Raw genomic sequence first — 288,358 nt, forward strand, 5'->3', positions numbered from 1 at the left:
TCGCTGCAGCAGACGTGGCCTCTGCCTCTGCACTTTACCTTCTCTCTGCAGGATTCCTGTTCAACAACATGTATAATGAAACAAGTGAATACTTTCAATTTCAACATTCTTGAACCTGTATACATAGCGACAATCCGTGAAATAGTGAGGCTTACTGAAGTGAGCTCATTTACGCCTGAAGTCCATTGAAACAGGAGCAGAGCTGCTGTCACTCTCTCCAGCTGTCAGCTTTATTTAAAGCTGCACAGCTCTGTCGCTATTTTATTAAACTCCTGTTTATTAATCAATCCTGAACTACCCACAACACGAAGCATCTTTATTCCATCTTCTTGCATCGGTGCCTATAATGTAGGCAACTTCAAAAAGGTGCGATCAATGCAAGGTTCTGGAGGATCAAACATCTGCGCCTGTCCATCTCTGAAGAGAGACTGTATATTTTAGTGAGTCTCTGAGTGCAAATTTTGAGGAAATGCACTGGTCTCTCTTCCCATGTAGACAAGGAAAAATGCAACTTTTCTTTAATGCTCAGTGCTGTGAATGTCACGTGTGGTCTCAGGCACTGGTTTTCCTGCACGCGTATAAATGGCAAACTCGACTTTATTAAAGTTGCTTACACAGCAACGAGGTGTGAATTCATTACAAAATCATTCTGGATCAGTGGAGGAAGGAGGAAGGAGCTCGAGCATTTACATCTTACTGTTTTCTGCACCAACTGGTTTGACATTCAAACTCCAGCACGATCGTGACTTTGCCTTCTGAATATGTCACTTTTTGACAAAATGATAAGGATATTATGAGAAAAGAAAGAGACTTTCTTCTCATAAAAGCTCAAGAATTTGTTCGTGTTACTTCATATATTCAAACAGGCTGTGCTTAAAATCGAGAGTTGATGATCCGCAGTTGTAAACGTAGCCTTGTTCAACCTTTTGGAGACGTATCGGTGTTTTCTCACAAAATCCTTTAATGTCTCAGTCACAGCATCTTATATGATTTTTGCTTTCCAATCTGTTTCTCTCAATCCTTTTTGGAAATGAAGTGATGCATGCCATCAAAGTGTGATAAAACACAAAAAAGACCAAACAGGACATCCGCAAGCACTGAAACGGCGAGAAATCCGAGCTGAATTTCTGTGATTGTACAAGACTTACTGAAGTGGAGTTCCCTTCAATCAATCCGTCCCTCGCCGTCTGATTTCCTGCTCTGATGTGACAGCTCGGGGCAGATTGCAGCCTGTTTGTCGGTGAGCTTTTGGCAACTTAATGAGACAAACTGACCCCAACCACACTACACAAGGGCAGACTACAACCACACAGCCATTCTGCAGCCCTGAACCCCGACGACCGACTCACATTGATATTAACCACATTAACATACTGTGCATAATGTGCCGAAAACTGAATCAAATAGCAAATTAAATTTAGTTTGCCGGCCCAGAGCAGCACTAGTCCTCAGCTCATGTGCGTGTCTCTGGATACTGTATTTGCAGCCATGCGTGAATGTGCACATGTTTATTGGTGTATGAATGTGTGTCAGTGTGTGATGTGGATACTAAGCAGTTTATCCTTGTGTTTTCTTTCCCCTTTCCCCGGATGCAGCGAGGTGAACCAGGTTCACACACGGCTCGGGTCTGCAGTGACGATAAGACCCCTTGTGTGAGAGAGGGATCTAAATAAAATACGGCGGTATGTCCATCCCGTGGCCCCATTAATCTGCCTTCCCTTCTGCCAGGACTCCATCGTAAAGCCCGTCGGCGCGGCTCACCTTCACCACAGCCAACATGCGTACGTGCCCTGTTTGGCACACCCCGAGGGCATGTCAGCGGCGGAACGCTCCTCCAGCAGTTTAATTAGGCAACCACGCCTGGCATCACGGGGGAAGGTGGGGGGATGGGAGGCCAGGGCCGGGGCCCACGAGGCGCCTGCCTGGGTAGGGGGTCGACTCTGGTTGGGAGTTGGGATGGAGATGCAGGAGTTGAGGAGCGCACATCTGGAGGACGGTTAAACACAGTGGTATCCGTGGCATCCAATCAAAAGGCTCCGGCAAAAGCTTGTTTCTGGGGCTTCGAGGGTGGTAAATATTCATAGCAAAAAGGTTGTATCTCACCAATTTGTTTAGATATTGACTGTACTACCAATATTTAATTATCACAAGTTGAAAAAAAAAATCTTACTATTAAATTATTCAAAATGTTCAAACCTCTGGACAAAAACATTGTTTTCCACAGCGTGTGTGTGTACAACATTAAGATAATATACTGTGTTTTCTAGACAAAGTCGCCGGAAAAAATTAACCATGATATACGTCGTAGCATTGGTGTCGACGTCGCATTTGTTTTCCAAAGCCCGGATGGAGCGACGCTGTTGATCAGCCTCTGTCAGCAGCTGCGACTCAGAAATCCATCTGTGAATTTCTTCCCCCAGCTCGGGCTGTCGAGCTTTTAGCCTTTTTCTTTTTTGTCTTCATCATGGTGACGGGTTCGTTTGATTTTCAGCAGTCCCTCTCGAGTTTCTCAGACGCTGTGTTTAAACTCTATGTGGCTTTCTTTTTCACGACAATGTTCTTGCGCAATCAAATACAGCAGTAATATAAGTTTTTTCATAGTTTAGCAGTTTTCTGTTGTCATACAGTGCCACATAGTGGTCCCAGCATGTATTGATCTACTTCTTAATGTAAGTTGCATGGTGGGCTGAACAACTATAATCCATAAATTTAAGAAACAGTCTGTCTTGCAGGCATCTGCGTACATATATGATAATTGTTCTAGTAGTGGAATGAATTATTTGATAATCTGCCAGCTGATATTAATGAATGAAAAGTTTATTATTATCATAACTTCTTCAAGGTTTACAACAAAAATCACAAGATGTTTCTTGGCTGCCCTCCCACATTTTCATTTATGTTCTTTTACTTTTTTAAATATTTGAAGTTACGCTGCTGAAGTTGTTTTGTTTTTTTACCTGTTTGTAATTAGCCTGATCATATTTTTCAGTGCAAGGAATCCTGGATAGTGTTCTCCCTTTACCCACATGCATTTCCTTTGCATGCTGAGGTTAATGTGCGACTCTACATTGTCATTGTGAGTGTGATGGACTGGTGACCTGTGCTGTGTACTCTCGCTTTGCCTGTAGTCAACTGGGAGCTGCTCCGACACACTGTGACCCTGAGTTGGATCGGGCAGAACAGAAGAGGAGCCTGTGGATATATTGGAGGGCCAATTGTCTGTTTCTTCAGGAAAGGAAAAACAAAAAAACGAATCTAAAAATAACCCATAAGCTAAAACTCTCTTCTTGCTGGGATTTCCAATTTTGTCTGGGTGGGAAGTTACTTTGATAAACTGTAAGTGTGATGAGTTACTCTGACGAGACCTCAAACAAACAGAAAATATTTGTTTTTTGAAGCATGATTCATCCTTTTCCATTCCATCTCCCTTAAAATGTTTTACTCACAGGAGCCGACCCTGTGTGATTGAATTTATTCAACCTGCTGTTATTGATTTGTTGTTCACACAAAGATAAGACTTTTGCTTAAACCTTTACTGTTACCATGTAGTCAGCCGGTGATTAGAAACGGGGTAGCAACGTTACACAACGCCGGTCGAAAGCAGCTCAACTTCTGGACTGGAGGCGTCATTATAACTTCCCCCGACGCACAAAAAGCACACAAAGCATGTGGAAATGTGGGGACTTTGATGAAAAGATGTTGGATCAATGACGTTTTGGTATTTTGGAGCGTTCTTCTTTACAGAAAGAAATGTGTTTCTGCATTTCTTTGTGTGCTATTCAAATTTAATTCAAACAACAAAACAAAAACCTCTCCTCTCTGCTATTCAGCTCATGTCAAGTCTCCTCATCTTCCTCCCGCGTGTCACTCTTCCTCTGCTGGTTCTTCTGGCTGTCAACAAAGCACCCACTACTGAGGAGAATCACAGTGGGTCCGTTTTCTATTTGTTTCCTTATTTTTTAGGACAGACTGTCGAAAACAATCTCCTGTGCACTACTCGCCACAGGCTTCGATGGACTGTATGTCATGAGACATGCGCTTGTAGCATTGCCATGGCAACGGAAAGCATCCACAATGAACGAGGGTTGACGGATGTCAATACATGATGGAGTCCTAACACGGCACTAATAGAAACCAGTTCATTCAGTCAAACTACACACATCTTTGTTTTTTAGATACAGCGTCGTTGATCCATTCATGTTCTATACCGCTCGATCCGACGGGGTTGCAGAGCTGTGGAGGCGAGGCCCAGCTGACCATGGGCGACGGCAGGATACACCCGGGACAAGACATCAGTCCATCACAGGGAAAACACAGAAACTGACACGCTCCTATCCAAACCCATGGGGAAATAACAATCACCGTTTAACATCATTTTTTGCAAGTTTTGCTTCATGTAAATTTACACTCTCTTTTGCGCATAATCTTTCAGAACCTTTATTACATACTTTGCACCTAAAAAGAGATGATAAATGCCATATTTCTATTTTTGAATGACCTATAAAACTTGTAGCAGGTGAGAAAAAGAGTCAAGGCAAGCTCTTTTTTTTAATAGCCCCATTCAGACACAAGGCGGTTCACAGTGACAAGGAAGAGCCGAGCGTGAACCAGCCATGAGGTTATTTCTCTCCCTCGCTGTCATATATGTGCATCACATTACTGAAAATATCAAACCTCGAGTCTATTGCAGCATTTGCAATTCCTTTCTGTGATGTATATCACATCAAACAGAGAAGACAAAGAAGAAAACCTTCTTGTTGTTTTGATGCAATCTTGTCTCGTAGAGAAGAAAAAAATCTGAGTAAATAAATGAAAAGTACTTCAAAGAACAGCCTTGATTCATCATAAGACACCTGCTAAGTGTTTTTAGGTCAGTGTATGTTGTGCTGAGCTAAATGTCAAGGTAGAGATATGAGTTTTGAACAAAAATGTGGAACAGTGATCCTTTTAATCATTCCTGCCGCTAGTTTAGAGAATTACTATATGAGAACGTTATAACCATAAATTGATACCATCTGACGTACTTATCATAAAGAAAATATCAATAGAAACATTGCGTTGCCTCATGAATGATATAATCAGAGGGTATATTGCAGGACATCAGACTAATTATGACCATAACACACACAAACATCATAAAACATTCATTATACTGTACATGGTGTTTAATTTAATTTTTTTAATGTAGAGAAGACACTTTGGCTAGTTTAGAAAAAAAAAACAGCCTTTGAGCCCCCTGAAGTGTTATTGAAATAAATTAAATTTACTCTACAAGAATAGTTTGATTGTTTTTTTTTTTCATTATTCAACAAGTAAAATGTGATTTGGTTGTCAAAAATGTCAACATAAAGAGAAATAGCCTGAGTTTTGATTAATACATTTCTATAATGAACAGTAATTCATTTCCAATCACCTACCAATAACCTTATTAAGCACTTTGAATTGTATGTACCTGCATGAAAAGTGCCCCATAAAGAACGTTTGGCTTAACTGATTAGGAATAATCTTTGTTTTTGTTTAAAATGTGACTTTCACAATCAACTTTGCATCCAAATTATTCTTACGGCTGCATTTAAAAAGCAAAACTCATCGGAAAAGGCATGTGAACAAACGTGTCCTGTGTTTGAAATGCAAAATCTGACTTTCACTGCGTTGCTGGTCTATTGTCTTCTTCCAGCTGTATCTTCCCTTTGTGTGCCTTTATTCTGTACCATCAACTTTGATCTGCTCCTGCTGAAACAGTTCACCTTCAGAAAGGCTCCATAAATCTCGTTTGATCTCCCTGTGGAAGAAAAGGCTCGTCCAGAATATGAATCAACATTGGGCCAATCCTGACTGTAGTCGAGCATACAGCATCTAAAAGGTCTTTTATCTATCTGCAGGAGTGCACACACGCACGCACGCATGCACACACACACAGGCGAGAGGATGATATAGATTACAGGGAAAACATAGTTTTTGGTCTTGGTACACCTTGAATGTTAATCTGCTGCAGAGGGAAAGTGTTTTAAGTGGAATTGAACAGATCGGCCTGTTTCATCAGGTAAAGTAGGCAGAAAGGGGAAAGTCTCAGTAGATTAAATGTTTAATATTTCAACAAATCTGGCAGTATGAAAAATGCAATCGAGATTTCTTTCAGTTCTAACTTGTTGAAACAAGATTTTCCCACCTTTTGGTTACATGAGTGGTTTTAAATTAGATTAGATAGATAGATAGATAGATAGATAGATATTTGCAATGCTATTAATAATGTGGATTTGAATAAATGAACGTTGTTGCCTTGTAACTTGATCGCCACCTTGTGCTGAAATTGGCAAACACGCGGTAGGCCTAAAATATATTCAGTCAGGCATTTAGGAGTCCTTTTACAAAACAATCGGGGCCCTGGGATGGCTTATCCCCGTGGATGGGAACTGTAGTTTTATAGAGCGCTTCCCTTCTCGGCTGAAGGGGCCACTCCGGACTACATCTCCCACAATGCACTGCACGCTCCGTGCTTCGTGTGGAGCGACATGGCGTCTTCTTGAAGCGTAGAGAAGTCGCAGTGGTTTTGTTGACAAGTGATCAAGGTGAGCGAATAATGTCTAAAAACGGAGATCCTCCGGCTGCTTTCTAATCCAACACAACACCGACCTTTACTGCTGATATGCTGTTGCATGTTTCTGTAGTTTTTCGATGATGAATTAGGGTTTTGCTAAGTTTTAAGCGGGCTAACGTGTAGCGCTAGTTTGGTCCAGTTCATTTATTCCGCAGAGATCCAAATGACTAAAATCTGACTAGGATTAATTTATTGAGTAATGATTAATCTGCGCAGTTGTATAACAAAAATCGAGTCAAACATTCCTCATAGTTTCACATACGTCGAATACACGTTAAAGGAAAATATCAGTATATTTCCTCATTGTAGTTTTTTCTTAGCATCTCTCAATTACCTTCTTGTTTATTAAGATCATTTCAAAACTGTTTTCAAATATGTGCATGTCTTTAAGTAACAACATAAATGTTTTTTTTTCTTGAATTACATGAGCGTCTCACTCTTTAGTACGGTCATTGCAGGTTTTTTTCTCGGTAAAATCTGTAAATTACCACATTTTATATGTAGTGTTTTCAAAACAATTTGATGTATTCTGTACTTGAGTGAATGGAAAATGGATTTCTATCAGTCTCAATGTGATCTACATAAAATGTCATCTTTAACCAGTCTTACACGCCAACATAGTCAGCCACCTTGCTCGCACACCTCTGGAACGATCTGGGACTTAGTTTCTTTCCCAGAGACGCTCTGAGACAAAATTTGAAGACATCAGGATGTGAGAAACCCCACATTCAATTTAAGTAAAAACTCCAGTACCTGTGCATTAAATGGTCTTTGTGTTTGCAGATGGCAGCTGACTCCTCAGACAAGAAGGATGGAGACTCCGCGGGGACCAAAGACCGAGAACGGAAGCGCAGCCGTTCACGAGAACGCGATCGCAAAGTGTCACCAACACGCAAACGCCATCGGTCTCGTGAACGGAACCGCTCCAAATCCCCAGATAGGTAAAGAAAACAAAACTTGTCTCTGGCATCAGATTCTATATATATATATATATTTTTTTTTATTCTTAATTTTGACACGTTTCAAGAATGTTTAAAAACTTTTTTCTGTACGATTGGATTTTTGATCACAGAGACCGACGTCTGAAAGACAAAGAGAGGGAAAAGGAGCGTGAAAGAGAAAAGGATAGAGACAGAAGTCGTAAAGACAGAGACAGCCATCGACGGGATAAAGATCGACCAAAGAGGTCCAGGTAGGACTGAAATCCACTGCTCTGGAACACTGACAAGGGGTCATGTGATATTAAACAAGTTGTTTTTTTTCCCTAACATGTCATGAAAAAGTTTGATTGTGATGTTCAGAACTGTCAAATATGAAATCAGTCCCATATATTTAAGGTTGCGTTAGATTCATTGTCATTGTAACAATCCAGCATATTTAATAAAACTGTGAATTAGAGCATGGGGCTCATGGTGTTACAGTCGAGGAGCGTGGGGGGAGAAACTGGAAGATGGATGTTTTGAAGTACCAAAAGACAATCTGAACAAAATGTTCTTTCCTCTAAAATAAGTGAAATTGTAATTTTATACAACAGCAATTCACATTTAGTGATTTATCGCTTTATGAAAAGGTTACTATCAATAGTTGCCATCGATCCATTTCTTTTTCGCACTCGGTTCTCAGAGCTCGCAGCGTTTTTGTTGTTTCATATTTCAGTCAAGACTTCCACTCTCCTTTACAGAAGCTCCTCGCCGAAGTCGAAGGATGGCAAGTTGAAAAGGGAGAAGGATGTAAAAGCAGAGGAAGAGGAAGATGAAAAAAAGAAGAAAGAGAAGGTCAGAATCATGTCGGGTTTTTTTTAGAACTTGAAACTCCTCTGGCTTTCTTGTGTTTGTTGTGACCTGCGTTTGTTTTGTTGCTCAGGTCCAGCCGCTGTCTCTGGAGGAGCTTCTGGCCAAGAAGAAGGCAGAGGAGGAGGCAGAAGCAAAGGTGAGACGTTACCAATGAAACAGATCGTCTCCTTTTTTTTTTTAGTCTCTCTCTTCATATTGAGAATATTTTTGCAATTTTTTTTATTTCCCCAGCCGAAATTCCTGTCCAAAGAAGAGCGAGAAGCAGAGGCTCTGAAGCGCAGAGAGCAGCAGACGGAAGAGAGGAGGCGGCTGGTGGACGAGGAGAGAAAGAAGAGGAGGATGTTTCAGGACATCGGGAGGAAAATGATGGGTGTGTTTTTATCCTCTGGATAGCGAGTGGCTTGCTTCTCCCTTGACCCGCGGAGGGAAGTCCGTAACGACCGGCCGATTTTTTTTTTTTTATATTCCAGAGGACCCACAGGAGAGGGAGAGACGGGAGCGCCGGGAGCGAATGGAGCGAGAGAACAACGGGAACGAAGAAGACGACGGACGACAGAAGCTCAGAGAGGAGAAGGATAAAAGCAAAGAGCTGGTTGCCATCAAAGTGAGACTCCAGAGGAAGAGTTGTGTTCAGTCGTTGTGTGGTTGCTTGGTGAAAACCGGTTTTAATTTCTCTGTGGCATAAAACCAGGTTTAAAAAAAAAAAAAGAAAGGCTTAAAATACTGATATTTAAGACTTTATTTCAATATTGGGTGAACCGATATCAAAGAGGGACTGTTTTTTAAAAGTATAATGGAAAAGACTTGCGTCTTTTATCCCCCCAGGAGCGATATCTCGGCGGACTCAAAAAGCGCCGGCGGACCCGCCACCTGAACGACAGGAAGTTCGTGTTCGAGTGGGACGCCTCCGAGGACACGTCGGTCGACTACAACCCCATGTGAGTCGACCGTCGGCCGTCGGCCGCTCCGCCACTCCACCGCTTTTCCTTCCCGTCTTGACGGAACAATCTGTAACGATCTGTGTCGCAGTTACAAAGAGAAACACCAGGTGCAGCTGTACGGACGGGGCTTCATCGCGGGCATCGACCTGAAGCAGCAGAAACGAGAGCAGTCGCGGTTTTACGGCGACCTGATGGAGAAGAGGCGCACGCTGGAGGAGAAGGAGCAGGAGGAGTGCGTATATTTACCACCGAAACCGATCCGGGCGTGGTCGCGTCGACTCGGGTTGACGTGAGCGTGTTTCCTCAGGACGAGGCTGAAGAAGATGCGCAAGAAGGAGGCGAAGCAGCGCTGGGACGACAGGCACTGGTCGCAGAAGAAGCTGGACGAGATGACGGACAGGGACTGGCGAATCTTCAGGGAGGATTACAGCATCACCACGAAGGGAGGAAAGATCCCCAACCCCATCAGGAACTGGAAGGAGTACGCGCTGCCCGCACACATCCTGGAGGTCATCGACAAGTGCGGCTACAAGGTCGGTCTCCGAAATGGCTTTTTGGAGCTGCGGCGACTCGGGCCAAATGTGTTTGCTCACGACTCCCCCTCTCTTTTCAAACGCCTCCCGACAGGATCCGACTCCGATCCAGAGGCAGGCCATTCCCATTGGCCTGCAGAACCGTGACATCATCGGCGTGGCCGAGACTGGTAGCGGTAAAACGGCGGCCTTCCTGATCCCGCTGCTGGTCTGGATCACCACGCTGCCCAAGATTGACCGGTACCGCATTTTAAACTCGGGACAAACTTGAGTGGCGCAACACCACCAATGTGTCGCTGTGTGTTTGAGCTCCCTGCTTCTCGCTCCCTCCCTCCCTCTCTCTCTCTCTCTCTCTCTCTCCTCCGCCCGGCAGGATCGAAGACTCGGACCAGGGCCCGTACGCCGTAATCTTGGCGCCGACCCGTGAGTTGGCGCAGCAAATCGAAGAGGAAACCATCAAGTTTGGCAAACCGCTAGGCATTCGAACGGTGGCCGTGATCGGAGGAATCTCCAGGGAGGACCAAGGTTTCCGCCTGAGGATGGGCTGCGAGGTGAAACAGATGAAACTCTATCTGTCTGACTTGACAAACACTTTCGACTGATCATTTTGCATGGATTTGTGTACGTTTACGATCGACAGGAGTTTGTAAATGCCAGTTAAATCCGTCTTTAACGCCGCACGTTCGTTGAGCTCAAATTAAATGTGGCTCATAGATGAGACCTGTTTAGAAGAGCTGTAACTCGTTTCCTACAAACTTCACGTTGCTCCCCAAAGCATGATGGTGAAATGAAGGAACAGCTTCTTTCTGAAGCAGCTTTAACATAAAAGTAGAACATTTCAGACGATATCTTTAATGAACAGACGTGAGTATTGGGGGTTTAATCAGCTTCATAGTGATGTCAGATAAGCTTTTGCCCTTTTAACTTGATTTGTCTTCTAGTTTTAATTCTGCAGTTTTCATCCTCGACACTTTAAACTCTGCCGTTCTAATATAAAAGTCCTTTCCTCTCGTCTGACAGATCGTCATCGCCACCCCCGGACGTCTGATCGACGTGCTGGAGAACCGCTACCTGGTCCTGGGCCGCTGCACCTACGTGGTCCTGGACGAGGCCGACCGCATGATCGACATGGGCTTCGAGCCCGACGTCCAGAAGATCCTGGAGTACATCCCCGTCACCAATCAGAAACCGGACACGGAGGAGGCCGAGGACCCCGAGAAGATGATCATGAACTTCGAATCCGGGAAACATAAATACAGACAGGTGCGTGTCGCCGGCCGAGCTGCCGCGTCCGGAAAAAAAAAGCGACCCTCTGACGTTGACGATTGTGTGTCTGCGCTCCACAGACTGTCATGTTCACCGCCACCATGCCTCCCGCCGTGGAGCGGCTGGCCCGGAGCTACCTGCGGCGCCCGGCCGTGGTGTACATCGGCTCGGCGGGAAAACCCCACGAGAGGGTGGAGCAGAAGGTCCTGCTGATGTCGGAGGGAGAGAAGAGGTGAGGCCGGCGCCAACCTCAAACACAAAGCAGCACTTTCACATCAGAGCGCTGAGGGTTTTTCTTTTTCTCTCTCTCTCTCTCTCTCTCTCTTTCTCTGGTTTGCCGTTGCAGGAAGAAGCTCCTGGAGGTTTTGTCGCACGGCTTCGAGCCTCCCATCATCATCTTCGTCAACCAGAAGAAAGGCTGCGACGTGCTGGCCAAGTCTCTGGAGAAGATGGGGGTGAGTGTGTCTGGACTTTCCGAGTTTAATTCGCGCCTTGCCGTCCGGCGGTTCGCTTGAACGTCGGGATTTAAAACCCCCGTCTCCCCGCAGTACAACGCTTGCACGCTGCACGGCGGGAAAGGCCAGGAGCAGAGAGAGTTTGCTCTCTCCAACCTCAAAGCCGGAGCCAAGGACATCCTGGTGGCCACCGACGTGGCTGGTCGAGGTATCGACATCCAGGACGTCTCCATGGTCCTTAACTACGACATGGCCAAGAACATCGAGGGTAAGAGGATCCGCTCCGTACAAGTCAGAAGATGGCGTTGGAACAAAGAGTCGCAAATGACGAAAAACGTCTTTTTCCCCTCTCCTCCCGCAGACTACATCCATCGTATCGGTCGTACGGGTCGTGCTGGTAAGAGCGGCGTGGCCATGACCTTCCTCACCAAGGAGGACTCCGCCGTGTTCTACGACCTGAAGCAGGCCATCCTGGAGAGCCCCGTCTCCACCTGCCCGCCGGAGCTGACCAACCACCCGGACGCTCAGCACAAGCCCGGGACCATCCTGACCAAGAAGAGGCGCGAGGAGACCATCTTCGCCTAGACTGTTTTATACCGTCTCCACTCAGCCATTTTTTTCCCCCCCCAGATTAATTTGGTTTTTTCTTTGTATAAAACGGACTGCAAGCAAACCATTTCTCATCCACACACACGATCTGTTCTGTACAACTATCAGCTCTGGAAAGGCTTGTGAGTTTAAATGTTTAGAAAGTGCTGTGTTGTGCATTTTTATTTTTATTTTTTTTGGTCACAATTAGTTTTTTTTCTTCCCATTGTAAAAGACCAATCACCGAATGACACATTTTACATCCTTTGGCAAAACTCCAACGTGTTGTTTTAAATATAAACATTTGTATGAAGTCAATTCAACAGATTTTACTGTTTTTTTTAAAGAAATACAAAAGTAAACATCTAGACTGAGATATGTTGGGGAAGTTGACTTTGCTGCATCATACACTTTCTTCATGGCCAATGTGGGTTCTTTTTATCATTTTACATACCAAAAAAAGAAAACATTTTGCTGTCAGCTTCTATGCAGTTAGTACTAAAAATGTACCATATTCTCCAAATGAATTTCAGAAGTTTAAATCACATTTACTTGGAGCTGCAAAACACAAACTTTTAAAACAAGCCTAAGGCAGCATCTAAAGTTTCATACGGTAGTTTTGAAACCGACACAAAAACTATCTTGTGTTGTGTTATGAAGTTTAAAAGAAAAAACCCAGAAAGGACACCAAACAATTAAAAGTACATAAAATGTCATGTTTATTTAGTTGAAGTCATATTTTACTGAGCCATTGTAAATCTATTTTCAAATAGAAAGCATTCTATACAGCATCAGGCAGGAAATGTCTCACTTTTTACACATTTTCTGTCTCTTTTTGATAAATAGAAGGGAAGAGGCGTGTCGGGTCACGCTAGCACGCTGTGGTAGTCTGGTGGATACATGTTTATATTTAGTGCAGTTATTGCATTACAAAGCAACCATCCCCCAACCCCCCCAACAAATGAAAGAAAAGAACCCAAAAAATTAAAACAAAACAAACAAAAAAAAAAAACATAGTGCAATTCTTTTTTTCTACTCACACAAAAGAAGTCCAAATGGTCTATAAGGCGTTTAAAAGTTTTTCAATGTTAGGCTTCGTATTGCATACAGAATAAGACGGAGGAAAGGAAATTATAACCCTTTGTAAAAATTGTGCTTCGTCGGTTGCTAAATTGGTCCGCTTCGAAAAAACATACTCTGCCCAAAAATAATAAAAAAATAAATAAATCATGAAAGTAGCTAATTGTTGAACTAAGACATGCAGGGCTCTAATAATTCACATTCATTTTTATGTCAAATTAATAATAATAAAAAAAAATCATAGGGACAACTGTTGTTTTGCTTATTTTTCCTTTTTTTTTCTCAGTGAGTGATATTTAAAAGTGCGTCAAAGCAGGATGTCCCTGGTATTCAGGCGCGCGTGTGGAGAAATAAAGTGATGCACTCTTTAATTTTCAGGAGTTGTTGTTGTTGTTAGTGGTGCGAGGAGTGAGTAGCCCCAAAGACAAGACTATCACTACGAGACGACGAGGAGAGTCAGAGTCAATGCAATACTAAAATACTTAAAAAGAAACAATCAGATTTCATGCAACACTTGCATAGATTTTTTTTCTTCTTTTTTTTTTCTTCAATCATGCTGATTTTTTTTTTAATGTTTTTTTTAAACTCTTCAAAATATACAGAACATTAGATAGAGATATCTGTGAGAGATGGAAGCAATAAACCGGCGTTTTCCTCTAAAAACAGCCCTGATGTCCATTCCTGATCATCCCAGAACCCAACCTGAACAACAGATGAGTGAAAGTGCAGCAACTTTATGTCACAGGAGTGGATCAATCAGGGAAATCGGAATTTTTTTAAAGGTCCCATATTATACCGTTTTTCAACAAGTTCACATAGTTGTCAGAGGTCCAATAACATTGGATTCTGAGTGTACTGCCGCAAATCCGGCCTTAATCCTGAATTTTTCAATCTGAAAGTCCCTCGAGTGAGCTCTACTGAGAACAGGCTGTTTCTGTGTCTGTGCCTTTAAATGTTACTGAGCCGTGTTTGTCCACATCGACTCCATGTCTGTTATCCTGGAGCGTTAGCAAGGAGGCAAAAAAAAAAACTGGCGCTGCTTGTAATTTTAAAGCTCAGAGCCCATCTATATGTTGGAGGGGCCACTGCCAGAGGGAGTGGTTATTTCCCTGCATGACATCATGAAGGGAAAACCAGTGATTCGCCTGTGTGAGCAAACATTTGCTAAAAAGTATTGGGGACAAATGTTACTGTTAGAAAACCATTATAAAGTGAATTGTGCATAATATGTGACCTTTAATAAAGATTTAAGTGAAACCGAGGGAACAATCATATCTTCTTTTACCAGCCAAAATAGACTGCAACTGTCTCTTTAAGGTTGCCACGGTGATGAAGTTAAGAAATAAACCAGATATGCCTCCTAAATACCTGTAATTTGTTGAGAAAAGCACAACTTCTCCAGTCAAAACAGGACAATACATAACAATTTTTAATGTTCCTGGAATGAAAATGGGGGAATAAAAAAAAAAAGAAAGAAAGTCAATGTTGTTTAGGTCCTGTGTAAACTGTGATGTCTTGGGGTAAACAATTGCAATTTAAGAAATGGTTATACCATTGAAGGAGTGCATTGGACTTTTTTTTTGCAATGGATCAACCAAAATTTGGGAAAGAATATGAAATAAAAGACACGTTTTGTCTCTGTACATATATTTAGTGTAACAAAGAGCTACAGTAAAATCTATCTTCAGGACAGTGTCTATAAAGTTCATCACTGGAGTGTAATCGAGGGGAAATATTGCAATTTAGATCTACATAATACAGCTGTAAAGTAAAAACCGACTAAAAATCACATCTTGTGGTTCACAGCCTAAAGATTCACTAATTTGAAAAAAAAAAAAAAGTTCTATTAAAAGTGGAATTGACTATCATTCAATCGTGTATTATGAGGTATTCTTACCCAGAACATGACTGCTGCCAGGCACCGAGGGCAAACGTTTTGAAGATATAAAAGCTCGTCTTTGATGGACCATGGTGGCGAGGGTTTGTTTTGTTAATCATCAACGTCGAGTTACAGGCATCAATCAGCCAAAGGCTGGCAGATGTTTTTCTTTGCGTCTCGACCACTGCCAGCGGTGTGAAGCAGAGGTTGCCGTGAGAGTTGCTGCATTTCACTCAGGTGCGGAGTAAAGTTGGGTTTCCGGTGCGGGATCAGGCGCCGGAACGCCCATCGGTCCAACTCGTCGGCGGCTCGTGGACTTAAGAAAAACGGTGCAGGGACGGGATGACATCGTGTCACGCGTGCTACGGGTCCTTCAGGAGCACGACACATTCGTGGAGGATGAGCGCGGTGGTTGAGTGCGTTTGGACTTTTTTTTTTTTCTTCTTTTTTTGTTTTTTTTTATAACACCTGAGGATCCGTCGTGGTTAAAAACCAGCTGTAAAACTGCAGTACTGCAAATGCAACGCAGATGACACACACACACACACATACAGTGGAGGGGAAGGGGGGGGGGTGTGAGATCAGTGTAGAAAGTGTGGATGCTACAATCAGTAACGTGCTACAATCGGATTCGGGTGGAGGGACGTGGGGGAAGGGGGCGATCGGCGACACCGGGTGGTGCTGGAGGTGCAAAAAGGCATGCAAGCTTACATTCTCTGAAGCCTGGATCTGGAGAGGAGCTGCGGCTGTTGCAGCGTGTGCTTGAAGTATGTGGATGGCTCGATGTAAACAAAGCGATTTGGCAAAGAATTCGCCCGTGAAAAGGTTGAAAACTTTAGCTTTCGTGGTTGTGTTTACATTCTCTGTTCCCGTTTAGAGATTTCCTTTTCTTTTTTTTTTAAAAGAGAGTGATTGTGCAACAGCAAAGACGAGTGAAGCCCAGTGTGGACCGCACTGTAGGTGGCGCTGTACTGCAGCTTCATACCCATTACTAACACTGTGACTGCCTCCCAGATGCCATTCACTGAACACATGGATGGCGGAACAGACGAGTCCATATTAACAGAATCAAACAAATAAAGTAGCAAGGAAACAAAACCGAGTGCCCATTCAGGATATATACATTGTCATCAAATGCATTACTATTTCCCATAAGTGGATTCAACAGAAGACATTCCTACATTAGTTTTATCTGTAAAGATCATTCGCTTCCTGTTCTGACGTTAATGTGCAAATAGTCTTAAAATAATTATACATGCATTAGTAGAGATCGGTAAAAGTCTTAGGAAGTTTAAGGCCAGTATATGAGACATCCTACATTTGGGGAACCTTTAGGCGAAGCAGTCTGCATACAGCTGGCGGCCTGAAGACTTTTCAGAGGAGGGAAGGGGGGGGGCCCTGTCCACGTCAATCTGAGGGACTGCGAGCGGTCGCCTGGGTTCAGATCGAAAGGGAAGACCGTTTGGATTTCTGATCGATAAAACTGGGCATCTGCTTCCGTTTGGGTGGGGATTTAACGTTTGTAGCCGTTTCTAATATATTTTGTTATCTAATATGTTTTGTTGTGGGCCATGTGACAGCCGGGGGGGGGGGGGTCAGTAGGTGTCTCGGGGCCAGGGGCGGCTGCGCTGCCGGTTGTTCCGCTGGTTGTGACCTTGCTGAGCTTCGCGTTGGAGCAGCCTGTCCTGTGACTCGTGTCCGTTGGCACTGTTGGCGCTGCCCGTGTGCCCGCGGTGAGGGTGGTACACGTCCCTGTAGGTGCGGCCGTGGCACGGGGAGGCGTACTCGTCCTCCTCCTCCTCCTCTTCTTCCTCTTCCTCCTCCTCCTCCTCCTCCTCTTCGTCCTCCTCGCCCCCCCTGTGGCACGGGCTGCCCCTCCGGCCGCGGGACAGGGAGTCGCTGGCCTCGTCGGATGGCATAAGGCTGTCCTGCTCCAGGGGGGAGTGGGCCTCCTCGCCAGCCTCCTCCTCCTCCTCCTCACCCTCCAAGCCCACCACCTCACGAGGCTGCGGCTGGTTCTTGTTCTGGGCGATTGGAGCGGTCATGAAGGAAGAAATAAGAGCCGGAGTCAGAAAACTGCTCTGGAATCAGGACGTCTCCATAAGCTGCTCAGACTCGGCGATAAGCTCACTCCAACAGAAACACACCGGAAAGATCAAATAAAGAAAGCGATGAAATTGACATCAAGAAGGACTCTGAAGGAATCATTCAAGCCTGCATTTAACTTGCTCTTCTTCCAATTTCTTCTGTTGCCGCACAAAAAAAAAAGAAAAAAAAATCTCATTCATTAATTTCAATGTATCCTGTGTTCATTGTTGTAAAATCTACATTGATCAGTTTGTGTAATTATTGATACACGTGAAAAGTCACCTACAACAAATCTCATCAATCAAGACGGTGAATTGTCAGAAGCGTTAAAATAGCAGGTTTATGCTTTTAAATCTTGTTTTTAAATGGAAACAAACCAGTGAAAATACTTTTTACAGCTCATGCTACTTAAATTTGTGGGTCTTTCATGTAGCTAAATCACTACACTGCTCCTCCTGTACTACGGTAGCACAGCTCCTCCGAAATGAAGATGAACCAACAGGCTTCGACTGCGAGGAGTTCGCACCCCCGGATTATTTGAGTCCAGTACCACTGTTCAGGAGAGTCAGTAAAGTCTCTTCAAAGTCCTTTTCATCATTTAAATCGGTGCGTCGGATAGATTAACACTTAAGAGACACTGAACAACAGAAAGTCGAGGTGAAAGGGCCGAGTGGGTGATCGGGACGTTAACTCTGGGACGAAACGTGACTGGGAGGACGTTCTCAGCTTCATTCTAAGGTCTCGGCTTAGAAAAGTTCACTCAGTTCAGGTGAATACGTTGTTTGAAGCGCTGATCAGTTGCCGGTAATCAGCATCATTCAACTTTAGCATCATGTGCCACTGTGAGAAGGGAAGAGCATTCACAAAGCATGCTGGGGGAAACAAAAAAAAAGAAAAAAAAAAAGGATCAGCACCAACAGAAAATAGAAAAGGGAAAAATGCTACTTTGGCGAAATATTTCATGGGTTAGTTTAATGTTTAAAATGGAGCTTGGCTGCTTTGTGAATTTTCTCCCAGAAAGCTTGTGAAGCAGCGATTCACCTGAGACCGTCCAGTCAAGGAAAGGAGGCGGGATGCAATGAGGGAATGAAAAGAAACGCGTCATCTCGCCGTTTCTGTGGCGAGAGCTGAATGAATAAAATGCTGTTCATTCACCGTCTCAGCCGCCGGGGGTCATGTTCAGGTGTCAGGAGGCGGGGGAGAGTGCAGATATAGAGAGTGTTTTAGACGTATTGTATAAACCCTAACTACTCACCCCGTTCTGTAAGCGGTCATTCAATTAATTCCTGTGTTTCAGAAAACTGCAAAAATGTTAAGCGTGAATGAGTGAGAGGGCACACAAGACAACCGGAGACAAATCAAAACACAGGAGTGAGAGTCTGGAATGGAAAGAGCTGATAAAGACAGTGACAATAGACAGAAACAACCATCCTCACAGACTCTTGAAAACAAAAAACAAAAAAACAACGACCGTATTCAGAAGGTACTTTTCATGCTCCTCCCAACGGGCGAGGACAGACTTACCTGTAGGCTCGAGATGGCAGAAGGCGGGGTCATCAGACTCTGCTCCAGTAAGGGGTTAAGAGGGGTGTTGCCTGGCAGATGGGTGGCTCGCCAGTAAACCTCCAGGTATTCGGCTAAGTGCTCGCAGGCGTCTTCAAGCTGGTTTTCATCCAAAATGACATCAAACATATCCTGCAGGCGGACGACAGAGGATTTACTGGACGGCGAGCAAACCAACGGGTCCTCTCTCTCCCTCCCACCGCACGGAGCCACAGGTGAATATTACAGATTTTAAAAAATTGTAATTGATTAGAAGACAATCGCCTCCATGAAGCTCAGATGTGTGACAATGATGATAAATGTACTTATTTTAATGGTGTTTTTCTGTCTTTGCAGTCATTTCATATTTCTTTTTCATTCTTCATGCTGTTGGTTGCCTTTTGAAGTAATTCTGTATAGTTTTTTTCTCTACCACTTTGCTAAGTTTCTACTTTGACTGTTGGACTTGTTTAAAAAAGGTTATGCAAAACGAGACTTGCTCGGTTTTTTTCCCCCCTCTCAAGATATTTCTAACTGGAACAATAACAGTGCACGTAAAATATGTAACAAAATCAGTTTTAATTCAAGAAACTGCTTATTTTAATGTCTTTTTTTATAGTAAATTATGAGTGTAGAAACATTGAATATGGTTAGCGTTGGCAGTAGGTCACTGTTTCCGGGCATTACGGACATTTCTTCATTTATTTTTAGCTCGCCTCCATGATCCAAGTATATATTCCTCATAATGCGTCTTTCTATGTGTTGTTTCGCTCGTACGGCAGCAGTTGCTCAGGCTGAACACACTCACAGGGGGGCACTGAGAGAGTTTGTCCGCGGCCATCATCTGCACGTTCAGGTGCTTGCTCTGAGACTTGCCCCTGGATTTGATCAGCCTCTGGAGCACCTGAGGCAAGAGAGTCAAACGATGAAGGGCCGGCGGGGCGGTCCGAGCGAGACCTGCGCGGGCCGCGCCTACCTTTGGTGAGGAAACTTTGACGTAGACGACGATGGGAGCGAGGGACGTTTTGGCGAGCTGTGCGGGATGGTTGATGGTGTCTGCGTCCAGAACCACCAGCTGCAGGGTTTTGGCGAGCTCAAATATCCTCTCGATCTCACTCTGCACCTCCGCTGCACAGACAGGGACACCTATGTTAGTTTAAAAGTCGCTGCGTCTCCACAACAAGCGGTTTACCGTTTAAGCATTTTACGATTACCGAGGCTGGAGCGAGTGTTGGATCGCTCCATGATGGGTCTTTTGTTGAGGACAGATCTCTTGGCTAAGGACAGGTCGGCAGTTACACGGGTGATTGAGATTCTGTGAACAGAGACACGAAACAAAGACAAGAAAAAAAACAGACTTATGACTCTGATCAGATTTATTAAAGTCTCTAAATATCTTACTCACCTTCCATCAAATCTGTGTTTCAGGAAATCAAAGAGAGCTTTCTGCATCATATCTGTCACCTGGGTGGACAGATAATAAAGGATGTAATATACAATTAAATAAACTAAATGCACATTTTCGAATACTTAACATTTCTTGATCAGACTGTTTAATTCCAGCTCACCGTTCTCTCTCATTTCATCAATTTTTAGGATGTTGAACACATTAATCTGTGCTTCAGTTATTTATAGCGTGAACATTTTACTGGAATATCCTTCATTGTCTTAGTGCCACGTGTTTTTCTGGTTATCATTCATGGCAGATAAGACAATGAACCAATACTAACAACAGAACTTCGCCACCTTGATTTTCAATTGTTTTTCAATGATTTTGTTTTTACACGTGGGAGTCTTTTATTTCTGAAATTCACTGTTTCTTTGATTTCTTGCGTCTAATCAGGAGGCGGGCTAACAACGATGGCAGCGTTCACGGGGTAAACAGAGCAGGACGAGGCAGCTGTTCGTTCCGCTGGAGGTGGAACGGGGAGAGGCTGACCTCATAGCCCTTCAGCGATGGTCCCACGAGGACCACCGGCCTCATAGAGGGCACCACGTCATACGGAGGGACATGTTCCTGCCAGAAATAGGGGAGGACAATGGGGAAGAAAAAAGGGGTAAAAAAAAAATACAAAAAATGGTGAGGTTGGATTTGATCATTTGCTGGGAAATAAAAATCAGAAATAAATCATTTAATTACATTTCACGTGCGCCAAAGAATGATGGAAAAACTAAGACAATGGTTAATGATGGTTATAAGGCCTTTAATCACATTTATATGTGTGTCACGACAAAACTGGAAACAGGTTATTTAATGACCTTAACTTAATCCAGACAGGAGGCACGAAATATAATGTGAAAATATTAGACTTCACTCAAACTGAGCTTCAACGATGCCATTTCCAGCTGGAGTGAAAATGATAAGTAAAACAAAACCAAACAACAACGACATATAACATGCATTATGTCTTTTCACTTGGAGTTTATCAATATAAAGTTATTTCTTGGGTCTTTTTTGGGGGGAGAATTCTTCATCTTTGGAGCCTTTTTACATTTGAACCCCCCTGATAAGATCCTTTTAAGTTAATTGACAAAAACAGTGCATTATAAATGAATAATTGATCATCATCATGAACAAAACCTACCTGTTTTTGCTTCTGTTTAGCTTGTGAAGACAAGAAACAATAACAGTCAAAGAAAGAAAGCGGTTGAAGACAGGCGAGGCCGGTTTTCCGATCGAGGACCGCAATACTTACTTTCAGCTGCAGATGGCGGCGTGGTCCTCCAGCCTCCTGTCACCATATCCCCTAAACTGGAGGAGTTACCTCCTGTTTTCCTGCAACGACAAAAAGGTGAAACGTTCCAAAAGCCACACTGATAGTGTGGGAGTACATGTTGTGGTGGATTCTGGTGAACACGTGGACGGACCTCTGCTTCTGCTCCTGCTTGAGCCTCATGGCCTCCAGTCGCAGCGGGCTGGGGATGAAGGTGATGTCCGCACCTTCCTTCACTAGCCGGCCGATCCACCAGTCATTGTTGTACTTCTGTTCAATTCAGACCAGAACAACAACAACACCACCGTGTCGGTTCAACGCACCGTTAAAAAAAAAAAAAAGGAGATCGCTCGTGCTCATGGCGCTCACTTCTTTGATGTGCAGGAAGTCTTTGGCATCGAAATTGACGGCAGCTCCTTGGACGGGACAGTCCTCATCGAGAGCTCCACAGTAACCCACGTTCGTCTTTACTGCAAACGCTACGGGTTTGGACTGTGGAGGCATTAAGCAGGAACAATGACAAGAAGAGCAATTGATGAAAACTGCAGCACAGACATTTGAGGCGGTGCAGCAGACGTTTGGACACGAGCTATAAAAGTAATGACTCGTGACTTCACTGGGACTATTGCCTGCCGCCTTAGTTTCCCAGCGCAAACACAGAAATCTACATTATACATAAAAAAAAAAAAGTGCAACAGATAAGTCTGTGAGGATCAACACGTGTTCAGTCTTTTCAACACAACATTTTCACTTATTCCTTTATTTCTCACACTTTGAGTGAACGACACTGTTGCTAAAACCACTTCTTCACACTTCTTTACAGAAGATTTCAAAGCAAAAATGTTGTCTTTAACAATCACAATCAAGTCAGTGTTGTTGTTTTTGAGTCCATGCTCTGCAGCGAGACGGAGTGAGCACCGAGCATCTGGTAGGTTTAGAATAATTTTGTTTAGCTTTTGGAAAATGTTAATGACGTGTGTTGGACACAGATTTCTCGCTTCTCGGGACAGAACTGAACCTGTTGCCACCAACAGGGAGAATTAATCAACACTTGAACCACATGGACGTTACTAGCAAGTTTCTTGCACTTTGGCAACAATTCAAATGCATAAAAAAGTTCATCTGGTTCATTAGACACAATAATAAGTTGGCTTAAGTTATGAGGCTTCGCAATAATTCAACAGTAACAATGAAACATGAGGATCTATGCCAATGAAATACATCATGATGCTGGCGGAGAGGCATTGAATTTAAAAAAGTTTCCTACTGGAGCAGCTGATGACAGTTCAGACTGGAGAGGATCAAGAAAAAAACCCCACATGTGGTGAAACTTACACTTTCCAGTTTGTTTGTTTGTTTTTTTTAATTGCACCTTCAGATTCTTCTCAAGTGGTTCTGGATACGTACCTTAGCTCTGTCCAGCTGCTGTTGTGCCTGGCGCTCGGCTTCACGCCGATACGCCTCGCGGTCCTCCTCTGCTGACAGGTCTGAATCAGACGGTCTACTGGTGTACGAATCAGCTGACCCCTGACAGGAGAGAGGCGGAATAATATTGATCATGCAAGCAATTAAGAATTACATCACTCACGCCAGGATCCTCTCGTCATGCTGAGATATCTCACGTTGCTGTGAGGCTGGAAACAAACTTGATCTGCTCTCCCTGTTATTTTTTTAATTTTTTTTTTTTAATTCCGTGAGGCTTTTATCTGCCGCTCTGCTCGGCGGTCCGTTTGTGAGCAGGTGTGCATGCAAAGAGGAGCCCGTATTCATGAACGCGTTCATGTGCGAGTCTGTGTGCTTCCACAACACAATGCGTTGCTCTCCCACACCAGCCATCTTCTGATAGACCAAATATAGCACAGGGGAGGCAACTGCTTCTCTTCTGCTTGGCCCCAATCCATTCCATCATCCCCCACAGTGCAGCGCATATACATCCGTTATTCCCTGTTTAGTCTCCAAGGACATCTCCTCATTAGCAAAATATATATACGCTGGTTATCATTTTTCATTGTGAGCGCTTTAAGGACAGTTCCCAGAGATGGCTCGCCGAGAGCGACGGATAAAATAAACACACAGGGTAAAGCGGTGGAAATTATAGAACCTGTAACCTGCAATTGTTTTCTTAAATGTTTGTTCCTTACGCGGGGCCGGAACGATTAACGGCTGTAAGACTTAGCTGCACAAAATGGAAATAAATGAATAAATTCTCCAGCAAGTTACCGTTGTTTGTTGAGGAGAAAAGCTCAGCAGATGCACAGATTAGCAAAGGGTTAATGATTTGATGTTGGTTATAAAATCATTTAACATTTATTCTTATTATTAACAACTTTAGTTTTTCGAGTTTTCATATAAAATCCTTTTGAACTTCACTTTGTGCATTTAAATAAAGATTGTTATGATTAGTATCATACCCTCTTAAAAAACAATTTTATAAAAAAAACAAAAAACAAAACACTATTGTAGCAATGATTTAAAAACAAAAATAGTATAACGTGTTATGGCATGATGGCGCTCTATGTGCAGTAGAGGCACTCGGGATGTGAATGTCTAGTTTTGCGTCAATGCATGTGTGTGAGAGTCTTCCTGTATTTGGTGCCCACTCGACTCCACAGAAGAAGAAAGAAAAAAAGAAAAGAAAAAAAAAACTCAGTCCTGAATCTGTCAGTGAGGGGAACTGCTGCAGCAACACCAATTCAGACGAGATCGCAAAGAAGAACTAAATACAAGAAACCAGATCTGATTAAAACACTGCATCATAATGTGCGCCTTCAGAAGTCCTTTTAAAACAATAATCTTATTATTATTATTTTTTTAAATCACACTAAAAGACATTTTTATTTCTTTTTGGTTGGTGTTTCTCTCCTCCGGAGTGCAGCAACATAATCTTAATCATCCATCTTGCCAACATATACAAACAGAGCCTCTGGAGGACCAATTAGCAACTGCACAACAAAAGGAAGTTGGGGCACGAACAAAATAAAATAAACAAAGTGCCCTGACGCGGAGGACAATCGGCACCTTTGCTTTTCCCTGCGCCCCACAGCCCGAGTGCATGCGATCCAAAATGAATTAGCGTCTACAAGCGCCGCTGCAAGCCAGCACCTCTCTCTCGTGTCTTTTTTTTTTTTGGTGTGGTGTCTATGTTAGATAACTGGATCTGATTTCCAGCACTCACACAAGCTCTGCAAGGCAACACTGCACCAGTGCCAGAGCGGCACCGGCGGAGAAGAGGAGGGTGAGGGGGAATGGGCAGAGAGCGAGAGAGAGAGAGAGAGAGAGAGAGAGGGAGAGGATGAATACTGCTGACGAGATACAATGAAAGCGTGTTTTTTGGAGTCGGTGACGGACGGCTGTGCGATGAGAGGGGGTTAGCGCGGCGGTGGAACGAGGTTATCTCGAGAGGAAGACGAGATTCGGGCAACATTGAAAACGCCGTGTGTAGGAGTTGGGAGGGAGAGACCTAGATCTCTGTGCTTACCGCAGATGAAGGCAAAGATGGGGAGCACAGCGGGAGAGAGACGGGAGGGAAGGGGGGAGGAGAAAGACCATGACCACATGAGACACGGACACACCGAGAGCGGAGAGAGCTGCGCACCTGACTGATTAAGAGGACGGGCGCTAAAGATGCCTGATAAAAGACACGAGATATTTTTCTCTCTCTCTCTCACTGTAACGGCTTCCCTGTCTGCGCTGGGAGCGCTCGCACAAACACACACAGAGACATAAAAGCGGGAATAAATATGGTGGTGGGCGCGGAGGAAAGGCGTTATGTCAGAGGGCTGCTTAATGATGTTGGAACACAGAGAGCGACTGCTGTTCATGGTTAATGTTTGGACACGACACCGTGGACCTTTTCCCGCACGCTCTCTGACCCGGCCACCTGTTAAATGCTGCAAGGAAGAAGGAGGGGGAAAAAAACAACAACAAAAAACCAAAACAACAACAGCATAGTGGCAGCAATGGTACCGAACTGAAAGAAGGGAATTTTCTAGTTGAAGCTACGCTGCATTGCAGAGAGTAACAATGCGAACACATCTTTGTCATCTTTTCAGAGGATGCGCTTTGTTTTTGTTTGGGTTTTTTTTTTTTTTAACTGCTAATGTCCCCAGTCTGCAGGCTAAATTTAACTGTGTTCCTTCCTACTCTGCTTCTGTGATTATTCTTCACACACTGCAACACTGATGGCCTCAACTACCCAGGGAGGGGCCAACAGGGAAATGTGTCATCCAGCAACACGAGTCTCCGGAGGGGCCAAGTCAGCCCACAGTCGGGGGACCGAACAAAGGATTCCCACACTAATTTGATTGGGATTTTGCCGATGGATTTTTTTATTCTATTCTTAGATTTAGTCAAACGGGGGGGAGGCGGGGGAGGGTGCAACTTGGACAGGTAAGCAGGCCATCAGAGAACAAACGTAAAGTCAGAGAATCACATCGAAAAGTCGTCAAACGGTCCTTGAGATTGTGGGAGGAAAGAAGAAGGCATAAGCCCCAAACATGCAAAGGGAAACTGCGTTAACTCCACACACATAGGCCTTAAACTCAACCCAGAGACTTTCTCACTATGAGGCAGGACTTCTAATGGCTACAGCAGTGCGTGTTCTCCATAAGCAATATGCAAGGGAGAAACCTCCATTAACAACACAACACACAAACTCACGCTAAATGTACTGCTCTGCCCTCCATCAGCTCGTAAATCCAACATGCGGTTCATGTCTACCAGATGAGTCCAGGTCAAGAAGTGTAATATTACCTGTCCTGTTGTTTTTTCCAGCAGCCACAGAGAGAGATGTCTCGCCCCTGAGCCGCTAAATGCCCCAGCTAGTCACTATCTCAGTGCGTTTGCTATTTCGATACCCCTCGGAGTAGCATATGGTCAATTAATTAAATAATAATTAGGCACCAAGACTGCAAAATGATGTGTCGCTTGAAATACTAAAACAATAACGTGGAAGAAGACTGGAAAAATATATAAAGCTGCTGGGGGGTGGGGGTCATTACGAGAAGTGATTCTCTCTGTGTGTGTGTGTGTGTGTGTGTGTGTGTGTGTGTGTGTGTGTGTGTGTGTGTGTGCGTGTAGTCATTTGACCCATAAATTCAATCATAGCCATTAAAGATTACAATCTGGAAGTAGCTTTAAGATTATACACATTGCTGACCGCCTATTCATCAAAAAGTCTTAAACATTTCACACTTTTCTCTCTTTTTTTTTTTAATCAACGCGTCAGAATCTAACTTCTTCTCCAAGAAGTTCAATCTTAGAGATGAAACAGCAACACGGCATTGCAAAATATTTTCATTTCACCATCTTCATCACAGTGGAGTAGTGCTCAGTGCTCAGTGTGTGTGTGTGTGTGCATGTTTTCAGTCCAGAAACATGCATGTGAGGCTAGCTGGTGACAGACTAGTGTGAATGTGTTTGTCCTGCGACGGCCTGGCTGCTCCGTCACATGGAGGTTAATGTGTTTCCCACAATGATAAACCACCAAAATCCTGCAGTTTTCTCTACTATAACCTTTGTAATAAATATTGAATACAAAAAAACCCCTATTGCATTTCAACAGAAACACAAACAAAACAAGCATCACACTGACATATACTTTAAAGTTACTGTGTGTCTCTGAAATATGATGATGATGATAAAAACAAGTTGTACATCCTACTTATTAAATAACATTCTGTTAATCTTTAGACATGTAAGACCACAATGTGAAGCGTGGTGAAGTTGTTGCTTGGTGCCAACAGCACAGCAGGTGCTCACTTCTGAACAAGTTTCAACTATCTGCAAGTTTCTTTGTATTATATAATAACTTATTGAACACGAAGCGAGCTTACAGCACGGTGACTCCTTCTGTGAGAATCTACTTTATTTATACTTCTTACAGATCCCTGAGACAAAGAGTTCACGTCGACAGAGAGAGCTGTGTGGAAAGACAAAGGTCACAGAGGATACACTAATAAACTAAGCATATTATTGCTTATTCATTTACTCAGAATTTTTACGTCCGCCAAGGAAGAAAATGTTCATTTTGCAATGTATCGTCTAGTCTTGTGTCCTTTCAAATTCTGAAATAAAATCATGTGATCACCAAACATATTATTTTTGCTATTTGACTGTTGTTTTCCCTGACTTTTCTTTCAACTTATTTCCATCTTTTTCCTTCATGTGCCATTTGTTGTCTTCACATATGAGTTCATGGTCATCTGTGCCACTTCAGTATGAACAAGTGAAGTCTGACTGACTGACTGAGTTTTAGTTTGGCAGGCCAATATTTATGAAGTAGCATTAATGCAAAGTGCTCCGGGGGTTGATGGGAAATCTTTACTTTTGCAGTCATTTAGTCATAAACCAAAGTATTGAGTGAGGTGAGAGTTTGACCCCATGTTGGCTCTCATTTAATGACCACAGAGGAAGTCGAGTCAAACCACATCATGACAGGCTGAATAAAATCACACTTCCAATACATCCTAAGTATTTATCTTCTGTAGAGCTTCTGTAGAAGGCTGGATCAGATATTCTTCAATAGAACTGACTGTCACATACAACAGGCAACCAAGTAACACACAAATTCACACCTACCGGCAATTCAGAGTCACCAATGGCCCTCGATTGCATGTTTTTGGAAAACCAGAGGACTTGCAGCGAAGTGAAAGTGTCAGCCACTCCCCCACCGGGCAGCCCACATCCAAAATAACAGAAAAACTACGAGATACCAGCATTGATCAGGAAATATTTGTAATATATTTATCATTAGTGGAAAGAATTATGATTGTTTGGAATATATATATATATATATATCTTCTCACAATTACACAAAACAGCAAGCTCCAGCAGTTTTGAAATCAAAGCAGCCAAATAGCCAATTTCAAAAAGTGTTCGATTAACATTGCGATCGTAATTCAATGTCAGCAAGTTACACATGCACGCTGCTCTGCGAAACGCGGTGCAATAAATCACTCCGCGGCTACATCAATATCAAAATCAAGATCAGGCAAACTGGATGTCAAATTGATCAATCACAAAGACTTTGCGAACGGCCGGCGAGATCAAAAAGTGAAACAAGTGAGAGATCGAGGGAAACGGAGAAGCAATGCTGGAGAGGAGATGAGAGGGGAGGTGAAGGAGTGAGACAAAGGAGAAAAGAAAGAGAGAGAGAGAGAGAGAGAGAGAGAGAGAGAGAGAGAGAGAGGTGAGGCAGCTGCAAAGCGATAGAGATGCTACAGTGAGAGAGAGACGGGAGGAGAGCTGTGACAAGACAGGAAGAAGAAGAATGTTTTCTTTGTACTTACTCACTGGATGTGGCGACGGTGCGGCTGGCGGTCCCTCCCTCTCTAAACACTACATGCTGTATGCAGACAGACCGCACTGTGTCCCGTCCCCGAACCGGGGACAAACCTGCACTGGAGCAGACGCCGGCAACACCTTCTTTTCTATTCTTACCCCCACCTTATCGGATCACAACAGCACAACGCGGCTTTTTGCGTCACTTGATCAAAACCACGTCTTTAAAAAAAAAAAAATCTGCATCACTTATTTATCTTTAAAGTCAAACGTGCACCAGTGGAGGAAGGGGGGGGGGAGGGAGGGGGGGGTTGAAACTGCTGCGATGAGCCGACGCTCCCTCAAGATCCCTCTCCTCCTGCTCCGAAGCCTCATGTCCTACATATAACACATACATCCATACTGCTTATTGTATCCTGCTGCAGAAATGAGTCATACTCCACTGCTCCTCCATAGACACCCCCCCACCCCTATCACAGACGAGAAACTCTCCGCCGTTTGTGAGATCTTCGCCTTCTGCGTGAAACACTTTGTCATATCAACCAACGTGAGCGGGAGGAGGCGGGGAGCCCGTCGTGCGTGTGCGGCGGCGGAGGCAATGATTCAAAAGGAAACTAGAAAAGGTGCTTGGTGTGAACGCCGAGACCCACACATCATATCGCCAGAGGCCTTCAAAATGAGCATCATGAATATTTTAAGACGCGCAATATTCTCGGGGAATCTGGAGATTGTCATTAAGGGCCCCCCCCCCACACCCCCCAGACCAGGATAACTAATGTCCCCTCCTGAAGAAGATGTCTGCTCAGCCCTTTTTTCTCCCCCTCTCGCCTCTCGGTTACACCGCTACACATTCCTAAATACTAATAGCGCTGTGCATGAAATCAAGAGGGGTTCCTCCCCCCCCCCCTCATTCTTTTAACCTCATGGTTGCAGATCACTCATTTTAGTAAGACAGGAACATCTTGCCTCCAGTCCTTTAAACCTTGTAAGTGAATTTTAATGTGGAACTTTATTTTTTAATGAACTGGTTAATGAAGTGTTTCGTCAGAATGCTGGTTCCAGCTTCTCGCCTGTGAGAGTATGCTGATTGTTTGGATCTCGCGCGATGCGTAAATACCACATTTTCTGTGGTTTTTACACAGTAAGTAGAACAAAATCAGACATTTATGAAGCCGTTTCAGGTTTGGGAAAGTTCTGACTGTTGACTTTGAAAACTTAAACTCAGTTTCCGGTTTTGGTGTAATAATCACTCTGATATGACAAACCATTGATGACTTAGATAATACTTCGTTACAACGGTAGCTCTGCATCTCTCCCTTCTGTTTTGGAGCTCCCAAAGATTAGTTCAAGTCGGGGAACCATTGTGTTTAGTAATCTCAGTGACAGGTTCCCAACTTTGACATGATCTGAAGCTCAAAATCAATACAAACAAAAAAAAAAAAAATGAAAACAGTCAAATCTATTGTTACTTTTTATTATTTAATGGTTTAAAAAAACTAATCATCCAGATAAATTTGTATCACAGAGAACTTGCTTGTCTGTCTGCTCTGTTTTTATGCTTAAAAGAACTGTAATAGAAACCAAAGGTAAATTCCTATCATATTATCTACATTAGTATCTATTCAGTTCTAATCTTTGCAGCTGGACTGTGACCCGGCACCATCACACTTTACCACTGCATGCTTGGAAGGAGGACAACAACAAATACACTCACAATGCAGTCTGTGTGATTAAAAAAGACATCATATAACACTGAACGCAGAAAAATACAAGTATTTTGTATTTAATCCTAATGTGTTCTGAGATGATATTTGCCCAGCCCTTGTTCATTAGTGTTTTTAGTAATTAGGAACAGGTTTCTTTTTATTTAGGTGTTTAATTTGTTGATTTTTCTATCCATCTATAATAAATAAAAAAAAGAATGCTGGAGAATTACTTTATAGAAACATGCAGATATACAGAAAGTCACTATTTTCTCCCACGAGCATCCTATTAAATCCCATTTAAATGATCCCCAGCACCAGATTTGTCTTTTTTTTTTTAATCATTAAGGCTTATGAACCTGAGCATTTTGAGGCAAACTCTGCATACAGACGCCATTTGACTGTGGATAAAAGCTGGGAACTCCTCACAGCATGACCTCAACAGAGACCCTCTTGCTGGACCGACACAGAAGCCGGCCTTGTTCCACACAAACACCCAGATCAGATCAAATCAAGCGACACGTGCAGGTAATTTACAGCTGCTTTATATAAACGTCTTTAAATCATCCGATCTGGTATGAGATGAGATGAGTCACGAGCACATGACGAGAATCCCTTTTGCGTTTGCTTTCCTCCCCTGGATTATCTTAAATAATACCAAATCTCCATCTGCGTCTTCCACACAGATTGACCTGAAAACATTAATTAAAGAAAAACCGTGCTGGGATTTTGGCGGAACATATTTCCCCTGTCTAGCATTTTACTGCCCTCCTCTGGGCAAAATAACACCTGCACCTGGTGAGACGGCGATGAGGATGAAGATCCTGAGCAGAAATGGTCATGAATTACATATGGTTATAATAAATACACAAACGCATATTTGTTGATCCTGTCCCGGCGGCTTATACTATGTATACCAAGTATACCATGTGCCAAACTCACGCAGATAGGTCTGTTCTGGTGTTAAACTTCAAGCTCTGGTGGCTTTTATTCAGACTTCAATGCAGTGTGACCTACATTTTCCATAGAAGCGTCAATTCTTCCCCTCCCACCAACACACTGCAATGAGCTACCACATAATTCATGCATAAACATGTATGTGTGTTTTTTTTTTTCTTTTTTCCTTTTTACCTGTCGTTTGATGAAGCTGGAGGTTGTGTCAGAAGATGTGCTGCCATCGGAGCGTTTGAAGCGGCTCTTGCGCTTAGGCAACTTCCTGGGCAGCTGGGAGGAGGAAAGAGATGCTGTTAACGACCCTGGCTCGATGGCAGAGGGGAGGAAATGTAAAAAAATCAAATGGAAATGGATGGATGGACGGATGGATGGAGATATCTACTATGTTGGTTTCTTCAATCCTACATTGTGATTTGTGGATTAAACTGTTGCTTTAGACACACACACACACAAAAATACAGGATTTTAGGCTTCAATTCTAGCTGTGGCAAAGATGGCCCAACACGTTTCATAATCAACATGAATATATAATTACACTATTGGAGAGCAACCTAAACAGAATCATCAAGCAGCAGCTCAAAAATGATGCACAATAGTCCTGATAAATCTGATAATGAGATTGTTTTGGTTTTTTTTTCTTAAACCCACACTGACAAAGAGCTGCTGTTGCACCAAATACACTGAGCTGTAACTTTGCCAAAATCACACACACACACACACACACACACACACACACACACACACACACACACACACACACACACACACACACACACACACACACACACACACACACACACACACACACACACACACACACACACACACACATTTCAGGACTGCATTCTGGTTCATGGCCATGCAGAAGCCTCCATCATATAAGCTTTCATAGAAACAGGCTACAGGTGAGTCACAGTCATCATGTTTGTGTGCACATTCTCCTCCACATAATAAAACCCCGCATTCACACGGTTTCTGGTGTGGTTTTTTTTTCTTCTTCTTTCTTTCCGTCTTTCTTCTCCTGCATTACTGAACATGAAGCAGTGAAATAAATAATAAAATGTCAATACAAAAGGCCTGATCAGCCAGAAGAGACCGGATCAACATCGGATGTTTCGATATGGATGCGAGATGCCCGAAAGTGTAGTTTTGAGATCGATGGGTTTTGAGCCCGAGTTTGAGTGAAAATCGAAATTATGAGAGGGAAATTTAAAAAAAATAAAAATGTCAAAGTATCTCGGTGCCAAGACGCGACGGAACAACAAGTAGCCGCGTTCCAGACGTTAGCTAACGGGTCTGCGGACCGGGAGGAGACCGGGAGGGAGGAGGAGGAGGGAGAGGGGGGTAGTTTACCTGGAAGTAGTGCGACTGGGAGCCGGTTTCCACGGCAGACAGAGGGTCTACGGGCGACTTGGACATTTTGACTTGCACCATCTATTGAGAGCGCAGGGAGGCGGGAGGCACACGGACATGGGTCACCGGAGGATGAAGCAGGAGGCGCCGAACACATCGAATCAGTGAGGGGAGCGACGACGAGGCATGCAGGGGAGGGAAACAAGGGATATTTAATATATCCACCCTTAACTGAAGAGAAGGGGGGGAGGAAAAACAAAAACCGGATAGTTAAAACAAAATGTGGGAGAAGACGTAGGGGACGAGTCTGTCGCGGGAGACAAGCGGAGCTGAAATGAAGCGTTCGAACTGAGAGGCGTCGTCTCACGAGAAGCCGTGCGGGTCCGTACTAAGTGTGAGACCCTGCCGGGGGTGTCGGCTCCTCTCCGGTGACGGTAAAATCACCGCACGGCCTCCGAAAGACACACAATAACGTCCTGTAATCCTCCGCCAGTGTTGGGTGTTTCTGTTTAGCATCCTCCGTGCGTAATGAGGGAGGATTCAAGTTAATTCACCGCAGTTACATGAATGTGGAACCTCCAAAATTGAAGTTTACAGGTTTCAACAGGGCCGTGTTTGAGCTGTACAGAGGCAGGGGGCTGTGGCCCCTTCACTGCAAAAATAAACAGAACTCGTCTGCCTTAATGGAGTCAGTAATCAATACTATGCCACAATAATCAATGAATTCAATTCAATAATCTACAGTTGGGTTTACGAGGCTGCTCCTTCCAGGGTCATCCCTGATCACTCAACAAGAAGAGAATGGAGCATTAAACCTGAGCTACCTGTGTGTCAAAGGATTGACGTCCAAATATCGCTTCTTGTCTGTAAAGTTTTTAATGATATTTATCCTAAGTACATGTCAGATTTGCAAGAAGAATATGAAACATCCAGACCCCTGAAGTCGTCGCAAAGAGGTAAGAAACAAATAAGGTGATGAAGCAGCGTTGAGTTCTTACACTCCTCACCTGCAATAGAAACTTCACTGACACCCTCACTTCTTTTAATCCAGGCTTTTAAACACTATTATTTCCTCAGATTTTCCAATCAAAAACGGATTTTACTTTTTTTTTTAAATTATCTTTGTCTTCATAAAGTTTTTTCTTCATTCTTCGTCATATCTTTCTTGATCTCTTTGTTTTACTGTATTTTATTATATAACTTGAGATTAAGTTAGCTAATAATCACATTGCTTCAATGTAAAACTTATTTCTTTAGGGAGTACTGTGAATTAGCTTGTGTCTGAATGATGCTATATAAATCTGTTTTACAAATCAGTGAGGAAATGAGTGTATTTTGTTTTCAATGTGTTTTCTCTTTGAGTCCATCACTCTGGATGTGATGATTCTGTCTCTAAATATAAAGCCAGACGAATGTTAAAATGTTAATGATAAAAAATATTTTTTCTACATTTTGAGAACCTCTGCTCTAAGTGATCGCAGTCCTAAATGAATCTCTGACTTACTTGTATATTATGAAGCCTCTGGAGCCCCTGGATAATCTGACAGAGGTTTATTTAGTGTTACTGGTGTCAAAACCAAGCAAGGGGAAGCAGCTTGAAGTTTGGATGCTCACCATCTGTGGATCAACGTCAAATCTAAAGAAACTTTATATGGTCTGCTTATTCAAATCCAGTTTTGAAACATAACTGTCAATGCTACTTAACAGTGTCTGTAGATATTTTTTTTCCATATTTTTCCGCTGTTGCTTTTTAAAGTGTTCTTAAAAGAACACAACTATTTCTGGTCTTTGCTTTTAATTATCGCCACCAGATATTTAAAAATATGTGAAATACTGGTCAGAATACTGCCATATAAAGAAACTGAACTTGCATTGTGGTTTACAGGGTTGCCAGTCAAATTATCAATGCCACCATTGAAACTGTATCCCTGCTTAAATGGCACTTTTGATGTAGAAAAAAAAACAAAGTTAGCCTTCTGAATAGCAACCGTCTATTATGAATGCAAATCACCTCTACTTTTAGCTGCTGTCAGTAACTGTAGCTGTCAGTTTATATAGCTGTCCATTACTATAGCTTTCAGTTACTGTAACTTTCAGTTTGTATAGCTTTTCCATATGTTTTTTTTTTCATGTTACTAATTGCTCACCTTCTGTCACATTGACTGTCACCTAGTTAACATTCAGTTATGTAGATCATCTTAAGTAATCTTGGATTTTTAATTATGTCCCATGTATGTATGTATGTTTAAAACTGGAGCTGAATCAATAATGTGCTATAGTGACGTCAGAACACAGTGGTCATAACACACCATTAAATGTCTTTCCTCACAGGCGTGTTAGTTTCATAGTGTGTTTGAAATTCATGCAGAACAAATGTATTGGAAACTTTTATTAGTAATTTATCTTTTATATATCATCCAGCCCCCAAGCTATATTATATTATATTGTTATCGAGCTCCAAAATACATTTGGCTACAAAAGCAGGGATATAACAGGAATTGAGAACTTAACTCTTTGTTTTTGACAAGAACTCACACTCGGGACTCCAAATGACGAGCTTAACTAAAATAAAAATTTTGTTAGTTTTGAAATTGGCATTTGTTTTGTTTTTTTTTTATTTTTTTGTCAAAGCGGTTTCAATTAAATGTGCGCTGGGTAGGATTCGAACCCGCGTCACGTCGAGATGGACTTTATCACGACGACTACCTCAACCTCACCTCGAACTACGTTTCGTGTCTCTCTTTACTAATGAAGAGTGAAAAACTCGAGGCGTGATTGGGTTGCGTGGTTTTTGTTTTCGTTTTTTTTTCCAGTGGGACTTGCTGGGGCTACTTGAGCGTCCCGGCTCGCTTGCACACGCGGCTTCGCCTCTAGAGGGCGCGCCGAGTTACAGAAAGTCGGAGCGAGTGGAGTGAGCCGCGGCACGGCGGAGTGGAGCGCAGCTGCGTCAAGGCAACGGACACCACACACCTCCACACCGGAAACCACATGGATATCAATTCAAAACAAGAGAAGAGAAATCCAGTCTTGAGTAAACTTGTTACACGGATTACGTTTTTGTCATTATATTAGGGCTTTATTGAAGGTAAAATTATTTCTTTTGAAAATGTGATAATCATTGCCTGAGAAATAACAGCTGAACAAGCTCCTACCTATCATGGATGAACAGAGGAATAGCTTACTCTCTCCAGAGACTCAACATCTATGGTTCAAAGCTTCTGTTTGAAGCCTCTTTTCTCTTGAGATATTCTAACCACAAAGACGACGCCATGACTGCCGATCCTGCCTGTGCTGCCCTGGATCCATGTGTAGTTTGTCAACAAAATAAACAATAAACAGGAAATAATTCATGTACAATTCAAGTCAAAATGTATTTCGGAGTAAGACCGAATACTTCGTTATTTGTTGTTATTTGTTCAATCCAGAAATGCTGTAAATATCCCGTTAGCCAAAAGTAACGCATCCTTTACATTTAATTGTCTAATTTAGGATGTATTTATAATGTCCATTAGTTGATATGTGGGTATTGCATGAGTTACTAATGACTAACATATCAATAATGTTTACCCTGGGTCAGAACTTAACACGTGGAAGCTGCTTTTAGTTGTGAGCACCAAATATTTTTTCCACCAAGCTCCAAAAAAGCTGCAGAACCTCTCCAATTCTTGTCAGATAACACTAGTGTCCTATTAGTTTATGTTTCCTTTCTGTAATCATGGTATATTTAGCCCTTGCATTACGTTGGTTTTCAATATCATTTTGATAATACTTTTTTTAAATTCCCAGTGTCTTTATTACCGCCCATGTTTATTAATGTGAGAAACTTTCAACTACATTTGCTGAAATGCTGAAATGCATCAATTGTCTAATTGAAATAAAAAAAATGGAACACAAGCTCGCTGATGCAGCATGCTGCTCTCAAACCTCTGTTTGTAAATGAGCAGAAACTTAAACTATATTTTTAATTTTGCTTTACAAGCAATCTTTTACTTCTATCTTGCAGTTTGAAGTGATACATGAATAAAATAATGCTGAAATGTTTGGTCAACCAAATTCAAATTCTGGTGTATCAGAATCCTTTTGTGTTCATCATGCTTATGCTTCCACTAACACAACGAAATTGGACATTGGTCCTGGCTTCATCATACATTATTTATTTGATAGGCGCATATACATTAGTAACACAAAAAAGTATGAAACAGCTGAAAACAGCTGCAAACAGCAACAGAATGAGAACTTCGCTAATCCTATATTTTATAAATTCAAATCAAACAACAGCACAATTATATTTCATTGTTTTTCTGGTTATGAGACTCCAGGAAAACTTAGGAGGGGGGGGGGGGGGGGGGGGGGCATGTTTAGCTCCTTTAATCACAAAGGTTGCGGACCCCTATGCAATACAAGTTTTGTCTTCAAAGCACTATTGCGCGCCGGAGGCTTTGATTGTGAAGGCGGCCAGAGGAAGCGGAGTGTGCGCGCGCGTGCCGCGCTGACTGTGGCGCTGCTTGGAGCCGAGAGGGTCAGGGGGAGGAGAGGCAAGGGAGTGGAGCGAGAAGACGACAGGAGGAGATCCAGCACAGGGTGACCAGTTTAACCACACCATCCTTGGACAGCTTCAGCCACAAATGCTCCTCCACCCTGGCTGCTCCGACGCACGGCGGCCGCCACGCCACATCGGATTGCGCGCTGCGGTCCTGTCGGGGAAGAGAAACAGAAGATGATCTCGGTGAGTGCCGTCTTTTTTAACTGCTGGCTGCTGCTGCTGCTGCTGCACACTGCAGGCCGACATATATAATATATGTTCTCCTGTCACACAAACGTCTCAAACGCTGTTGCGCGGAGCGGCGGACGCCCGTGCCAGCTCTCCAGTCAATACTCCATTGCTGCCGCGAGTGAATGACATCGCTGCTGCGAGGCCTCAGCTTCACATTTGGCGGCGGTTGGCAGAAGGATAGGCGGTCAGTACATGTTCCCCCCGCCGGTGTCCGATCACAACATATCTGCCAGTGGAGGAGGGAAAAAAAAAAAAGGGGGATGAGCTGCATCACAGTGCGTTTTGTGCGCCTTAGCACAGCTGAAGGGTGTTAACAGGCTACATTCACAGGCATGGAGCTGCTCCCAGCTCCCATCATTCCCTCAAAATGATTCATACGAGCCGCAGATATTTTTTAATGACATCAATTTTTAACCCCGTTTAACTCACCGTGGGCTTTTTTTTCCCCCTGGGGTGTTTTGGAGCAGTGCTCGTGTCTCATGATCTTGTCCATCCTCTGACTGATGCTGAGGAATGTGCAGCAGCAGGAACATGCTTATATCTGTTTATTTACCCAAGACTTATGTTTGTCAATACACTCATCCCCTGAGCTATTGCCTTTTTTCTCCCCCTCTTCCCCCTCCTCCTGCAGATTAAAGGACATTGATTTAAAAAAAAAAAAATCATGAGGTTAAATACATGACAGAGGTGCGTTTGAGTGCTATCTTGTGCAAAGGGGACGGCGGCGGAGTGGTTTTTATGGTCCCCGCTATGGTTGTCACATAGGCCACGGTGTTATGTAACAAGAAGCCTACGCTGTTTGAATGCGGGCCCTCACACACGGCCTGCCTGCCTGCCTGCCTGCCTGCCTGCCTGTGCATGGCACTCACACACACCGGACCGCAAACACATCAGCCGCACATTGAGCGCCGCAGAAAACATTGCGTATGTATGTTAAATATAGGGTATATAACAATGATCTACAAATGCGTGCTTGATCTATTTTTGCATCGGTGCCATCCCAGAGAGGGAGAGAGAGAGAGAGAGAGGGAGAGAGAGAGAGAGAGAGAGAGAGAGAGAGAGAGAGAGAGAGAGAGAGAGAGAGAGAGAGAGAGAGAGAGAGAGAGAGAGAGATGTCTCCCCCCTGAATGAATGACTTAATGCTGGCTGTTTGAGGCTGTAACACCAGTGTAGGAAATGCTCCTTAGGCATTGCATTGCCACCCCCCCCCCCCCCCCACACACACTGACAGCACAGCGACGTTTGCAAATGGGTATGAGCTGGTCGACCTTGTGCCGGGGAGCGAGGGACGCAGCCGGGGAGGAGGCGGGGCGGCGGGGGAGGGGGGGGGGGGGAGGTATGGGGGGTAGTGGTGGTGGTTCTCCTTGAATCGCGTCGATCCGCTGCCAGGGAGGAGGAGGAGGAGGAGGAGGAGGGCTTCGGACGGATACGTGCCGAGAGAGAAGGTGCATGCTGGAAAAAGATCTAGCGAGGAAATGCTATTTTTTGCTCCGGCAGCACAGCACGCCTCTTCCCCGGCCGAGGAGACAGCAGCCGCGGCGTGCGCGCGTGTTTCCGCCGCGCGTCCGGAGGCCCCGGTAAGATCAGCTGGTTTTGGCCCGGGCATATGTGGATGTTTTATAATCCAATCAGGGGACGAGGAGGAACAGCATTGGCAATGACTGACGGATCTGTCACAGCATTATTATATTTACTTTAATAATAATAAAAGAAAAAGTGCTGTAGGGTTGTTATGCTGATATCACAGCAGATGGAAACGTGATAAGATATTGACCAGGTCAACATAAAGTCTCAAATTAATATCAGGGCAATGTCCACATTGAATTCATAGAAACCTTTAGCTGTGACATGTGCAGGGAGATTCTACATATTTTGAGTTAACTGATTTATCTTGGGCATCTCAAGCTTCTCAAATTTATTGTATGTAAGCAGTGTGGCAGCAGCATACAGGGAAATCTTTGTAATACAAAACAGGTTTCCACATTATTAACCATTACTGGGGTATTAGGGAAACCCCCTTTATACAATGTCCAGCAAAGATATACTGTATGACTGCTTTTGAAACACTTATAGCTTTGAAAAAGAATTCTACGAAACTGGAAATCACTGAAGGATCAAATGAGACTGAATGTGGCAGCGTTGCATAACCTGTTTTGTGTCATTTGTCTTCTCTAACTCGATGAATTAGGTTTTCAATAGCTTCTGTAGATTATTTGCTTTTCTCAAAAAAAGTTGTCTGTGTATTTTTATTATTAGTTGCTGTCTGGTACAATGTGGCCACTCATTTAGGATTCTGTCCTGAGTTTCGACTCCCAATCTCATACCAGTGCCTTCATGCCTGCTTGTGTGGAACTCGGTGGAGTAATCCACTTAGACTTTTACACGAACACAGGCCTTTCTGCACCATTGAATAGAGTCAGTAATGGACTCCCACCTGGACTGAATACATCAAACAAAAATAGAAATTGTTCAAAACATGGTTTGCGATTTAATGATGTAACCAATGCATTGTAGTCGAGGTAAGGAATCTGATTAGAAAAACACCCCCTGGTTGCTTCCCATCGGCTTGGCCACCAGGGAACCGAGCTCAAGGTTCACACAGGACCTGTTGGTGATTATATATGTCTTGGTTGACTTGCGAGCATCCAGGGATCTCCTAAATGACCTTAAGAAAGGGGCTTCTTTGCTCTCAATGTTGCCACTTTGGACCCCGTGTGGACAAAGTGGAATGAGGAGAGATGAATGGATGGTAATCTTGATAAAAGAATAGCTAAACTAGTGAAATTACATACTTACGCACAAGACAACAAAGAACTGTCAATGTCGTGCGCAAAAGCATGATGCATAGTAACTGAGCTATGTGATCACATAATGCTCTTATATGTATCACCAGTATGCATTTGTAAAAATCTCCTTGTATGCAAACTATATACATTACCGGTACTGATAATCTGATTCCGTTTCTTACTCCCGTACAAAGTACATTCTAGTGAAAGTAATAAGTAGCCCACTGAAGGGGATAACTAACTCGACCCATTGTTTCTGTTCGCTCTTTTTATAAAAGGCCATCATTAATAAAAAAAAATAAAAAAAATCCTGCTCTAAATCTGCTCTGTTGCCAATAATCATTTCATGCAATTTCATTACTTATTCACTCTGTCACAGATGTCACATTCAATAGCAGCCTTTTCCCAGTGGTCATGCCCCTCTCTTGTCTCTTAAGCCGTTTTCCCCCCCTTTTTGCGTCGGTGGTTGATATCAGACCTCATGTTCAGAAGCTGTGACAGGATGCGGGCAAATTTTAAACTGGAGAATCGATTCTGTGTTGAAAATATCAGGAGTATAAAGAAAAGATGTTTGTTTTAAAATGTCAGGGGAAAAAAAAACAACAACAAAATAACAAAAAGGAATACAAGATTGCAGAAATGAGGCCTGACAATAAAACGTTAGTGTTTTAATTTTTTTTTTTACTGCAAACTATCAGTTTATTATGTTGAGATTTTTTTTTTCCAGGAAAAAGGCACAACTTTAACATGGATGAATATAAATTACTTTCCACTCGTTCTGATATTCACGAAATATCTCTTCGTTTCAATTTCATCCAGCGGGAATTCTTCGTTGACATGCATGTGCGTGAGATGTTGTATGCATGTTGTCTGAAGCTAAAAGCAAAGTCGTTGTAGCTCTATGTCGAAAGCAGCTTTTTGATATATAGCTGCAGGGCCCCAGATCCTGTCATGCTGTATATACCACTGCTGTCTTGACAGTGTCCTGCTGTCCGGCAGGATTTATCTGTATTTTTCACTGTTTATCATTGATTTTGATTAGAAGCAGAGCTCGAAGGAGTCTTTGTGAGGCCAGCGAACTTGAAAGTGCAGTTGTGCGTTTTATACCAGAGATTTTTTTGCACGGGGGTCAACTTGAGTAAGTTTCGGTTCACCTTAAAAAACCCAGATCTACATGCTATTTTCGGTCCATTCCTCCCTCCCTCCTTCCCTCCCTTCTCTCACAGTGAGAACGAGCTCTCATCCGATGAGTCTGTCTGCTTTTTAACACAATCTCTCGCTATTCCGGTTTCAGAGACGTTGAATTTATTTCCTGTCAGTTTTTTCCTCAATTTTTTTATTTCCCCAGCAGCTAAAAAGGCACAATCTGAGTCAGCTTAGTCCCTTGGTATGATTATCAGCATCAACTACAGTCTGTAAAATTCACATTCACATGAGTGTATTTGGGGTCATCTTCTACATGTTTCTGTCATCTTTCTCACTGTACAACTGTCTGTGTGTGATTTTTTTTCTCCTCTAGACCCAGCAGAAGCCGTGGAGATAGGCCTGGCATTAGAGATTGGTCTTCATATTAATCTCTCTCTCTCATCAATAACTCTGGGACAAACATCTGGAGCGTTGCGCACTGTTTGACCCCCATCCAGCCACTCCCACCCTGCGGTCCTGCGGTGTGGAATAGACAGACCCCCCCTCCTCCTCCCTTCTTCAAATTCTATCCACAGGGATAAATGAGTGAACCGGCAGTGAGGGAAAGGGCTGGGACATGTACCAGAACCCCAACAGGTAAACAAACCACTCCTTCCGTGAGATAGAGGAGTGAACTGTCCTGAAAACATGGTTTTGCTGTCGTGGTTGTTACTTTTTTTGTGTTTCTGTCTGCTCCCGCAGAATGTCCTGGTTCAGTGGTTTCCTAGTTGCCAGAGTGGACGACCACAAGACTGCTTGGGGGGAGCGCAATGGCAAGAAGTCCAAACGGAAGGGAGGCTCATCACTCTGCAACCCGCGTTACATGAGCTGTCTGCGGGACCCGGATGCTATGGAGCCCCCATCCGGAGCCCCCCTCCATCAGCATCACCGTGGTGGGATGGCTGGCGCCGTGGGAGGCGGGGGCAACTTCGGCGTCCGTTGCGGATGGCAGGAGGACCACTACGGCAAAAGGGGAGGGGCTCCTGGGGAAGGGGTTGGGCTGAAATCGGTCAACTTGGGCTTCGAGGACGGCGAGTTCAAGGGCAGGAAAGGGGGATGTAACGGAGGAAGTGGCGACATGGGCGACGAGGGTCCCAACGGTGCAGCGGGGGTGGTGACCGCTGCGGACTGCTGGCTCAGGGTGGTGCGAGTGTTTCAGTCGAAAAAATTCCAGTCCCGCAAACTGGAGCGCCTGTACCAGCGTTACTTCTTTAGGCTGAACCAGAGCTCTCTAACCATGCTCATGGGGGTACTTGTGATCGTGTGCGGCATCATGCTGACCTTCCACTGTGTCCACGCCGCCCCTCACGTGGCCTATTCATCTGCTCTGTCAGTGGCGATGGCGCTCTTCATGGCTCTCATGGTAGTGTGCAACCGCAACGGCTTCCACCAGGACTACATGTGGATGGTCAGTTACCTGGTGATCGGAGTCTTGGTGTCAGTGCAGGTGTTCGGGGTGCTCATGGTGGCACCCAGGAGCGCCTCAGAAGGCATCTGGTGGTCCGTGTTCTTCATCTACATCATCTACACACTGCTGCCTGTGAGGATGAGGGCGGCGGTGCTGAGCGGAGCTGTGCTGTCCATCATACACGTGGTCACCAGCTGGCAGATCAACCAGGAAGATGAGTTCCTCTGGAAACAGGTAAGAAATCGGACTGTTCCGTCTTCTTGACTCAAAACTGACAGTGATGGTGAACGGTGCAGAAACTATTAGATATCAACTATCAACCCGTCCTCGGGATTCTCGGAAAGCAGTGAACCTGTATGAACATTTTACCCGGCAGTTATAATACAATCAGGTGTCAAAGCATTGACACAGCTGTTTATTTTTAATGCTGTGGTTTCTTCAGAAAAGCATTTTTGAAACAGTTTATTATTTTGAAATGGACCCGACTGCTGTGTGTTCTGCGTTGCATTATTTGGCATTGCCTCATATTTCAAAGGTTGCGCTCATTTTATTTGTTTTTAAATAATTTGCAGTGCGACTTGAGTAGTGTTCTATGGTTGACAGTAGCCTTTCATCCACCACTATCCCGCCCCTGAGCCTGATGGGGTAGAAATTTGCATACACTGAAGTTCAAGTCATTGATGAGTAAGTAAATATTAGAGGAAGTAGATGACTGTTTTCTTTTGTGCTGGCGTGTGGTTTTAATTTGATGATTGATCTTGGTATACAGTTAGAGCCTAACATATCTGACTACATTTAAAACACTGCATTTATAAGACTGGCTTGATATTCATGATGGGGTGACAGTGTGTGAACTGGCAGCACGGCTGATGCAGTGCAAACTGTTCCACTGTGCTTTGTCACCACAGCGTAGAATACAATGCGATACAATAGAGTTCTTGTAGCATAGCTCAACACAGAAAAGAACACAGGATGAATAGCATAGAAGTTAAAATGTCAATGAGATGGAATTAAGGGCTATAAGCAGTGACTGGTATAAGCGCAGAAGAATGAAATTAACAGAAAAAAACAAAACAACAAACACTGTTTACAAGGAAGAGTTATAAGAGGAATGAAGGATCTCTTGTGGTGCTCTGTAGAGCACTTTGGTGGTCTCGGTCTGTTGCTGGAGGGGCTTCTGCTGCTGACCAGGACATCATGGAGGGGGTGTATCTGTATATTTACATGCACTCGGGTGCTTATGGATCTTGCTATACAGTGCGTTGTTTGTGCGTTGTGGCAGGGACCCAGAGGCTCGCTGAAGGTCAGCGGGCTGAATGAACCGCTCCCGGTCGGGCCGCTGTGTGTGTATGTGCATGTGTGCTTTTTGTACGACAGCGGGAGAATACCATGATATAAAGCAGTATCTCTCAGGTCTCTGTGCTCTCACACAAGGGACGCTTTGTACTTTTTGTCCAAGGGCGGGGTGATGGGGCTGAGGCCAGTGTGGTGGCTGTTTGCCTTCTGTACTGTCTTAGCTGTTTCACCAGCGTCCTTTCCCCGGGGAAAAGTTATGCAAAATATGATAGGAAGGCCATTACATGAAAACAATAGAAGGATATCTCAAGTAATGACCACTGATTAATACGGTAATGTCTTTGCCATGACTTTGAGTTATCCATTCATTAAGATATCCTCTCACATGTGAGTGTTACATAATCTTATTGCTGTGTACAACTAAGTCTCCAAAACCAAAACAAGTACTGCACAGTACTCTCTGCTCATATTGTGATTCTGTTCTTTATAGATTAATGACTGAAGTACAGGACGAGATGAGGGATTCGTGGGAACTTGATAATAACCATGTGCTCCGTCACGTTTTGCATGATATACCGTAGGATAATCTATCACAGGCCCCAGCATTGTTTGCCATCATTAAGTGAATGGATGTCATGAGATCGCCACGGCCCAGCAAAGCAGCGTATCCCTGAGGTCGCCTGTGTACTCTGTGACACGGTAATACAGTGTCATCAATCACTGCTTCACGCCTGTGTGCAAGTATTTCCTCTTTCCCCAATAACTCATTAACCTCGCCGAGTTTCTGCCGGTGTTGATGGGTGCAGATGATTATAAAATTGTGTCATCATGGGGTCTGCACGACTCAGAGTTTGATTCTGGATGTCTGATTCGACTTCACGCCTCTCGTCAGTCACCATGAGTGACACTGTGTTGATTTCAGCATGAGATGCTGATTCATTTCCATTCATTTGGAGGAGAAATTTTTTTTTCATTTTTGTATCTGACGACAGCACTTTTGTGAACCGCCATGAGATTGATCAAAAATACATGCTTGCGTTACAATTTAGAAACATAATTGCTTATTTATTATTATAATCAGTTTCCTGTGTGATCTTCTTGTGCACGTTTCAAGAAATTTTTAAGTTCATTCCAGCCTCAGGGTTTACACAAAGCACGAGAGTTAATGCCTGAGATGTATGAGAACAACACACCAATACCGAGAAATTCTGAAAATGGGACAAGGCTGGTAGTGCTGTAACAACCTTAAAACCACAGAGGAGCTATAATAAAGATTAATATCCTCAAAATAAGCCCCAAAACAATCCTACATTCACTATTGAAGTTCATTTTGAGATATATTGTTTTCAGATGTTTTGGTGCTAACTGTGTTTTGTGTTGTTTGTGTTTGTCAGTCAACTGATAAAACAGATAATGAGACGATTTTAACCTTTTATGTTACAGAAATGTTTTTAAAGGCATTATAACCAAAATGTTTGCATGAAGGTGAAAGATCTTGTTACAAATCAACAGTGACAAAGAAAACTTCTTTCTAATGAAATATGTAAAATGTTGATCAAAAGCATGTCAGGTAGCTTGAGAAGTGAAGCCACACCGACTCATATTTGCACGAGCAGTTGTATTATTTATGTCATCTGATGTTTTGACAGGCAGGCTGAAATAAAAAAACCAAAAAAACCAAATTGTGCTGTCTATCATACCGTATATAGGCCATCTTTAGTCTCGACACAAAAAGGTTAAGCTGAAAGCAGGACGGTGGTTTATTCGGAGCTGCGTGCTGGCTGTGGCTCCGGTTTTAGAGCAGGTTGTCCTCCCGTTTGCAAGGTTGGCAGTTCAATCCCATCCCCACCGGTCTATGTGTGGAAATGTCCTTGGACAAGATGCTGAACCCCAAGTTGCTTCTTGCACACGTAGTGCTGTGTCCACTCCTCTGTGGGCGTGTACATGAGAATGACCTACTAAAGCCTTTCGAGTCAGCCAAAGTGGAGGAAATGAAAAACATAAATGAAGAAGATATTATGATGTTCCATAGTATCTTATTTACGTGTGTGTTTTAACGTATGAAAATCCGCATTATAATCTTTATTCTCCTAAGAATTGCCTACGTATCTTCCCAGTTGCTCGCAATATGTGTAAAGGAAGACATGTCAAAGGTATCCGGTGGTTATATGTGGAGTATTTTATTGTGGACTCTTTAAATTTATGGCTCCTAATCCAATCAAGCTTTTCAAAACACATGCAGGCCATCTGGTTGTTTCCTGAGCTGTATTGCTTCTGGCGCTGGTTCCTGTGTGTGTTTTCACAGCTGCCTACAGTAGAAAGGAGTATTTGCTGTCAGATTCACTTTGAGTGTCTCATTGTGCATCGTTACATACAGTAAACCACCTCGCATGAAGGTTTCAATACTAAAGCCATAGCAGACAACATGGCCTCTTACTCAGTCATCTTGCTTACAAATCTCGGCCTCTTAAGCAGAAATCAATCAGCCACCGCTGCACAATACGTCCACATGTGCAAACCCTCGTGTCACGCACACGCACGCACACACACAGATTCTTGCTTTGTTAGGGTTGACGCCTTCCCTTCTCGTCTCTATTGAGTGTTTGTCAGAATCGCTGCTGTTTGTTTTTCTTTGGGAAATAACATCACAAGACAATGGTCCTGCCTGCATGTGTGGGTGTCCGTTCCAGTGTGTGTACTGACATGTTCTGTGTGTGTGTGTGTGTGTGTGTGTGTGTGTGTGTGTGTGTGTGTGTGTGTGTGTGTGTGTGTGTGTGTGTGTGTGTGTGTGTGTGTGTGTGTGTGTTTCCCTGTCCAGGATTAAATCAGAAAGAGGACGCTTCATACACTTTTTTTATTTTGTGCACTTGATGGCTGCCAATTTGCTTGTCAGCGAAAGTTTTTCGATTTTTTTTTTTTCCTCTTTCTTTTATTTATTTTTTTTGACAGAAACGTCGCACAATTGCACATTCTTCCCCGCAGAGTTATTTTGCCCGTGGCTTCTGACAATAGCAAGCATTGTTATGGGGATGTTGTTGACACAAGTGCTGTGAGAGGTCAAAGACTAATTCCTAAAAATACGTGGCCCTTGGTGTTTCTGCTAACCGTTGCGTCACATGGAACAGTCTTATCAGAGCTTGCGTCAGAGCAACAGGCAGGTCACTCTATCCCCCCTCTTCCCTGGATACACATCGGCCTGCATTTTCAAATAGCCTGAAACACACACACACACACACACACACTCATGTACACACACAATGGCACACAGGGGACACAAGGTGCTGCTAATACTGTTTAGCCACAGATTTCTTTGTTTTGCAGTTGTGGTGCGTTAATGGAGTGTGAGTAAATTGGAGCTTTGAGAGTGGAAAAAATGGTGGGTCAGGACCTGAAAAGCACAATAAACAGCGCAGAGGGCAAATCAGGCCTCTGTGTGGATTGAGTGGACTTTGAAGTCCAGGGACAGTCAGCATGTGCCTCCTTTTCAAGAGTGTTTTTTTTGTTGTTATTGTTGTTATATCCGTTAGATAAGATAAACAGATAAATAAGAACATGTTACTCATGGAGGAATGTGCATGAACGCAATGTGACCTCAGGTGTAGCCTCGTGTCTAACTTTCCAAGAGGCTGTTTACTCAAATTTCACATTTCCAGGATGTCAGGCGGAATAGATGCATTTCAATCCGAGCGAATCTCACACCGAATCGACCGCATCAGCTGTTCACAGTTTCACTGTAGCTCACAGTGCTAAAATAACCTTGTGTGCGCATCACGCGTCGAGGTGGGAGACTCGGATCTCAGCTGAGGGAGTGTCAGCCCACCACGGTCACCTGTGCAAAGCCCTTTCTATAGAACGAGGCACCTCGTATATGGAGAGGGAAGAGGCAGCGAGGCGCTGCCATGGGAGGAGAATCTGATATTCTCCCCACGCAGTCCTTCCACAGCCTCCTTGATAAATAATTTGTGTGTTTAACTCGGCAGCAGCATTTTAACGAGGATACCTGTCACATGTACACATCGCGCATGACGAGGATGGGCGCTGAGTGAAAGGTTCCTACACTCCCACGCAGACAAAAAACAACCCTCCCCCAAAAAAAAAAAAAACCCAAAACAAAACAAAAGCAAACCAACAACAACACTGCAGCTTCACGCAAAAGATCCACACAGAATGGCAGATTTATTTTTCTGTGTTAACACTTTGCAGTATTTTGTGCCTGCCTTCATATATTTATATGGAGTTACCGAAACACACACACTTTTCACACACACTTGTACACACATTATAGGCAATTGGCGTGGCGACAAGAGCAAAGGAAAAAGGAGTTATCAGTTCAGCATCACTTCTGAGACTGATGGGGAATAAACAGCATCGTTAAGTGTCTCCCTCAGTGCTTGTGTTGAGTTGGTCCAGTGGTTGCCATGGAAACAACTACGACTCAAGCAGCCGAGACCCAGTTTGGTAACCGTTGCATCAAGTAAAGATGAAAAAAAAGAAAAAAAGAAAAAAAGGGAGAAACATTTGAAAAATCGGGTCATAATCGATTCCTGACAGTCACTTCTTCTTCTGAGAGTCAGATGAAGCTCCGGGGCAGGAGAGGGGAGGTGGGTTGAGGTTGGGGGGGTGTGGGGGTGGGGGGGTTGGGGGGGTGCTTTCTAAGTCACTGCTGTTTGGCCACTCGGACAGATTCACGCTTTGTTTTTCCTCCCCCCCGCTGTGGAAATGAGACGGTCCATAATTAAACATGGTGATGACAAGGAAGAGGTCATATGAGTGGACGTGGCAGGGAGTCGAGAGCGAGGGATGCACAGGATGTTGTTTGCTAGTTGTCTGGTTCGGAGAAGCTTATCTCTGGTCCGCAAGCTATGACTGTGCATCTTTGTAGCCGTTGCTGCTGTGGAAACAGTGCAGGACGGCGTTTTCAGGCCTCAAAAATACACAGTCTAAATGACTGACCTTCTGTCATCCACGCGGGCTTCTCTTACTGCCACTGATAATTGGTTTACAGTACTAATTACAACTCCTTTACATTCCTCTAATACTGACTTAATTCCTGCATGAGGTGTATTTATCCCTCAGCTTGTTGCCCGTCCGCAGCATGAGCAATCTGGCGTCATTGTGGGGGTCCAGAAGCTCTCGATAGCATTGTGAAAAAAAGGTTTTGACTTCTTCGCTGTCCATTTTTATGCAGATTTTGTTTCCGTTTAAATATAAAAGAAGCACTTTGGCAACAGCATTGCCGGACCGCTTTGATAGTCACACTCTCTCCACAGAAGTCACACCCGCCTCGCTGCCAGCAGAAATGTGTGTGCATTTTTTTCTTCTTCTTCTTTTTAATTATTAATATTTCAGTGTGAGGACCCCCGGCTTGTCCCTGGCAGAAACATAATGGAGAAATAAAGGAGTTCCAACACGGTTGTCAAAGATCAAGACAACTGGCTTTAGAATGCGAGGAACTGTTTGTGACTCAGCTGTACATAATTTATGTGACATGTGTATGGTGTTGTTTCTGTGCCAGAACCTCTGAAACATTCAAAGATGTGTAAAACCACATAACAAAGAGAAATGACTTCAAGTCTGTGTGCTTTCGTGTTATTAGACTTGTGGTGTTAGAGCAGAGAAAAAGCTGGTGTGTTTTAGCTTAAAAAAACAAAACAGGTTTGTTGTCACAAAATGAAACGTGACTGACGCTCTGAAAAAAAAAACCCAAAACATTACTTTGGGGAAATTTTAAAAAACAACAACACACATTTATGTCATTTTGAGTCAGCCTCCTATTTTCCATCTTTTGTGATTCATCTTAGGCAAATCATTTTGTATAAACTCATATTTCTTTCTTCAATACACACACACACACGCACGCGCGCGCACGCACACAAAAATCCATCACTTCTTCAACAAATTTTAAGACTCCATTTGCTTATGCATCTTATAGTAAACTGCCTCAGTCCGAGAGCAACAGAAAGAACCGATTACTTAACTGAACAATGTAAATCTGTCATTTTAAATTTTTCGTTCAGTTTTCATTTCGATTCTTTCATTCAATCTACTGCTGGGACAGTATTTTGACCTAAATTATTTCTGTATCTGTAGATGAGGGACTTTGTATGAATCACGTAGTGGATCATCTGTGTGCAGAGTTAGATATTTAAAAATTCCAGTGATGGAAGAACGACTGAAAAAATATACTGCTGGCTTAAAAGTATTGTCTTAACATGAGATTGGGGTAGATTTGGATGCTGGAAAATTGTAATGAATCAACTTTGTTCAACTTTGTTTATTTACACTCATTAAAGAAAAAGTTAGAGAATTAGCTTTTGTTGATCTAATGATGCTTTTTGGCAATAATGTTTTATACAGCTGGAAAGCTTGTCCCTTCAAAATGGTGTCATATTTGTTTGAAACATGCATTTGTGGGATGAGCAGAGCCGAGTATAGATATTAACACATGCACGTTTTGGTCACATTATAGTGGTTTTGAATTAGGAAAAAACATCCTGGTATAGTATTATCATGCTTTATTCTTTTACCAAAGGAAATCCCTACTCTAAATATATATTTGTATACATTTTTTCCTTTTGAAGATATTCTAAATATACCTTGAACACTGGTGTTTTTTACAGGCAGATTGAATTTAATACATCGGTAAGTTTAAGTGCAACAGCAGTTGGTAAATTCATTATTCCAAAGCTTGGTTACTTCATCATGATCATTTCTTCTTCCAATCTTTGATTTACTCTGTTCAGTTGCAAGCAAGCGCAGGCCAACAACCATCTCAATAGTTTCTCATGAGTTTCAATCAGGCGCAGGCCACTAGCGATGTGACACTTCTAATCATATACAGGAAGATGCCAGTGAAAGACAAAAATGTCTGGAGATCTGCACCCAGGGAAAGTATGGCTTTATGTGGCTTTATGTGCAAAGTTTGTATGTTCTCCGTGTGCACCTGTTTCCCTCCACAGTCCAGGAGCAAGGTTGACTCTGAAATGGCGTGTGTGTGTGTGTGTGTGTGTGTGTGTGTGTGTGTGTGTGTGTGTGTGTGTGTGTGTGTGTGTGTGTGTGTGTGTGTGTGTGTGTGTGTGTGTGTGTGTGTGTGTGTGTGTGTGTGTGTGTGTGTGTGTGTCTTGTTACGGACTGCTAACTTGTTCAGAGTGTACATGAGGGCTGTAATGAGGGCGCCTGCAATACCTGAGTATATTTTTATGATATTGAACATTTAGCGTTCAACCAGTCGCCGACTATAGATGTTTGCTTGTATCAGTGGTCTGAGCCATTTCAGAAATAGTTCTAAAGCCACTAGACCGACTTTATAATCAGAAAAAGCAATAAAGGCCAACGTTTTCCACAAAATGACCTACTAGTGACCCCCCTTCCTGTCAACCACAGCGCAGGTGACAGAAACTGGAAACTAGTGCGTCTTAAAATAATTTGATTGATGCTGTCCTGTTAAGAGAGTTTGGAGATTATTTCCTTCAAAACTCAGCTCTGCTGTTCATCACAGATGTGCAGAATTTGACAAAGTTCAAGAAATGGAAGGTCAGTTTTGGTTTGGTTTGGAGTAATAGCTGTTCTTACTGGTTGAGGTTTCACTGACTCGGCAGATTTTCCGTAAAAATATGGCGTACATGACGCATACACACGTATGACTTCCTGTGCTCCACACATGCGGCGTGCAGCTCACCAGGCCGAGCAGACGGAGCAGAGCGAACAGGCGGGGCCGACTATCTCTCTGTTGATGTGGTTCTGGTCATTTCAGATAAGGGCAGTGCGAGCTGTGTGTAGACATGAGGCTCAGGCTGAGTACACAAACCCAGCTGCAGCCGCCTGGCACCAAACACACACACACACACACACACACACACACACGCTTTCACAAAGGCTGTAAGTGACAGTGAACGCGAGTCTGACCGAGAGGAAGAAGGGAAAAGGAAATGAAATGAATATGGAAATAAATAAGCAACACTCTCCAGGAACGATAAGGGCCAACCTACGTGAGAGACTCTGATGTTTTGTCACGAGTGAAGCGCTGTCATTGTGTTTAGAATGCCGGAGTGCGTTTTTTTTTTTTTTACCGAGCCTGATCTAACACAGATGTTCTAAGGAGACCCAGATGCTCATCAAAGGCCAATGAGCTCCGACTTGCTCTCTCGCTGGACCCGTTTCAATAACAATACCCCATCAGTCATTGCTTCCCCTGGGATGAAAAAAAAAACCCAAAAGAAAAAGCCTCATAAATACAGCATCTTATTCTCTACAGTTTTCTGGACAGTGCTGTTTGGTTGCATTATTTGTCTGTCTCCAACTTGAAACGCTTTCAGTGTATTTCAGTGAGCTCTGAAGTCTCTGACAGCTCCGAGCTGTTTGAAGTTAATCTGAGCTGAAGAGATTAGTCGATTAATTGACAGTTTGTTGAATCACTCACTTTGCAGCGCTTCACAGTTTCCCTCACATGTTTGAGGAGCCTCTGTTCTGGGTTGTAATACGACTGATGTGTTGGTTGAAGACTGGTTTTCAGGTCCGGGGAGGGGGGGGGGGGGTCACTTTTTTTTGTTTTGTTTTGCCATAAACACAAGAGCAGAAGTGCGGATAATGAATATACATTTGTGTGTCTGTCTGCTGGACAGTGGTGTAGTGGGTAGCCCTCTCATGTCACAGCAAGAATGTCCCTGCTTTGAATCTGTGCATGTTTGCATGTTCCTTCTGTTCGTGCAATAGGGATTTTCAGGTACTCTGGTTTCCATATACAGTCTCAAAACAAACACTGACGGTCAAATTTGTTAAATAATGTTCCAATTATGCAAGTGTTCTACTTGTTCTACGGAAGCTATGCATGTTCTTCCTCATATTAACAGCTCTGTCCCTCTCTTTGTGCCGCTGTATTTCTGTTGCAAGTTGTCCCCATGTCATCTGTTTGTATTGGCAGCTCGTGAGGATGCGGGCTGTTATTCCAGGACATTTATCTTTGGCCTGAATGTTTTATAATATAAATGTTGTCGCGGAAGGGCGAAAAAGAAGCTGAAAAGATTTTCTTTCTTTCTTTTTTCTTTCTTTTTTTTTTTTTAACCCTACAAATATAACATTTTTACAATCATTATTAATTGTGTGTGATTTCAGATTCAAGCCATTTTTGAACTGAGGAAAGCCCAAGATGGTCAGTTATGTGGTCTCTGTTGATTTTACATTGGATGACCGTGGTGTTGTTTTATTCCCACAAACTCAATAGTTGAGCCAAGCTTACCTAATGTGGCTGTTTACACAACTTTAGATGGCATGAAACACATAATAAACCTCTTTCCCAAGACGTTCATCCAGGTTCTGAAAGTAAGAAAATACTGGGAATGGCAAAATACATGAAAATATATCTAAATTACAAAACAATTAGGTGTATTTGCGTGATATTGTTCACCATCAGCCTTTCCAGACCCTTTTCATTGGAGCCCCCCTACTGAAAACACATTTGGCTGATGTGTTTGGACACATCTGTGTTATAATGGGCTCAAAAGGTTTGAGAAGTATAGCAATAGAGGAGAACAAATACTATGTTAACTTTAAAGATGTTCCCTTCAGAACTGATATTTTCTCAATCAATTTTCAACTAATTAATTTAAGGATTTCCTCTCTGGTGCCTGAATCTTCTTGGCTCACCAAACCAGCCGTAACCAGAATGGGCTCATGACATTGTATAACGTCTGTTTTTCGGAAATGTCAAAAGATTGCATCTCAAATTCATCAGTTCGCATAAACGTTCCCTTTTATAAGGAACAGACTGTCTTCCATCAAGGCGCACAGTCATTTTCTTTTGCACGCTGCACAAACAACAGTGAACTACAACATGAAATCCATCATGTGATGCCCTGATCATAACAAACAGTGAATTTACGGAGAGTTTTGGGTGACAGCTGAATTAATCTAACACCTTTTCTTGTTTGACAGAAGGCTATTTGTGAAATTTACCTTATAGAGAGTAACTGTCGCAGCAACCTCTTTCACATAACCAATTGATGAATTATTACACGCAGTCGTCAGTCCTAAACGTCCGTAACGGGGACAGAAATCATCAGCATTGCTTGCTCTCTGCACCCTGCCTGAACCTGGGTGAGGGTAGGGTGGGGTGGGGTGGGGGGGACAGGTCTTTGGAGGGAGTCTGAGGAATGTGGGTGATAGTTGCTAAGTGAAAGCTGCGCTGCAATCTCTGATAATTCACAGTCACCGTGGGTGTGAATTTCGGGCCAACACGAAGCAGAACCTTTCACAAGACTGAGAAAGAAGCTCGTGCAGGGAGAGAGAGAGAGAGAGAGAGAGAGAGAGAGAGAGAGAGAGAGAGAGAGAGAGAGAGAGAGAGAGAGAGAGAGAGAGAGAGAGAGAGAGAGAGAGAGATCCAGATATAAATATATGTTTATAATCACCACCACATCTTCTGGCTTCATTCGAGGTCTTTAACAGGAATATTAAGTCAGAGTACTGAACATAACACCTGCACACACACACACACACACACACACACACACACACACACACACACACACACACACACACACACACACACACACACACACACACACACACACACACACACACACACACACACACACACACACACACACACACAGCACATCTTTGCAGGAAATGTAACTGATTGGTCGTGTCCTGCTAACAACTGAACTAAAAGGATTGAAAGTACAAGCTACACATCCAGCCTCCTTTTCAATATTTCGTTTGTCTTGATTCCTTGTCCGCTGACGTCACTTTCAGTGGCTCCAAGTCAAAGAAGAGGTACAGAGCAGTGATGCCACGTGTCGGGAAGCTTGCACGCTCAGACACATTCACCTTCATGTGGTTGTTGTTAGGAGCTGTATGAGCATCATGGAGCGATATCTACCTGTCGCTGTGCAGCGTGAACCCCGAGAGACACTGTGACACTGTTTGGACGCAGTCAGTTTGAAATGGGTTTCAAATGCTATGGGCCTCTTCCTGCTGTGGGTCTGAATATGGGTTTACCCTTGGGAAGCCACAAGACATAAAAACAAACAAGCTCATGACAGAGAGGTTCCCAAACTCTTGACTCCTGAGGAAATGTGTTTCCTGACCATCTCGTGCTCAACGTTACACTCACATGTTGGCACATGTGTCTACAGCTGTTTCTAGGTGTGGCTCGCAAACCTAATTAATAGAATTTAAAAAAAGCCGTGACCTGATTTTGTGACCTTTTTGTAACCCAATGGAAGTTTTTCACAGGTCTGCATATTCTATATTTGATCTTGGTTTTTTTCTTCTTTTTTTTTTTTTGCCACAAAGAGTCACTTTTCACGTGAAAAACTTGCAATTCACCAGCCAGAAATTCAGACTGACGTCACAGTTCAAATGTAGATTTGCTCTATTTTTGAACAATTTCATAAAAGTGTGAACATTTAAGTAACAACCTGAAGCAGATCAGATCCATTCTGTCAAAGCGCCTCCCTGTTTAGACACAGACAAAACATGTGTAAAATACACTACATTGCCAAAGGTATTTGCTCAGCCATCCAAATCCCAATTGAATTCAGGTGCTCCACTCACAATCATTGCCACAGGTGTATAAAATCAAGCCCCTTAGCATCTATGGCCAAATATTCAAACAAAACACTCCTAAACCGTGTGCAAAGGGTTACTCAATGAGTTGAAGCTGCCATAGCTGCAAAGGGTGGCCCAATACAGTTGAGACTGTTCTGTTAATTCAGCTTTAATCAGTGACAAAAGCGTATAATAAAATAAAAATGCAGATTGTCATGTCAATTTAGCAGTGAATTCTGCTCTCCTGACCAGATTCTATGATTCTGGCCAGATTCTACATATATGATGCTTTATAGATGTGCAATTTTCAATTTAGTTGAGTCACTTTATTGTCAGTTATCCACTTTGTGTTTACATTTCTGCCATTTTCTTATTAATTTAACCGTTTTTGATGAATTAGGTAACATACTGTACATTAATATCTGTAAGAGAAACCACTTTAATGTCCTGGTGGCCACGTAATCCGTCACTGATATTAAAATGCAGATTACAGCTGGTTTAAATATAGCCATACCCATGTGTGTTTACATCTCGTCGGACGCAGACAGACATCTCGTTTGTCCACATTTTCTCACGTCTCTCTCTCTCTAACTCTTTCACGCACTCAGTCTGGAATAATGTCCCAGTGACCTTAAAAGTCAATGTTTACAGACTTAACTGTCAAGCCATCAGACTTCCTGGCTAAAATGAATGTCTGTAGTGCTGAACTCAACTCACCATAAAGAAAGAGAAAAATTACACACACACACACACACACACACTGAAATTTCTGGAGATTCCAACAGCTTGTTCTGGCTTCCCCTTCATTGTGGATGTTGGCTATGGAGAGATTTTATGAGATGTGAGGGCGGCGGTCAGTGTTGTCATCACAGCCTCAAATATAATGCCCAATAATTTTATATGCAGCACGTGGAGATTAGGAACTACTGAATGGATTCCTTTCATATTTTGGAGGCATTAATGAATCTACTTGTCTTTGTTGTGCTCAACGTTGTGGTCTTGGGAAGCCTTGACTTGTTGGTTATTGAAGGTAAATGCGTTTGGAAGGTAATGGAATAAGGTAAGTCTGAATACACAATGCTAGATTTAGACGTGTCAACTAATTGGAATTAAAATGTTCTTTCTCTCAACAGCAAAAATTGATCACCAGGAACTTTTGGTGCAATATCAGTAAATATTCTGACTCAGTTTAAATAAAATTATCACAATTTTTCCACTGTAATGTTTTCAAAGGTCATTGATCTCATTTTATTAAACATTAGGGTTAGGTTTAAGTATCAGCGTGTCCTTCAAGCTTTATGTAATTTAAATGCTCCCCAAAAATCTATAATTTTTTCATCCACATTGTTCATTTAGTAATAACATTTCTTATGAATTCATGCACAGGATTCATGGGGGGGGACGCTAAAATGTTAGAGCTCTAACATTTTCCTATGTCTTAAAAATCAGTGGGTCAACATTTCAGTCATTTATGTCCCAAAACTGCTCATGTAGTGTATTATTTATTCAGAAATATCAAATGCTATTGCTCAAATATTGCAAAGATAGTAAACATGAACATCCGATCTGCAGTATGGATGAAAGGAAGCTTGCAATGTAGGCATTAAAGCGAATAAACCCAGAGTTTATCTAACTCGTCGTTACAGGATACGACAAAAAAACTGTATTTCATATATGGTTTAAGAGGTTCCCTCAACTTTTTTTTCTTCTGTATATTGAGTTTTAATAGTATCACCTTATGATTAACTGAGCTCAATATGTGTAAAACATACACCTACCGAGAAACATTTCCTCCCTTTTTTTTTCCTTTCACGACCTGATTTCCTGTTTGTACCAGCGCCGCTTGTTGGCTCCGGTGCATCCAGAGCTGTGTTGATCATCTATTGATTAAGCCGGCATATCCCGCTCCCTCCTAAGCTGTCGGAGCTTTTAGTGACAAAATGCATTATAATCTGTGCTTGCAGAATAGCCAGTATTACTGCTGTTGTGCCCGTTCCGTCTAGATCTGTGCGGCCCTTATGTAATGCCATTTTCATATCGGGGATTAGGCCGAGGTCCGCTTGGCCGGCCGGCCGCTTCCATTGTGCCGCCCCCTGGGAAATGACCGCTTTTAGAGCAGGAAAAAAAGATTTATCTAAGATTTTTCACTTTATCTGATGTTGTCAATACCTGGTTTCTTGTCATATTGAGAAGAAGAAGTTCAATTGCTTATAAGCACTTCCAAAGGTGTATTTAGTTGGAAAACACATGTTTTGTTCATGTTTTATCATTTACTGGAATGATGTTATTATTATTATTACAACAATCAATCAATTTGGGCTCGTAGGAAAATGCAATCAGCCACACAGCAGGGTAATGGTTATCACTCTCACCTCACTGCTAGACGGTCATCTGCTTAAGGGGATATTCTGTGGGGACATTCTGTGTGCAGTTTGCATGTTTTTCTTCGTGCTGCCTGGTATTGCAGCTTCCTCCACCAGTTGAAAAAAGTGTATGTTGTATGGAGACTGCTTGTAACTTTAAATGTGAGTATGCGGCTCTGTGATGGACGGGTGCTTGTCCAGGTGTGACGACCTTTGCCAGTCGTCAGCTGAGGTCGACGACAGCGTCTTAAATCCTGGGTCTGATAACAGTAGGTTTTAGTCAGATTGGTGTAAAGATGCTTTTTGAAACTAATAGATATATGATTTCAAACCTTGTTTATTGATACACTTCATACCGCTAAACCATTAGCAGTGCATTGCATTGAAGTAAAGTCTGTATATCGGGAGGCGTTCAGATAAAACGAGTGTGGTTGAATAGGAACAGGTGTGGCGGCCTTGCACCGAGAGCGGGCATTGTGTACAGGTAGCAGGTAAACTGCCAAGCAGAGCTGCAAAAGAGGAGTGCTGTTACGTAAACACAGGACCTTACTGTGTACTCTGTAAACCTACGAGCCCCTGCCCTCTTGAGAAGAGCAAGCAATTAGTTTGAGGCCGCGAGCTCAGACACAGCGAGTGTGACCTGCAGCGAACCATGGGCGCAGAAATGTTTCCAACGGCCGCAGCTCATCGCATGTGCAAAGGAGACGCGCTCTCGTAAAATTATGCAGGCGACAGGAGACGCACACCTGCAAACACTCGTCCTGCTGCAGGTTTCACTTTTGTCTTGTGGCTGTTTTTGCTTGAACAGTGAGAGTAATGTAAACAGAGCCGAGAGCTGCTAGCCATCTGCCTAATGTCACTGTGGCCCAGCTCTCTCGCTCTCGCTCTCTCTCTCTCTCTCTCTCTCTTCCTTGTGCAGCTCCTAGTCTCACCACTAATTTCCTTCCGACCACTAACATCTGTCATTCCTCAGTTTTATCTCTGCTGTCCATTACGCTGCTGAATGGTCTTTTTTATTTTTTTTTTTATTTCAACCCAACCCTTTGTTTACGTTCTGTTAAAACTCATCTTCCCATTACACTTCTGTTCTCGTGTAAACTGTGTCACCGGACTCTCTGTTGTTATACATTAATTGGAGTATTCTTGAACATTGTTTGATGAACTTTAGTTGTGACTTCAGAATGGCTTTGTTTTTTTGAAATACACGTGCACAATTTGCAGTTGGTGAAAAATCAACCATCAGTAAATAAAAGCAGATATAAAATGTGATAACTGAGGCGGATAATCTGCAATAAACATTTACAGACGAAATAGTCACACACTTTCTGTTCAAATATGAAAGTAGTATAAAAAGGATTTATGAAATGCATGTTTAAAATAAAAAAAAATATTTTTTGTGAATTAGATAATAATTGCAGCTGAGAAGGGTAACTTCCACCTGGACTTTTCTCTATAAAAGTGGGTGACATTCTATAAAATTACATGTAATTATTCATACGTCTTTAGTCAAAGGCAAAAAAGCAATAAGTCATTATTATACAACCACAGCCCGCGTGTAGAACATGAAACAAGAGCTGACCTTTCTACGCCAATGTTATTTTGTCATGTTTGTTAATGGTGTGTCCAAAATGTTAACTGGTATTACAGGAACATGAACTTTTTGTGTACTTCCATTTTCACCCAGGAGATGTCAGTATGTCTCATCTGCCTCCATACACTACATACAGAACACTGTACAAGCTCATCAATGAAGGGAGAAACAAGCAAACCTGAAACGGCCAATTTAATAATCTGAAAACTGGAAAATTTTAAGTTGTGAGGCCGCAGGTGAGTTATTGGGCATATGGTTATATATGTTTACATTCCTGAGGCCTTTAGCTTTTCTGGTTGTTTGATACAGGATGTGTCATCTCGGGGCTTCCTTCTGGTGCTCAGGCGACCTTTGTTTGTGTCTGAGTGTCACGTCTAGACTGTAAACAACAAGGACACATTTTGTGGAAATGGTTTGTTCCCACGCCGCCGTAGAGGGGACATTTCTTTTTTTGAAGAAGAAGAGGGGGCACTGGAGGTTATCAAATTTGCAGCGACACATTAAGCCACGGACGCGTCTCAACAGACTTCAGCACACAGACATGCTGTAAAAAATCACTGAGTGGTTGCTGCACTGCGAGGTGTAAAGGCAATGAGTGATCCCACTTACAGGCCTGCTTCCTGTCAGAGGAAATGTGTGTGTGTGTGTGTGTGTGTGTGTGTGTGTGTGTGTGTGTGTGTGTGTGTGTGTGTGTGTGTGTGTGTGTGTGTGTGTGTGTGTGTGTGTGTGTGTGTGTGTGTGTGTGTGTGAGAGAGAGAGGCTTTTCAGACTGTGGAAAACACATAGACACTCAGTAATTAAATAAATGTGATTACCGGTAAATAGAAAAATTGTAGAAATTAAATTCAATTAAAATCCTAATATTTATGAGCTGGGACAATTGTTTGTATATGTTTTTATTTCATTGACAAAATGTAACTTGTTGCATCTCATCACACTGTTTTGGTGCAGTTTGAGTAAAGTATGATCTTCCACCTGCAGTAGTTAATGGGTTCAGTACAACACAATCATCCCTAGAACAACATCCGTGCAAATGAACAACATGTTTTTGCTTTTCTGGACATCCCGTAGTATTCCATGTCCTAAAGTTTACAGGTGGTAGCTGGAATACTTTGTTATGTAAAGTGAACGATAAATGCTCCATGATGACCACATCATCTGCGCAGTACTTGAATGACTTAATCTCTTGTACTTGTTATCGGACACCGAGTACAAGCAGACAGATTAGCCCGAGAGCGTTTTATTGGGTCTCAATGAGCTCCAGCAGGATCTGAGTGTTTCTGTGACTTCCTGTGCAGAATGAAGGCTGCTGGAAACCATCTGTCTTTGCTCGTTTTTTTTGTCAGCGGAGCTTCGACGTGGTCTGCCAGTGATCTACGTCCACCATCGCAAACTGACAATGGAATATTTTACCAGGTTCCTGTCACAGTTGTCAGCTTTTATCTGACACAGCTCACAGCATAAGGTGCTTAGATGCACAAACAGTATGTCGCGAGTCGCATCGCGGTGTGTCACGAACATGTCAGTTGAAAAAGAGATCAACTAAAAACGAATTAATTTTTGACCCCGAGAGCGCGTGCCAGACAAACTCTGTCCCCAGTTAAGCTTTTATGACCTTTTATATGATGGCTAGAGGGAAAGATGAGCCGCGGAGCTGCAGTGAGGATATTTTTCTTCTGGTTCTGTCTCCATCACTGTTTTTAAAGATTTCTCAAAGATTCCCATTTACAATAAGGCCAGCGAATGCAACAAAGCTCAGTACAGCAAATGTCCTCATTTATCCTCTGCAGGTGAGTGCTAACGTCCTGATCTTCCTTTGCACCAACATCATCGGCATCTGTACCCACTACCCCGCTGAAGTTTCCCAGAGACAAGCCTTCCAGGAGACCAGAGGATACATCCAGGCCAGACTGCATCTACAGAGAGAGAATCAGCAACAGGTAAGGCGAGGGAACACACTTCCACTGCTCCTGTAGAACAGTTGAATAAAATACAGATGAAATACAGATCCAATATCTTTAACGCTGACGGTAGTTTTTACTTTAAAGTTCAGTTCTTTTGTGCTCAAAATTCATTATGATGAATTAGAGATGTGTTGTTGCATTAAATCTTTTCATTATTTATTTCTGCCATTTTTAACCGTCGCTCTATCACAGTATTCATCATCAATCAGCAGCATTTTCTTTTCCATTATCTTTTATGTTTTAAATTTTTTTTGACCAAAGATTGTTGTTTTTTTTTAATTGTTTTTATATTTACATAATAGCACAACTGACAGGAAATAGCACATAGATAAACATATTCATCAGCGGTAATAAAAACGAGGATAAATCGAACAAAATAAACAATACTATGAAGTAGAAAACATACATTAATAAAAAGAGAGGGGAGAAATTAAATATATCACATTTATGGTAAATGACGTACAATACTGATGCACAGTTGCACTGTATTGGAAAGCATCTCTGTCTGTTTTAGGTTAAGTGAATACATAAATTGTGTTTCAAATGGTGGTTGTGAAAGTTTACTCCTGTTTTACAAAACTGCAATGAAGACATATCTGTACTTTGACATTCAGGACAAATCTTTAAGATCCCTCTGAATAGATATTGTCTATATTGACAAAATTACATTCAAATAAGATTGTTGAATCATAAATTAAAATGCATGTGGAGTTATTGTGAGTATTTTAGCTGCAGGAAAGAGAATCGGTGAGCAAATTTAAATTTCATTTTTAAAGTGGGAGAGGCTTGATTCCAATCGCTGCAGTTTCTATTCCCTTTGGCAATACACTAAACCCCAAGTTGTTTTTGAAATGGGATAGAGCATAAACATACGAGTGGACCTTCCAGACCTGAGGCCTCAGCGCCGTTACTGAATCATTCCCCTGAGCGCTTCTTTAAATGGTTTCATGAATTAAATTAAATGTGGGAACATATTGCATGTAGACAGTCATATTGTTAATGGCACAATCTGATTTTTGTGTCTCTTTCCCGTGTTTTCCAGGAACGGCTGTTACTTTCAGTGTTGCCAAGGCACGTTGCCATGGAGATGAAGGCTGACATCAATGCCAAGAAGGAAGACATGATGTTTCATAAGATCTATATCCAGAAACACGACAATGTCAGGTCAGCCGGGACACTTTAGCTCGTCGTTTACCCGCTACTTCAGCCTCGAGTTTGTTTGTTTTTAGTGCCGTACGTGTACGTTATTGTGTGATTAGATCCTTTTAGTGCGCGATGTAATGCATTGGTTAAATAACAGACAAAACAAAAGGAGCTTCTGCATCGTCCCTGACAATGATTAATCATTCGCGCACACACACACACACACACACACACACACACACACACACACACACACACACACACACACACACACACACACACACACACACACACACACAAGCGTGCTCACAGAGTCAGAGGAGGGTAGAGTGGTTTGGCAGAGTGGAGGCTAATTAACACTAGTGAGGGAATACTTAATCACCAGCAGCAAAGATAAGATAATCCCCAAAGATGGAGAGCTTCAGCACACATTCAATTACAGCACTGAGCAAACACTGTGTACACACACACACACACACACACACATACGCACGCCCGCACACACACATCTCCTTCAGACCTCTCTAAGGTCAAACTTTCTGCCTCTGTCAAGGTCGTCTGCCTCGATAGTACCCAACTGTGTTGAAGCTGTGCTCCAGCAATGAAATTATTATCACTGTCGACTGCACTAACTTTAGCACTGTCACTCACAGCAGAGGATTAACGGTGGCGGTTTTTTTTTCTGCTCCTCTCCTCCGCCTCCAGCATTCTGTTTGCGGACATCGAGGGTTTCACCAGCCTGGCATCGCAGTGCACAGCTCAGGAGCTGGTCATGACGCTCAATGAACTCTTCGCCCGATTCGACAAGCTGGCATCGGTAAGGAGACACTAGATAAGTTAAAACATTTTTTGTCATCAGGTCATTTGTTTCTCACTGCTTATTGTAGTTGTTTGCAGTCTTTTTCCAAAAAAAATAAATATATATGTATATATATATATTTTTTTTTTTTGCCCTTGTCCTGTTTGGCAGCATGGGCAGACAACATGATGTGATTGAGAGCCTTCTGATGTCAGAACACTTTTTGTTCTTTTTTCAAATATTTAACTTACAATAATATGATGTAATTTGATCCCTCTGCTTTTAGCATATCTAAAATATGTATAGAAGATAAATTGGACTAAATCTTTTTAATTTGATCTTCAATACATCTTTTGTCAGGATTGCAATGGGTTTGTTGTGCTTTTTTTTCCAAGTTCGTAATTTTTCCATTTATCTTATAAGTAATATTTAACACAAAATCGGTTTTACTGCATTGTAAGGTCATTATTACCTTGGAATGCATGTTTTAATAAAATAATGATATTAATTAAAAATTCTTATTATTATTATTATTAGTAGTAGTAGTAGTAATACAGACAGTGCCAGCCTTGCTGTTTCTATTTTTTTCATATCCTTTATGCTGTTTGCAATGTATTTAAAATATTGAATTTCTCTCACTTTTCCTATCACGTCTTACACACAATTGAAAACGAACATTCACCAAAAAAACTAAATAAAAAAATGTTCCTTTGCAGGAGAACCACTGTCTCCGCATTAAAATTTTGGGAGATTGTTACTACTGTGTGTCCGGGCTGCCGGAGCCGCGGGCCGACCACGCTCACTGCTGCGTGGAGATGGGCGTGGACATGATCGAAGCCATCTCGTGAGTGAAAACAGTGTTGTTGTTTTTTTAATACGCTTTACATAAGTATGTGGAGCTTTATTTGCTTGATTGCTGCAGGATTTGCACTGATGTCTGTGTGTGTGTGTGTGTGTCCACAGGTTGGTGCGTGAGGTCACGGGGGTCAACGTGAACATGCGTGTTGGCATTCACAGCGGGCGCGTGCACTGTGGCGTGCTGGGACTCAGGAAGTGGCAGTTTGACGTGTGGTCAAACGACGTCACGCTAGCCAATCACATGGAGGCGGGAGGCAAAGCAGGGTGAGAGGAACAAGTGTTGTATGTCAAAAACCATCAAGGTGTCAGTTTCAGTTTATGTGCTGAATGTAGTGAGGATTTCCTTCATTTCATGGTGCCAATAGACGTCGATAAGAATCATTTCATTGATTAAACTTGACCAGTGCAACGTAACCGCGACTTCTGCTAAGTAACATTAGCAAAATTGTGATTTTCAAGATTATTTTGTTGTGTATTTATACACAAACTCAGATATTTGTATGAAGACACACATTTGATTTGTGAACTCCTGCTTACCTTTTTGATCGTTTACATTTATTTGCCCAAAATTGGTGTCAGGTGATTTCATTATGGATCTCTTTTTTTTTTTTTTTAATCTGCCAGGCGGATTCACATCACCAAGGCGACGCTGCAGTATCTTAACGGGGACTACGAGGTGGAGCCGGGTTTTGGAGGGGAGAGGAACGCGTACCTGAAGGAGAACAGCATTGAGACCTTCCTGGTCCTCGGCTGCAGCCAGAAACGGGTCCGTACGCACAAAAACATAAACGTTTAAGTTGGAAAACAACCCAAATCTTTCATGCAACTTTTAAAATATCCCAAATCGGCAAAAGTTTTTTTTTCGACAGGCCTGCCCTTTTATGGTGTTCTTTATCTTGTTCATGGTTGGTTCGAAAGCCAGAATTTTGAAACGCCCCGTAGTCTCTCAGATTGCCGTGCACCGCGAGAACAGTTGGTCAAGCCTTCGTGTTGTTCCCTCCGAGCAGAAGGAGGAGAAGGCGATGATGGCGAAGATGCAGCGGACGAGAGCCAATTCAAACGAGGGGCTGATGCCACGCTGGGTCCCCGACAGAACGTTCTCCAGAACCAAAGACTCCAAAGTCTTCAGACAAATGGTGAGATCCGGCATCAACACGCCGCTCCGCGTGGAAAAAAATCTCGACGGCAACTTTTCTGAGAGTCAATTTTTCTCTCTCTCTCTCTGTCTCTCTCTTCTCTCTTCTCTCTTCTCTCTTCTCTCTTCAGGGGATTGATGAGACCTCCAGCAAAGACAAGTGAGTGCTCTCGCCTGAATTCTTAATGTATTTGAGTTGTTTAATCACTCGACTTCTTGCTGAGTGTGTGTCTTCCCCCTCTCACAGCCGTGGAGTGCAGGAGGCCATGAACCCAGAGGACGAGGTGGACGAATTTCTGGGACGAGCCATCGACGCTCGCAGCATCGACCAGCTGAGGAAAGACCATGTTAAAAAGTTCCTGCTCACCTTTCAGACGTCCAGCTTGGAGAAAAAGGTGCACATTTCAACATCCGGGTGTAATTGGAGTGTATTTGTATATAAACGTCACACAGCACTGATTTTCTTCTTCTCTTCTTCTTCTGCCGCAGTATTCCAAGAAGGTGGACGACCGTTTTGGAGGCTACGTTGCCTGCACTCTGCTAGTATTCTGCTTCATATCGTTCATACAGATTGTTATCTTTCCACAGTAAGTACTCCTTCCTCCAGTGGCATCTTTGTGTTTTTACCCTTAAGTTCTAGTTCTCGTCGAAATAGTCCAACAACACAGAGTTTGAGTCCTCAAAAGGCCCGTAGTTCAGGATTAGCCGACCTTCTTTTCTGTTCGGTAGTTTGTTAAAGTGAATCAAAGAGGTTAAAAAGACTAAATGTTTGGCTGTTTTCTCTCCCACAGCACCCCAGTCATGCTGGGAATCTACATCAGTATCTTCATTATACTTGCCAACATCCTCTTCATCTGTGCCATATACTCCTGCATCAAGGTAGTGGAGATCGTCCTATACTTATTAAAAAAAAAAAAAACTTTATTTTTGCATCCACTTCGTATTTACTTTGTAAATTTCCCCCCCTGCAGCTCTTTCCTGGTGCGATGCAGACCGTTTCGAAGAAGATTGTCCAGTCTCGCACCAACAGCACCCTGGTCGGAGTGTTCTCCATCATCCTCGTCTTCATCTCTGCCTTTGTCAATATGGTGAGGTCAAACTCAAAGGTCATCCAAACGAGACGCGGTCATTCGGTGAGGGCGTGAGGAATCACTGGTGTGAGTGTTTGGCTCTGCTACAGTTTGCCTGCGACACCACGAGCTTGCTGGACTGCGTTGCTGAGAAGCTGAACACCTCCGCAGGCCTGGTGACGCCCTGTTTGATCCGCAGCTTGAATGTGTCTGTGGAGGGTGGTCTGGAGATCTGCCCGAGCCAAGGCCCCTCCTGCCCCTTCCCAGAGGTGAGTTCACTGACCTTCCCCGCACAGCGAATTACCTTTGCATCTGTTTTTTTTGTTGTTGTTGTTTTTTTTTTTTCTCTTGAGATCAGTGACGATCCCGCCTTGTGACACTGCTGTCTCCTGCCTGTGTCAGTATTTCAGCTACAGTGTGCTGCTGACGCTGCTGGCCTGCTCCGTGTTCCTGCAGATCAGCAGCATAGGGAAGCTGGCCCTCATGCTGCTCATTCAGCTCACCTTCCTGCTGCTGGTGGAGTGGCCGCAAGTAGCACTGTTCGACAACGCCGACCTCTTTGTCACCTCCAATGCCATGTGAGTCGCGACCCCCCCCCATAGTTCACCCACGATTCACGGTTGCTTTGATACTCTAGTGTGAAACTGTACGATTCGTACGATTCATATTTCAGTTGTTTTGTCTCCAAGTCCAAAAGCGCTGAGATTCCAAAGTGTTTTAAGCTCGTAAACTTTTGTTTTGATCTTACATACACTATTTAAAGCAACGCATATTTATTTATCTATTTGTTATTTTTGTCTTCATTTCACGATGATGGCTGTTAGTTCTCTGACATACTTCATCGATTATAAATATTTTAATTAAGTATCCAACAACTAATGTAGGGTGATTGCATGATCTTATAATCAGTCTGAAATGACTTTTCCATCATTTGAGATTTGGGTTTATTATTACTTCAATGTTTTAATTTATTTGTATTTTATTTTGCTTTTTAGTGATTTAAATGAAACCAGTGCTCAGTGGTAAGTACTTATTTTAGTAATATTTGTATATATTGTGAAGTGAAATTAATCATATTGCTCCTTTTTTTCAAATATAACACTGAAATGTAATTAACTGGTAATGAGGGGGCCCAAGTTTAAATTTATCACTACAATAGTGCCATTCACATCTAAATATTTGCATTTAAGTTCAATAATCTACACCTACATTTTACCTCTCATACAAAAGTCTTCCGGATGATTGAAAATCTTGATTCTGTATGTTATTTTCCGAGCATTTTGATTGCAATTTTCAAAAGTATTGAAGTAAATGACGTTCATACTGTATATGATAGTTATTGGCTTCATGTGTACTAACCAGTATCCTACCATTATGTGGATTTTACCATTTTAGGTCCAGTTTAAATGAAACTACAAGCCAGTGGTAAGAACTTACTACCTATGACTCCCGCATCTTATATTTGTGCACCTTTTTGTTTTGATTTTCTTCGATTATAACTGTTTGATGGCACACATTATGAAAAACGAAACAGTCTGTAATCTTTGCTCTTTTCATTCTTCCCGCAGTCCTTTTGTTGTGACCAAAGTGTCTCTGAGGGTCATGACTCCAGTGATCCTCACAGTCTTTGTCCTGGCACTGTACCTGCACGCCCAGCAGGTTGAATCTACCGCACGCCTTGACTTCCTCTGGAAATTACAGGTACTGTGGTCCACTAGAGGGCGCCATCCGACTGTGTTAACAGATGCAGTCTTCCCAGTCAGTATGGGTTTTGATTGAATCGTTGCGCCTTCTCTCCCAGGCCACAGAGGAGAAGGAGGAGATGGAGGAACTACAAGCCTACAATCGTCGCCTTCTACATAACATCCTACCGAAAGATGTTGCTGCTCACTTCCTGGCTCGAGAGCGACGCAACGACGAGCTGTACTATCAGTCCTGTGAGTGTGTGGCCGTCATGTTCGCCTCCATCAGCAACTTTTCTGAGTTCTACGTGGAGCTGGAGGCCAACAACGAGGGAGTGGAGTGTCTGCGGCTGCTTAACGAGATCATCGCGGACTTCGACGAGGTTTGTTGCCTTCGTTTTTTTCCGATTGTGCCAATTTGGTGTTTGTAAGAAAAAGTGATCAACGTCTGTTTTATCATGTCACGCCTCAGATCATCAGTGAAGAGAAGTTCAGGCAGCTGGAGAAGATCAAGACTATTGGCTCCACCTACATGGCGGCGTCAGGCCTCAATGACTCCACCTATGACAAGGAGGGCCGTAGCCACATCACCGCACTAGCCGACTACGCCATGAGACTGAGAGAGCAGATGAAATACATCAACGAGCATTCCTTCAACAACTTCCAGATGAAGATAGGTTAGGGGGAAATTCACACGGCCGTCAGAAAATCATGGCTACCTGTTTGTTTTTTGTTGCGGCTGAACAAACATTTTGTGATTCGCAGGTCTGAACATCGGGCCCGTGGTAGCGGGAGTTATCGGGGCGCGAAAGCCACAGTACGATATCTGGGGGAACACGGTCAACGTGGCCAGTCGCATGGACAGCACAGGTGTACCCGACCGCATACAGGTGAGTTTCATGGATGTTCTCTCAAAGATGCAGCCAAGACAAGTATTCAAGAGAGGATGTTTATCAACTCCCACGTCTCCGTGTCTCCAGGTGACCACGGACTTGCATCAGGTGCTCGCAAGCAAAGGGTACGTGCTGGAGTGCCGCGGGGTCGTCAAGGTCAAAGGCAAAGGAGAAATGACAACCTACTTCCTGAACGACGGACCGCCCAACAGTTAGCAGCCGCGGCGGCCAGCAGACACTGAGAAGACCCCCTCACCGCGGGGACACAGCAGCACTGAGCGAGGACTCGCAGCGTGCGAGCAGACAGCTACGAACTAGAGACGCCATCACTTGAATCCCAAGCAAAGAGGAAAACAGAAACTTTTTAAAGACTCCCAGCGAGGAAAAAAAAGTGTTCGCGATGAGAGGAAGATCTCGTTCGACAGCCACTTTGGCGCACGTACATGTTGAAGGACACGTGTTTTTCTCATGTCTAGCCTCTCTCTCAGGCTTCTTGAAAGATGCAAAGTCTGTTTATTTAAAAACAACGCCTTTTAGCCTGTGTCAAAACAAGATTATCGCTGTACATAAGGCTACTTTTTGTTTTCCTTTTCTTTTCTTTGATTTATATTCATATATATATATATATATATATATATATATATATATATATATATATATATATATATATATATATATATATATATATATATTTTAATTCACATGAATTATGAACAGGTACTCATGTTTTGTTTATGCATTGATTATTTATTTCGATCTCGATGTTTTGTGCAAAAGGTCCTTTATGAAAAAGTGTGAATACATACTTGCACAAATATCCAGTTTATTACACGTTTATAAGTGTGTATGTACATGCATATTTGTGTGTGTATGAGTATATGTATAAAATGAGGAGGAATATATTGACCAAAGACTAAAGTATTTACTAAAAGCAAGGCAAGACATGTTGATATGTTCTCGCTAAAGTCAGCAATGATCGCCACCTGTTTAGTTTTTGTTATTTTTTTTTGTTATTTTTTTTTTTAAGAGACAGAAGCTTTCTGTCTTTTGCCTGACAGCCGGCAGCAAAGGCTGCTCCGTCATTTTCATACAATATGTACAATTAATTTATTTAGTCTGTCAATCAGGCAGCAAAAAAGCAGATCATTAAATCATAATATTGCTCTCAATCATAAACCTGAATTAGAAATGGGTGACGACGGAGAGCGGGGGGTGTGATTAAGTGTTGCATGGAAGCTGAAGTTTTTTCAGCGAGCAGTGGAAGCCGATGCAGCAACGACCAGGATTCTAGTTCAACATCAGATTGGTTGCTTAGAGCTTGAGCAGCCCGTGAAGCGCTGTTTTTTTTTTGTTTTTGTTTGGGTTTTTTTTTAGCCGTAACAGTATATTGTCCCTTTCAGAGAGGTTTATTTTTTTTAATTATTATTATTATTTTGGTACAGATAGGAATGAAGGAACTTGGATAATGGAGTCGTTCCGGAGCCTTCAGCAAGGGGAGGGACCTCGGATCTTAATGCAGCCTGATTCTTCTATGAAGAAGAAATAGATGAAGGAAAAGAAATATATATTGATTTTGACTGAATACTGTGCTTTGTAATCCTGAAGGGGCATAACTATTTTCACTGTGAGGTTTTTATGATACAGCAAAACTGCTTTCTTGCCAAACATTAACCGCTTTGAAGCATGTCTGATTGTGGTATCTTGTTTTTATTTTTTATTTTTATTTTGTTTTGATGTAGGGTATTTTGTATCACTTCTGTATCCATCATTTGTATATTCTTAATGTTGTTATTATTATTACGAATTATGATGATTCTGGTTAATTATTACATTTATTATGATGACTCCATTCCAACGTAACGGATCAATGACCAGCACGCTCTCTTCGTGAAATGCCAGTCGTAAAGCTCAAGCTCACTGGTACCAACTGATCAACTGCAGCCGGCGAATCCTGCTGTTCAGTCGTGACGCACACATCAGTATTTCAGCTAGCCATAGGTGTGATCATGTACAGTCAGTAATAACCATCGGCTGCCTTTGCGGCCGAGCCCAAGTGGCGTATGCTCACATAGCAGTAAACAAACACACACACACACATATATATTCAGATGATTCACTGTGCTTTTTGTTCTTTGTTTATTTATGCCACTACTGCAGTATTGTTTATCTGGGTCAGGCGTCATGGTGACCTGTACACATTAAACTTCTCAGCGGTAACAAACTACATCCCTGGCTGGTGTGAAGAGGATGAGGCAGGAATAGTAGGCCTAACCAGTTTTCTTGTTTTGTTTTGTTTTGTTTTGGGTTTTTTTTTTCTTGTATGACTCCCCACTCCCCCCCCCCCCCCCCCCCTCCCCCCCCTCCCTCCCTCACTCAATGTTTCAGCAAAAAGTGGAAGTACTGATAGCTGATTGCCTTAAGTTAATAGAAAGTAAATCATAGCGAACACTAAACTGGAGGTGTGCCTGCTCGCCCCGCCTGGACTGCTGACGCTCAGAGGGAGAGAAAGGGATAAGGGCTTGTCCACAATAATTTATTTATTTACTCTTTTTTTTTTTTTTTTTCCCTTCAGATTTCATTGTTGCAGCCATCTCTAAAGTCTTGAGATCTTGAGCCCTGACTTTAGCTCTTCACCCACACTCATCAATCTCAACAGCGACAGTTGATCACGTTTGTACCAAAGCCAGCTCGCGCAGCCTCGTGCTACTGGTCCCTCCTGTGCAATGATGTTTGGGCTCGGGATGCGGTGGGAGCGCCAGACAAGAAATTATTTAAAACCGAGATCACCAACTATCACCTGGACTGTGACCAATGAAGAGTGATTCATATAAGCAAAGAGTTTATCGGACGGACATGAGTTTATAAAGACGTTCATTGTATGTATTCTATTTCTATTGGCTGTCCATAGACTTGTGTTGATTGTTAACTCTTGGGATGCTTTTTTTTGGGGGGGGGGGAAGCAGGAGTGGGGAGGAAGGGTGTCACCCCCCTCCATACTACTGAAACAGTGTTTTGCTCAGGCCTGAAGAATCCTTCCGTATTTGTTTTTGTTTTTATTTGTATTTTCCTTGAGTTGGAGGAGTTGAAGGGGGAGTGTTTTGTGAAGCTGAAGGATGAGAAGAGTTGAGGACTATGACAAAGAGAAAAATAACATTTCCCCTTGAAGAAAAAATAAAAAAAATATCAATGGCTTTTTTCTTTTGTATGTGTTTGTATGTTTACGTTATATTGGTAAGGTGATCATTGTGAGTTACCTGTGGCTTGAAGGAGAGGTCTATTACAAAAAGTGACATTATTTGTCATAAGTGCTTGTCATGATATATGTAACATTTGTTGTTGACAAACACAACACACAAAAAAGAAAACTGAAATGGATGTACAGCTTGAGGAAGCGTCCATTTTTTATCTATTCTATTGAACTTTGCTAACAATGGCAATTACTTCCAATTACAAAATTTGTATGTAACACTTTTTGACATGCACATATATGAACATACACACGCAACAATTCAATGATGGTCAACTAACAAATAAGATAAGAAAAGCTTCCAGTCTATCAAGCATTAATCATAAACTCAGTCCTCCGACCAATCAGAGAATTTCTGTATAGCAATCCCTGTTTGCTGATGTGTGGATTCTAATATATATGATCACTAACAGTATTCTTTAAAAAATATTGCTCATAGAGCTATATTATCAGAAAATGTTAACAGATACTGAAAACACTGTTGTGAAGAGTAGCATCAGCTTGTGATGCAAACCTGTTGCACAATCCAAATACAGTAGCTTACATGTGCATGAGGCTGATGCCAAATTACCCGTGCTGCACTTTAACTGAGCTCGTTGGAAACATCTTTACGAGAGTAAAGTGGGCTTTTCAAATGATAAATAACTTGTCTAGTTGTGACATTATTTTGTTACTCTGGTGAGGTTTCGTGTAACCAAACAGAACTTAAATGACTCCCTTTAACTTATTTTATAGTCTAAGATCTCATCGGAATCCTTATTGCATGCTTATGAGAAAGGTTTCCAAGAAGACAGGATTTTTTAACAAAATTTTTACAGGCCAGCCGCCTCACCTGAACTCAACGTAAAAACACTAAAAAGACAAAACCTTACACCAAAACCAGCCATGGTTCATCTGCAGTCTGCACAGCTGATGCCAGTTTGCATCCTCTACAGGTGAGTCAGCATATTGGCATTTAAGTCAACATACCACTTGCCCAACTGGTTTTCCTCCCAGCAACAGTTTGAGCTCACACACAGAACAAAACTGCTCGCAGGATCAGATTTCAGGATCAGTTGTTGCACCTGGTGCACATGTGACCATGCATACTGCATGAGCTGGGCGTGCAGGTGATTTCAACACATCCACATCTTTCCTTTTGAAAAAAAAAAACAGAAGGTGGTTATGGGAGGCTTCTGCTGGTTCAAAATCAGCATAAACATGTTCCCAAGTTTCATTCTTTCTTCGCCATGACAGTTTCAGGGCATTTGAATCTAACAATTGAAACTGTGATGCAAATACTCCCCTTGTGTGTCCTACTTTTTTTGCAAGTAAAAGCTTAAAATCTGTAGGATAGCAAAATATAAAATAGCTTTTAGCAACTCAGTCTTCTGTCTCTTCCTTGCAGCCAGGTTGTTTTCAGTGAGACGAGATTGGCCCAGCAAAGACCAACCATACCTGTTCCCGGTTCACAAGACTCTCCAGTAGTTAGTTGTTCTTTCCTATTTTCTTTCTTTTTAGATCCTGGTCCACATATTTTGTCCGCCTGCTCTTGTCATTGCCCAAATGTAAAGCTCTGCCTCCACTTATCCCCCTTGGATTGTGTTTGCCAGCATGATATTTCCCATTGCAGCCACCAACAGTCAAATAGCCATTTCTGCTGCCTCTTGCTGTATTCTGTTAACCATGACAAAGAAGTAATATTCCTGAAAGTTTACAGTGCACACAGCCTGAAAATGTTGAACCAACAAAAGGAATTCATCATTATTCTCGAACTTAATAAAACGACACAAATCAGTTTCATAAGTATGTCTTGCTAGTTCAGTTCCAGACATTCAAGTCGGTGATGAAGTGAAGCGGCTGCCACTTTGTCAGCGAGAGACGGAAAAAGCTCAACGGGCTTTCAAAACAGGCTGAACTCCCGGTTGGTCGTTGACATTTCTATGACAAACCTGTGAAAGGAACAAGTGGATTAATGCTCGTCGAGGTGTGACGGGAAAACCATGAAATGTCAAATCTGGAAATGTTTCTCACCTGGTCATCTCACTGTTCTTTCGAGGAAAGCGTTGGACTTGGGTCCATGGTTCAGGATTCCCGGACACCGACCAACCGTACTGCTGGCCGTCCGTCAGAGGAGTCACATACAGCTGGTTGGGAGCTGTGGAAGAGATTTTTTTTTTTTTTTTTTTGTTAAATGTCATCACTCTTTTTGATATCTACTGTTTTTTTTATCTACTCACATTTGGGTGTTTGGATCCGTTGAACCATCTCTTTGTATTTCTTGTGACTCCCGTGGTGGATGTCGGTGCTGGAAGGGAGCGGCTGGGTATGAACTTTGCTCAGTTCTGAAAAGTGGGCCGGTCCCAGCTGCTCCTGACCCAATGCAGGCTGGTCATATTGGCTGTTATTGGCTCCATCTGTCAAACGTCATCAATATTTCAATTTTGATTACTGAACAGACAAGTAAGTCCCAGATCAGACTTCAGGGGGTGAGGGTGAAGGTCCAGTGGTTAGCATTCTTGATTTGCCATGTAAAAGTCCCAGGTTCAATTCCAAATTTGGGAGCATTCCTCTGGGGAGTTTTCATGTACATCTGCTTGTTTTATTAGTACTCTGGTTTCCCCCCACAGTCCAAACATTGAAACCTCAATCAGAATATTCTACATGGTCATTGACACTACGTGTGTCTTAATGTTTATAAGCCTATAAACAAATGCAAATCTAAAATGAAGGCTTGTGTCTCTGAAGACTATAATAGAGCAGCTGCCGTGAGCCAAAGTTCCACTTACCCTGACCCTGAGACTCTCTCCGGGGATTCACAATCATCTTGTCCCCTATTGGGTTTTGCGCTCCCAGATGTGTTAAACCGAAGAAGGCCATACTGCAGCACAATCTCTCTCTTGGAAAAAGAAATAGAAATCTTTGCGCCCTGATAGTAATAATTCTTGCTGCAGTTACAAGAATGAAGGTTTGGTTTACACGTAACCGTGGCAACAGGCTCCGCCCACCAATGACGGACGTATTATCTTTTTTTTTTATTTTTTTTTTTATATTTGAAAACAAACGGTATCAATTTAACGGCTTTTTTTCCCACTTATGTATTTCCCGTGAGGTTCTGAAAGTGACCTAGAAACTAGATAAATTAATTTTAATGACACAAAGTGAAAATACAATACAATCAGTTGATTCTCTGTTTTTGAGTAAATGTCATTTTGTGTACTAATTTGTTCATTTGTAGGTTTATTAGTTTTGATTATCTATTGAACATTGTCTTACATATTAAACATTGTGTTAGTATGTTTTTATTTGACTTCAGGTTTGTCTCTGTTATAATGCTTTCTAGAAACAAGTGACTCATGCTGATTTAATCTGTTCACATGCAACTCCTGAATGAATTATGGCTTTTCGTTGATTGCATCGAACAAAGGGAAAAAGCAGCAAAAATGTGGAAAGTACACATCTTTCAAGCACATGTCAACTCATCTTGTGACATTTTTCTCATCGTAGCAACAGGAAGTTGTGAAATCTTCACTTCCTCATTGTTTTCACTCTATCTCTCAATCTGATGTTGACCGTTTTGTCAACATCAGATTTGGAGGCATTTAGAAAACTGTGCCATACAGAGCATAAAACCATGCATTAATCAGGTTAAAAAAAAGTGTACTCTTTCATGTAAACATATTGAGAACCAAAACAGTAAGTCCCCGCAGTAGGTCAAAGTGAGACTTTCATGCATTTTGAATGTAATCAAGATTCTATTTATACAACATGCACATGCTTACGTGCACATCAAATTGGTTATAAATGTCTTGTAATTGATCTTCTGGTCCATATTAATTGAAACCATTCAATGATAAATTATAAAGCCAATCCTTGTTCTGTGCAAAAAATCCATTTGCAATCCCAGAGGGTATTTACTGAGGTTTCAGCCATTTTATTACAAAGTTTTCTGTGCCTCTGTTCATCCTTTGCGTCTTTCAAACAAAGCCAGTTTTGTGATAATTTCAAACATAATCTCTTGATTTGATTGATTCGCTTCAGCTGAACTTTTAGACATTTTGTTCGGAGGCAGTGTTGTAAAACTGCGTGTCCCTTCAATTCACAATTATGTTGCAAAGGAAAGCCACTTGAATAAATGAGAGCGTCTTTACTTTCTTTAAAATCTACATATGTGTAAAAACATGTCTTATAGAGGTTTGTACACAAATCCTTCAGTGATTCACTTTCATTTTTTGTAGTTCCCAATTTCAGTTTCAGGTTTGAGTCATATGATTGCATAAGCTGTTTTTAAATACATTTAGTACACTTGTAGGCCGCTACTAAACAACCGTTGTTCATTAGTCAGATTCCTATAAGATGTCCTGCCAGCACTATTTGTCAATACAATGTTTTGTAGCATGTTGGCATAAATATGTGATGCCAAGACTGGCAGCACAGTATGAGCAACATACATTTTATGTCAATGCTTAATATTAAACTCTGCCTGGGTTTTATGGTGTAATTCCAATTTACCACAAAAAAAACCCCCCAACAAAAAACAAGAAATATCTAATCCTAATAAATGCAGGAGCCTGGTTTGTCTGTGAAGACAGTCTTTGTATCTGCTTGTGATGTTTCTAGACCAGATGTGAAGATTAAAACTAATCAATTTGTTGCTTTCTGGCTAAAAATTACCACCAAAATCCATTGGCTGTAACATCATAACCACTTGAAACATAGCAACATGTAACATTTCAAGACTTATGCCATCAGCTTGGACAAAAGGAGCCAAATCGAGGTCTTTCTACATTTCTAGCATCATTTAAAACTGAACAAATATAGCATTTGAATTTAAATAGCCTGCTCTAATAATCAATTCATATTTCCAAGTCAATGCAATTATTGGGCTATAGTTGAAAAGAGATTAGAGAAGCAAACATGTTTGGATACTTGCAGGTTGGAGTCTTACTGATGTTATGTAAACACTGTGAGTGCCATGGTCCTCTGCCCCCACTGCAGCAACCCACTGGTGATGATTTCATTAAAAGTCACAAGTCGTCGTCACACATATTTTGGAATATTTATTGACAATTTTAACTGACCTTGTCAACAAATGACTGTGATTTCCTTGATGATTTCCTTAGAAATGAAGGCCATGATTATCACAATCAAAATTCTTGAAACCTTATGAAAAAAATGCTATTAGTGTAGGAAATAACACACAAAACCATGTACTTTTTCATAGTGTTGTTGTTTTTGAGATACAGCAGTTATTGCACAGTAGTATAATATCCTCTGAAGTTATAAAAACACAAGGATCGTGTTTGTGTGTGCGCGCGCGCCTGACTTAAGCCCCGCCCCCTCACACCGCTGACGTCACTGGAGCCGACAGTGATGGGATCCGGCGCGAGCGCTGGTGAGTTTCTACAAACCAATAAAATCTCTGAATTCTGCCTTGTCACTACAACAGGGAAGTAGGCAGGACGCTCAAATGTTGCCGTGAGTTTACATCGAAGGCTGCTCTCTGTCCTTCCACTCCGCTCGCCGTTCCGCCGCCACCTTAACCCACCCGTGAGTAACGGCCCCTTTCGCTCCATTCGTGCAACTTTTTTTTTTTTTTGCCCCGGGTCTCTCTCTCTCTCTCTCTTCGCGAGCCCCGCGAGCCGCCGCTCGGAAGCTCCGCGGTGCTTTGCTAGCTCTCAGCTGGAAGTTCGGGCTCGTTTTCCTCGCGGTGGATGCCCGGGAGCCCCGAGGGGCTGGGCGGCCGACGACTGGGCGAGGATTTAAACGGTTTACTGGTCGGTTTAATAGCAGTGTAATCTGGGCGCTTTCCACGCTGGATGCCCGGGGAAACAATCTGTCGGGCTTCCCTTTAAATGTTGGCCCCCGGCGCATCCAGCCTCATCGCGGTGTCGAGCGCGAAGGTTTAGCCCTCTAAATACGGGATTTGTTGGGAGGATTTGACTAATATCATTATAGTTTGTTATGTGTGCGACGGGCTATTTCTGTAGTGGCCATCTGACAGATACACACGTGTTTCCGTTGTTTTCCTCAGAGCTGTGGCGTTTTTTCAGTCCACCCAATACTGCGTCCAACTCCGTAAAGTGTATAAGTTACACTTAATAATTCAATTAATATGTGAAGGTTGACACCACTAGGCCAGTGACTGCTAGATTTCCGAAGATGCATAAATAGATGTATCATCACATCTTCATTTAATGAAATTGCAGGTTTTGCTCCCTTTGTGCATCAATCCAAAGTAGACATGTTACACATAATATAAATATCTAATATGTATATACTCAATCCATAACTGCATCCTAGTCAATTTATCTTGAGATATTTTTATCCTATGATATTGCTGCAGATATTTCAGCTGCACACCAATAGTGCTTTTCCCCCCATTTAATTCCAGCTGTTCTCTGGTTGCATTGGGCTCTTTTGAGTCTTATCAAAAAATATTTTTTCGAGATTATTTGAAGTAATTTTTATTTTTTTTTACCAAACTTGTCTGATGTCCAGAAATGTCCATTGCAGAAACTGCTGCTTGCTGATATTTTAGTTTTTCCCCACATTTAAAGCATGCATGTGGTTTTCTACTCAAATTGAATAACTTAATTTTTTTGTATGTTTTCAAATTGAGCTCATAAAAGATTACCAAATTATACCCAATCATATTTGTCACGGACTCTGATTCTGAGCATTTCTAATTTTTATATCCTCTTTTATTCCAAAATTCAATAAAACAAAAGAATACATTTGAATATGAAGGTAAAATTTAGAGATCCAATTATTTTTTCTTTACAAATGCGAACACGTATATTTGCCTCCACCTAAGTTCCTAATCATTTCTCTTCAGTAGTTATCTAACAGTCATTTTTTATTATTACTATTATGGCTCATTACCATGCACATATAACGATTTCCTGTACATGCTCATGTTGCAACTCTGCAGCTTTTGACCTTTTTCATGTGGTGAAGTATTTCGACATAATCAAAGTTTAATTCTGTTGGTACATGCAGAAATATTTGTCAGCTGATAATAATGGCCTGCTGATAAAACTGCCTTACTGGAATTTACACATTTAAAGCATGGTGGTTGTCCTGAAGTTTCACAGAGAAGTGCAGTGGATTTGTCAAGGTTTATGCAACTTGTCGAAAAGGAAGAAGTTTGTGACGAAATTAGTAAACGGACAAGATATTCCTGATGGTCTGAGCAAGTGCTTGCTCTCAAATATGTTGTTCATTATAGAAGAGGAGATCAATGAGAGCTGTCAGGTGTTTCTGTGTCTTCCAACTTTAAAATAAATATTTAAAATGTAAATTTATTCTCAGAATTGTGGCACATTTATTTTCCAGCTGTTGCAGCAGGACTTCAACAACAGCAGTTGCTTGGTTGTGTGTGGGACTGGAAGTGAATATAAAGCTTTTCCATCAATCATTCAGTGCAAAAACCTTATAGTTGTATTCTGGAGTGATAGGTCAGCTATTTTCACGGTTTGTTGGTGAATGTTCAAATGTTGTGCTCACGGTGAAGGGAAAAAAAATGGCAGATTTTAAAAAGCACAGTATGTCAGAGGTTTAAACTCTTAATTCATGACACTTGTGTTGTCAAACAAATGGCTCGTGAGGGCGTCAGAGGATCTACTCTGGCCTGCAGGATGACCTTCGCAAAGAGTTGAATTACAATTAGAACATTGACTTTAACAGTAACTCACAGGAGAGCCCGAGAGATCAGTGATGCAGCAAGTTAATGCTGGCTCTCTTATTCATATCAAGGTAGCATCAGTAACAATGTACTGCCCATATTGGGTTGGATCAATCATCAAATGAAACACAAAATTCAGTATTTCTTGGAGATTCAAAAACAATATAGGAGCCGGAAGACATGTGTTTTTTGGACATTTTACTGTATTTTCCCACCAAAGGGTAATGGTATAATATTGAAATTGCACTGAATTTTCAATAAGTTCTTCAGAATTGGGATTTTATTTCAATTTCAATAACGTGCTTCTTTGCACTGAAACAACGGGAAACATTTGAAGTTGTCATTTATTAAAAAATAAAATGTTTTTATCATTTCACGGGTCCGGCCGACTCCAGATCAGATTATTCTCTGCGGCGGCTCCTTAACTAAAATGAGTTTGACACTCCTGCATTGCTCTGACCCTGAAAGAGGCTTCTGATCACCAGGTATATATTTATCCTGCAGAGCGACAAGGAGCGCAAACAGACTCCCAGAGTCATAACAACCCCTCGTCAGGAAACGCGAGGAATCCCGCAACAGACGGTAACAACATGACCGCAACAGACTTGGAAGACACGGCAGCATTGGAGAGAGCCCGGGGTTCACAAAACAAGTGTGACATGTTTTCCAAGCTACTTTAATTATCTTGGAAAACCGGGGCTGTTTTCAAAGCTTCCAATCCTCGTTAAAAGGATTGTTTTCCTGAAGCATCCCGGGTCTGTTGTGTGGCGTTTTCCTTTAGGTATTAGTTACTTGTTGTTGCATGCAGGTCCATGCCGCCGCTGGGCATGAATTCATTGGTTTGAGAGACTTGGATGTCGTGAAGTGTTAGCAGCAGTATCGGTACATTTCCTCTGTGTAGTACACAGTCTGTGCTTGTTTTTGTGATGGTTGAAAGACGATACTGTTGAATTTTTTTTCGTTCTTTTTTTTTTGGGACTAACTGCAAATTCTGTTTTCAGACAAAATGAGCGGCATCCCTCTGTCTCGCTCCGAAGTGTTCGGGGAGCTTCGGAAGGAGCTGCACGAAAAGGAAGAGTTCGGAAAGTCCGATGTTCACATCTTCATCATCATGGGAGCATCGGTAAGAGAATAGGGGGGGTAAAAAAAAATCAGGAAGTCATGACGAATAAAGAAACTAAATAGAAAAAGTGTTCATTAATTACGTTGCAACACGCTTAAAACAAAACAAAACAAAAACCAACAGCACCTTTGGCATTAATTTCAATGAATACATTTAAAAGTCTTTAAACTATTTAAGAACTATGTGAAATGTTGAAACTGATTTCATGAACATGAGCACCGCTTGGGTCAGATGTCAAAATCCTTCTGTTGAGAAAGTGAAAAGTTGAAGCTTCCTCTTTGGGACAGTGATATACAGTAGTTAGAACATTTCCTCATTCTTCTCATGTGTGGCGTTCAGGAAGGAAAGCTTTCCTTCTTCCTTTTAATACACAATGTTTTTATTCAGCTCAAGTGTCTTTCCTGTCTCGGTTTCCTCTTTCATTTCTGTGTTGTTTTTTTTTTCCTCTATCATGAGATCCTTTTGTAAGGCGAAACTTTAACCCGACACTCAAACGTAGTGAGATGTCTCTTTAAAGACAATATTTAGGAACATCACTGGATTTTGGGTCGTACTTTTGAATGCCAGTCCAGTCCCGTAGTTACCGATTGACTGCGTCCCTCTGTCTGCTGCTCCGTTTGCTCTTTGTGAAAAAAAAAAAGAGCGGCGCTGTGGCGGATTTTTGCCGAGTCACTGTCTGTCAGCGTTTTTCTTTCAGCGTGATATGCAGGCAGATCAAGTGAAGGGATCGGCTGCGCTTTTATGCCTCAGTCCCTGTTCGTGTGTGTGTGTGTGTGTGTGTGTGTGTGTGTGTGTGTGTGTGTGTGTGTGTGTGTGTGTGTGTGTGTGTGTGTGTGTGTGTGTGTGTGTGTGTGTGTGTGTGTGTGTGTGTGTGTGTGTGTGTGTGTGTGTGTGTGTGTGTGTGTGTGTGTGTGTGTGTGTGTGTGTGTGTGTGTCGCAGCGGCAGATGAATGCAACGCAAACTACTTCTCTTTTCATTATAGAGCTTTTTTATCTTTACCACAGTCGCCTACAACACACCTTCAAATATTTACTTACCACCGCTAATTCAATACTCACTATGGTTCAGCTTCACAGTGATATGAGAAGTATGCGAGTGATTAGTTTCTTCTCAACTGAAGCTATTTCAGACCCACGGCCTTAAACAAAGCAGTGGGGCGACAAGCCGAGGGAGTCCCAGCTGAGTGCTTGAAAAGGAAATGAGGAGCAATTGTGATCATTGAGTTCTACCAACAGCATTCTACGACTGGGAAATGTAATCAAGTTGCTGGTAATGTAATAAACTGAACATACTATTTGCTGTATGCACAGGGCTTGCAGTCTGAATGTAATCATGTTGAAAGGGCATGCCTCACATCTTTGAGCAATGTCGGGTTTCACGGTGAACACTTAAATACATGTGCTTTGTCAGTAACGACCGTTTGTCTGTGAAATAAAAGAGTGTGTAATGAAGGAGCTCGGCTTGTGAACAGCAGCCTCCTCAGTCTTTTGTCTCCTGAGAGTTGACACCTACCTCCAGTGGGATTACTGAGGTTTTGCAGCCTGCGTACCTCTTCCACCATGACGTGACCCGACGACCACTTTGTCAATGGTTAAATAAACGGCGGCCCACAGCCCCCGACAATTACCGTGTATAACCCGTCTTTTGTCTGATTGTGTGTTTGCGCCTGTAGGGGGATCTGGCAAAGAAAAAAATCTACCCTACGCTGTGGTGAGTTCAAGTCGGGTAGCAGAGGCTGCAGAAAGGTGCTCGTTGAGTCGGGACCGGAGCGTCGGGGAGTCGTGTTTTCGTGAACCACGTGTTCCCTCTGCTGTCCCCCAGGTGGCTGTTCCGGGACGGCCTTCTCCCCGAGCAGACGTATTTCGTGGGCTTCGCTCGCTCTGACCTGACGGTTGACGCCATCCGGGCCGCTTGCCTTCCATACCTGAAGGTACGACCGGCTGTCTGCTCTATGAAATCCCATGCAGGTTTATTGTTGCTGTACTCGACTGTGTAATGGTAAAAGTTGGAATAAGCGAACCGAATTTTATTTCTGCTTTGGATCAAAACCGTCCAACCGATTTTCATGGTGTTTTGCTATAATCACAGCAGTGTATAGTGCATTTAAAATTACTCCTGCACATTGCGCAGCAGCTCTTTACGGTTCATCTCAAGGTAATAATCCGTGTTATTGGACACAAGTCTTTAAAGAAGTAATATCATTTTAATCACCCTCAAACATGTGCACATGTCTTTCCAGGTCATTTAGGGTTAAGACTATTAGTGTTTACATTTGTCATTCTCTGGCTGAAACAACTGTTGTTGTTATTTGCCTTGTTTACTTTAACTGCATGCTGTTACTTATGATGTCATGTCTCACAGTCGTATTACATTTGGCCTTAAGAGGAGAAATATGCAAAGGTTTAATTGGGCAAATTGGTTTTGCAGTTATATTTTATTAGGCAGAAAAACTATGAGCCACTACTGTATTAGACCACTGCATGATGCATTACTGTGTTGTAACACGAACTGGAGCACATTGTGTTTTGCAGTACCCGTTCATATAACTGCTGAGTATTTATACATGTATAATAATTTTCCCCCCCATCTGGTCCAGGTGACGGAAAAAGAAGCGGAGCGGCTGTCGGCCTTCTTCGGCAGGAACACCTACATCAGTGGAAAATATGCAGACGAGGCCTCCTTCTCCAAGCTCGACGCACACATCCGATCCCTCCCCAGAGGCCCCGAGGCAAACCGTCTCTTCTACCTGGCCCTGCCGCCCACCGTCTACCACGACGTTACCAAGAACATCAGGCACCACTGCATGAGCACCAAGTCAGTCTGCACGCCTCCCTCCACCTGTTGCTGTGTCATGCTGATTGTTTTGTTTGTCCCAGAGCTTCCTGTTGTTCCTGAAAGACTCTGGATTGCAATCTGGGCAGGCAGCGGCATGTCTCCGCCAATGTCTCGGGTGTATCATTGCCTCTTGTATTGTCAATTTTGCCAAAGGTCTTCCAAGTTTTATCTAGCATCATAAATAGATTATTTCAATGGTATTATAGTTTGTACAAAGTGTAAAACGGCTTCCTGCCACTGCTGTGCATCCAAAACTGCTTCATTTTCTTATTGGCTTTTACATTTTTCTCAGTCAAACTAAATAAGGCATTTCATAAAAATATAGACACTTGGGATTTAATGTTTGTTGTCGAAATAATCAGAGGCTGAAATTGGAGGCTATCAAACTTTTCACAGTAAACACTACTTGAGAAAATAATGAGCTCTCACAGAGCAACACAATGTGATTGTGAACTGTCCAAATGGTTAAACCTCAAAGGAGACGCGTGTTCTCCCAACATGAGGATTGTTTATAGATAATTTTCCACCAGTTATAGCCACACTGTAGAAACCAGCAACTTACAGCTCATTTATATACTGTATACTCTATATTTGCTATCTAAGTTTTTTATTGACATTATTGGACATGCTTAAATAATTTTAATAAAAAAACAAAAACAACTTCCCTCCACCTACCACTAGAGGGAGTGCTACACCTTGAGTATCAATGCCTTGAATGAAGAGGCCACAAGCTTTTAGTTTTGATCCACGAAGAAAAAATCCTGCAAATGTGTCGCAGTTCAAGCTGCACTGAAACCACTGAGGAGTAAAGAAACCATGGGTCAACTGGAGATGTTTATTTCTTGTATGTGTTTGTATTTGTGTTATTTAGAGGATGGAACAGGGTGATCGTGGAGAAGCCGTTTGGACGTGACCTGCAGAGCTCCGAGGAGCTCTCCGCTCACCTCTCCTCCCTCTTCACCGAAGAGCAGATCTATCGCATAGATCACTATCTGGGCAAAGAAATGGTGCAGAACCTCATGGTGCTCAGGTAGGAAGACTTTTTACCTGATTTATACACGTTTTTAAAACGTAACCAATCATTCATGTTTTTACAGAATACTTTGAAAATTATTTAAGTTTTGCATTTAAGTTTGCAGCGTGAGAGAAAGTGGACAGTTAACTGAATGTCTATGGCTTGACAATATGAGTGAAGGCGCATAACACGCCGCACATATCGTTTTGTCACAATCACAACACTTAAATGTTCAGAGAAATTATTTTAATGCTGTTGGGTTTCATTTATTTTTATATACTTGCCCTTAAACAAATGTTCTACTGTTGAGTCCAACTATTTGTTTATTTGTTCTTCTTCTAACAGTGTTGTGTGTTTTTAATAGCATCTTTGAAGATGCTCCTGTATAAATAGGCATTGGCTGCTCACCAGGAACACGGATGCAGATCAATGTTTGTTGTCATGAGCAGCTGTCCTGCCGTGCTGCTGCTCAGAGCAACCATGTGATTATTTTTTTTTCCCTCGACGCAGGTTTGGGAACCGGATCTTTGGGCCGATCTGGAACAGGGACAACGTGGCCTGCGTTGTTCTAACTTTTAAAGAACCGTTTGGGACTCAGGGACGAGGAGGGTACTTTGATGATTTTGGCATCATCCGGTGAGGACAAAAAAAAAAAAAAAACAAGATTTTCTTTGTGACTTTAACTACTTTTGATCTTCACTTTAAAGTGAGTACAGAACAATAACGCACGCTTCATGGTTCTTAGAGGGACACTCCGACATCGATAAATGTGTAATAATATCTGATGTCTGCTCATATCGCTGCATTAAAACCAATTATAAACTACGAACGGTTTACATTCTGCTCATCAGGATACATTTCATGCTTTTCAACTCGCACTTCAGTGCCAGCACTCGATCAGCTCATAATTCCGACGAGCACAGTTTCCATTCTGTCTTTTATGCGACCGTCTGCTCCCTTTGTCTCGACCAGAGATGTCATGCAGAACCACTTGCTCCAGATGCTCTGCCTGGTTGCCATGGAGAAGCCAGCCTCCACCAGCTCTGACGATGTCAGAGATGAGAAGGTACAAAAAAACCCAAAACGCACACCCGAACACTTGTGACATAACAGTTGGAGAGGTTATATGCAGATAACGCGAACGGCGTTTTTTCTCTTTGTGCTCACCTCCTGTAGGTGAAGGTGCTGAAGTGCATCGCTCCCGTGTCCATGTCCGACGTGGTGCTGGGTCAGTACGCGGGCGATCCAGAGGGAGAGGGCGATGCTAAGCTGGGTTATCTCGACGATCCCACGGTCCCTAAAGGGTCGACTCAGGCCACCTACGCCACGGCTGTGCTCTACGTGCGCAACGAACGCTGGGACGGTAGAGACGCACGTTTCCCCCTTTTTTGAAAAGCCAATCATTCACTTCTTCTCGCACTCTTTCATCAAGCCCTTCAAAATGTTCGCCCGCAGGTGTCCCTTTCATCCTGCGCTGCGGGAAAGCTCTGAACGAGAGGAAAGCCGAGGTGCGGCTGCAGTTCACCGACGTCCCCGGAGACATCTTTGGGAATCAGTGTCGCAGGAACGAACTGGTGGTGCGAGTGCAGCCCAACGAGGCCGTCTACGCCAAGATGATGAGCAAGAAACCCGGCGTTTACTTCAGCCCGGAAGAGACCGAGCTGGACCTCACCTACAAGAGCAGATACAAGGCAAGTGCGGGGCGATTCATCTGTGGGAGGAAAACTGGAGAAATGCTACGATTCAACATGAAACTGCTGGTTTGACTCTTTGTGTTGACATTTGACTGATGTTTGTCCCTGAACGTCGTCCTTGGCTGCATCAGGAAGGACACACCAACATAAAGACCTGCCAAATCAAACGCGTGCATCTCACGATCTCCCATGCTAAAGCGAGAAGGGAACTCTTCTTGTTTAGTCTTGAAATGTTTTAGTGTGTTTAGATAATCTTGTCCCAACAATCGCATTGACTTTATTACATTTGTTTTGATCTGATGAGCAGTCCAACACTAAATTTCTTAAACGCGTCCGCATATGAGATAAACATAAACCTGAAATCCCCATCAGAGGACCTTGTGACTGCCAAATGCTTATTATAATTACTCTAAACAAGACTCTGGAGCAATGTAATCTGTTGCTTAAGTAGCAGATCCTAAATAAACTCTCTAATCATTAATCTGCGTAATCTAATTTAGGGTCACGGGATTATTTCTTTAATGCAAATGTGTCAATCAATTAACACGTGTGCAGCACCACCATCTTTTCATTTCTGTGTCAGAAGACATTTCCTGCCCTTCTTTCCTAATTAAAAACTCATCCTGTCTTCAGGACGTGAAGCTGCCCGACGCTTACGAGCGTCTAATCCTGGACGTCTTCTGTGGAAGTCAGATGCACTTTGTACGCAGGTCAGTCCTTGCTTTCCAGCACTTTAAGTGTTGATATTTTTGAACTCTTACCTTATGATCGTCGACGTGCAGCCTGAGCACCTCTAGATGGCGTCATTGTGCATCTTAAAGAGTCTACCTCCATTTATTTCCATCTGTTGGCTTGTCACCGTTTGCAGCGATGAATTAAGGGAAGCGTGGAGGATCTTCACCCCTCTCCTTCACCACATAGACAACGAGAAGCCGCGGCCCATTCTTTACAAATATGGAAGGTGAGAGATCACCCCTCAGCCCGTTTTCAATAGGAGATTTACCGCCGAGCCCTGATGGTGCATCTTTCTCTTCTCAGCCGCGGCCCTGCAGAAGCAGACGAGCTCTCCAAGAGGGTTGGATTCCGTTACGAAGGCACGTACAAATGGGTGAACCCACATAGACTTTAAGGAGTGACGGGTTGAGGCGGGGCGGGGGTGGGTGGTGGTAGCGGTAGGATGGTAGAAAGGGTGCTGCAGAGCAAGCGAGCCGTCATGTTCCAATACTTTAGAGGGAGGAGAGGTGTTTCCACTGTGTGGATTCATCGAGCAGCACAGAGGAGAGATCTAGAAAAGAAAAGAGTAATCTCAGGTAAAGCAGTTATTCCCCGGAGCCTGTTCATCATTCCAATGAGATATGGGAATTAACTGTCAAAATGTGATAGTTATACATTTTTCATGCATTCACAGCAACTTTTTTTTTTAAATTATTATTTGGAGATGGGGACCAAGACTATTAGTTAATGAACAAAACGTGAAGACAAATATAGTTGCTTGATAAACAGGCTCCATTTCTCCTCCACTGATATTTTCTAAATGGAATAACTGAGAAACGTACACAAAGCCCTTCAGCCGAGTCACGATCACAAAGATGGTGAACTTGATTACAGCAGAGAAGAGGACTCTGAAACACTGTCCACCAGCTGTCACTCCGACAACCATTGTGATTGTAATACCATAATCTTCTGACTTGCATTCATTACTCACACTTTCGAAAAATGTTTATTTCATTTTTTAAATTTGCCTCATCTGCCTGCGATCATGATCATCAGATGTTAAGTCTGTGGAGTTTGCAGGCAGTTTCTCTTCAAAGCATTCATACTGCGATAGTCTTAATGTCCGTCCGGACAAGCAAAACAAAACTCTTCTTCTGTAGCCTCCCTCCGAGCTTCGCTTCCTTTTTGTTTACATTTTCTTCTTTCTTCCAGATGTATTTAAGTGGCTGACTGCATGTTTCAGACAGCAGAAGTGTCAACACTGAATGTCTGTATTGTAAACTGCTGTTTAATGCACTCATGTAAAGCTCGCTACATTTTCACGACTTGTAATAAACTAGTTTTTGCTTCAAGTGTTTGGCTGTGGTTTGAAGGCACCGACGAAGACTCTTCACATTGGTGATGTTGAAAACTACAAACGGGGATTTCTTTTGATGGAAGAAAAAGTACTGACAACACAAAAACCATTCAGGTTGAACTGCTTCCAATATGATTTGACACCAGAATCAATTTTATTCACAGATGAATCTTGAGATTGTCTTCAACACATTAGTTCAAACAAAGTGAAAACTGGGTCAGGCAGGATCACAGTAATGCATGTTCTAATGGATGTTGAAGTTAAAAAGATCATTTGTTTACTTTTTTTTTTTTTTAACCGAATCGTCCGCTATGGTAAACCAATAATGGTAACCAAGAATTAAAATTGAATCATCCTTTTACATATTGGGTTTGACGAATAAAAATGGCAAACGTTGTCAACCATGCAATTTAAGGCACGAGAATATTTAGTTAAAAACAAGTTCTGTACATTTCGCAGAATGTTCATATACAGTACAAGACAGGGTAATATAGTGAATTATGCAAGACACTTAAAGCATACAAAGACGTAACGAAGTGAGGTATTACATCTATAATTAAACGACTGCTGGAGATGGACAGGCGTTGACTGGACGACATTAATGTTAAACAAGGAGAAATTCCTCGACACAAGGCTGTCAATAGCTTTTAACTCTTGAGTGGTCATCCCAGTGGATGTCTGTATGCATAATGTAGAACATTTTAGCGACTAAATGGCAGTCCGTGTCAGATTTTCTCAATTAAAACAATGTTCTATGAAGGCTGGAGTTCTGTATAAGTGCTGTGAGTTTAACCGCCACATAAAGGGAAACAAGAACTCCCCAACAGCCACCTTCAAGTTTCAGCACGTCTGGAAATCAAAGAAAGCACTTCACAAGCTGTCGGGACGGATTTTTATGGTAAAAGGAGGTTGAAGTGGAGAAGGAACACGCGCCACTGGATTCGCCAGCTGGAGCCATCGGGGGAGTTGCTGGACAGCGGCGGAGTGATGCGTCGTCGTCCTCCACTTTTTCCCTCACAGGTAACGGAGGAGTGGTTTTTTTCCCCGGTCAAAAGGCACTCGGCTCAGTTTGTTTGTTCTTCTTACATATGCTCTGGGTGATTCTGCAAACAGCTTATGAACTCAGTGACAGGATGACCCTGGAAGCAGATCTGGTACACGGCGTTGAAGAGCGGGAACCTGCAGGGAGGAGGACGGAGACGTTAACGCTGGGACGTCGGTACAGGTGTCTGCGCTGCCGCCACCGCCGGACTTACTTGTCAACCAGGTTTTTATGCTTGAGGATGAGATAGACCTCGGCTGCTGTGGCCGGTCCCTGCAGCTTCTGACCGTTCAGCATCTCCTTCTCCAGATCCTCAATGGACTGAACAAGTAATAGAACAAGATTATTAAATAAACAACGCACTGAATTTGGCACCAAGAATGCAAAGACATAACATAAGGCTGCTACTCTTGAGCTATAATGTTCAAAACACCACGGAGGAGATGTGATTTTACAGATAATTGAAGACCCAAAATAACTTGTGTGATTAGGAGAGTGTTTATTTTTGCGTGTTGACGGACTGGTGATCTTTACAGAATGTATCCTTCCCTCCCCCATAGATTGATAAAGCAGCATAAAAGATGGATGGACTTTGCCTTTGTTTTTAATGATTATAGAATCTCGGATAAAAGGACAAAAAGAAAATGCAGTTTCATACAGTAAAGGATATTTAACCAATGACAAAAGTTGCTCAATAACCGAAAAAGTTCTAACACGAAATGTGAGCTGGACATAATTAGTGACTGAGTTTTCAGCATGAACCTTCCAAGACGTGTCTGATTCTCTTCCACACACAGCGACGCTCTGCCCACATCTTTTTGGGTTTGCAGAGGCCAAAAAGATATCCGAGGATTTCAGCTCACTTCAAAGGTTTTGCTTGAGGTCCTAACTTAATCATCACCATCATTGACAGTCTATCAGTAATTGTGTGCAGCATACATAATTCTAAATAGTTCTAATATAATTCTAACCATCTTCAATGCAAAAAAAAAAAAAATCAAATGTTGGCTTCTGACCTTCCCCGTCTTCACAAAAGCCTCGGCGACTTTGCGGTTGCGGCCGCCGTAGCACGTGGTGATGAGGTCGGCCACGCCGCAGCTCTCCAGGAAGGTGGCGGAGGACACGGGCCCGGCCGTGCAGAAGATGCGTGCGAACGCGATCATCTCCATGAGGCCCAGTCTGATCACAGCTGCCTTCGTGTTGTCACCAAAACCCAAACCGTCACAGAAACCTGCGCCGACCGCCACGATGTTCTGCGGCAAAAAGGAAAATGCACACAGAGAACTGAGGTGCAGTCCACACAGTGAGAGTTCAATGTGTGATAGCTGAAAGGAAGAGATTACTTCTGTCATCACCTAGGTACAATTTGCGGAAACTGCCACAATCTTAGTTTGGAAAGCACTCGTTGAGTCTCAAATGCTATATGATTAAGATAAAAAAAAAAGATTTTTGGCCAGCGGAAGCATGTTGAGCCATAAAACTGGAGGACTTTGGTCACCATCTGTAATTTATTAGTGATCAAGCAGCTTCACCAAAACAAAGCTGCCATTGTTCAGCAGGTCTGGTTTGATAGGAATGTGTGAGTTCAGTCTGACTTCAGCTCAAAAAATTCATTCAGCATTGGTTTCATGCCACAGTGAAATACATTTTCTCATGTTGCATCACCGTGTTGCTAAACTACTCTGAAGGATCATCTGTGTGTTTTCCCTCCCGTGTACACTCCGTGCCTCCGGCTCACGGTATAAATGAGATCTGTGGTTTTACAACAACCTCCACAAAGACATGCTGCTCATATGACTGATCCAAAGTAACACGGTGTTGCCTCCAGAGAGCTCACCTTCAGGGCACCGCAGATTTCCACCACATCGTACTCCTCCACTACTGTAACTCTGAAGTTGTTGGTCTGCATGAGTTCCTTCAGCACGGCGCCGTGGTTTTTATTTTTGCAGCCTGGAAGCAGGAAAAAACAAAACAAAAGAAAAAGGAGGGTCATGGTTAAAACACTACACGACCTTGACTGAGCTGAATTTGCTTGGATCAGCAAATTTAATTCAGTCAGAGGACGTCTGTGTGTTTATGCTTTTACCGTCTGCTCAGAGTAAATCTCATGAAGCACGCACACGCAGATTAAACTTTCCCCTACAATCATGATGCTAAAAGCTTCATTAGAAACAAGCAGATTTCCACTTTGAATAGATCTGGAAAATGCTTTTTATTTTAATGCTACTGCCATTTTTGTGGTTGTTGGTGGGAGACGCTGTGTCGGCCAGTGTTGTGGCAATCAAAAACCACTTCTTAAACGGAAACAATGATCAGACTAACCAATGGTGGTCTCACAAAACTTCTCATCTGCAACCTCGTTGGCAATGTTGGCCCCCATCAGCACACTCATGGTGATGCCGAGCTTCTCCTGGATCACGTCGGAGATGAGTTTGAGTCCATCGGGTCCCTCGTCCACACCCTGTAGGGACAAGATGGCACAGTCAAACTCACACACCCGGGTGGTGTTTGAGTGAAAGACCACACTGCAGATGTCTGTCAGCCTGTGAGAATGTGGCGTCAGGCCAAAGCTCAGAGACAAAAGCATATCTACGCAACGACAATGACGCTACACAAAAGGAGCAAAGTCAAACCTTAATGAGCGAAATGCCCAGAGCGTCACCCTTTATCTTTCCCTTCATGGTGTCGCACGCTTTTCCAACAAACTGGTGTGGGATCACAAACACCAGAATATCTGCATCCTTGGATGCCTCCACCAGGTCCGGCACTGCCAACTGAAAGAGAAAGCAACAACACACATGTACATTAAATTCTGCTGCATTCAAGTAAAAGCACAATCCCTCTGACCACGCTTCAAGAAATCCCTCCAGAAATAGGTGTTATAACATGCACTACATACCACATTCACTGGGAGCTTGTGTCCAGGAAGGTATTTGATGTTCTCGTGGTCAGCGTTGATTATTTCAGTCAGTTTGCGTCCGTTAACCATCTCCTCAAACACCCACATCTTTACAGTGTTGTCAAATTTTGCATTTTGAGCAGTGTTGGAACCCACAATCTTGGCGATGGCTGAGCCCCTGCGTTGTCAACAGGAAACGGGTTTGTGTTTAAAATATACACCAGAAACAATGTGAAAATTCACAATGCTTTTCATTGTTGATCAAGCAATAAATCCTATCCATCAGGTTCTACTTGAACAAACTCTCAGTAGGCTGCAAGGAATACATCCATTCACATATGAGCTATTCAAGAGAAGACATGTCAGCTATTGAAACATTGTTTAATAAGTATTAAGTCAGCTTCTTAATTTTGAACTTGTTGTTAGTAGCTGTACATAATAATGTTTATGTTCTACAGTGTATCACAGGGGATATACTCATTACATTGTTTGTTACATTTGAAAGATTTTGCATTAAGCACACAAACGATCTTGTATGTACCTCTACAGGGTTACACAACAACAGCAATAATACATGTAACTCAAGTTTTTAAATTGTATTCCAAACTCCATCGACAGATTTACTGATTTTATGCTCTCATCATCAAAAGAAATATCATTGCACGCGCGGTTTGGAGACAGCCTTTAATAATTGCATCATGTTTCCTACACTTGAACTGGACATGAAGCACTAAACTTCACATTTGATTTATGTCAAAAAGTTCGAGCGCGTATTTGTGCACCAGATTCCATTGAGAATGACTTCAATTCAACTTTGATTTTATGAACACAAAGTTTACAACAAATTGGCATACCATTTGAGACATGTTTCGAATTTTCTACGAGGCAAACATGAATTCGGCACAAAACATTACAATTTATATTAAGGTATTTGAGCCCCAAACTCCCTTGGGAATTCTGGGAACTTAACATTAGTATCATCACTAGCAAATGTATACCCGGTGTACACAAGAGTTAACGATATTATTTGTTGATCTTTTTTCTCACATGTGGATTCGGCATGAAATATTAGCTTCATATTTAATTTTAATTCAAATCCACAGGGAATCACTATCAACAGTCAGAATCAGACCGAGGAAAGATCAATGACCATAATACAATAAAGTCACTGAAGTAAAGATAACTCATCCTTAAGCCGAATTAACCAGAATGCTTTAATAATTTATTTTAGCCACTGGTTTAAGTGTAATCGCTTGGCGATTAAAAAAACCCAACCCAGAACCTTTAAAGTACCGTGCTGTTGCATGGGGGTTTGGTTCCAGGCTGCCGCAAAGGAGAGCCAGCTAACCTGTAACAACCTGCTTTGTTACACCACCACAAAGTCACCGTATTCGTTAATTACATCTAATAACTTTTATATTTGCTATTAACCCATTAGTTATCCCCTGTTCATGGGGTAAAACTAGCTGGGAGCGCTATGTATCTGCTCATCAAACTTCCTCATGTTACTATGGAGAGCGTTGCTAGCTAGTCGGTTGCCCCGGTGATGCTAAACCGGCTAACCGCGGTTTACACGTCGCACCGCAGCGCGTGGAGTTGATACCGTTTCGCCCACAGGTGGTCTAATTAAAACACTTGCCAGTTTCCGGAGCCCACGATGCAGACTTTCTTCGGAGCTGCCATTGTTTTTTTTGGTGTGTTTTTTTAGAAGAGGCAAACCGGGGAGTGGAGACGTGTCCGCACCGACTGCAGCACGGTGGTTATGCAACGAGCACACGAGAGGCGGCTCGGATTTTATTGGCCTGTCGGAGGGGAGACAGCGGCCCGCCCAGAACAGCCTGGTCACTCATTGACAGGGCGGCGGAGGTCAGTGGGCTCAAAGTAACCGGGGCGAAAGTCAACCTGTGAACTGTGAACCCTCGGGACCATTAAACCCCCATGTGAGGGAGCAAAGTACATTTAATGTACTAATGTAGAAATGTACTTCTTCTTCTTCTTCTTCGACTTCTTCTTCTTCTTCTTCTTCTTCTTCTTCTATTATTAATATTAATATGATTATCTTTGTGACCAGAGCATGCCACAATATTTATAAAAAAACAAACGTGGCAACTTGTTATAAAATACTCCCATAAAGACACTTAAACATCGAATATGATCTTGTGAAATATCTGCATGCAGATTACTTTTTTACTCCATTTTGCAAGTTTGATGCATTATTTGCCTTCCTGTAATAACTTTGAGAACAGCTAGTGAAAGACAAGAGTGCAGTGTCCTTGTTTCCAAAAGCAGGGGCTAATAGGAAGGAGACACAAAAGGGTTTCACAGAGAGGAATGTTCTGAGAATCACAAGGCGAAAGATGACCAATTGAGCTTAAAGTTCACAATGTATCACAGGCATTTCATGCCATGACTTTACTTATGACTGCAGTTTTACACAAGGTAAGTATTTGTTGTACAATTTTAGATCATTGTATTTCTTCTTTTTCCATTATTGTCGCTTTTTCCTACTTTTTAAAATTTTTTTTTTTTTTTATCCTACTAGCTGTCCAAGCATTGAGAAACAGGCCTTCTTTCATCATGACATTGTATGGCAGAGGGGCTTTAATTATAGAACATTTTTATATCTGTCATAATAGCTTTTGAATTTCTCAGCCAGCTTGTTTCGAGATTTGCGCTCCCTGGATGGATGGGTGACTAACATGTTATTCACACCTTCATGCTCCAAAAGGTGAATATAGTCCTATAAAAAGTCTTCACACCCACTTAACCAGCACAAATATATGCACACCTGTTGTAACTGTGCTTGAACCTGCTGAAAAAAGCGTGCTTTCAAACTCAGCTGCTCCGATTGCACACCCGTGACCCGAAGATCCTTTAGAAACTACTTTCACATTGAAAGATGTGGGAGGTCTGTCAACAGATACAGAAAACCTAAATGTACCCCTTCTATACAGTACAATGGGTGCCAATCAAACATCTATGTATCAGTTCTGGCTTTTCATTGAAGGACCGCCATGCTATTTGTGAACATTTGCACAGTTTGTAACAAGTCGTAAATATGACATCAGGTTACATTTACATGATTTTAGTTTGGTTTATGCTGAAACACCATCAGTCATTGTTGTGACTATTGTGTCATATACTTGATGAAGTTTTCATTATTATCACACATATCTTGATATCTTCAGATCCTTTTCTATTTATACTACATAACTTGGTCAGCCCACTACTCTTATTTATTTTTCACTGTTTTAACGGAAAACTTTGTAGTTTTACTGATATGAGGTGTGTTCTGTCTGTCAGTGTCATAAGTGATGGAAGTTGGTTTTTCTTCATTATATCTGAAGAAAACTGCACTTTTCGCATGCCACAATATTTACTGGGACAGCTTATTGTGTCATTTACTGTAAATTAAATCTAATATAGTAGAATAAGCTTTTTAATGTTAATTTCTTTCATTCAAAGAGAAATATGGATCAACACTGTTACATATTACAGACTTGTGGGAATTTGAAATTGCAGATTAAATATTGTTAACACCTCTCACGGTAACACACATTTGAAAACATACATGGAAATTTAATAGCTAGAAACAATAATATATATATTTTTTTTTAATGGATAAAAAAGCTTTCAGATCATTTCACAGGGTATTCAATTTGAATACAATAGAGGAAAATTGAGTTGAGAGATTGTATTGCCTGGTTTTGTTATTTTAACTTGAATGATCAACATTTTTCTCACAGGATGTTTACTGTGTCAGAGTTTCATTGTACAGAGCACAGCTGGGACATTGGAAGTCCTCTCAGTGACCACAGTCAGATCTCAGTGGGAGAACTTATTTGGTCTGAAAGATTCAAACAAAAGAGGACCTTGTTGCATAAGCGTTTGGATGGCAAACAGAAGCAGCAGCTCAGGAAGTTACTAAACTCAACAGTCTGCTGCTTTTTAAAAGCAGGAACAAAGTGGGAAAATACAGCTTAGTATGCTGAAAAGTGTCCACGATTATCTCCACCACAACCCTCAGAGTTTAATGAGCCGGCTATTCTGTAAAGTCTTCATTCACTCAGTAATCATGAGGCATTGTATCCCAGGATTCATTCATTATTAATCAACATATCAGACTTTGTATGCTTCATGTCCTCATTAGATCCGGCCTTCAACTCTTTTATGATGCTTGGATTTATTACAGATTTATGGTTGTAGAATTGTGCAAATAAATGTGCAGTATTGAATTTGTTAGTTATCATTAACTTATAATGGGACCAACGAAAAAGCGGACTATATAGATACAATGTGCCGAGGTTTGCTTTATTCCTGATTGTCTTGTTGCTGCAGCATCATTAGAGGAGAAGATAACTTCTCTGTTGTGTCTTTATAAAGTGAAACTGTGAATTGGAAATTAGATTTGTAGCTCTTGTTTGTCTCCAGGCTCCTGTCTAAGGTTCCCCTTAAAGACAAATGAGGCTGCATTTATTTGTTTGTCTGTTGTAGATCTTTGCAGCCCGAAAACCCACATTCATACAGTGTATGTCATTCATACAAATGATGCGACACCTGTATTTTACCAGAAATCCAATTAGAAACATAACTGTAAACCATGACACATCTTTTTGTGTGTGCTGTAATTGCTTCTTGATTTATTTTGGAAGCTAAAGTCCTGCCTTATTATCCTTAACCACTGTATATCATGTTGAGCCCTTATATCTTGATTCTAAATAGGAGGCACAGACGTAAATACTGATTTTGGCAGGAAGGGCATTTAGGGTGAAAAAACTGTCTCGTGTATAATTGTTATTACTCCTTTTAATTATTATCCCTTATTGTGCAGCTTAATGCCTGGAGTCATGTTATTAGATGGACGGGGCTAAAATAATCTCTGAAATAGAAAAAAAATGGATAAAGACAGCTTGACATTAAAAACATTAAATTGACTCATTTAAATGCTGACAGAGTTTGGTGCAGCGTCATTTGATGTGTTTTACATTTTTCAATTCGTCAAAGTCTTTTCTTTCATTTTATGATGTGGTATATTGAATTATCGACTGCATTGTTGAACAAAGCAATGCAGAAATATGTAGGTTTAGCTCAATTCTAGGGGAAATAATATTTGATTGAAATCTACATTTGATTTAATTTGTGTCTGTGTCTAAAATCTGAGTCTGACATTTTTCTGTCTCTTCCATGAGATCTTCTGGTAAACACGTGCGTTGAAAGATGTCCCTAATATTTCGAAAACGAAGTGCTGCACGGAACCCAAATGGAGGCATTTAAAACCAGTATATATCAAATAATCTTTCCCAGATTGTTTATAATATCATCACTCACTTCTGAATATTCACAGCGCAAATTGAAGTCAGTATGGTAATAGTTTAATCAATCTTTTCATGCCTCCATTCGTCTTCCTCTCCTCTCTTTTACAATTCAATAAAGCAATCAATGGCACAGGAGCAGTGCACTTCCTTTCAGACATCTGCTTCATAATCCATGTCAACATATTTATGGCACGCTGTAAAATTGTATTGTTTGTTAAGTTATATGATAGTCATAAATTTGTTTATGGTTTTGACATTTCAAACAGCCATTAAAGGACTGCACAGTACTTGTAAATACGTACATGCTACACGAGTGAAGCTTGTAAAAAACGAGTCATGAAACTTCATCCTCGATGTGAGTATAAACTACATTTAATGGCAATTTGCCATCAGGACTTCTTGGGCAGAGGCCCTGAAAGTGACCTGCAGCACAGGAGAAACAATTGGCAACATCGGGAGACCGTGAATGCCTCTACAAGATTGAATAGAAAGTCCATGGGGAAGTATAAGATTCAGGACAGATCCATTAAAAAGATCACTAAATCGAATCACCTCATCCAGTGACAATTTCAGCCCTGTGAAATGGAGCAAAAGAATAGACATTTACAAAGAAGTATGACCTCAGACACTCGGAGAATATATATATATATATATATATTTTATTTTTTTTTTTTTCAAATTTGAAGGGATTGTTCTTATCGGATGAACTGCACAAATCTGGTCATTGAAACCTTTGCTATAACAATAACTTATACTTATGTGATATAATAAGGCCTGAGGAGAAGATTCCGGATCAAATACAAAATGAGATGGTTGTTGAGATGAACAGGTTTTATTATACCATTTATTTTTGAAATTCCCAATGTGAATAAATTTAATAAGAGTTGTAAAAGTATCTTGTCCATGTGTGATATAGAATTGGAGTTTAAATGAATTTGTTTCCGGGCAGATTTGGCACCACTAGTCTTCATCCTAATTTCCCCCCTGGGTTATTGAGCGAGGCGTTCAGGTGCACAATGGTGGCAAACGGGGCTGCCGCTAACCCTAATTTCAATAATTGACTAAATGGTTATTTATTTTGTTCAGTACATGGAATATAGAAAATCTTCAGTAGAAGTAGAAGGCCGCAGCAGTCAATTGGTTGTCTATTTTTGTATCTCTATGGGAGTCATTATCATTAGGTTTCCTCACAAATTTTGGAGCGACTCCTTGGATACTAGTTGCTCCAGCGCCATGTGAGAAGTCCTTCCACTCTACTGACATTTCCATGGAAAACACTGCCTCCGCCCCAAGCACTTTGTTTTCTTCAAACTTTACTTCTGTTAAACTGAGCACTGTAGCAATTTTGTCAATTTCTTTTTGATGCTCCGCTGAGCAGGCTTGAATTTACAACATAAACAATGTACAAGTGACACATTTCTTCCTCTGCTGTTGCTCCAGTTAATTTCAGGTTTTAGTGCGCCGGCTGCCCTGCAAACCTGCCAACGCTCGACTCCACACCTCGAGCGTAAATGATGACACAGAAGACTCTGGAAAGAATAAAAGTTACATAAAGTCAGCATTTAATCTTTAATATAACAACTGCTTGGAGTTCATTATTCATCTATACATCAGCACAATCCCCCCCGAACCAAATGTGTGAAATGAAAACCCAAAATTAAAAATGGAGGCCAAAACAAAAACGGAAAGCTCAGCGGCTGGAGGAGTTATTCTGAGATGTATGACCTCATGCAGCAGACAAACAACAATCTGGCTGTTAAAGTACCAATGAACACAGCTGCTGCACCCTCATGTTGTCTTTGATAAATATACAATTGATAGATAAGCTATTTATCGTTGTACATAAAGAAACCAGAGTGAAGAGAGGCACAAAGCCTATATTGAATAAAGCCAACTTGAACAACATTAGACAAACCCGACTATGCTAATACGTTAAGATTATTATCCAGTCATTGCAATATTTACATTAAATTACAGTTGACGCTATGATTGTGCTTCATATTAACACTACAAGCTGTACACGTCCCACGTCCTGCTGAGAGTAACAACGAACTCAGAGTGACTTCACCTCAAGATTATACAGGGTTTGTTTATGTAAACACAGCACTTCCAAACATTTACAACCTCACATATCGGTCTGAGTAAGGGCAGCATGTTAATGTGTTCCTGCTGAATTTGGTAACAAACATCAGGCGATACCATCAAAAAAAACAAAAACAAAAAAAAACCACACATTAAATGAACATTATGCAAACAGACACATGGAGTAATGATGACTCAGGCTGAGATCACGCATGCAGATGAAATGTCGGAGCGCATTTAAGACGCTTGCTGCTGTACATTGAGCTACAGGCAAGTCAGAGCCCTAAAATATGAAAAAACACATTCAATTCATGTTTGTTATCATTAATTCCATCTCACCGTGTTAACATGAAACTTCTCTTGCCGCAAACCCTCAGGTGAATGTATTAAATTCTATGTGCGAGGCTTCATGTACATTTAATTTGCTGTTGGGAATGCCATTGCCACACTCCATCTTATGTGATAATGTGCAGTAAATGCTATGTTGATTTTCTTCAGTCGGTCCTAAAAATGTTAAGTTGACCACATGTCTAATATTCAGGTTGTAATCTGGAGATTCTAGGGACACCCTTCAGAAATAATTCTTCTGAATGTACTGCAAACTACATCATGACAAATGAACATGATTTGAAATCAACACCTTTCTGACCAAAAAATAAATTAAGCTTTGAAAAAGCTGAATATATGGCGGAGCTGTTAAACTGGATTTTTCAAATATGGGTAATAAAGTGTCTTCACTCAATTGAGGACACATTCTTAAATCCTAATCTTCGTATTCAATATCGCTTTTTGGTTGATTTTCAATTTGGAAATAATATTTGTTGTAATTCTGTTGGTACAACTTTCATGTGAAAACAATCTGTGTCAGAGAAGCAGACAAAATTCAGAACCCCGTTCCCGCCCACTGCCAAATGACTGAAAGAGAAACCTAAACTTTCACTAGATTTTGTGTTGCTCTACAAGTCAAAGTGTTATTGTTCAAATGGTTTTCATTCCAAGAGCAAAGGCCAAGCTTCAAAACCCTAAAATTTAATTTAATAAAAAGGATTTTATTCCAGTGTGGAAAAAAATACAAGTAATCTGGCTACTTATGTGACTTTGAGTCAAATTGGAGGTTATAAAAGTAAAATCTTTTGTACTAACAAGTCTCTGTTTCAGAGAATTATGACACTTCCTAAAAGTCAGCTGAAATGACGTGGATTTTGCTGCTGCAGCCTTTGTTTTCCCCACCTCACATGACCAGCAGATTATTGTGGCTAATCTCAGTAAACTCCTGAGTCAGATGTCTGACTTCCTGCCTGTAGAAGTGTTTCACTAGATATTTAACGTATGTTGTTCACAGCAGACATTTTGACTGGTATTAGCAAGAAGAATAAAGGTCAAAGCACCCCAGTGAGTCATGAAGGCCACAGTGTGCCAGCTGCCTGGAAATAAAACAGTTAGACCCTTCTTCACAGCATGGTCCCAGTGCCTCTTATTATCAAGTAATGCTGTAAATGGTTCTTGGTCCCCTGGTACTTTTTTCCCTCATTGCCTCCTATTGACGTCCAAGCAAACTGAAAACAGAGCAGACTGATTGGTCAGAGACGGTGTCAATAAGATATCTTCACTGGTAAATAGATGATACTTGAACATACATTGAAATGAGTACAACTGAAGTACCGTAATGATTTGCTCCTCTCCTACTTGCCTGCTTGAACATCTGCCCTGCTCTTTAAACCAAGCTTTGTGGCTGCAATTTTCAATTTATTAGCACTTCAATTGATGCCGCATGAGGGATCTCGTGTGTTTAGTCATATTCAAGTGTGTCCAGATTGGCAGACTAATGTCATATTGGACTGCTGATCGCTCCAGTTGGCAGCAGGTTGCTCCAGCCTCCTCCTCCCATCTATTACCAGTTATGTGTATTGAGTAAAAGATAACAAGAAATACATTTTATCTCCAGGGGAAAAGATTATCCAGGCAAGCGTCTCGCCCCTAAAGCAAATAGAGTGAAGCAGAGTACAGCTGATACCAGTATATCAGTGATCTATGTGTTAATCTCTGTGAATGATGCTCATTCTTCATATGTGTGAATATAGTTGCAGTCAAAAGGGACATTTACGTTACTCAAATGTAAATTGTTTAGTACTTAGAATCTGAAAAAACCCACAGAGCTGCTTGTCCCCTTGAGCACAAGAGTCTGTAATAAAAGCACTGGTATGAAAAAGCACGGGATAATTTTCTCTGCGCCATGACTCAAAATGTCTTCTGTGGAAACACCCCAGATTATTGCAGATTGTTCACCTTATTTTCTTCAGTTTAATGTCTCATTTTTCTATCCAGCTTTTATGCATCTAAATTTGTGAGTTACTTGGCTCCTGATCTGTCACCCTGCGTGATGAGGTAGTACGGTTTACTGGCAGAATGCACCCAGTTTAAACAAGGGATGACTGGTTGGAAATATGGAAATAAAAATGGAAAAGTGGTGGAAAAGGGATCAATATAAAAACAAAACAAAAGACAAAACAAATAATGTCAGAAGCATGTGCAGAGCAGAGGCAAAAGTTAAACCATGTAAAAATTTGGTCAAACTGAGAGACGACGGTCACAGCTGGTATTTCCAATGATTTACTGAACACATACAATTCTTTTAGTTCATGCCCCTATCCACTGTATCTGTCACTTTGTCTTGAAGAGGTGTTTACAGATGACCATGCAGTTATTCTAATGTTTTCTTCACGATGAGTCCCATCACTGGTTTCCGCCGTCTTATTGTATCACAAGCTCGTCCACTCACTCCAGCTGTGGTTCACCTCAGCTTCGCTCAGCTTCGCTCAGCTCACAAGTCTGCACCCGGCAACGTTCCCACAGTTCCCACAAAACTGCAGCGAAGTCCAAAGGCCGCTCCAGAAACAGAAAGAGCTGCGGCTCCTCGCTCATCTGCCGGCGCCTAGTGGAAGTTACTGACGTGACACTTGACGTCGTCCAAGCTCAGCACCGTCCCCTGGTCGTTGTTGTTGTTGTGCTTGTGCTTCTTATCAGAGCAGCGACACAGTTTGTATTTTATCACCTGACAGGATAAAAAAACGGATTATAGAACAACGCCGATGGAGTGACCCTTTAGAAATTTCCTCCATATTCAAAATGATGTGAAATTATTATTAGTATTTCTAAAAAAAAAACAAAAAAACAATCTGCCTCAATTGCGGACTTATATTCAACATCGATCATGAACAAAAGCCATTTTTAAAGCTGACTATATCAGAAAAAAACTATAGTTGGAAGTTAGATTTACATCATTCATATAAAATACATATGAAAAAAACCCCAGAGACAGTCAGTAATCCATCATGCATTTCACACCGAAAGACTTTGTAAGAAACGTAACACAACATATCCCAATTTGAAATCCATAACTAAAAACTAAAAATCCAACTAAAAGTGGCCAAATCTTTCAATTTTAGCCAAAAGCCAAAACAACCTGTGCTGTTGAAAGAACAGTGAAGGTGCAGTGTTTGTCTCTCACCTCGTAAAGGTAGTCAAATATCTCCAGAATCGTCAGGATGCTTGCCCCAATAAAAAGTCCCATCTGACCTCCAATATCACCTGGAATAAAACAAGAGAAAACATAGAAATGAGCGTTATATGCAGTGTTGACCAAAACCCATCTGCAGTGTTTAAACTAAATGAAGCTGCACCTAAAAGTCCGGCCACTTCATACGCTTTCTTCTGCTCAATGGTTTCATAGTTGAGCGCTTCAAAGAAGATGTCCAACACCAGGATATTCTCTCTGTGGATGCAAAAACAAATATTCTTGCATAAAATGTAGTCATCCAGACGAACCCTTAGCTCTGCGCAATAAACCCCAAAACAAGCAGACAACCATTTCCTTGTTTGTTCATTTACTTTTTTGTGCTTCTGCTTTGACCTCCAGTGTTTCTTTCAAACAAACTCCATCCATGAGACACAACACTGTCAGATATTGTACCGAGTCCCTTTACGAATGTTAAACGTCGGCTCTTGAAGATACAGTTTGCAACATACAACCTCGACTTTCCATCACAGCAATGCAAAACAGCAGTTGTGATGACTGTCCCCACACTGCATGTCAGCGAGCAAATGTCTCCAAAAAGAGGACATTGTCTAAAATGCATTAATTAACTCTGAAGAGAACTGCATGTGTGCCGATCCACATCTTGATGGGTCAATGTGGATAAAGTGACTCAAGTGAGTATTATTAGCACAGCTAGACTCAGTTTAGTGAATTCAGAAACAATAATCACTGTTCTGTCATGCAGTAGGGAAAAACAACAACAATCCGAACCAGAATATTAAATGCAAATGAAAACGAGAGGAGTGAACTAATCATTGATGTCAGAGCTGTCGACACAGAAACATGTATCGCCGATGCTCACTTGATGTACTGCTCAGACTTGTTGTATTTCTTTGCAAGATATTTGGCGGAGGCCTTGCTGGGGATCTTCACGAAGGACAGCTCTTTGCTGTATCTGGTCATGTTGCACGGCGTCTCGCACACACAGAAATCGTTGTCTCTTTCCACCAGGAAGTCTGCAGAGAAGGAAACCGGGGCACAGCTTGACAGTAGAACACAGCTGCGGGTGTCGAAATCTTTTTGAACACTGCCTCTGTTCGGGGATGCATTGAGCTCTTAAATTTTTAGTGTTGAGGATGTATGTAATGAATGTGAGTCAACGTACCGACACAACTGTATGTGTGGGTGTGTGATCTTTAAAGATTCAAAGGAGAATAATGCTTCTTTCTTACCGAGAGCTGGGTCAGCACATTCTTTGTACAGCTCTGGGGTGCAGTAGGGGGCATCGCCTACAGCCGAAACAACACGCACTCACGTCAATGCGGGGTTTTTTTTTCTTTTCCTTTTTTTCTCCCCCCCCACCCCACCTCTAAAGAGTATTTGGCAATTTTTCTACTGCAGAGAGTGATTGATGTAACTCTGACACAACACAGAGAAAGCGCACTAAATTACCGGGCATGTGCACCATGCGGCAGTTGCAGTTGTCCACCAGGTAACGGGTTTCACAGTCGATGCGACAGGCTGTGATGCTGTAACTGTCAAAGAAGTCCGAGTCCATGGGCGTCACCTTACAGTCTCCCCAGGGTGGGGGGAGGTAAATCAGCTGGAACGATCACACAAACATGACTGGTCATTCCTAAATTGTCAACCTCGAGGAGGATATTTTAACGTAGCTCCAGGTTGTCACGTTTGTCAAATCATTATTCAAACTGCGTGCTGTCACAATACACAGACCAACCATCTGGTTCACCTCTCACCGACTGAGGTGCAGCTCTTATTATCTGACTCACCGTTTTTATTGTTGTTTGTGTTGACGCCTGTTTGACAACAAACTTCTTTGTGATTCCTTAAATGTGGGATTTTGGCCCAGCTGACTGTCAAAAGGCAAATATGTTCACTTTGCTTTTGCTTGAAGCAGAAAAAAAGTGTAAAATATTAACGAACTCGGCTGAAGAATTGACATTTGTTTGTGTTTTTGCTTAAAGAACCACCCCTTCCCCCCCCCAAAAAAAAAACCCAAACAAAAACAAAACAAGCTCAAACATTTCAAGTGTATTCACATTTTCTTATGTTTCTCATGAAGATGATGGTGAGGAACCTATTCAACAGATGAGAAACACTTATTTGGTGCTTACTCAGTTCTTAAGTAAAATTCGCTCATTTCAGTCACACAAATTTGTTAATAGCTTACTTTAAAATCCCATATGATTTATATTTCGTGGCATTAGGCTGTATAATGTGTTGTAACTAAAAACATAGTGTATATTTTGTTTCTAGCTGTTCATTGGCCCCAGTGATAATTATATATCAATGTGGCTGCATTAACAACGATAAGTTTTACATTAAGTAAGCAGATTATGATTTTGTATTCGTACCATAGACATTTTGTGGCGACCTCTTTTGGTCAGAGCAGCACTTTGACGTGTTTAAAGTAGTAATGAGCGATGATGCTGATCAGTAAGAACAATGCAAACAAGTAAGTTTAGTCAGACATGCATCAGTTTGTACCCTCTGTTCCTGGCAGGAAACGAACGTTTGAAACCCGGGTGCCACGCCGAACCCGAGCTGGTCGATGAACGACGGCTCGTCCTGACTGTGGATTTGAACTTTGATTCCGGCCTCAAACGAAGTCTCATCTGTGGGAAGTGAGACACGAAAAGGCAAAAAGGTATTCATCTAGTGATTGCAGTTGTCTCTGTATTAAAGCCACATACACCTGCACACCAACCAAATCACACACTTCAAGAGTGACACAGAAGTAGCACTTCCTCTCACCTGTTTCTCCCCACACGGGCAGGTATTCGTCCTGCTGGATGTCCAGCATGAGCTCGAGGCCATTACCCATCCCGCCCTTTGTGGTGATGAGGGGAGTCTGTCCATCACCGCCAGCGTTAAATGTGTAACACTTTCCGTAGCGAGTGAACACCTGAGAGACACAGGGAATTGATGTTCATTTCAGATACGTTTAGAAACAAGGTTTCGCCAGTGTCCAGTGTGCCATTTGCCACTGCCCGTCCATCCCCACTGCGTTGACTCATTCCTAAGGACCGAATCCATCCCTCTCTTACAGTGATTAAAGCATCTTCACCAGGAGACGGGACAAAAATCATCAGTGTATTTCAAGATGTAATTAGCGTCTATAGTTGGAACAGTAAAGTCATAAATAGATTTTCACTTCATGCAAGTTTAATTAACACCACCTGTGTCGACCTTGAACAGCCAGGATACTGCATTGTACTAAGAACAATGAAAGTTATTGTATATTCACAAAAAAAAAAGAAAATATTTGGAACATCATATAAGATTATAGCATAAGTGTCGCTAAACCAACATAAAAATGTAGACTGCCATTTACTAATGCCTGTAGGTGTTAGCGGGAGTGTGTTTTATTGTCTTTCTCTGTGTTTGCCCTGTGATGGACTGGCTTCCTGTCAAGTTTTAACTTCAATTTGCCCACAGTCATCTGGGACCGGCTCCAGAGCTCAAGACTGTGATTTTAAATAAGCGGTAGAGAAGATGGATGGATGGATCCATCCAGTTTGTCCAGTGTTTCACAGCAACATTTGTACACACATGTAACATATAACGCACAATAACTAATAGTAAAAAATAAACGACAGTGTAGACAAAGTTTTCTTTGCAAGATACCTCATAATACTTCAAAATCTCAACTATAGTTTTTATTCAAATGCACTTAATAGGACTTCAAAGTCCTTCATATAGCACTGGAGTAAAACAAAGAGAACTAGCAACACAATAAAAATAAGATAAAATGAGTGAAAGTTGTAGACACTAGACAAAGTGCTCTGATAAAACCTTAAAATGTTTTAAGGGAAAACTTTAAAGATGTCACTGGCTCAGCTAACCTGATTTCCCCAGGCATTATCACAAAGCTTCAGGGCTCGACAGCAAACGCTCTGTCACCTGAGACAGATAAAAGATTTCTGCCCAAGGAAATCGAATTTTGTGAGTTTATTTGTGTAATAGAAGGACGGACAAGGACACTTTAAGAAGCACCAGTGATTGGCTTGAATCCATCTTATATGGTAAAACATAGGAAACCAGTGAAAAAATACGCAAAAACAGGTGGGATGAGCTTATATTGTTTTGCTGGTTGTGTGTGTATGCTAAGTTTGGTCCATTATTAAGTTTTTAGTTCCAAAAATTATCAGATTTTCATGAATGATCAAATAGAATTGTTAACAATATCAATGATCGGGACATTTGTGATACTGGTCTTTTGTGTTTAGTTCAGTAAATCTCCAGTCTGTGGACACATTCCTGAAGAGTTTGAGATCATGTTGGAGGACATAACAATGCTTTTCCACTGGGGGTCAGTGTGTGACTCAGTTTCTAATGTGAATGTGCATGATTCTGCTTTTGTGACATATATTATCAGAGGAGAGAGAGAGAGAGAGCGAGAGAGAGAAAGAGAGAGAGAGAGAGAGAGAGAGAGAGTCCAGGGGAACAAGGGACAATAGGAGGTATTCTTGTGGGTATCTGAATTACACAATCCTCCCAGCGAGGTGATGGAGACGGGCGATTTAACGTTCCCTCACATGCTCTTTATGGTACTTATAATGAGTCTCATGTTACCATGGAGACCAAGCATCCCAGCCAAGTTGAATGCCGCCTTAATTTACAGGAAAGTGGATAAACAGATGTGAGCTTGAACCTCTATGAGAAATCAGCAAAGGCTCATATGACACGTCTAAACAACCTTGAGCAGGCGGCGATAAAAAGACAAGAAAGGCAACAATGCCGGGTTTTCTTTGGCAACGAGTTAATCTTGCATTAGGGTGTTTAGTGTTGTATGAGTCACATCATCCATGCAGGAAGGACGAGGAGGGAAAGAAGAAGAACGGGGAGCGATGGAGCGCAGGGATGCAAAGTGAAAGAGAGCGAGGAGGAGAGGGAGTGTAGCCACTACAGCGTGGAGAAGGCTATTGTTTAACATTATGGCAGAGAACGACATATCTATGATTTGAAAGGACAAACCAACCAAGTAATTGTCGAGGAGTTGGGCTCTTGCCAAAGGCAGCTTAAACATTTAGGCCATCTATCATGTAAAGTCAGCGAGGGACTGCTGCTGGTTGCTGAAGCAGATTTCAATGTAGGAACGGAACCCCCCCCCCAAAAAAAAAAACCAAAACCCATTGTGCACTTAAAGAAAAGAGGTAGTAAGGTGTGTAGACATTTAGACTCATTGATTGACATTTGAAAAGAAAAGAAAGAAAGAAAGAAAGAAAGAAAGAAAATACCATTGAACCCACTTTTTTGGGGGGTGAGATCTTTCACTGTTATTTAATCAGAAACTACGATAGTCTGTCAAGAACGCACCCGACCTTCTCCCATTGTCAGGATGCACTTTACCAGGAAGTCCCACTGAGATGAAGATCCATTAACAAAGTAATAAATAATTATCCAAAAGACGAAAGTACAATAAAACAGGAAACAGAGCAGAAACTCTGCTTCATCAACATGTTAAGAAAGACATCAGCCTTTCTCATGTCGCCTTTCTTTACTCTCCAGCACTCAGAGCCACATAAAAGACCAGAACAAGCATTAACTTTGCTGTTGTAAAGCCTGATCTCAGTTTTGAGGCTGTATTGTTTGGACTTCTGGATGCTGAATGAGGGCACTGGAGGTGGGTTTCACAATCTTTCTTTGAGGTAACCTGGTGGAGCTCCAAGGAAAAATGGTTGGGCACCACTGTACCAGATTGTAGAGAGAATACGATAGTAGGTGGACGACTATGCATTTGTTATACAAAGTGGAAAGATGCAGGTTACGCTGAAGCCTCGATAACATAGAATGCATAAATATTATATTTGTAACATTTTTATTTTTTTTTTTAATTAAAGATACAATTTTAAACCCAGAACAAGGCACTGAAGTGCAGAAAATGTAAATAAGAGCAGAAAAAAAGGACATTAATCTGTATATGGCTTGTCTGTGAGTTTTTCTCTAGGTGTAATAACCATGTAGATTTAATGAAGAGTCGGTACAAGCTAAAGCTGTTACACAGTGAGGAGTAAGAGGATTTTAATTACCCTAAAGCCACTAGTGGGAAAACAAAGGAGTAGAACTGTATGTTAAGGTGGAAAAAAGTCCCCTGCTCTCTGCTAGTATGTAATATTTGTCATGTTCACCACCTGAAAGCACAGCATAGACGACAAATAAAAATGTTGTTTGGTCTTGTGTAAGCACAGGTTAAAAACTGAAGAGACAACTGAAGTCAAGTAGCATCTTTCACTACAGACGGCGTTTATTTTTTCCCTTCAGGTCCTAAACAGAATAAAAAAAGTATCAGGAGCATTTCAAACGCTGTGATCACAAGGCATGCTATACAATTTTCATCACCCAACACTACTTTGATAACTTCCATAGCAACGCTGTTTGTGCAGCTCTCTGCATTTAAGATGTTATTGAGGTGGTATTTTTTTACCAGCTGAGAGCTCAATGATTGCTTCTAAAATGTCAAAAGGAGAAAAATCAGGAGCGAAATAGCAAGGAGACCTGTCAGGATCACCTGTCACACCCCCTGTGTTTGGTCTGTTCAGAGATCTTTGGTCTGTGTCGCACTCACAGGTTGTTTGCTGCACATTGGGACTCGTTTGACAGAGTTCAGACCTCCACAAATAAACTGCATTCACAGAAAAATTACCACCAGAGTTTGTTTTGATCGAGCTGCACTTTACATGTAAATACCCAGATAATTAAGTGTTTGTGGGCAGAGAGATGTGTAAATGAACAACTAGGGAGTACTGCTGTGTTTTCATTGGATTTCATAACATGAGTAATACTAGCGCAGCAATTCTAGATTGTTATAAAAAAATATCAACAGTTGTAGCTTGAATGTCTAACATTACTATACAATCATAGAAAGTAAAAACATTTTCATTTAACTGTGATTCAAATGAACTCGGATTGTAGGGTTTCCTTGTATTTGAGATAGAAGAAGCAGATTCCCTCTTTTATACCACATAAAAAGGGAATCTGCTTTTATAAATCCTTTATAAAAGCTTTACATTTGTAAAGCTTTTATAAAGGATGTCTTTCAGTCTGAGAGATTTGCACAAATGCCAGATATTTACTTTTTCTCTCTCAAGTTTGTACCGAACATCCTTCTTGTGTTTCAGCCTAATTTGCTTACCAAATGTTCAGGGCAACCCATCTATTTGCCATACTTCTTTCTCAAACTTAGAGTTGCAGATCACCGAAGCTGATCCAAGTAAACTTTGGGTGAAGGCAGGATTCATCCTGGACCGATCACCAGTCTGCCAGAGGGCAAACAGTCACAAACACTCCCGTGCACACACATTGGGGAAGATTTAGGGCACCGATGCATGTTTTATTGAACTGTAGGAGAAAACTGGCGTATCCAGAAGATACCATGCACATAAATAACATCACACAAAAATGCCCTCGAGCATGGACTCAAACTTGGGATATTCCCATGGTGAGGCAATGCTCCTCTATGCAGGCCCGAATTCGATCAAATATTCAACCAAAAATGTTAAAATCATCAGGATTAAAAAAACATAGGTCTCCAAAAGCATCTTGGGATCGTGAATGTTTGTTCCGCCGCATCTTTTCCTCAACAACTGTCAATGTTTCTGCTTGGAGTAGTAGACAGATTGACAAAAATCATCCAGTAAACTCAGCTCTTTAGTCTGTGCTGGATGCCCGCTGCTGCTGCTGCTGGCCTCACTGCACATTCATTCACACTTATTGATCCCTCTGTCTGTGAACCATGATGCCTCGTTAGACATCTGTAAGAGCAGAAAAGCACTGCCCTTTCTCGCCCAATAAAAGCTTAAACGTGTCGGCTCACACAGCCGCTGCTTTCATAAATAACTAAATTAATACATAAATGTTAAATCCATGTGTGTGACAGCTGCATGATGTTCACCAGCAACTTGATCAATACACATACGTTTGGTTGATGTCAGGTAACACTTGTTCCTTTCCTCTTACTTCGAGGTTTATTAATTTTTTTGCGGTGACGGAAGAGATAAGAATAAAGAAACATGACACATCTATAATGCACAGTGTGTGTGAAGTATGTACGCCGCCGTGGCTTGTTATGATGAATAAATAAATGATTGCGCACGTATGAAAAAGACTTCCTCTCGCAGAATTCACACACAGAGCATAAGGGAAGATGAGCTGGGAATTCTGACGTGAATTCTAACTCGCGGGCTCTTTTCACACTATTTTACTGCCATAATTTAGCGATAGGTCCAACAACAAATCAATCCACAGAATTCAATGCATTGCTCAACGTCCACGGTTTATACCCATTGTAATCTTCAGAGCTCTGTGATCAATAAAACTGTCGCTCTCACACAATTTGCCGTCTATTGAAAAGCACTCACCAGAGCTCTGTTGTAATTAATCATTATGCAAACAATTATGTATATCTGTTCCTATAACCACTACAGAAAGAATCTCTAAATCACAAATCCACGCTGCACTTTGCCATCCATTTAGCAAGGTCTTAATGCTGTCTTGCAATATGTGAGCAGCAAAAAGATGTCTCTGCAGGCAAAGTTCAATCCATTAGTGCTCTGTTGTTTTATGGGGATGTTTTTAGAGACTTTAAAGCTGTCATGGTAAAGTGCAAACACTTTCCCTGTTATTATCTGTATGCTTAAACAGCCGCCACTGGGAAGAACGCTATTTAAATGCAACAGTGAGCAGGCAGCAGCCTGCAGTGACCAGCAATGGCAGAAATAGATAAATAAATAAATGATATAAAATAACAGCATTCAGCAGTTATTGCATCCTATTGTGCATGTTGCATAACTCAGGACTGAAATCTGATGAGGAATTCAGCTGACCTGGAAAAACTGGGAAATTTCACACTATGCTGCTTCCCTTCACGCATGGATTAACTTATATAGAAATATAAAACTATTCACATTAATAGGAGAATGAGCCATGCTCATGGCTCTATGAGACCGCGCTGGGGCTTCAAGCTGAATATTTCTTCTATTTTGATGCCGAAATCTTGAAGTTTAATATAACATTTGCAAGTTTGACTATTTTTAGCATCCTAATTCAGCATGTTAATCTTTGCTAATTTACTCAGGACAGAAAGGGCAGCAAGCGGTTTGCTGCTGGCAGAAACATAAACTTACAAGAAGCAGTGCCATTAAAAATTTACTGGGACATCAGTATGCCTACATTCACTGGCCAAAGCATTTGGTACAACTTGTCAGAAGCTGCTTGGACTCCATTCTTTATGGGATGGATTAAAAAATGTACTTGAAACATGTCTCCTAGATTTTGGTCCATGATATGATACAGCATCATAATGTTTGTCACAGATTTATCTCCGGTTGAGTTATGATGTTCTTTTTCAATGCATCTCAACCTGCATCTTTCCTAGATTGTAGAAAGTGTATCCTTCTAATTTTTCGGGATAATTTGGGAACAGACAAATCATTGTGCCCCTCCCTATCTCCGGTGCCCAAACAGGTCCAATAGCTCACATTGGAGAACTTCTGGATCTGTTGGACTTGGCAACAGGCTATTTGAGGAAAGTGAGCTCATCATTTGATATTATGCAGTCACTTAATCCACTTTGTGAACCGGTGTGTTTTCCTGCTGCAAGTAGCCATCAGAAAATGGGTAAACTGTAGCCACAAAGGCACTGGCATGGTCAGCCACAATACCTGGGTGGGTTGTGCATATTTAATTTCTAAACATTACCCCGTCCGCAGTCTGAACAGTTGAGACTGGCAAGAATGAATTTAATTTAACATCTTTATATTTGAAACCAGACGAAAGTTTGTTTAATCTTTGCCCTTGTGGCTGAATGCATTAACATCTTTGAAGGCAGGAGGCCGACTGACATTTAAACTCATTATAACTCACAAAATCTTCCACAGTTCTGGAAGCACTGTGTTTTGTTACCACTGTTACATGTATATGCTATACTATGATGTGACAACAAAACACTGTGTTGTCAGTGCAGGACAACAGTATAAGTCATATCTAATAAATATTTAAGATTTGTCTCGTCACATGCTGTTATGTACATTATTTGCCTCATACATGTATGTAGCAACAATGATTTTCTCTTTATCTATCTATCTATCTATCTATCTATCTATCTATCTATCTATCTATCTATCTATCTATCTATCTATCTATCTATCTATCTATCTATCTATCTATCTATCTATCTATCTATCTATCTATCTATCTATCTATCTATCTATCTAAAGTCTGTTGCTCCCTCAATCCCATTTGATTTGAATTTTTATTATAAAAATAAAATATGTCACTAAATAGCCTACTTGTTACTTTCAAAGCTTTAATAGCTTGTATATAAAAAGATAGGTGCTAACAAGCGTCTAAGCAGGACTATAATGACTGTTGGGGATGTCGTGTGCCTTCATGCTCTCATGCCTTCAGCACAAACCAATCCAATTTTACAGCCTAGTTTTGTTCATACTCACACTCTCACAACACATTTCATTTGAACGTCATCCTCTTTGGTCTCAACAAGCCGTAACAATTTTGCCACTTCTCAAAAAGTCAGAAATATATTTCATGGTAATCCATTTTCTATTGGACTTTGTTGAGATACGCATTCCACTTGAAACGCAGAAGCCCACACACATGATTATTCAGACAGATCTCTGCGTGTGCCAACGAACACAACAAAGAACGCAGCCTCCTGTGAGGATGATTGATTGCGGTTTACACGCTCAGCGATGGGCGATCTTAGAGTCTGATCACTCATGTTAGCCACACAAAGGTTAAAATAATTCAAAGATAAAAGCTATCAGCGCTAAACCCCACTCTCTCTCTCTCTCTCTCTCTCTCTCTCCCTATCCCGCCTCTCTGGAAGGATCTCAATGAATAGCTGACTCACCACGGTAATAACCAGCCTGGGGTGCAACAGAGAGCCACTCAAAAGGGAAAATAAAGTATAGGCAGGGGATTGAAAGCCAGAGGCATGTTGGAGTGTGCGTTTGTGTGTGTGTGTGTGCGTGTGCCATAATGATGCCCAGAATATGGAATCAAACCCAGAGTCAGTGGTTATCAAAATAAAAGAGTAAGGATGGGAGGCAAACACGTACAGGTAGAGAAAAACCGCAGGCCTCCTCATCCTCCAGGGAGAATGAGTAGAAAGAGTTTTCTTTTTGGCAATTAGAGAGAAACAGACCAAAGACTCTCTTGGACTAATAAAAACACCAACTGCATGAATAGATGCAATGTTCTATTATTTATTTATTTTATTTATTTTTTAAAGAAAAGGTCAGAAAGTGCAAATCTACAACAAGCAAATTGCAGTTTTCTTTGTATGTTCAGACACATCACCAAGAGTCTCAGTGCAGTCTGGCCGCCACATTTAACTCGACTGAAATATCTAGAGTACACAGCTACTGAAACTACTCTGATCCAGTCGCATCACATTTCAAACTCACCGCAGATTTTAAATATTCTTACTCGGCAAACTAATTTAATTTCCTTTCGCCTTAGTGAACTTCTAATTAACATGAGAGGAAAAAATTTCTAGTCTTTACAACATTTCTGAGACATCTGTTGGTGTCGTAATGGGATCTGGTTATGCAAACAAGTGCCTCCGTGAGGAAATCTTCTTTAATACAGGCAGGATTTTATAGCGGGTAGCTTTTGTTGTCGACAATGTTTGGATGAATCTATTGCCTTGAAATTCTGCGCTCATGCATTCTGTTTTGTCTTCCCATTCGTTCATCCATCTTCTACACCAGCTTAAAGTTAAGGAGCTTGAGCCTCTCCTCGGGAACAACTCCTCGTGTTCACACGAACACAAAGAACATGCAAACGCCACTCAGAAAGGCATTGAACCCTGCTTTTGTTGATTTTGGTTTTTTTAATGTATGCATTTCTCTGGTCTTTTTTCAAAGCTTTGTCAATGCCATTAATTTTATTTTAGTGCTCTAATCAAATAAAATTGTATGCACCATAGTAATCAGGTACGCTGGATTTCAAAATTACTTTAGAAAAGTGCAGTTTTTCTGTTGTTTTTACATGAAAAAACCCCAAATAAAATTTACTTTGAATTGAAATTTTGCCACAAAAACAGTGCTCGTGCCTTTCTCCATGAAGTCTCACAGTTGTGTGTGCAGACCTTCTAACTGTTCAAGTTTTCATATGGTACACTCAGAAATATCAGTCTAGACCAACATTTTCTCTGTATTATACCAGAACACAATGTTAGAGATTGATTATACGAAACCAAAGAAACCAAAGTAAATAGTAATTATTGTCGGAAAGACATAAATCCAGAAAATCCATTGCTATTTCTAAATTGCTATTGCCTGGAATTTAACTCATGCCATCAATCACACCTATGAACTGCTTGAGGGAGACGAAACTTATCAGGATTCATCCCCAGGAGATAAGTGCCTGCAGGAAATGTCAAGGCAATAAATCCATCCACATGGACTCATCACGAGCAAAGCAAAAAGGCTTCAAGATTTCCCAGCGCGTCTTGGCAGCTTGTTTGGGGGATCATTTTTGCTTTGCCCTCACATTTGACGGAGGTCCCGCAAACAAGCCAGCCTGTCGAAAAGTTTGGATAATTTGGGATGATCAATTTTCAGGAGTCGGGACAACGTGACTCCGTAAAAGACCATCAACTTCTGAAGGAGTCATGTGAACCTCACAATGGGGAAAATACATAACCATCCCCAGAAAACTCAACTGCTCTAGTTTGGAGGTCAAAGTCTGAATAATGAGCCAGAATTGATCATGCAAATTGGGATCATAGTGTCGAGAGCATTGACTGGTGGATGACACCTCAGGGTGGCGCAGGCTGCAGGGCCATGTAACAATCACCTAATCGGTTTGGACGGCAGGTCCTCCCAACTTTATTATCAACAGAGGAGAAATCATGGGTACAGGAACTGTTGGCCAAACTTTTCCTGAGTGCAAAAAGGATGAATATTTATCTGAAATCAGTTTAAATGTCAGAATTTCACATTTTCTAAGAAACCATCATCGGTCTCTCTCACTCACATCACCAGCTTCATGAAACCTCCACTGCAACTCCACTGTTGCAAGGGGAATTTATATCTATCATATTTGTGATTTTAACCACCCAGCTCCCACACAATAAAATATTTCTCTCCCCTCCATGTTTCTTCCCTCCCTGGACTGCCTCGCTCCTGCTGCGCTCCCCCGTGCCTCTTGAACTATGATGTGCTTTCCCTTGTGGACTCCACTCCATCTCCTGTCGCACTTCCCCACCCACCCCTGCTTCATTTGATGAATATTTCACAGGCCAGTAGAGACAGTCCTCCTCCTCTCTCATCTTATTCCCAGACACCGCCCGGCTCTCAGCACCTATCACCTTCAGAGGCGATAGCGTCGCGGAGCGCGGTGAGGGGGCACCTCGGTAGACCAAAGGAGTGCAGAGAGGGCATATCATATGAAAGAAACTGGAAGTGTGTATTCACTTAAGGTATATATGCCTCAGAGTGCTGCCCAGATCGAAACATCAGAACTATGCTGACCTGAGCAACATCACAGCATGACCGAGTGAATTTGAAATGTGGGTTAAATCAAGGCAGGCCTTAAGAAAAGAGGGCTGCAGTGCCCAGCAGGCGAAAAGAGGTGGATTGAGTCTTTATAAGCTCGTGTGGGTGCACAATATTGTTCGGGGATGGAAAAAAAGAAACTGCTTTTACCTTTCACCCGAGGAATACAACAACCCCAGAACACTCAATCACAGCTCCAGCTTTCAATAAATACACCATCATAACTATAAATCACATTACTAGAGAGTTAATACTAGAGCATGCAGTGCTGCAATTAAATCATGGAGACCATTTATAGGTACATTATTCAAACATTATCTGGATTTCTGTAGTTAGCCAATGATGTAAGTGATCACAATACAGCACATAATTTCATAAAATCAAAATTCAACAAATTGAAACTATCAATAAAGTAATTAACAAAATATGCCCATATCACAATCAATATAGTTTTGATATTTGTCAAAAAATGAAATCGAAACTTTGGAATACATTTTTTAATCTTATATGAAATTTTTTTTATATTTCTTGGGGTTTAAGCATAAAAGCAAACATGAGAAAATGTTTTTGCCTGAGGGAACACAAAGCAGCTGTTTACTGCTTAAAACCCTGGAGTGCAAAATAGAATAAATCAAGTCAGAAGTTCAATTCGTAACATACCGCATGGATCATAATCCAGCTTTAAAATGTACATTTTGAGTAGTTTTAACAGTTTGATCATGAACTTCATCATATTTTGAATTGAAACTTAATGAGAAGCCCCGTCTCTGGAAAATGGTAATCTGCTCACTTTCGTTTTCGTAATTTAGCATTAAACAGGCAAATTTACCCACCAATGAATCAAGTGTAATAACATGCACAACAGTTATAACTGAAACTAATCAGATGACACCAGAAAATGCCCCTAACTCTACATTATCATTTAGATATACAAAGCACAGTGGGATCCAAATCAGTGGAGAATTGAGGAAAGAGCCTGTCTGGGAAAAACAGCAGATTCTCAGCAAAACAACGTAATGGCTGATCAGCTTGAGACAGCCAAGCCCGCCGGGCTGCTGTCTGTCTCGGAGGACAACTAATTGTTGTTTTAATGCGATCCCTGGTCTCTGCGGTGGATGGACTGCGGTGGAGATACAACACACTGAACAGAAATAAGGCCCTGAGGGAAAGTCTCCCTGTAAGTCTCCCACCTCTGTCTGCTCTCCCCAGAAATGACGAGAGAGGGAGACTTTTGTTGAAAGGCTACTTTAAATAGCTACTGAGAAGAGGAAAAAAAGGAGACTCTCACTTTCCACTGGAGCACAGGCAGTGAATAATGGAAATGGTCTTGTGAATTGGAATGGGGGGGGGGGGCATAAATGTCTTGGAATTGGTGGTTCACATTCATTCAGAGTCATTCAATTTTCTGTGGAAGCTGTAGTAGTTAGCAGACCAGCTCTTGTTCTCATTTAAATGTGCAAAGTAGCTGGTAAATAGCCACTTGGAGGACTAAGACATCCACCATCAGCCAACTCTGTGTGAGCAGCTATACTGTTCATTTTTATAATACAATTACAATAGATTAAATATGGCAGCTTAAAAGTACTTGCACTGCAAATTGTGATGTGTGGCATTAATCTCAGCGTTGCCTCACCCCCCCCCCCCCCCCCCCCCCCCCCCCCACCCCCCCCTGCCAACTTCTCCTCCTCCCATGCACCAGATCTTGATGCTGCAGATCCATATGGAACGTTACACCTCCTCTGCCTTCCTTTTCTCGCAAAGTCTCAATCATCACTGTCGCCTACAAATCTCCTGCCGGCCTTCGTGTGCCAGGCGTGCGAGGAGCCCACGCTTGCTCTCTGCTGCAAGGGAAATGCCAGGCAGGCAGGGAGGCCACGCGGAAACAACAGCAGCCTCATCGTCAGCAGCAGCTAGCTGCGCTGGAGCTCCAGCATGTACCGCCCTCTTGTCACATTGCACAGTTGAGTAAACATCGAGGGGTAAACAGCTCTGGGCAGAGTCACGAGGGCAGAGGCCTTCTCATATCTGGGGGCACTTTAAGTGGCAGACAACAGGGTTAACTAGGATTAAATCATCATGTGTCAACTGTGACTGCTGCGTCTATCCGTCTTCATTTGTCAGTTGCATCTGCTTCCAAAGTGAGAGATATTATATACTTTCCAAGGCACTAGTGGAGTGTTAAACAGTAGCACCGAATGAAGAATGAGGCTGGACGTAATGAGCACGACCGAGGCGACAGTGGACGTGATATTTAAACATGAACTAAAAGGGATGCAGGATTCGCTGCACAGCAATTAGAGCAAAAACAGTGACCAATGTGGGACAAAGGGACTGGAAACACATCGATTTTAATAAACCAGACCTGTTAGTGTGGCTCTAATGAAGGCCTCGGCTGTGGAGTGTGAGAGCCTGAGGACAGAAAGTTCTCCTCAGCGTCTCTCAGCCTCCCCAAGACTGCAGCAGAGCTTCTCTCACGACAACAGAGAGGCGAGGCCTCTGGTTGAATGGCTGCTTTCCATAATTTTACTCACTTGAGTGTGGGCCGTGTAGCATGAATGGTGCCTTCAATTCCGAAACAAAGCGTTACCAGAGTGCATTTCGTAATAACCGGGACAAAACAGGTGTTTTATCCGCAACTTATGACTTTGAGGTTTTGTTGTGTCGTGTGCATATGCTATTCTTTTGTTGTTGTGAAGGTTACTTGCGATTTATTCTATTCGCTGCCTGCGTGTCTTCGCTGAAACACACATACTTTTAATAGATATCAGTGACTTTTTTTGGTTACATAATACATACAAATGTTAAATATATTTAAGCTTTCAACATGTTTTAATTCAGGTCAAATGTAAAAAAAAAAAAAAAATACTATTAAAGAGACATTAAAAAGTAAAGAAAAGGATCATTTAACCTATGACTACAATGAATGATAATGTCAACTAAATTGAAGGATTTGATCAAATCTTGTTCAAACTGATTTTCTGTGAATTTGCGTGTTCCCCCATGCATGTGTGACTTTTCTCTGGTCACCCTGGTTTCTTCCCACAGCCCTGCGATACAAAGAACCAGTCCATCGTGTCCTGCCTATAGTCTATAGGCTCCAGCTCTCTGCAGCTTTTAGTTTGATGAGACAGTATAGAAGATGGACGGCTATTATGACTCTTAGGGAGAAGACAGCTTAAGCTCTGCACATTGTCAGATGCTTGCTGAAAATGTCAAATTACAAACGCAGTCATGTTTCGAGCTTTTCTTCAGCTTTGAAACCAGCAGTGACGTTTTTCATAAGACACCAGTGATGAGCATTAAGAAAGAACATTGTGAGTCTTTAGAGTCATTTCATAGATTAAATTAGGAAGAATCAGCTTTTTAGTTCCCTTTTCTGAACACAATAAGCTTTTGTACAAAGCATCACATCCTGGTTTACCCTATTCACACTAACAACCATCTGTTGCACCGTGGACAGAGGTGCAATATTAGTGCAGCAGCCACCGCTCTGTGTGAAAGAGGCTTTTGACTCTTTTGAAATTTTTTGTTGCAAGTTTTGCACACTCAGGAAATGTTAACATCTACAGTTTTGCAGAGACTAAGACCAAAGGCTCACCGTGAATTCCGCATCATTAGCTGAAATAGGCGGTGTTATATGTCTATGGACTTTAACTGGGGGGGGTACAACATTCATGTATGTGTATGTTAGTCGTCTGTCTGTCCTCATTTAACGTTTAAACTTGTGGTGGAGTCTCTTCGATGCATGTCTAATAATATGCAGTGTGTAATAATGAGCTGTAATCACCTTCCAGCAGTATGGGGGGGGAAATTCATTTCACAGAGCCAAAAGGCTGTCACAGAGCATTTCTCCTGAAACCTGACAGAAACTCATTAATGGCCCCAAGAAGGCTCCTGAAATTGCATGTTTCACTTTGCACATAGTTGCAGTCTTTCCTCCTAATTTACACTGACTTGAATCAATACCGTCCCCACTGGCTTAATGAAAAACTGTACCAAGTTTAAGTTTGCCTCAATGGATTTTTTTTTAATACTGTCCAAAGTGGACAAAACAACTAAATCAGATTTTCCCCTCGTTCTTGAGTGAGAAAGGCAAAACCTTACATTGACAAAATACTGTCTATGCAACTTACAGTCAGACACATTTTGAGGGAAAAACACCCCCACATGAATAAGTCAAAGTAAGAGGGCTTTGTGTGTTCAGATGAGTGAATATGGACATATGGTGATGTGTCACAGGCCAGCGAAGCACACACATCAATTGATGCACTATACAGATCTGCTGGCGAATGATGCGTGACATACAGTACACACATCTCCAGTCCCTCTGGACGGCCCTCGTAAAGTGCAATCCAGTTGCACAATAGAGTACTCATGGATGTATTTTAGGATAGGCACCATGATTCAACATCTGAGAGGCTGTAATGAGCCGTTCAGCTCCTCTGGGCGTTGAGTTACAACCAGCTCGTACAGTCGATCTGCCCCTCGGCTGGAAGCTGGACAGGGGAAAGACCCACTGCAGCCAGCACCGAGATACTTCTGTTTACCAGCCAGTTTGACCAACTCGGGACTGCCTCCCAAAGGCCCGCTCATTAATAAGAGAACTTCAAAAGACAGATAGAGGCGCTGCTTGAGCACGCTCTCCTGTTGGGGAAGAGCACCTTTCCGCTTCTGTGCAGCACGCACGCCCCGCTTTCATTGAACGTCTTTCACTTTGTTATTCCCAAAATACCACCCAGCCAAGGTGGGACGAACCCCAATTAATAAATGCATTCATTACGGAAACTGCTGTCACTTTTTGGTGCAGTTTAGAGGGCGGGAAAGCTGTCAGGAGGGAAAAAAGGGCCCTGCAGCTCTACCCGGGGAGTGAACCTCCTCCGTGTGACAAATTTCACACTCCGCTGAGAGAAATCCACTGAGGCTTTAGATTTCCCAGCCTGTCACATGCTGTTGCTGAATACCAAGAGATTATTACATTTCACAGATGATGCATGTAAGCATCTCCAACTCCCCAACACGGGGGAACGCACACCGTCACCACCTGCCCATTCCTCGACAAACAAGAGGAGATCCGGGCTGGTAGGCAGCATAACAGATAGCGCAGGTACACGCAAAGGTCAGCACGTCGAACAAAACGACTGGAAACACGTTTAATGTAATGTCAGACTAATTTAACTACCTTCGGGTGTAATTGAATGACTGAAAAAAAGTGAATTCACTGTGTTAATTCTACGCCTTTACTGCTGTACGGGCCATCATTAAACAACATAAAACTCTATGCCCTCTTTCTTATTAGTCCTCTATCAAGTGAATCGCAGAGCCACAGGGAGTTTTATTAGAGGCATCATGGCGCCTTTCTGAGAGCCAGAGCTACGGCAGTGGTCAAATTATGTCCGAAAGTTAACGTTTAAAGTCTATAGATGAATATTCTTCTTTGGAAACTTGTACGTATCAATATGCCTGATGTCTGCACCCACTGGCTGACTGCCACAGCTGAGTGAAAAACATGTTTTTTAGTGAAGGACTTTTAAGAACAGCGAGTCACTGTTGTGTGTGTGTGTGTGTGTGTGTGTGTGTGTTGGTGTTTCAAAGAATCGATCCTGTCTTTGTTTGCCTCACGCTGCTTGTGTTTTGAGGTTGGTGTGTTTACTGTGACGGCCGACTCGGCTTCCCTGCTGCGTGCTGTCAGAAAGAAAGGGACACCAACATCACAGGCAACATACACTCCCTTTGAAATCTGAGAGAAATCACATGCATTTGTTCCTTTCCAAGTTGAAAATATATGTCAATGTAAAAATCTATTATTGTGAAGGTTTTTTTTTTTTTTAAATTGAGAAAAGTAAAAATCACATTATATCTAGGTTGTCCTTTTCATTTCTTGGTGCAGGGGTGCCTCAGTAGAGGGGCACCGGGGGCAGAAAAGCAGGGAAAAAGAAAATACTCCCACTGCAGTTTGAAGAGGTTGAGTTGGTAGCTGTGGTATTTAACTGTAAAGGCCACATGAGCATCACAGTGACATTTGCAGGCGGGTTTATTGACCAGATTTAATTTCAACAAATAAAATGAATGCATTTATGGGATTGTGTTGAGTTGATGAAGTCCTGCAGGACCCAGCCTCAAAACCCATACAAAACATTGCAATATTGTGCTTCTGGTTTATTTCTACAAACTTAATTGATTCACTTCAAATGAGTGTAATTTAAAATAAATAAATAATGTAACAAATAATAGATCGTTACCATTTCTTCTACATCCTTAAATGCACGTATTTGTGATTTTTGAAGCATAAATATGTCCAGAAAATGCTCTTGTTAATGTGGCTAAGTTAAACTTCAAAGATGGACCTAAAAAAGTTTATATTGATACTCTTCCATACCTTTTAGAGATCATATTAAAACAGATGATATTTTGTAGAAAATATGAAGTAACATGTTGGAAACTTGAGGTAGGAGTAAATAAGGGTGCAGTGGTGTTTTTATTATCAGCCTAATGTTTGCATTTATCTTCTTGCAATAGTGTTGAGGCCTCAACATTTTAAAACAAAATCTTAAAAAAAAACTGTGTTGCAGTTTCGAACCTGGTAAAATATGTAACTACCCAAAAGTTTTGTTGTTAAAATAGTTTATTCTTTTAAAACAAATCCCCCCTAAAATGGCACTTTTCCTCCAGAGCTATTAGAAATACTTCTCAGGCCGAGCGTTTGAGTTTAATGTTGCTATTTGTTGGCAAAATATCTGGTCAATAAATATTGGCTTGCAGCTTTAAGCAACAGATACTGTTTGTGACCACTGGAGTCTGCTTAAAAACATTGTGCTACCACTTTGCGGCAAATCAAAAACACGTTGTAAATCTTTGTTCCTGAACAAAACTGCTTTCAATATCATTCATTTTGGATGCATCTGACCAGCATGCACAACTACTCCCATGCTATAACATTAGCAGACACTCAGCAGTTATCCATGTGTTTCTATCCACTGCAGGCTTTTTCATGCTGTCTCCTCTCTTCTCTACTCTGTCCTTGTATTGTGTATTAGCACTACTCAAAGTCATCTTGACGTGTGGTGTGTACAAACTAATAATGACAACTTTCTGATGTGCTTGTAACGTCATTATAATCCTGTGCCGACACACAGAAAGCTAGTATAGTATTCACTGCACCGTTTATGACAGAAAATATGATTTACTTCATGTCGATTAATCAGGTTGATGATCAAAGACTTAAATCTGTTCTTAGATTGTAAATAATTAGTGAATTGAAAGCAGTTTTGAGAGATTTATCACAGAAAATCTCAATCTGAGGTATCAGAACAAGCTGTGAGATGGTTTATCTTTATGGATGTGTGATGAGAGAATATTGACCCGTCTCCGGCCAGTCGCTTGACTTTAGTACAGATCAGAACACAACTTGAGTTGAGATAAAGCCAGAGATGGAAAAAAACGAGGCTCCACTGTGGCCAGTATGCTGTTTAATGTGCAGCAGCTGAACAGCTATTTAGTTATCAAGCCTCCACCCCAAACTTAGCAGTGTATTTTTTTTCTCCAGTGGATGCCTGCTCGCAAGTTTAATGAGCTAAGGTGTGATATCTTTATGTGTCTAAACTAGAAGAGGAGCAGATTTTAGGAGAGTAGCAAATATGGGTTTTTGACACACACTTGACATCCTGCTTGATGGATGTGCAGAGCAAAACAAAAGAGAAAACAAAAGTCATTTGTAGTTTTACTTAAAAAACACAAAACCATTTCTTTATTTATTTTGGTGGTTTTGAAGCGTGCCGTGACCAATAAGCACATCTGCACTGTCAAAGCGTCCGCAGAGTTAAGCCAGAACAGATATGACTGGTGGTTTAGAGCTGGAAGCGGCCCCAATGTGAAAGTCACACCAAGGCACCAGCGAGGGAAAAGAAAACACAGTGCAGATGTATGCGAATGAGGGTGTGAAGACTGAAAGCGACAGAAGTGCCTGAGCTCATTTACCAAGCATTCAAAAAGAACTGGAAGCATCAGAAAATAAGGAAATTCAAATAATTCACACAACTAGTAAGCGATAAAGGGGAGAATTGATTTGCATTGCATTGACAAGCAGATTATTCTCTCCAGATTTTCTGTCATGGATTTTTACTTGTTTCTTATCAGTCAGAAAAGGTTGGTGAAAAAAAAAAGGCTTAGAGCTGTGTTGCTTTCCATCCTTTTAAAAAAAAAATGTTTTGACTCATTTTAAAAACATATCTGACCTCATTGTGAACAGCGTCAGTCAAAGTCAAGGGTCAGTGTAGTCACAAATTTACTGTCACCAGAAACACAAATCCAGCTTTCTGTGATTGCACCTGTGTGTTCGTTGGTTCAATTTCAGCAGACATGTTTCCAAGGCAGCCTCCGAAGACCAAATAATAAAAAAAAAAAGGCAAGAAAAATAAGTGCGTCGTCCTCCTTGTCTGGAGGAGCATGCCCAGGTCTGAGTGCCACTAATGAGAGGCATCATTCAAGGCGATGAAATCTTTTTTTCCCCTTCTTTTATTGAAATACACGATGCAATCAAATCATGACTTGATGAGCGCCTCGCCGCAGCACAAATCAGAGAGAAAACCAAACACAGAGAACATGAGGCACTCTGCATCTGCATAATGACATTTCTGAACATTGTGTCTGTAGTCAGTGCCGTTATGAAATGAAACAGGCGCGTTCAATATGTTCTAAAAACACACACCGGTATCCCATAGTGAGCCTGTTGCTGTGGGCTGTGAGAGGAGTGACTCAATACTAATGACAATTGGACAATTTTCTTTGAGGTGAAACAAGAACGAAGGCAGACATTGCAAAGACTTGCGAAAATCAATAATGGACTGTGACGTCTTTGCATTGTTCGCCGCAAACATTCATAACTCACAATCCAGTAGTTCCTTCCTACCCCCCCCCAGTTTGATCAAATAGAGCTCAAGTCTACACATTATACCGGCTGTGTTTGACTTGAGGTGGACTGGCTACATGACAAAGGTGTACCCTGCCTTCACCTGCAGTCAACTGCGATCAGCTCCAGCTGGATAAAGTGGTCTAGAAGATGGATGGATGAAACGTCAAGCCATATGGTCATCACAGGTCTAGAGGGATGGAAAAGTCCAGCTCCTGCTTGGACGAAGGCAAGGAGTCTGTTTGAGGCTTTGCTTCCTGTTGCATTAATGATCCGTTGACTGAGTCCAGAAGGTCCTGAGGGCATCCAAGTGCATGCTGGGAAACAGGTCCAACCCTTTATGTGACCCTGGGTGAAAGTAGGCTGCGATAGCAAGTGGACAGATGGACATACAGGATGTGTGTGGTTAACTTTGGATTTAAAGTGCACACAATGTGCTATATTTGGAGCAGCACTCAGAGGGTAGTTTCAGCTTCCCACCTGCCTCAGTTCACACCTCACTCAGCCTGAAGACAGCACTCTTTCATTATATTACCTCTATAACAATGTCTCTGATGGTCAATGTAGGAAGTACAAATATAATGCTTGTTTTTACTTTTAATGCATTTGGGACGCTTTACTTGAAAATGATTCATAATGGCCTACAGTTGTCTTCCATGTTAAGTTACATTTTACACTGAGTTTACACTAAGTCACAAAATCATTTCTCTCGAAATCTCTCCACCTGCTCTCTACCAGATTCAAAAAGGCCTTGTAATAAAATTGGAATTTAACTAATACATAAAAAAAAAAAAAAAAAAGAATTTCTTTTAGAAAGAAAAATGCAAGTAAATTAAGCATCCTGATGGCAACCATGCAGTCCACCATGTCCACTGCAGCTAGTGTCAATTATTCTTTGTTGATCTACTTTCTGCTGAAAATGACATGTAATTCCCGGCCAAACAGAAGTGTGACACACTTTAAACTGCTAATCTGTACACATGTAAAAACATCTGAACATAAACAGAGTAATTCAGCGAGACGAAGACTGCCCACCATTTCTCCCCCTGTCCGCTGCAGCCCCCACAGCGGTGAAATCGACTTCACGATCAAATCAATTAAATTTAATCTTCCATTTTTGTCAACAGAGTGGATCACTCTTAAACTCAAAAAATTAACTGGCAGGTTCGGATGCAGTTTCAATATCAGAGACATTACATCATGTGTCGCCTGCAATCCACTTACACGGAGCTGCCGGCCTTTATTGCGGCATAAAAATAAAATGGTGGACCTGAATGCAGGTTAATTTTTGTCTCAAACAGGTACAAAAACACACAGTCTTCCCAGTGTGCTCTTGAAAGCTCAGTTACATTAATTTGTGTGATTTGACAGGATCATTACAGCTCGTGTACCAACTAAAGTGTGAGTCATACGTATAATTGCTATTAATGTCTGTCATTGTGTTGACTATAGCTATGCCACTCAGTGCCTGATACTCTATTCATTAATTTATTATTTCATTTAATTTCATTAGGACAGTGCATATTAACGAGCACCTGTAGTCATACCAGATTTAGCTCACAGATTATTTCCATGCGTAGTCCCATGAGGTAAAAACAGACCACCAAACACAGAACATACATAAGTACTACAATCCATGTAAGACATAACACACACACTAGAGAACCTACCATATTACAATATGTATACGATATAGCAGACGTGAAAAAATATGCTTTATTAAAAAACAACCAGTACAACATCTAAAAAACACTTGGCCGATGTATTGGCAGCATTGTACAAAATAATCCCATTTGTCAATGTTGGGCCAAGCAGTATAAAGAAAAGGTGAGTTTTTCATATTCTGGGTAATAGACTTGTTATCAGAAGTGTTTGAAAGTGTGAAGACTTACTTACAGACAAGTCTTTTGCCCGTGTCTTAACTTTGTTCCTCACGTTAGACTCCAATGTACTCTTTATTAAGATGGATTTGACCCTGGCTTTTAATTAACCTCAACTCTTTTTAACTTTTCAGGGCTGAGTCCGAAAATCCAGAGACTCTCTGAAGTGCAGCTGGTTTAAAAGATGAGCTGAGACTGATTCAGAAAAGATTGTTTTTCCACTTTATCATACCAGGTAAGTCCGTTGAGATCTATGATCAATTTTCCATAGGACGCCTAATTAAAGATGCAACAACAGTTCAGCACAATGACTATAAAACTAACAAAGAAAATATACAAAAGACACGTTTTAACAACAAAACCTGATCAAACAACAAAATTCCACAAACTACACTAATCATAGTCTCGTGAAACACTTGAATATCAACAACTGGGGTTCAAGAGATTTTTTAAGAGAAGATTGAGCTTAAATTAACATGGAAATTTGGTGCTACAAAAGCTAGAGCATGTACTGATGCTGCTGGATTTGAACTAGAGTTCATTAAACACGTTAACCATCAACATTTCACAAGTAAATTTTTTGCCGGATGGAATCTAATATTATTTCACCTTCAGACCTTTGCCTCATGTGACATTTACAATCTTTATTTAATCAGGTAATCTAATCAAGAGGGAGCTGACTACAGCAGAGAGAAATGAAAACAAACAGAGGAGCAAACGTGCGGAACATACAAAGAGCCAAATATTACTAATGATTTGTAGATTGGAGTTCTTAAATGAGTTTTTGGGAACTTCTCAGCTTTGCTGTCGAAGGGTTCAGAATAGTTACACAGGCCTGAGACCCGAGAGTCTAACTTAATGTTTTGATGATGACTATATAATTTATTTACATATATATTAGATGGATCTTCCATTTTGTTTCAAGTAACTTTGATAATCCCTGATAATAACTCACCCTTGGTAAGAGATGGACCATGTTCACACATTTCAGCCATTCAAGATGGGATTGTTTGGGCTGCAGAAAAAAAACAAACAAACTCCTTTCTCAACTTAAGCTTTGTCCAAAGTGCCGGATCAATACATTTTTGTTATTATTCCAACAGTGCGAAAAGAATAGTGCATATTTCTGAAGGGCTACACTTTGTGTCAATCACTCTAATGATAGCAAGCTGTTAGGACAGAAGTAACAGCTGGCTGTTCAAAATCTACATGAAACAGATGTCTGGGTGATATTTATCTATTTCATGTCTGCTCCCACTTTGAAAGAAGGACAAAGACGATTTGATAGACATTTTGAGCGCCCAACTACCAGAATGTATGACATACACCCACACCAGATCAAGCCGGTGACTGAAGTCGGTGCTGCGAAGCTGCATGCATGTGTTTTTTTTCTACTGGCTGCAGAATCAGGAAACAACTTCACAACGGGTCTGCAGCCACTAACACAGTTGTACAACAGTGGATAAGGCAGGGATTTGATGGTGGCATATTAAAACAATCATATTTTTGGCAAATATTTAGCACATATTGAGAGGTAAATAAATAAGTCATAGACACAGGATACAAAGACAGGAAATATGTTTTGTTCAAGGGCCCTTTAAAAGTAAATGTAAATTAAAAATGCTCCAAAAAAAAAAAACAGTCCTCAGAGTAATAGAGAGAGGAACCCCACTGAAACATTATTTTTTTGGGCTATAGTACAGATGAAATGTGATTTGGGATCATTGAAATATGCTGCTTTGGAATCTCAATTTACAATCACTTTACTGGAAAATCTGATATCTAGTGTTTACTTTTGTCATTTCCCTCTTGTAAAGGAGATTCTATTGCCAAGGTTTTTACCTGCTTAAATAAAAGATGAATAAATAAATAGCACCAAGTAAGATAAAAGTAAAAATGTATGTGGTGAAGCTCCTTCTGGGTGTTATCAAAACTAGTTTGCCACATTTTACTCACAGGAACAGCGTGACTTCATACGCTGCAGGCAACACTGTAGCAGAGCTGCATGTACCAGTCGTTGTAAAAGGTGAAAAAAAACTTCAAGAAATGAAAAAGTCTTCAAAACTGTTGGAAGCGTAGCTTCAGGATCCCAACCTAAAGATGGCAGGTCCTTAATTACTTCCACACCATCCATCTTTTATATATATATATATATATATATTTTTTTTTTTTTAATACAATCTGGGGTTGCTGGTGCCAATCCCAGCTGGCTATGAGAGGAGGCAGGATACCCTTTGCACCGGTCAAACACAAAGAGTCACACACTCACATTCACTTTTATGGGTAATTCAGACTCACCGAATTGCCTTAATGCATGCTTTATGACTGTGTGAGGAAGGAGGAAACCCACAAGAGGAACCAGATGTCAATCTGGATCATAGCGCCTGGATCTTCTCGCTATGAGGTGGGAGTGCTAATCACTACGACTGCCCAGTATAGCCACAGAATAGCACTAATCTACAGCGAGCCAGAGCCCTTAAAGACAGGGAGTTGAACAGACTTCAACCGGTCCTCATTTGAATAAATGCACCTGTGCTTCATCCTACATTGACATGTCAAATTCCCTCCCACGACAAAAGCTGACCTCAAAGCTCATTGTTGTGTTGTCGGCTCAACTGTCAAATCTAAGAGTTTTAATTACAAGATCCCAAGGCAGGGATTTATAGCAGCTTTCACTCTCCCTCTCTCTCGCAGTCTTTCTTCTTTCTTTCTTTCAGTGTGTGTCTCAGTCACTGGTGAATATTCATGAAGCACCCTTCCCCTCTTTTCCGTATCTGAACCTGTGCAGCCCACTTTCACAAAGTGGAGCTCATTTGTCTGTCTTCAAATGCTAATAGAAGACATAATGAATGCCACTCAAAATTATCTCCACCGGCTGATATCAGCCCATAATTAAAACAACACTGTCCTTAATAAGGTGTCAGAGGTGATAACGCGGCCCGCTGATAACTCTTTAAAGACGCACACATACACACGCATGCACCCAATCACTCCCTTGACGCCGAACAACAATGGAGTTATAATGAGAGGGACCATCAGGCCAAAACTAATTTTCAAGTATAAAGACAAACCCTCTGATTGCTCAGTGGCCTTCCATAAGTAGGTTATTGTCTTTAGTTATTTACTATTTTAATTAACCTTTATCCCCATCACACACATCATTTCTCTCAAGCATGCTATAGCTAATTTCAAATAATGATTTAGTATTAACACCGGGAACTTTTCGTAGTTCACGTGACTTTCAAATTCATTTAAAAGTTGTTTGTCCTCTGCAGCTCGTCATCAGCTCCACTGAGCGGTTTAGGGTCTTTAAGCCAATAGTTTTTTTTAGTTTTTTGTTTTTTTTGTTTTACCCCCAGGGCAAAGTAAGACAGAGAAAAAAAACAACACCTTCTGCAAAACGACTGAAACTTTTAGGCTGTGAGGAGCCTGATATTTCTTCAGGACATCCGTCAGGAAGCCAGAAACACAACGTAAGTCTGAATGAATGATGATGCCACCGCTCTATAACTGCTGGATGTGTCTGCTAACAAGTCCTCCCATATTTGGCTGCAAAAGAAATCAACAGAAACGCTTGCTTAACATCTAATATTTGAAACATTTACAAAAAAACTATCTGATTATAGTTTCACTCTATTATGGTGCACCCGCTAAAATGTGTGTAACAAACAAACAGAGCACCTGAAACTGTATTGGAGAACATGCAAAATCAACCACGAGCACAATGTCTAACTGGGGATTGTTTCACTGTGAGACAAGAGTGCAAACCACAACTCCACTGTTCATCCTAACGGATCTTATCTTATCTGATCTGATCTTAGCTTTAGTTTACTTATCCAGGCACATACAGTTAAAATTAAGATGGTGGCCACATCAAACAACGAATTGCTCTGACGCCAGGCTACTCAGAGGTGTAATGTACCTCAGTCCTGGTTGAAATCTGAATGGAGCCTGGAGTTTGCATCATCTCCCCATTCATGCATGAGCTTTCTGTGGATACTCTGGTTTAATTCCAAAAAAACATGCATTTGAAGTTAATTAGTGGCTGAGTGTGTGGGCTGCCTGTCTCTTCATGTTTGTCCTGTGATGGACAGGCAGCCTGTCCTTGGTGTACCCTGCCCCTGTCACATGTCCAGCTGGGATCAGCTCCAGAGCCCCATGACCTGAGGTTGGATTGAGCGGTATAGAAGATGGATGATTTTTCATGCCTTATAGTAGACGCTATCATGGTTTGTGATTTTGTCTCAAGAGGACTAAAACCTCAGGATCTCTATTTTTCTTTTTTTTCATAACAACTGTGCCAAGTGAAGCTCGGTAATGAGATTGTGTTAAGAAACAGAATCTCGAGGGAACTGAAGTCATGATCTCCTCCTCTGCAGTACTGGGGTCATTTCACCCGTTAACTCTGCTACTGCCTCACTTTGGAGACCCCAGCTGTTGAGGAGACATGAAGTGAAAATCCTTTCAGAAGATTCAAAGGCGGAGTCACGCGAGGGGTTAGATCTAAAATTATAACCTGAGGGAGTGAAGACGCACTGCTCCATCAAACTTGTTTTCCTCTGGCCTGACTGAAAAAATATCTCCTGCTGCTTTAATTGAGCTCAAAATGGTTATTGAGGTGGACAGGTAGCTGGACGGTCGGGGTCGTGGGGGGCAGACAGCAGCATCTGCGGGCGGCGGACGCTGACGACTGGAGAAGCATAATAAGCTGCGGCCGCTACTTTCAACAGGTGCGTCCCTGTCAAGTGGAGGACGCACGGGAAGAGAGAGAGGCAGTTTCAACTCCACGGAGACACCCCGCCACCAGAAGAGAGTAAACAACCTAACGCTGAGTCAATTTACCTTTTCAGATATACCTGTCATTCCCGAGCGTGGCCACACACACAGTGACTGATGTCCTCCAGTCCGGCTCGTCGTCTGAACATCACTCAATGAGTGCTAATGTCTGTTTTAGCTAATGTCTGAGCACAGCAGCATGACTGATGGCTTTAATTTCATTTCATTACATCAAGAGAACAGCTCAGGATCATATTCGCTCGCACTGTGTGGGAGGAGAAAGATGTGCCTATAGCTTTGATGGCAAGTGAAAAGCTCTTTGCTTTGTTTGCAGTGCACCCTGTTAAAAGAGGGGATTTTTTTTTTTTTACCCTCTCATTAGTCCATTCATGATGCCTGAATCAGACAGCAAGTGAATATTTGTCCTCTGCACTTTTTTCCTCATCTCTTCACATCATACACTCATAATGAGGGAGGTCGTTGAATAATGAGGACAATTATCTTAATATTAAAGTGTGGTTGTACGGACGGAGGTCGGGTGACATACGTCGTGGTATACACAGACATGTTTTTGATATTCAAGAGGAAACATTTAAAGGAGGGGCACATCTGCATGTAGGGTTTTAATTTCAGTTCTACCGGCAAGTGATCATATTTGGTAACTTTCTCATTCCTTACACCGTATACTTAATAAAACAGCCCTATGCTTTGGAAATGATCCCTTCTTCTGTGTTGCAATGCCTGACTGAGGGCTTTAATTATAAAATAAGAATACTTGTAGTGATCTTATACTATATACACATAAAATGTGTACATACTGTGTCTCTTAAGTCTATACCAGTATTTTATTTTTGCAAATAATGTCTGAGGGTGGCATTGCAGAAGTTTTCACCAACATTCTGTGATGAATCCATCCATTGTTCTCAACGTTTTGACTATAAATTGATAGATAATTTAGATTTTAAACAGATTGGCGCTTTTCAAATGATTATTATAGATAGAAATAGCATATGACAGTGTTTTGGTTTTTCTAAAGAAAATAGTTCTGTGGAGAACGAGAAAACACGTCATATATCTTTTCTCCATGTGTTTTAAGACGTTGTCCGTGAAGAATTAAAGTGTGAAAAATGCTGTTTACCCAATTCCCCAATTTTCGAGTTTGTTTTTGATATAAAACTCCAAGCAAAAATCGTCAGGGGGCACCTGCTGGAGGATATTTTTAAACACAAAAGCAACGGTCAGAATAAAGTCTGATTTAATGAGGAGTGATTCTCTGTGGAAAACAAGGTAACTGGTAGTTTGTCAAAGAAGGTGATTTTTTTTTGCAGAGGGGAAGGGAGTCATTATTATTAACGACGCTTTCATGTGAAGCATGGTTCTGAGAGGATTACCCAGCATGAAAAGCAACAGGAGTCATCTCCAGACATCAAGGCAACACTGGGCTGAACAAACAAAACTGCTAAAGCTGAGGGTGCAAAAGAGCACAGCGGGGGGGGGGAATTTTTTTTTTAGCATGTGTCCAAAATTGTCCTTCACAAAGGATATTTGTGGAACTGAGTTTTTCAAAAGCTCCAAAAAGAAATATTTCACACCTCTCATTTCAGTACAGTCAATCATTTCAATCATTCACTGTGAGCTGTGTTGCAGCTCTCCTCTTTTTTTTATTGGGGATCATAACTCCCCCTCCTTACATTCAGGACTCCTCTCCGGGGCAGGTTTAGTTGCCTTCCTGCAAGCATTTTGCCATCTCGGATCCAGAATCATTCGCACCGATCATGCAGCCGAAGGCCACACTTTGTCAATATCCCAAATCGTATCTATAAATTGTTTGAACCGCTAATTATGTGGTGAGGCTTTGTTTTAATCTTTATGTCCAACTTACTCTGAAGCTTTGAAGCAGTGAGAGTGATCGTAAATTGGTGCGCAGGAAATCGGCTTGCTCATAGATGCTGGAGTCACTATCATTGCTACTATCAGTGACTATGATTTCATTGATAGATATAAAAAACACAACAACAGCAACAACAATGGTGGACATTGTAGTACATTGTGAGTCACATCCTCTGTTTAGAATAGACTCTTCAATTATTGTTTTATGTTTATGTAGAATCGATGTTTTGAAACGGGACCCAAGACACTCTTCACAATCTCTTTAAATCCCAATTCTCTCATTTTTTTTAAATGTTTTTCCAGGAAAAAAAGAAATCTTACATTCTCACCTGATAAACTAATTGCAAAAATGAAAACAAAAGAAAGGAATTACTCAAAATCTAAATTGTCAAAGGCGTGACAGGTGTAAGCTTATGTGAGAGCAACACTAAGTAAAAACACCTTTAGTCCGTCTCTGTTGCCTAAATTCATCATGTTTTCATGGTAGATAGGTTTTTTTTTTTTTTAAATCGAGCTAAACGAGTGAAATTCATAAATTATTTATTGTTATTGAACGGTCTGCCAAAGCATTTTGTCCTTTCTCTTTTCCTTTTCCTCCTCCCCGTCACCTCATAAATGTCTTTCCATCTGTCCCCGCTCTCTGCCATCAGCGTGCATTGTACTCCGAGCGCCGAAGACAAAATGTCATAATGATAATCTTTCGACAAAGTGCAGCATCCTCCAGACTCAAGGTCTCTGCGAATCAACAGCGCGCCGCCACCCCCACACGTACACTGGCACTGAGCACAAAAATAGTTCACGTCAGCCGGCAAACTCTGGCTCCTGCCATTTCCACATATGTGCCGTCATTTTCTGCACACATTTAAAAAAAAGAGGAAAGAAGAATAAAAGAAATACAGAAAGAATTGTTGCTTAAACTCGGGCTGTAGGCCAAGGCAGAGCCGGCACTGGTTAACTGATTAGCTCAGTAATTGCGGTGGAAATGCCACTCTGAGGTTGATATAAAAGTGCAAAGGCACATTCAGGAAATACTAATCAGTCTCCCGGCTGTTCTCCCAGGAGGCTGCTGCTGGCAGGGCTGTTGTTGTGAATGTCAGTGCCTCCTGCAACACCACTTTATCTGGCGTTAGTGTTTCGATGTGTGTACACCTACATTTAAACGAACTGGCGAGGAATTGATATCTGTTACTTCCCAAATAGTTTCCCCTCTGACAATAATGCAAACTTTTAATATGAGGAGGTAAATTTGGGCTGGATCGTTCTGCCTGTTGCAATAAATGACTCATTATAGTGGTGTAAGAGGAAGACGTACAGAGAAGCCTTCCTCGTACGAGTCCTCCTCATTACAGTCCTCATTTTCGTGCTAAATCACATGCCTGCAGCTCTCTTTCTTCACCCCCCCCCCACCCCCACCCCTTTGTCCCATCCATTTGTCCTTGCCTAGTTCAATGAAGGTTTGTTTCCTGCATTGTTTTTTCACACCTACTGTGACTACAGTCGACATCCTCACCTGTCACTGCAACTACGCGCGTCTGTCTTTTCTCACTTTATTTTGCCCTCCGTCCATTTCTCCAACCTTGTTACACACTGAGGGCCCACACAGCTTTTGTGCTGTTTACACACACACACACGCACACACACGCACACACACGCACACACACGCGCACACGCACACACACGCGCACACACACACACACACACACACACACACACACACACACACACACACACACACACACACACACACACACACACACACACACACACACACACACACACACACAAAGGCACAAAAGCAGGGTGTTTTTTTCTTCTTCATTTTTTTATGAAAAAACGGTTTGATCTGAGTGGAAAACCCAGCAGCTGCCTGACTCGTCTTGTGTTTGTGTCGAAGTCAGTGTTGTTTGTTCTGTGATTGTTTACAGGTGTAGAGCTTGTCTGCTATCAATCAGCCGTGCTTACAGCACACGTTTCCTGACAATAAAAGGATTATTGGGAATTACGTCTGCATTGTGTGTTGACTGGATAACCTACTTCAACTGCAAAAAAAAGAAAGAAAAAAAATGTTCACAGTATCCACCTTAAATTCCCGCTACACAACTCTGTTTCTTCCACTCCGTTGGGCAATAGCTCATACATTCTGCAACTGCTCGTTACTGAGCATCATTAAAGCACTATCACATTAAAGCTGAGTGAAATATTCAAATCCAGTATGTCAGCTTCTCATGGTTGCAATACTGCATCAGATGGAAAAGTCGGATCCAGCGTGGCATCGTAACCTCGCTGCTTAAATATAACATCAACTCCCAGGTTAAAACAAAAATTGCTTGTGCATTATGATAGACACAAAAATCATTGCAAGTGCAATACAACTCGAACAAGTCACGGTTCCTTCCCTTCTAAAGCCACACGTATGCAGCGTTGGCAAATGGGACATTATGGGCTATCTCATTGGCTGAATGTAAAGTCGGATCTGTCTCACCCCCTGCGGGAAGCCTGTTGAAGGTCAGGCTCAGGGGGAACTTCAAGTGAGACATACTAAGTTGCCTTTGCTCGCCTCTCGGTGCCCAGTCACCTTGTCCTCTGTTTGTACGTCTCTCCAGAATGTGGTGCTTATGAACTCTGCGGCAGATGCTGACCTGATGAACCAGTCTCCTGTTAAACAGCTCAAACTGGGGGTTACTCATCTGAAGGGGCTCTTCCAGGCCAAAGCCCTCAATGGCCTCAACGCTCCATCCCTGCATCAACTATCGAGGTCTGAATGACGTCACCATCAAAAACCAGGTTCCGATTCCCACTGATCCCCTCCACCTCCGAACTGTTTCAGGGGGCCAAGAGCTTCACAACGCTGGACCTCCGCAACGCTTACCACCTGGTAAGCATTGCGGAGGGAGATGAATTAGAAACATCCTTTAACACGCCCACCGGACATAACGAATACCTGGCGATGCTGTTTGGTCTTACCAATGCCCCTGCTGTGTTCCAAGCTCTGGATGATATCCTGATCTTTTCCCCTGACCTTGCCTCACATCCAACACGTTCGACGGGTCCTGAACTGCCTCTTTGGGCACCAGTTTTTTTATGAAGGCCGGAAAATGTGAATTCCACGTATCCCGAGTCTCCTTGTTCAATGGGGCACAACACACATCGAGCGGGATACACAATTCTGGAAACTGACAAGTGAATATGATAAGGGGGTCAGGCGAGTACAGAGGAGCTCAGCAGCCTGAACTGTGGCACCATTTCTCCTCTGTCTCCTCCTCCTAAGCTCCATCCAGCAGTCTGAGTCACAGCAAGCCCTTTGCCAGTCTGCCCCCAGCCCACACAGAGCCCGGCCCTTAAGTCACCTGCACTAATCCTCAGGATAAATAAACCATGTGCAGAGCAGTGCAGCCAACCCATGCTATTTTCGGCCCCACTGTGCTCCTTTTTTTTTTTTTTAACCCCCTCCTCCTCCTCTTGCTCATTCTTCCCCTGTCCAAAATGTCTTCAGAAAAAGTGCTTCTCCCCTCTCAAGCTCAGGCAAATAGAGCGTGCTAAGGCAGTATTACTGATCTGTCTCAAAACCAGCTGGAGTCATGGAGACGCTCCATCCACGCTTTAACTGGAGCAACAGAAGATATCTCTTTAAGATGAGTGCTTTGGGAGTATTTAAGTGGTTAAAAATTTTGGAAAAAGACAGATGGGGTTTGCTCCGACAATTGAGGCTCTGTGATCACTGACTGACTCACACTGAGAAGTACCTTTTTGTCTTCACACCTACTCTCCCCTCCAAACCTTCCTTCTCACTTTACCTGCTCTAAATGATCCTCTAAATTTCCCCCCATTGTCCTACAAAGCCCCGGCGAGGGTTGTCCTCCACTGACTTCGAGAGGATAAATTTTGCAAACACAGATGCTTTCCTGCAGTAGTGAGAAATAGAGTGAATGTTGAAGAGAAAGGAATTGAGAGGCAGAAAGGGGGGGGAGAAAGAACTAAGAAAAATCCATCCATGTTCTCGAGCACTTTATCCAATTTAGGGCCGAGTAAACTGTGAAGGCAGGGTGCAACCTGGACAATCCGCCACAGGACAAACACAGAGAGACTGACTATTTATTTGGATGGGACAGTGCATATTAATGGTCAATCTCATGCTTTTTGACTGTATGAGGAAGCCTAAGTACCCATAGAAAAAAGTCCCACAACATATAAACTCTATGCAGACACCCCCAAAACCCAGATATTAACATTGTGAGGCAATGAGTGCACATCACTAGTCAACCACTAGTCATGTCAAAACAGACAGAATATTTAACTGGTGGTGGAAAACGGAGTGAGCAATTGGATCATTATCGAGGAGGATGTACTAAAAATAATGGCATTAGTAACATCACATGCAAACAGGAGTATTTGAATGAATTTTGCATGCATTGCATGCTCTTAAAGATATTGGTTCCTCATGTTCGTGCTTGCACTCACCATGAAATGATTGAATTTGATACCATGGACTTGGCTTCGTAAGTGGAGGAAGCTCTCAAACATGGTGTGTGATGGCAAATCTGGATTTGGCTTAAATAAATAAATAAATAAATATGAAGATTTGAAATAAAAACTGTCAGTGGCTGTTGACGTCAGTGCATTATCATAAATGTAACAAAAGAAATTAATATGTTATGTGGCTGCAGACAAATTTCATATGCTGGAAGTGGCATTGGAGAATAGGTCCTTTTGTCATCTATGCAATTATTCGTTATCTAATGATGTGATCACAAGTAATTGTCAATAATTATATTTTCTTTCAACATTAACTCAAGGGCGTCAATGTATTTGGCTTTCAGTGGACATTGTTTTTATTAATTTCTACTAAAATAACGAGTTGGTGTTTTTGCAGCTGCTGATAGTGACACACAAACAATCATTATGGTGCAAGACCACGATACTTGTTAAATTTACACAGAAAAGCGTCTTGAAATGTCAGGTATCGGGTTTGACTGGAGCTCTGTTAATTACATTATCTTATTCTACCTACCATCATGTAACAGATAAATGAGATCCAACTCGAAATTTGAGCCAGCAGCTCTTCATATCCATGAATCACCTCCAAATATTCATATAATTTTTTCATATTTATAATTTCCATTTGAATGGAAAATTGACTAATGGGGTCTCCACCTTGTCTGAGGTTTCATATTATATCTAAAGTGACACGCGGCAGGCTGGCAGACTTGTAATTTAACACAGTGTTGGAGCTGTATGCATGATGATTTACGCTGGTTTGATCTGCAGGGATGTGGGGATGGTTTATTAACTTCTTGTATTAAAATATGCGCAATAAAAGTTGCACTCCAGCTCTTCCGTTGGGTTGGGCAGCCTCCGCTGCTGACTGATGGCTTCTGCGTACAGGATTACACTCCTTTATGAGCCCTGAGCATTTACCTGCTGATCTGGGTAATGTGGTTACTCTGCTCCTCAATCAGTCTTTGGAGCCGGTCAGCACTAAATACCCCTCGATCAGCACCGTGGGCCAAATATTCAATTGAATCCCTTTTAAGAGTGTTTGTATGTTCATGACCGTGCTGGCGCGGCGATGTGGGAATACATCCAAAAAAAAAGATTTCCTGCACTTAATATTCCCAGCTGTGCCCTCTTGTCAGGATGTTTTATTTTTTTTATTTTTTTTTTCTTGGCTCTTGAAAGTGGGGAGTCAAAGGGGATGTCTTGAGAGCAAAGAGAACAAAAGGAAGGGCATAGGAATGAGGGAAAGTCGAGGAGATAGCGTGGCATGAAAACATAATGAGGATTGTCATGCCCGTGGGGGTAGATATGAGGAATGCACTGCGCTGCAGCTCAGATGAAGGAGCCATGCAGAAAACTGTCTAAGAAGGGAGGAAGAGGGGGTGAAAGATGAGGACAAATACTGAGACCGAGAGGTGACATAACTCTGCAAGCTCAGCACCCGGACCACGTGACGGCTCCAGGAGCCAGGAGGTGGAGAGCAACTGTGCTGACCCACAAGCTGGCTACACATTGTGGGTGGTGGCGGTGCTTCACATCTGTCGCTTCAAGCCACAAAACCCCGAGGAAATGCAAGCCAGAATGTTTTCTTGCCAAGGGAGAGATGGGCCGCACCCCCTCCAAGATTTTGGTGCTCCTCCAGCTCCCGGCAGGGCTGTAGCTGTCAGAGAAACCTGAGCTCATTGTCACCCCCGGGGTTGCTTTTAGTGGTTTCAGGTTGAGGCTGAAGACCATCGCTACAGGAGTGTTAGAGCACTCAAGCAAGTAATCAGACATGAAAACACACTGAACGTGTTTACAGCAGCAAGTCAGATGAGAACATGCAGCGGTACCGCCCGGAATTGAAACTGTATTTGAAATTTAAGCCGAGCGCAGCGACGGGTTTGTCTGCTCTAATCCATCCACAGAGACTTCATTTGTGCCTTTTTCCAAAAAGGTACCAGACTCTTCAGACCCTCTACCTTCAAGATATCCATTGGACTCAGTTCACGCTAACACAGTCTGAAAATCGACTTGCTGAATCCTGAATACAGCTTGTGAAATATCTTTAAACACTTTAATATCTTTATTTATGGTGGAAGTCACTTTACATCTGCTGCATTGCACAACTGTGACCAGTCACTTGCTTTAAAGCTGTGACGCTTTGGGGAAAAGACCAGTTATTACTTTTTTCTATGAGGTCAAACTCCACCTGAGCTGACTTCTCTCCCTACAAAGTTGACAAGGGTATACTGCATATATTGCAAAAGAAAAGCATTTTTATTCGGATGGATGTGCAATAGAAAGGATTTCCATTGAAGAAATCTGGCTTTAGGTGCCACAAGCAGATAAATGTCAACATTTGTTCACAAGTTGCACTGCAAAATAGTGACTTTAATCCACACCAGAGTCTTTACTTCAACCTAAACAGATTTTTTTGGGTGCTTAGACTTTACCAAATAGTAGCTTTTTGAGGATGAAATAAATAGGCTTACTCTAATATTAGTATCATAATGTTTCAGATATTTGGGAGTTTCTAACTCATAGACACAAGTCGCTGTAGTTTATGCCAGCAGTTTAAAACATGACTCACTGAACCCAACCTGAGAAAAGTAAACCATAACCACAAACCTTCAACTACTTCATGTCCTTAATTAATTGCTTAAATAAGTTTTCATATATATGTATATATATATATATATATATAAATGTCATCAATAACAAATCACTGATGTAAAAAAAATATAACACATTTCTGTTCTGTTCCATTGATCTGCATTCTGTCTTGGGAAATGGGTTCAGAATCAGTAGATCAGAAAATAGTTATTGGAATTTACTTATATAGAACATTTTAAAAGAAATTCTTGGAATATGAAGCCAGGCTTTGCTGAAACAAACGCTGATGGATGAACTGCTTCACACACGGTGACAAACAGAATGAGAGCAATGGGCTGGCACAGAAAGGATGACAGACCCTACGCAATCACATACAGAAGGAATTGGGGGAGACAAAATGCAGGTGAGAACAATCAAGAGAGAAATAAAACTGCACGGAGCAAGAGGTGCACAAGATGAAATGCAAATAAATAGAAAGCAACGCCAGCCATAATATGAAATGTGAACATGGAACAGAAAATATGAATATTATCTGACTAAAGGACATGGCACCGAACAGGCAAGCATAACACAGCACCAGCTCTTCACTACACATAGATACATGGCTCGTAGATTGGAGGGGAATCTGGGATACTGTACATAAATCATGATGATACTGTACCTGAAACATTGAGAGACAAGGGCAGCTGTTGTACATAGAGCAGTCAGACAGGGAATGGGAATCAGATAGAACAAGTTTATGAGAAAGAACATGAAGCGGTACAGTGCACATTGGAAATGGTATGTATAAGTAAAAGGACACAACATGACTTTTAACCACAACACATGGGCCAATATCAACATTTATTGCAGAGTAAATGAAGACACACCAAAAACAAAGTGTATTTGATCTAAATAAGGAGGATTTTTCAAGAGCAGACCACTCACTTCAGTTCGTCACAGCTCACTTTGAAAATGGACTTTCTGAGAGCCAGCATAAGAAATGTAATTCATCAACATAAATCTTGTAACTTTTTTTTTTTCCTAACGTCTTTATTCATGGCCGAAGTTACTTTACTTATGCTGCACTGCGCAACTGTGTGCGTCCGCTGTTCCTTAAACGTTGATGCTTTGGGAAGCGAGCGTCAGTAATGCAATTAAGATATACAGAATTTATTGAGGGCTGGCTAAAAGAAGGAGAAATCATTCTTGAAGTTTTATACACGTGTATTTGTTAAACAGGCTCCCTTCAGCTTCAGCCGCACGGCTTGTGAACGATGAAATGTCGAAAGTGCAGTGATTCACATACCACCACTCTGCCTCTTTCTCTTCTCCCAGGCACAGCATGTCACACATTTTGTCTGTAAAAATCTACAAATGCATGTTGCCTTCTTGAGACACGACAGCAGCGATCAGAGCAGAGAAATTATAGCGCAACTGCCATGGCGGCGGTGCGCTGGGAGCTCACAAACACACATCTATTCCCCGGGTTGGAGCTGTCAAAGCCTAAATTTGACGAACAAAAAGGGCCGAGCATCAGACCAAGAGAGGCGCTTGACGGAGTGGGACTCTCACTCTGTTCTCTCTCTCTCTCTCTGGAGTTCAGTGGTGAGCCATTTTTTTTATTTTTTTTATTTTTTTCAGGAGCACAGTTGGCTGTCTGATCCAGAAATACCTCCGAGTCCAATTAGCAGTGATGATTCTCCTCAACTGCTGAGGAGCTCTGGGTGCTTTCGATAACGTCGCAATAACCGCTGGAGCATTTATCCGCTCCTCAAAGTGTTGCTCTAAGTGAAGGAGCACAATAAATTTCCACATGAGCCTGATTGCTCCCTGTACACTTATTTGCTAATGAGGAATATTATGAAAAATTAAGACAGAAAACAGCTTCCAGAAAGAAATTCTGACATCTCTGCTTATTATATTGAATACTATTTTTAAACCTGTGCACAAAAGAATAATAAAAATGACAATCTGCTGTGTTGTTAATGATTATATGACAATTATTTTCATGGCTCTGGCTTCAAAATGCTATTGATCATAGAATATAAATCATCTGGCACATACTTTATTCCTTAAACAAGTCCATTTAAGGCTACAAAAAGTGTTTTTTTTATTAATTGTATGAACATAACTTAAGATGGATGGACTATTATTCTCTATTAACAGTATTTTTGTGAAGAATAAAATAATAATAATAATCAAAAACACGATCAGTCAGTACTAAACAAAGAGGCACACACAAAATGTCAAAGTATTTCTTTGTCATTCTGGTTGGGCAAGTACTGGCTTCATCTTTTAATTAAACTCTAATATTAACTCTCTAAAGAATAATTTGTGACAAAAAAGCAACCTGGCAAAGTGAATCCTCTTTTAAATTGGATCAAATTAAATTAAACACTTTTTATGAGAGTAAGTTCAAATAAACCCAGTGTCTAATTCTCCTCTTGGGAGCTGTTGTTTACTCTGAAGTAGAAAAAGTTCAAACAGATATGTATACAAGTTGGTGAAAGAAGAGCTCACGGTTTTCAGATACCAGCCATGAAATGTAACCAAAAACGTTTCCACCTGTCATATTTGGTTTTAGTTTTTAGAAACTTTTCCACCCTGATAACTGCCATCATTTGGTTTATTTTTTTTAGCCATGCTGCCACTTATATATTATTTCGATGATTACATTTCATTATGCTCAGATCTGCTTTTTCTACCAATTCTCTCTAATTATGTTATTTTTGCCTTTTTTTCTGACACTGTATTCATGTGCCAATTGAAGAATTCCACTTCTCAAACAAGTTGTTTTTCCAGTTTGACAGAGACAACTGGGACACAACTGACGCCACCAAAACAGATATTTAAAGTCTGACAGCAGTAAGTTTAGCAGCTCGCATACTTGTGACTGATCATAACAACTTAGAACACCTTTTCACACAATAGACGTGACTCTACCAGGTCACCTTTGCAAGATCAATTTGATGCTGTTATTATCTCAGCTGTTTTACAGCTTCTTCTTAAAGTTATCATATGTTCATTAATCTGTCTCTTTGCTGACAAGCGCTGCACGACGGTTAGACGTGCTGTGAATCTCAAGGGAATGAGTGCAGTTAAAAATATCAGCCTTTAATAACGAGTGATTAATTTTCAAGTAATTGATGTAACTTCAGCCGAAATTAATAAGTGAATCTCTCCTTAAAATGATTCACAAAACTCTGACAGCTCAGCGAATCTCTCACAGCGATGCAAGTCCATGAAAAATAACGATGAACCAGTGTCATCACCATTTTCTTTCTGCTGTACACAGATGCAACAGTAAGTTACAGAACTCCAGTTGGTCGACCAGACCATTAAACTATTTGATTTAATGTGTTTCTCTCCGTCAATAACAGTGATGGAACCATGACAACAAGGGGTTAAAAACACATTTGTCGAAGAGCACTATGAAAACCGATCGGCTGCTTCTCTGACAGGTGATGATACGTATTATCAACTTTTGATATGCAGCATCATTTGAAAAGTCTCTGCCCCGGAGGCCTCTAAACAAATGCGTAGCTATTCTTTTATTTTCCACATGATACACTATCAAATTATTTCTTTAGGAAGAAGAAAAATCTGTCAATTCAGCCCAGGCACGAATCTGTATTCCCATCGCAAGGGGCTCGAAACTGTTTCCTATCGGCCTCCTTTCCTCGTTTGATCCTCACACAAAGAGGAGTCAGTGGGGATATACCTTTTTCCTTATTCATCATGCACTTTGCAATGAAACAATGAAAAGATTAACAATGCAATGCATCAAAGACAATCTTCAAAGGAAGTGCATTTTGCAGTTTTCTGGAGCTGTGCGGTGATGTAGATACCAAAAAGAAGGTAAGAGGAGAGAAATAAAGGCCTTAAACCTCTCCAGGGGAAACACCTCTCTGCTGCCACTATGTTCGGGCGGGATGTAATTTCCTCAGCAGCGCTTCAAACAAGGAGGAATCGCTCTATCACAGTAAGCCCGGTGGAGACAGGACACTGGACACAAGCTGAGATTCACGAGCCACTGAAATTAACTGCTACATCAGTTATCCAGCCTGAATTAGAAGAAAACATAGAAAAGAACAATAAGGTGCTTGAGGATTGAGTTGGAGAAACACAGCAAATAACAATGAACACGGTCCACCTGCTTGAAGGGAACGATTCAATTCTGCAGGTGAAGACTGGTGATGGTGCACAATAATGTGAGTCAACCAACAAAGAACATGAGGCTTTCAAGTCTTTTGACTCTGACTCTGACAACTAGATCCCCAGTATCCCGTATGTGGCGTCTGAACAAAAATGGGATTTGGCACATTTCCAAAAACAAAGTAAAAATGAAAATCACCCAAACAATGTTGTTGATTTACACAAAATCTCGTTCTAACTGAGCATAAGGAATAAAATATTTAATGGTATAATCATGATTTCTGTGTGTGTGTGTGTGTGTGTGTGTGTGTGTGTGTGTGTGTGTGTGTGTGTGTGTGTGTGTGTGTGTGTGTGTGTGTGTGTGTGTGTGTGTGTCTAATGAATTATTGAGGCAGAACTAATCAGATTTCTGGGAGCATGTGCTAAAGACCAGCAGGCTGTCTCCAATCCTATCAAGGAAAAGTCCTGATGCAACGTTTAGGTGAAAAGCGAAGGGCGCTCTCCTCTGCACAACAACTGCTGCATCATTAAAGCGCCACATAACCACCGTCTACACCTCGCATATCCCAGGACAGTTTTGGTAAATCAACGTTTTCCTTTCTTACTGCAAGGAGAACAAACCCATTGGAGGCTTTGCAGCGTTCCTGTGTGAAACCTGACGGCATGTCAAGAGGCGATCCCAGCCTTTGTAATCTTAACAGGCTTTATTTCACGGCAGAAATTTCTACTTGTCAAAGAAGGAAAAGCTCAGGTGTTACTAACAATATCAGCGATGGCTTCTTTCTATTCAAGTGCCCCAGTTAGCCATGACAGCGTGACAGCGAGCCGGCAGGGCCCTGGAACTGTGGCAGCTAAATGGAATTCAGCCATCATTAATTGTATTATTTACACCTGTGTCTTCGCTGCTGTAATAATTCACAACTTCTGCTGTGAAAAAGGTCAATCGTGACATTTGTATGCGCTCAAAATAGCTCAAAATACCTCTGACGACAGTGTGCATGTGGTGCGTTGTATCACATTTACTAATTACACTGATCAAATATATCTCCATTTTAGCTCGCGTGTTGCGGATGAACATTCAATGCACATTTGTGTCTAAGAAAAGTGAATGCCTGCGCCATAGAAATATCCAATACTACTCCACTGAACCCTCATAGCTGTGCAGTGGTGTCATGTTGCTTTATCTCTTAATAACTGATGCAGGGAAGTTTTAGCGTCCCTCCTTTCTCACTGGCACGAGATAAAGAAAACAATGAAAATGACGCAGAGTGAAAAATAACGTTGTACAAGTAATGGTCTAAATTGTGGAAGTAGAGAATTACTTCAAATGAGAATCTAAATTAATATTTTGTATGAAAACGTGGCATGCAGGTGTTAAGTTATGATTTGCGCCCTCATGTTGCTTATGAGTAGCAGTAATGAGTGAACTCTTCAGAGCTAATTTAGTGAGAAACCGAGAGACGGACCTTAACTTCTAATCTTGTGAGCTCTCCTGCTAACTCGCCACTCAGGGTGTATTCACACTTGTCAGCCACGGTACAATTAAAATGAGCTCTGGTGTGATTACGCTGTGAGAGTGCTCCATTTGTCAAAATGTTAAAAGCTGCCCTCTGAGCTGTGGTGTGCTCCGAACAAGGGTGGTTTTTGATCTCTGGCGCTGTTGGATTGGTGTGTCAAAGCAGCATGGACCAAACACAGGATGTGACCAGTGTCTGTATGATGTTGTTATTGTGTCTCAAATCCAGATGATCCATGGGAGGCTTTGAGTTAAAAAAAACCAAATGAAATGTGTTTTTTGACAACATAAAAGTACATTTTTGAAACGAATAGAATTTTTTTAAAGGGATGTTTGCTTTGTTTCATTTTTATCCATTCATTCTCCTTATCTCAGTTTTTGTTTTTTTGTTTTTTAACCTGCACACGAGGCAAAAAAAGGTCATCTACAACACCAAGGCTGTCAGAAATGGGATGTTTCTGTTGATATTGGCTTCCTGACTGATTTTTTTTTTTTTTTATAAATTGCTGATTAAAACAGTGGATAGAGAACCGGAACTTAACAAACTGACAGCGGTTGAAGCAGAAATGTCTCCGAATTAAGGCAACAGAAGAATTAATGTCACTGCTTTGACACTCATGGGCCTCACAGTGGTGAAGTGGTTAGCACGCTCAGGGTTTTCTATGGCGTTTGGAATGTTCTCCTAACTGGGTTTTTCCTGGGTTTCCTCCCACAGCACTTAACAACATGCAACAATATGAGGACAACTGGTGACTATTATTTATCTGTAGGTACAGTATGAAAGTGAGCGTGTGTGACTCTGTGTCTCTCTGTGTTTGTCCTGTGATGGACTGTTGACCTCTCGAGGGTGAACCTTCCCTTCGCTCATTGTCAGCTCAGCTCAGCTCCAGTGAGCCGGCCCCTCAGTGAGATGAAGCGGAGTCCCCAGAGTTGAAGCTCCAGCAGAGACGAGGATCTTCTGCTTTCACCTCATCTGAGAAGGTAAGTCCAAAATGCTTCTTGCGTCACGACTTCTTTGAAGGATTAACCAGCTTGTTTGAGGTATGAACATGGAGAATAAGCCAACTTTTTTTTCATTTGTCCCCTGAACATTTTAAATTAATCAATTAACCTACAAGCATATCTTTGGTTGTACAAGGAAACTTCATTGCCTAAAGGAAGCCCACATACAGTATGCACAGGGGAGAACATGAAGCCTCAATACAATATTTGGAAAATGGGTGCGAACCAGCAGGGTTTCAGAATATGAATTCATATTTTTAAATGAGCAGTATAGGTCTCTGCTGCAACCTCCAGTTACTGTGATGCATCTATTTCACCTGTCACACCACCTGCACACCAACATGTAATAGTAAAACAATAACTCATTCCATATCATTGCGATCCTGCAAAACAATGTCCACTGTCTGTAGATGTTTTCTAACAGAGGTACAATATGAAGGTATAAACACAAGTGTGTGTGATTTCTCCAGGCCTGTCGGAATTGTCATATTAAAAACTAAATCAGCCTCCCACGCACACATTCACATAGTCGGCCATTTTAAAGTCATCAATTAACTTAATAGACACAAAAAAAGGGGAGTAAATGTATATTAGGTTTTTCAATCTCTTACACGGGGATCTGGAGGCTCTTCCTGCTACAACAGGGGTTCAGTTCCCCCCACTCAAGGTCAAGGCCGTACCCGATGTGTCAAAAGATACAAATGCACATGAAAAATTCCTCACATTGGTCCTGGCTCCGACTCAAATTGGGATCTTTGTTCTCTGAGGTGACAGTGCAAAACACTTGCCTCATTATGCTGCAGAGCGCGCTGTTTCTGGGAAAAACACGGCAATATGTGGACTTATAAAAGAATCCCCACAAAAATGTGTGTAAAAGCCTTCAGGCTGTTTCTTTGAAGGCTTCCACAGTCTCTCTGCGCTCAAAGGTTTAGGAGCCAGGCAGGGTGTCCATGAGTTTTCAGCCAACAGAAAACAAACAATAATGGGCGAGGACACCTCAGAAACCTCAGAAACCGTCTGCCGATCCCGTCCTGTCGCCACTCTCTAACGCAAGCAGGGCTTTCACCGCTCAGAGCACAACAAACTGATCACAACAAAAACTCGACCTGAAGTTTGAATTTAAAAATATGCCAAGAGGAAATAAAGGAAATGAGAATAGATCAGACTTGGGTCTTGTTACCGGACACGTCTGATAAATGACTCTAATCTCGCTGCTTTAAACTGCACACAGGGACATAAAAAAAAGGCACCCAGTGGTTTTTCCCTCCACTGGTAGAGCAGGGGAAATAGCAAAATTGTACATAAGCAGAAATATCACTTCAAAGGCACTTCAGTGCTGCTGCTGCAGTGAGTGGGAGCGTGTAGAGATCCTCTTTGGTGTCACTGTGTATAAATGTGTGTTATTGGGTTCCTCTCCACAATCTCTTTGGCCTCAAACCACCTGCAGGCGAGGTGAAGGCGTGAACCCAGAAATACTCTGTGGTACATGTTATTGTCCACTTAAAAAAATAAAACCCATCCATCTTCCATTCAAGGAGTTCGAGTCAACAGTACGTAGCAAACATTGGTTGGAATCCAAGAGGACCAGAAATAAACCAACCGGTGCAGGAAGAACATGCACATTTCACACTTCAGGCGACAGTGCTTCACCACTTCAACACCATGCAACCAGACAGGTATAATATTCCGGGATAAAATCAGTTCTAAAAATCTGTATTCAACTCCAAATACAATCACATAGTAAATTAAGATACATTCTTTTGGTTGGAGCCAAACACAAGTCAAACAATTACCGTGTGGAATCACTGATGATCAGGATGTTTGTGCATCGAGTTTTCCCCAACAATACATTCAGCTGTCACTGAGCTATAGAACTATAGTTACATGGCCTAAATTGTACTGAATTAAGAAGTACTACATACTCAAGTAGATGCACTGAGTGCATATCAACATATATAATAGATATTCACATCAATTTAACTGTATAAAATGTCTATACTTAAAGCACAAAAGCTGAAACATGGTAAATGGAGATATAAAGCAGTAATTTCCTCCATCAAAACGTGAAATATTAAAACTGTGGGTTGGGGGGGGGGATAGCTACCACTAAACCTAATCCAGTGAGATCACTGTTTGGATTGACTGAAGCTCAGCTCTAAATTAAAATCCGCACTAGATGCCAGTGATTATTGGCTCCAGTGTTCGGGTGCAGCAGGAGCAGCAGCCAGGTTTTATAGCCGAGACATTACAGCCAGGCAGCTCCTCCTCTGTGCCGCAGGGGAAACTTACTTCTGCATCAGTCAGCCGGACATACTGTTTATAATGTCAGCGGACTGCTTGAACACATTTCCTTCACGAGCTCCTCTGCATTATTCCACATCCTTTCTCCACGAGGGCTCGGTTTCAAAGCACCACCTTGCACACAACGCCGCCCCCTCTCTTGTTTGGAGGCAGAAAAAAATGTATAATGGTACTGAAAAGATGAAAAGCAAGACGTACATGAGGAGTTGAGTAAATAAATGAAACGCAAAGAAGTTGTGTTTGATAGGGAATCATAATGGGCACAGATTGTGGACATATTTCACACGCAGACTGACACCAGCAAACCCGTCGTCACACATTATGAATAAGAAGAATCGGTCATGGGGGCGTGAATATGGGAGTAGAAAGACCCGCGTGCCCACACAGCCACGCTCGCTGTGACAAATCTCCACAGGAAAAGGGTTCAATTCAAAGCAAAAAAAAAGTCCACAGAGAGAAAAAGAAAAAAACAAATGGAGAAGCACAGCTGGTTTCTCAGGTCAAAAAACACAAGCTTTTTTCTCTCAGTTCACTCTGAGGTCTCACTCGTTCTGTGTAGCAGCGGGTTCATCACTGTTTAACCCACTCCATTATAAATACATAACCCTGTGACTTTAGTGTTTGTTGTGCACATAAACTATTAAAACACCAGACCAAAGGAACTCTGTGATCTGAAAATGACTATATGTTTTACCGCCTATTGTATAAAAAAAGCCTTTTTTCATTTGCGACAAAAACACTTCCTACATCATGCCCGAAACAAAAGTTAGTTGTTTTTTTTCAGTGGCGGGAGGATCAATGACTGACTTTTTTTTTTAAATAACTTTGAGTGTATAATATAGAACAAGTATAAACATGTAAAACTGGTTAAATTTACATTTGCTTACCTGGTACCTTAAGTCCACACATGCATAAGGAGAACATGCAAATGAAAGGTGGAAGGAGTACTAGAAAATGTAAAATGATAAGAGTATCCACTTACATTGTAAAGTAAACACTTTGTAACATTGGGAAATCATTTCTTTGTTGTTTATTTGCACAGGGGTTTTTTTTTCAATTCTTTTATGGCCCCAAACCACATACTCAGCTCTGCTGCTCATCCAACAAATGCATGCTCCCTACTCATGTGGCACCATTTCCAAACAACCTAACCCGGCTTCCCAACACTGAAAGATTTACTATGAAGAGCTATTGCTTCAACAAATCCAAGCACACATTTCTGGAATTGCGTGCTTGGCATCTCCATAAAGAAGTAACATGTAATCTGATTACAGTTATGGTGGCTGGCAGCCAGTGAGAAAGGTTCAAGAGGGCAGGACCACCTGAATCAGCAGAAACACGAGCGCTTGCTTTGTGAAATTGAACTGTCTGAGTGCCAAGTTTTATGAGTAGATGGTATAAAAAAAAAAAACCCACTGATTTTAACTGCATATGGCAGCTTAAATACTTGCGTGTCTTCAATACAGCAACATGTTTATTCAATTGTAGGGCTTGTTTGCCTTTAGCAATGGACAGGCGGACACCAGATGTTCATGTTTACTCTCTGTTTAGCGTCTTTCTCTGGAGTCCAGAACAATATTTGACTTTTGATCTTCGGTTGATGACGTGCAAACTCGAGTCAGAAGGTTTTGATCGTTTCAACAATGAGACTGGAGAAGAACCTCGGGTGGCGAACCCTCCAAAGGAGAGAGCAGTCTTACCACTTTGAAGTCTTCCGGCCGGCACTCGGTGCCGTGGAAGTGGCAGGACAGCAGCATCTCGTTGATGTCGTGGCCGGTGCGGTCGTAGAACTCGCGCATGTTGAAGGGTCGCGGCTTGAAATTGTGGAAGTCGGCTTTGACCTTCAGGCTCTCCAGAACGCTCTCCTCCACCAGGTGAACGTCCCTGATCTCGTACCTGCGAGAAAAAGACCCGAGAAAAGTTTCTGTCATTTCAAATGCAAATTTCAAGTCCTGCCGTTTGATGAATCTGCTTGAATAAAATATCCCCGCAATGAATAATCACGCCCTCGGGGGGGAAAAAGCTTCCATCATAAAAAAAATGGAGAAAAAAAGTGAATTTCCCTTACTTTCAACGTTTCACACTTCAGGAAGGTTTATGAATCCTGCTGTCAGTGAACTTTTGCTCCGCTCAAGCAGAGCTAAAAATAAGACAGGCCCACAGTGAATCAAAAGGGACAGAAAACAGACGATAAAAATGTACAAGATGGTTTTTCTGTGGCATTTAACGGGCTTTTAAATGAAAGGCATTACCAGAGTGTAACACTTTATGGGACAGTACATAATAAAGTTCAGACTGAAGCTGTACGAGCTCATAAACCCGGCCGTCGGTTTACTGTCGGTGCAGCAGCTGCAGGCTACAGCAGCACTTTAAATCCAGCCCCTCCGCTTTCAATCCAAAACTTGCTGGTCTTTGTCATTCTGAAGATCTCATGGAAATTTAAACCCCGATAGGAATGAATTAAGGTGTGGCTCAACTTTGCTGCAAAAAAAGGGGATTTTTTTTTTTGTTCTCTCCCAGTAAATGTCAGCATGAAACATGATTACCAACATATTTGACAGATGAGTTGTTATTTTTGGACCACCACTCTTATTTTTTCTCTCACATTTTTCTCTTTCCATCATTTTGGCAGGGGGCGACTTTTGGTTCCAGAGAAGAAACAAACAAAAAAAACCACTGTTTCACTACTTCACAGTTTTTTTCTGTGTGTATGTTTTTGGAGTTATTTTGAAGTCTGATCAAATCAAACCAACATTTTTTTTTATGCTATTTTGAAATGCTGTGTTTTTTTTTAAATCAATCCTCTATTGACAGTAATGATATGAAGGACTCACATTGATTGCTCAAGTGTCTGAGGTTATTATCATGAAGTCATTTTCTGATTGCTGAGATGGAAACATTTTCAATTCCATCCCGCCGATCATTTTTGACTCTTCAATGACCTTTTTGTCACAGGAGAAGTGATTTTCTGGCTTCTGGTTTTCCGTTCTGGTTCATGTGATGTTGTAGGATGTCCTGCAGTGTTCATTATTTTACATTTTCCCATATGCATTACATACATATACATATACATTTATGTCTTGGAATTTAATAAAATTCATCGATTCGTAAATACTCTTTAATTCATTTATGGGCTAGTTTAAGTTATGTGTTAGTATTTAATATTACTTTATTTATTAACCCTCAACACACACACAAAAAAAATCATAAAATAACTTGTGATCTGTCAAACTAGACTAGATCTTTTTTTTAAGCTTAAAATCAACCATTCAGGTCAGAAAAAAGAAATTAAGTACTTGTAATTTTTCATGCGAGCCCATTACACAACAAAAAACCAGATTCATTCAAATTGTTGTGAACTTGGACACAATAGAAGCAGCTGTTTATTAACAGAAGAACCAAAGCAGCTTCTGACAGGCAGGTGAGAAAATCAATATCCAAACTATTAAACGAACAAACATGGGAAAACAGGTGACAGCTGAAAACACAAGGAGGAACAGATCATACAAACTGATCACACACACACACACACACACACACACACACACACACACACACACACACACACACACACACACACACACACACACACACACACACACACACACACACACACACACACACACACACACACAGACAAACATGTGCCTTTTGGGCTTGGTCCCTAAAAACCAGGTTCTATACAATGTGGCTCCAATAGCTCATTAGGCTTTTACTGTCACTCAGTGCTTTTTGAGGATTCATAGAAGCATAAATGGTTAAATGGAAAATCTTTTATTATCTTCCTCCCTGGCCTGTTTGCCTGTTTACTCCTCATATTGACGAGCAGCTTAACCTTAATTTAATAACTCTCTGCATTCAATTCTCTTGTGAGCTCCACTGTGAGCAAACTCACTGCACACAGCAGCCAAAGAAAAACTTTCAGGAGCAAAATGTCAGATTACTACTGCAACCTTATTATAGGATGCTCAGCCTACTCATCGTGAAGCACAGACTCTGCTCTTCTACTGAGATACACAGAGCTCAATATGTGATTATTGTCCAAATACTTACTCTTGACTGCCCCTGCCTCCTCGACTGATCCACCATGTTCAACTACAGGCCGCTGACTCCAACTGCAGTTTGGTGCTGATCAAGTGGGATTTTGTTTTTAGATACATTTTTATTGCCGAAATGTAAACTTTTCGTCACTAATAGATGTTAGAAAACTATGATATAACGCTAAAAGCGCTAAGAATCAATGCAACTGATGTTTTTGTTGTGTCATGTAGAAAGATCTCTTCCTTGTAATGCGTTCTGTGTCTATTTGCTCTAAAGAGCAGTGCTATGTTCAGGACAATAGGATCACATTTACCATGAATACATTAATTACATACATTAGCGATCTTTAACATCTGGCTACAAAGGGAAGGTGGGGGCCCAGCAGTTGTGTTGTGGCGCCGAAGACCTAAAACTACTGCTGTGAAGGCGATATACCTTGCATATTGCACTTAAAGTGTTCAATTTTTGATAAACACGTGCAAGCAATGCTCGTGTATAATTTAGTGAGCGATGAGGTCAAATGTTGCTGTTGTCATTGGTGGTGAGTGCGAAGTGTCTCATTTGAGACGACGCTAATTCAGGCACTAAGTAGCCGCACTCGCATGCTCACATGTTGATGCACTCACAGTGGTGCATGGTTCAAACACACACACACACACACACACACACACACAAAAATCAAACTCCTTTCTAAACTGTCTTAACTTTCTTTATTTCACTTGTTGCTTCCATGATAGCCAATCATGTGAAACAGTATATGACACTATAAGCAGCGATGCTTGGAGTCAGTGATTACTTTTATGAAACTGGCAACGTATTTCTGATTTTTGTCGCATAGAAAAACATTTCAGAGCTGCTGTCGCATGTCGATATCTTTTGTAGCCTAAAATAAACACTTTACCTATAAAAGACGTGTCTGCTGTGACTGAGCTGTGCTATTTTTTAACATTCACATCAATTTGATTGGTCAAATATCGTAGATCATGAGTGAACAATGCACAATAATTTAACCACCACACTATAACAAGAGAACCCACCTTAAAGAACAGATTCCTCAAACCAAGAGTCACTTGGTTTGAGGAAGAACAGAAGTTCCCCTGGTATTTGTTGTGGATGAAATAGTCTTAGAGCCGCTGTCTCTCTGTTAGCTTTAACATTAGTCGATGACAGTGCTGGAGATTTATTCACAGTCCTTGAATAAACATTGGCTTGAATATAAAAGAGCTGTCTGTTGCTGTCTGCATGTTGGGAGTTTATTTCTGCTGTTTTGTTGCTTCTTTTCTTTTCATAATTATTCCTCCATTTGACTGCATGAATGCTGAAAATTGTTTCTGCCTTGCAGAAGCACATGGTGGAGCATTTTGAATAAAGACTGATTAACGCAAAAATACCAAATTAACATGTTTGCCACCGTGTGACTCCCAGCTAACTGCCGTAAATTCAGGCTGAACTTGAGTAAATCAGTGTTTATATTGAGCCACATAGTAACGTGTCAGAGCAACACAATTAGCTCCAGTGAAATAAATGCACATGTTGTTTTTTTCCAAGCATCTACTTGTGTTTTGTTCAAGTAACTGGTAACGTAACTCCTCCACCACTGACAAGTCAGTTAATGTTCATATCACTAAAACGGCTCTAACTGAGGGGGACAAGTAGTGCAATGCAACGGTTGCTTCATAAAGTTACTGCACACTTTCAGGAATAAAGAGAAAAGCAACGTCACAACGTTTCAAAGCAGTGACATCTAACTATAATCAACTCCATTTGTTTTGCACAAGCTGTGGTCACCTGTGGCAGATATTGGAGTAGTCATTGCTGTGAGTCACAAATCTGTTTGGTTGGAAGACCTCTAGTGACAGTAATTACACACTGCATGTTTTGCTGGTAAAATATTCATTCATCTTTAACTAGGCATAGTCACATTAGCGTTCTTCACTTAACCTCCTGTCAAACGCCTCGCCATCAATTTAAAATCACATCTAGAGGTCAGATACTCAAGAATGACTTAGACTCCGAGGTCAAAAATATGTTAAACAGTCTTGAGAAACTACAGAAAAAAACAAATTAGATCCTGAGTATTCAAGGTCTGAATATCAGGATTTTTTTTTTTTTTTTTTTTTTTTTTCTGTGTTATTAAATGGATCAGTCTGTCAGTGTCTTGGCAAGAGTTGAACTTTGTACAAACCCTCTGGGCTTCCTTGTGATTCATTTTAAATTGGGCAAAATATGTAAAGCAAAACTTTTGCTATCTTGCTAATGGAAAAGAGTTTCTATATCATGTCGTCCTCAACGCACTTTCCTCACCAAACGAGATCAGTGGGGCTCAGAAATCACAGCATTGCTTTTTATTCTTTCACTCAGCAGCATTTTCTGTCCAGAAAAGTTGAGAACAATGTCCAGTGTGAGGAGTGGGCTGACCCACGTCACACGCAACATTATCGGCAGCACTGGGAAATTTACTTTCGTTTAATGGAGCTCACAAAAATCTGACCATGCTGTCTTGTAATAATAAAAAAAAAGAGCAGAATAGCTGTAAATGCAGCCACTTTTTACCCTCGCTGTGATCTCCCACTGAGCTATTATTAAAAATGTCACCCTTTTAATGGACTCACCAAAGAGCAGACTGCTCGGAGTCCTTTTCGCAACCCAACGCTGTCTCCAATGAAAGGCCTTTCAGAACCCCCCCCCCTGTGATTGTCCTGTTATATGAATATAGTGTTTAAATGATCTTTTGTAAATATGCAGCTGTGTGTTTCTGTGCATGAGTGAGGATGAGATTTACTTGCCTACTTAATTTCATCCGGGCATCATAGCGAGAAACATGTAATTACACACATCAGGCTATTAGATTTCCCATAAAACTTGGAACTAAGTGAGCAATCTTCTTGTTTTTCCAATTTCAGGCGGGCAAAGGGGCATCAACCACTCCAAGTTGCCTAAACATTATATCAATGATGACTCACCCAATTCTAGTTGAAGAAATTAGCTCGTAGTTTTCTTTTTTTTGGAGGCGGGGGTGACATTTAGATTAGACCGAACCCATCAGGACGGAGGCGGGCTGTGTTTTTGTTTGATTGAAAGAGAACTTAATTGAGGAGAGGCATTGACTCCCCGCTGTTTGCGTAGTGGACAAGGCTGCCAAGAAGGCACTTATGAGATAACCCCCCCCCCCCCACCCAACCACCACCCCAAGAGTAAATCCCGACCAGATCTGCAAAGACTGACACTTCAGCATGTGCGCCACTTTAAATATCATGCCACAAGACATTTCCCAGACCAATGACTCCGAACATGAGAACAGCCCTAAATGGATTTCATGCCACGAGCACTTTCGTTCCTGGCCGGGGGTATAACGGCTAAGTGTGCCACTGCATCGCCTCTCCACCTTGCCAAGGGAGGCAGGATAATGAGCACTAAACCTTCTTCAGAGTGTAAAGAATTTGAGATGAGTGCACGGAGATGGAAACGTTGAAGTTGAATACGCTCCCGTCTTTTTTTGTTTTGGTGTCCACCTTTGTGAACTGTTGCATGAAAAGTGAGATTCAGGTATTTTATTCATGAAAATCCAGATGGCAAGTGTTGATTTTCACTCACAGCCGCATCGCAGGGCAAAAAAAAAAAAAGAAAAAAAAGAAAAAGAAAAATGCTAATTTTAGTGTTCAATCTGGGATCTTCATTAAAGATTTAGAGTAAAAAGACGGCTGTGTAACCACATGAAAGTAAAGCCACCAGAGGCCTTCGGCGGTGCATGCTGAGTCTTGTCCTCAATCTTCTTAACTGACGGCGTGTCCGAGGTTCATCACATCCGAGCTCGGAGCCTTTCGCTCTGATGTTTTGAAACTTTCTTCTTCTGAAACGCTATCAGGCACCAACTGCAGTCAAGTGATATCACTTTGCTGATTGTCTGATTTGCGGGTGCCTCTGTTGACATGTGGGTGGGGGGGTAAAAAAAATACTACGACATCACAGAGAAAGAAACCAAACAGCGTGTAAAGCCAAGGTCAGTCTCAGCTTCGTCTCTCATGCATGCACACTTAACACACTGAGCTCTTTCTTCTTTCACCCCCTGCATGATCACTAAAAATCACTAATTCATTCCAAGTGTCATCTCCAACGAAGTCAAATCTTTGTCAGCTGAGAAACAAGTGGATTTCATCTGCCAAGAGTGGGTTCTCTTTCTTTCCGCAGGCTTTGAAAGACAGAAGGATTTAAACGTATCAATGGCAGAAATACCCAGAGCATCTGCCATTTCGCTCGTAATCAAAGAGAGGCAGTCTCACCACACATATTTCCCTCCTGTGCGTACAGTACTTGCCGTTGCCAGTTTCCAAAGCCTTCAACTGCACCGACCAGACAGCCGAAGCTCTCTGATTATAATGCCTCAGCTGATTCCAGCCTTGACAAGGGTTTTGCATCTCAAAACGCTGCGTGGCTCAACAAGGTGAAGCTGGCAGGGTGTGTGTGTGTGAGACCAGACTGCGAGCGGTGGATTAAAAATGCGCCTTCTCAACTGAAGTAACGCTGACACTAAAGCAAGACAGCACAAATAAAAGTCTTCTTGGGAACATAAGCATGTAAACTCTATTCATTCAAACTTTTTAAATATCAGATGATTAAATGTTGTTTTTGTAAGAATAGGATATGTGTACATACATATTAAACCACTTTAATCGTGAATGTGTATAACATACACGCAAAATCAGTTATTTATTCATATCTGTTGAAAGGACAATGTTGGCTCTGACTCACAGTCAAAAAACAAAGTTGCAGTAGCACAAATCTACACTTCAAAGGAGAAGAAGGGCTGATTCTAAGAAGAAATTTGGTAACTTCCTAATTTCTTCTCATTTCCTTCAGACTAAAGATGTTGAGTTAAGGACAATCACAGGAGACATTAAAGCAATTGTTGAGCAACATAAACATCTGGTGATTGTGTTAGATTTTTGGAATGTATGTAAATAATGATGAAGCAATGGGTTGCCTTTGATTAGCCATGAACTTTAGTCTTTGGTCTTTTGCATTAACCCCCACAAAGATCACCCAATCGGTGTTTCTATTCTGAAAATTTGATGAAATAGGAAGAAAAAAAAATGCAAAACCATATTTATGTGTGGAACAATCTTAGTTGAAAATACCAGATTACATAAAACATTAGTCAACAACCTACACTGTTAGCCATAACTTATACACAGTTGTATTTTACACATTCACAAAAGTTTTTAATGTTTCAACTCTATGGCAAAGTTGAATTAAACTGAAGCCTGAAATATCTGGAAGTTCCAAGCTAAACATGTAAAGGATCTGCCGGTTACCTCTGGTTGAGCAGCGCCAGCAGCTCCCCTGCGTGGTACAGGTCGTTGCGCGTCACGCGGCTGAAGCGGAACGCGTTCAGGTTGCAGAAAGTGACCGCGGGGAAAGTCATGATCGGGGTCGCGACCTCGTCCAGCTTGGTGACATGCGGGTACTCGAGGTAGAAGTGGATCCGGTCCACGCACACGTACAGCAAGAAGGTGAGGGAGCCCAAGAAGAAGACGAGCCACAGGCTGCGCTTTACGCAGAAGCGCTCGTACGTGAAGATGTGAGAGATGCCGTGCAGGGTTGAGCTGTGCGCAAAAACTTCTAAGGGTGGAGGCCGGTTTGACTCCATCTCTTCTGTTTCTACTTTGAGATCCATTGTCGCCGTGAAGCAGTGCGGGTCGGAGTTAGAAATCTGCTTCAAAACACGAGCGAAACTGAGCAGAAGCGATTCATTCACCTGTGGCAGAAACTGTCATTTTCCACCGGAGCAGGTTCAAACGTGCAGAAAGCCTCTGGTTCGAAACCCGGCGCCGCTTGGTCACCATCGCTCACGCACACTGGCAAAAACGCATCTTGATTATCTGCCGCTCGTTTTGAAAAGAAAAAAAAAATGAAGTCAGATGAGCAGGATTTGTGCGCAACGGCAGAAGTAACGCATTTCACATGCGCGCAAAGCCAAGAGATGCCGGGGCGAGGGTCCAGCAGAGCTGCGCTACAGGGACGATGTTTTGCAGATTTGTCTCGTGCATGCAGCAGTGAAGCAGAGGAAAAGAAGGACTGACAAAGTGTTTCATCAGCCCGTGTGTGTGTGAACGCTCGATTATAAGTCCAGTGAAGCGCGCGCCGTCTCTGCACGCCAGCCAGAAGAAGAAACGGGGAGCCCGGGCAGAGAGAGAAATCCTCTCTGACACTTCATGCCCATTTCTCAAGAGTTCCTCTGTGACTGCGCCGCACGCGTCCCCCCTTCCATCCGCAGGTCTTCAGGTCGGATCAGGAGGTGTTGTCTACACTGAGCGCGTTTTGGGAGTCAGACGGCGGGTTGTTGTGGTTGGTCGGTGGTGGTGGTGGTGGGAGAGTCGTGAGGTCTCCTCCGCTCCTGTTTGTGTCTGACTGACTGCAACAGCAGCAGCAGCGGAGGAGGAGGAGGAGGAGGAGGAAGAGGAGGAGGAGGAGGAGGAGGAGGAACACTGCTCTTCACCTGTGACTTACTATGAGAGAGAGAGGGAGGGAGGGAGAGAGCGAGAGAGTATTTAAAACAAAAAGTCATTCCATGTCAATTAAATCATCACACTGATTCCAGGTAACTTTATTTTGAGTATTTATTTGTTTATTTTTTAATCTAACAATTGACAAACCGGACTATTTGAGTTATTACTATGATGGACAGTATGAACCAGGAATCACCACTTTTAAGAATTCATAATCAATGTTTAAAAACAGAAATAAAGAAAATGTGGTTCAAAATGACTGACAGTCAAATGAGTTGAATAATTGTTGCTGCTTTTACTTAACTGAATGGGTTTTCAAGTGAATAGAGTCCCCGTGGTTTACTTGTTCATGATTAACGTGTGTTACTTTGTCCTGACACCAGTTCCTGGTTCAGTAATCGACTTCCTGATGCTTTTCATCACATTTTTGGCATCACTAGTTTTTTTGTTGTTGTTGTTGATTTTTCCAAATATCCGGGCCAATTTGGTAGTGAATGATATGCAGTTGTCACAGCTGTTATACCTATGGTTTTAAATTAGAGGTACTTTACAAGATACTGCTGCCATTTGTTTCAATTTAGCTTAATATAAAATCAAATTCATGGAACTGTGAAATTAGAGATTATTGAATAGTTACCCTTTTCCCCCAAGACGTTTTATTAAAAAAATTTTTTTGGAAAAATATAAAAGAAAGGTAAAAACAACCATGCTGGGAAAAGGAATACGCTGAATTTCGATTTTTCCTCCAGCTGTGGCAAAATGTGATGACATACTTTTAGGGGCACACATTGCAGATGAAGTGACTTGTTTCAGCAGAAGAAGCAAAAAGCTCAGAGATCCCCCTTTACATAAGCTGACAAGAACAGAGGTGAAATTGTGGCTATTGAATCTGATTCGCCGTGTAAGCAAGTCAGAAGAAGAGCTCTTTAACAGCACGATGTGTCAGCGTGTAATTTGCGAGCATGTTTTCACACTACATTTACTTTCTTGTTAAACAGAAACAATCCCATTCCAATTGCTCTGACCTTGAGCCTGTGTGGGAGTCAGAGCTGAACGCTGCAGCGTATAAAAAATTATTCTTCATATGCACCAAACTGCCTTTGAACTCAAAGGGGAGCCACTAGACTGAAGAGGAAGAAAAAAGTGAAAGGGCTGCACAATCAGTGACTGTTACTCTTTGAAGTGAACAGAACAAAGTGATGTGAATCTGCAGAGCAATTCATGATCTCCGTCTCCATAATCAGCATATCGATTCCGATGGTGGTGGTCTGTCAGTGTCAGTCATTGCAGGTCTAAAGGGAACAACCTCTCACACTCACCTCTCAAGCATCCAGCTTGAACGAGACCATTCATACAAAGGCACCGAAAGAAGAAAATAGAAATCTCTCCAGGCACATCCTCCAGTCTCAATTCATGAGAATGATTTTAAGCTCATATTATTTCTCTGCCCTCAGTTGAAGTGGAAAGATGACTGCCGTCCTTTCAAAAAGAACCGAGTTGTTGTTTATAGCACCATGATTGATTGGGGCTATTTGAACACACTGCGAAAAAAAAGAACGTGGTTGTCAATATGAACAATACAGAAGTTAGAAGTTTCAGAAGAGTATGCGTGAGCGTTGCCAGACATCTATAGTAGGAGTGAAAAGTGGGATGAGAGCGATAGATACAGTATCTGACAGGAGAGGAATGAAGGCCCGGAGAGACAAGAAAGAATGTGTGTCAATGAGACTGAGGTGAGTGGAAAAGTGATAATGGAAGGAGTGGAGGGAGTGAAGGTGCACACTCTCTCAGCCATGGATGAGTTCAAGTACATCGGATTAAACATCCGGAGTGATGGACAGCACATAGGAGAGGTGAAGAAGAGGTATTTTACTCGTGGTCTGACTATCTAGAGTTAACCTTGGCCTGTACACAAGTATCACTATGTTTGCTGCTCTTGCATAAAGTCACCAAGGAGTACACTATTCATGGTGAAACGGGGGAGCGCTGGCATTCTGCTATGTCGATCCCTGAGATGAGTAACCAAAAGAGAAAAAAAGAAGAAGAAGAAGAAGAATTAATTTGAAAATACTTTGCTCTATTTGCAAAGTGTCTCTCTGTTGTTTTGGAATATCATTTTGGAGAAAGGAAATCCTGGAGAGCTAAAATCATCAGGATTCAAGCCAAAGAAATAATCAAGTATGACTGATTTTGCTTTCACGTCGTTGAGAGTCTTCCGAGTCGAAAAAAAAAAAAGAAATATGAAAACTGAGGCAAGAACGTTTTGATTTTAAGTCATGAAAAAGTGCTCCACAAGCTGTAACCCTCTCTGCAGTCACATGGCCGTGTCCTGACACGCTGAGCAATCCCACCTGACACTTCCTCCTCCAGTCTTCTACAGCCTCACCCCACATGCTTGGTCGCTGCAGCGTTCGTCCATTGGACAGTTTAACCTCCAACATGATACCTTGATTCATTACTCTTTTATTATTATTATTTATTTATATTATATTACTAGGGACCTCGCGAAAGGCCGGGCCTGCGGCAGGTTCCTAATTTTTGTTTATACTTTGTCTAATCATTTTTCTTCTTCTTGGCCCTTGATCCACAAACAAAGAAAGATCACCAGCATTGCTCAAGGGTGTTGGTAATTTATCTCGCTCCACTGAATGCAAGAACTGTGTTGAGTGGACGAGCTGTTCTAATTAATCCAGCTGACTCTGTCATTCTCTACTTCACCAACATACATTGTTTGTTTATATGATATCCATGCAATATAGAATATAGAATAGAATGGAATAGAATAGAATACAATAGAATAGAATGTGTTCACCTGTCCCGTCAGCAGTGGCATTCAAACCTGTGAATTCCAGATCGTCAGTCTGCTTCTCTCACCTCTGGATTAGGGTGTTAGTGAAGACTCTTGTAGATGTGAATGTGACTGTGTGTGATTGTGTTTGTTTGCTCTGTGATGGACTGGTAATCTGTCCAGGTTGTGTCCTGTCCTCGCCAGTAGTTGGGATTGGTTCCGGCTACCAGCAATCTGAGTTGGATAAAGTGATGAATGAATAGACTCTGGTGTCATTTGAAGCCTTGAAGCCTTGTTATCACAAAGAAATAGTGTAAAAATCCAATAACTGAATAGAAGAAATAGGGAAACAACACTGATGGAAAAAAAACATTTTGCCAGAAGAGAGAAAAGAAATGAGGGTTGGAAAATGAAAAGTTTCCCCTCCAAAAACAGAATAATCGTCAGCAGCACGGCAAAGGAAAATAATGACAGACTCGATGTTTAGATTGGACCCATGAATAAACAATGACATTTAGTCCCCAGCTGAATACCAGCGTGAAAAATAGATCTGGCTGTGCAGCAAGGCCAAATCAAGCTCTGGTAATATCTCAAGATACTTACGCTATGTCATGAAAGATGCATTAGCCACCTTAAAAGCATGAGGGTGAAAAGAGAAATGTTCATTGTTGACATTAAACGCCCTGCTATGTTCTCCACTGTGTCCAGCTGCACTTCTGATCCCGACCGCCACAAAAAACATCTGTAAATTATGCAGAAGTGTGGATTCAATTCATTTATGTGCTTCTCTGTTGCTCGAAATTCTCCCTGGCACATTCAGTAGTGGTGTGAAGTCATCTATTAAAATAGTGTACCTCCTATTTGGATGAAGAACACCGCCGTCCCTCCCAACTACCTCTGCTGTGGAAGAACATAGTTTTAATCAAACTGCAGAAACCAAAAGCTTCGGCTTGTTGTTAAAATACAAATATGAGGTTAAAGTTTAAGTGTTCAGTTTCTTTATTCACAACTGGGTCTCATTCTTGTTGACTCTGGCTGTTTAATCTCCAGCTGGGCTGCATGCTAATCGAGTGGCATCCCTCCGACTGCGGTCAGGGGGAGCATGAGGGGCCACCATCCATCTACACGGGCCAGTAAACAGTTTGGAAGCCTTGTGTTTGGAGCTGCTGAAGAGGGCATTGGAAACTGTCAAAATAACCCTGTGTAGGTTTGTTTCAGCTCCTCAGTGAGGCTGTGAGATTTCAGAAGAAATACATTAATTACACAGCCAGCATCACCAATTATTCTGAAAAGTGAACAAGTGCTGATGCTGCCTTCACCAGTCTGTTTTGCAATTGTGAGCAATGTGTAATTTTGAACCTGTAGTCCATTAAAGAAGCTCACAAACACACTGGGGGGAGTGTCGTCTGCAGGTTGTGCCAAAAACCTTTTACAATGGAGTGTATTGGAAAAAAGGTTTTTTTCTTTTAGCGTTTCATTTGTGCTGTTTAATGGATAATGCTCAATTCAAACAAGGATTATATATATATATATATATATATATATATATATACATATGAGATACATATGAGAGCAGCCAGAGTCAGCTGTCAGGTACTAATGTTTTGATGAGAACTGTTGAGGAAAAAAAAAAACAGAAACCAGATGGTCCTTCTCTCCTGTAATATCTTTTCTAGAATACACCATAACGACATGAAATTACATCAGTATCTCCAGTATGAGTTTCTGCCACTTATGAAGACATTTTTTGGACAAAATGCATTGTTTTTAACTATAGAGCCTGTCGAATGACCATGTATAGCACATACAATATCTAATCATTGAGAGGTATCAAATGGCAGCAGGGTTTTGTACATCTATTTTATTTTAGTGACATATGTGGAATATATGTTGGAAATACAAATAAGTGAGTTTTTTGGGGGGGGGGTTTATGTTTACTTTCTATTGTCAGATTCTCTGGCCTCTCCAGCCAGTCAAAACACATGTGGATTAGAGTTGACTGGCAAGAAATTCACTTTAGCCTGAGGGCAAATGTGTCTCTGAATGAGTGTTTCTCCATGTTGAAGCCAGAAGGCCAACAGTCAACAATTTGAGAATGTCTGCTGCCTTTCATCCAGCGTATGCATGTAAGCTGCGATGAGTTCTGTCCCCACCACAGCGTGGGAACCGTGTGAAAAATAAAAGGTAGGGGAATGAAATTGCTGTTGTTACAATTCAATCTGTACGTTCTCAAGCCTAAACAAACAGCTTCAATGTCTTTTAATTTAAAAAAAAAAAAAAAATCTGTTGGGTTTCAGCAGGAATGTTGATCAGACTTGAGAGTCGGGCTCTGTCCGTGGTCCTGACTCTCGCTGTTCCTCCTCCGGCCTGCAGAGGGCAGCACCACGCGCTGCTGCCACATTATATAAAGAGCAAAAGTTTGTGCAGCACGTGAGCAGCAGCAAGCAGTGAGAAACATGGCGGCGCCCTCTAGAGCAACTCGTCTGTGTCTCCTGGCAGGACGGACCGTCTCCTGTCTGTCAGCCACACACAGTCGCGCTGTCAGTCTGGCGGCGGGGAGAAGCTTCTTGTCCACGTCGAGCAGGAATTGTGAGTTAAAGTTTGCTGCCGTTTAAGAAATGTTAGAAGCGCCGCGCTCAGCCTCCAGTTCAGCTTGACAGCGAGTGACTGATGTTTGTATTTTGTTCCGTTCGTGGCCTGCCCACTGTAAAGTGTACTGCAGTGCTGTAGTAGGACACAAACGAGACAACTTAAATGTACTTCGCGATAAAGAAGGGAACTGTTAGTTTTGAGCCCGCTCCAGACAAACTATGTTGCTTTTTCGTCTTTAAAACGGGTAAAAAAAAAATACTATTTTAAAGTCATGTAACTGAAGCAGGTTTTTTTTTTTTTCACCTGCAGCGTCTATACGCAGGCGTTCCAGTATGTTCTCATGTACAAACAACTTAAAAAGATGAGAAAGCAATGTCCCCCTTTTTTAATATCAATAGTAGGTACAAAAAAAAAAAACCCAACCCCAGTTAAATGGAAAAGACATGGCTTATTGGAAAGGAGGCATTAAAGTAAAACAAAAAACAGCGTAAACGACATAAAACTCTCGAATAATTGAAGGAATGTCATATGGCTACAAGGTAATTAAGAGTTATGCAAAACAGCTGTGAGTTAGGATATCAGAAACAACAGGTGGTCTCTGTATGGTTGATTTGTATTTCTGTCACGGTTTTCTATGGGACGGCAGGAGCAAGCCGTTTCTGTTCACATACAATTGGAAGTAAGGAAGTTTTTCCAAAGTACTGACATGACATGTCAAGTTCATTTGCAATAATGACCAGGAACATGAACATTTTCTGTACTGCTCACACATTTTTTTTCCAAGTACTGCAACAGAAATGCTACATTTAATCGGTGGCTATATGATTTCTTCCAATATTGTTGTTCAAAGCTGTGTATCACAAGTCAAAGGTTGTCTGAAATCACATGAATTTCTCCTGACGGGTACTGTTTGACTATCAAAGCTAATTAAAACGTGTCAAACTTTACCCAAATGGTCTAAACTGGTTCAAGTTTACTTGGGATAAATGCTCTTCAACCTGGATTTTAATTATCCCAGTGCGTGGTAATCTATACAGACACTTCAGTCACCTGTCTGCACAAGTAGCTGCAAAATTATCATTGCCAATATAGAAAGTAGTGTGATTGTTTCATATAAATACTCTAAATGCAGTGATAACAGCCTTAATGTACTTTACCAATAAATGAGGTCTCGTAATGTGCACAAAGAAATAAAATGATGTGATTCATTTAAATGGGAAATGAGGATGTGAGCTTTGGAGGTGATTCGAAATAAACCTGTACATTAAAGGGTAATGAGCTTATATTCATGTTGAATGTGTTTTAATAAAGTTGTGTGTAGGTTTTATTGTTTCGAGTATTATATTGCATGCTCTGCAATTTACAGTATTATGAGGGAACTGCATGTGGTATTTTGCTTTTAACTACATCCTGAGCTTGAGATAAAAAAAAGAGCCCTGACAAATGGATAAATATTGGCTACAAAGTCAGACTCTGGTTTAAGTCATCAGGAAATTACCTCCTGTTGTGTTTCTTCAGATCTGCAGTTCAGGCTCGATGAGCGAACCGCGCACAGCAGTCTGGATCTCTTCAAGAAGGGCACTGGCATAATCTACCGCATGCTCGGCGTCGATCCCTCACACGTGCCAAGTAACCCCGAACGCTTCCGGGACTGGGCCGTCGTGTTCGGCGACGGGCAGATCAGCGGCGGACGCCACTACTGGGAGGTGACGGTGAAAAAGTCGCAGGAGTTTCGCTTGGGCGTGGCGGACGCGCTGATGCCCAGAGAGGACTGCGTGGGCAGCAACGACTCCTCCTGGGTGTTCGGCTACGCTCAGAGGAAGTGGTTCGCCATGACTAGGAATAAGACGGTTCCCGTGACGCTGGTGGGGAAGCCCGACCGCGTGGGAATCCTGCTGGACTTTGACGCAGGCGTCGTGGCGCTGGTGGACACCAACGAGCCCAGAATCATTCACACCATCAAGGTCCAGTTCAAGGATCCTGTCTGCCCTGCCTTTGGACTTTGGAACGGGGAGCTGGTCACACACTCTGGTCTGGAGGAACCCGAAGGCCTGAAGTGATGCAAGATCAGCCGTGATGTGATGATTGTTAAACCCTTTGGTGCTGCAACTGTAATCTCAATGGCAACTAATAATGGTGCCGCAAAGAAAGCAATATACTTCCTGGTTTATTTCAGGTGGTCCATCAGGTCTTCATCATACTTTATGTATTAAGCCTCTGGCAATCGTATCAGACTGTTTCTGAATGTACCTCATGTATTGGCACTGATGCTCACTGGTGTTTTGGATGGTGTTGGTCAATTTTGATGGAAACCACGTTTTCTTTTTATAATCACTTGAATAAACACAACTTTTCTCTTTTGCATATTTGTCTCTTGAATGGACTTTTTATTTAAAAGGACATTTGCAAAGTCTACAACATTGTAAAGGGTTGTTCGTCACTGCCAGTTACTTGACATAAAACAATGGTCCATGGATCATGTAATTAAAATACAAGAAATCCAGATTTTAATTGAATATTTTATGAATGCTGCACCATAAGACCATATTTTGTAAGTCCCACATTTCCTAACTTAAAAGAATTTAGGGAATTGGGAGCATTCCACATAAATCAAACATCCTAGACCCCCCTCCCCCCCTGGAATTGAAATCCTTAATTTCCAAGTATTTTTAGTGAAATCCTCATAACAGGCATGTAGATCAAGATGTGTTCCACCTTTGTGCGCGTATAGAGCATTTGTCAAATGAAGCAATGGTTGCGCTCGACTCGGCCTCGCTTCACAACTCCAATGACACAAAGGCATCTGCAGCACTCGTATGATTAATTGCTCATTTCAACCCTATAAATCTGGATGCATTGGTAGTGACAATGCTGACTGTCCAGAAATTAAATGAGAAGGTTTAATATAAATTGTATTTTATCAAAACAAATTACTCACCTGTACTAAACGTGCAGGGGTCACGTGACTTGTATTCTCCAAGAAGTAAATGCTCAACTGTTTAAAAAAACGAATTCTTCACTTGAAGTACAGGTGATGGTTTTGGAGTATTGGAGTCCTCAAACATCCAAAGGCAACAAGTTACTTGACAAAGTTTACAAAAAAAAAAAATATTTTATTGTTGAACAGGTAAAGAAACCTTCATAAACAAATGAACATTTCACATATACATAGTCTCATTGTAGTTTTAGGCAAACTGGTTAATCAGCACAATTTATTCCAGGAGAAAATAGAGATGCATGTTTTCTTAATCTCTTAATGTCAAAATGTTGATAATTCAAGGCACAAATGTAAAAACCGTCAGATACCTGAATACTGCAGTGAACATATAGCAATTAAGATCATAACCAGAATAATGAAGCAATCCCAGACAATTAAATCACCTCCGGTTAAGATTGAATAATCAATAAAAATAGCAAAGGAAGCTTCGCCTTTCTGTTTACAATATACCACTCCAATAACATTTGAACGTGTTAAAAATAAATAAACACAGTATATTAGATATTTACATCTCAGTGGCCTCCATCTATCGGAACCTGGGCACAAAAACACTTTTGAGATTTAAACACAAGCTAAATCATGGTGTTAATATCATTTTACTTCAACAGAAGCAACACGTTGCTGGAAGTCACAGCCTTCTACAATAGTTTTCATTCATTCATCGCTTCTCTCAGTTTTCCTTTCATTCCACTTCTTTACAAAGTTCTACACAAAGAAAAGGCTTTTGAAAGGTTGTCAGAAGAAAATCCAATTACAGGCCACAGTCTGCCTTTACTTAATATGTTTGTTTCTGCACCTTTTAAAATGAATTTTGCGATTAAGATTGAGAACTAGAGTAAAACAATTTAAAATACAATTTTTTTTTAAATAGATTTGAAACACCTGACTGGCATTATAAATCACCAAGTGTGCCAACATCACATTCTTATTTCCCCCAAATCTTCTTTTCTTTCTTTTCGAGTGCACAGACTTTAATCACAGCAACAGGCTGAACAGTCACAATCTACAACTTTCTGCTCTCCTTTTAGAAAAAAAATTCCAAAACTTTGTTTGGCTGCTTGGTAACTCCTCTTGAGTCACTTGAGTTATCGCTCTTGGGAGATTTTTCATGTTTAAATGGACTTTTGTTTTTGTGTGTTTTCCAGCAAAATCGCACCCTGCTCATGATCCTCGCAGCTTCAAGCGGCGCTCGTCAGCGTGTCCAGCGTGGGCTTCTGCTCCTCCGTGTGGCTCTGCGCTCCGCCGCCGGAGTACGCCTGCTCGTACTTTTGCAGGACTGAAACGACAACATCATGGCCAAACTGCATGGCATCATCGAGGGGCGTGTTCCCCCATCTGACAGGTAAGAGGGTGATATGGAGATGGGAGTGTTTAAAGTTAGTAACATGGAGATGGCTTCATGCTGTCGTTCAGTCACTTGTCAGATGGATGAAATCATGTCTGGATCCGTACCTGTCTTTCATGTGAGGATTCACTTTACATATTTCTGTGAGAAAGACCACTGTGTCCACGTGACCTGAAGGGGAAAAACAAAGACCACAAGACGTGATCCAATCTGTAAATGTTGAAGGTGAAGTCGTTATAAGAATGGAGAGATTGATGGTGTAAAGTCACCTTCTGCTGCTGCGACGTGGAGAGGTGTGCGGGAATCATAGTCCGTCACCTCCATGTTCACGGTGGAAAGCGCAAATCTGAAGGGACAAGAAAGACAATACAGGGTAGAGCAAACACAAACGAGGAGGTTGTTGTAACCTGGATATTGGAACGGTGGCAGACACTGTGCTGCATGCACCTGAGTGTCCCTGTGATCACAACGTCTTGACTGACCTCACCTGCATGCCTCTGCAATGGCACATCTGGACTGTGGTTAATTCTCGCACTCAAACGCTCCAGTCTTTAGTACTGAGTGAAGGTTTGGAGGGAACTATTGAATGCATGAGCCCACTGTGTGACATGATCCACGCCTTTTCCCTCTTTTGGTTGCTTGACCTTGTCTCTTTTTGGAGTTTTGTAAATAATTGACTGATTTGGTATCTTTCAGCTTGAAGCAATGCCATGTATTGTTGGGTTTTTTTTTTTTTGGGGGGGGGGGGGGTGTAATTTACCACATGATTCAACAATTTGTAAAATGGGCAGACAAGTTGTGATGTGAACAGACATTAACAAGCTGAACTACTTTATGGCCCCGCGCAATAAGTTTGTATGCCTGACTGAGGACACATTAATCACTGAACCTTGAAAGTGTTGGTTTTGACCTTCAGTTGAATGGAGGCCCGCTCTCTGCCTTTGTTTACAGTCCTTACAGACAAGTCTCTGCATGTTGCAGATCTTTGAGTGATATTTACCAAAATGTCAAACTGACACTCAGGATTGCCTCATACGTCCACGGCCGTGATGAAACATGCCAAGAAGAAAGAAATCTGAGTTTTCACTCACCTCCTGAGAGCCGAGACGTCGCCACTGAATGCTGAAAACATCAGGTTCAGCACTGACTTGTTCTAATGGGGCAAACAGCAAATAGTGTCTCATTGAACTATTTCTCATAAAGTATCAATGTATCGGCATTACATTTAATCATCTGCCATAAGCAGCTGTGTATATTACTCACTGGATCCTCATCTGATTGCCTTCTTGGGTCGTACTTCTTGGCAAAATGCCTCAGATTGTCATAATGGTGGAAGTTGAAGTGAGACACGAGATCCTAGCAAATCAAACACATACCAGATAATCATTCTCTTCACATGAATACGCACACTGCGCAATCTTTGCTCATTGCTCAAGATTATTTTGACATTGACATGTATGTTCGAAGTACCTGACAGAAGTGGATACCGCGGACGCTGTTTCCTGTCCGATCCAACGGTGGGGACCAACACATCATACCCATGACGTTAGGGACCACCAGCAGCACAGCTCCCGACACACCAGACTTAGCAGGCAGGCCCACCTGGCGAAGAATACCATCAATGAACCATTCGATGCATTAAGGAACAACGCGCTGCAATAAATAGAAATAAAATGACTCACATGGAAGGCAAACTGTCCAGAAAGGTCATACATGCCGCAGGAATGCATCAGGCTCAAGGTGTTTCGGATGGATTCGGCGCTCAAAATGCGATCGCCTGTGATCGGACAGATGCCGCCGTTGGCCAGTGTGGCAGCCATGACACTTCCTGACTCGCAGGTAACCTCTATGGAGCACAACTGAAACAGAGCGATGAAAACTTAACTTGAATGCACCATACTGTCTTACACGCTCTCAGCATCCTTTTCTCTTAATAGCTATCACCTCTCATACATACACGCCATCTCGACCTCGTCTGCCAGGCTTTGCAACATGAGTGTTGAATAAACGCAATGACGCTTAACCAATAGACAAAACATTCAACGAGTGGAAAAGTCAAGTTGGCTCATTTTCACTCTGAGTGCCTGTCATTGAACTCTCCTGGTTAATGTTTTACAGTCGAGACATTTCATTGTGATAGACTTGAAGCATTTCAGTCTTGATCAAACAAGTGAAACAGCTGACAGACATCGATCCACGCCGCAAGCACATCGAATAAAACAATTGATTTTAGCCGCTTGAAAGCGAGTCTCACCTGAAAGTAGAAGTCAAGAGCAGCAATCATATCAGCATTGTCAGGAAAGCACTGCAGAGATGAAGATCAGAGTCAGCAAATACTGGGGATATACATTTATTGATGATAATCTGAAGAGTAAACAACCATTTATGGAATAGTAATTAAAACACACCTTTTTCTCTTTGAGGTAATAACCGATTGCGTAGTTCCTGTCACCCGTCTCCCTCTCTGACTGAAAACTGGAGGAACACAGCCAATGTGAGAAGCAGCATTTCAAGAAAACCGTCAGAAGCCAGACTTTGTATGTCTCAAACTACAGCACTCACGTTGCATTGCTGAAGCCCACATACTCTGAACCAGCCATGCCTTTCAAGAACTCCATCACCTGCAGCAACATCACATTTTAAGCAACTTCAGGAGCGAGATCAAATAATCGACTTTAAAAATCTAAAGATGGAAAGAATTTACTCACATAGTCAAACCTTTCAGCTTTATTTGAGTGAGGCTGTCAAAAGAGGGAATAAAAGATCACTTTCTGGTGTTTGAAAGGAGGACAATGTTCTGCAAGTCCCTACAGGTAGGTGGCAGTGTTTGAGTGCGCTGAGGCCCTGTGTCATAAATCTTGGGTGGGCGTTGAGGTATGACATGCACGTGTCGTCACTAAGCCTGTTGGTCCATGTGCTGATGTGCTTTCTGGAGCCAGAGTGGTGTTTATGACCATGCTTGAATTTCATGTCCCCATGAAGGCTCATTACCAAGTTGTAAAGTTCTCATAAGGGATGTCACATTCATTTTAAGGCTCCATCGAAGAGGCTGGCAGCGATATCTGATTTTACTTATGTTGAGGGGATTACCAGGGCCTTGACCTCACGTGTCTGTATCAAGTGCTCCCTGATGTCACAACTCAAATTTAAACCAGACAAAACTATAATTTGATATGTTTCTGAATTCATTTCTTTGTGCCAGACAGTTCATGGTGAGGAGTTTATATCCTCCTCACCATGTGTTTAAATCACATGCATGCATAGTATACAGACTATTTCTTTCCCTCCATATATGAAGCTCCGGTGAGGGCGGCTAAACCACCTTCTACTGTGAGACCTGTAATTGGCCAGAGGCACACACACGCCCCTACTGTGTAACAGGGATCATCCGTCTCTACTGAACTTGACCCACATTTGATAAGAGGCTTCACAAAGAGACTTTTAAAACCTCCCCCCCAAAATAAAACAAAACACAGCCATATATGGTTGAAAGAATCCCTGCATCGTCTTAAAAAAAGCAAACAAAGCTCACAGAAAGTCAGACGATTATGACCATAGTCCAGTTACAGTGTTTATCCAACAGACACACTGCTGCCTCTGCTGACGTCACGCCTCAGATGTGAGTTTGTTCAGTGAATTTTGGACGTGAACTCTGAAGTGTCCTATTGTGACATTGTCATTTACATAAAAGATAAATTCACAGCAGGTACCGTTCTGTGCGTTCACAGTGAGACATCGATAGAGTCCCATAATTCATCTGCATAGTCTCCAATAGATACCTTTTCAAAAACAAGCTTTCGATTGAAATCAAGGCTTGGTAGTATTGTTTCATGGAGAGCCTCAGAAGGAATTATTAGCCTATTAAACTGTCTCTGACTGGGGAACAACACCACACTGAAACATTGAAATAACTGAGGGGGAATAGAATTTAATAAGGTCTGGGTTTAAACACTAGCAGCCTATTTTTGGCCATGACTAACTGCTCCCTGAGATGCCAGTCTTTGATTCACCCTGACACCCTCATTAATACCAGTCATCTCCGTTATGGTAGTTTGCTACTATGCTCGGATGAAAACATCTGCATTAAGTAGGCATCGATTACCATACCAATGTATTTAGTGCTTGCGGGGCTTTTGGGTTTTACCTTAATTAAAGAACTGATGACGATGGCTCCCGCATTCACCATGGGGTTGTGTGGTTTATCTGCACCAGAAATTAGAGCATGTTATCAGTGATTTACCCCAAACCACAAAAGCAATAAACTGCAAAAGTTACAGGGTGCATTTGATCGAGGAGGACTTGGATGAAACATCAGCTAATGAACTGAATTCATGCAGCACAATCCAGCTTTCCTTCAGAGGCGAGTATATGACGGCAAATGGTAGATAATTTGGCTGAACACCCATCAAAACAACTTTTGTTTCTTGTCAAATACGAGCTTGTTCCAACTCATCATTTGCTCGACTGCCAAAAGCTCGAGTCTGTAAAATTCCTGATCAAAAACCAGAGCTGCCAAAATTTCTCAATAGCTGAAGGGAGATAACATCGGCAACCGGCTTCAGAGAGACGTGCACCTCTGCTCCTTTTGCAGAAGATCTAAATAAATGCTCCCAATTTCTTTTCTTTTTTTTTTTATACTCCTGCAAACTCACAGAGATAAACAACATTTGTCAAAGACTGGACGGGACAGAATAACAGGCACTGCAGAAAGTGTTAGAACATTTGATTAACTGGGGGGGGAAACATGCTTTTTTTGAAAACTAGAACAAATCACATGTGCCCTTAGTATTATAGTTTCTACTTGGTCTTGTAGAGAGAGGATGATTGGAGTTGATCACACTTGCCTTCGTCGTTCAGTGACAGTTGGTTAAACTTCAATCCACTGGGCTCTTTGCCCACGTATTGGTGGACACTGTCGCTGCCGAGCTCGTGCACGGCGATGGCGTACTCCAGAGGCTTCACACACGACTGCAGACAGATGGGAATCTTGGTGTCGCCCACTGAGTGTCTGCATGACGTTAGCATGTAACACAGTTGGCACAGAAACAAAAGAGGGGGAAAAAAAAAAAATGAATGATTGCACACAGTGGTGGTTGTCAGGATGAAGAAACGATGAGTTGTGTCTGCACCTCTGGCCGTCGATCGTGCACAGAGAAACACCCCAGAGATCAGGGCTGAACTTGGCCAGCTGAGGAATGTAATCGGCGACCTGCGTGGAGGCAGGAGACACAAAGTGAGCCTGCAACAATGACTCCGAACCAGTGTGTTTGTGTGTTTGTGTGTTACTCACTTGTCCTGTCTCGTGCTTCAGTGCTCTGTCGTACATGTTGTCGACCTGGTGGGTGAACTTCTCGAAGTTGGGGATGATGAACTTCTTTTTGAAAGCCTTAGACAGCAGCATGATGTTGTTTCCCACACACCTAGGAGAAGACACGGGAATGATCGGATATCAAAGGAGTTCACTTGAGGGATAAAAACAAGGAATGTTAGAAAATACAAGACATGTTGCAGTTTGTATAACATGTTCAAACTTTAAATATGCAGTTCAGCCACTTGGATAAAAAGTCCCCCAAAAAATTCCATAAAAGTTCAACATAAATGGCGATGACTGATTATCCTCATTTTTTATGTATTTAATTCACACTTATTTTATGAGTAAGTATGAAAGTAAAGTGCATCCTGGCCAAGGTAGCAGCCAATACAGAATGAAGTGATTAAAAAAAATTAAAATACAGCCAACCTTATAAAATATGTCATTAATCTTTTTTTTTATTATTAAATAACAGCTTCGTAATTTAGGATCAATAAAGTCACATTTTTACATAGACTGTGGAACATCATAATGTGTTCAAGGTGACTTGAATGACTATCTCTTATATTATATAGCCAGTAAGTGAACATTTTGTCCTCAAAGTCAATGTGTCAGAAGCAGAAAATGGGCAAGCATAAGTATTTCAGCAAGTTGAACATAGATCCATTTGGAATGACAAGATAACTAAGTCGGGGCAGAAATACAGCTCCTGTGAGGGAATTCCTGGGCTTCAGTGTTCACTATATCTGAAAAATGGTCCAGGGATAGAGAACCATGACGGCAGGAGTGGCCAAAACTCACTGATGCTCATTGATGAAGTGGAGGCCTCGACAAGTCAAAGCTCTTTTGGCAGCAACAGGGAGGAGTACACAATATTAGGCATTATGTTATGGCTGATTAGCGCAAAGCTACAACTGTCAACCTACCAATGTCAACATAACTTGAAACTGAAGGGCAATCGGTCATGATAGGAGTTTTTCAGGACAAACATGTTCCTTGTTATTGTGGAAGTTAAGAACGCCACTGTTCTATTTGCAGTGAAAGTATCGGTACGTCCCTACAGTGTGACAGAAACCCAACATGCACAAAGCCATGATCCTGACACTGAAGCAGATCAATGCGGGTATTGATTTGATCATTTACACCTGGGAGGTGAAGAAGATCCTTTCCTCCATTAAGATCACCACAGTGTTAGTAAGCCCACAGTTATGCTGACCTCGCTTGCACTTAGGAGTTATAATTATGGCTGTAATGCTCGGCATCACGCTCGATAATATGAACCATTTTTATTTTTACATTCAGAAATTGAGTCAAATTGTGTCAGACGGACCATATTAACTGTAACTGATTGGAGTTGTGAGATGTGTTTGTGTCAAAAACACAAACATGTTCTATATGCTTTCAAGGAAAAATGTAAATTCCCTCACTGGCGCTCTGGCCCGGAGTCCTCGCTAATCTTAACCTAGCGTGAGGTTTCGGGACACCAGGAAAAGAAAGTGGAGAGAGTTTGCATTATTCATATGGGTCACTTCCTAAAAAAAGCCCTCTCTATTTCTAGTAGCATATTTATAGCGAGCTCAAGTTGTTCTTCAGGAACGGGTAACCTCCCAAAGTTAAGGAAACGGGCAAGGAAGGCCTGATTTCGACCAATTAAGTCTGACAGAGACAGCCACACTCTGTGAACCCTGGGCTATTCCAAGCCGCTCTGACTGAGTGAATTACACTTGTCAGTTCGGAAATGATACCATTAGGACAGCAGCAGGCATGGCACGTGCAGATCTTTTGAGCCTACAAATGCAATCACCGAAAGTCTGGAGCGCCACCAGAAAGATGGCCTTTTATTAACAGCCCAGGAGACTCCTCAGTCGACGGTTTTGGCTGACGTGCTTGTATTCGAATTTGTTAAGCAACAGCTGCCAGCCATAAAATGTCTCTGTCAGTCTCTTGGACTCAAATAGCACTAACTACGAGTCGCACCCTTTGCATAACAAATACACACAAAATGGCCCTTAAGCCGAACCTCACACCTTTCCTACGCTTCTTTGCAGATGTAAACAGATTCATTTGTATATTATGTATTGGAAACATTATAGGTAAAATATTAGGAGTGATGCAGCATGCAGTGAAATCTGGTGTTTATTGAAACAACTACAGTAGTTTTCCATCTGATACTTTTTTTTTTTTTTTTTGGTGCCCCCATAAATAAAAAAAATTCTCACCTCCTGAAGAGCTTCTTGTCCATCATGAGAGGCCCAAAAGAGTCACGTGACAACTGTCGCATCTGACGAATGCAGTCACGCAGCCGGGGGTCAGACGTTAACAAGCCTGTTTTTCTCAGAGCCTACAAGGTCCAAAAAATTAGAGGTATTATTATTTATTTATTTATTTTTACAAATGTAAGACACAGCTGACGAAAGGGTGTTGAAGGCAGGAGTGAGGTCACAAACCTGTGGAAGTGTTGTTTATGTTATGTCATCTACTAGATTATTAAAAGATGCAGAAGGGGGAGACAAATAAATAAATATATATATATATATATAATACATGACTTTCCAGCCTCAGGTGTGTTCACACGAGACAACAAATGATTTATATGCGTGAACACATCACTGGAGCTCCTCCTGTAAGTCACACCGACAGCTACTATATGTACCGTGTGCCTATTTTGGGCACGTCATGTGCTCGACCGAGGTGACTGGAGAGGGCCCCGTGTTTTTCTCACACTTCTCATCTGAAAAGTGATTCAGCAAGCACATGGACGAAACACATGGCCAGAGGCCTGTTGTTATTTATTGTCTGCGAGGGATTCTGCGCTCCAGGGCAGAACATGTTAAAGGTGAAGCTCTGAGCACAGTGGGTTTTTTTTGTTTTTTTTGTTTTTTTTTTGCTCAGTTTAGACTTTTAGCTTTCCACTCACTGTGTGAGTAGGTCTTTCTATTTGTAGGCTCGTGAGCAGTTTCATCTTTACACACTGGGAGCAACTGAATACAGGCAGAGATCAGACAGTATTTAAACATGGGCGCGCAGAATGCAGTGATTTTATTTAGTTGGTACAGGTTTGCTTGCCCAAATCGCTTTTTAATATTCATGTAAACGAAAGACAGTGACGGCCAAAAAGCCATGATGCATTTCTCTGCTCGTCGATAACGTTTTCTTAAAGAAAACTATGAATGCAAATTTTAGGATATTTTCCTTTTGTTTCATTTAAAGTTTTCTTGAGGTCTGTAGAGACTTATAAATGTGTTTTTTTTATTGATATTTACTACAGTAAACCAACAAACATTTAGCTTATCTCCAAGTACATTTCACTGCAATAAACACGTTCATTAATTTTCAGTGACGATTGAATAGTTCTCAGGGCTTTAAGAATAAATGCACTCGTTTACAAGTAAGTTAAACAGCCCCCACTTCCAGCGTCTATCTTCTGCCCGAGTCACCTCTACAAACACATCCATTCATCTGTGGCGTAACAAGAAGCCACCCGTGTTGACACATGACTGTTCTCCTAAACGCTTCAACACAAAATGACTGAGTTGCCATAGACACCAAGGTTACCAGATGTCTGCCTTTTTATATGGCTGTCTAAAAAGTCTCAGTTATCTCCGATCTAAAAGATGCGTTCGTATCTTAGTTCATTAAAGGTAGTAAGACTTGCCCTCACAAGTTTTTAAAAGAACTAAGAAAGGCACGTTTTTGTAGTAAATCAACATCTCTCAGGTGTATTTAGAGGTTAGTGACTCTTAGCAGAGAAGTTATATAAATGCCTTTATTTTTGTGAATGCAGTGTAAAATATGGATGAAAGTATTTCATCTGAAACATGAGAATTACTTAACTTCACTATGAAAATAAAAGTTGCTCCCTGATGGTTTTTAACCTTAGTTTTCAGTGTGAGACCTTCTAAATTTAGGTCTATTACATAAGAAACACCTTCAAAAAAGCATGGCGCAGCCAGCTGGAGATACTCTGCATTCCACTTGTGAAATATGGCTTGTTCGTCTCTGCTCAAGGATCCTTAAGCTCGAGTCAAAGGCACATTTTGAAAGCAGAATCGCGCTGCATGAGTGTGCTAACTTTACATGTCCACTTCAGCCGTGAAAAGTCAACAGAGGCACGGCAGCAAACGTGCAAATTTGCTGTGGACTCACAGAGATGAACTCGGGGAGGGGGATCATCTCTCTGCCGTCTGTGATGGTGTAGAAAAGTAGGTCTTCCGTAGTGGACATGAACCGACTTCTGCCACAACAAAGAGGAAAACACAGCATGTTGTGGTCTTGAAAACTGGATCGGCTGCAGTGTATCACGTTCAAACCAAGAGCCGTGCGTCAAGGTTTATGTAAACAATACAGATACTGGTAAAACAATGCTGAAAGAGTGTGTCCACTGACCTAAATTCCTATATGTGTTCTATCTACGAGAGAAACCCTAACCTTTTTATACAACGATAATCTGAAATCAATGAAAATGTTTTTCAGTCAACAATACAACTTGTGCTGGAGGCCTTTTCTGTAGGTTTGTATGTTCTTCCAGTGTTTACATGGATTTTCCGCTCCTGTTTCCTCATGTAGTCCAAAAACTTGGCTTTAAGTTAATTGATGACTCAAGATTTCCCATCGGTGTGAATTTGACTATATGTGACTGTCTTGTCTCTGAGTGACTGGCTCTGTGTCCAGTAAGGCCTGCTCACTGTCTGCTGGGATGACTCCTGCTCCCTGCGAGCTGATCCAGGTTAGAGGATGGACGACTGGATTGAATTACTTCGCTTGCAGACTCTGCTGCTGGGTGTATACTTGATCACTGATTGCCATTCAGTCACATGCATTTAAGCGTAAGTCTTGTTTTTGGCGTCGACACTCAAATCAATTTCGCCATCAAATCACAGCCCAATCTGGTCGGATCTCATTGATTCTCAGTGCTGACAATTTTTTACGGCTGTTGTAAGCAGATTTCCAGCAATGATCTTTTCAGATGAGAAGATACACAAAATGGGTGCTTTGTAATGGGAAGCTGGAAGATAATTAATTTTGCATGTGTAATTAGCACACATAAGAAAAAATACAGCTTCATGTCTGACAAGTCATTTGGCGAGCAATTGGATAATGTTATTGTTTATTAAGATTGATTTCACCTCAGAAATGATGACATAATTACCTAAGTTAGTGTATTAGCAGCTTTTAAAAACAAATTCCTAATTCTTGGACACTAACAATTAAATCATTTAGTTATCTGCCACAGACCAAAGTAGGTCCTTAAGTTGTCATCCTCTCAAATCCCCTCAAATATGATTGTCATGGCTATGAAACATGGTTTTTAACCAGTGATATAGCTACTTTGTTACTTAATCTCTTGAAAATGAATTATGTTTTACGGCTCAAATCTGAACTTTACTATTAACAAGAAGTATATTAGGCCAGACAAAAATATAAACAATGGTGAACAGAGAATTTTAGCTCGTGTATATTAAAGACTCACATGCAAACAAACATATTGGCAACGCTTGAGGCATAATAGCAATACAATTGAACGCTTTTTGTTCAGGCGAACTGCAGGCTTCTATTAAGCAGATGTTGCCAAGCAACCATTTAATACTACCGGAAATTATCGCGAGCAATCTATCCGGGAAAACCAATTAATGTACATTTTTCTTTATAAAGTGTTTATATAAACTGCTCATAAAACTTAGACAGCACTTTAAAGGTTTAACGTTACAGTGATTTTGACAATCACATCTTAATCCAAAAGAGTAGTATCCAACTGTGAATTATCTATAATAATTATCTGGGGTGATTTGTGGCGATTGCCCACTGTGACCTACGTGGAGTGTCCTTGGTTGTCCTCCGGGCCGAGCTGCTGATGAAGAGCTCTGTGGGTGTGGGGTGATGCTGCGGCCCAGCAGGGGAGAGGAACAGGTTGTTGGGTCCTGGACCAAACAATGCTGTCAGCTCCAGCTCTGGCGCAGACGCCTGCATTTTTAAATAGCTGCAAGATTCCCCGGTTCGGTGTCCTTAGTCTTTTCAGGCAGTGCATTGTGATAAGTAGGGCTTGAAGCCTCAATAATTCAGGAGGACTTTTTTTTTTTCTTTCTCCTCCCTCCACAGCAGCTGATCTCGAGAGATAGTTGTGGCCAGTGCCCCTGAGTCCTCAGACCTTTAATAGCAGCTGCCGTCTTCCAGGCTGTTGCTCAGGGGCGGAGCTGTGACACACAGGCTGCACAGGCTGCATGGTGGGGGTCACTGACCAGCAGCTACTGAAATGAAACTGCTGTTTGATGCAGTGCACCTGCTATGAGCGCCCTCTGCTCTTTCTTTTGATAAAAAAGAGGAGTAAATCACTTTTTCACTTCAGTTGTTTACCTTCATATTCAATGTACTCATTATGAGGTTGTCAGCGAGTTCCACCTTCTAAAAATGTTGGTCGTAAGTGAAAACGTGCATTGGAGATTGAGAGTGGAAAGTGAATCCGTAGTAGTGTCACAACACAGAGAAGTGAGCGTTCTCATTAAAGTTACAGAATGCAATATTTTGGATGGATGTGAATCTTTATAATCTTAAAAAAAAAAGTCAAATGATACATAACAGTGATCTCATTTAAAACTAGAACGACACTCGGTTGTGCGCATAACTTCACCAACACCACAATTGTTTGCGGAACCGAGTTCGCATCACTGGCATTATAGCATGATCTCCTTTGTCTTTTGATCATCTCCATGATGTGCCTCTCTCATCTGCTTTGACCAATGAATTAATAAATACATGAACATGAAAACATGACCTCAAAGGTAAAAAGACAATTTTGTGAGGTGTTGCTTGTATACCCACCCAAACGTCAGCTTTTCCCAGCATGTTTACTATTATAATACAAGTTTAAGTGTTTCAAACAAGCAGCTGGAAGAATAGTTAACACAACAATTGCTGGACCTCTTGGCTGTAGTGTATTTGATGAGCAATTTTTGCAGCATTTTCTCACCAGAAATGTGTCAACTGGCTTGTTTGAGCACAAGAAATGAACACTGGAGTGCCACTGAGTTTTGTGTGCATCACTCGTGTTCAGATGACTCGAGCAAGGTCAAAACATTGATGTGCAGATTTACGTTCAAGCCCAAATGTTATGAAAAGCTTGAACATCTTTTTCTCCAGTTAGCAACTCTGATAGCAACAAAAAAAAGAGGCAAAACTCTGACAGCAAGGCAAAAGGCACATTGCTACAAAAGTGACTAAACAATGTCCCCTATGTGCAACAGTGTACAAACGTTGAGTTTAAAGTTCAAGCGAGGCCAAACCTTATCTTCTATTTTCAACCTTGCATGGTGTGACGTAAACCGTCCTCGGTCCAGAGCATGTACATAAGCAAACTATTTCATTTGATGCAGACATGAAGCCATCCAATCCTTAAACTATAGACTGTTGCTCTTTTGTTAGTGCAACTATACATTTTTTTTACTTAAAGTCTGTTGTAAGACTGAAAGCGGTGATTGTTTTTAATAATGTTATTTGAGCGAAAATGTCTAGTTTCTCCAAAAGCTATAACACAGTCCATCAACAAAGTATATTCAGTTTATCATCACAATGGCTTTCACATAAATCTCATTTAAGACTCAGGAATATGCTCAAAATGAGTCCTGGATTCCACACAGTTATTTAATTGTCTATTTATATAACAAATATTTTTTCATCTTTCTTCTGTGCTTTTGGTAACGACCACAGCAATACACTAATGGCCTTTTTTATTGTATTTTGTAATTGTTTGTGGAATAATGAATATTTCATGACCCACGTTTTGAATATCTAAACGCAATTGCGGCAATATTTTGGTGTCTGTATTGAAACAAAAGAATACTTCTCTAGTTCTTTTTTTTATATTGTATCTTTAAATATATTTTTACCATGTTTAAATCAAATGTGTATTCCGTGTGCATGGTATTGGATATATTTACAGTCGTGTTGTCAGCAGAGAGTCATTTCTATAGCTGTGAGATGGTGACACCCAATGGTCAGCTTCTCACACTGATGCGCCGCCATGTTACTGCCTTGCACTCTAGGTGGCGTACTCACTCCAGCACCCTCCACCCTTCAGGTCGGCCTCTGTTCTCTGTTCCCTTGTTTTGTTGAGGACACATCACAGTCTCATGTCTGTCTGAGATCCTTCCTCTCTCCACAGGGCTTCTCGGCCTGTTTTCCTGTGCTTCAAACACACTTTACAGTATCAGATTTATTCTGTTTTTGACTTTTCGGCCCGGCTTCCCTTCCCGTCTTTGATGTCGACTGCTTTTGAGATGCTCTTTGAGGAGCTCCACAATACATTTTACTCTTGTCATTGCAGAGCATTTTTTGAAAAGAGTTCTTAAGAAGGCAATTTGAGTCATTCGGGAGATGCAGGAGGATTGTGGTGGTAACCTGCCACACCCATGTTCAGTTTCACTTCACAGGGCCCTAAACATACATGCAGGGGAAGTCTTTCTCATTCCTGCAGGCACTGCATTATCCATTTCCGGGCCGACTCCAGCAGGTGACTCGATATCATCTCCATTACAAAGTAAATGAGGCCTCATCGGGCTGTGATCGTCTCCACTGCATTTCCAGGCATATGACTTCTCCAAAGGGGTGCCTGCTAACCCATGGCCTCACTGCGCTACCTCTGCCGGTTGTAGCGTCTCTGTTTTCAGGCGAAAATGTTTTCCATTCCTGGGCCAATGAATGCCACCTTTGTCCCTTCATCCTCCATCTTGTGTGAGAAAGCCCCCCTTGCTGCACTCACCAAGCCTGCACAAACTTAACCTCTTCCCCCCTCCACCTCACACAGGAAAAGAAACATACCGGGTCTGGGGCTTTGATTCACACTCAGTAATCTGGAGGTCTGGATAAACTACTGGCTTAGAGGCCACTTTGGACGGGCAGTTTTAGGGTCTTTAGGAAGGGAAAAAGGGTGGTAGCTGCTGAAATGTGATTTAAGCCTTTCAATCGGACAGTATTTGACTTTGAGACACACACATACTGGACGAGCAAGTTTAAAGGAGATTGTCCAAAGACTTGAGACTGCCAAAGTTATCAACTGCCTTCAAGAAGCTTGTTTGTACAACATAATGTGGGTTGATGAACTTCGTGGGAGGTATCTAATAGTTCTTGAGTAATTTAAAGCACTGGAGAAACATTACTTGTCCCATTATCAGTCTGTCTCAGCTGGATAACAATTACACTGGCATTTTCACAGGATAGATTTTGAGTGATTTTTTCCCCTAAATCACGCAGAGCCCCACTCGGTTTCAAAAGACTATTGGATATTACTTCTGAGACAAAGGGCATAACACTTTTATTTAATTAATGTCTAATTGTGAATAAACCTAAATCTGGCTAAGCTGCCTGCATGGTAAGAATCTGGTATCAAGTACAAGGAAGAGATGAGAAAAACAGTGCGTGGCAAGGCAAAGCTGCTTATTAGAAACTATCGAATGCTTGTAGAGATTTAATGCATCATTTAATGCATTTCTCAAATTAAAGGATAAGGTCCATTATCCCTGTGCCACCCAGTGTGAAAGGAATTTCATCTCTTCTCTACACTGAGTTGTGCCCACCCACTCAACCGCTCACAGATAGTAATTTTCCCATCACTTCTGAGGGGATCTATCCATCCAGCTGTCCTCCTATGCCTGTATGTGTGTCGAAGCCATTTCTGTTGGGTCTAATAGTTGGTTATGCCTGATGTTACTCTGTCCAAGAGTGGGATTGGGGAGCCACAGAGTTCATTTGAGGCTATATCGGCCTGATTTATTCCCAGTGATTGCATTCCAATTTTACTCACTTGTTAGTTTAACAGCCTGTTTGTGTTTTCTGCTGTGCGTTTTATTATGGGCTTCAGTGTGACTATAAATATAGATATATTTTTACTACTTTCAGCCATATGTTGGGGTTGTGCTTCGCACTCACAGCAGGAACCGGGTGGTGTCTGGGCTTTTTGGACTTTCTGTGTTTGAGTTTGTATGTGTGCATCTGGACCGGGTACTCCAGTTTCATGCCACACTTCAAAAACGTGCACTCATGGGAGTGACTGTGACTGCGTGTGGTTGTGTCTCTCTGTGTTTGCCCTGTGATGGACTGGCGACCTGTGTTAGGTGTACTCCGCCTTTCCTCACAGTCAGCTGGGATCAGTTCCAGCCCCCAGCGGTCTTTAGTTGAATAAAGCGGCCTAGAAGTTGCATGAATGGACCTTCAGCCTCTTGTACGATTCAAGTTCGGAAAAAAGCCTTTGATCACTTTCATTGTAGCAACAACGGATAACAAGAATTATCAGTGTGCAATATTCTCAGAGTTAAAGCTGATTATCATGGGTTATCCACACTAAGCAGGGGGGCAGGGCCAGGATGGACACACGGAGTAGGACTATAGAGTCTTTTAAGTTCACCAAGAAACTGTGAAATTTGATTGTAAAATCAAACAAAAGAACAATCTGAGCGGATGAAAGTTGAATTAACTCAGATGAAGGATTGTGCCTCCTCTGTCTCTGCCCTCTGAGAAAACTTGGCCGAACAGTCTGACGACAATAGTGAAGTTGTTTCTGTTCTGTATTGTCGATGTTTATTTGATTTTGTTGGTGGACTAGTGACCTGTATAGCCTGTAGGTGTAGCCTGCTGGCTCAGCTGCAGCGCCAAGTGACTCTGAACTTGATAAAGCAGTAATGAAGATTAATGGATGATTGTGTAATGGCCATTTCAACCTCTTGGAGCTGCTTGTATGCAGATTGTATCGTTATAAGTGAAATCCCATTTTAAATTTAAAACTTGTAATTAAAATTTGTTTTTTTTGAAAGCAAAGTGAACTCCCTCTTGTTTGCCTCCTCATTGATGATCTGATAAAATCAGTATTTTCACTTTAAACGTTGTCAAGGCATGAGTGTCCATCTGTCCTTCAAGTTTCACTGACTGAAGCCAAAGAAATCTATCTGAAGTAACTTTCGTAACATTCCGAGTTATTTTTTGTTGATCAGCACTCTCTCGTCCTCCCGGTGGTGCTGACAAACCTTCCCTCACCGGTTTGTGTGTACATAGTGCGCCTCGCCACCCCACCCCCCCACCCCCCACCCACCCCACTCTCCCCCCACCACCACCACCTCTGCAGCGGTCACTGTGCCGAAACCTAGACACCCTCTAGACCCCTGGAGCCTCTGTGCAGCCGTACAGTCATGAAAGATCAGCTCCCCCATCACCACCCTCCTTCCGTCACTGCCATCTCTTCCCTCTACCCTCAAACCACCACCCCTCCTCGCACCCTCCCTTTTTTTTTTTTTTTTTTTCATCATCCTCTGAGCTTCCACACCCTTCCTCACCCACCAACCCCCATCTTCACCATGCAGCTATCCCACTGCCCTGCCATCTCGCAGCATTCCGCGGGCCGTGCACACAGAGGTCTATTGTGTGTGCTGGGAGGCGGCCGAAGGCCGCATACAGTCGGAGCACCAGAGAAAAAGGATGTGTGGAGCCGGACAGGACTCTCAGTAATTCCTGCTGTACCTGAACACAGCTGGACTTGCAAAAGCGTTCACTCGCAGTACTTTAGTGCCTCTTTAATGAGCGCTATAGCAAACCTGCACTGATAAAAGTGAAGTGATTGCTCCTCAGCTCCCAGCCCTGTTTCTGTTTGGTAGTTTTTGTCCTCATAGCACTTATCAGATCCTGTGAGTGGTGGCACTTCTGCTCCTAATATTGTGTAATCAGGCCATCTTTCACCACTCTGCATTAATTCATCACTTCTGGGCGCTTCATCGTCTCTGTGTTTCACTCTTGACCTGCTGAGGCAGTGTTAAGGGCTGTACCAGGGTGAGGGTTAAATTGTCGGTCGTTCTACAAGTTAAATGTCCCCTCATCTCTTTTTAGATGACACAGCAACAATGACTTGACCTGACCCAGCAAATTAGACTGAAATGGACTGTGTACTCACAGTGGTGTTTAAGGACAATGCATATTGATTCAGCTGTGAAACTTGCTTTAAAATTCCTGAAATATTTTCGGCATTCAAATTGTCAGCATACATGAGCAAAACTGTTCTGAATTGTGACAATCGACCTCTTTAGTTACACCAAAGTCAGGACGATTTGCATCTGTGTCGTGATCTGAGCTGATGAGTTATCTTCCTATGTCCTGCCTTAAATGTAATTCCAGTGTTAAAAACTATTCATAGATCTGGTAGAGGTAAAATGTTTTCTTTCCTGTATGTGGAATGAGGGGGGCTTGCCAGAAGGTCACGGCCCTGGAATGACGGTGCCTCTTCTCGTGACAAAGACTCCTTTTCAAGCTCTCTCACCTGGTTTTATCTGCCAAAGAGGTACATGATAAAGATGACATAAATGTTTCATCACCCCCTCTGGCTCAACTCCACAATGCAAACGTCCTGCATATATATGTGCCATGTATGTTAAGAATGCAATGAATGTAATCAGGTAATTGAACTGCAGATGGGTCAGTGTTACAGAAACACTGGAGTCACATTTTACATCTGATCACCGAACTTTACGTTATACTGGCCTTTGTTGAATTGTTCTTTTAAGTTGATCCCCTAAGCCCTCATTAATTGTCTTTGTCTGCACAGACAGGCTTCTCGGAAAGTTTTGACGATAATGGGAACGTGACACAACTGCTGATTTGTCGGCTCAACACTTAAAGGTTGTCTAAAGTCTGCAGATTAATCCATAATCCCGGAGAACAGACCGAAACAAACAACCTCACTGACCCACTGTTGGGTTCCCATAATGTGAGAGCTTGACTCTAAGAAGCACTTCATTCGCCTCCTAACATCAACATTTATTTATCTCTTCTTGGATAGGTCATTAATTATTTGAGATCAGGAATATTTTCCAGCCGCACTTAGTAGTCAACTGATAGCATGATGTTTAGTTTAAAGAAATTCAAGTTCCTTCTGTTAATGATTTAATCAAAGAGCAGCGTTTAGTTTTAGTTTATTTAGTTGACATTATGGCTTGTATCTATAATCCAGCTCCAGAGACTCTGGATTAAAAAGATGTGTGTTCAAAAACATTAGACTCACCAATATGGCTTCCAACAAGGTTGAACTATTCTACTAGTATTGTAGATTGTTGTCTGATTTGATTCCATGTGTTCAGGGAATTAAAAAAAAAATATGTTCACTCCAAAACAACTGTTTTAAACAACTGTACATCCTTGTAGTAATCTAATCCAATTCAATTATATCCTTGGGCTTGTGTCAAAATAAGGCAAAGAGAATGACACTGATTTTCAGCCTTCCTCGTTCTCTGTCACAAAGCCATGTAGTTGGGTCAGAGTGTGACCTGTGACCTCTTTAGTGTGAAAGTGAAGGTGCATCTCTTGACCAGGCCAGGCCAAGCAGGTCGAGGGAGGAAGGAGGTCTTGGGTTATTTAAAAAAAGAAAAGAAAAAAAGAAAAATGTCCCTGGGAGAGTAGATGCTGGTGGATTGAGGGGAGGGAGATGAGGTTCAGGTTTCAGCCTGACAGGGGGTCTGGGGGAAGGACTGGTACTTTGGAATATACGAAGATCCATAGAAGGCACAGTGGACATAAAACCGCGGTGCTAGCCCTGACGCGGTGGGTGCAGAGTGCCAGCTGGGGCCCCGCGTTGGATTCCACTTAGATTTTGGAGGGTTTGACTGCATGGTGCCATAAGTCTCTGGGAACACACACTCAACACACCACTGACTGAAAGCCTGGTCTCCTTCATCCCTTCAATTCTCACGCGAGCTCCTGCATGTCTAATATTTAGACATGTTCAGCTTTGTGGATTCAAGGACTGTTCTGCTACTTGTAGCATCTCAAGTTGTTTTACTATCCGTGGTCAGATGTCAAGAAGAGGATGAGCGTAAGTTTCAATGTTTACTCTTTTTTTTCCCTTTCAGTTATCCTTGGAAAATTGTTTGAATGGTAATTTTGGTAATATTTCACAGCAAAGAAACTAGAGTTGAATAGTCTCCCTCAGGCCTAATTCACCTGTGTAGGTACTAACCAATGCTGTTCTTTTTTTTGTGCCTCCTATTTATGCTTTCAGAAGATTAGTGGTATGCCATCAGTGTAAGGTTAAGTTTACTGTGAAGAACTTTTTTTTAATTTTTTTATTCCTCGGTATACTCACAAAGCACTTATTTATAATGCTGATGCTGTGAGTTCATGGTGTCTGACAGGCTGTTGCAGGTTTTGCCAGAGAAACCTATGCATTTCTTTCATTAGGATGTGTGAGGCTGTCAAGGTGCATCTGTGTGGGATGGAGGACCAGGTGAACAAGTGTCTGTTTGTCCTCATCTGGCTCTGACAGCCTTCACTCTTTTTGCTTACGTGCTACAACATAGGAGCAGTTTCTTGAACATTAGTTTGACTACCGGTATGTTTTTTTATGCCAGTATCTATCTGAAACACTGGTCACTTTAAACTAATTCAAAGTAAACTTACAAGCTCTTTTTTTTTTAACACTGGTAAGTTAAACGTCACCGGCAATCCATTTAGCCCATGGCCAAATCTGGCGCATTTACACAAAGTTACTGTACCGAGTGTTCATTAATGTGCACTCTCCTCTGGAAATAAACTAAGAAAGAAAGAAAGAAAGTGTTAGACTACAGCAGACTGGGTTTTCATGATGTGGAGTGACGGGGTCAGACAGAGTTTGACCCCAGACTTAGCAGGCTCAAAGGGAAGGCAAGAGGACAGCACGGTCAGCAGGGAGTCAACAGATGATGAGGTGTAGTTGTATTTATAGCACAATGAACCTAAGTTAAATGCTTGAGTTGTATTACTTTCTACATAGCTCTTCTTTTTTTTTTTTTTTGAATCAAATATACAATGATTCAGTGGAAGCTTTGATTTTCAGGTTGCCAAACTATTTCCCATTCATGAATTCAACAGGCCTGCAACAAGTATAGCTCTAATAAGTATGCTTAAAAACAAGAGCAGTGTGTATGTTCAGCCCTAAGATTCATACATTAAACAAGTCGCCCCTTCTTAATTCCCCAATGTGTTTGCACTGGCGCTTGACACAGCCATGGGACCCAGATGGAGAAATTTAGAAGGACCCTTTGTTTACTTAAGGCAGCGGCTTGTCAATTGGGCACAGTATCCCTATAAGAGAGGTTCATTCATACGAGCTGCAGTCCAGGCCTGCAGGTTAAATATACTCAGCCAACGACGTGAAATACCTCACTCAAGGCTTCAAACACAACTGTTAACTATGGCCCGTGTTGACTTTACGCTGTATGCTGCCATATAACTGTTCTTATGATGCATATTTGGCCTCATTTAAGAGCTTTTTTTTAAGCTTTGTTAATTCTAGTTGGTCTTCAGACTTACTGTTTTGGATCAGAACTGAAACCTGTTTATCAGCTTTAAAGGAACAAGAAATAACTCTCAGTGTTGGTTGAAGTTATTGCCTGTAAGTTTTATTCACGCGTTATTCAGTTTTTACAGATAAGAACAGTTTATTTTTGCACAGCTGTATAACTTCAAATATTGTTGATAAAACCTCTGCTTCTTTCATCCCTGCCCTTCCCATACACTCACTAACCACTCCCCTTTTTTGCTGATACTCCTCCCACCTCATCAACTTGCCCTTTGACCCTTTGTGTCCTCTCATGCCAACTTTCTTCTGTTCGACCAACATGTTTTTTTTTAAAACACATTTTTCACCGCCTGATAACATTGTGTGAAAAACAACATGTGTTCTAACTGTTCTGAAACCACCTTTCTGCCCACTAATTGATTCTGTCCCTCCCCTCCCTTGTCCACCTGTCATGCGCCCCCTGCTGGTCACTGCAGAGGAGGCAGACGGCTGCATCCAGGACGGCCAGCTGTATAATGATAAGGATGTGTGGAAGCCAGAGCCGTGTCGCATCTGTGTGTGCGACAGCAGAGCAGTTCTGTGTGATGAGATAATCTGCGAGGAGATCAAAGAGTGTGCCAACCCTATCATCCCATCTGGAGAGTGCTGTCCCATCTGCCCTGCTGATGCCAGTGCCCCCATTGGTTGTAATTTATTTATTCTCATATACATAAATAAATTACTCTTTTAGCTTGCATTTATCTCTTTCCTGACTAACACCTTTGAATGGGGAACCTTTGCTGGAGTTGAATATTCTAATATCACGACGAGCCACCGATTGAAGTTACTTGGATCAATTTATTGAGCATCATAGTTTCATTTTCAACTGAAGTTTCCTATTCTAAGTTGGCTTTTCGTGCGTGAGTTGAAGGAGAAAAGATCACAACATCATCAGGACTGTAACACTTTTCCTGACATGTTTTAGCTGGTCTTCACTTCAACCTACTTAAATGACTAAACTTGAAAACTTTTCAAAGGGAGCCACAACATATTGATTCATTTAACCCATGTTAGTCTACAAGATTAATCTTTTTTGTCCTGTGGCCTTGTAACCATTTAGTGTCAATACCACCTACTTTTGATCTTATAAACCGCTTTGATAGTGTTCCCCGGAACATGACAGAAACCCCCCCCCCCCACATATTTCACCATTCGCCTAATTAATTAAACACATACGTCTCTATTATGGTCTCTTAATATCTGTATTGCCTTTCAATAGGCTGATAGAAACTCTAAATATTATCGGTAAAAAACATTTACCGATCATTTAACACACCAAATTTCTTAGTTTGTGGTTTCCCTGTTAACAAAAAAACTTAAGCTGATCTTTGTGATTTCTGCTTCACAACACTGACCATTTACTTGCTTTCACATTTTGCTTTGATGACTGAATTTGTACCTACGCCTCTCAGTCTATGCTTGCTTTTGCTTCACTGCTTGCATCAATAATATATCCTGGATGGTTTTTGTTTTTTTTTGTTTTTTTTTGTCTTTGGGGTTTGGTGTTTGATCACTTTTGCGTCTTTGAATTTCTTTGCAGGCCTCTTCTGTTCAGAGTCACGAATCAGTCCTGTATTTAAAATGGTTTTCCTTCAGGATTATGATATTTCATCTTCATCATGTAACAATGATTTTCTTTTTTCCATCAATTCCCTTCATCTGCAACTTCAGAGCCATTTGGTGCTAAGGTGAGGTGACGGGGAAACAGCATGCACACAGCAATGATCTTTCATGCATTTTTGGTGCAATACATTCTATTTTTCCCAATGAACAACTCATATATGATTCTCCTTTGATCATTTAGGGCCAGAAAGGAGAACCCGGAGATATTGCTGATGTAAGTATGGACAAAAACAAGTTTATGGTCGTAAAGCTGAAAAGAACTGACACGTCACTGTTTTAGATAAAACTAGTGTTTCTAAGAATTATAACCAAACCAAATGAGTCTATTCACATTGTTTTACTTATATGTGGAATTCATTAGATTTATAAATCCATTTATAATGTTCACTTTCAACATCCTAGTTTATTGTTTAAGCCGTTGGTTCTCTAGTTTTCCCCTGATAAGTGACCAACTGCAATGTCCTGGACTTCCCCTTAAATGAGGAGAAACGCCACATTCCTGGGACATAATGAACCCAATCAAATCCTCTTAGATCTTCTCAGCAAGTTTTACAGCAAGTGCACATGGCAGGTGAAAAGAGAGTCGGCCAAATCAGAGGTTAAGAGGAGGTGATGTTTTTGCACAAACGTGTTCTGTCGAACGAAATCCTCATCAGATTTAGTTTTTAAGCTTCATGTTTGACTCCTAAAAAGTTGGAATGTTCTCAGAATTTTTGTTTTTTGTGCGTGTTCAGAAACTAATCACAAAATAGAGCCATTAATGACAACAGGCACATGAATGTGAAGATTTTCTTTTATCTTCATGCAGGTTGTAGGACCAAAAGGACCGCCAGGCCCAATGGTAAACTTTATGTTCAGATTATTACAGATATTGAGAGGCAACATCACGCCACAGTCCATGATGGTGAGATGTATGATGAGGTAAATAATTTTTTTCAGGGCCCCCCAGGTGAACAGGGAACACGTGGAGAAGCTGGCGCTAAGGGTGATAAGGTAAGCGACAACTCAATGTGCCCAAATAATTGCATCTTTACAAGCACTGTTATTATACTAAGATCATTTCGGAGAAAGTGCCACATAATGATACTGTAATGTAAATTTACAAATGGGCAGTCAGGTATGGGCTGAAGCCAAAGCAGTGGGGATCATTATCATAATTGAGCTGCAGACTGTTTTGTAGAGTTTGCTGCCTCAACACAAAATTAAAGCAACTCAAGCATGGGGACATTAAAATATAATCATGCAACAGATGTGAGGCTTCTTCTGTAATGTCTTGTTGAAAATAGGTTTGATAGAACAAACATCAGTGCTAATGATAATTACAAAAAAAAGCAAACGGTTTCTTTCAACTATGTGGTTTGTAATCAGAATCAGACTGTATAAAGCATGGTTGTGGAAAAAACAGAAGTTTGTGTTCAGTGTACCCATAGTGAGCAGCTACTGCTTTAAATCGTCTTTATTGCTTTGGGTGTCTCATAAAAAAAAAAAAAAAAAAATCTCTTCCTCTTCTTACCCAAGGGAAATCCTGGACCTCGAGGAAGAGATGGTGAGCCTGGCACCCCAGGAAACCCCGGACCGGCCGGCCCACCTGGACCATCCGGACCACCAGGGCTTGGAGGGGTAAGAAAGAGGAGGCTGCAACTAACTAAATGGCACAAACACTGTTTTGCTAAATCTACGCACTCAACTCAGAATTGGCGTGAGCTCATCATTGCCATAATGCCTCACAATACAACTGTACAATGCATTTATTACTCACTTTCGATTGAAAGGTTGCAGGTTCGATCGCCCATCTCTCCCCTGTCAGTGTCTTCCAACAAGACACTGAACCCAAAAATGTACCTAAATGAACTTACTGAACTTGCATAGCAACAACCATCGCCATTTGCTTGTGTGTCTGAACGTGATTAACGATGTGGGGAGTGTTGAAGCAGTGGGAAAGCACAATATAAGTGAAATCCATTCACAATTTAACCACCATTTCTGTTTTCTTCTTTTTGTAAACTATTTGAAACAAACAAGCAGCAGTCAAAATAGTATGAATGAAAGATTTGGGAGGCGGTGTCTTTATACAACACAGAATCTCCAGGAAAAGTGTTGTTTGAGGCTCTTTTTATTCCCGTGTGAGTAACCTACATGGAGTGACTCCCAACTCTTTGTTGTGCGTGTGCAGTCCTTCGCTGCTCAGATGGCTGGAGGTTTTGACGAGAAGTCTGGAGGTGCACAGATGGGTGTGATGCAGGGACCAATGGTGAGTATTTGTGGTGCTAAACACACATTTAGTATGAATACAATGCATCTGCTTTAACGACAAAATGTAGAAGAATGATATTTACCTTGTCTCTCAGCTGCAACTCTGAGACTAAACTACAGCTCACTAAGATAATTGCAATACTGCCACCATGTGGAGAAGTGCTGCAATTCCAACAGAGTTGCTACTTTCATTGAACTTCATGTTAAGGGAGATAAACACAACTCTATGGAAATTAAACATATTGTTCGAAAGGTTGCTTTAAATATGCTTTCAGAACCAAAAACACATAAAATCTGTAATTCAACAAATAATAAATACAAATTTAACAACTTAAATACAATGTGCAATCATGAGGAGATGAAAGATGAAAACCCTGAAGTGGACTGATGCAATTAATTTGACCTCGTCCTTGATAGACAACCTGAATGATCTGGATTGAACGAGTTCCTTTGTGATACTACTTTTACATTTCATTCACGATTCTGTCAGTGTGGTTAATAGGTCTGTTCTATGTGTTTCTTTTTTGTAGGGTCCTATGGGTCCACGTGGTCCTCCTGGGCCTAGTGGAGCGCCTGTAAGTACACTGATTATCACTCATCATAGTATTATCATCAAGTGGCCCATGTGGAAATATATCAAGCCGAGATTGCCTATTAATGGTTTGCTTGTTTGTTCACACTTGTAGGGACCTCAGGGTTTCCAAGGAGGCCATGGAGAGGCTGGCGAGCCTGGAGCAGCTGTAAGCATATATTAATATAAATCCATAACAACTCATTAAAACTAACTTTAGACTCATCTGTGATCTCATGTGTAAGAATGAATATTTTCAAAAAAAATGTTATGAATGATACCATATGTTTATTATGAGCTCAACTATGTTTGTCATCTCAGAATCAGAGGAAATGACAAAAATTACCACCAAGCTTCAAGGAAAGAATGTTAACCATCAGATACTATTAGGGAAGAGATTGGTTTTACACAGGATCATTAGATGTGACTGATTTGTGTTAATTTACTTTATTAAAGGGACCAATGGGACCTCGCGGACCACCCGGACCTTCTGGAAAACCAGGAAGTGATGTAAGTACTGAGTGTTCAGCTCCATACAATACTCACTACTTGTACAGGTACTACTTGTACAAGTACAAAATAACTTCTTTTTTTTTTACCAAGTTTAAAGCCCAAAACACTTTATTAGATGTCAATTTGTGTATATATATAAGTTTAACAAGTTAATTGTTGACTTTACTTTTACCCTGTTTCTACAGTCAACCTTAAAAAAGACCTGTGCCAAACTTTCCAATTTCCCTTTCACTCAGAACTCCCATCTACCACCAGGTGGCACTGTGTGTGCACCTCGACTTAACACTGAAAATGATGAAGTCACGTTACACAGACTGCATGTGTATAGTAAAGAGCAGTGAAGTTACACAAACAATCACCTTTTATGTTTTCAGGGTGAAGGTGGCAAACCTGGAAAAGCTGGTGAACGTGGAGCTGCAGGCCCTCAGGTGAGCAAATAATAACCAGAGAGCGACTGACCATCTCACACTCACGTCATAAAAAAAATGGGAGTGATGAAAAATATATTGATTATGTTTTTATTTCAGGGGGCTCGTGGATTCCCTGGAACTCCTGGACTCCCTGGAATTAAAGGACATAGAGTCAGTGTTTCTATTCGTGTCGTCATCACTGCTCAAACTCAACAAACTTGGAAGTGAAGCTTCAATTTGTCCGGTAAACTGTTTCTCTGTAGGGTCATCCTGGTCTGGATGGAGCCAAGGGAGATACTGGTGCAGCAGGAGCAAAGGTAAGGCCCAATTTAGTTGGGATATAAAAAGTATGACTTTAATCTTTCGTGAATCATTTTTTTTAATGTTGACGTCTCTTAATTTCTGTGTTCTCTGTTTCCTGACAGGGTGAGGGCGGTACTTCTGGAGAGAACGGTGCCCCCGGCCCCATGGTGAGTCTCCACTGCTTCATCTGCTCTGTGTATCAATCCCAGCCTTCAGTGTCATTCTAATTTCTTTTTTTTTGATTGGGGGGCATTGCCTGTCAGACTGCCAGCTAAGTGAAATAAATGGCCAACATATTGAAATTAGAAGGATCACGATCATTTGATCAATCACATCTTCTGTCCTAGGGCCCACGCGGTCTGCCTGGTGAGAGAGGACGTCCTGGAGCCGCCGGAGCTGCAGTGAGTGATAAAACCATGTTTCCTTCGCCCTTTTGATTGAACTGAAATGTGTTTCTGGTTTGCAGCAGTCTGGATAATTTCATAAAGTGGAAATTCACGAGTTCTTCAATATGATGCATGAGATTGACTGTTCTTTCTTTGTGCTCTTCAGGGCGCCCGTGGAAACGACGGATTGCCCGGCCCTGCTGGTCCACCCGTACGTATCGTAACCCGCTTCCATTTCCTGCAGTTAATTCATCTTTGGTAACGCAGTGACTGAAGATTTCTGTCCTCATTTCAGGGGCCAGTCGGTCCTGCTGGAGCTCCCGGTTTCCCAGGGTCCCCAGGAGCCAAGGTTCGTGCAGATAATGTCATCCAGCAGATACATTGAAGCAAACCTCATATTCCAAAGTGGAGTAATAAAATCTTCAGTACATCTTTCTTTATCCACTCTGGCTTTCAGTGACATACAATTATGTCTGGTTCTTTTAGTTCTACATGAAGTAGGTTCACATTGTACTGTGAAATATTCTTGTCAAAAAAGAAAAAAGATGCTTTGAGAAACTTTTTACATTCAAGCAGATTTATTGAGGAAAATGTAATGGATTTTCCTGCCATTTACACACAAACATACTTGCACATCTTCACAGTGTAAACTTAACATATAACCACACAGACAGCAGGTGCAAAACAGTTCAGGAACCTCTGATCTGAGTTAAAAATACTGAATCTGTGGATGACTCTATTGTGTCCGGTCAGGGTGAAGCTGGTCCTACCGGTGCCCGTGGAGCTGAAGGAGCACAGGGACCCCGTGGAGAGGCTGGTACTCCAGGGTCTCCCGGACCTGCTGGAGCATCAGTACGTTTCATCTCGCTGACCATTCAGACCTTCATTCATTATCATTATTGTACCATTTGTACTCTGTGCCGTTCAGATGTAATGTTTCCTCTTGTCTGTCTAGGGTAACCCTGGTACTGATGGCATCCCTGGTGCTAAAGGATCTGCTGTAAGTCATTTGTCTCCATTAAAGGTTTATCTCTTTCCTCCAGCTTCTTTATATTGGATTTTGGTTTTGATTTGTTGTGGGGTTTTTTTTATCAGGGTGGTGCTGGTATTGCCGGAGCTCCTGGATTCCCTGGCCCTCGTGGCCCACCTGGACCACAGGGCGCAACAGGACCTCTGGGGCCCAAAGGACAGTCTGTGAGTCCACTGTGCATGATCACAAACTCTGTTAAAACTTCAATAATTGTTTGAGTTGAGATCATTGATGGTAATTGATGGTTTTGATGCTCTTGTCTTAGGGAGACCCTGGTCTTCCTGGATTCAAAGGTGAAGCTGGACCTAAGGGAGAGCTTGTGAGTCACTCAGTGTACCATGCATGCTAGTAAAAGAAATTATTTTAGGATCACACCGTGCAGTAGAGTCAATGCATTATTTTATATTATCAAGGGCCCTGCTGGCCCCCAAGGAGCCCCTGGCCCTGCAGGAGAGGAAGGAAAGAGAGGCGCTCGAGGAGAACCTGGAGCTGCTGGACCACTCGGGCCTCCAGGAGAGAGAGTAAGAGTGTTGTACTTTGTTGGTGTTAATAATAGCACATGGAAGCTGTTCCACACACCGTCTAAACCCACATCTTTTTTTTTCTTTTCAGGGAGCTCCTGGTAACCGCGGTTTCCCTGGTCAGGATGGTCTTGCCGGTGCCAAGGTAAGTTTAGTGTAAACACTCAAACCAACTTCACTCCACTGACACCGCGAGCTGGCCGAGGATCTTGAAAGGTGCTACAGCCGATTGTTGTTTCGTGGATATTTAAAGCATACGTGTTTCGCCTTGTCTTCTTCAGGGTGCCCCTGGTGACCGTGGTGTTCCTGGTGCTGCTGGGCCTAAAGGTGCTACTGGAGACCCTGGGCGCACAGGAGAGTCCGGCCTTCCTGGAGCCAGAGTGAGTTTCTCGCAATTACCAATCAGCAGACTGACAGTCAGACAGCGTAGCTCAGTCAAAGTCTGTTTTTAGGCTTTATGATGTATAATATGACACCATTTGTGCACTGTAAAGATTTGTGTTCAGTCGTGCTGACTGTCTGTTTCATGTTTGCACCTTCGGTAGGGTCTTACTGGTCGTCCTGGAGACCCTGGTCCTCAAGGCAAAGTTGGACCCTCTGTGAGTATACAATATTAAACTGATTCATTCTGACCTCTCCGCATTGGACTTTGCAAATCATGAGCCAAGGATGATTTCCAGATTGTTTGTATGACTGGAAAATAGAAATGTTGCAGCTGACCCATTCAATTGTTTCTTAGCTACATTGTGGGCCAATAAAAAACATTATCAGGTATAACAATCTATACATACATAGATACAACCCCAAATGGCAAAGCCTGACAAACAAACCCCATACAAGCAAGCCATTTGAGTTTTTGCACGATTGTATTATATTCTTCATGTTTGCAGTGTAGTGTAGCATATAATTGTGATAAGAACTTTGTTTTATTTCCTATGTTTAACAATCTATCAACAAACCTATTGGTTCAGTGGTCATTCTGATGTTCACTTGTGCCTTTGACAGGGTGCCTCTGGTGAGGATGGTCGCCCCGGCCCACCCGGTCCTCAGGGAGCTCGTGGACAGCCAGGAGTGATGGGATTCCCCGGACCAAAGGGAGCCAATGTACGTCTGATTGTCGCCCTGTCGTCACCTTGACACACTCCAGGTCTTAAGGAGGCTTTCGGAATGTCCTATAATGTGGTTTCTTGTCACCAGGGTGAACCAGGAAAGCCAGGAGAGAAGGGTCTTTTGGGTCGTCCTGGTCTGAGGGTAAGTACATTTTCTCCATTCATACATTTCTTCCAAGCTCATCGATGAACTCCCCGTGTTCCGTCTGCAGATGTGTTCAGTTGTTCTCTCTCAACAGGGTCTGTCCGGAAAAGATGGTGAGACTGGTTCTGCTGGACCTCCTGGCCCTGCTGTGAGTATTTTATGATGTCCACATGCTGTAAGATGTGTCTTATACTAATATGATGGTTGACTTTTGATCCTGACTGATCAGCTGTTGTTGAATCTGTCAACAGGGACCTGCTGGAGAGAGAGGAGAGCAAGGGCAGCCTGGACCTTCTGGCTTCCAGGTAAGCTTTTTTTGTGTGCTTGGACATAACGTCCATGTCCTTTCCGCATGGTGAGGATGTTTTAGGACAACAGACTTTCAAGTAATGACTTAAAGAACGTGTCCAAATGAAGTTTGTCTAATTCATGCTGTGTTGCTTGGCAGGGACTTCCAGGGCCATCTGGTGCCCCAGGAGAGTCTGGAAAACCTGGAGACCAGGTGAGTACTGAGTTCTTCCAACCGATTTACTGTATCTGTATCTATTTCTCAGAGGACGAAGCCTTTCAAGACATTGGATACATATTTTATAGCAGGTGTGGACAGTGTCTGTCCACACCTTTGTGACGCAACAATCCATGTACTGTATATCCATACAGTCATCTGATGTCACATGAAATAATTGTGCCTAAACAACAGCCAAGGTACAGAGAAATCAATAAAAAGACAAGAGAACGTTAAGTAATGTACACAACACCTTGACTTTGTCGGGTCAATACACTTTATTTCTATGTGTTTTCTCCTTGTAGTTCTGTGATCAATCAGTGTCACATTTATTTAGTCAGACACGTCACTGTATGGAATTTATTCTTCGAGGATAAAATACAAATTTGTGATTTAAATAAAGTGACTGGTGTAAAAAAAAGCAATATACTGTATAAATAGCTTGACCTATGGTTTACTCAAACTGCTTCACTGCTTCTGTCACATTATATTGTGTGAATCTATGTGTATAATTACTTGGAAAAACCTAATAAACTGTGTCTGTTCTTCAGGGTGTTCCTGGAGAGGGTGGAGCTCCTGGTGCAGGTGGACCCAGAGTAAGTTTTCATATCTTGATACCAAATGTCTTTGAAGCAAAGCCACGTTGAAACACCAACAAATATAGTTTCCTTCTTGAGGAGATTTAATGAGTCAATCTGTCTGAGCTCTGGTTGCTATTTTGTGTTGCTCCTGTTGATCCACCATGTCTTGGTGCCCTGACAGGGTGAGCGCGGTTTCCCCGGTGAGAGAGGCGGTTCCGGAGCTCAGGGTCTTCAGGGACCTCGTGGACTTCCTGGAACACCTGGAAGTGATGGACCCAAGGTTAGTGGATGGTGGCTACACAGATTTTCAGTTTTGGATTCAAATTACCGCAACATTGTGTCTTCAACAAGCAAATAAATGTTCACTCCACGAGAGCATGCAGCAGCTTCTCTGCAGCAGTTCAACAGTTATTTTTCATGCGCTGACGAGAACTCAAAACAGTGTGTACTAGATTTGTGTTTGTGTTTCCAAAACAACTCAATACGGCCTGAGGCAATATTTGCACCTTTATGATGGTTTACAGAGGTGGCGTGCGAGAGCTGGATGCAACGCATTTCACCTTGTCTTACATGTATTTCTGTTCATATCATCGCATAGATCTTTAAAACAAAAGCTGTGTATAAAGACAACCACATACTCCCACCTCCAGAGAAAGAAAACATGTGTTGTCCCTGTTTTATTTCCTCTTAAACAAATTTCATCTGAGCGAAGGTTTTAAGTCGAAAATATTAAAAAAAACAAAAATAACCACTTTGAATTTATGCCCATATATCTTAGTTGCATAAAATTCAGCTTTGTTTTTTGTAATATATTTGTTTCAATCTTCAGAAGTTATATTTATATTTCAAAGGTCTAATGGAATAAACAAACAAGATTAGATGTGATGATTGGTGAGTTTGAAATATGCTATGGTGGAATTTCAGATAATCTACATTCACTGTTTGCCCTGATTTTAAGCCTGTATGCTACGCTAAACTAACTGGCTCAGGATTACTCTGGAAACATTAAAATCTATCAAAATCTTGTTGAGATGTTACCCATAAGCTCAGCCTGTACTTTTGGTGCTACTTCAAGGGAAATAAGAATAAAAGAAAACCTCCTGTCTTGTTGATCTCTTATTGAGAATCACCTTGTACTATTTTTAAGATGACATATGTTTTCAGATAAATCTTGGCAATTGGTTTAATGCAACTTAATCATTTTAAATAAGGGAAACACACAGGCTAGAATAAAATAGAACAGCACCTAACTGGTTCTTTAAAGGAAAATTGCTTTGCAGCACACACATGTCCCCATAGATACCAACACTATTAAACAATAGATATTATGTTAAATATGTATGATACAACCACAACATGATATTAAATTACAAACACGGGCAGCTGTTATTGCTCATTAAAGAGTCTGATTGCAGCTGATTAAGTGATAATCTCATTCTGATTCATCCTCTTTTATCAGGGAGCCATTGGACCTGCCGGTGCTCCTGGATCCCAGGGACCCCCTGGCCTGCAGGGTATGCCTGGAGAGAGAGGGACCGGTGGCATCCCTGGAGCCAAAGGAGACAGAGTGAGTAACAGCGTTTGTTTCAACACAGTGGATGATTTCATGAGTCGAGGTTGCAGCAGCAGTATAGTGTCCACACAGCAATAAAAACACTGTTAAGTTGATGCATTTTTTTTTTTTTTAATTCTCCTTTTTGTTCCACAGGGTGACAATGGACAGAAGGGACCTGAAGGTGCTCCTGGAAAGGACGGTTCAAGAGTGAGTTCAGACAAAAATCCCTCAACTCTTCTTTTGTTCAGTTTGCCAAGTCGACACTTTTGAGTGGGAATCACACAAAAAGGAAAATATTGAATCACATAAACACTTTGTTGCCTCTGGTGTTTTCCCTCCTGTGAGCTGAAGGTAGATACAGCGCAATCCATTCTTCCAAAGGAAAATATTTTATGCCAGATTCTACTGTTAAAATATTGAGGTTTACGCCATTCAACTGCTCTACTCCATTTGTTGGCAGGAACTGCTTCTGCTTTTACCTGTCTTACACAATTGTACAACAATTGTGTAAGACAGGTCGATGACAGCAGATCGTATAAAATATATTCACTTCATCGGCATTGAATCGGTCAACTAATCATATGTTACATTAGTTTCTTCCTCTCATTCTCTTCCTTACTCCTTTCTGACTCAGGGTTTGACTGGTCCCATCGGTCCTCCTGGCCCATCTGGACCAAACGGCGCCAAGGTAAGAGTAACAGCATCACTCTCTCAAATTGATTTCGGGTCATTTTTATCATTTATTTTGGGGGAGGATGGTTTTGAGTGACTGTGTCTGTTTTGTTCAGGGTGAGACTGGACCAAGTGGCCCGAGCGGTGCTCCTGGTACTCGTGGCGCTCCTGTAAGTAACTCACCAACCAACGTAATACCTACTGATTTCTAATATTGAAGCAAGTTAATGAAAATTCTCTCTGACTAAAGAGTCTACAAGTGTTTACAAATACATTGCAACTAACAATCATTGTTTATTATGACCTTAAAATCACATGAGGTAATGGAAATTAGTTATTTATGAACCACTGCTAATATATTTACACCCACCTGGACTCATCTGAAAAAAATAAATATATATATATATTTATATTTTCTACTTTCCTCTGCAAATGCTGATTTATGTTGAACTTGCTAAGCTTCCTTTTATCAATATTGTTATTTATTTGAGATATGTAAGGAAGGTTTTGAAAATTTCCGAAGCTGATCACCAGAAATATTGATTTCTCGTGTTCAAATTGTCTGTTCTGCCTCTCTGCAGGGTGACCGTGGAGAGCTCGGTCCTCCTGGGCCTGCTGGATTCGCTGGACCTCCTGTGAGTGAAGTCATGTCCATGTATTTTTCTTCATATAAAATAACATGAAACATGAACATGTGGCTAATCTTTCTACTCTGATGCATTTAGGGTGCTGATGGTCAGCCTGGTGCTAAGGGAGAGCTCGGTGAGTCTGGACAGAAGGGAGAAGCCGGTGCTTCTGGACCTCAGGGACCATCTGGAGCTCCTGGCCCTGTGGTGAGTGTCAAAATAAAAGTCCCGAAACTAAATATTTTGTACCTTGTAACTGGATCAACAGAAGCTGAAGATTTCAGAGAGTTATTAAATAATTCTGCTCTTTCTCAGGGACCTACTGGTGTCTCTGGACCTAAAGGTGCACGTGGTGCTCAGGGAGCTCCTGTAAGTAACTCTTACATACACATGTAGACACATATTACCATCATGAATATGAATTCATGATGGTAACACCCTTCAGATGGCAAGGCAACATTTCTTGTAAAGCACATCTCAGAAACAAGACATTAGCAACAATTGTAGCAAATAATTAATGACTAGAATACAAACAATTAATTATTAATAAAGAGAAGCACTAATATATAGAAACTGGAAAATAAAGCAGGAATAGAAATAGGAGCTGCCCGACTGATTTATTATTATTATAATTTTTTTTTGTCAAACATGCATATTAGTCGAGTCTGCTGAAGATAAATGCATGAATTTGTTCCTCTAAATCCTGCTGCGACAAATAAAGGATGTAGAGCTCAAAGCTGGACTTTCAAACGGCTCACTGATCAAATAAATAAAAAAATAATGAGTCTGCTTTGAAGCGTAACTTGAAAAAAGTTCAAGCAAACCTGATTATTTTGGGGCAAATCGGGTTGTAAATTGATGATATGGAGAGCCTGAGGGCAGTTCTTTAGAATTAGGATACCATACAAAATGTGCCAGCCCTATTATAAAGATATGTATGCAAACATAAAGAAACATTGACCACTCAAATGTGGCACTGCTAATCTCAACAGTAAACAAAATAATTATTACACTTGGTGAGTAACACACTTTAGGATTTACTGCTCAGTAATCCCATTGCCTTGGGAATAAGCAAATATTTATAGAGATTAGCCTAATCTTAAGCAGTATGAAGCAGAAGCCTGGAGGCGGAACGATCTAGAAATATCTGAAAGCACACTTCTATGTTTTCTCTACTTTTTAAGACAAATTAAAATCTAGGCCAAGATTTAAATCTAGTGAGACAAAAAGAGCATAATATGCTCTGTTCCACTGGACAGCATCACTGACAGTCTTCTAAAGGCCTCTGTCTGGTGTCAGAAATGTGGCGTCACATAAATATGGATGGAATTCTACTGCAAAAATGAGCTTTTTACACTTTTACTTCAAACTGTTAAAGTTTCATAGAAGGAGAACAGATCACGACTGAATAGGATCTAAATATTAATTTGCCTTTTTTAGAGCAGTTCATCAAACCTGTACTATCGTCTGATTCTTCAGTACAATAACTAAGTATTTCAATAATAGACCAATTCTCACCGATAAGAGTCACAACCAGCTTCACAAAGTAAAGAAAGAAGTATGACGTGGATATAATGTGCTTCAATAAACAGTAAAGCAGATGCATAATAAGATAAACACAATAAGTAGGAGGAACATGTTCAGCTGATTATTTAAGTCCTCCTCCCAAATAAATAAAATTAAGAAATGGCTGCAGCTCATTCAACATTGAAGGTGGCTCCATCTCAAAAACCTGATTCCCATTTGAATGATCTAATAATGTTTGTTCTGAATATTTGAAATAGCATAACAGAAGCATGTAACATGTATAACATTTACCAAGACATGTTTCAGGCTTTTTAAAATAAAGCTACTAAACTGACTGATGCATCAAAACAGATCAATATTTTGGTAAAATATTTGTTTTCTTAAATCTGCCTCTCATTTACAGGGTGCCACTGGTTTCCCTGGTGCCGCCGGCAGAGTCGGACCTCCTGGCCCTAACGTACGTATTAATTCTAAAAAGATATATGTTTGTAGATTATGTTTATTTGGATTCTTACCCTTCGTGTGTCTCTCTCTTTCCCCATCACAGGGTAACCCAGGAGCTGCTGGTCCTGCTGGTGGTGCAGGTAAAGATGGGCCAAAGGGAGTCCGCGGGGACGCAGGTCCTTCAGGAAGACAGGGAGACGCTGGCCTGCGTGGACCGGCCGGCACACAGGGAGAGAAGGGAGAAGCTGGAGAGGATGGGCCGCCCGTAGGTTTTCATTTTTTGTACCTCACATGAACTGACACAAACCTGTGACTGGGATGATATTTAGTCACCAGCACCAGCCTGATGGTATCGGGAGCTCAGGTGAAACACTCAGCTCTCTGTGTTTTGATTCTGTAGGGTGCTGATGGGCCGTCAGGTCCTCAGGGTCTGGCTGGATCTCGCGGTATTGTTGGATTGCCTGGTCAGCGAGGAGAGAGAGGCTTCGCTGGTCTCCCTGGTCCTTCTGTGAGTGTTTCATATTTTTTTATTTTGCTCAAGCTTATGCCGTGTGACATTTTGAGTGAATAAAGCATCAATTTTGCACCATAGCGTCTTTCTACATGTTAATAATTTATGTCAAACTGGTCTTTACTGTAAACACCCTGAAACAACAATGTTTTCTCTGTGTGTAGGGTGAGCCTGGTAAACAGGGAGCTTCTGGTGGTGCTGGAGACCGTGGACCCCCTGGACCTGTCGGGCCCCCTGGACTTACTGGACCTTCTGGAGAGACTGGGCGAGAGGTCTGGAGAAAACAGCAATTGCATCAGAAATACCAACACATCTAGTGTGCAGTTTATCTGATGGTTGCAGAAACAGTGACATGATTACCCTGATATTTTGATATGAATCAACGTGTGTCATATAAGAAAAAATATGTCTGCCTCTCAGGGAACCCCCGGATCAGATGGACCTCCTGGTCGGGACGGAGCTACTGGAGTGAAGGTAAGAAGGTTTAATCAGTCGGATCTTTGATCGGACAGAAACTGTTGCCGTCCTGCGTCGTCACCTCGTCTTCTCTTGTAGGGAGAGAGAGGAAACACTGGACCTGGCGGCGCCCCCGGAGCTCCAGGTGCCCCCGGTGCCCCCGGACCTGTTGGACCTCTTGGCAAGCAGGGAGACAGAGGAGAGGGTGTAAGTCCAGCGTAGATCTCAACGAGGTCTTTAAAGTGTTAGATAAAGTTAAAAGTTGTTGGTTTTTTTTTAGCTTTTTTCATAGTCATGCTCCTGAGAGTTTATGAGCACTGCCATATCAGCCTCCTCAGGCTAAACTGTGCCCACATAAACCAGTTGGAAGTTTCCCTCTCATCTCTTTTGACACATCATGTTAGTGACACCGGTGTCAGACACACACCCACACGGTTATTTGAAAATGATCCGTTTAATTAATTTGAACATGAAGAAGCACTGGTCTAGTGAAGCCAAAGAGATTGGTGATGAAGGCCGCCCACTTCCCGTCACTTTCTTTCACTCACTTCCTGTTCGAATCTTAGGAACTTTGGGTACCACTTCACATTATTATCACCATAAAAGTCACACCATTATTTTCTCCCCAGGGCGCTCAAGGACCTGCAGGACCCCCTGGATCTGCTGGTGCAAGAGGAATGGCTGTGAGTGATCGTCAAGTTCACGATTAGATTCCAATTTATATAAAGTAAGGGGGGAAAAAAATGTATTAAACACACGATACATCTTTATCCAAGGGACCACAAGGACCTCGTGGAGACAAGGGAGAGGGCGGTGAGGCCGGAGAGAGAGGACAGAAGGGTCACCGTGGTTTCACTGGTCTGCAGGGTCTTCCTGGACCTCCTGTGAGTAATCCAGGTCTAATAGTTCATCCCTGCAATACTCTGTTTTATCTGTGTTTAAATCTGTTTACCCTCCTTGTCCTGACAGGGCCCCTCTGGAGATTCTGGATCAGCTGGACCTTCTGGACCGTCGGGCGCCAAGGTAGGAACACTGAACGAAAAAAAGCTCTTATTACATTTCCATCCTGCAGCCTGAAACATGAAAGAATTGTGAGGGTAATGAAGGGCACAGGTTAGTCTTTTTTGTAATTCTCCAATCACCTGACGAAGACGGGGACGGGAGAGGCCGCGCGCTTTAATTACCCACCACGGTGATAAGATGGGGAGCCGAGGCATCCGGTAATTACTCTCTGTGAGGAAAAGTGGCAGACAGACGGGGAGACGGCGGTTTGAAAAGCTACTCCTGCTGAGATCGGAAATGGGCTTCAATATCTATTCAAGATTAGCTAAGCACTGTGCACGATAAGAAAAATGAAGGGAAATGTCACCATACAAGTAATCTCTGTGCATAATAAGGAGATGGGTCTGAGTGAAGCTGCTGATGCATTTGAATTATTTTTGATCAGAAATGTGTCTTTTTCCTGGCCACATGTTGGATCTGAAGAAATCCCCAAGTCTTCTTTGGCAATGTTTTTAAATGAAGTGTAGTTGATGTGACTTTGATTGCTGCTCTCTGTTTCTGTAGGGACCAGCTGGACCAGTTGGACCTGCTGGCAAAGATGGATCTAATGGACAGCCTGGACCCATCGGACCCCCCGGACCTCGTGGACGCTCTGGAGAAAGTGGTCCTGCTGTATGTCACATCCACAGATATCTCTATATATATGTATATGCATATGGCGCTTTGTTTCACTGAGGTCACTGTTGGCTCCTCACTCAGGGTCCTCCAGGTAACGCTGGACCTCCCGGTCCCCCCGGCCCCCCCGGCCCCGGCATCGACATGTCTGCGTTCGCCGGCCTGGGTCAGACTGAAAAGTCCACCGATCCTCTCAGGTACATGAGGGCCGACGAGGCCTCCAGCTCCTTGAGGCAGCACGACGTGGAGGTCGACGCCACACTCAAATCCCTCAACAACCAAATTGAGAACATGCGCAGCCCCGACGGGTCCCAGAAGAACCCGGCCCGCACCTGCAGAGACCTCAAACTGTGCCACCCTGACTGGAAGAGCGGTGAGTAGGCCAAATACTGAGGTTTTTTTTTTTTGGTCCCTCAAGGCCATATTGCATGAAAATAGCCTTCAGTGCTATTAATTATGCTAATGATGCACTGTTATCTTTCCTCTGCTCATAATCTCACGCTGTGGATTCACTGATAAATCACTGTGGTGATGGTAGGAGGGAGATAATACGGCAGTATCAGACAATCCAGCCACCGTCACAGCACCAAAATGATCAAACGAAGAGGATTCATCAAGCAAATGAACTAATAGACAGTAATAAATAAATAATAAGGTGAAGATTAAAACAAGGAAAGATATTGATGGCCTGACATGAAAAATAATTTGATATAGAGAACCAGGGCAGAATATTAAAATCTGATCAAATCTTAAAAAAAATAGAAATATAGACTAACATCACCCATCTGTTTAATACTCAAATGTCCTCATTTGAAGGTGATAAATCTGCTCAACTACTTTTTGTTATTTTTCCTTGTTTATTAGGCCAAAACTCTTAAGTTGATCTTCTGCACTTTTTAGCCAGCTAACCCAGTGTTTTCAGTGATTAGGCTCCTCTTCTCATCAACCCACTTCTCTCCTCCTCCCAGGCGACTACTGGGTCGATCCCAACATCGGCAGCACAGCGGACGCCATCAAGGTCTTCTGCAACTTGGAGACCGGAGAGACCTGCGTCTACCCGAGCATCGCTCAGGTGCCCAAGAAGAACTGGTGGACCAGCAAGAGCAAGGACCGCAAGCACGTCTGGTTCGGAGAGACCATGAACGGAGGATTCCACGTGAGTGCATGACCGTCATCCGTCGGTCTTCTGCCGTAACCTGAAGAAACGCAAGGCCGATAACGTTTGGATGTTGCGTGATTCCACAGTTCAGCTACGCTCAGGACGGCCCTGCAGCCAGCGCCGCCAGCGTCCAGCTGACCTTCTTGAGGCTTCTCTCCACTGAGGCCTCCCAGAACCTCACTTACCACTGCAAGAACAGCATCGCCTACATGGACCAGGCCACAGGCAACCTGAAGAAGGCTTTGCTGCTGCAGGGCACCAACGACGTGGAGATCCGTGCAGAGGGCAACAGCCGCTTCACTTACGGCGTGTTGGAGGATGGCTGCAAGGTGAGTGCCCATTCAAGATCATTATTCTGTCTTCTGTATTCAACATATTCAGGTTGAGATGTTGTACAGAACGCATCGTGGCTGAGTGGTTTACGCATACAACAGATTATACACAGAAAAAAAACAAAAAACATTTGGGATTTTTCATTTACTAAGTGGAATTAAGCAAAACAGGGAAAACGAACTTGTAAACAGTTCCTACATATACAGTATCATAAGTATAATAATACATTTTATAGATCGGTGCCTTTGATGACACCTAAGGTCACTGTATATGTTAAAATATATTAAAAAAACAGGTAAAAACATATTAGCAATAAATAAAAAAACATCCGGTCATTTGCAGCAGGCCGACATTGTTTGTGATGAATATGCTTTGTTTGAATTTTAAGAAGGGATAAAAAAAAAAAAATAATAATCAGACATTGGATATTAAAGCGAAGGCAAATTGATCAATTTCCACTAAGCAGTGGTAGACAGGAAAACCTCTCCATCTACACCAGAGTTGAGCGACAGCAGTGAGAACAATATTCAATAAAAGTTTCAGCTCCACGGCAACTGAATACCAGCAGGGACAGGAAGAAAGAAAAGGCAGAGAAGAGAAAAAGCCCAGAGGAGAAAGACAGCGAGCTGTGAAGTGACATAAAGCTACAGGAAGCAGAAGAGAATCCCCCCCCCCCCAGCAGCCGACACCTACAGCAGCTCTAAGGGACAGTTCAGGTTCACCTCTTATTGAATCACCAGGCTGAACACACTTGTTTGCTCTCGCCCAACAGAGACACACAGGCCGGTGGGGCAAGACTGTCTTTGAGTACAAAACACAGAAAACCTCCCGTCTGCCAATCGTGGACATTGCTCCTATGGACATCGGAGGAGCGGATCAGGAGTTCGGAGTGGATGTAGGCGCAGTCTGCTTCTTGTAAAGTGGAGTATCACAACGGCCCTCCCCAACCCCCCCCCCCCATCCCCCTTACCAAAAAAAAAAACCAAAAAAAAAAGAAACACACAGGAAATAAATAAACTCAACCATGAAACATAACACACACTTTCCACAATAAAGAAGACTGGAAATTATAAAGAAAAAAAATGAAAAATTGATCACTTTTTTTTTTTCTGTCACAACGAAGTGCTCTCCATGTTGTACTCCCCTGGATGTTAGCACTGAAGGGCACCGGCAATATCTTGTACACCGCACCAGCATTCTCTGTTGACCCGCTTCCTGAGATCCAGTCATGTTTCCCCACTGTTGACGGGAATGAGCCAGGAGGAAGAAGGGACCAAGCGAACAAGTTGTGGAGAACAGAAACATGACTTGATGTCACTTATTTATTTGTCTAAGCTGAACGGGCAGAGGTGAGGTAGGACTGGACGGGTTCACTTTGTAAGTAAGGCAAGCCCCTCCCCCCTTCACCCCTCCCCTTTCTTTTTTGTTTCCACAGAAAACCCGTTAAAAAAAAAAGAACTCTGTCTCAGTCCTGCTCCACCTCCCTCCCTGTTTCCCTCCTGAAACACAAATACGGCAATTTGAATCAGTGTAGACCAAAACGTAAAAGTGAAAAAAAAAACAAAAAAACAACAACCGAGTCTTTCCACCACGATCAGGAGCGAAAGCTTTACTGTGTATTATAAATCCTTGGTTCTATTGTTGTAAAAGTCTGTGTTTATAAACAACCAGATGGTTTTATATATATTTCCGCATTATGTGTGTACATGTGTCTATATGCACACCAACACTTTTTTGGAAAGTGAGGTAACATTTGGGATGTATGTTTCGGTAACCTGTACCCCTTGACTGCCCGTCAGAAGAAGGCCCAATTCTCGTCTCCACAAACAATAGTCTGAGGGAAATTTGTTTTGCTCTTTTTTTTTTTTTTAATGATTATTATTGTAGTCATCCAGATAGGTTGAAGCTACCTCACGCTGAACAACAAAGTGAAAAATGTCAGTCTGAGCTGTCAGATGGATCTGGGGCTGAACGGCCATCTTTGCTTTGGGTTGCTCTCTCTTCAGAAGGTGCTACGAGTTCCGTAATTCACCAAACCCCACCCCCCGCCCCCACCCCCGCCCCCTTCCCTAATTCCCACTAGCCTCACACCACACACTCACACTCCACCCTGAAGGAGGGGTGCAGTCGGTTAAAAGAGGGGAAGCAGGGGCTGCGTGGAGCTTCCCCTGGAGTCCGGACCCCCCCACGGCTGAAACGTGGGGCTCTGAGGACAGTCGCTCCAACAAACCGGAAGAACAACCAGGCTGGGTTGTCTGTGTGTGTGTGTGAGGGCGTGTACATTTTTTGAAATAATTTTATTATGATCATTTTTGTTTTTATTTTGTTACACCTCTAATTGATGTAAATTGGAAAATAAAAGGAAAACATAATGAAGAATGAAGTGGATTTTTACTTGGGTTTTGAATAAAAACAGAAATGACGTGGGGATGCATCTCTTCTTTCACCAGAACCCTTCATGCCTGCTTAAATGTCGATCCAGCTTCTTTCTTCTTCTTTTTCTTTTAACTTGTATTTCTTGAGTTCAGCTACTGTTTGTGAGAGTGACGTCTGCGTGTGAGCGCTTGTGTGAGAGTTGAAGATTTGATGCAGACGTCCGTTTGTTCTCATGTGGCCAAATCTCATAACACCAGCTGAAGAAAAAGTACCGTACTGGCTCCGCGGTTTCAGGGTGGGGCTTGGTATCGAAGGCCCCCATTTGTTTATACCGATAGGCATTAATAAAGAACAAACTTTTGACTGTAATCAAGCATTTTGTGACGCTCCAGAGCTTTTATATTTCTGCTCATATGTACTGTAGCCCCCCCTTCCTCTCCGGTCTGTCATGAGCAATAAAAGCTACACTTAAGCTTCAACAGTGACACATTTTTATTTGAAATAGATAAAAACATTTAATATTACTCATGTGAATCAAATGTATAAGCAGGTTGAAAATGTTCTTGATAAAAACAATATTTAGTGCTAATAAGCTATTCTATAACCTGCTTTATCCAAGCTATGAGAACAGGCAGGCTACAAACTGGACATGGTGTCAGTCCATCATAGAACAATCATTTAGCAAGCGATTTAGAGCCACCAATTAACCATAAACATATTTTTGGAGCGTGCAGAATAAACCTGCACGCTCAGGAAAAAGATGCAAACTCTGCACAGAAAGGCGTTTCGCTGATGGGTTGGAAAGGTGGGAGGGTGCAACAGCAGACGTTATAAAAGTAACATCTTATGTAAATCTTGAGGAAAGCATCATCGAACAACAAATATGGAAATTAGTTTCCCGACAAGAGCGTCGTGATAAACCAGTGTGGAGACATCAGTTCTGCTTATCTCTGCGCAATATGAAGGTATCTTAGCTATCGTGGCTACTGTTCCTGCTCTTCATCAATTCTTGTATGTTTTTCTGTTTCGACTGGTCATGGAGTTTTAGTCCTTGTGTCAAATACAATACTCTTGATTTAGTTTCTTTGCCCCTGTAGAAGTAGATAGAATATTGTAGGAAATGGCACAGCCTAGATTCTCTATACTTCCAGTAAAATAGTAGATAGATATTCAAGCCAAGGCTTCAATAAAGCTGAACAAAGATTTAAAGCAACATGTTTCCTTCATCTTAATACTCAGCTGTACAGTACAACCCTATCTTCTGAAAGTGTTCCAACTGCATGGCTTCTTTATAAATGAGTCCATGTACACTCTTAAAAATATATCATTTGTTTCTTGTGACATTTTTAAATAGTAGTTACAATTCAGGACTTACTGGTTTGAGTCAAATTTAGTTTTTCAGAGACTTTTATTATTAACTGCAACAATGTTCAACAAGTAGTTGGGCAAACGGCTGCCTGAACAGCAAATTAAAAGTACTACTATCAAAAACAATCAATGACAGGTCACGGGTGCGTGATGGGGGCTGGAGGTCGGTCAAGAGAGGAGCTCGGTATAGAGCGACTGATTAGCAAAGTCGGCGTGTTTTTCCCACAGGTGAGGCGGCGATGGACTGCCGATGGGGCCGACACGCGGCACGCTGGAACTCAGGAAATAGAAAGGCACGTGGGTAATTTTTCCATTTGACCAACACTGGAAAAAGAGAAAAAGAAAAAAGAAAAAATCACTTTGGTGCTGTTGATTCAGATCAACAATCTACTCATCTCATTGTGATTAAATTTTGTGTTTTCTTTTTGTTTAAGGCACGACTGACCACAGTGAGCAGAGCTCCGTGTTTGAAGTTTGGGTGGAACTGCATCAGCCTGGGCTCCACTCCCGGCTCTTCCTGAACAAATCCACTAAAACAGAAGCGAGAAGCCCATGGTGATATAAACTGTCAAAACTATGAGTTCTATTAAAACATTAAAACTTCAAAAGTACAAACCACGGCAACAGCTCAAAGATGGGGGCGGTCCTCGTCCTGAACACGGCGATGATTGCAGGCCGGCGAGTGGCGTTCGGATCCCCTGAGAGCACAGATGAGACCGAAATGAGTTACGTCAAATATCCGACGCCCTTCGGGAGTCCGAACCAAAGAAGAGGGAAACCTTTCAAAAGGACGGCGAGACGTTCTCCTCTCGGATCCCACGCTAAAGACTGGATCTCTCCCCCAACACTGTGGACAGATTATAGTGCGAACAAATCAGTTGTTGCACCCATGGAACACGAAACTTCATTTCTGCTTTCCTGGGTATCTGTAGGTTTTTTTGACGACTGTATGGCTCTCACATGATGTCCCCGTCTGGCGTGTTAAAGGTCGTCTCCGCCAGGTCGGCCACCACGGCGGCAGCCTGCAGCCCTCTCGATGTGCTTGTGGGCAAACCTGCAGCATGAAAACAGCATCATACCCAGAGGGTTTAAAAAAAAAAAAAAAAAAAAAAACCTTTTGATGCATCAAATGATCTGCTAAGCATTAAAAGTCATCAGAACTTTTTAATTGCTGTAATTACTCTTAATCCACCGTTGGAAGAAAACAATCCAAGCGGACTAATGAATTATCTCCGTTGGGGGTTTGGGGTTATTCGGTACAAAAACTGGGCCATTAACCTGGTGTGTCGGTGAAGGTCAGAGCGTAGATGACCGTCTCTCCCTGCACAGTGAAGAGGAGCCGACTCCCATCTGGACTCCAGCAGCCAGACTTAACAAAACAAAGTCATATCTAAGTAGTTGACTATGCATTTATATCGTGTCTGGCGTCACAGCCGGCCGATAACTGGAGCATGGCGACCAGTTCTCACCTGGCAGCGTCCTTTCACACACGGCCAGCGTTCGCAGGTCCACGTCCTGGTCTCCCAAACCCTGAGAAGAAAGATTTTGAGGTGTTCGTAGGCTAGAGAGAGACGCTCTAATACCACAAAGTCTACAATTCTCATCCTAAATTCTCCTCCAGCAACATTTAAAAAGTCAAAAAGGTGTGATGCTTCTGACGTCTGCAGCTTCGTCTCACAACCTGAACAGGGCAGATGGAGTCGAGGCCAGCACGTGGCTGCCGTCCGGAGACCAGGACAGGAAGGTGACGCCGCCGCCTCCCACGCGCTGAAGTGGCACGCAACTTTCGGCAGCGACGTCCCAAACCTGAAAGGCGCGAGCACAACGTCAAAGGTGCAACAGCAGCCGCATCCCGTCTGCGTTTTGAGCTGTAATTTATGTTTGAGGGTGAAGCGGCCGGGTCGAACCATCATCGCCGTGTCCACCGGCGAGGCCGACACGAGGAGGGAGCCGCTTGGAGACCAGGCGAGGGACGTGACGGGAGAATGACCGGGATGAGACAAAACCTGAGCGCAGCCGGAGGACGGCCTGGAAACATTGAAGCAGAAAGAGGTACAATAATTTAAAGAAAAAAATCAAGCGGAGCTGCAAATCAATGAAAATGAGCTGATTTAATGACACAACTAAAAAAAAAATTCAAATTATTTTATTGTCAATGAAAATGGGTTAAGAGTGCTGGTAGACTCTCATATGTTTAAAGGCCAGCAGACAGTCTGGAGTCTTCGTACCGGTTTGACAGCGAGCAGGGGTCCACGTTCCAGACCAGCACACAGTTCTGACACGCCACGGCCAGAGCCGACGCGCAGAGCGGCTTCCACTGCGCCGCCGCCACGCTCCGCTGCAGACGGTGCTTCAGCGTGGGAGTCGTGGCGCTGCGAGAGGACGGGAGACAAGGTAGTATTGCAGGAGTTATTTAGGGACGAAGAAAAAGATAATGGGATTGTAGCTTGTGTTCATCAAAAGCAGAGATATAAGTGCCGTTTCTTGGCTTTAAAATGCAGCATTTTGAAGAAGTTCGGTAAAAAAGAAATAGTGAGAGAAAAAAAAAGGTAGTTTCAGTTTTATTATCTCAATGTTAGGACTCTAAAACAATTTTTCTAAATACAAACTATGTAAAAATGGATGTTGTCTAATATTTGGACTAATAAAATGCTCAAAGTTTACCTCCAGATTTTTCTCCAGGCTTAAGTTAAGTTACAGTACCTCTTAGGATTGTAGATCTTGATGGAGTCGTCCAGCAAGGCCACAGCAAATTTATCAGTGTGAGGATGCCAGGCGAAAGCTCGCACCACACAGTCAGGCCTTGAAACACAAAGAAGAACCGAAGCATGAAAAATTCTCGCAAAAGATCAACAAAGAGTGACGAAATTAAATTCCTGTATTTATTGAACAACACTCTGCCAATTAGAACATATTGTCGATTACTGACATTTTAACAAAGCGAAACACTTCACATTACCCAGAATGCCACATACCAGTTGAGCACCTGTGAGAACTCTGCGATCATGTCCTCGCTGCTCAACTGTTGAAACACGTGGACACGCGCATAAGTACTCCACACATGAACACAGAAGAAGAAAACCAGCAATGGTGAACGACACTTACGGTGAGATGAGGAAACAGAGAGCCGTGAAATGAAGAGACCCACCGGAGCAGAGCCAGGATGCAACTGGAGCTCATCGACATCCATTTAGGCACTGCGAGAGTGACGGGTTTTTAAAAGTTGACTGGATGAATGTCATCGGGATTTTACCAGAGAAGGTGAAGCGCAAGACTTTCACGACACGTACCCTCTGTGTGCGAGGTGGTGATTTCATCGAGCAGCCCCGTGAAGCCGCCGTCCCGCCTCAAAAGACAAGAAAAGCCAGTTTATCTGTTTGGTTTTCCTTCGATTGATCCACGTCGACGTTCCAACCGCGGTCATTTGGGCTGTGTTATGTTACCCACCACGCTGCAGCACTCCTCATCCAGAGGGTTTCAGAGTGATCCAGGAACGCCGCCTTGCTGCTGCTCTCTGTGCGGCAGTGAATCTTCAGACATTCCCGAGGGAAGTGTAGGCTGGGATGACTGGAGTCCTGCAGGGAGGCCACATTCAGTGCAACGGCCCTTCAGCCCCCAGTGTCGTTGAGATTATCTTCAGTTTCATAGTCTAAAGACTTCAGAGGCACACCAAAAGCCATCGGAAACGGCATGACTGACTCATATAGACACAGAAATTCATTTTCAGAGAGATTAAATACTGTTATATTTGGACATTTCTCTCTCTCTCTCTTTTTTTATTAAACGTTGGCAGGCATTAAATGTAATCCAGTCTTTTCTTCAGAAAATTCTTAAAGGAGACATGAAGTAAAATGGTTCACTTGTGAAAAGTGTGAGCTGTTAAAAGTGGAAATATTTGGTACAGCAAGTGAGACAAAAATCTAATTTTAGAAGGAAAGCCTTTGATCTGGACGTAAGGATGGAAAATTAGATTTTTCTGCCAGTATATATATATATTTTTTTTTTTTTTTTTTTTTTTTTTACAAACTTGTATGCAAAATTAAGTCTCCATCAGTGGAAATCATATCATATTGATCCTCGTTTTATCATGTGGGCCGATGGACAAATAAAGAAAGTTTCTCAAGCAAAGTATGCAACTGTTAATATTCAGTATGGAGTATGAGCTATTATACGACCATTTCTAAGAGGATTCAGGCTGACGTGAACCGGCCTGTCCGTAATATAGTAGTCTTGATTGATATTACATTGCCTCCATTTTTTTTCAACGATTATCTGGTTTGATCGAGGGTCTAATGAAAGATATCGTGAATCCCTCTGACTCCACAGTTTGGATCCTACACAGCAGCACCGCGCTGACCCTTGACCCGAGCAGCTGTGGACCAGACCTGCTGGAGTCGGTCCTCCGTCCCGGTACCGGACAGCAGCTGGTTGTTGGACTCGCACAATGTGGTCTGTCCAGAGGGCAGCGGAGGTGGGAACAGAGCCAGAGAGCACATCTTCAACCCGCCGAGGCCCCTGGAGACACGACACGGCATGTTTACAACTCGCAGCGACACAGTTCAAGTTAGCCACCTAGCCTTCATCATCCGGGTCACTGGAGCCAAACTACCGTCGCGGCTTCGGCGGCCGCGTTCAGTGTAACGTGGACGTTACCTGGTAACGTGTCCTTCGACGTGTGGTAGGTAACGATTGTCTGCGTTTGCTAAATCAAGAAGAGAAACTCATGCTACGATGTAGTGACACATTCAATCCCCGCTTCAAGTCAGTCCCGCCGTGTGGCTACGGCAAGCCGGAGGGACTAACTGTACGGAGGCGTTTGCTTTCGCTCTCAATAAAATCCAACCACAACAAACTTTATTTCTGGTTGGTGCGGCTCAGGGTAAAAGTGTAACACTCAAAACGAAGTCAAACGAAGGCATAAAGGCTTTAAAACGGGTAAATATTATCAGCAGCATCATACAAGTGCTCTGTGTGCGAGATTCATTATTATTAATAATAATGTTGTAAGAATTCTGTTTTATTCATTGTACTTACAATTTGTTCTAGAACTTCACTCAGTCGCCTCTTCAAAGCTTTATAATATCTTTGTTTTTAATCTTTATATCACCTTTTATTGGAAGTTACTTATTGGAGATGCTGCTGAATAGAGCCGTCCTCTTGTGGATACAGCGGGACACTGCACCTTCTCTGAAGTAAAAGATACTGAAGGTTTGAGTTTAGTTGGACTCAAGAAAGCCTGAGTATAATAGCACATCACGGATAGATTATCAACTGTTTGAATACAATCTCTTGCATTATAAGCAGAAAGAACATTTATCTTGCATGGTTGCACAATGAAGTCATAGAGATTGCAATTCAACTAAAATAGTGAAATAATATCTGAAAATAAATTAATTAAACCAGCCAATTTTGTGATAAATCTTTACACCGATTTGATTTGTAAAGGGCGAGTCAACAATTTTCTTTGCAAATGGCACAAAACTGTTTCACTATCATGATCCAGTGGCATGCTAAATGAATTTAAGTTTGATTAGCTTTGGGTCTTGTTTCCAACCTCGATGATGCGTTTCACTTTAAAATTATTTTCTTAATTTCACATATACGATTGCTTGAATGAGGCAGGATCCCAACAAATCCACCTTATGCTGTCTTAAATGAATAACCTATTAAAAAGGGAAGACGGCAGACCAGTGTGCATGAGTGGCATTCAATTTAATATTATTGTTTAGTTTTAGTTGTTTGGGGTTTTTTGCATCAGGGAGAACGAGGCTCGTTGATTGCTGCAGCATCACTTGAGCGGCTGTGCCTTGCTTTAGGACACACGAGCAGAAGGAGCGCGATTGATGGAGATCAGTGACTGACACGCGCTGTAATGACACATTTCGCGAATGGAAATGATGGCTGGTGGGAGAGCTGAGTATGTCTGTGTTTGCAGGAGGGGGAGGAGGAGGAGGAGGAGGAGGAGGAGGAGGAGGAGGTGCTGCTGGAGATGGCGCGTGGCGCCCCCTCGCGGCTCAACGCGCATTTCCGTGACGTCAATTCAGCACTGGGAAGGAGACAGCTCCCTCCCCCCTAAAAAAAAAAAAGAAAAAAAAAAAAAAAAAAAAGAACCCAGCGCGCCTCACGTTGCATGGATCCCCGGTTATTGATAAGACGATCTACCCGCTGGGATCCGTCCCAGTCCGCGTGGAGCTCGTGGATCTAGACGCCGGAGGCACGAGAGACGCGTCGGGCCGAGGAAAAACAACCGCTCGCTCACCATCGCCGACAAAATAAGAGAGCCGAGCCCACCCCTTCCACTTGACAACGCGACATCAGGCAGGCAGAAAGGTATGGGAATGTCATACTATCCGGCTAAATGGGGGTTGAATGAGGAACCGGGCATCGCAGGACGTTTGGGTCGGACGGAGCCGCTCCGGCTGCGTTCACACACACACACACGCACGCACACACACACACACACACACACACACACACACACACACACACACACACACACACACACACACACACACACACACACACACTGCAGCAGCTGAAGTGATGCCGCCAGGACGCGGATCACCGTCGACGGACGCGAGCAGAATTATATCTGTGCAGAAAGGAAAAGCTCTCGTTACGAAATGTTGTGCGTTGAGTGAGACGTGCAGACGCTGCGGCAGTTTTTGACTTGGCATGGGGCATAGTAAGCATCGGGCTCGCGACTCATGCACGTCGGCTGTGATGCTGCTGAGTGTCATCATCACATCCTCGGTTATTTAAAGATTGATCTTCCCCTGTGTGTGTGTGTGTGTGTGTGTGTGTGTGTGTGTGTGTGTGTGTGTGTGTGTGTGTGTGTGTGTGTGTGTGTGTGTGTGTTTGCGCTCTTCGCACGGGCCCGGTGGTTGTTTATTGCCCGCTTGTTCACGCGCTCATTTCCCTCCTCTCGTGCAGTGGTGCAGTACAAGACACGGGGTCTGCTGGTTGAGGATATGTGAATTAGGTACATGTGCTTTTCTGTCTCTCTCTCTCTCTCTCACACACACACACACACACACACACACACACACACACACACACACACACACACACACACACACACACACACACACACACACACACACACACACACACACACACACACACACACACACACACACACACACACACACTGACGTACGTGCACACGTCCACTCTGACGCGGTTATGCAATTGGTTACATTCCTCATCACACACGACGCTCCTGCCCTGATCCCATCACACAGACACACTGATGGCGCTCAGAGCGACACTTAAAGAGCAGGTGACAAGTGGGGGGGCTGCGCTCGGTACAACCTCCTCCGGTCGATTCATTCATAAAGCCCATCTCCACTCTGGGTGATGCGGTTCCACTGGGCCGCCTGGTTCTCCCATTCACACACACGCACGCACACCGAGATGAGGCTCTGCTGCACGGCTCAGGCAGAATCTGCTGGTGAAAATGGGGCGACCGAGTGCTTAAACCAGGGGGACTGGCTCGGTGCCAAACTCACAGCACGACAGCACAGTTTTGGTGGGGATTTTTTTGTTTGTTTGTTTGTTTGTTTTTAGAGGAGCTTGAATGGAAACAGCTTTGTGGAGCTGTCCAGTGCTGATATCAAACCCGCATGCTCCTCATGAAAAGCAGTGAATCGGCGACAGCAGGTCCATCACTGAGAGAGTCACCTTCACTGTTACACCTATGGACAATTTGGAGTCACCAGTTAGCTCATTACACTCATGTACATGCAGGGAGAACATGCAAACCCTAGTCCGTGACTGTCTCCCTGTGAAGCCAGAGTGCTAACCATTGCACCACTATGCAGCCCTAAGTCCCTTATCATCTCCTTATAATCCGCTCATCGGTTCAGCAAATACTCTGGGTTTTTTTTTGTGTTTCTATGTTTGCTTCGAGAAACAGTGGATGCAAACTGTAAGAGATGAGAAGTGATGTTGCGTCAGCACTGAACAGCTCCCCTTTATTAAATGACCAACACAATACAGTGCGCTTTGGCCTGTGGCCTCCATCAGGGCCAATAAGGAAAGCTGTACACTACGGATGTCAGATGTACCGATTTGTTTCCATAAATAGACTCCTTGAGCTTTATTCTCATCATACGCTCCATCAGTTTCAACCTAAATGCCCAGCCCAGGGAACATCTCCACAGTTTCAGGTGTTTTTATTCGCATGAATAGAACTAAAGTGTGTGTGGGGGGGTAAAACATTGGAAGGTTTAACATTTTGAAACTGCTCAGCTGGTGAAGTTGTGCTTGAAACTTTTCAGTCTTTCACATCTGAAGATGTTTACTTTCTCGTAGATCCAGAAATCCTGAAAATCAAACACAAATGCAAAAGTTACAGCACTTCCACACCATTTTTGAGTTAAAGTAAGTCTCTGGAGTGTAGCTGAAGAAGCAAAACTCTGGTCACAATGGCAGCATTTACAGCTTAATGCACTGATCAATTAAATATTGTGGTTTCACATCACTTCGGATCACACTGCTTGTGTTGAGCTTTGCTTTTCTTTCCTTGTTTTCTATTTCTGCCCTTTATGTTTTGTGTATTTTTCCAGGAAGCTTGACATTTTAACATACAGCGCTGAAATCAACCTACACGTTCCTCCGAAAATCAGTAGCTACACTGATCTGTCTGTGATTCTACATCTAATGCGTTTGTTATGCTCTCTCCTCTCCTTCAGACTCTCTTCTCATCTCTCCATCCTCCATCCACCCTAACCTGCGGTGTTGGGGTAACCCCCGATGAGTGGGACCTGTATCCATGAGCCCCGCGCCCCTTCCCCCTCCCTGTCAGGCTTCAGCACCCCCATCTCAGAGCCCCCCTATCGAAGACTCGATGGAGACACCCCTGCCTGCACCCCCGAAACGGACCTGACCCCCACACAGTGTGTCCTCCGTAACGTACTCTCTATTGACACTGGCGGACCGGGGGCGCCCGGCGGCAGCAGCCCCACCCCCAGTGATGGACCCTCGGCCCACTTTGACAACAGTGTGCTGAAACTGCATGAACATGAGGCCTGCCAGTGTGGCGGCAGCGGCGGCGGGGCCGAGGCGGGCCTCAGTCCGGAGGCTGGCGCCGTCCGGAGCCAGTCGGAGAACATTCGGCTACAATCGGGAAGCGGGGGTTTTTTGGAGGGACTGTTTGGCTGTCTGAAGCCAGTCTGGACCATGATTGGAAAGGCCTACTCCACTGAACACAAGCATAGTCATGAAGGTATGTGGAGATAAGAGAGAATGTTCCACCTCTCTGCTGTCTGCTTCTCTGTCTGCCAGGCGAAACATGGAAATCCATAATAATACCATAGAGGTGGCTTGTGCTTTAAAGTCCGGTAATTACATTTCTATTCAGCCTGTTTAAACCCACCAGCCACTGTTGTTTCTTTGTGTTTCTGCCGACTCTTTAAGTGTTATTGTTGGCCTTGGGCAAGATATTCAACTTTCGTTTGGAAAAAAGAAAAAAAGACGATCTTCAATTGTTATATGATCGATGTGGAAGCTGTCATGGACAGTCCAGGTTTCTTTACGCTTGCATCTTGGCGGGAAGATTTATCCTTCAGACGTTTACAAGAGAAAGCCAGTAAGACGCTTTAATTAACAGAACTATCATATTTTGCACAAATTTCTCTGAAAGGGCATGACCGATATATAGAACAACTCTCCCACAGTTCATTCATAAGTGGTGTTAAATTATTATTGCCCACTGTTACGACCATGTATAAAAGTTTAAGCTGTTATGAAATCGAAATGAGAATGTGGGCTTCATTTGAGGACGGTCTAAGGAGGGAAGTGCATTCACTTCAACTGCAAGTATAAAAATTCAGATTAGAGGGGTTGAAGAAGTGATTGTAGCGGGAAGTCTCCCATAAATGTGTTCACTTTTAACAGATTTTCTGTGTTATATGTGATAATTCTGATAACTTGTGTAAGTCTTCTAACAGTTATTTCTCTTGAAATGTAACCACAGCCAGAAATAATACATAATTTTTGTTTGTTAGTTTTTTTTTTTTTTAGCATTTTCATGTTCTATAATGTGAAGTACTAACAAGAAGGGTAACTCCAGCATACAATACATTTGGTGAACTAACATTCTGCCTAACAAAATCAGGCAAGTAAACATTAATCATAGCAAATATGTTGCCATTTTTTTTTAACTATTGCCAACTTTTTTTTGGACTGGCATCCATTACTGTTTATTGTGCGTGATTTTCTTCGCGGGTCTGTCAGCCCCACTTTTTGGCAGCCGCCGTCTCGTCTTGAGGTTTCTCAGCTGGTCAGTGGGAGGCGTGGTGCGTGTCGTCGTCCTACTGCAGCTCTCTAGAGATCCCGACACTTCAGTCGACCTCATGAAGAATTGATCTGCTTGTCTCTTTTATTCCGCCGGCCTCGTCCGTCTTTAGCGACCACGCTTTCGCAGTCATTTAAGTAATGTCCCTGTGACGGATGACAGACAGATCTGGCGGGGAGTGGATTCAAGTCTTTTCCCCTTCAATCTTCCTCTTATCTCTGGATAAAAATGCAACATCAACTGGATGAGTTGTCAGTCTAGCTTTTGTTTGAACATGGCAGACACTTTATATGACGTATTATTGTCCGGGCAGTCCATTCTAATCAGTAGCAAGGGCCGAGTGTAAGTTTTACAGATCTCTGAACCCTTCCCTGTCCAAGAGTGTACATTGACATCAGGAGGCATCAGAACGATAGCAAGAGTGCTCCAGAAAAGAAATGTACTCCAGTGCTGCTTGTGTTATTCAGTGTTATTCCCTCACTGTGGTTTGATTTTACTTATGAAGATTTGTTTTCTTGACTTGTTGGTCCGAGTATAGAGTCCTGGGAAGTTCCCTTTGAGGAAATCTCGGACCTGCAGTGGGTGGGCAGCGGGGCTCAGGGCGCCGTCTTCCTCGGCAAGTTCCACGGGGAGGACGTGGCTGTGAAGAAAGTGCGGGACATCAAAGAGACCGAGATCAAACACCTCCGCAAACTCAAGCATCCCAACATCATCACATTCAAGTGAGGAAACTACTGATGGTGTCCTACTGGCTCAAAGATCGGGAATTCGGTCGTTTAAGTCTGTTTGTGTTGTCCTTTTCTTCCTGCCAGGGGCGTGTGCACGCAGGCTCCTTGTTACTGTATCCTGATGGAGTATTGTGCCCAAGGCCAGCTGTACGAGGTGCTGAGGGCAGGCAGGAAAATCACACCTTCACTCCTGGTGGACTGGTCCATGGGCATCGCCGGTGGCATGAACTACCTGCACCTCCACAAAATCATTCACCGAGACCTCAAATCGCCCAAGTATGACTCGGCACAGTGCCTTCAAACATTTATAAGCGAGAGTTGGCAATTCATGAATGACTTGTTCCGTCTTACCTGTGCGTGATCTCATCTTTCCAGTATGCTGATCACACACGACGACCTGGTGAAGATCTCCGACTTTGGCACGTCCAAAGAACTCAGTGACAAGAGCACCAAGATGTCGTTCGCTGGGACGGTGGCCTGGATGGCCCCGGAAGTGATTCGGAACGAGCCGGTGTCAGAAAAAGTGGACATATGGTATGTGAGACAAAAATGTCATTTTGCCTTTGGTTTGACCAGTGGACGTTTGTATTTTATGACTCACTGAAGTCAGCTTGTTTTTGATATTCTGCACTGAAGAAGAGAGCACTTATTGCTATTGTGATTATGTGTGTTATAGAAAGGGAGTAAAAGATTGCGAGTGCTTTATTTGAGTACAAGTACAGATATAGATACGGACTGGTATTGATTCATTAACTACAATGCAATCAAATGAGGGATAGATACATTTAAAATTTTACAGGTGAATGCCTGCCAGTCAGCGTTTCAGACTTCACCTTCCTGTTTAAATTAACACTCTCACTAATTCTCACACGATTGAAGTCAGTAACACTAAGGTGGCTAAAGACTACATGTAAAGTCTGGCAAAAACAGAAGTAGTGATTTAAGTTCTTTATTTGAGTGGATCGTCCCAATTAGGAGATTTCTTTCCAAAAAAAACAAAAAAACACCAGTCACTGAAGGCTTGTCAGATGGGATTTTAACCTTTCACCCTATTGTCCATTGACTTTACCTGCTCTACTCAATGGGCTGAAGTGATATTATAGCCATAAATATCCACGTCAAGCATGAAATACCCACAATGCATATCTTGTGTGTTGTCCTGTACAGTTAGAGTGATATTTGTTTTGATGTAGACAAGACATGTAATGGATGTAAAAAAAACAAACACACACTAATTTGCTTCTCCCCATATCTCGCGCTGTAAAGATCACACACAATCTAAATCAATGCTTCTCTTGAAGGTCCTTTGGCGTGGTGCTATGGGAGATGCTTACCGGAGAGATCCCTTATAAAGACGTGGACTCATCTGCCATCATCTGGGGCGTGGGAAATAACAGCCTTCAGCTGCCCGTGCCCGAAAGCTGCCCAGACGGCTTCAAGATCCTCCTCAGACAGTGCTGGTGAGCGGCGCCCAGAATTCAGACAGTAAGAATGAGGAAAGAAAAATAATGAGCTCAGCGGGGAAGAGTGGACAGGCGAGCAAGAGTTGAAAGTAACTGCACGGGGAGGTGCGAGGCGGCGGTTAAAGGACTTATTGATTTTACAGTGCAAAAGTACACAGTCGTGTTTGCCATTTTGCAGGAATTGTAAACCCAGGAACAGGCCTTCCTTCCGCCAGATCCTTTTGCACCTGGACATCGCATCAGCTGACGTACTCTCCACTCCACAAGAAACGTACTTCAAATCTCAGGTGCGTTTTGCTTGATTTGTCCGTTTTATTGGGTACACATTAGTTAAAGAGTGACGTGATGCTGTACAGGTTTTGCTCCGAATTCAAACATATCTGCTTATGTCAATAGATGTATAAAATCAAATCAAACACAAATCCGTTTTACACCCACACATGCTCACAAAGCAATCAGTCATCAAGAGTCACACGAAAACAGGCTGCTTTGGCGAGACAGAGCTGGTTTAACAGAAATGTCCTCTCACCAGGCTGAATGGCGAGAAGAGGTGAAACAGCACTTTGAGAAGATTAAATCTGAGGGCACTTGTATCCACCGACTCGATGAAGAGTTGATCAACCGCCGCAGAGAGGAGCTCAGGTTGGGGTTTTTTTGTTGGTTTTTTTTTATTTCATTTTTTTAAGGGTTTAGTCACATTAACTTGTATCATTCCACTCGATGAACAGTAACTAAAGCACAATCGCCGTGGTCTTGTCATACATGTATGATGCCTCTTTTCCTCTGCCTCATTTCTTAATCTTACTCAGCTGCCTCCAGGGGTGACATAAGCACCTTGAGTGCACATCTTTTCTAGAGGATTTAGACTCCTTCATGCGGATGCACAATGACATCAGCAGCTTCCTTCTTTTATTTTCAGGCATGCTTTGGACATCCGTGAGCACTACGAGAGGAAACTTGAGCGGGCAAACAACCTTTACATGGAGCTCAGTGCCGTCATGTTGCAGCTGGAGCTCAAAGAGAAGGAGCTGCAAAGGTACGAAAAAAAAAAAATCAGTAATCACAGGGTTTGGAAATTATTCACACTCAGTGCATTCACACGTTGGTGTCATTTGGTGTGTCTCCCCAGGAGAGAGCAGTCTCTAGATAAGAAGTATCCCGGTTTGTTCAAACACCATAGCTCCAGACAAAGCAGCTCCTCCAACTCCATGGACAAACTCATCAAAAAGAGAAACGTCCCACAGAAACTGCCCTCGGGAAAGAGGTGTGGGAACTCATTTCAGTGCATATTTGATAAAAGATGGTTATTGGGATGCATGAATGAATATTAGTCAGGCGTGTGCATTCGAGCTGTTGACTGATCTCCCCCCCCCCCCCCCCCCCCCCCCCCCCCCACTCTTTTAGGCCGGACATCCTGAAATCTGAGGTAATCATTCCCAAAATGGATTCCTCAGTGATGCAAGTCACTATCCCGGCCTGCCCCAACAGAAACTCCACCTCTCCCAGCCGGTCTCGGAGGGTCAAAACCCGCCATCGTAAGCCTGGGAAGGGGAGCAGCGGGGACTTGGCCGGACTGAAAGCCAATCAGTCGTCCCCTAACAGAGACACAACTGCCCAGGCTAACAGTTCTACAACCAACACCTCCAAGCAGCTCCTGGAGCCGTCTGCAGCCCTGCGGGGCCTCAGCCACGAGCAGCAGCAGAGGCAACTCTCCTCCTCCAGCCCGGACCTCATCTGCACCACCCTGGAGGCAGAGGGTCAGGGCAAAGGGGAGCCTTCGGTGGGAGGGCTGGAGAGAGGAGGCAGCCTCAGTGCCTCTGCCGGTTTAGGGGGCTCGGAGGGTGGAGTGGGCGGTCTGGATGATCTCACAGAAACGCCTCCGCGCAGCGACACTCCCAGCGAGGACGCTGCGTCCTTCCCGTTCTCCAGCAGCCCGGACTCACCGTGTGGGAGGGGTGCAGCGGCGGGACGGGGGTCTCTGGGGTCTCCACGCCTCCCTCACGACGGGGAGGACAAAGACGAGGGAGCCGGTGCAGTCAGGTTGCCCAGGGGGGCGTCGGGAGGAATCGGGAGTCAGCACCTCACGCCGTCGGCCATCCTCTACAGGGCAGCTATCACACGCAAGCAGGTACGAGCCCAGAGTCTGCCCCCCCCCCCGCCGTCCCTCTGGTGCTGCATTGATCATTCTCACTGGTGTTTTTCCTCTTGCTGCCTACAGAGGCGTGGAGTGTCATCAGAAGAGGAGGAGGGTGAAGTTGACAGTGAGGTTGAGTTACCACGGAGACGGTGAGTAAAAAGCCATCCTGTGTCGATGGAAAATTTCCTCCAGTCATTTTCCCTGCGCTGACAAGTTGCTGATTTATTCGGAGAACTCGAGGATAATTTCTAATTTGCGACGTTCTTCGACACTCAAGACGTCCGACCAGCATTACCAAGTGCCAGTCGGTGTCGACCTTCAGCTCGGAGAACCTCTCGGTGTCAGACGGCGAGGAGGGCCACACGACCGACCACTCCCACAGCGGCACCCCCGACGTGGTCAGCACCAACACCGACGACAGGCTGGACGACCGCAGCGACGACCTCCTCTCACAGGGGTCGGAGATCCCGGCGGATAACACCGATCCGGCACAGGCGTCCGACGGGCTGTCGGAGAGGGAAGGAGCTCTGGGGCAGAGCAAAGCTCAGCTGGATGGCGGGCAGAATTCTAACGAGGTAAAGAAGCTCTGCAGAGGATCGTATGTGTCAGTCTGCGTCATCTTTTTAAACCGACGTACCCACTGGTGCAACGTCCATTTATTCAGAAGCTGGGGTTTCATTTTACTTTACACTTATGTGACAAGGATTCAACAGATAACATAGATCACATGCATTAAATATGCATGTGATCACTGTCCACTAATAAGAACATATATATTCATTACTTTCCTCATCAAATTTCTGCTTGTTATCATCTAGAAAAATAAATTGAAGTGTTGGAAGCCCCTCTACTTTGAAGATTTTTGCATTAATTTATGTGAATGGAATGGTATGTCACTCGGACATCATTTCATCTGTTACAGACCGAAGGAGCTCTTCTTTTTAAAAGTTCTTCAATCTCTCACAAATGTTTTGGAGTTGCCAGAATATGTCCTTGATTAAGTCTCAGCTTCTATGAATTCAACAGAATTTTTTTTTTTTTTATTTTTTTTTTTTAAAGCCTCTCTCTCCTTCACACTCTCACCAGAGTCGGGCCTTGTGCGACGATTCTGACTGCGACAGCGCCGAGCTGGATCAGTCAGGCAGCGGCGAGCCCAGCCGCCCCCCCAGTGCCGGAGCGTGGGCACCGCCGTCTCAGCTCTACCAGGGGTCTCCGCAGGCGCCCCAAACCGGACCTCCATAGTTCACAGGGACACAAGCAAAGACCTCCAGCTGCCCTCCAGCGAACAACCACCACAGGCGTCACACCAATCCGTCAGTGCAGTACATTACTGTTGTCCTGAGGGATCTTGCACCGACTACACCAGTCAGACTATGACAAGTTGACTTATGGCGTCTCAGAAGTTTGTTGGCTGGCAAACAAGCATCAGATGGCATAGGACATTTGTCGTAACCTGATATTGGATATTTTGGCAGCTTGTCACATCAGATTAATGTCAGTTAAGTTTAGTAGGGGTTTTGTTTTTAAGGCAAATAAGTTACCGAGGTAACCTTAGCCACTGCTCCAGTTCAGCAAAAACCCTTCCACAAGACGCACGCACAAGAAGACACTATGATGTTAGTCCTTTAAACACTCTAACCCTCACTCTGGGAGCATCTGCCACGGTACTCCGCACACTAATGCATCAAATACTAATGAATAATAATGTAAATATCCATGACATACCACATGAGAAATATCTAACTTTATTTTATTTGTAAGATAAAATGTAAGACTTAAATGGTATGCAGCCCTGTGAACAATGCATGACTACATGTTTATAATTTATGGTTTCGAATGTGTCCGTTTTATATTTTGTGAAAGTTTACACTTTTTTAATCCTGAAAGTATTATTTAAGTTATTTTATTTAGTTTAACTTTTTTTTTGTTGTTGTTAATAAATGTCAGCACTCAAAAAAGTCCAAATGGAATGAAAATCTCACCACGACATTGATCATGATGCATATTTAGGGTTCTCAGTAGATGATATATTATTTTTTTTAATTCTCCAGCTACTGAGTTTTGAATACACAAAAGACACACTTGAGGTTTTTGTTGAGTTTATCACAGTGGTGACGGAAGGGGAGACCTCAAACAAATGACCTTTCTCAATGTAAATACACTCAGATGACCACTTTTTTTGTTTTTAGGTACACCAAATGCTTTGAATTCCTGCTGAAAAGAATTCCATGTTATCGAAAGTCATAGATTTATTTAAACTCTTTAGAAAGATTCACGAAAATGATACAGTGGTGCTGTTATTCAATTACCATTATATCCACACACTCCATGAGCTTAATGAAACAAAACAGACCTCAAAATAATAATAAAGAAAACAAAACTTGGAATTTTACGTGAATTTCAAGTGAAGATAAATATTGCAAATGAAGTTGAAATGTCGATTCATAGTTTGACATTTACATTTTACTCTTGACATTTCTCTTTTTTGGTAATTTTTTTGTTGAGATATGGATAAAAACAATTCTTTGCATTAAAAAATTGTGATTCTCATAGAATTACAGCCACGATGTTTTGCAGGAATGTTGAGTATGACTTAGTTTGAGCTTAGTGTGCTTAACAAATTGGCAGCTCTGTCTACTTGCCTATGAAATACTTTAAAATCGTCTTCACAGCCAAAGTAAAAAAAATGCGAGTTTTAAATTAAAACAAATAAATAAATTGAACCGTGCAGTTTTGCACATTTAACTTCGACCTCGCAATGGAGCCAAGAAATTATATTAGTGTTACGCTATGATTGTTATTTTCAGTGCATTCCAAAGGGATGAACCAAAAACTGCATTACCCAGAATTCAACGCTTCCATCGCGTCAAAATAAACTCAGCTGACAGCAGTTTAGCTAATGTTTCCACTTTGTGGGTAATTGTACTGCACTTTATTCCTAAAGAAAAACTACAATCTATTCTGAGGTAAGCTAATCTATTTTTCTGCACACGCCACTATATTTGCACGCCTTTCCCCATAAAATCCAGGTTTTTAATAATCATTTTCAAACGTTTCGGCCGAGCCACAGCAGAATCTTCAAACCTCATTTGAGGCGACCTGAAGTCTGTGATGCCTTCACGTTTTGTACATGTCTCGATTGTACTTTGCAGAACTTCAGTCGACTACGGTACAATTCTAAAAAGAAGTAACAGTTGAAAATCTCCATTTCTGGTGTGAGTACGCGTTTCAATCATTAATTACTTCAAGAAATTCGCAAAAAAAACGTTTTCACCATATTCCAAATCTGCCGACGGCACCTGAACGCACCGTGAAGATCTGAGGATTTTCCTTCTTGTTAATGAAAATGAACTCCTGCAGCCCCTGATGCTGGTAGGCTCCATAAAAACCTCATGTGTTCATTTTACCCTTTAAGATTACTGCAGAAGTAGCCAGATGGAGAGTAGAGCACTTCTCTTTGGTGGTTACTAGTAGAACAGTAAGTATCCTTTTGGTTTTGGATAGAAATGTTTTGTTTTTATACAGCATTGCACATTGTACCTGTAACATAGGAATTATATCAAAAAGCAAAATATTATGAGCAACAATAAATAATGTATTGGTTAAAAAGTGGGTTGTCATGTTTTTTTTTTTTTTATCAGTTTATGGTTCACATCAGACAGCTTAAGGAGAAATACAATGACTATTTGCAGTGGCCTCCACCCCTTTATTTCATTTTTACTTCATTTTGGTATACCACATTATGGTGTCAGACACATTTAGGGGGGATTCCGAGTTATCAACTAGGCTCAAATTGAATGTTTTTGGACTGAGAGGAAACCAAGGTCAACAGGCACACACACCGGTACAATTTACAAAGCAAGGTCCACAAACCCGGACTCAAACCAGGATTTTTCCTGCTGTGCAGTGAGAGTGTGCCAACCACTGCAGGGCCATGCCGCGTGCATGGAAAAGTCAAAAGGCCAAGTGAGAAGGAAGCTAAAGTGTTGGAAGTACAGTAGAGAATTCCAGGTCTGCAACCTTTCCTATCAAAAGATCAGTTTTTTGTCACTTTACAATGAATAAAATTCTTCTGTAGCCACAAAACATGCTTAATCATTAAAGATCACAGTTTTCAAAGTTATTTACATAGTTTTGCTAAACGTGCATTTATGATGTTTCATGATTACAATTTAGAATAATTTTTATTTGAGACAATTTTAGCAGTTTAATCATTTTGACCATTTTCTTGTTATATTAACCGTTTGGCCTGCTTTTGCTCCATTTCAGTTACTTCGGCTACTTTCTCTTTGCTGTTCTGGCTTTTTTTTTCTTTTCATTTATAAGCCAATCCTCCCAACACTTTGTTTGCTTTAGCCAGTAGAGTCTGAAAATAAGCCATATATGCAAGTAGAATTTAAAAACTGTTTCTATGTATAATTTTCTGAATGCTTCAGAGCCAATACAGAGGAACTGAAAGAGCCACTTGTGACTCCACATTTGTAAGTCGTAAACCTCTGAGCCAGATGATAAAATCCTATAAATCAATATATTGAGTGAAGATTAAAGTGAAGTCAGAATGTAAAGAAAGAGCAACTGAATTAAGAATGAAAAATATTGTTCAAACTATAGAGAAGTACTACAGAAATGTAAAGCTGAAAAGTTTGAATAAAATCAAAGTGTAGAAAAATCTACTTTTAAAATGTTGAAATATGGAGATATAATTTTTAAGAATGTAGTTAGGTGAAAATGATTGAATAGTCATTAAGATACCAAAAGTAAAGATAAAAGCCCAAACCTCAAAATTAAAAAGGTTTGACTAAAACGAAATATCACCTTTTGGTTCGATGGACTAAAAATACTGAAAACATCTTCCCAGTATTTTAATTATTAGACGCAGCAAAGACAACTGAGATTCACTGGAGCATTTCACATCTTTTTATTTCTGCATTTCATTTCTTCAACAATTTAATTGCACCCAGATCTACAATAGTTTGAAAACGTGCACAAAACGTGAGTTTCTTCATCCTGCAAAGAATAATAAAAAATAAAATCTGACCCAGGCAAAAAAGGATAGCAGGAAACTAGTGTTAATTCTATAGTTCTCCTTCTAGTTAATCATAATTTAATACCTCAGCATAATATACTTATAAAGACCAATATGTCTTGTAGTTTGTTTTTTTTTTGTTTTTGCCCCTTGCAGCATTCCCCAGCCCTGCAGTTAAAAAAAATATTTTCTCTATTTAAAACAAACATTTCAATGTTATCATCATCATCATCATCACTATGGTCTTAGTAATTTCAGAGAAAAGAAAATATTTTCCTCTCGTTTTGACCCGCTCCCAGTTACCGAGGCCCGCCCACCCTCATCACAACAAAGATCAAAAGTCCAGATGGGAGAAAGAAAAGGGATGGAAACAGGAATGACACGTTTTACTCAGTAAATTAAAAAGGTGAGAGGTCATGTAGTTTAGAAATCTCCTCTGAACCCACACAAAATGAGGCCTGAATCATCTTTCCACTGTAAAACTTTTTTTTTTCTTTTCTTTTTTTGTTTTCCATTTTTCCTGCATACAACTTCAGCTGGAGATAATTTCCCCCCAGTGAAACCCGTTAAACCCACAACGCCTCGCTCTGCAAGTACAGCTGGCCGACGTCCGTGATCCGACTCGAACAAGGAGCGGTGTGTATTAAATAAAAAATAAATAGATATTCAAAAAAGGGGAAGGGAGAGAGAACAGTCCATCTATAATGTTCTTTTTTTTCTTCATTTTTACATTTTCTAAGAAAAATCTGACATAAGAAAAAAAACAAAAACAAAAAAACATTTATGCCTTTTCAGATTTTTCTAAAACATTTTTTTTTTTTACCTACAGTATATCAAGAAGATCATACAGATATACAGCAAAATAAGAAAAAAAAATACAACAGAAGGAAGTCATTAAAACCTTTTATGCAAAGGGAATTTAAAAACATAATAAATAAATAAAATACCAATATCATGATGATGGTGCAATTACAACTGAGTAGGTGTCTAACCAAAGCAGAGGACAAAAACAGTGAGTACTTGGTTTTTGCATTAAGTTCAATAAGGGACCTCTTGGTAAAAAGTAGGGAGAGGGGTTACATTAGGTGCTGATGAGAATCCTCCATGTCAGTTGGCTGCAAGTCCAGTAGTTTCAGAAGACAGTCTGGAAAACATTCAAGATTTAACACGTCAGAATTGAGATATAACCTTTCGCTTTATTTTTTAAATTAGATTGAAAACTTTTTGGTTTTCTCGTAATCAGAATCCTCTCCTGTAGCTTTTCCCCCACAGAAAAGCTTCAATGATCACAAAACTCAAACCTGTAAAACCTCAGCTCAGACAATTCTTACCCCCGCAAGACTTCTGGTGAAAAAAAACAGCTTTAAATCGAGCTTGTGAAGCTCGACAGTGGCATGAATGTGTTAAGAGGATAACAATGAAACTAATTGAAAATTAAGAGGATAAGGACACTAAATATGGTTGAAAAACTTCCACTTTAAATGTGATTAAGTCACAATAACATAACTGTAGTAAATAGAGCTAAATGTGAACTTGTATTCATCAGATTACACTTTTCCACTTTCAGCTTTTTTTCCACATCTAATTTCACTTGTTTAGTCTATGAATGTACTTCTTCATGCAGGTTTGCTTATAATTAGTATACTGTGTTCAAGGAAAAAAGCCAAGTGTGGCTCTCTTTGATTTTGCACAGAACAATAAACAAGAACATTTGTCTTTTGAATTTATCAGTTAAATTTTTTGTTTTGTCTATGTGCCATATTTTAAATAAAAATATTTATAGATTTTAGAGTTGGAAGCAAGGTAATCTCATTACAACAGGATTTCCTTTTACTTTATAGCTTCTTTTTTTTTAGCAACTACTAAAAATAGCAACTGAAATAAATTCCCTTTGTGAGGTCGTTTGTCACAACAAGTGGCTTTGCAAGCTGACATGTAATAAAATAAAACACTTGGTAGATAAATATATTGACTAACTAGAAGAAGTCCAATGTGTGCTGTGTGGTTCTTACCGGGCACTGATCAGGTACTGGGCCAGGCCGATGCTGGCGTGGGAACCCGTGATGGTGACCTGCCTGTCAGTCGAGCCCTCCACAGGGTTGGCGATCTTGATCTGAGCCCCGGACATCTGACGGATCTCGTTGATCTTCGCGCCCTGACGGCCAATGATGCAGCCAATGAGCTGGACACGAAAAAGAAGTTAATAAATCACATAAGATTGAATTTATTCAAAACGGAGGGAAAAAAAAAAAAAAAAAAGATGCAATATGCAGCTTCAATAATGTTAAGAAAAAGAAGTGAAGAAAGGCGACTCACATCATTTGGAATGGTCAGCTCATGAGAGCCGGTTTGTGCACAAGCGTCCATCCCAGCTGCAGCAAAGCAAATAGAACCCTGTTATTACAAATACATGGCAATTACAGAGCATCTTTACTTTAGTGGTGGAAAGTGTGGCACTAAAATATAGGCCATTTCTAAACTATGACTAAATACTAAAAGGGCCGTCCGCAGTCACATCAGGAAGTTGTAATCTTGCAGTGACAATAATTAACACAATTCTAACAAAGCAGGACTTTAAACTCTCTGCTTATGGATCAGCGTCTTTCTGATCAAAGTCTAAATGCATTTCAAATAGTGTCTGATCAGAGAGACTCACATTCTGGAGAAAAAAAACAGTTTAACAGTTCTATAAGAATTGGAGCTTTTTAACATCTAATCTGATGACTGTAGTATTTTGGGAATATTTGCCTGGAAGTCAACTGTAGCTACAGAATTCCTTGTTTTTCAAATGAACAAAGTACATTTGAGCAATTAACTTGCTGCCCAACACTACAGTCATTGCTTATGTCACCGAAGGGCTGATCTGTGGTCTGGGTAGAGACATGGACACACTAACGTGACTGTGAAGAAGGGTGGTTTTTTTGGGGGGGGGGTCGATATATAACTGAAGAAAAATAGCAATGTCACCCACATTTTAACCCATTTCACAACTATTCTTATTTTTGCACAAGCAATGTGTATCGACATGTTGCCTTTATCGTTAATAATGAGTAATATATATGTGTATACACAATTTGTAGGCAGAAGCAAATGGGTTCAAGTCCCACAGCCGACAGGTGACCACTGAGCAAGAAGCTTCACACCAGATGCTCAAGTTGCAGAACTTTCACCACAACCGTTTCCATCCCAAAAAGGACAAGTAGTGTTGCAGGTCATAAACTGTGAACGCCGCCGTACGGCGCGCCCGTCAACATGTCCACCTACCCTGGAAGGCCTCGTTGCCGTGTGCCACAGAGAAGGGGCTCTGCTGCATGGCCAGCTGGTGAAGTTTAGTGAGCTGCAGAAACAATGGAGGGAAGGCACACAGGAGGAGAACCACGAGTCAGGACTAAATGGAACCTGTGCCGGAGAGACTGAAATGTTGTTCAACGTTGATCGCGGTGATAATGAGCAGAAATGATGACGTGAAGAATGGAACCTACGATTCAGCTTTGAGGTTCTATTTACACAACGTGTACAAGTGAAAACACAAGACTCTTGTTGCATCCGGGGATCTGAGGATGCAACTTTTTGAAAACTCGCCCACTCTGTTGCTGTGCTTTGTGAAACGCTACCACTGGTAAATAGGTTCTGCACACGCACGAGTCGATGGACCGTAGCGATGATTGTCTCCAGAGCGCCACGACTCTCAGTCCATACTCTCCTGGGACTTGGTAGTTTTACACTTCAGTCACCTGGAATAGAATCCAAAACTACTTTCCTTTTCCAGCGTTTCTGCCTTTGCCATGTAAATGCAAAACAATGCGTTTTCACTTGAAACGTTGTGTAAACAGGGCGTCAATACAAAAAAAAAAAAAGAAGTGCACTTGTATTTCAATCTACAACCTTTGGGGATGGTAAATGGAAAAAAAGTGTTTCAAGCAGTGGTGAGGAAATGAAAATCAGAGGGATGGAGGAAGAGGGTGGTATGACTTCCCGCGATCGAGTTTCAAATATATTGAATCACTTACAGAGGGCCCTTCACTTACATCAGGCTGTGGAATGGGGTGCTGCCCTTGGACAGCGTATGCCTGCAGAGAGAGAGAGAAAAAGAGGGAGAACAAAAAAGCTCTCAGAAGGGCGTGGCAGTGTGACACCTAGTGTACTCAAATATCCTTCAGTTGTCTGCCCTTGGGGTGCGACAGGAACAATGTGTGGAATGAAACTGGGCTGCAGCTACAAGAATCGCCACGCGTGTCCAAACTGAAACCTTTCAACTCCTCGTGCCGAGTGCAGGCCGTTTGTTTACCTGACCACCTGCAAAGATGACAGGAGAGCCTGAGGGTTTGGGTCTGTATGGGATGGTCACTCCTTTTGGTGGAGACTAAGAAAAGGGGAGAAGAGAGAGAGAGAAAAAAAAAAGAGGCATTGTTGACAACCAGCAAATCATCCAGACTGTTTGCCGATATCCTCTGAACACTGGCAAAACGGGAAGAGCAGCATTGTGTTAAATGGCGTCCCTACCTCGAGCATGACGACGCAGATCTGCTTGACACACTCGATGATGGACTGTGGGGTCCCTGCAACAGTGATGGCACGCTCTGTGGAGTTGGGCAACATGTCCCCTGCTACTTGTACCTGAGCTCCTGCTGACTGCACACACACAAACACACACACAAACAGTTACCAGCTCGCCCGAATTTAGATTGTATTGAGTCCCCAGTGAATTGAAGGCTTCCTTTGCCTGTTATTACTGCAGAAACACACATTTGTCATTCTATATATCAAAGCAGGTTACCGCTTCAGCTTGAGTTTGCACTCAACAGGAATCATATTCTATCCACATCTGATTTCAATCTGAGAGAATGGAACAAGCATGAAAAATACGCAGTCAAATGTGAATGATGCAACTAGACGAAACAGACCACCCCCACCTTAAAAAAAAATAAGGAGACTCAAGCTTGCAGGGAAAACATCTATTGAATGTCTGTGACGGAGAAAAGTATTAGCACCCCGGCTGAAAGAGAATCAGATAACAGACAACGGAGCGGAATCCAAGTGCCATTTTTCATCCAGGGTTGAATTCAAAAGAATAATTTGAAGCTGTTGCAAAAACAGAAACTACTGATAAAAAGCTCCTTCAAGGAAAATCTTAAATGTGTGTATTTTCCTACTTTAAGTCAAGTGAAAATACTGAATCGGGACTCATTTGAAACGTGCTTCTAACAAGCCATGGCGAAAGCACCCAAATGCATATAGATCAATAATGCCAAACAGCGACTAGGCAAAGTCTTACAAAATTCTCGTGAGAAATGTATCCTGTTGAGTACATTTTTTAAAGATATTGTAAAATAAGTAGCACTTGGTACAATGTCACACTTCTGCAACGATGGATTTTATTTAAACCGATTTACAGCAGTCTCAACACGTGATAATCATGACATGGCAGAAACGTTAAAATTGCACGTGTACTTTTGTAAATCAAAGAATGAGTGTCTCCACCAATGCATAGTACAAAGTAAAGTTTAAGGCCATCAAGAAAAGTACAGTAGAAATAGTTATCAAACCAAAGTGTAGCCTTGTATTCTTTATAGTTGCTGTTTTAGCAGGAAGAATAATTAACTTCCAAGATTCCACCTCTATAAATGCTACCCTGTTACAATGTACATGTGGCTGAACATTCAAACTGAACCGTTGGTGTTCACTGTGAAATCAAATACCAGCAAAACTAAACAAAAACTAATTATTTATTGGCTAAACTGTTGGAAGTTGCACGTGTTACAATAGAAATGCTATCGAAGGAGACACGGGCAACCGGTGAACACAAACCTCTCTGATTTCTTTGATCTTGCAGCCTCCCTTGCCAATGAGCGAGCCACACTGACTGGCAGGCACGACGAGGCGCATGGTGACTGGCGGTTTGCTGGTGGCCGTACTGTTAGTCATGGAGGTGCTGATGTCCTGCAGGGAAAGACACACAGACAGACCTTGAGCAAAAAAAAAGAAAAGGAAAGAAAACCCATCCCTCTTGCTGCAATGGCTTGTTTCATTCCAAAAGTGGAGAGTGTTTCTAACCTCCTCCAGTTTCTGGATGATCATGGAGAAGGCTTTAAAGATGGAGGTGGTGGGTCCTGCGAGGGTGATGATCCTCTCTGGACAGTTTCCCTCTGAGATGTTGATGCGAGCACCACTCTGTGTAAACAAACAAGGAAGAAAATATATATTTTTTTAACATGTAATGGATGAGCCAAAATCATTGAAATGATTACAAAGTAGAAAAACTAAAAACAAATGTTACCTCCTCTCTCATCTTCTTCACAGACTCTCCTTTCTGTAGAAAAAGCACAAATATTGCATATATTTACAAAGGAAACAGGTACAGCGAGTGTCACTCGGGCAGTTAAAACAACTCACCTTGCCAATGATGCTCCCAACCTCCTGCAAAGGAAGAACAAAGATGCATGTTAAAACAATACATGCATTTCTAACGAGGTTTTTTTCTGGCTTCAACAGACCACAAGGTGCATGTACACATTCTCTTGGAAGTCTGCAAAGAGAAACATCTGGAGACGGAAGAGTTTTCCAACTGGCGGCTCCAACCAGACCGTGTGGATTTATTTGGACGTGGCCAGGAAGCAGTGCAGGTAGGAGGTTGAAAAAGACTCCATGGTTGATATTTCCCTAAAATATGTGCCAATTGTAGTTACGCAAGTCACCATTCAACCACAAACTTCCAATACTGCTTCATTCAGCCCCAAAGGTTCTGAACAACACTAATAAAACCTTTAACATGATGCACAGCAAATCTTTTTAAAAACTAACAAAGTGACAGAAACTTGGTTCACTTGGCATTAATGACAGAAATATATGAAAGAACTTTGAGATGATTTATCCCTTCAGATGTTGACTCTGGGTTTGGCTTGTGTCGACCATAATATAACAGCATTTTGTTTGAGGTTAACAAACAGAACGACTGTAGAAGCAAATACCGTGACATTAATCACTTAGTGGTCATAGAGCTTAATGTGCAGGTTGCTCGGTCAGGATTAACTGGCTCTTGAACGTAGAAGGGAAACAGTCGCCCTCCCAGTGAAGACATGAAGGTCTGAGCGACAGTAGCGCCGATCCCTGGACCGAAAAACCACTTTCCAAAGCATTTACTGCAAATGTTGGTTCTCCCGGCAGCTCAGTCACTCTGGAGGAAAACACTTCAACACCAGCAAATTCAATCAAGTGACTTGTTGGGTTACAAAAAGAGAAGCAAAAGGTGACAGTGAAGAATAGACTGACTTGATTTCTAATCTGTCCTCCTACGACCTCTTTATGAATTAAGTGTCCGTATGCTTTTAATATTTAGATACACAATATTGTGTGATGTCCATTTGCTTGGGAAAACATCTCCTCCCCGGGACTCACCACCAACAGACACCTGTGGAGGATTCACCCCAAACACATGGCTTCAGGATTTCACTCCTGTGCTGTAGTTATCCATCACCACAACCCCCATTCATTTGCATTTCAACTGCCATCGGTGTTACACTGGCAGAAACCTTTTGTTCATATCATCTACTCGTTGATTGACCTCATTAAAGTTGGAGAATGAAGTGGCGCTCATGATCGTGGAGTTTGCACGTTGCATGCAGAGACACTCACCTTTCCGTGCATGAGTAGCCTGATGGTTAAGGTGACATTAAGTCCTCCTTCAACTAGACTGGAGTCCATCGCCGCAGCCGAGTCCACGCAGTAAACAGTAGTCATTTCAACGGAGTCTTTGGTCGCCGGTAGAGAACGTCTGCAGATGGAGAGGGAAACATGACAAACGTGTCGAACCAGTGGGAGCATCTCGGAGGGGAGCTGTGTTTACTACACGAGCTGCTGTCAGCGCACGTCAATGAGGCGATGCGGCCACTTAACATCTTGGGGGGCTCGAGCTACTACTTGATTTTAACAAGGTTAGCCGGCTACTCGCGAAGAATGGGACGGTTCAGTTCAGTAATTCACATTAAACTGGCCGGAGTCCACTCATTCACGTCGGCACAATGACCCTCTGTCTCCCTGCGGATCCATCTATTTCCTGGTGCTGCGCAGCTGTGGCGACGTAGCGTAGCTCTTTAATTTTGTATAATAGCAAAATGTAAAACGAGGTTACCATTTAATGCACTGGGAGCAGGGCAAGTCTCCGTCTGGTGTGCAATGCTCGCGACCACAGAGCACCGACAGGAGCACGTTTTGCATGACAAATCCGGTTTTGCAAACACCAGCAGAGCCTGTCACGCGAACAAGATTTAGCGCGCAACTTCTCACAAATCACTGCTGTTTACTACACGAGCAACTCAAATGCCGCAATGTCTAATCACTTCATCTGTAAAGATAATAATCACTCCCAACACAGCGACCCGGAGCCAGCCCCTAACCGGCCGCAGAGTGACACACAGCGGTGGTTTTTCCGTCCAGCATGCTAGCATTAGCGCCGCCTGCTGCAGGAAGTAGTCGCATCCCGCGGCCTACGGAGCGTGCTGAGTTACCGCCGTCCTTCACTCGCAGAGGAAACAGAGAGAAGCACAAATCCGAGCGGATTCCTCCCGGGGTCTTACCGGAGTCGCCCGTCGAGGTGCGTTCAGGGGGTGGGTAGGGTGACAAGGGTGGAAGGGGGAGAGGTTCGGGAGGGAGTTTTGAGAGGATCCGGGGAAAAGGGAAGAGACGCCGCTGTTCGATCGGACTCCACTCTTCTCTTCTGCTCTGCACAAAAGACCAAGCGCACCCAACCCTGAACCTCGCGCCCCGCCCCCCCCACGCGCACGGCCACGCCCCCATCCGCAGGTCAACCACGCCCACCATGGCTGATTTAATACCCAAACCAGATCTGTGATAGTAAATTAATTTTCAGGTCCCCAGAAGACATAATTGGAAGAGTTTTTCTTCCAAGATATTCGCTTGTTGGTTCGTTTACTCTTCTATATTATCTGGAAGTCACTTTTTTGGAGCACGTTTTTTTTTTTCCTTCTGTATTTCAAAAGTGAGTGCATCAGAGATTTGGAAAATAGGCAATTGCTATGTGAGTACAGGCTGAGGGTGAAGCTACCGGGTAAGAAGAGAAGAGTAAGGCCAGTGAAGAGCTTCATGGATGCAATGAGGAAGCACATTATGGAGATCAGTGTGAACGAGGAGGATACAGGAGATAAAAAGGGTGTTGGGAGAAGAAGATCGACTGTGGCAACTCTGACAACTGGAATGTGCTGAAGGAAGAACATAAAAGAACACTAACAACATACAGCGACTCACAAAACGGAGTATAATATGAAAAAAAGACTGCTTCTCCACTCCCACACACACAGGAATAAAGACAACACGGCCTGCTGCTAAGAGACTGGCAATGAGTCCATAAAGACCCCATCAGCAAATGATATAACAGGAGTTTTGTGTATTATTCAGTGGCCCTGCTTAATTGTAATTTTCTTGTTGGTATCTTACGAGAAACTGCATCTAAGAAAAATTCAGTGTGCCATTGTAACCTTGTGATGTTTACTTCACCATGGAGGGGAGTGAACCAACCAATAACATCTCTGTACATTCAGTCGGACAGCTGCCATTTCACATGATTAGCTCAGAATACATTGCTTTTTTGATTAACAGAGCTGTCTGGAGATTTGAAATAGTATCAGATAAGAAGAAACAAGAAACATTTTTGCAAATCAGGTCCATGTAGTATGAAAAAAAGTTTACTTTTTCCAATATATATTGATGTTCGCTTTCCTATTTAATGATGGGAAAAAAGCTAAATCCTTCTTTACCTTGTAAAATGCAATTTTTTAATCTTTGCTACCTTGCACACGTTACTATATATATATATATGTAAAATATATACGGAATTATATTGAAGGACAGCAGGATGTGATTGTATTACATCGCATTCCATCCTAAATCATGGTTTGACTTTCATGCAACAGTTTGGTGTTTAGATGAACTGTAGAAAAAAGAGCAAGACATCACAGAAAAATGTCTAATCATATAAAATCTCATAAAGCCAATACAGTCACATTTCCCATCTCTGTTGGTAGTAATATCATAATGGCTGTAGGCTTTCACCGACTTCTCATCTGCACCTGTCACCACCTGGTGAATTCAGGTTATGTAGTGAGAGCATCTTCAGCTTTCCTGAACCTGCAGGACGACTGGATGAAATATGCTGCCGTTTCCTCCATAGATAACCCTTTTCCGCAACCATGTGTGAATCCAGCAGATGGCAGAATAACACAAGTTTCCGTCATTATTCTGAGCGCAGTAGATCGTAGTACGTTCCAAAATCTTTCACCTTGTCAACAGTTTGTCGTTTAAAAAAAACAAACAAACAAACAAAAAATCACTCGTCGATCTGACTGACTGGTTCTGATCTTCACTCTTTAGAAGTCAACAGTCTAAAGGTCTATTTTTTTATCGAAAAGGGAAACGGTGTGCGTTGTTGTTCACAGAGGAGAAAATAATTTCCCATACATTATTTAATGGTTTGTATGACCATAAGTTCTCCCAAAGAATATTATTATTGATTAAATGTCTTCTTTCTTCCTTAGATGAAGAAGCGACACAAGATCAGATGGTTCAATGTCAGTAAATGTGTGTGTTTTAATGTTTCAGAGTATCATTCTGTCCATTTCGGATAATTTCTTAAAACAATTAATTGTGGAATTTTTTGCTAAATTATCAATTTTGCCTGAATTATAATATTTTTTTTAAATTGACCTCTTCACCTCAAATTATTTTGTGTTTAAAAACACAACATTTGATTGATGACTTTCTGTGGCATGATAGATTGCCTTGATTCCCGCAGGGCTGTTATTTTATTGTTTTGTCACATGATTGATGACATAAATAAAACAATCCTAATTGTGTTCGTGTTTATTTTGATTTAGAAAGAAGACAATCAAAGCCTTCCCCTCCACCGTTAAATCCCCTGGATGGTATTGTGATTCCATTAAAGTGGAGTATTATACAAGGCCAAAAAGCAAAGTGTCCCCTATGACCATGAGTTCATGGTCTGGTTGATGGAGATTTCTGCCTGAACTCACTCAGCACATGTTCATTAATCTGGTCCACTTCAGAGCGCCCCCAATACAATTACTCAACGGCCAGAATAGCCCGCTATTGTCTGTTACCAATCCTCTGAATCGTTAATCTTTTCTAAATCCAATTCTCCATCGGAACCGATGTCCTGCACAGTGTGGTTTACGCACTGCTGTTTACATGCATGACTCGTGAATCATGTCTGCCTCAGTTTTCGTGGATTCAAAATCACTCTGCTTTCGATAGATTGCCTCCACGCTGGAAGAAAATAGAGCTCAGCTTTTCTAAAAGCAGTTTGTCTCAGTACTCCCCCATTTTCTTCCCCCCTTCTTCTTCTTTTTACAACTAAGAATCCAGACTGTAGATGTTGGAGCTCGCTTTGCAAAGCCATCTGCAATACTGCCTGAATGGTGCCAGGCTTACAGGGTTGGTGGTGTTTTGCTAATATAAAACCATTGCTGACCAGATTTTTCTCTGACCGGGTATCATGGCATAACCGGCCAAAGGTTTCCTCACATAGTCTCATAATGTGGGAACAGTGTTAGTTTCAGTCGCTCCTAAAAAAAAAAAAAAAAAAAAAAGATAAAATAAAATCTTATGAAGTTAAAAAACAACAACACATATAACAAGTGTTTTTATGTCACTATCAAAAGAAGTTTAATTAGAGTAAAAATGCCTCTCTCTATGATCTGAAGCACAATCACTGAAAGCTGGATTATACAGTGGAGAGGAGGTACAAGCTCTTCAGCTTTTCCCATCAGCACATTGTTTTCCACGGCCTTTTTATCTGTGTTTCTCCTGTCAAGCAGCACCTTACATAATAATTAGCTTACTTTAATCTCTGCGTCTTTCCCAGTTTGCACTTTATAACACGTCACAATTGTTTGTTCCCTATTGCCACCTAATCCAGTGCATCCTCCCCTTGTTTGCAGCCTCTCACCTTCAGTGTGTCTATCTGGCATGGCTACTGATAACAATTTCACTCTCTCTCTCTCTCTCTCTCTCGTCTCTTTTTTCCTTCTCTGCTAAGTGGCCATTGATTATTGTACATGCATTGTATGATGAAATGCCACTCGCCCTCCTAACATCCTCTTGTCAGCTACCCTGACACCCTACTGCCTCTGTGCACAGCAGACAGCCTTCACAAGCAATGTTTAATGTGCTCAGTGTTTTAATAACATTCTGTGGATTCACCCTTCTGTTTGGGCTAAAACATGGCGCGCCGCAGCGTGTCATGAGGATGGCTCTTTAACTACAGTAATTGCACATATTTGTGACATGTGATGCCAATACAATTTGTTATGGTGGAGAGCATAACTGTTTACTGTGATATAAAGAGAGACTAAATCCAATTTATTCCCTGCAGCTCTAAATTGTCTGCACATATTAAAGTGAATTATCTGGATTACAGTGTGAAACCTGATGACACACTCAAAGCCAGAGAGGCGAGTATCCAATTAGTCACTTAATTAGCTTGTGAATGTTGTTTAGAAATTAAAGGTCTTGAAAAGGGATGGAGAAACCACAGCGCTGTGGACACATGCGCACTTAGTTCAGGATCTTTTAAATCTGCTGTCATGATTCAATCGATATGACGTGGACCCTCCCTTTGTGATTCACAACATTCGAATGCCATACTGCCTGGATGAACGAGGCAAAGAAAAGTTGGCATTCGTATGTGACAGAGTCGCGGGCCGGTTGTACAGATCTGTTAACCCACGAAAACGGAGACGCGGGAATGCGCAGTGGGACTGAATTCTCTCCACATGGGTGTGAACAGATACAAAAGCCTGCACTTGTATGGCGGCTGCAACGTCACTACCTTTCCTCAGCCATACATAGACGGCCCTGCAGGGTCTCAGCGAGAGGCGACACGTGTTTGCATAAACTGTCCAGTCAGGAGGCAGAGAGGATGTAGAGCGGCTGTGCCGCCCACTCTTTTTTTTAACAAGATCTTCTGTAAATAGGTTGCCCCCACAGAGACAAATAATTGGCGTGATATCTTGGGGGCCTGATCATGAGGAGCAGTCTAAATTTTTATGCCAGACCTCCACAGGAAGAACCCGGTTATGCATGCCACGGGCCGCCATCTCTGGACTCAACGTCTTTAGGCAAACAAGAGCGCACCTTGAGATAGACTATATGATTTTCAACTTATATGGTCATTAATAATTACAGTGAAAGATTGTTGAAGACATTTGTCTTTGTTAGGTTAAATTAATAATAATGTAAAAATCAAGGCATGCCATCAGCCAGGTGTTTTACTTTATTATCATTGATACAGTGTATTATTCATATTTGACCTATTCAGTTCATAGACTTTTGGAGCAATCAGTCCACACAGTCATTGGTAATCATTTCTAGTTTAAATCCACAGACTGAATGACCACAGTGGGTGTTCTTGTATCTGTTGGAATAAGGAAGTTCCTTCATGCAGACTTCCTGTGCCCGTAGAGATCATGACATAATCATTCCTTCAAAAAGAAAAACTGTTGGTGGTGGGAGGCAGGTGGCATGGGTGGTTGTTGTTTAGGGCCAGGACTTTCTCCCGGGAAACTTTTTTTTTTTCTTCCAAGTCTTCTTTTAAAAGACACAGACACTCAAAATCTAAAGTCACATTTTTCTATATATAATGTTTTTTCACTGTCAAATGTTCAAGACTTTTTCCAAGAAAAATATTGATATATTGAAATATTTTGTGACACTTGTGAACAAATAGCAATTGTGTGGCAAAATTAGAAATGTGGATAGTCTCGTCATCTTGGCACCATACAAATCTGTTGTCCAAACCATTATATCTTCTTCTGCCTGAATGAGTGTTTTTATATAGTCTAATAAAATGTATGTACAGAATTTCCATAATAAGAAGCCACTGATCCAGCCAGGAGGTAAAGGAGATTGTACTGCCTCATATCTGTGGAAATGGTAAGAGTGACTAATGTTTGCACATATAAGCAGATTCATTTAAGTGGCTATTGAGAGCAAACTCTCAGGTGTCATACCTGTGCAGCTTGTGTTTGAAAAACCACACAATGTTCCTCGGTCGATGATGACGTTGCCGGTGCTTTTGAATATTTTGCAGCGCTTTTGAGAAGCTAATGTGATATTACTCATCCTGACAACATTTATTGTGCCAACTTTTAGTAACAACTACTCACCTGAATTGAATGAAATTCAGGGATGATGTGTCATCATCCAAGGACCAATCAATTAGATTTTAGGAAGTTAACAGCTAACCATTTCCAAATAAAAAAAACAAACAAACAAACTGCAAAACAATGTCCCATACAACGTGAATGAGAGAAACACCTCATGGAGGAGATCAAAGGAGATCAGCATCTGTTGCCACGGAGAGGCTACCTGCTCAGGGTTTCTCACATAACTTATCTCTACCTGACCTACCCAGTTAGCATCGATGCGAGCTAACATTCTGGGTTCCGCAAACAATTGTGGCGTTGGCGAAGGTATACGTTCTACCGAGTGCCCAGTCTAGTTTTTTCTTATGTTGACCTTCTTTTCATTATATAACACCAAAAAACAAGCCGTCAACCTTGTATTTATTCAGCTTCAAAATGATCAATGTTGAATAACGAGAATCAAAAATATGGAGAGCGAAAGAAACGAATACACCTGGCAATGGTGCCATCTGAGAACACAATTTGTTAGTCCTGGAACGAGTCCTGTATATGGACATTGTTGCATAAAGCAGATTGTCAATGACAGAACGGGCCGATCTGATCAGGCCCGCGGCAGATCTTGGCAGCTGACGGTGGAACAGCTTTCTCCCTCCTCCAAAACACTCGCTATATCATACACTACTCACTGGCTTGAGTACACACAGGGGAGGCCAGAGACAAAGCAGCAACAATCCCACTATTTTCACTCTCTCCGCCAACAATGTGTCACGATTTCTGCATGTTTTACCGAGCTGAAAGGAAGCAGTTGCAAACTTCATGACATGGTTGATTTGGAACGAATGCAAAAGAGCACTCTTTGGTTCTCACTGAAATGTCTGGATCTGGACAAAATGAACTGAGTTTACCACCAACAATGAGGAATGCACTATAACCAGTAAAAGCAGTTGTTCCCCATCTGGAGAGTGAAATGCAGAGTAAGAAAGTCGACTGAATAACAAAAACTTTAGTTCTACATTTATGTTGGAATTTAAACAAAGTCAAGAATTTTAATAATCCCAGAAACTAGATTGTTTTACTTTTATCTTAGAAAGTCCCTCTTGAGCAAATTAGTTTATTGAACGTTTATTTATTGAATACCCCATTTATGGCGGTTTTTATTATGAGAAAGAAATGAATAAAATAATGTAACACATTAAAATCGTTTATATTTAGCACCTATATTAACGTATTTTGGTCAATAAAAAAAAAAAACATTCCAGAAAATGGCTACAGTTTATAGATATAAAATACTAGAGAGGGCTGTACATTTTTAACCCACAAGGCATGTCATATTTTGGACATTAAAGCTTAGATATTATCATGCTTACGATTAGGATTAGGATTTCCACTGGAAGAAGTGTACAAGTAAAACCCATAAAGAATGATCGAAATAAAAAACAATGACATAATCAGAAACATAACTTATGGATGTAGAAAACCCATTTTTGATTGCTTTTCACAATCAAAAGGTTGATTGTGCTTCTACAATATATAGACACAACACAATTGCAATATAAATCGAAATAGTGCATATAATATATAATATATATTATATATATTATTATTATTATATATTAATAATTCTGTTGTGTGGTTAAATACTTATTATGCTCATAGTGTATATATTGGCCTTGTCCACAGCAAGGTGAACACAATTTGGATACAATAAGGCTGAACCTATAAAGGGCACTGTTCAAATAAGGATTTTACAAAAATTATATACATATAATCATCTTATTGAAGTGTTCCCATGCATGCATGTTTTTTTGGAAAGTACTAACGTGGAAGAGAAGCTGACTGTCTCACCTCATAACTCTTTGTTTTAATGAAGATATTGATTCACTTTCCTTTATTTAACCCAGTAAGATCCCCTTGAGATTACAAACCTCATTACCTGGAAAAACAAGACGCAGACAGCTGCACCAACCTACTTCACTTACAGACAACACAGAACAGATTAGCACAGTCTACTGTTACATACAGGGATGCAGGTTGCATTGTGAACATTGATGTGGGGCGGCCCATTTTTCACATTCAGTGTCCCCGTGTTTCAGTCATGCACAGTTTTAGTGAAAATATGTTAATGCTGCCACGTTGTTTGTTGTGTGCGCTCGCCAGCAGATTATTCGGGATCATGAAAACCCCACAACAACCATAATATGTTTACGGATAGCAGTGGTGTCTTTACTGCGCAGGCTGATGGCGTGGACTTATACTGTAACTGTGGTTACATGAACTGCAGTGAGAGAGAGAAAAAAAACCCGAAAGCAAAACTCAGGTATTTGACTTCCCTGTTTCAGCTTTAGATAGTTCACAAGCTTCACTATACATTTTAAAATACATTTATGTATTTTGTATTGCCTGCTGGTGAAATAGAATCTGCCACTATGAGCAGGGGGATAGATTTCATCCCGCAGATAATTAAAAACAATCCACCAGAAGGAGGGATAGTAACACCAGATCCCCCTTGGCCAATTATGGGTTAAAGATTGTCATGAATATGCAGCCGACTCATCTACCAGCCGTTTGAATGGCATCAGCCCAACATGGTTGGTTCACATGTCACTGATCCACATCCAGTCAGGCCCCGCCGCGTGAAAACAGATGTCTTCTGGTAACATTTGATCTCTGTGGAAATCCCACCGTGCCGGCTGAGTTACAGTCAACCGCAGCTTAACCAGTAAACTGAACTAATCGTCCATCTTGTTCAGAGACAATATGCGAGAAGATTACTGCCAGATAACTAAGCTCTCAGCCCTATGGGGAAAAAAAAAAGAAGAAGGAAAAAAAACAAAACTATCAAGTTCACAACGCAACCATTGGCTGCCTCTGTGCCCCCTTCAGATATCCACCCTTGGATCAGATGCAGAGTTATTAGTCATGGTCTTATCCAATCAGCCATCCTTAATGCTTGCGCTACTGGGCATTACTCTGGAGAGCAAAGATTGTCTTTTATTGTCAGTTTGATTTCAAACTGGAGATTAGTCAGATTCGTGCATTTGCTGGTGGCGTGGACTTCCATCTGTGCGTGTGTGTTTGTGTGTGTGTTTGTCCGTGTGTTTGCATTTGGCCAACCAAATATCTGTGTACCATTGTTTACTCGCAAATAAACCCTGGCTTCAGATTAAACAGATAATCCACATAAAAACTAAAACTCACATGTTTGTATGATTAATGCCAACACATACAAAGACAGCAATTGTGATGATATGATTAAATCAAAACCTTAGTTACATGTCATTATTATGATGATTTTATCCTTTGTGTTAAAAAAGGCACAGCTCTGTGAATACAGTGCATTTTAGCCTCTTTTCCCCCCTTCCGTTTCCTGATTTGTTTTGAAACACTGATCATATAATCTCTGTAGATTTTCTTTCCATTTGTTTAGCTTTATTCTCTGACCTGATGTATTTCACTTATATTTTGTAATGTTACTCTCTTCTGGTGCTATCTAGTAGTTCTACTCCTTTTACTTCTCTGTTTGGTCTCCACCAAGTCAAACAAGTCACCTAATTATTGGGCTCCTATAAGGCCTTCAAATGCCTCACAGAGATAAGAATACCATGCAACGTCATAATGTATATCTTGACAGCTATATGATTATTGTTGGAGTCACAGATGTAGTGGTCATCTATTTAGTTTTAAACTAACTTAGTTCCTCACTTTGTTTGCAGCAGGGATACAACCCATGTTAAGTATTGTATGCTTGACTAACCAACCTACTGTAGCTGCAATAACATTGAAACAGTAATAAGTAAATAGAACAAAGTTGAGATGAGAGAAAAAATTATGTGATGAAAAATGCCAGTCAGTATCAGGATAGTTCACCTTTTTGTGCAATTTGGATTTTATTGTGGCTCAAACAGTGATTATATCTCCTGTATGTGCTATAAAGCACAGCAAAATGACAGCTGAATAAACACCCTCTGACAGGGGCTGGTGTATAGCTCAATGCTAAAACAAAGTTTAAAAAAGTGAACCTCTTTTAGCGCTATTTTTGTATTCATTGTATTTGTCTTAATGCCACATTTTAAATTCACTGTAATTTGTGGCAGGGCCCATGTACTTAACACATAATGTATTGTTGCGTAACATATGGATGGCAGCGATTGCCTGTAACTAATGAGTGTAATTACAGCTGTACATTATTAGTTTTATAGCAAAGATTTAATTCATTGGCAAATACATCAATCAATTGCGCAATTAAAGTGTCATTTATAGAGGGCCGTGTTTAATTCATACATTGGACATCTTTAGTTTGTTGAGTCAAAACCGGCGTAATAAATGTCTACTGTTTACTGTTTACTGTTCAGACATGTCATGAATTGTATAATTCAACCGATCAGCATATTAATCAGAAGATTGTAGGTGCAGTTTGAGTGAAGCCACTTTACAAAGTGCCACATCGTCATCATCCTCATCATCGATGATCAGACTTGAATCAAAGCTGCTTTTGAATGAATTTCTCCTTTAAAGTCGCTCTCCTCTTTCCTTGAATCATCACAGAGCATCACTCCTCAAAACGGAGGGAATGAATAACACACACAAGCGCGCGCGTGCTCGCTCGCGCAGACACACATACGCACGCACGCACACTCATGCTGCCTCTTTCTGCGCATAATGATTCATCAACCACCGTTTGCTCATGAGACCGTGATTTCGGGTCCGATGAGTTCATTGTGGGAGCTGGGTGTTTCGTCGTGGGCCCTCGGATGCCCCCACCCCCACCCCCACCCCCACCTCTCTCATCCCGCGTCTCGACGGACCAAACGCTGCAGCAGCGGCGGCGGCAGCAGCAGCAGCATCACCACCACCGGCAGCCTCCAAACTGCGTTTTCCCGGCAGCCGTGATGGAGTCCGGTGTGCGCCGGTGAGCCGCGACCCGCAAAACACCGCTGGAGCCGACGCGCAATGACCGCACGGAAACTGCGCCAGGGATAACACACAAACAAAAAAAAGAAAAGAAAAAGAAAAAGGAAAAAGACTATTGTATTTTCCAGCAATGTTCTAGGATCGGCTTGTTTACCTTCCCGACAGATAAACAGCCGGGTGACAGTGATATTACGGCATGTAAGAGCTGGATAACTATTCCCCTCCCATCTGCATCTGATCGACAATAACATGGGAGAAGGTAAGCTTGTTGGCACGTCCCGGATCTACAGCGGGCGTTGCGGCTTTCTGTCAGAAATACATAAATTCTGACGGCTCGACTGGATCATCAGATCTGTATTGCCGTTGCATCATCATCACCATCATCCTCATCATCATCATCAGTCTCTCGTCTTGAGTTGCCTGCCTCGAATAGGTCGCTCTTCACCTGAGTGTGGCCGCAAAGCTGCAAGATGCCATATGTAACTTGTGAAATGTCACATCAACAGCCTGTTTTTTTTTCTCTCTCTCTCTTTTTGTTGTTGTTGTGAAATTCACTGTGGCATCATCACACATCAGGATGCCTGCTTGATCAGAACCTGGCTCCAGGCTGCCAGAACCAAAGTCTTGCTCAAGGCTATGGCACCTGAGAGCCTTTAAATCTTCACCCAGCCTCATGAGCATGATTTGTGTTGGTCCAAAGTTATCCAATCCTCTTTTTCCTCATCCATCCTGCAGGGGACTGCTGCTACTCAGTTTACAGTTTGGAGAGAGGGGGATGTGTGTCTTTTGAGAACAATTAGGTGAATCTCTGTTAGCTTTTATCTCTGTGTCTTTGAATTAATCAGCACTAAATTACCATTTACTTGCACTCCTCTTGTAGTTTTCTTCCCCCTTCTGGCTTTTGATGGGGAAATTCTCTCACGCACTAGTCTGCCTTTGAAGTATCATCACTCTTCCTGCTAAATTAATGATAAAATGTTACAGTTTTTTGTTGTTGTTTTTTTTTATGCATCTGCAATGTGGATTGCTTGTGAAATCCATATTTTGGAATGGGCCCTGTCCTCTGGAGAGAGCAGGAGCTGAAGGCTGGATATTTGTGAGAGCATAAACCAACACTTCCTTCTTGTCGAGCTGAAGATGACGCTGCGTCCAAAGCAGGGTGATTGATAGTCGCTTTGTATCCAGGCCTGTGTTTTGGTTGTAGCTGTTAGACGAGAGTCCCTACAATTAAAAGCCCATTTTGTTTGTGAAAGGCTTGTTAATAATTCATCTGTGGCTCAATGAGACTACAAATCTGTGGACGGCACGCAGAGTGATGTCAGTGTTGTGCCAGGCGGCCTGAAGGGTTTACACCTCACGGTATAAAGCAAATAGCTGCTTCTCTGATGCCGGTCTGCGGTTTTTAAACATGTGCAGGATTGTTGACTGTTGGAAGGAGATTGAGAACACACGGAGCTCGGGAGCAGCTCCGGGTATCCGGTGTCAAGCAGCTCTGGTGGTGATGGACTGCAGCCTCTCACTACGGTGTCAGTGTCATATCTGCTGCCAGGGAGCCAACAGCCACGATGATACTGTACCACAGGAGTTTGAAGGAAACCCAGCTGGCTGTGATCCAGAACGGTGGGTGTTGTAAGAAAGAGAAAAAGACTTAGTCAAGGCAGGGAGTGATTAGTGTACAGTATCACACACACATCGGCGTGACGTCAGCAGGGCTCGGGGCATTAAAAGTATTTTCACAGCAGGACCCTGTGGAGAACTGCACAAAAAGTCACACCGAATTAATTGAGTCAGCATTTAGACAGCTGTCGCACAAAGTGTACACACAGACACGGCTTCCTAACCGAAAGGGATGCTGCTCCTCACCCATGACCAGGATGTGCTCAAGTATTCTTCTGCACAGTCTTGAGGTAATCTCTTGAGTTGTCCACTTTTATGTTATGTAATCTTTGTACTCCACTGCCATCATTCACTAATGGAAGAAATAATTAGATATTTAATTTCAAAGGTCCAGTGTGTAAGATAGAGTGATATATTAAAAGGAATAGACTTACTCTTCATGGTTATGTGTTTTTGTGTGTGTGTGTAACCACCTCAAACCATATGCTGTGGTGGTTTCGTTATCTGAACAAGAGCTTTTTATTTCTTAACAAGAAGCTGAGCTTTTTTCATGGTATCTGTCCCATGTTTCTACAGTAGACTCTTGTCAAGGCTACTGAAAAGGAGCAATTATCTAATGGTTGCAATCTTCAAACTCACAGTCAGACTCTTCGAGAGACAAAAGTGTTCATGTTGAGGAAAAAGTGGCAGAACAGCAATACACTGTAAAAAAAACAAAAACATACCTATACCAAGTGCGGTGATTATATATTTTTGGATTAACTTGCTTTGTTGAATGTTTTCTGATTCATTCCCAAGTTGCTGGTTCACAAAATGTGCTAATACGAGGACAGCCCTTTGGACTTGATTCTGAGTCTCCCTGATTACTCCTCTCTAAGAAACAGCTCAACATAGATTGCAACACTAATACCTAGTGGACTCAGTGGTAAGCACTTTTGTTTTTCTTGAGTAAAAGCAGCTGGCTTCCATTGTTAGGGTGTACAGAACATGGTACTGATTAGTGCTGTGCAATGCATGGCAAACCTTTTTGTCATCACTATATTTGCAATGTACATATCCCAAAAGATGTACCGAAATGCAATAAATGATTTGTTTCTGTGCATCTTCTGCATGGTACTGTAGTCGGCCATTCTGGTGGAGCCTTATTGTATCTAAATTGTGTTGACAATGGATCGTAAAAACAGCAAAGTCAACAACTGCTCTGCTTCAAAAATGTTACTGGTGGGAACTCCAGATGGGCATGTGTATTTTGAAAAAAAAAGAAAGAAAGAAAAACAAACAAGGCACAGGTGCGGCGAGCTAAAATGGATCCAAAAGGAGAAAAAAAAAAGCATTGTTATTTGAAAGTGCAGAGACATTAACATTATATACTTTAGAGTTTGTTCATTTGCAACTCATATTATAATCCCAATATTGGACATCATCACATGTTTCACTGATGTAGTGCAGCCCTAATACGATACTTGTTTGATATTGACTTTGGTCGATGCCTGCTGTGAATCCGTGAAACCCCCCCTGTGTTTGTTTTTAGTGTGCTCTTGTATTGTAAACACAACCCATATTTCTGCAGCACGTTTCTTTCACATTCTGACATGAAAGCCCCGCCAATACCTCAAAGTCTGAAAGAGAAACCACTTCACGAGCAAAAATGGAGCATTAGCTAAAACACTACAGTAGAAACCGACGACACGGCAGTCCAGGATTTATTAATCCTTTATGCATCCGAAGAGATCCTTTGTGACATTAATTCAACTAAAAGCAGCACAAACGTCTTTCCGAATTTATCAGCAAGCTCTTCTTATTTCGTTTCAGAGTGCCCAATGTCAATGCGAATGCAAAAAAACAACCCCAAAAGAGCAGGGAATCTATTGATTTCTCTTGTATTCTAGAACATTTTTGTCCTAAAACTGTTTCAAGATTTTGGAGGGTACGAGTAAATAAACCAGGAGAGTAAAGTGTAGCTTCAAGGCAAAGCTCCATGAACAGGATTAAAGCTGCATATTGAGTTGATGCTTCTCTTTATGCGTAAACTCGTTCACATTGTCACTTGATGCCTTGTTATTGGTAAATATTGATTACAGCCTTTTTAATTAAGGTTCTGCAGGCAGTACCTGTACTCTAATGACTTATTTGGTGTTGCTTGCTGATGTAAAACAGAAAAAGAAAAACCGCATTTGAATAGATTCCATCTTCTCTTTTACAGTTGGCAGCAACGGAAGCCGTAGTGTTAAAACCATGCGTGTGTCTGACCCATTGTGTTAGAGCTTTGGCATTATAAAGCTTTCTGAAGTATGACTGCCCATGCTGGGGCACATTAGCTGTATCATGAAAGGAGAAAGAGCAGAAATGTCACAAGGTATTGTCCTAATTGGTTTTCAATGAACATAGACAACAGTCTCTGAACTCAAGTCGCTCCGCTTATTCTCTCAGTCTCTTATTCTCCGTGTGTTTCATTAACACCCCGGCATTCCTCAGCCAATCTATTTATGATATCAGCCGTACGTGTGCGGTGGGTGTAAGGTCAGTTGACAAACACATCAAGGTAATTACAATGTAGCCGCCTTTCACGTCACTTGTCACGCTATGTTATATGGAGTGATGCTGTGCCTTAACGAGTATCAATATAGGCCGCTGAATTCCCCATGTTATTATGTCTGCTGCCGCATGTACGCGGCAGTCTGTCATTGTTGTGTATCAACACTGTGATTTGCAGTTTGAAAAGAACAAAAGACAACAAGCTTCGAGCAGAAACCGGAACAGATTTATTTTTCAGTGGCGTACGAGAAGGAAGATCATTTATTTGTTGCATTCACTTTCCCTCAGGCACACTTGAAGATCATTAGTGATCCAGGCTCGTTCAATGATTTTTACACTCATATTTTAATTGAAACTGCCACCCAAAAGTGGCACCAGCCTCCAAAAGTGTTTGAAAGGTATGAAGTAGTTGGCACAGTTGGTTTTTAGGGCTTAACTATATGATCATTGCATTCACCAGATTTTTCAGATTAACGGTAGCGAGGAATAAAAACTTCTGAATTTATTTGAAATACAGGTTTCTTGTTGTGTCGCTGTTGTTACGGCAGTAATGTTGTTTACCTTGTGGTTTTCATTCCAGCCCACAACACTAGCTTTTCCTATTTATTTTTTTTATTATTATTTTTCTTCCCCTTATTGCATCTGTTACATAATATGGCTATTAGAGGTCATCGTATTTCTTACCTTCTCCACTGTGTTCAGTTGGGTCCTGAATTCCCATACCTATTGAATGGCTAAACACAACACTGGCCATTCACTGTGGCTGGTCTAATAACCATCAGGAGGATTGAATGAAATCATAAATTTGACATACAAAAATGAACAAAAATAATCCTAACGCAACAAACAATCTGCTACCTGCAACATTCTTTTCACTAATTTGGACATTTATGTATTTTATGAGCCTTCTTTGATTCAACTATTTATACAGATGTAAGTTTTTTTTAAAGTTTAAAACTAGTATTACTGTGAAAAAATTCTGTGTCGTGGCTTCTTACAAAACATTCTTTGTTTTACACTTGACACAGTTTAATATGTTGACAGCTCTCGTACTGATATTTCCAGGTTAATGCTGGCATCCCTGTGTGATGGATGAATGGATGGATGCTACCACATTTGTTCCAAAGTATTTGGCCTGTCTGCTTTTAAATTCCTTATTCCTTGCTGTTTTGGACAAATTCCTGATGTTAATTTTACAATATATAGACTTGATGAATGGAAATCACAATTTTAAATGCTACATAAACATGAAAAAGGCGAGAGATTTAAGATAAGAGTGCAAAAATTGTCTTCCACGAGACCTGGTGTGCTCACTGCCCCTTAAGACTAATTTTGACTGAGGGAAAAAAAATTGTTCAATGTGAAGCTGTTGTTTCTCTGTATTTACCATAGCAACAAGCCACCAGTGTAACTTCAATTCAGGCAGAAGAATGGCGCTCTGAACTCAGCCGTGTGTACGCTCCCTCCTTATCATTGCTGAAGTGTCTTAGTGCTCCATCTGTTCAGCTATTGTTTCATCATGGGCCTCTCAAATTCATGGAGAACTGCGACTGAAATGCTGAGTAAAAGTGGCTTGATTTCACCTCAGAGGACGGTGGCTCATCTCGTTCTATATGTCCTCAACCGAGAGAGATTCCGTGACCTTGGCAGTGCCGCTCTCGGTCCATCTCATGCAGGAGCTGATGAAGCGGCTGTAGGTGATTAAAGTCTGCCTCCGCTGATGCTCCTCCATGCTGCTGAGTAAGTGACCTTTCCTGCCATCAGGTCACTGTGCTCACAAGCTCCTCTCTCCTTTCGTCGCCTCTCCCTCTCTCTCTTTAGCAGTTGGTTTGATGCAGAAAAAAAAGAACCAAACCAAGGACAAAACAAATCAAATTACAGCGTGGCAAGTCACGAGAGAAAGAGCTGTCTCTCCTCTGTGCCGTCCACCTTCCTCTCAGTATTCATCAAGTCCAAGTTATAACATCGCACATCTTCCGTTTCTTGCATAATAGCTCAAATATAGAAACAACGCTTTTACAGTAGGCCCCTGACAAGCATCGTGTTATCTCCCCGCATGTGTCATTTTACAATAAGTCCCTGCCTGTGCTGCATTGCTGAATGGATCCTCTGACACAAATTTGCATGTTAAGCTGAATATTCCTCACTAGGGACAATTAATCAGCACACAGCAATTAATGAGTCTGCGTCCCCTGGTGATTAATTATGTCTCATGTGTCCAACGCAGGGAAGATCTCAGCAACAGCTGTTTGTTCATGTCAATGTTTTCATGGCGGTGCATATTTTCTCACCCAGAAGCGAAAGAAAAGCATCTTTCTCAGGATATTATGCATTGAGATTACGTCCGGGTAAATATTTGATGAAGATTAACTTTTTTTTTTTTTTACTTACAATAAAACAGAAGTAAAAGCTAATTGACTCTAACTGGAGCCATGATACAGAGGCATTGGTTTTGTGGAAGGATACAGAGAAGGGGTCGAGGAAGCGGTAGAATATTGCAGGTTCATATACAAAGCTGAGGGATATTTTGTTTTGGTTCTACAGAGAGAATTTTATTCAACCTTTGCTTGAATTTCTGGGGCAGTTGTTGTTGATTTGTGCCTGTGGGTGGTTGTGTGCAATGTAAAAATCCTTTTTTTTTTTTTTGGATGGGGACAGAACTCACAGGGTTTCACTGCCCCAGAATCATGAGTTGGCTTTAATTGCTTCTGAGTAAACAGAAGAAAAATTGTATTTGAAACAGATTTTGCATTTTTTTGAGAACCCTCCAGCAGGTCCAAACCAAGAGAGTAAAGTAATTTATATATTCTGGAGAACTGGGCGATGGCAAAGAAACTGACTGTGTCAGCATGTAGGTACACTTCTGGAAAGTAAAATGTGCTGTTGGACAGTATATTGCAACCTGACGTAGCTGAGCAATAAGTGATGGGAAACAGAAACTTGAAGGTCATGTTGAATGAATTAGCTAAGAGTGGCAAGAAATTTCATGTTTGGAAAAGGAGGAGCACGAGGTGGAATGATGGGTCAAACATATGTTTTTTCACCTCTTGGCATACCAGTCAACACTTTAGTTATTAAGTTATTAAGAAAGCCTTGTTATGTTTCAAATATAAATGTTACAAGGTAAATGAAGACTCCCTTTAGATTACAACTGGGTATTGTACTGTCAGAAACGTATGGCTTTGCGTAGTTCTAGTAGTCTAGAATTGATCGGCAACCTTAACTCTAGAATCAGTTCATCCAGACGAGGGTTGCCTGCCTATTGCTCAAAATGAATAATTATGCTTCATTGGTAATGTCAATTTCTGTTTATATTTCTTTCTATCTAATTGCCATCAAAATTAAATCTCCTGTAGTGTACCTCACATATTCTTATAGCAACTCATTTTATGGTGGCTCATAAGCATGTGTAGACATACACAATACAATACTTTTCAATATGTATTCATTCATGAACACATTGTTTGTAGGTCTATATGTACAAACATATTAACAGATATACAGCTGAATAATCTGAAATTATACAAACATGTAAAGTATTTTGGAGATTATTATGACATGAGCTGGGATTGGCTACTGCACCCACTTACCATAAGTTTGTGGAGGCAGAATAGGAAATGGGTGGATTGATCATGTTCATGTATATTTCTGTGTGTCTTGACACATATTGTATATATTTTTATTCCTTTTTTCAATACATCTCAAAATGTACTTGTACATCCTTCTTTGAAGCATTCATTCTTTTTCAAAGAATCATTGTGCCTCCCAAGAAATAACCGCTTGTGGGTTTTTTCTTTTGGCGTTTCCATGCATCAGTCCAACAAGGGAAGGTACAGCAGTTTGTTAATCTGACAGTGAGTGCTTTCCTTTCAACATGAGGCCATGTTGGACAAAGCGGAGAAAAAAAAAACAATTAAAGCCATCCTTTTTTGTGTTCTGTAGTGTTTAAACAGTTCAACTGCCTGCAGTGAAACATACTACCTTTACTGCCAAGTTAAATTGAAAAAGCCATCATTAACTTTCAAACTGGCTGAGATATCTGTGTGTCAGTTCACTGTACAAAAAAAAGAAGAAGAAGAGTCAGCGTGCACAGACATTGGGCTTGATGGGGAGTCACCAAGCAGATCTGAGCCCTCTGAAGATTAACACCATGGGACGTCTGCTTTCTGGCTCCTGCCACCAATTACATCCATTCAGACCGAGACCTGACCCCGGGTGTGTGCTTGTGTCACAGCCCGGAGCGCCATATGGACATGAGATCTCATGTCATCACGCCTGTTGCCATCACTACGTCTCATTCTGTTCACCAGAACATTGTTTTCACCTTTTGCCGTGCGTGGCCCCAATTTATTTCACACACTGATGACAACATCGGGGTTTAAACGTCAATGAATAATGTTAACAGATTTGACCTTGATTGATGGCTAAATTCTTTGACATGCTGATCCAGCCTGTGTGGTAAAATGGATCCTCCACGGGAACAAAGCCAAAGATATTTCAGCTGAAATGCCCAACAAAGCCAAAGTGCATCAGTGGTTGTGCAGAGAATTTAGTAATAATAAGAGAAACACAGCATTTCCTGTGCAAAGATGAGATATTTAGTATTGTTTTACTTTGTTTGTGTTACCACTAATATTCTTTTTTAAATCTTTTTAGTTTTTGGTGACTTGAAAGTGCAGTATAAAGATTTTAATTAAACACATTGTTGTGCATTGGGAGGAAATAGTGAAACATTGTAGTGCCCAATTCATGCCAGCTCTTTTGAATTTCACAGTTTGGCAGTTTAATGTTGTTCGGTTTACTATTTAATCTTTCATTTTTATTGGACTGTGGTCGGACTCTATTGATTCCCAAGACTGGTCAGAAAAGTAACACATTCTAACTTCACCTTCATCCATACTGAGCAGGTACTTTTTTCACATGGCAAACAGGAGCAGGAATGAATAATCAATACAGTGCAATTTGATCTTTAATGGCACATTGAGGGTGCTGATTACTCGTAGCTGTGGTTTTGTCCACAGATTTGAACCCTTCTCTCTGCTCCCCTATCAAATTGCCTCCTTGCATCACCCCATGGTTACAGTAAACCCCTGCTGAACAGCTATTCTATCCAAATATACAGCAGAGTAGCAGCTGGTGCAATTGCTTACAGTGCGGCCAAACAAACACGCAATGTTTTTATCAGAAAATTCAGTTAAGGACAATTGCAGATGCAATCTGATTTCCCGCTTCGCATGCACACAGTGCTAGCTGTTTTCCACACAACAGCTGGACACAGTAAAGCCAGTTAGAGATGTCCTGCATCTCGCTTGCAGATTCTCCAATAGCACCCTGTGTGGCTGTTATGTCACTTCCTCTTGAAAATTAAGAATGATTCATTGATAGAAAATGTGCAAAAGGGATTGTTGTTTTGTATTTTTTAACACTCACTAAGATTTTCAATCATGATCAGCCGGCTGAACGTTGTGAATGTGATGCAGGAGCAGCATTCGATTGGAATGTTCACTAGAAATAATCAGTGAGGCTGTTTTAACTTCAAATTGTAGCTCCTATGGCGGTGTTTGATAGTACAAAAGCTGATTGATTCAATTTAAAAAAGAGAAAACAAAATGCTACTGCAGGCTAAGGCACATGAGTGAGTTGATTGCATGCACCTAAATAATGCTGTTCATTTCAGTTATATGCCACACAATCAAAACTCTTGAGTCATGTGTCCATTTAAAACAAGCACACTAACTACAAGGGATGGTCCTGGTGACTCCTGCAGTAAAATAAACAATAGATTTGAGACTCGAATAAAAATAGAAATTAGTCGTAAGTCCGAAAACTGTCAACACATAGCCTTTTCGATTCAGGCCCAGAATATTGCATTAAACTTAATGGAGATTTTACTTTCAAGACCATTGAGAGGGAGCATATCTTGCAAGCTCTGTGTCAGGATGAGCTGTGTCATCACAGTGCCTCTGGATAAATGATATCAACATAGCCTGAGTTTGGGTAGAACTGCAAGCAGCAGCAGACGTCGTTCCATGCAGGATAATAGCCAAATGCTTGAGTTGAAGTGAAGTGGATGATTATACATTAGACACGTTTCTTTTTCTGATACAAACTAGTTTTCTTTTCCTCGATGCAAGTACTGACAAACCTCTTTGATCTTCCAAGAGTACATTTCTGCAACTTTTCACAGTACAGTCTAGTCGAGTGCTTCTGTAGGGACAGGCACAGCTGTCTTGACGGCTCCGTAGCCGGAAGCTACATGAAAGTTAAGTAGCCTTGTACATGAATAAAACACGAAAGGCCTTATTTACTAAGATCTTGGAGAATGGCACACTAATGCAAATAGATTGTGCTTTGAATTTGCATGCGTTTTGTTTGTGATCATCTAAGAATATCATTTTAAGTGACATCGTTTGCAGACAGGAGAAATAAAATGATAGCATTACTTGCACTAGGCTTTTTTTTTTTTTTATGACATCCGAATGATAGGCTGGGAATTGAATAATTTACTTGAGATCACTATGGAGTGATTGCAGAGAGCACCGAGCCCCTACAAGCACAAAATGAAATGTGCTACTATGGAAGTGATCATGATCGTTGGATATCAGATACATCAAAGAATATAAATACAATGTGGGAGACAATCAACAATTAGGGAATATCTCGCACATTGAAATTTACATTATTTATTGTATGAGAATATACTCCCAAGTATTGTAGGAGGATCGCATGCTTAATATCCCATTTGCACGAGGGCAAATGCATTAGTTGTATATTGTGTGTTATTTTGTGCATTCTTCAGACATGATTGATCCATCTATCAATCTATTCCTCCATCCATGGCATTGTTCAGTTATAAATGAACAATGCCATGGATGGCATTGTTCAGTTATAAATGGCAGTTTTAATACTTATTACAGAGGTCAGAATCTTTATATTGTTGTGAGAGTAAAGGATAAATTAATATACTGGCCATGTGGTATTCAAAGCACAACATCTGGTGTGACTCGTCTTTGTGATTAGCTGTTTCCTCCCACAGTGACAACTTGAGATTGCTGCATTATTGAAATTAGTCTAGGTCATCCTGCAGTGTGTAAAAAAAACCCAACAACTTCTCCTTCATTATCAGGCTTATGATTTTAAGGAATCTATTGTTTCTCATGGAGGACAGCGACCTTTAATATGTTAATATGTCTCTGTGGCAACAGAAAGAGCCCAACAGGCAGTATCTTAATAGTATTAAATTATTTACTAAAAACACTCACACATATCACAGCTGCACATGGAGGGAACGCAGTATGTGCGACTGTCTACAGTGAGTGTGCAGAAGTAGCATCAAACTGAACAGCTGACAGAAATCCTCACGTCACAGTGAGACGCGTTCACTGTCCACCTGAACGGGTGAATGTTTGCACTTTCCAGTCTTTCACGCGGTCTCGTTTCGGTGGAGCGTTTTCATAAAGGAAAACTGAAGCCTTTTGTGACCTGCAGATTAAACTAAGCTCAACTTGGAGACTGGGAAATCACACCACAGCTCTGCTTCCGCCTAATCCTGTCTGTGCACGTGTGTCGAGATCTGGCATAATAACGTTAAGTCACGGACGTCGCTTGAGATAACGGAAAAGTTAGACAACTGCAGGGATATTCTAACTTGAAAGTGTAAAGCCAATCAACAAAACACCTTGTGACAACCTGGAAATCACGCTAGAGTCCAGAAATGTTTTGAGTGTAACTTTAAATGTCCATGGAATACGTTCTGGGTCTACATTTTTCATCAAGGGATGTTTTTGCACCAAACGTAGATCATGAAATCATGAAGTTGTTTCATACAGTGTTTGTAACTTTACTTTCACTCAACATGTTGACGGAAATATTAGAGGAAGGGCAGAGATCAGTAAAAATCTGTTGTTTTACGAAAGTAGCCATGGTTGTATGGACCATAAACAATCAGATTGAAAATTACGTTATGTAAACACTTTGATCTGATAAGACTTTTCTAGCTGATTAACATGACCATCAGATTGCAGAAGCTGATGTAAAATAGAATAGAATAGAATTTTTATGGCTCGATTAGCGTCTATGTGGACGGCCTGTCCGATTTCTGCTTTGCCTGCATGTCCGTTTGGTAATGTCACCACACGACAATGCACACACTGCGTTTTGACAAAATACAATGGCTGCAAAGCATAAGTGGTCAATGCAGAAAGAAACACATGTTCAATTAGTCACATTTTACATATTACAGCTATTTGACTGAGTCTGTTCAGTTTGAGAGTAACCTGTCTATACCCTGGTTTGTTTCCTGTCTTGTTTCTAGTCTGTAACCCTGCATGAGTTCCTCTCTTTGTTGCTGGCAGCAAGTTATTTATTTTTTGATTGTAGCTTTGATTTTCATGGTCTTCGTGTTTATCGTTCCACTTTTTGTGTGTTTTTGCATTACTATCCTTAAACAAAGATCTTTTTTGGATTGAATCTCCGTCTGCACTTGGGTCCTCCATCTTGCGCCCTGACAGGCATGAGTGCCTGAATCAAAGCAGACTTGTTTGTTTGCTTCCCACTTTTCCATTGTATTTTTAGAGCAGATATTGGAAGGAAAACAAAACACAGAAATTACACTTTTAGTGATGCTGATAGAATTGGTAGGTCTATTTTGCAACTGGACCTTTCTGAACTTTTTATTTATTTTAGTCGGTGGCATTTAACATGCATCATTTAGAAAATAATAATAATTAAAAAAAAACAGGGAGCATTTAAGGGATAGATTGTAGTGACCTGTTGGCAGTGAGATTTGACTCCTTACTTTCTGGTCACAAACCTATCTCTTTATCCAGTACTGACCCTGATTGATCCTTAAATCAAACTGAATTCAACACCCTTTCCTCCTGCAGCTGTTGGCTGTGTTTGGTGTCACACTGGATCATGATGCATGCAATTTTTTTGGGTGAAAGGAAAGCATAACAAACAGGATCGTGCAATATAGTAGGTTTTTGGTTAATCAGTTGCAGCTTTTTGTGAATTGTCATTGCTTTAAAATGATCCATTTCTTTGTTTATTTGTCAATTTGTTTATTTCTGAAAAGACTCAGTAAATGCCGTTTCTGGCCTTCATTCACAGCAGTTATAGGAGAATTCAAGAGATTTTGTATCCTTGGCGTTCCATTGAATTCTGTTTGGAGGTCATCAAGTGTGGTGTTATTTGAGCTTTTATGCCCAAAACCGATGCTTTTTTTGTTAATGAAATGGAATCAGTGTGAACAGAGTAACAAAAAATACCTTAAAATGGCTTAAAGATAGTCTGTACGCAGGTTTGATTGTTAGTTTGCCTTTTTTTTCAACCATCTGAATTCTATGAATATGTTTTTCATTATTTTGAATAAACGATCACTTTTTTCTTTAGAATGTACTCCAATCATGAAAATAACATGTGGTTTCTGATTGCTTTCTACAGCCACCTACTATGGTAATCTTTGATTTCTGTGTGCTTACTCATCAGGTTGGTATGTATTTTTGTCCCCTGATAAACTGTTTACTACTTTAAAAACTCACTACCACGTTCGGTCTGCAGAGACTCTCATGTGCACCCACACAGCTTCTCCTCTGTCAGGCCTGCAAAGAGTCAAGAACAACATTCAACCTTGTGCCATTACACACCATCATCCCCATCCCACACACACACACACACACACACACACACACACACACACACACACACACACACACACACACACACACACACACACACACACACACACACACACACACACACACACACACACACACACACACACACACACACACACGCGAACTTTAACTCGAGCTGGAAGGAGTGATAGTGCACTGTGTCACTCTCAGCGGTGAGGCAATTTGAAGCCTGTCTCCTTTTTCACAGATAGATCCAGCACGTCTCCGAGGACTGCTGAACACAAACACTCTCATGATCACTCACCGTCACCATAACCTTGAAGCTAAGTATAAGAGTTTACCGTATGACACAAGGTGTGCTACTCTCTGCTCTCTGTATTAGAGTTTGGCGCTTCGACGTTCTCAGTCTGTCGGCCTGGATACTGTTAGTGTATACCTTTAAAGTTATACCAAACCTGTACACACACAGACAACCATTTTTTTTTTTAATGCGTATTCTGACAGCCTGAAGGTGCTTGAGCTTGTTAAATCCAGCATTTGATCTTTTCTTAATCCCGGAGGTTCAAATCCTCTCAAACTAAGTTTGTACAATATGCGGCGCTCTCCTTTTTATCTTAGTGCGTAGCATTGGGGCAGATTTGCATGACAATGCGGTCACATCTTAACACTATTAAACTTAACAAAGGCATTAGCAGGTATGACAACCGCCCTCGTTCCTCTGCTTTAGTTTGCTGTCCATATATTATTCATCATGCATTGGTGTGTATTCATACACGTTGCACAAAGCAAGGCGAATAGCACTTCAAGTCACATCAATAATTGTTAACACGCAGTGACGTGAGATCCTGTCAAAGTGCTTCAACATATTTAATATGTCACTACCATCTGTTCATTTGTTGTAGTGGCATATTACCAACTAAATGCTTACAAGATATAAGCAAGAGTAAACAAATTGGAGTATGTCGACCAATTCATTACCGAGGGCTAATGGACAGCAGCGCTGTGTTTTCTCTGGATTTAGAGAGAAGACGTGTGATGTAACAGGGAAACTGGAGTTGCTCTGTCATTGCGGCAGGATTAGCAACACAGGCGAAGAACTTACTTGTGCAATCCTTCTGCTGTCTTGTGTTTGTGTGTACCTACCCTCAGTCTCCACAACAGGTTGTCTGTATTGCTTAGATTTCTCTGCCTTGACCCGACCTCCGGTCTCATTGTCATCCTTAGTGCGGAGTGTCAGTTGATGCACAGGTCACCCTGAGCTGTCTGTAGTAGAAATACTGCCGTGCAAACTGTTAACGGCAGGGGCAGACTCTGTCTCAGCATCCTTCCACATCTCACAGCGGTTCTCTATCCTCATTTATGTGTCCACAATCAGTGTGCCTTCGAAAGAAGCACCACTGTTGCATAATTCACAGCAGGGGGCAGGCAGCTGTTTCTGAAACTGTCAGGTAAATGGGCCAGCAAGACGCCCCTGAGTCTCGCAGGAGGCTGCACAGTAAACCCTGAATGACTTGGAGACACTTTACAGTTCCAACTTTTCCCAAAGGTATTATATTTGGAAGCATGGGTGTTATATAGGCCCATATATAAGGAGGCTGTCTCTGTTCTCCTTATTCATACAATTCATTTCTGCAGTCCATAGCTACAGAAATACATAGTACAGCATCAGCTGCTGACTAATGACAGAACTAATATTAGTTTTAGAGCCACCACCTGCTTGGAGAACGTCTGTCCATCATCAAAAGGCAATCTCCCTCCAATAATCTGTTGGGTGTGCTGATGAATCTCTTCTGGAGAATTGGAAGGTCACTGCTCATGTCCTCCTACACCTTCATTTAATTCTCTTTGATTTTGATTTAAATAGCAGAAAGAGTAAGAATAGAAAATATTTGCAGTGAACATCATCATTGTTACCTCTCTTGTTTCTTCGAGTGACATATAAGCAGGTGCTTGATTCAAGCCTTTTTTGGTAAGATGGTGCCACAGAGTGAAGTTTGGGTGGGTCAATTAAGCTGATGAGTAAATTGCACAATAATACAAAATATATTCCCAAATCATGTTTAGCATCAAGAGTGTTTGTACCAGTGACTATGCAGCTTTGCTGAAACTTTTCATGAAACGTTTTTGAAGGTATGGATGGGTTAGTCCTCGCCCTCTTTCTCTAAAAATAAAACAAAGGCACATTTAGGTAAATCCCATTTACAAGGCGGTGAAAATATTGAGCAATTCTCCTCTTTTACACAGGAACTGCAGCCCCACCATGGTTGGTTTGACATGTTTTTGGGAACCTCTGGCACAGTTTGAGACCGTTCTGGGAATGTTACTTTCACATGTGAGGGGCCAGAGACTCAAATAAATGTGATTCGATTTGTGGTCAAATTCAGAAGATATGGCTTGAATGCAACATGATAAATGCACTCAGCGAGGCAATTCTCATGACACTATATCGAAAAATGTGTTCACTTAGAGAAAATCACAAAAAGTGTCTTTAATATTAGTTATGTCACAGTAGATTCATAATAGCTCAGAATTCGGATCATTGTGTTCGTCATTTATTTAATTTAGCATTGATGTACAACTTTTCAGCCTCAGGTACAGTAAATCTGCCAATGAAGATCCATATTTATGTCTACTTTCATAACGAATGCAGTTTGTTAGACTGAAATCCATTAAATTATCTCCACAAGTCAATACTCAAATTCAATCATTTGTAGGCGAATGCTCCTGCAGCCAGAGCGCGCTCAGCCTGCAGCATATCCTTAAACTAACCCACCAACAGTGGCTGCTGTTCCTGCGGTAACGAGATCGATGTGTGGTCTTTGTCAGTGCTGTTGTGAATGCAATAGATTTGTCAAAATGTTTCATAGGTTGAGAGGATTGAGATGGAAAGAGAGGAGAGCAAATAACTTTTTTTCCCCCCTCCTCCTAAATGGGAGCGAGGGGAAACTGTTTGAAGCAATATGCTCTCCGGTAGCTGTGTGATTGTTTCTGGCTGGTTCTCCTGCACACGCCTGGTCACTGCGCTGCGTAGAGTCTCATTAGTATGGGTGTCAACACCTCTCCTTCAGCTGAACCTGCCATGCCACTACTGTAGTAGAGCTGCCTGCCTGCCTGCGTGCCGCATTGTCCCTGGATGGCCGATGTGAGGCTGCCAGCTCTGTCTCTTCCCAAGGATCACTGAAATGTGGGCAAGCGACAAAAGCTGAATGTCATGATTCAATCAAAGGGGATGCATGTGCTTGAATGGACAGCGCAGGAAATTGCGTTTCATGTGCTTGTGTAATGAGCGGGGAACGCAGCCTGCATTGTTGCTCATTACAAGCAGAAACGCCTGCATTAGAATGCATGGATACAGCAAAGGGCCTATTAAAAACAATTCATATGCAAGTGAGCTTCTAAAGAGTGTTTAATCAGATTTTCTACAAACTAAATTGTCTGTATTCACTTTAACGTCAAGCGCAAAGTTGAGCATGATACCGTGCTAATGTTTTAGCCATTAAAAAATAAAGTGAACAAGCCACAAACTGTTTTTATTTATCAATTAAATATCAGTTCAAAGAGTTTAGGCTCCCTCTGTGTCTATCTGTGAAGGTGCTCCTTTATGACTCAGCTGAGCTGCTGCAGAATGAATTTTAGGCCCATCAGACTCCTCCCTTGATTAAAAAAAATCCTATAAAGGTTTCTGCACAGAGTGCATAAGTAACTGCAGTGTTTTCCAGATTTGTGCTGCAGCTTGGTATGATTTTAGCTGGAAGCGGTTCAGCTCGTCTTGGATTCACGTCGCAGACAGCCCGGTGTATTTGTTTGTTTACTCTCGATGGTTCCGGCTACATCTCTGCCACCTTTCTCAGAGGCATCGCAGGTGGGGATGTACAGTGCTGTCCAAGGACACAACTGACCTTGACAATGAAAAACCCCCACCCCCCCCAAAAAAAACGACAAATGTTGTCACTTATAAAATCCGACATCTCTCAAGAGACAAAACAGATGTTTGTGAGGAAGGCTGAGCAGTTGGAACCAGGAACAGTGTGAAAATGAGACTTCTGCAGCGCGCACACACATAATAAAAACAAACAAGCAAACAAACCAAGAAAACCTGAAATATCAGATCAGCGCAAGTGAGAAACACGTCGAGGTGCATGGTGGTGTTTCCCCGAGGAAATTCTACTGGGGTGATTCACCTGGTGTCTGCACTGATCTTTCCTTGTTTTGTTTGTATGTTTTCTTTTGGATGTATATAGAGGGATTTGCTAAAGAAAGGCCTTTTGTCCCTGATTGGTCTATTTGGGTTCAGTGACGAAATGCAAATCAGATTGCTGCACATGGTTCATGCACTGTATTTCTTCGCTTTTGCAGGCTGTAGCTGATTTTCCCAAAGCATGTAGTCCTTGCTTATGGACCTACATGAGCTCACCACCTGAAAGATAACAATTTAAATGATCATTTTAGACTTAACACATCAAGAACTACAAAATGTAAAGGATGAAGAGAAGGACCAGCTTGTCTAAATCGTCTAACTTACTGCTTTGTAATGAGAAGTCAATTTATATTGAATTGAGTCCACCTTATTGCTCAACCCTTCACAGAAGTTTCAGTGATTAAAGTGGACACACATCTGACCCCATCAAATTCAGACATAAAGTCCGGTTTGAAGAAGTTTTGGAGTTTCCATCCTCATCAATCAATGAAAAGCTGATTTACCTTCATTCAGAATTTGAAATCTAAAATGTGTGTCGAAAGATGCTAAATGAAATTTTTATACTCCAAACAATAGTCAGCTGGGTTGTAAATATATGACCGCGCTGACATGAATGCATGAATGTCTTATATACAACTTTACATTTTATACAACTTTACATTTTCCCTCTGCTTCAGGAGGATTGATTCTGCACCAGTGACCAGCACTCTGAAAATGACCTAAAAAACACAACTTTTGCTTTAGAGAAAGTCGTGGCTAATCCAGATCCTGAAATTTTGTTTCAGTTGTGCATGAAATAATTTATTACATGAGAAACAATTTACAGTTGTGTAACAATTACTGGTAAGTACAAACCCATTCGAACTCTGTTTGCAAAGAACAACAAGCCCCTCATGAGTAACTAATGTAAGGTTTTGTCACTGAATAATGATTATCCACTTCAGACTCACTTGCTGCTCAGTGGCTATTTTCAACACAGACAGAAAATGTTACCATGCATGTGGAGTACTAAACACACATTGTGTCGCCTTTTCTTCTGGTGGTGATACAAATCAGACAACTTTAAAGGATCCAAATACCTTTTAATTGTCTCTGTTTATTTAAAACGTGGAACAAGAAAAGCACATGAGATAAATAAGGCAGTGTAACTCAAGCACTTCACTGTTGTGTCATACAAACTGTTTTCTTGGCAGATGTGACTTTCTGTAAAACGGAAACTGTGTGAACTTCAATTACAAACCTTAGTGGGAAAAATGCTTTAGCACAAAGTGAGGTTAACGCTGATGTTGAGTGAAGTAGAAGAGGTGATCGTATTAAGTGTAGGTAAGATCTGAGCAGAGAGAGCGTTTAAATATATATTTTTCTTGGCGCACTTAGAGCCATTGTCTTTCGTCCCACCTCAAGGCCAGAGGATAAACTCTCCTCTCCCTCCCCACTGCTCTGTCATCACTCCCAGCCTTCATTCAATCAGTGTGACAATAAGATGAAACCACACTGCCTTTGCAAAGTCACCTGATTATGCAATATTCTGTTTTTAGCCTTCAGAGAGTCGACTCATCTATTCAGGTGCTTTAAAGCGCCACAAGAAGACACAGATAAAACTTATTATTAGAGCTGTACTTTGAGGTGCATTGATGGAGAAAAATGACATGAATCAGGAGACACTGCTCGGCTTTGTTGCGATCATAATGAGGCTCCGCTGAGCCTGGTTCGCTGTTTTCCACCAAATCCAACTTTAAGGCATCGGTTTTTTTTTTTGTTGCCTTCGTGGCTTTTTACCCTCCATCTCCTGCACCTGTGCCACGTCGCACACGCTGCAGGAGTGAGCATTTTTCCAGGCATGACTTGGAGACACTGACACCCTCTGCTTTTGTTCCTCATGTGCTCACAGTAAGACATATTGACAAGTTGTCTCAGTGTTTTTGATAATGCGTTTGGTCCTGCCGGGTAAGAGGCCCATACATCAGGCTGTGACAGGTCTGTCGAGCAGCAGCTTCACCTCATTGCTTACGTTTTCTCATTCATCCTGCACACTTTGTCTGCGGGGCTCCCACATGTTTCTTTGCCTACTTTTATTTTACTCTCTGGGCCTGGCAGCTTCCTGTCCCAAATTCTGCTTTTCTCTCCTCGTCTCAGCCCAAGTAACAAGTCCCTTCTTTTTAACGTTCAGGTCTGGCATCAAGTCCGCTGCAAGGAGACTCCTTGGCTGAGATTTCACTTATACTCTGACTTTCTCCTCTCTTACCACTCCTTCAGTTTAATTAAAATACTTTTTTATACTATATACTAAGTATCACCATTTCTCCTCGCGTGTAGCGGTAAAAGAGGGACGTCGTAAGCACCTGATGGAAAATGTATTTAAAAATCAGGAAAGCCTGTGTTTGAAATTAGTAGTGGTAGTGGCTCCTGGGGGTAAACAGGGCAGGACAGGCTCATTTGTCATGAACCAAAGCCTTTAAGGCAGAATCGGCTCAGCCAAACAGGTGAGAGCGGTCTACCACAGAGGAAACGTCAGTTAAACTAATGATGGCCGTGGTGCGGGCAGGAGGTCGGTGGTGGTTTTAGTGATTAATTTTCTGCTTTTTATTTGGCAGCCATGAAATGATTGAAATATTCCCGGTGCCAAAGAAGATGATTATGGCGGTGAAAAGTGCCTCTAAGGCTTGTGAACATTGACTGAATGAAATCAATGATTGCTCAGTAAGCAAGAAGCCACACTTAAATTCACCAAACCCAAGCATGTCTTAACCCTTAAATAGAGAGGTTACACTTATCAAAATCAATGTTCACGACTTACATCCATGGAGAACTATTCCTTGAGGTTTAATCGTTGATTTGAGTTAAATCCATAACAAAATCACACAATCTTACCTTAAAATAGCATTGCATGTGTCTTTACACCGTTAGTTTCTTTTTGTGTGCTATATTATTTCTGTCATACATCGTATCAACCCGCCACAAACTATTGACGGTTGTCCTGGTTTTCATGCAACGCCGCCACTATTGGCTGAGACAGCTTTGTTGCGAGATCAAGGCCACACCGACGGCTCCACGTGTGGTCAGGATTAGCATTCCATATTTCACTATCAAAGACTTCTCTTGGCATCAAAATGCTGATCTCTGGTGGCGAGTGATGTATCCTTGAACAATGAAACTGTAACTTTTGCATTATTTATGCGCTTGCTGTTTGGTATGCTAATAGTGAACATTATTATTTTCCCCCAGTGACACGCGGCTGTTCTCATCCAGGCAGTACACGAGCCCAGCTGACCGAGCGCATCAGTGACACAGTCAAGGAAAAAGGGCAACTTCTCCCCCGTGCTATTAGTTAAACTTTCAGTTTATATTTAAATACAACACACGAGAGTCACCTTGTGAAGGCAACTTCACAGTTTGAGAAGTCTGCGTGGAGACTATAGCCCTGCTTAATTCAATCTGACAGTCTAAAACATTTTAATGTTATGTTGTTTCTCCCTGCTTCATTAAGTTGCTGTCAGAACAACTTAACTATGTTAGCCCTTTATCTTATCAGCCACCACAACAGAGATAAGTCCTCTCTTATTTTTTTTTTCTTATCACTTAATGCATCATCCTCTAGTTCCAGCAAATCTGCTCTTCTGCAAAAACCTCTGCAGAATACATAAGAATTTAAACTTTTCCTCAATAGGAAGCTCAAACAATTGAGCTGTCCAACTAGTTGAGTCATGGTATTTTCTTTGATGAGATCAACAGGTAGTGGTGATGTCATGAATGAGTCCAGAGACCAAAATCACTGATGACAAAGCAGTTTGTTGGATGTCTCACAAAAAAAAAAAAAAGTTAAAAATAGTAGGCAAGTCCTATGTACGTTTACTCAAGACAAATGGTGAGGGTTGCATAACTTTGTTTGCAGATTCATATAAGCTTTAACTGGTTCAAGATATTTGTTAGTTAATTTACCTCAAGACCACAGTTCTATTCGACTTGTATGTACAACACTGAAGACATCTCTAAAGAGCCTGGAAATAAAAACAAATATGATGGAATTACTAATATATCATCAGGCCTCATTGCAGTGTTTCATTACTTGATTATCCCCATGCAATCCAAACAAATTAGTCAAGAAATAAATGGAGCACATTTATCATCATTGAGACCAATTACTAAATGACTGAAGATACCATATTCATCTGTGCAATCAGTAGTATGCATGTATAAATTACATGGGCTGTCACTGCTCAGGGCGAAGAAGCACCAAAATAACTCCTGGAAGTTTACGGATTACAAAAAGCTAAGAGGAAATTATATGTAGTGGGTCCACAGTAAAAGCTTTCCCTTTAAAACGTCATAATAATCACAAGGTCCTCAAGAGCTGGCACTGACGCTGAAACATGTCCTCTGGTGTGGTGGTGATACTAATATTTATATATGATGTTTGAACAGTATCTCGACAGTATTCACTACAGTATGTGTAGCGGTAGCAACATAGGTAGACGCGATTGTTATGTGGCTGTATTAGACAGAAAAATTCAAATGGATGGTTTTCACAATACAAATGTGTCTTTAAAAATAAATAAAAATGAAATATTGTCTCTTTTAAACAAACACTTTAAGGAGTCAATATTGGGGAGATATTGAGTTTAAGAAGAGAAAGAGTTTCAACAGTTTCTAAGTGTGAGCCCGTCAATACACACAATAGGTTTGAAAATATAAGTCAAGGCTCTCTTAGCGCCATATAGCCTCAACACTAAATAGATAATAAGTATACAGGACACCTCATTCATATTTTATTGTGTTTCAGCATTCACATGTTCCAATGTTTATTCCCTCCATACAGAAAACATCCACAAAAGAAGTATAATTATTAATAAAACAGCAGCACATTTAGACACTGGAAGCAAAAATGGGCTTATTTTCTTCTTTGTGTTCGAGGAGGGCTGTAAACATGGCCGAAGCCCAAATGTGGCATAACAGCAGTAACAATAGCTGTCAGATTATCGGTCTAAGCCAACGCCACAGTGAGATTCTAGCACACAGCTATTTCCTTTTCCTTTATAATTGGCATTAGAGCAATAAAAAAAAAAAAACCTTTTCTCATTATTCTCATGTTTGTAATCCTTTTAATATCAAGTCTCACTTTTAGCTCATAAGAGCTGGGAAGTGGTCTTGTGTGGCCTTAATGTCAGCCAGCAATGCCAAATCCTGTGACTGTAAGACTAAAGTAATTGAATTTTCCCAGTTTAGCTCTTAGGTTCGTGCGGGGGCTCTCAAAGTGCCTCTTCACATTTCAGGTATTCGGTGAAAACCGTGTACACTGACTCATGAAATTTCTGTAACGTACATCGGGCAAAATAATCCAATTCCCCCGTTTGTGTACTGAAATTACATGTTTCTTGTTAACAGTACGTGTTCATACTGTTTGACCTCTTTGTCACAGGGGGAAATAAACTCGCCTCCAGCATTGTGCCGCCTCAGCAGGCTGCAGTAACCACTTTTAAACTTTAACCCGAAAAAAAAAACCCCCACATCAAATTAATCTACACTTTTCACATTGTTATTGATGAAAATATATATGCTATTATATTTGTGTCCTCATTAACACATTCAACTGTTTTTTTTATTTAACTTTTGTGCCATACATATGCATAATGCATATAGAAAATAATATTTTTGTCATGTTCATTGTAAAAATCATATGAAAAAAAGGGGTTGTGAAGGGTTGGGCAAAATCATGGTATAATTTTAACAAACATTCAGTCAGAAATATATGCCGAAGTGTTTTCAGACCATAAACATAAACTCAATTTCAGAGTATTCAGTAGGCACCCTAACAAGGGTTGGTTGATGATTAATATGCACAAACACATGATGCTACTGTATGTATGTATCAAAATTACCAAGATTTTTTAATGTTTTGTTTACTTGAGGAAATATTACCCAATATTGACACTATATTATCACTCCACAGGGTTGATTTGTTGGAATTGCCAGCAAACAGTCCATAATTTACAGCACACACCGAGCTGTCTTTAACATTTAGTTGGATTTGTCCTCCTGACCGCCCAATGAATGTAAATCCAATATTTTCTCTCCTGTTAGCTGTGTTTGGCAGAGTGTTTCTTGAGCTGTTAAATGCTCCTCTGGGCAGGGAGTGTTGCTGTGGGGTGTTTTTTGGCTCAAAGCAGCTGCCTGCTACGACTGGAAATGACACAAAACCGAATGACGTTATGAAGCTCTGCAGAGCTGAGTGTGTTCACTGAGGTGTTGTCTTTCTGTGGGTTTACATTTACACTGAGTTGGGTGAGTGGGTGAAATCATTCCCAGGTCTTCCTTTTTTCACGTTCAAATTTTTTAAAATAATTTTGCTAATATAATAGAAGTGAGAGTTAATTCTGTGGCTAATAAGAAATAAATTGCATTTCACTTTATTAATTCTTATGTTTTGTGTGTATGTGGGAACCTGCAGCGCTGGGCCATATTATGCACGTTATGTTGTCCCAACCTGTTTGTTCATTTGGAGGCTGCAAGCAGAGATATTCATGTGACGTCTTTGAAATGGTGTCAGACATCTGCTCAGCCTGTCTTTGCAGCCTCATTGCTTAGCGTAGCTCTTAGCTTCAGTTAATTGCTTCCTACAGGCAGCAGTGCGCTAGGATTTTGTGTTCACCTCCGTCAGCAGCTTCTGACCTACCTGTGTGAATACGTTGGCAATCACCATTCCCTAGGCTGAGAAACATTTATAATACTGAAATTCTGAGGTATAGTTACACGTTGGTTCATTTTGCTTGACTTGTATATTTTCCAAGTTTAATTACATTACAGGTCATTTATTATCAATAAACGGATTACAGTCCTTGTGATCAATGCTTCTCGACAATTTTTATTGTTAATGTTTGCTGTAATTATAAATAATTTGTATTGACTGCAGTATCTTTCTCTGTCCAGGCCGTGTTCAATATTCCTGCTTGAAGCTGTAACTCAGCTGGCGGCCGTCGAGCGATGGGAACAAGTGGAAGAGCTGCAACAGTTCAGCTTTTAAGAATTCTCTCATGATGTATGTTAGCACCGCTGATGCAGTCCTGACAACGGCTCCTGGCCCAGTGATAAGCTGTTTTGTCAAACGCTGCACTTGTGTGTGTGTGTGTGTGTGTGTGTGTGTGTGTGTGTGTGTGTGTGTGTGTGTGTGTGTGTGTGTGTGTGTGTGTGTGTGTGTGTGTGTGTGTGTGTGTGTGTGTGTGTGTGTGTGTGTGATGGAGTGCTCACAGCAGGCTGACCGTAGTAATGAGATGTGCATGGCTGCAGCTGATACTCCGGGGCCCAGCTCACCTGGAATGGAATCCTGTGCGCACACACACACATACACACAGTTCACCCTGACACAATAAACTTAAAACATCTCACAGGTTGTTCATATCGCTTCATGTATCAAGCCCTTTTGACCACCCGGCTGCTGCGAGTGAGATTTATGTGAGATGTTATCGGGGCTTTAATGGCATAAGCTGGTACACACCTTGTCTGAGATATTGACCAATGTTTCGTGGATGTGACTGTTGATAATTGACTCTTTTGAGAGGATTGTACTCCAAGGAGATTCATTCTCCTTTGTTTTATTTGGTCTGTTGCTCAGGAAGCTTCAGTGTTGCGTTAATGTTTCAGACTTCTGGCTCGGTGTCACTGTCAGATCAATAAGATGTTTGGAGCTGTATCCAGGTTGTTAACACTAGGGGCAGAAAGTGAAAATGCTGAGTGCAGCAAGATCTCAATGTAATGTAAATGAGACAGCATGCACCAAAACACATTTCTCTGTAGACCTTTGGCTTATGAAAACTCACTGCGCAAACGTGTTTTTGCAAAGTATACTATACAATGTGTTTACATTCAAGAAAGAAGAAGCATAAGTAAGCATAAGTGGACCAAACCAAGCTGATGCTGAGTTTCTTTGGGTCTTAGTCTGAGGTTCCTCGTGACCCTGGACAAAGAGGCATCTTCTATTTCACAGCTGGTGAATTTCCTTAGTCCCAAATAATTCTGGTAGGATGGTTCAGCGTCTGTAAGGACCAACTTGTAGCTCATACTCGAGCATGTTTACCTCTGAGCTCGCCACTCCTCCGACCTTCTTCATGCTGTTTACAATGCTTACTCACGCCGGCTGTGGACGCAGGTACAGCAGTGCTCTCTGGGCCTGATCGGGACCATCAGGTTGCTGTTCCCTCTACTGGGATGCTCCCGTTGACACGGATGATTGATCTGCTAACGGAAGCACAAACTGCCGACCGCAGGCACGTCAGCTGGGTTTGTGAGCTCTTTCACAGAATGCGGACTCAATAATTATAGGTATTCATACATACAGAGTCCAGGACTAGATGGGTGTGCACTGCTATGCTTGCTTGGAAACCATGTTGAACCAGGACGTGTTGTTCCGAGTAAATACAAGCATGAACAAAATACAACAAATCCTTTTTAAATCAAATACCTTTGTTCCCACATTCATTCCATCTACAACAGCTAATAATGGATATTTATCACGCAATCCTGCTAATGGCAGAAGTATTTACTATAAATTGCTCTATGGAAACGCATTTGTTTAATGATTTGACAACCGTGAAGCAAATATTCCGTTTCTTTTCATGCACATAAAAGATGGTTAATTTGATCGAAATTGCTATTTGTTGAGAAACAGGATATAAATGAACAACTATCTCCTCTGTGTAGTTTTTGTTGACCTTTGGATCCACCCTGACCTCATATCTACAGAGAGGTCTTTAATTATCTCTGTTGCTGTGTAATTGCAACTTGACTTCCTCTCTTTTTTTTGTAGCATCAGCTGGAATAACTGATGCTGTTGTTTTTGAATTTGATGAGTTGTATACAAAGAAGAAAGCCTGTTCTGGAAAGATAATGTTACATAAGTTAAAGTTGCACTGGCTAAATCCGATATCTACGTTTTAAATCACTTCAGTTGAAAACAGCCTTTTACTGTTAGGCATTTATCATGCAGCACAGTGAAGGTCAAAGTAAAGTATAAACAAACCAACGTACTTTTGAGTGAAAGGCCCCTTTTTGTCCAAGTACCCTAAACCGTGCCACTTTGTCTTCTGTGTTTTATCCAACACTTGTTCAAAAGGAATGGTAACATGCGACATGACACATATATAAACCATCTCTGAGCTTGACAACATGTCTGAGAGCTGCCGCTGGTTTCCCTGACAACATTAGAGGCGATCGATTGTGCTCAGCCCCTCCAAGTGTGGGGATCATAGTCGGTTCAATCACCGCTGCACCTGCTGTACAGTATTAGTGATTTCACTGACACCCGCTCGCTGCAGTGGTTTCTCCCAAGCCAAGCACAAGCACCATGCCTGCAGGAAATCATTCAGACTTGTTTTGCAGTGCTGTAAATGCCCTCTACAGCAGCACGCGCTGTAGGAGAGGCTGAGAAATGTGCTGCATTGTCGTAGAGCGAATGCCTTCTCACCACTGCATCTTGACGAACTTTTCCCAACTGAAAAAGAAAATACAGACCTTTCTCTTCCACTTCTTTCTGTATTTTATAGATTTTGTTTTCCGTCTAAGTGAGACCACCCGCAGTGCAGTATGTGTTGGTGTGTCCTATTCCCTGCCCTCATCGAACCCCAGACGTTGCTGTCGTACGTTTCTGTTCATGACGTGATTGATCAGTGTCTTACTGCATTAGTGTTATGAAAATGTGTGCAGTCTTCTCTCTTCGACCTTCACTGTCATATGCAGCCCCTCACAGACGGTCGTCCATTGAATCTGAGTCACTTCCTCCACTCACAGCCAAGCAAACTCTAAAAGAAGCGGAGCCAAAATGCTGACACATGAACCAGAGGGCTGAAAAAAATGGTTTCATTTGAATTAGTTCTGCAGTTTGATTATTTGTTTATGATGTTCAACAGTAGCAGAAAAGTAGACCCTGGCAAACCTCTGCTGTAAAACACATCATAGGGACAGTAATCCTTTTTGTCTCTTCCCCTTCCTCCTAATTACTGATTTAATTTCCCTTACTGCCACAATAATGAACGAGCATTATTCTCTTTGCATTGTAGTGAAACCAATTACAGTCTATTGAGACTTGTAAATGTGATGTACATCTTTACTTATTCTATCTTATTATTCTATCTTACTGTTGAAGACAGTGCTTGATTATCCATAATTATCCTAATTTATTTGTATTTTTTGCATGTGCTTGTGTAGAGTATTGGAGTAACTGTTGGTCGTGCTATGACAAAAAGTGGTCCAGTGGTTAACACTGTCGCCTCACAAAAATAATATTATTGGTTTGAAAATGTTTGGATCTTTCTATATAAACCCTGCATGTTCTTCCTATGCCTCGAGTGTGTGTGTGTGTGTGTGTGTGAGAGAGAGAGAGACCTCTCTGGTCTGTATAGAGCCAGTGTAGAAAATGAATAGAAGCAGCCATCGTTGGCATTTGTTCTGATTTCTGTGCTACTTTTGTCAATATCGGTGTTTCTAACAACAACCAATCTACGAACAATAATCCTGCACGTCAGTCTTACCCATTAGTCTGCCATGATTTGAGTGGTACAGTATGCATGTGGGAAGACACTAAAAATAGCAAAAAGTACAGCTTGAACATCCAGTAGCCGCACAAGCCGATAACCAGGCAAATCTAGTAAAGTGATGCTGCACAATATAGAGGACAACGGCTCGCACAGCCCTGTAAAGTCCACCAGTATGTGGATTATCAGACACTGCTATTTCATGAATTTAATTATCACATGTCAAGCATTTATGTAAACTGTTGATATGTTAAAAGAAATGTGACTCAGTCCAGGATGGTCCATAGTTCGTGCAGGTCATCCTGTAAATATCAGTTTAATGGTTTGAGCTCCATTTTGGCCTTTTCAAAGCCTTTTTAAAGTGCCCTGACAAAAATCAGGCAGTGACAATATGCCGTTTAAGTGAAATCATTTTATGGATAGCTTTAAAAGACGATGTTTTGTTCATAGAAAGCTTTGTGCTTTTATTTTGAGGGCATCCAAAAGTGCTGCCTGGTACACGTCGCCAAGGTGAATAATGCTATCTTATACACGCGAAAGCTTGCAACGCTGCTACGGAGCCAAAAAAGAGTCCTTGGGTCTGTTGATAAAGTAGTTGATGGCTTTTTGTCTAAAGTCATTGGCATTGTCCTTGAAGCACCTCCGTGTTCTATTTTCTCTCTTTAACCCTTCGACAATCAGCAAGAAATCCTCCTCAGATGAGCAATCCTGGAATTTATTCCAGGGTCGGCTTGGCATTTGACGCCCACTGGAGGTCCACAACAAAGATTAAAATACTATTCTCATCGCGCAAATATGCTCAAATTATCTCACACACAGACACAGACAGATGAACATGCTTGCACAGATTTTCGAAACTAACATGCTACCTGTTATTTTCCCTACAGAGGCAGAGTCCTGGGGGGACGGTGCCTATTAGTGCATGACTGACAATGGTGGAATTTGTTATGTAATCTATGGAAGGACAAGGACATTGTTATTCCTCGCTTTCCCTGTCATCTGGGTTTAGCAGTGGCTGTGAGTTTTTTTTTTCTTTCCCCTTTTGGTTCTGCTCCCAGGGCCAAATGATTCAGAGATGCTGTCACATGACACGAGATAATGAGTAGACCGCACTACTGCAGTGTGACAGCAAGGAGGCCCGCTCAAATGCATTGCGGCAAAGTGCGCTTAAGCATCCAAGGACAATGGCGTGTCACTTTAGAGGGTCGCAGGCATCGCGTTTCATATCGTTTGTGTGTTTGTGTCAGAGCAAGCTTAAACATATGGGCTTGTTTATGAACACCTGTAAGGACGAGCATGTGTGAGAGATGGCATGTAACAGCCTTCATGCATAATGGACTTTAATACAATACCAAGGAGAGTGCTTTAGTTTGAAAGTCACAGTACTACACCCATGTGAAACACAAGTTTGATCCACATCCCAGAGACATTGTTAGAATAGGAGGGGAATGCGCTGGCATACTGGGGTAATTATCCTCCTGACTGAATCCAAAATGAGGCCCCGAGTTGCCAGATGTACACCGTGGGATATTTTTTTATTTATTTTATCTCATTTTGTTTTAAGCGTACAGCACTGTGTGTGATGTGTTGTTTTGAAAACTCGGAGACAGCCACGGGGGAGACGATAGCGGCATCAAAGTTCCTCTCGAGTGTGTTGAGGTTAAGACAATTATTTTCTCACTTTTACACACCGTTTCATGTGACACAGCATTGTTCCCCTGGAGGATTGGGAACTGCTGAGGATGCCATTTGACGCTATGCATTGACTCTTCTCTCTGCATTATATGGCACTTTCAATCTTTGTCCTGTATAAAGACTTTGTGGGCTTTTTTTTTTTCCCAAGAAGAAAACTAGACAAAACCAAAAGTGGAAGGCATGCATTAATAAACAGTTGTTTTATAAGGAATACAACTAAAGACAGCTTACTCTTTAAGGACTACTCCACCTGTCCCATGAATCTCAGGGCTTCAAGAGCATTATATTTAATCAAAGAATGATGCAAAAAATAAAACGCAGAAGATATCAAGATACGCTGACTTGTATGTCCTTCTATAAGTGAAGCTCCAAAGACTCTCAATCCTCCTATTTGTCTTCAATGATTCTGCCTGGGAAGAGTCTTTCAAACTCCATTCAACAACTAAAAGATTTGAATGTGGGCTGAAACTTTCAACGTTACGCCAAGACATAAATCATTCTGTTGCACAATCACATTGTTAATAAAACCAGGAAGTAAAAGTACAGCTCTGAAGCAGCAGAATTGCCAGCTGAATGTTGCGTTGTTGTTCATATGAGATAATTCTTTGTGCTGTATGTTGTGCTTTACAAGCTGTTTATAGTCCTTTACCTGCAGGCGAAGCAGCACAACAGAGGTCGAGGGGTCATAAATTGCCCCGACATGACATAATAAGAGCAGGATGAGGATAAGTGAGCGCTGCTAAAGAATCTCGACAGCAAAGACATACAACTGAAAGGTCAAACTTTAAAGATTCAAGGGAAACGTGGTTATGATGATGGAGCTAGTCATGCAGCCACAAAGGAAGATTTCCAAGTCATATCTGTTTTTCTTTGTCAACATCAAGGTTTCAGGTTCCAGCTACTTTAAAAGAAACAGACTAGCTATAATGTGGATTCACACGTTTAACAACATAATATCTTCATTATGAAAGCAATATTGACAATACATAGAATAGTGAAAATGTACAATATGTGATATTGTCATTTCACGTCTGTGGAAACCAAAGCTAAACTATTGAACCTGTGGTGCTTTGAAGTGCTTTGGAAAACAATTGGAAAACCGAACATTTTTAGTAAGTTTAAGTAAAATTACAAATATTGGTGCACAGAGCAGTTGTTTGATGAGAACCTTTTTTTGTGTGTTTAATTTTTACTTTACTAAGATCGTATTTGATATGTGAAAGGAGAACATACAAAATCAGCTTGGATAAAACTTGGACAAAAATCGAACTGTAGTGTGATGTGATGCGAGTGTGCCAGCCACTACACCACCATGTTTCCCCTTATTCTATTTATTTTAAAGCAGTGGTTCAGGTACAGTTTTTTTTTTGTTTCTTTGTTTGTTTTTTTAACACTGCTTTCTTTATAAGCTGTTTCTGTACACAGAGGCCACTTTTCACTTTTTTTTTTTTTTTATCTTGAAAGCACTTAAACATTGACATGTTATAAAGCAAAAATGATCTACTATGATGCTCTTTCTAGAATTTTACCGCTGATGTGAGATTCTAAAAACTTAATTTGATCTGTTTATTATTGAATTTGCATTTTGTATCAAACATTTAGCACAAAGAAGTGAAGCAGAGTTTGATTGTAAAAATGACTCCCTGTGTGTCTGGATGTGTGGCCTGTGAAATGGTGACATTTCTAGAGGAGAGACTTGGTAGAAAAATGTTGCAACATGGTGTTTTAGGGCTTCTACAAACTGTAAACTTTGCTGTCTTATGTCACCTTATGCACTGGGCAAAGTGGATTTCAGAAATTTACAGTAACAACCACTAATAACAATGTTTACCTGTACCAGATCTTCATTTACCTCTGGTGGGTTGAGGAAAAACTGACGAAGTTAATCAAGAATCAGTCAGCTGTTTTTGTAGCATCTAAAAACTTAGCTTTGGAAATAGATAAATATGGCCACGGTTCAATATTTTACCACCTTGGGAATCCACAAACTCTTATTTCATATCTCCCTAAATTCCTATGTGGTGCAGGAGTTACCACTCTCACAAACTGTATGAGGGTTGAGAAGTTTTTTTTCAGCTGTAATCTAAAAGAGATGTCACTTGTTTTGTGATTTGTAAGTGTGAACACATGCATGGCAGAGTGTGCTGTGTAATGAACTGTCTACCTGTGCACAGTGTACCCAATGTTCTGCACTATTTGAGCTGGGACAGGCTGCAGGGTAAAGCAGGTATAGATGGTATAGATGATGGATGGAGGTACAGTTTTCACATTGTGAGTAGTCGCCTGCACCTTTGACACGTGAAAATGGTGCACTGGCCCTTTCAACACCCCCCCCCCCCCCCCCCCCACACACACACACACACACACACATCACACGCCACACGCGGCTCAGTGTTTTTCTCCTCTATGGAGGGCGATTTTCAAGATTTGTGGTCACTTAATGTAATGTGGCTCAAGCTATGAAGCATTCTGCCACACAATGTTAATCTTCAAAATGCTAGACGGAATATAAATAGAGTAAATATGACAACAAAAATAAGAACCTTTAAAATATCTAGATTGCTATGAAGTGAGACTAATGTCTACAGTAGGGAATCATTTTTCTGACCGACCAGTAAAAGGCCACTTGTCACAGTGTTTTTTCCCCTATATTTGCACATGCTTCACCGAACCTTCAGACAGTCTACCGGCCCATGTACTCATAAATGTACTATACATGTCTGTGTTCAGCATCTTCGTGTTTTTCAGCACAGAAAGAGCAGGGGAAAGATCAGTCTGGCCACTCATGTGTATTCAGGCAGAAGGAACAACAGCCGGGTGCATTCTGTAGCAAGTACAGTGACTTCTATCCTCCCCACATTTGCAAGAACCATGCAGGATTAACGTGCCTGCCTCAGAGTCAAGCATATCTTCAGTTCTCACATTCAAACAGTTTACACACACACACACACACACACACACACACACACACACACACACACACACACACACACACACACACACACACACACACACACACACACACACACACACACACACACACACACACACACACACACACACACGCGCACACACACTTTCATAGTATTTACACGGCACGAGCGCAACACCGTGCACACCTTGCATAAGTCCCCATCATGAATATTGATGGTAATGAGCTTTTCCTCTGTATCTGGGTTCACGCTGCTGCGGGGGGATTGTCCCTCATGGCTGCGGTGGCCCTGTCACCAAATGAAGATATGCAGTTCATCTAATATTGAATATCATCCTGGCTGGGATCCATAATTCATTATCTAAGTGAAGACGTGACTCTCTTGAAGAGGATGAGATTTAAAGGCTCAATGTGAGGGGTTGATAGGACAACGGCCCGCGCCAGGTGCCCTCATTCAGACAGCAGCTGAGATCACTCCTCTGTCTCTCCCATATCCCTTTGAGAGGTGAAGTTCAAGTCTTGTCATTCCAGGAGGTTATCTCTGTCTTCTAAAGAGCTGCCACAGCCCCTGCCATTCACTACTTATGCAAATGTGAATGAGGAGGCTCTTATAAAGCTTTTAATTTGCACTGTTTGACACCACGCCGTAGGTAAGTTTGTCTGTTTGCATTAGTAGCAGCACTGCAAGGTTGAAAAACAAAATGCAGGCTGTCACACATTATTTGTAGTCATCAAAGGCAGTGAAATAATATATTGTTGCTGTTCTTTTTTTTTTTTTGCATGTGCAATGCCACTATGTATTCAGACACAAGGCGATGTTGATGTAGTGTGCAGCATTATGTAACAAGAGTCAGCAGCCTCGCTCAAAACTGTGTGCGGCTGTACTCCAACACAGCGGCGCTTTGAGCTAAAGGAGAACATCAGTATGGTAACATACACGCAGTAGCAGTGGAAACACGCTAAGGCTTGGCAGCTGTAACAGTTGCAATGTTCACCATCTTTGTTTACGTGGTGGCATTTTAAGTCGTGCAGATCAGCTCCTTCAAAGGCACGCACAGACACACAAACACTGTGGGAACCTATTGATTTGTTCTTTATAACTTTATAAGTGTTTTGGTGTCACAGTTGTGTCGTGGTTACTACTTTTACCTATTAAAGTAATTCTGTTTGGTATGTGAATGCTCTTCTTGTGTTCAGACAGTACTTTGGCCTCCCACAATCAAAAAACATGTTTGTCGTGTCAATGACTTGCACTCATAGCCTTGATTTCTGTGATCACCTTTCTTAAATACAGAGTTATAAAAGCTAGTCTTTCCTTTGAAGCTGCCTCTGTTGGACATCAGGTTGTTACTGAGTCTTGTATAGGTATTGTGTGTATTTCTGTGTTAGCTCTGGGTATTTTTTATGTCAGCATTATCGTGGTTAATCAGGCTTTATAACTTGCTAATTGTTTAAATGGTGACTCTGAATTGTGATTGACTCTCTATATATGATGCACAAGCTGTAGTGTTACACCAGCCTCATTATATTGCTAGTAACTAGAAAACCTAGTGAAATCGTGTTTGCAGAAATTGAACGTTTTCTCCTCAGATGTAAAAGATTTGGACCCAGTTCCCCAACAGGTAATGCCAAGACGAGGGTGCAAGTACATGCTGGGTATATAATATATGTACAGTAGTGACTCTCGCTGTGTCTTAAACGACTGGTTTAATCTTCAGCTAACTATTTATCATTTTAATTCTGCAGTCTTCATTTGCTCACATGTTTGAGGATTACTCTGTGTACTTTAATCTGCTATGTGTGCTGCGGTGGGTTGCTTGTTTGCATATTTACTGCTTCTGCTTCTTCTGAAGTATCTCATTCAGTTTGGAGCCAAGTTGCTGCCTTGGAGGCATGCACAAAACTGATTTCATTCATTCATCTAAACTGGTTTTGGGGACGATACTTCATTAGCTATAATTTAACACTTTAGCAAGTCAAATGGAGTAATCTATCACACTGCAACTTTAGCTGGGAGACGTTTACTTGCCCTGTAGTAGCAGCAGCTGCATCCAGTTTACGATTATGAATAATTCAAACGAT

At 41.8% G+C, this 288,358-nt stretch overlaps 13 protein-coding genes across 21 annotated transcripts; 6 read left to right on the top strand and 7 right to left on the bottom strand.

Moving 5' to 3' along the window:
• The first annotated feature begins 6,496 nt into the window (after positions 1 to 6,496).
• On the top strand, positions 6,497 to 14,992 carry ddx23 (DEAD (Asp-Glu-Ala-Asp) box polypeptide 23). Of its 2 annotated transcripts, XM_080496537.1 has the most exons (18): positions 6,535 to 6,569; positions 7,202 to 7,310; positions 7,382 to 7,539; positions 7,671 to 7,790; positions 8,280 to 8,373; positions 8,462 to 8,527; positions 8,623 to 8,761; positions 8,862 to 8,995; positions 9,217 to 9,329; positions 9,421 to 9,564; positions 9,640 to 9,865; positions 9,960 to 10,105; positions 10,239 to 10,416; positions 10,886 to 11,128; positions 11,212 to 11,363; positions 11,478 to 11,586; positions 11,680 to 11,854; positions 11,948 to 14,992. In XM_080496537.1, the coding sequence occupies exons 3-18, from the start codon at positions 7,382 to 7,384 to the stop codon at positions 12,169 to 12,171; spliced, it is 2,421 nt and encodes an 806-aa protein (XP_080352663.1). In that variant the 5' UTR covers positions 6,535 to 6,569; positions 7,202 to 7,310; the 3' UTR covers positions 12,172 to 14,992. The 2 variants fall into 2 exon arrangements, with proteins under 2 accessions (XP_080352662.1, XP_080352663.1); XM_080496536.1 differs by lacking the exon at positions 7,202 to 7,310 and having other exon boundaries at positions 6,497 to 6,569.
• Positions 14,993 to 16,402: 1,410 nt separating this feature from the next.
• cacnb3a (calcium channel, voltage-dependent, beta 3a) lies at positions 16,403 to 32,882 on the bottom strand. Its single transcript, XM_080496538.1, has 14 exons — positions 32,769 to 32,882; positions 31,593 to 31,685; positions 22,885 to 23,004; positions 21,847 to 21,969; positions 21,632 to 21,747; positions 21,460 to 21,539; positions 21,349 to 21,368; positions 20,703 to 20,780; positions 20,169 to 20,227; positions 19,978 to 20,078; positions 19,740 to 19,891; positions 19,572 to 19,667; positions 18,746 to 18,916; positions 16,403 to 17,157 (listed from the first exon to the last, which is right to left on the bottom strand). The coding sequence occupies exons 1-14, from the start codon at positions 32,847 to 32,849 to the stop codon at positions 16,729 to 16,731; spliced, it is 1,719 nt and encodes a 572-aa protein (XP_080352664.1). The 5' UTR covers positions 32,850 to 32,882; the 3' UTR covers positions 16,403 to 16,728.
• Positions 32,883 to 37,372: 4,490 nt separating this feature from the next.
• On the top strand, positions 37,373 to 69,786 carry LOC308130740 (adenylate cyclase type 6-like). Of its 3 annotated transcripts, XM_080497184.1 has the most exons (25): positions 37,606 to 37,726; positions 41,848 to 42,110; positions 42,216 to 42,876; positions 42,961 to 43,155; positions 61,509 to 61,658; positions 62,725 to 62,846; positions 63,531 to 63,642; positions 64,341 to 64,468; positions 64,588 to 64,746; positions 65,107 to 65,248; positions 65,490 to 65,618; positions 65,749 to 65,777; positions 65,865 to 66,012; positions 66,107 to 66,204; positions 66,409 to 66,496; positions 66,589 to 66,705; positions 66,798 to 66,956; positions 67,090 to 67,265; positions 67,683 to 67,709; positions 68,083 to 68,112; positions 68,256 to 68,388; positions 68,489 to 68,752; positions 68,842 to 69,046; positions 69,135 to 69,259; positions 69,350 to 69,786. In XM_080497184.1, the coding sequence occupies exons 2-25, from the start codon at positions 42,091 to 42,093 to the stop codon at positions 69,476 to 69,478; spliced, it is 3,546 nt and encodes a 1,181-aa protein (XP_080353310.1). In that variant the 5' UTR covers positions 37,606 to 37,726; positions 41,848 to 42,090; the 3' UTR covers positions 69,479 to 69,786. The 3 variants fall into 3 exon arrangements, with proteins under 3 accessions (XP_080353309.1, XP_080353310.1, XP_080353308.1); XM_080497183.1 differs by lacking the exon at positions 37,606 to 37,726 and adding an exon at positions 37,373 to 37,494 and having other exon boundaries at positions 42,216 to 43,155; XM_080497182.1 differs by having other exon boundaries at positions 42,216 to 43,155.
• A 4,605-nt stretch (positions 69,787 to 74,391) lies between these two features.
• On the bottom strand, positions 74,392 to 75,368 carry spmip11 (sperm microtubule inner protein 11; the record flags this gene model as incomplete). The annotated part of the gene is made up of 4 exons (XM_080496938.1): positions 74,392 to 74,440; positions 74,523 to 74,646; positions 74,729 to 74,905; positions 75,278 to 75,368. The coding sequence occupies 4 exons, from the start codon at positions 75,366 to 75,368 to the stop codon at positions 74,392 to 74,394; spliced, it is 441 nt and encodes a 146-aa protein (XP_080353064.1).
• A 2,568-nt stretch (positions 75,369 to 77,936) lies between these two features.
• On the top strand, positions 77,937 to 87,994 carry g6pd (glucose-6-phosphate dehydrogenase). The gene is made up of 13 exons (XM_080497293.1): positions 77,937 to 78,038; positions 81,177 to 81,298; positions 82,972 to 83,009; positions 83,121 to 83,229; positions 83,896 to 84,113; positions 85,006 to 85,164; positions 85,660 to 85,785; positions 86,122 to 86,215; positions 86,326 to 86,512; positions 86,605 to 86,840; positions 87,477 to 87,553; positions 87,712 to 87,804; positions 87,882 to 87,994. The coding sequence occupies exons 2-13, from the start codon at positions 81,182 to 81,184 to the stop codon at positions 87,970 to 87,972; spliced, it is 1,545 nt and encodes a 514-aa protein (XP_080353419.1). The 5' UTR covers positions 77,937 to 78,038; positions 81,177 to 81,181; the 3' UTR covers positions 87,973 to 87,994.
• A 1,056-nt stretch (positions 87,995 to 89,050) lies between these two features.
• Positions 89,051 to 94,602, bottom strand: LOC308130802 (glycerol-3-phosphate dehydrogenase [NAD(+)], cytoplasmic). Its single transcript, XM_080497286.1, has 8 exons — positions 94,495 to 94,602; positions 92,856 to 93,033; positions 92,590 to 92,730; positions 92,279 to 92,417; positions 91,794 to 91,906; positions 90,973 to 91,209; positions 90,171 to 90,277; positions 89,051 to 90,093 (listed from the first exon to the last, which is right to left on the bottom strand). The coding sequence occupies exons 1-8, from the start codon at positions 94,536 to 94,538 to the stop codon at positions 89,997 to 89,999; spliced, it is 1,056 nt and encodes a 351-aa protein (XP_080353412.1). The 5' UTR covers positions 94,539 to 94,602; the 3' UTR covers positions 89,051 to 89,996.
• Positions 94,603 to 103,184: 8,582 nt separating this feature from the next.
• Positions 103,185 to 160,542, bottom strand: LOC308130247 (acid-sensing ion channel 1-like; the record flags this gene model as incomplete). Its single annotated transcript, XM_080496485.1, has 10 exons — positions 103,185 to 103,304; positions 103,761 to 103,840; positions 103,933 to 104,024; positions 104,650 to 104,803; positions 105,020 to 105,076; positions 105,240 to 105,390; positions 106,296 to 106,423; positions 106,563 to 106,713; positions 152,528 to 152,723; positions 160,181 to 160,542. 10 exons carry the CDS (start codon positions 160,540 to 160,542, stop codon positions 103,185 to 103,187), a joined length of 1,491 nt encoding a protein of 496 aa, XP_080352611.1.
• A 6,076-nt stretch (positions 160,543 to 166,618) lies between these two features.
• Positions 166,619 to 169,118, top strand: spryd4 (SPRY domain containing 4; the record flags this gene model as incomplete). The annotated part of the gene is made up of 2 exons (XM_080496492.1): positions 166,619 to 166,751; positions 168,273 to 169,118. The coding sequence occupies 2 exons, from the start codon at positions 166,619 to 166,621 to the stop codon at positions 168,812 to 168,814; spliced, it is 675 nt and encodes a 224-aa protein (XP_080352618.1). The 3' UTR covers positions 168,815 to 169,118.
• A 734-nt stretch (positions 169,119 to 169,852) lies between these two features.
• On the bottom strand, positions 169,853 to 182,528 carry gls2a (glutaminase 2a (liver, mitochondrial)). Of its 3 annotated transcripts, none has more exons than XM_080496479.1 (18): positions 182,222 to 182,528; positions 180,555 to 180,639; positions 178,628 to 178,749; positions 176,388 to 176,517; positions 176,227 to 176,306; positions 175,942 to 176,105; positions 175,242 to 175,300; positions 173,806 to 173,838; positions 173,660 to 173,718; positions 173,506 to 173,572; positions 173,352 to 173,402; positions 172,780 to 172,956; positions 172,568 to 172,699; positions 172,361 to 172,453; positions 172,189 to 172,250; positions 171,367 to 171,443; positions 171,205 to 171,268; positions 169,853 to 171,087 (listed from the first exon to the last, which is right to left on the bottom strand). In XM_080496479.1, exons 1-18 carry the CDS (start codon positions 182,431 to 182,433, stop codon positions 170,931 to 170,933), a joined length of 1,824 nt encoding a protein of 607 aa, XP_080352605.1. In that variant the 5' UTR covers positions 182,434 to 182,528; the 3' UTR covers positions 169,853 to 170,930. The 3 variants fall into 3 exon arrangements, with proteins under 3 accessions (XP_080352605.1, XP_080352606.1, XP_080352604.1); XM_080496480.1 differs by having other exon boundaries at positions 169,853 to 171,028; positions 180,555 to 180,642; XM_080496478.1 differs by having other exon boundaries at positions 180,555 to 180,642.
• Positions 182,529 to 189,926: 7,398 nt separating this feature from the next.
• col2a1a (collagen, type II, alpha 1a) lies at positions 189,927 to 213,086 on the top strand. 2 transcript variants are annotated; one of them, XM_080496473.1, is made up of 54 exons: positions 189,927 to 190,245; positions 192,186 to 192,392; positions 193,420 to 193,436; positions 193,553 to 193,585; positions 194,180 to 194,212; positions 194,311 to 194,364; positions 194,890 to 194,991; positions 195,545 to 195,622; positions 196,155 to 196,199; positions 196,311 to 196,364; positions 196,652 to 196,705; positions 197,083 to 197,136; positions 197,236 to 197,289; positions 197,382 to 197,435; positions 197,544 to 197,588; positions 197,769 to 197,822; positions 197,974 to 198,018; positions 198,103 to 198,156; positions 198,561 to 198,659; positions 198,763 to 198,807; positions 198,903 to 199,001; positions 199,103 to 199,156; positions 199,251 to 199,358; positions 199,450 to 199,503; positions 199,640 to 199,738; positions 199,904 to 199,957; positions 200,364 to 200,462; positions 200,556 to 200,609; positions 200,707 to 200,760; positions 200,864 to 200,917; positions 201,061 to 201,114; positions 201,669 to 201,713; positions 201,880 to 201,978; positions 203,158 to 203,265; positions 203,407 to 203,460; positions 203,888 to 203,941; positions 204,042 to 204,095; positions 204,507 to 204,560; positions 204,651 to 204,758; positions 204,867 to 204,920; positions 206,482 to 206,535; positions 206,626 to 206,787; positions 206,923 to 207,030; positions 207,198 to 207,305; positions 207,454 to 207,507; positions 207,589 to 207,696; positions 208,119 to 208,172; positions 208,266 to 208,373; positions 208,459 to 208,512; positions 209,056 to 209,163; positions 209,251 to 209,539; positions 210,135 to 210,322; positions 210,412 to 210,654; positions 211,431 to 213,086. In XM_080496473.1, the coding sequence occupies exons 1-54, from the start codon at positions 190,152 to 190,154 to the stop codon at positions 211,575 to 211,577; spliced, it is 4,473 nt and encodes a 1,490-aa protein (XP_080352599.1). In that variant the 5' UTR covers positions 189,927 to 190,151; the 3' UTR covers positions 211,578 to 213,086. The 2 variants fall into 2 exon arrangements, with proteins under 2 accessions (XP_080352599.1, XP_080352600.1); XM_080496474.1 differs by lacking the exon at positions 192,186 to 192,392.
• Positions 213,087 to 214,459: 1,373 nt separating this feature from the next.
• aaas (achalasia, adrenocortical insufficiency, alacrimia) lies at positions 214,460 to 219,186 on the bottom strand. The gene is made up of 17 exons (XM_080496484.1): positions 219,056 to 219,186; positions 218,788 to 218,917; positions 217,850 to 217,977; positions 217,693 to 217,748; positions 217,508 to 217,599; positions 217,378 to 217,424; positions 217,106 to 217,204; positions 216,631 to 216,774; positions 216,310 to 216,430; positions 216,084 to 216,208; positions 215,872 to 215,932; positions 215,681 to 215,771; positions 215,363 to 215,456; positions 215,182 to 215,249; positions 215,019 to 215,100; positions 214,848 to 214,932; positions 214,460 to 214,726 (listed from the first exon to the last, which is right to left on the bottom strand). The coding sequence occupies exons 2-17, from the start codon at positions 218,896 to 218,898 to the stop codon at positions 214,571 to 214,573; spliced, it is 1,560 nt and encodes a 519-aa protein (XP_080352610.1). The 5' UTR covers positions 218,899 to 218,917; positions 219,056 to 219,186; the 3' UTR covers positions 214,460 to 214,570.
• Positions 219,187 to 223,159: 3,973 nt separating this feature from the next.
• map3k12 (mitogen-activated protein kinase kinase kinase 12) lies at positions 223,160 to 230,272 on the top strand (the record flags this gene model as incomplete). The annotated part of the gene is made up of 13 exons (XM_080496477.1): positions 223,160 to 223,631; positions 225,241 to 225,424; positions 225,515 to 225,706; positions 225,806 to 225,964; positions 226,732 to 226,890; positions 227,072 to 227,180; positions 227,426 to 227,535; positions 227,813 to 227,929; positions 228,023 to 228,157; positions 228,298 to 229,021; positions 229,112 to 229,179; positions 229,308 to 229,605; positions 230,117 to 230,272. The coding sequence occupies 13 exons, from the start codon at positions 223,160 to 223,162 to the stop codon at positions 230,270 to 230,272; spliced, it is 2,883 nt and encodes a 960-aa protein (XP_080352603.1).
• Positions 230,273 to 233,932: 3,660 nt separating this feature from the next.
• LOC308130248 (poly(rC)-binding protein 2-like) lies at positions 233,933 to 242,784 on the bottom strand (the record flags this gene model as incomplete). Of its 3 annotated transcripts, none has more annotated exons than XM_080496487.1 (13): positions 242,630 to 242,784; positions 241,689 to 241,827; positions 240,450 to 240,473; positions 240,334 to 240,366; positions 240,111 to 240,227; positions 239,865 to 239,996; positions 238,560 to 238,688; positions 238,345 to 238,419; positions 238,085 to 238,126; positions 237,321 to 237,393; positions 236,373 to 236,428; positions 236,069 to 236,238; positions 233,933 to 235,200 (listed from the first exon to the last, which is right to left on the bottom strand). In XM_080496487.1, exons 2-13 carry the CDS (start codon positions 241,791 to 241,793, stop codon positions 235,164 to 235,166), a joined length of 993 nt encoding a protein of 330 aa, XP_080352613.1. In that variant the 5' UTR covers positions 241,794 to 241,827; positions 242,630 to 242,784. The 3 variants fall into 3 exon arrangements, with proteins under 3 accessions (XP_080352613.1, XP_080352612.1, XP_080352614.1); XM_080496486.1 differs by having other exon boundaries at positions 238,067 to 238,126; XM_080496488.1 differs by lacking the exon at positions 233,933 to 235,200 and having other exon boundaries at positions 236,065 to 236,238; positions 238,067 to 238,126.
• Between the last annotated feature and the right edge of the window lie 45,574 nt (positions 242,785 to 288,358).

This window comes from Blennius ocellaris, assembly GCF_963422515.1.
Source record: "Blennius ocellaris genome assembly, chromosome: 5".
Taxonomy (NCBI): domain Eukaryota; kingdom Metazoa; phylum Chordata; class Actinopteri; order Blenniiformes; family Blenniidae; genus Blennius; species Blennius ocellaris.

Bases quoted from the DNA above. Each gene is read 5' to 3' on its own strand.
- ddx23 (XM_080496536.1), top strand. From the start codon at position 7,382: ATGGCAGCTGACTCCTCAGACAAGAAGGATGGAGACTCCGCGGGGACC. The intron at 7,791-8,279 runs GTAGGACTGAAA...TCTCCTTTACAG, and splicing joins GATCGACCAAAGAGGTCCAG to AAGCTCCTCGCCGAAGTCGA. The intron at 9,330-9,420 runs GTGAGTCGACCG...TCTGTGTCGCAG, and splicing joins TCGGTCGACTACAACCCCAT to TTACAAAGAGAAACACCAGG.
- cacnb3a (XM_080496538.1), bottom strand. From the start codon at position 32,849: ATGGTGCAAGTCAAAATGTCCAAGTCGCCCGTAGACCCTCTGTCTGCC. The intron at 31,686-32,768 runs GTAAACTACCCC...TCCTCCTCCCAG, and splicing joins CCCAGTCGCACTACTTCCAG to CTGCCCAGGAAGTTGCCTAA. The intron at 19,892-19,977 runs GTAATCGTAAAA...CTGTCTGTGCAG, and splicing joins CAACACTCGCTCCAGCCTCG to CGGAGGTGCAGAGTGAGATC.
- LOC308130740 (XM_080497183.1), top strand. From the start codon at position 42,091: ATGTACCAGAACCCCAACAG. The intron at 66,205-66,408 runs GTAAGTACTCCT...TCTCTCCCACAG, and splicing joins CAGATTGTTATCTTTCCACA to CACCCCAGTCATGCTGGGAA. The intron at 69,260-69,349 runs GTGAGTTTCATG...CCGTGTCTCCAG, and splicing joins GTGTACCCGACCGCATACAG to GTGACCACGGACTTGCATCA.
- g6pd (XM_080497293.1), top strand. From the start codon at position 81,182: ATGAGCGGCATCCCTCTGTCTCGCTCCGAAGTGTTCGGGGAGCTTCGG. The intron at 83,010-83,120 runs GTGAGTTCAAGT...GCTGTCCCCCAG, and splicing joins AAAATCTACCCTACGCTGTG to GTGGCTGTTCCGGGACGGCC. The intron at 86,216-86,325 runs GTACAAAAAAAC...CACCTCCTGTAG, and splicing joins ACGATGTCAGAGATGAGAAG to GTGAAGGTGCTGAAGTGCAT.
- LOC308130802 (XM_080497286.1), bottom strand. From the start codon at position 94,538: ATGGCAGCTCCGAAGAAAGTCTGCATCGTGGGCTCCGGAAACTG. The intron at 92,731-92,855 runs GTATGTAGTGCA...TTTCTCTTTCAG, and splicing joins ACAAGCTCCCAGTGAATGTG to TTGGCAGTGCCGGACCTGGT. The intron at 91,210-91,793 runs GTGAGCTCTCTG...TTTTTGCCGCAG, and splicing joins AAATCTGCGGTGCCCTGAAG to AACATCGTGGCGGTCGGCGC.
- gls2a (XM_080496478.1), bottom strand. From the start codon at position 182,433: ATGCACTGCCTGAAAAGACTAAGGACACCGAACCGGGGAATCTTGCAG. The intron at 180,643-182,221 runs GTAGGTCACAGT...TTGTTGTGGCAG, and splicing joins GACAACCAAGGACACTCCAC to AAGTCGGTTCATGTCCACTA. The intron at 178,750-180,554 runs GTGAGTCCACAG...TGGACCTTGTAG, and splicing joins CCCTCCCCGAGTTCATCTCT to GCTCTGAGAAAAACAGGCTT.
- col2a1a (XM_080496473.1), top strand. From the start codon at position 190,152: ATGTTCAGCTTTGTGGATTCAAGGACTGTTCTGCTACTTGTAGCATCT. The intron at 198,157-198,560 runs GTTCGTGCAGAT...GTGTCCGGTCAG, and splicing joins CAGGGTCCCCAGGAGCCAAG to GGTGAAGCTGGTCCTACCGG. The intron at 210,655-211,430 runs GTGAGTGCCCAT...CTCGCCCAACAG, and splicing joins TGTTGGAGGATGGCTGCAAG to AGACACACAGGCCGGTGGGG.
- aaas (XM_080496484.1), bottom strand. From the start codon at position 218,898: ATGTGCTCTCTGGCTCTGTTCCCACCTCCGCTGCCCTCTGGACAGACC. The intron at 216,209-216,309 runs GTTCGACCCGGC...CGCGCCTTTCAG, and splicing joins CGGTGGACACGGCGATGATG to GTTTGGGACGTCGCTGCCGA. The intron at 215,933-216,083 runs GTTGTGAGACGA...CTTTCTTCTCAG, and splicing joins ACTCCATCTGCCCTGTTCAG to GGTTTGGGAGACCAGGACGT.